Genomic DNA, 252,724 nt, shown 5'->3' with positions numbered 1-252,724 from the left:
GACCGGTGTCTTCGTTAGCGATGTATGCCGGTTCAGCTCCAAGGTGGGAGCTGTGCTGAGGAGGTGTAACAGGCTCGAACGATAGGCCCCGGTTGCTGTAGTCCTCGTATTGAGACGAAACGAACGATGGCGCCGGCGAGTATTCGACGAAAGTGGGCATGGAGGCATGGCGCTGGTGTAGACGAGCAATGGGCATGCCATTGCGGTCGTATTGAATGTGCCCGTATTCGGCTTCGCGCTTAATAACGCTCTGGGCCAGGGTGGTGGGCATAGGAACTGGGTTGTACATCGCCGGATTGCCCGACTCGTCCGGGAGAAGGGGTAGCGCCGGGGGAGCCATCTGGGGAGCCATCTGGGGAGGAGGCATAGCGTCAACGGTCCGAACCACTGGGGATGCGGGTTGGCCATATGTCGTACTTGCGTGTGCAGCAAAAGATGAGGAATTTGCTTGTTGTGCCTTTGTGAGTTGTTCATACAGCGACTGGGATGAATCGAACTCGAAAGACAGAGCAGGCTCGCTGACCGCAACCGTGGTCGCCTCCTGCCCCATTTTCTCCCGCTTTAGATCACGTTCCAACGCATCGAGAAACAGCCGATCGTGTGGCACACTGTACCAGTAGAAGACTTTCTGCTTTTTCTGGGTTCGAATGCAATTGTTCTTGTAGAGGAAGTCGAGGAACGGGCTCTTGGGTTCTTCTAGAGTAGCATCAGTTCCGGCCTTGAGGTTTCGCAAGTCCGAGAAGATACCCTCCTCGAACTTCTTCGAATTCTTCACGGGGCGCCCGAAGGCCTGGAATCTGAATGCGAGGCATCTGACGATGTCGGTTCCGGAGATGTGAAAGAGATTACTCCTATGGCGAATCAGTTAAGGTGTTCTTTGATCAACTGCATGGCATTGCGACGATCGCAACTAACCATAAGACGCAAGAGATGTAGTCGCCAGTAGGAAGCAAGAAGCGCCGGATGAGTTGATCTGCATGCCAGTCCACTGGCGCCGAGAGGAGAAAGTATTTGACTATACCAGAGATAGACCATTAGTCAGGAGTCCATCAAAGGGCCTGGGTTGAAGGCACTGGAAAGCCAGACTGAAGCTACAGGCGTTGTAAGCATCGCAAAGGAAAACGTACGATTGTCAACCTGCTGCAGCGCGACTTGCGCGTCATGTGGAAGGCTTTGCTGGGCCTCAGTGGAAAGCATAAACGTCTCCGGCTTTTGGGGGGGTGCCATAGGGGCACCGTGTTGGGAATACATAGCGGATGTGATACAGTAGTCTGTCGGGGAATCAGTCAAATCTTAAAACGACGGTTTTGCTTGCAAGCATAAGCGCGAACAAAGAAGAGCGCCATGGAAGCGGCAAGTGGACGGTGTCACAGAGCACCGGTTGGGCAGAGCAAGGAGTTACGCACAGTCACAACACCCGGTTAGGAAAGCGGACAAACAACCACTCGCAAGGAATCAAGGGGAGCGATCTCGGAGGATTGAATGCTATATAAAGATAGAAACAGGTTTGGATATAGGGTGTTCGACGACGGGATCGTGAAACACAATAGGGTTATCCAAACACAGCTGATGGGTAGGAAAAAAGAGGTGCCAGCCTCTTGTATGGAAAGAGTAGCAAGCAAGTAGTAGTTAGGCGCTGACGTTGTGCCGACCCTCGTCAACAAAGGGCAAATGAAAGGCAGTGAGAAAGAGAGAGAGAGAGAGAGAGCAACAGAGAGTTGAACTGGGCCAGCCCGATTACAAGTCCCTTGGGTTGAGATAACTCGCACGGCGAAGATGGGGATGTGAACTGAAACGAAAGGAGGTGAAGAAGAAGAAGAAGAGGAAGGACGAAGTAAAAATGGAAGAAGAAAAACAAGAGATGCCAGTCGCGATGGGGAAGAGTAGGAGGGGAAGGGGAAGAGAGGAAGAGGAAGAAGTGGAGGGATGAAGTAGGGACTTGCTTTTTTACAGCAGAGATGAGGTACAGATCAAGTATGGAAGGGCAGTCGGTAACCGGTAATAATAATGCCAATCGATAAAATAATAATCTAACAATAAATAATAAAATCGGGAAAAAGAACAATAATAATTTTAAACGACCAGCCAGTGTCGAGAGACGGAGACTTTGGGTCTGGGAGGAGGAATTCAGGGAGCGCCGCCGACCGAGACCCGCGGATCGAGTCGCCCACTTCTGGAGTCACTCTTTTCTACTACTCTTTCTTCTCTCCCTCCTGGGCGGCTTGACTAAGTTACTTACTTAGTTGGTTGGGCTCCGGGATACGCGCACGGCGAAAAAGTAGGGCTTTTTTTTACCCACTGAGTAAAGAATAGGAAAATATAAGTGGAGACTGGCGCCAGGGACCGACTTCAGGGCAGGGGGAAAAGGAAGAAATAAAAAAAAAATAAAAAAGAATATTTCAGAGTAAATAAAATAAAATAATAATATAATAACAAAAGAGGAGAAAAAAAGAGGACAGAAAGTCTGAGAGAGCCTAAGGGCAAAAAGAGGAGAGAGAAGAGAGAAAGAGAGGAGAGAGAGGGCCCTCCCGGTAATCAAATCACACGATACAGGAATTATACATGTATGGTAAAAAGGACTGCTCCCTGAAGTAACCTCCCCCCAGGACCGATTATCCTGCCATTTGCATCTCTCAGCAGCGAATTCACACCTCCAAAAAGTGGGGTCAATGGTAAGATATTTAGGTATCCAAACGGTCAGGTACCAGGAGGATAACCAGGTTACCAGACAGTGGGGCTGCCGCCGACTTCCAAAGATTCCAATCCATCCCATCCGTTAGTGATTTTTTTGTTGCCGGGCCGCCTCCCTCTTGGGTTAGTCCACCTCCATCGTTGCTAAACTTATTCATAGAAACCTGCTGGAAGGTGGTAAGAGCATTCAGTACGGAGTAAGTTATCTTGTTAAGTAGTCCAATTTACTAGTCACTTGATTTTCTGGTCGGTCATACCAACATTGAAATGAGTAAAAAAAGGAAAAAGAAAAAAAAAAAAAATCATCAGTTGAAAGGGGCTCTAGTACTACATACTAACTGACATATACTACAAAATAATCATCCTACACACCCTGTCTCTTCCTGCAGCTTGCAATCATACACCCCAAAGCTTTAAGCCAATCCCATTGATTCTGTGGGGTAGCCTACCTGCTCCGACTTGGCGACTGTTAATTTGAAGAGCGCTTCCTGAAGATATCTTACATCATGGGCCGCGCGATATTTACTGGCTTTCTGCTATGTGTGGGGAAGGTGTGGCTAACCTTACACAGAAGAAAGGGAATGGGCAAACAGAACATGCAAAAGTGGAGTTGGTCCGGTAGCCTAGGCACCTCCATGATGGATCATGGGTATCCGACGACCTGACTGTTGGGAATTCGGATTTGCAACCAAAATAGGATATCAATTTGCTTTCTCTGTGGACAAAATTCCTTGAGTGGGATCCAGGGAGCCTTAACACAAGTAAGCTCTATCTCTTGGCATCCCGATATTACTACCAGAAGCTTTTGGAAAGGGGGAAATCAGGAGAAGGGTTACCCTCTGTGGTGTAGTAAGAGTAAGTCTTGTGTAGTAAGTAGTTGTACACCACCAGATATGCACATAGGCGCGCACGGGCGATGTACCCTCCTCTTTCTCAACTTACTTAGGCGACGATTTATTTGGGGGCCTCATTCTTCTTGGGGGCCATTTGCCAGGTCTCCAGCCTATCCAAGCATTACACACATACACAGACACAACCCAACCCACCATTGACACTAGCACTGCATATCACACAGCCAGCGGCTATGGTAAGTGGGAAGTCACATCGAATAAGAACGAGAAGATGCGGGTTGCTTAACCGCCCAATTCATCGCTACCAACCTTCCTCTACAGTAGTAAGTAGTCCACTACCCTTCCTTCTTTTTTTTTTTTTTCTTTTTTTACACCCTTTATGCCAGCAATGCTACCCGCTTGGTCAAGGCATGGAAATGAAATCACAAACCAAGGCGCCTCGCTGGGTTTGCCGCCCTGGGTGGAACCAAGAAAAGGCCACAACGCCAAGCCTGCACACCCGATCAAACTGGCGCGGGAAACAATCTTGAAGCATTCGCCCCTTGTTTCAGAATTCTGGTGAGCGCTTACTACTCCGCCAATGGCTGGCATGGATTATCCCTTCCAACCCACAATTTTCAGTGGCCCCAATTGAACTGAGAGAAGCAATATCCACTTTCCAGTCGTGGTCAGTAGTGTGCCTTTCTCTCTCTCGCTCTCTCTCTGTGAGATAGGTTTGTTTACCCTTGCCTACTTACTTACCTGTATGTGACTACTGTAGCTACAGTATGACTAGTAGACTAGTAGGGGGTAGCTAGTAATAGCCCATATATCCATCCATCACCTTTGTTTTGTGTTTGTTCCAGCAACACAGTATGACAAAGGCTTCCAACCTGCTTCTTCAATGTGTGGTTGGATATCTGGCGGCTATGCCATGCTATCATCACCTGCAAATGATTGCCTGGTGTAGCATAGCATGGCATGGCATGGCATGGCAATGGCTGTGTTGTATTACTTACTTGTCATGGGCTCATCTGATTGTCAGACTAGCCATGCACCAGTACCACCGCCCGGTTTCTGTCCAACAGGCGAATTACATGCAGGGTTGTTATGCGGGTTTCCGAAGTAGTATCTAACTAGTAGAAACTCTTCAGGGCAACAGCCTAGTAAATGACGGCACCAAAAATAAACCGACTGACTGATCTTATGTGATGACCAGTTTGATCGTGGCGCACAATGAGGTACAGTCCTTGGTATTGTTCCTTTGGTAGATATCTACAGAGTAGAGAGTAGTAGCCTCTTGGGAAGTCTACCAAAGTAGTGGGACAGTATGATATGTTTTGCCCCCTTCGGCTTGCATATGGCCCCCCTTTGTTTGGGAAGATCAAGGGTACCGATGGAGGAGGTCACTCGGCCAGGCAGTGCTTACACACATGTACATACACATACACACACATTTTCAAAAGCATGGTGGGCTTAGCTGCTCAAAGATAGGAATAGCCTACAGCCCAAAACGCCACTGCCACCAAGGGACGCATGACCGGTGAGATTTGCCGCTCAAGGCTGGTTGAGGGGATCTCTGAAGATAGTAGTAGCTGGGAAAGTAAACCCCGGTAAGTTGGTAAGTACCTACTTAGTAGGTACTTTCTGCCCTTTGATTGTCTTTGGACGTATATAACTGATCAAGATGATCAATCACAATCACCATCATAGCGGCAAGCGCTACGCCCATTGGCCCACCAACCATAGCCTCCAAATAAAGATTAATATCGGATACAAATTATCACGATCGACTAAATCACATTCACCTGACTCTTTCACAAGATACAGACAACGATCTTAAATTAAATCGCACACAGTATGAGGGGCCCGATTACCCGAGCTCATTTTTGAGACATCAAGGTTTGGTCCGTGTGCATCAATATAGTGCACTTCGATATTGGGATCGTGCTTTATGGGGTATGTTCCTAACTCTAAGAATATCAAGATCGTCCTCGTCGTCTGAATTCATAGATGCCTGATGATATTATCACTGGTATGTCAGAGATGACATAATGATCGCCTGAGTCACATACCAGGCTGAATCACTGTAGCAGGATAGGAAACAAGCGCGGGTAATGTGGCAATCCATGTTTCGTGACCCGAGCTAACCCATTTGTTTAACGCGATCACAATGACAAATCTAAAAGCAATTGTTTGCTAGTTAATCTGGGAGAGAAGAGGCGGTGATGCGAAAAATGAGGTCTAGCCGGTTTGACCCCGGAGCATGCCATCATACGGTCAGGACGTTGAGCATCAGGGGTGATCTGCGCAATCCAAAGGATGGATGCGAAAACGGCGAAGCTTAGTCGCCAAGCCTTAACAGCCCAATTCTTGTGGTATCCATGGTAGGATGTGTCTTCCGAAAGTCAGTCCGAAGTGTGCCGTAAGGCCATGATTGCCCCCCTATACTGTACTTCCTCCACTTCAGCCCGTTCAAGGAGGTTAAGATGGCCAGTATAGTCGGTATGCTGGTTATAGAGGCATACTTAGTGCAGCGGTGCTGGGATTGTCAGGCGGTCATTGGTCCGATCGTCAAGATCTTTATGTAAGTAGTCTACTCCACAGTTTCGGCCGAATTCTGAATGTCCGCAGAGAAAGAGAGAAAGACCTACAGAGATAGTCACCGTGCACTGTGCAGACTACAACGACTGCGTGTGCTGGGCAAAAAAAAGGGGGTGCATCATGGGTATGCCGGTCAGGAGAGGTCAGGGACCACCAAGAAAACACAAAAATAGACAGGCTGATATCTGAGCACTGTCATCGATCAGGGTCGGTGGGAAGAGACCCCTTGCTACCCATGATAAATTCTCCGAAGACCCAGTCAAAAATGCCGGAGGCTGGTTGCTGCATTTGGGAGAAGTCCGAAAGACCGAGCATCCCGAGAGGGCGCCGATAGCTCGCACCCATACACATTTAGAGTTATTCAAAGCCATGTCTTTTAGTCTGGACGCCTCTTCGGAGCAGACTACGTAAGTTCTCACGATATCTCGCAATAGTTCTCGGAGTTGTTGCGAAACAATGTGGAAGAACGGCGTAAGGATGGGGATTAGGATGGAGTTAGGATGGAGTCGGGATGGCTCGAATCCAGTAGCAACAGTCGGAAGCATAGCGAGACTAAGGTTAGCATAGCAAATAGTGCCAGTAGATAGTACTCCAATACCCCATCGAAGATGCTAAGTGGTACTAAGGACAACTTGGAAACTCAAGCTCTCCCCTGACGGTTGAATCCTTCCAGACCCTAAGTGGGTGGCAACCAGGCCGGAATAGGCAATTGTGCCTGGATTCCATGGGGTTCTCGATGGAGACCTAATGGGGCCATAAATTACGGCCGCCTCTGCCGGCTTGCTGACCACAAGGTCGCAATTGGTAAAGCCGGCATTAGCTCGTCATTTAGTGACTTAGTGGTAAGTTAGTTCAGAAAAAGACCATTCTACTTTGACTTACCCTTTCTGTCCTTCTGCGAAGAAGAAAGGTCGCATTTCCAGCAAGGGAAGGCTTGGCCCGCTCTCTGTGCAACGGGCCTGGGTTTGATCGTCAGGCCTGAAACCATCTAGAAAAGTCCAGCACTGTTCCAACTTCCGGCATCCGTCACTGCCAGGACCACCCGGGCAACATCTATCTCTTACTGAATGAGTCTGTGCCGCACTCGGCCTCGGCCTGTACTGCTATCTGTCGGGGATATGAGATAGGAAGCTCAGGGCGATCAAACAGAGGCCGGACCAACGCTAGGTCCATCTTTCTACATCTCTACCTTCTGTTCTGGTGATAGCTTGTGTCTCGTATCTAGCGATGCAGCTAAGCTGGAGTAGTGTCCAAGATGAAACCTCCCAGCCTGACTCGAGAACGTGCGGGGGAGCTTAGAGTCGCGTCCATCCGGCTTCTGTTTACAACTGTCAGCTCCTTAGTGGAATGCGTAGCGAATGCGCCGTCCCCATGCTGATCCTCCCAGCCTGATACATCTATCTCTTCCGGATGGCCGATACGTTCATTGGTTAGTAGGCCAGCTTGGTCGGCCTCTTTCACCTAGGATTTCGCACATACAATAGTCGCTTGTTGACGACAGTCGTACTATCCCACAAACTGATATAAATCCGTGAATCATGCCAATAAGCCTCCGAGACCCAAGACAATAACATTGGCTCCCTGGGGAATCTCGCTCCGCCAGTAACCAAATGAAATGGCCGGATATATCGGAATGGAGATGATCAGCGGCCTTATTCTCTCCCCGTTTAAACCTCGGGTTTTGGGATTAGCCTATATTCTATATGGCGACCAACGGAGAAAGCTGGAATTCCGTGTCCGCGAATCCACCTCTTTCCCCTAAAGTTTCTGCCCAGGCCATAGATCGATCAGCTAGCTTGCCCTTGTCTCTCGATCCTCCACATTGTTGACTTCTCGATATTGAGGACCACAGATGAATGACTTTTTCCATCATACCTGTCTACTAAGGTGAAAAGATATCCATGGGCCTAATAACACCAGCTATCTAGTGCATTGTCAAGATGCCAAGCAGGTAGGTTAGCACTAAGAGGGGGGATTACGCATTTTTTTCCCACGTTCCTGCATGAAGGATCATATAGCGGCATTTTCTGTCACTAGACATGGATACTCCAAATCCGCATCATGCTATCAACAACAACACGCTATAGACACCAATCCGGCTTCATGCGCGATTCGGTGGACTTCCGCTTAAAGGGGTGATAAATGCCAAGTGTAGTCGGCAATGATCCAGGTCCAGCTTGCACGATATCGTCTAGACTTCTCCAGAAGGCACCAACCACCCTGTATCTACGGGTTACGACTCAGACTTCTGACTCGTACTAAGCGACATTTCCAAGCGATTCCGGTGCAAGTGTCAAAGTACACTGCTCGGAATGGTTACGTGCAGAATCTGAAACGACGAAGATGTCTCCCTGTCCCGCCTCATGGCTTGTGGTTCGTGCAAAGGCACGAGCATGCAGAATTTAGTGGGAGATGACTAACAAAACCGGATGGATGCATGGCAATAATGGGAACTATTATTGACGCCTTAGCAATTCGCATCAATTTTTTTTTCTCCTTTTGCGGCTTCTCCATTCCCCTTCACGGCAGCGGTACCTGAACTAGAGAATTGGAACCACGGAACCGCTATTGCACTAACCTAATAATATCGGATTATTCATGCAGGTACCCCGGTACACCGGGACTAGATAAGCAGACAGAGGAACTGCCTGAGGGTGGGACGTTTATCCGCTAGTAGCAGATCGGTGTGCCTGTAGCCGCAGAACTGGCAAACTCAATCATATCAGACTGGCAAACTCCTAGTCCTTATTAGGCTGGCTTAAACCGAGGCCGAGCTAGAGATGGGGGGAAAAAAGGAGTATGACTGATCAGATGAGAAGCTAGGTTTCTCAACTCAACATTTGGTGAGCGCTACTACTGGAGAAAACTGACGTGTACTTTGATAGTAGTTCTCCAAGGAATCGAGCTAAAAAGTACTAAAAGTCTTGTTTACAGTCGGTTCATGCGACGCCCTTTCATCGGGTGTCTCTATACGAGATGGAGACGTTCTATTTTTGCTCAATAACAGACTAGACGCTTTCTAAGATCCATCTATCTAGGATGACTCGTGCTTCAGCTGTTTATAGACAGCACCTAGCGGCTAAAACTGGCCAACCTCTGGGGTATTCTCATGTCGGTCGACCTTCTCAAACGTCCTAAGGCCATAGGCTGTCTCAGAATTGGGGGTCTCGTCCTCAAACCTTAGCTCGACTCGGGGATATCACCGTATTCGGAACAGCGTGCTCGGTCTCACACATAGTTTGGTGCTATTGGAACGTGCTTCGCACACTGTCTTAAGGCGTTTCGGGGAATAAGGTTTGAGCGGGCAAATCAGAAGTTTCAGCATTGAATCAAGGCTGCAGCCAGCATGGACGCCGGGGCCATCTCGACGTCCTCATTACGAGCGGGCGCATCGGTCTGCTCTTCCCTTTGTTGCGGCACATCGAGGACTCGATCCCGACCTATCACAGCAGTCTGGACACGGTAAACCTTCACAAAGGGGTCGGGGCGTGTTCGTGAAACAGCCGAAGAACAAGAGGAAGGCGAAGGATTGACAGAAAGTTCCTCATGTAAAGAAACAGACTACAACCCCTCTTCCGGTAAGCATTACTGGGGCTAGGATACGCTCGACAGCCAATCCACGTCGAATCAGGGCGGCGCGCTCTGGGCGCGCACGGGACGTAAAGGGATCTGACTGGGAGTGGTGTCAGGCGTGGCTAGTACTGCCATTCATGGCTCTCAGGCAGGCCTAGCGACGTCCTCTGCCCCTGCCCTTGCCCTTTGTCGTGCGGCGCGGGCCTTGAATGGCGGCCACGTCACGCTTGCTCAGGTTCAAAGCACCACCCGCAAATTTTCCGATAGAAGCACCTCCGACACCGCGCTCCCGACGCTTGGTGCTGGCTGGGTTTGATTTCGGTGCGGGCTTCTCGAGAATGATACCGTTCTCCTTGGCTTCACGTCGGCGCCTATCTTCCTTCATTTCCGCCTTCTCCTTGATGCCTCTTCTGTGCGCCGTGGGCATTTTCTGCTTATACAGAGACGCCTTTGCCCCTAGTTCCTGCATTCTGAGATCAAGAGCCTTGATTCGGTTTTTACCGGTTGGCGCAAGCTCATTCGCCGACTCGAGCAGATGGGACTCCTTCAGAAGCCGTTGCAAGGCGAGATCATTCTTCAGATTATCCGCATCCATAGCATCCTCCTCATCATCGTCGCTCTTTTCCTTCTTGGCCTTCTTTTTCGCCGGCTTCGGTTCTTCGGAATACGAGGGTGGTTTCGAGGTCTAGTAAAGGCGAATTAGCAAAGAAACCATGACAGCACACGCACATTTCGTAGACATACCATAAACGCCTTACGCGCCTTCTTATCCAACAAATCCTGGCTCTTGATATCGCGATGCTCAACCACCTCAACCGGAGCCTCGTCTTCCTCTCCGGAGAGACCATCCCAATCAGAGCCCGATTCAGATCCCTCCTCAAAATCCTCATCCTCACTGTCTTCTTCATCCGACTCATCACCACGAGCTACCTGGCCCCCAGGCACCTCCAACGGCTGAAACTGCGCCTCAAAGAATTTGCGAAAAACATCCGTAGCAGAAGCATCAGTCGTCTCAGTCTGTGGCGTCGTCTTCTTCTCCTCCTCCTCATCCACCTTCGTAGTCCTAGAGACAACAGCAGCCTCTCTCTTGCGCTTTCCGACCATTTTCAATTCCTTGTGCTGCTGCTATAAACCAAACAATAAAATGCTGAACGACCAAACCACTCGTTCCGGCGGAAAAAAATAATGCGCGCGATAAGTGACGACTTTGCCGTGAAACTAACTGCTTATGTAATTCACTCCATACTGCATGTTTCCCATCACGTGTAGATAAGATAACCCGCGCAACCCCTCGTCGGATTTCCACAAAACCGTGGGGGGAATTAGATAGAGTCATTCATTCATTCACGACAGTACTGATCAGACACACGAATTGAGTGACTTGTGGTGGATCCGTCAGAGGATATTTCCATCAAAATGACCAAATTCCGTCCCTGCATTGATTTACACTCCGGCCAGGTGAAGCAAATAGTGGGCGGAACGTTGAGCAGTGTTGCGGCGGATTTGAAGACGAATTATGTGTCGAAGTTGCCGGCCAGTCACTATGCGGAATTGTATAGGAAGAATGATTTGAGAGGTGGACATGTTGTTATGCTCGGTCCGGGCAATGATGAGGCTGCTAAGGAGGCGTTGAGGACTTGGCCTGCTGGGTTGCAGGTTGCGGGGGGCATTACGGATCAGAATGCGAAGTATTGGGTTGAGATGGGGGCTGAGAAGGTTAGTTCTTTCTCCTTCTTCTTTGGGGTTTTGGGGTTGGGTTTGTGGGTGTGGATGGATGAATTGGGGGTTGGGGGTTGGGTGTTGCTTTGGTTTGGAGGTTGTGTAGAGTGTGTTGTTGTGCAGTGTAATGGCTAATGTTGCAATTGCAGGTTATCATCACATCGTTCCTCTTCCCGGACGGCAAGTTCTCTCTTGAAAGGCTGCAGTCTGTTCTTGTTGCGCTGGATGGTGACAGGTCTAAGCTGGTCTTGGACCTGAGCTGCAGGAAGAAGGGCAACACGTGGTTTGTGGCTATGAATCGCTGGCAGACGATTACTGAGATGGAGATTACGCAAGGTAAGCATGCAGTCTTGGTCTTGAATTGAAGGTTTTGTTGTTATGGCTTTGCTTTCTCTGTTCTCTTGCTGTGATTACAGTCATTGTATGAATACAACTAACCGAAGCAGAATCAATTGCGCTCTTGGAGCCCTACTGTTCCGAATTCCTCATTCACGCTGCAGATGTCGAGGGTCTGCAACAGGGCGTTGATGAGGAGCTCGTGTCTAAGCTGTCCCAGTGGTGCACGATCCCTGTCACCTATGCCGGAGGTGCTCGGAATCTCCAGGATCTGGAGAAAGTTCACGTCAGCAGTCAAGGGAAGGTGGATTTGACGATTGGAAGTGCATTGGATATCTTTGGTGGATCTGGGGTAACGTTTGATGAATGTATAGAATGGAACAAGACGCATTAGGGCGTGGTTGTTGGATTGAAGAGATGATGGTTGTGGGTGAAAATAGACATGAGACATGGCAGATGATGTATATATATTTCAGTTAAGAACATGATCATTGAGGACATGAATGAAACCAATACTACACTACTTCTACTTAACACACCTCGCATATTCAAGAAACAACATCTCACAAGATCGAAAATACCCCCTTATTCTACACTATAAGTTGAAAGACCCAATCCCCTGACGGGACAAAGTATAACCATCAAATGCAACACCATGACGCGGACAACAAGTCTCGACACACAACCGCCCGCCCCAAAACAGCTTAGCGCCAACACACCGGAGGTCTCCACCGGCACCTGCGATCCTCGACATCATCCAACGACATCAACGGCCTCATCCCCCTCTCTTAACGGCAGCCTGGACAGGCAATCTGAAAGTTCCATCACTCTTTTATCTGCGTCAGCGACCAATACATCCATCCCATCGCTAGTCCGCAAATCTCATCGCATCTCATCGGATAACGGGTCTCACCATCAACCACCCGAGCCGCGCCAGCCAGCCAGCCAGCCACTCCCGACTCTCCCTCCTCCCTCTCTCAACCCCCCGAAGTTGCTCCAGCCTTATCACACCATACAAGATGAAGCCCGTCGTCTCCGCTCTAAACGCATGGTCCTGGTACGTCCACAATACACCCACACAGCGCGACTCCAGAACCAGACCAGCTAGCTAATACAAGGGACATTGATTGAAATAGTGTGGTCATCTCCGTCTTCGCTATCGTTATCCTCTCCGTTTTGGGTTCGCTATACAAGGTGCGTTTTATACTATATCAATCTTTCATTATCGCCTAAATAAAGGAGTATTCTGACAGAAGGGTCATGGAATAGAGCGAACACCCCGGTTTCACTGGCTCCGAAGGCGAACCTGAAGATGGCGCCGCGGTCGCAGCTTCGATTTTCACCGCCGTGTTGGTTTATATTGTACGTGTTTATCCCTGGGTTTTTATGTATATGGATTGGAGTTGTGGAGATAGAAAGGGAAAAAAGACAGCGGGAGAAAGAGAATGGATATGCTAACCCATTGATGACTGGTATATAGGCTTTCTTCGTGTTCTGCGCTTTCCAGGCTTACTTGCACATGAGGGCTCGGAGGGGCGGGGCTATATCGTTGAGTTAAAGGGTATTCTACATTGCTTTGCGATTTTGAGGTGGATTGCTGGCTTTATCTTGCTGGAGTAGGAAGAAGCGTATCGATGCAGATGCGGATGGACCATCGAGAGATGTACCATATATTCTATCTCAGGAGGGGGCATACTTTCCCTGGATGTAAGAGAAAGGGAAAGGAGAGGAAGGAATGTCGATATAGTCTGCGTGTGCTGTGCTACGTATGACAATCTGATCGTGGGAGGCTCACTCCATCCTCGCTTGCTTATGGTAAAGCCGGAGTGGTATTGGATTGATTATTATTAGCTCCTTCAGTTGCGATGTGATGTGATGGAATGGATGTTTGGATTGTTTGATCTTTTTTTGCGCCGTTCTTTTTTCTGGTGTATTTTGCGGGTTGTATATGTATATAGTCTTTGTTCGTATAGAACTTGTGTGTCCGCAGTTATGTTCAATCCATCATCATCATCCATCATGATATTTCACTGTTGGTTTGTTAATAGACGAATAGTAGCAGCGAGCGAAGTACTATCTGTAACAGAAAGGCTCAAGTAAGTACCAATACACATGTGACATGTATCATTCATCCTCATATAGTAGTAATAGTAGGCAAGCAAATCGGCTCAAGCGCCATATGTACAATGCAAGTTTCTCTAATCCCGCCCATTTTTGGTATATACCGATTTCGCTACTGCTCCCCTGAATAACAGTATAATGGAGAACCAACCCCGAGCAACGCCGCATGCAGATAACCTAAGAAGGACTTTTGTGTGTTTCGAGTATCGTTTGATGGTGTTGTTGCAATACCGCGCATCATTCATATTCATTAATGGTTTTGTTTTCTCTGATAGTGCTTAAAATTCCTCGTCTTCAATCGGGTCCAGCATCTTGGACATGTACGGTCCATCGAGAGTGTATCCCAGACGAGCATAGTAGCTGCGTACACCAACACCAGAAATAACACTGATCTTTGTGCTGCCGTGCTCTTCGCGAGCGATGCGCTCTGCTTCTTCCATGAGCAGGGTTCCGAACCCGCGGTGTTGGAACTTGCGCGGGTCACGTCCGTGGAGAGGAACAGCAGATCCGTACACGTGCAGCTCACGCACGATACTGGTCTGCTGACCGGTGAACTCGGGCCGGAAGGTGTGGGTTGGGCTGCACTTGCGCAGGCGCAGCAGACCGATCAGGATATCCTGCTTGGGGTCCTCGTAGGCGAGGAATGTCTCCCAGCCTCCGTTGGCCGTGTAGTCACGGCGGATCAGCTCGACTTGGGATGGGCGGATCTTGTTCTTGACTTCGTTGATACCGACTTCACGGGTACGTACGTCGCGGCAGGTGGTGCCAAAGTCCTTCATGCGTGCCAAGGCCAGTTCGCGCAGGTTGCCGTTCTCGACTCCCGAGGTCACCAGGGGCATGGGGATATCACGCTGGACTCGGTAAATACGTGTCCACGGGGGCACCAGAGCGAGGATGCGGGCAACCAGGTCGATAAGGGCGTTTGGTGTGTAGTTCTTGTAACGACCAGTCCTCCATAGCTCATAGAGACCAGTTCCACGAATGACCAGCGTGGGGTAGATCTTCAAACCATCCGTTCGGAAAGCCGGGTTCTCAAAGTACTCCTGGAACTGGAACAGGTCACGCTCCATGCCCACGTTGGGCAGATCCGGCATCATATGACTGACGACCTTGAAGCCGGCATCCTTGGCAAGCTTGAATGTTTCTGCGACGGCCGCAACAGTGTGACCTCTGTTTGTGTCTCTGGCGACATCCTCATACAGACTCTGGACACCGATCTCCAATCTGGTACATCCGTAGCGGAGCATACTGCTCAAATGTTGGTCGAGACAGTAGTCCGGTCTTGTTTCGATTGTGATACCCACGCACTTCACGTTACTCATCTCACCAGCCTGTACTGCTTCGTCGACATTGTCCGTCTGGTATCCACTGAGCGCGTTGTGCAGCTGAGCCACGAACGACTCACGGTAGTCCTCCGGAAGAGACATGAATGTTCCACCCATGATGATGTACTCCACCTTATCCACGCTGTGACCCAGAGACTTGATCTGGTCCACACGTCCTCTGGCCTGCTCAAACGGATCGTAACGGGCGCGGATCGCACGCATCGACGTCGGCTCATATCCGGTATATGACTGTGTAGAGTACTCAAAGTCGGAATCAGGGCCACCAGGGCAGTAGACGCAGATGTTTCCGGTGTAGGCGATATGGGGACAACGATGGGGTTTACTCATGACCGCGACGACCGCGATACCGGATGAGGTTCCTAGCAGGGGCTGTTAGAATTGCTAAGCGCAGGAAAGACAAGGCGCAGACATACTGATGGGCTTCGCAATCAACTTGGGAAGGATATATTTCTTGTAATGCTCAGGGACAGCCGCGATAATGGCCGTCAATGGGGGTTGTGTAGCCAGGGCATGCTTTTTGGCGACTTGACCCCGCAGTTTGTTGAGGTTGATATCTCTCTTGGGTTTCTTGGGATCGCGTTGCGCTTCATATTCTTGGATGAGGGCATTCGCAATATCGGAGCAAGCTCTCATAAAACGTTCATTCTCCGGGGGAAGTTTGGCATTTTTCTTAGACTTGGGAAGTGGCGGCATAGTCATTGTAGCGGTCGCCATCTTGAAGGAGGTGAAATGCACACCACGCGAACTGCGCGACGGGGCGAAAAAAAGAAAGACAAGTAGGAAAATCAATCAACCGGCCAAATCAGTAAAGATACACAATCTAGATCTGGATCTTGAATAGCCACTACCGAAAAAAGAAGGGTAGAGCTAAGATAATGTGGGGGAGATGATGCGGCGGAACAGCACAACGGCAACAGGAAAAAAAGAGCAGCGAGGCCGAGGGAGGCAACCGACCGCCCGTGACAACTCGGATCCGCTTAAAGCTTTGTCCCGAAATTCCCCAAAGCGAATCTGTCCGGCGCGTTTGAAACGGCTACTCTTTCCTCTCTTCTCTATCTCAACCACAAACTCTCCCTTGCACCTTCGTAGTGCTTCAACTTTCACACCTCTCCCCTCTTTCCGATCTCCCCTTACCGGGTTTCTTCCCCTCCCTATCAACCATGCAGGCCGTCCGCCGTAACACCGTCGCTGCCCTTCGCAATGCTGCTGCCACGCAGCGCCGGGCATACTCTGCCTCGGCCAGCCCGGCTTACGCTGAGACTGTGAACAACCTTCGCATTAACGGAGAGACCAAGGTTATCTTCCAGGGTTTCACTGGAAAGCAGGGAACGTACGTCTTTTTTTGCCCGATCCGCTGGGAACGCTGTTTATCATGCATGAGATGCTGACGTTGCTATTTTTCGTCTTTCCGCAGTTTCCACGCTGAGCAAGCTATCGCCTATGGTATTATCTCCTCCTACGTCTGCACCAATTAGATAGGTGTCTCCGGCAGTTTCACATGGGAAACTCACAACTTGCTAGGCACCAAGGTCGTTGGTGGAACCAACCCGAAGAAGGCCGGCTCGATGCACCTTGACCGTCCCGTCTTCGCCAACGTGAGCGAGGCCGTCAAGGAGACTGGAGCTACCGCTACTGCGCTCTTCGTCCCGTATGCTTCCGGCCGTCCTAATCGAGAATAGAAGGAACATTTGCTAATGATTGAGTCTAGCCCCCCCTTGGCCGCTAAGGGTATTGAGGAGGCCATCGAGGCCGAAATTCCTCTGGCTGTCTGGTAGGCAAAACTCTCTCGATGACGATAGAAGAGCCTAGCATGTGCTAACAACCGGGATAGTATCACCGAGGGTATCCCTCAGCACGGTATGTTTATTAGCCATGGCGTAGCGCCGACGATCTCTGCATGTTGTGTGTAGGACTGACCACCAATCAACCAGACATGGTTCGTATCACCGATATCCTGAAGACGCAGAACAAGACCCGTCTGGTGGGTCCTAACTGCCCTGGTATCATCGCTCCTGTAAGTTGCATCCAAAAACCACTAGGCGATCCTTCTGGACAGGGGTCAAGATGCTAATGATGAAATTTTCGGATGTGTAGGGCCAGTGCAAGATTGGTATCATGCCTGGATTCATTCACAAGCGTGGCCGTGTCGGTATCGTCTCCCGGTCCGGTACCCTGACCTACGAGGCCGTCAACCAGACCACCCAGGCTGGTCTTGGTCAGTCCCTGGTCGTCGGTATCGGTGGTGACCCCTTCTCCGGCACCAACTTCATCGACTGCCTGAAGATCTTCCTCGAGGACCCGGAGACCGACGGTATCATCATGATTGGTGAGATCGGTGGTAGTGCCGAGGAAGATGCCGCCGAGTTCCTCAAGGCCAACAACAAGTACAACAAGCCCGCCGTTGGATTCATCGCCGGCATTAGCGCTCCCCCGGGCCGTCGTATGGGTCACGCCGGAGCCATCGTCAGCGGCGGCAAGGGTGGCGCTGACTCTAAGATCTCCGCTCTTGAGGCGGCTGGTGTTGTTGTCGAGCGCAGCCCCGCTTCCCTGGGCAAGGCGCTGCTGAACGAATTCGTCAAGAGGGATCTGGTCTAGACGAATTGATAACAGTCTGCACGCAGGCGGAGACATACCCTTGAACCCTGCCGGTTCCTGGGCGAAACTCACTACTCTTATTCGCCCAGTATGGGCGGGGGTTTTTGACTTCTTCCCCTCCCCTCCATCTCTCTATCATTAGACGACTCCCTTTCGATGTCCGAGCCATGGCGGCCACACTGTACTTTTTGTCTCTTATATCTGGTCTCATTTTCTCTTTTTTCTCGTCGATATATCTCCTATGTTTAGAGATGCAAGGAAGTAATTAGGTTCACTTGTAAATTTGGTCTGAATTTCTTTCTTGCTTTGAAACTGATGTTGTAGTCGGAGTCATGATCTACATACACCGTAGTCATTGCAACCCACGGACTCCGTGTAGCAGAATCCTACAAAGTAGATTAATCTAGATGGAGTCTGGTACTACCCAGCACGGCAGGGTCCAAACCCAATAAAATGGAGTGAGTGAGTGCCAACGTGCAAGGCCCGCTTAGAAGCCTAGTGACTGAAGGATGGTTGCCTGAAGACTGACCAGACTGAACTAAACTAAACTAAACTAAACTAGCCTAGATGAGATGACTGAGGACACCCGGGAAACCTTCTCAATTCTCACCAAGCACATAGTTACTTGCAAGTTGCAACAAAACTAAACCGAATGGAATCGGCATATCGGACATACCCGGAATCCTCCCCAGCCAGTATGGCCGAAGCAAAAGGATAAGTCCATGTTTCGGGAATGTTGGGGCTTGGCACCGGGCCGGGAACGAAAGATCAACTTAACTTGATGAATATCCGATAGGATCAGATCATTTGCCGCTTCAAGCAGCCGTGACAGACAATCACTTCCATCATCATCATCATTATGAATCATTATTCGGCTAACCACAATAATAAAATAATATAATGATAATAATATACTTTGGCTAGAAAGCAAACAAGTTAATAAATAAGTGGGCTGTGTACATCACCTACTTTGTTTGGCTTTGTGAGTGAAATCTAGTGTCTGACCCTGTAAGGCCAATCAATCACATTTCTTCGTTGTTATCGTTCAAAGTTATTGGGAATGGGATTATGCAATCGTGCATGGCTGTCTGTAGTCCTGGTCTAGACTACTGTTACTACTGTGTACATACGTACTTTGGTTAGCTAGTTAAGTTAGTTAGCTAGTTAGCCGCGGCTTAGGGTCATTCATATCCCGGTATACTATACTATACTATACTATTGTCACTCAACTAATTAATATCCGTAGTCTTAGCTACCATCTTAGTTGCTTTAGTTTTTTCGGCCCAATCCAACGATGTGTGTGTGTGGCTTAGAAAGCTGAAACATCCCGTGTGTGTCCTAACTGCTCTGTCTGCATGCCGGTCTGTCCGTCGGCTTCCCGATGTTGCATTTTATTCTGGTGATGGCTTTCGGGTTGTGGGGGTAACCCTGGTTTCTAGGAATCGAGGTGGCTGAATTCATTTACTTGGTGGTAGTGGTGTCTAGTGGTGAGTACTATGAAGAGGGGGGTGTGCTTAACTTTCAATGATATACTTATACTAGTTAATGTTGAAGAAGAAATATCTCCATCCTATTGAAGGTTAATAACACAGGAGTGATATAGATTGATAAGTTTGATGATATGGTATAAATAGATAATAGTACTTTTTGTGTAACGCTCCTCCCTCCCTCCCTTCCACATTCAGTTCTATAGTTGAAAAGAAAATAAAATAGAAAGAAAGAAAGAAAGAAAGCAGGTTTACCGACTACCTTCCCCTCCCCCCTCTCATCCCGACGAGGAACCACCATACCGAGCAACCAAATCCTTTTGGTCGGCACCGGCAAGACAGGGATTCTACTCCCGTGTGCATTGCATTATTGTATTGCGTACTACTTCGAAAGCGAAGCGAACAGAAGAAAAGCGAAGAGGGGGGAAAGAGGCAAACGGGACACCTTAGCAAAAAGGTTGGTGAATAAATTAATTGCCCCTCCTTTCGGGCTGCAGCCAAGACATATAGGTGCAGGATTAGTGAAGAGTCATTAGTTAGTTTACTACTACTGTGTGCTTCGCTTACTGTGTAACAGGGGTCTTTATCTATCTATCTCTTTCTATTTATTTATTTATTTATTTAGTTATCTGTGTTTGATTTTAATCCTGTGAGTGGTTACAAACGGGCATATGGAAGTTTTGGAAGGATGATGGATGGATGAGGGAGGGAGGGAGGGGATGTCTCAGATATCGGCACGTCAAAGTACTTTTCAATGAGAATGATAGGCAGAGAATGTGTGAGAGAAGAGAGGGGAGAAAGATGTGTCTGCCAGGTCCCATGTGAAGAATACATATACGCTATACCGAGTATGTTAATTGATCTGATCTGCTGCTGCTGCTGCTCGAGCTCTGAAGATAAGAATGACGATGACAGAAGTGTTGTACGTGCGCAAACCTTGCGGGTACTACTACTACTACTACTACTACTAGTAGTATTAAAAATAGATGAAGTGCATATGTATGTGTATATTACTTTTGTGTTGCTGTTGTTGGAATAAATTAATTGTATCTGTAGTAGTGGTAGTGCTAGTTTAGGCCTATCAAGCTGCTACTGTAGACGTATACTAGTTATCTACAGTCAGTAGATGGCTAACTAACTAACTAGTATAGTTGTGATAGATTAGCGTATAGTGATATTGATGTGACGACATCCTACTGTGTACTAACTAGCCAAATGCACAGGTATGTCATGAATAACTGATAATCACCGAGTGCAGCCTAACCAACAATCGATACCTCCTGCAGTATGGCAGACAGACAGACAGACAAACAGATAGATAGATAGACAGGTCGAGAACAACAATCGACACTGCAAGATTTCTTCTCATTCTCTCGTGTTGTCTTGGCTTGCATACCCGAGCCTTGGAAGACAATCCCAACCAATTCCCCAATTTAGATAGTTGTTTCCTCTTTCTTGGGCTTTTCCGTATTCCTGGTCTTTTTTGTCTTGGCCTCAGGCCAAGATTCTTGGTCGTGTCGGAAGATAGTAGCACACTAAACCGAGAGAGTACAGTAATACAACAGATCATTCGGTATCTATCTACTACTAAATGTGTGGCAGAACCGGTTGTGTAAGCATGCAGCGAGGCATGCATGCATACATACATACTTCGCTCGGGCTGTGCAATATGACTGGTTCTCGGGTTTGGCCACAAATGGAGAGAGGGAGGGGAGCGGGATAATTACAGTAAGTTAGTTATTAAATTAATTAAACCTCGCTAAAGGAGAGAGAGAGAGAGAGTATGTGTGAGTTGACAAGGGGCACAAAAAAAGCTTTAATATATATCTTTTTGCTTCTTCTTCTTCTTCTTCTTCTCTCTACTTCATTTCTTTTTTCTGTTATCTGCAGGTCCTGACAGGTACTAAAAGTATGTAAGTGCATAATGACGGATTACCTACCTATCTACCAGTATAAGTAGTACTAGATGTAGAGTTTCTAGGCAAAGAAAGAAAGTGAAACGGAAGATACCGGATCGAATTGAGTTGGTTTGAACAAGGGCCGCGCCGTGATAACAATAACCTAGTTAGTTCTAGTCTCTCCCATTTTGATTTATTCATTCTATTTTTTTTTTTTTTTTTAATTCTCTTATTTATTTATTTAATTATACTTTTCGATTCTTTATTTTTATTACTTTTCTTCAGTCGTCGGCTCGCATCTTGTCTAGATCCCGATCTGGTCCAGAAGGTACTTACTTACTTATTTCCACAGTAATAGTAGTGGTACGTAGTGGTGGTGGTGGTGGTGGTGGCATTGAATACGAAGAGGCAGTCAATAAACTAAAATACTCACCCACTGCATGAATCATAAATTCTACGAAAGATGGGATGGATGGATGGAATATATCTTCACCGTCTCAACACAACAACACATAATCCAACACAAATCAACACAATACAACACACACCACCTCAAACATCAGCCATCCGAACCACCTTTGCCAAGAAAAGAAACAAGAAGACAGGACTGGACCAGCCCCAAACACAAAAACTAAACAGTTTCTACTCCCGTACGCCTCCCGATTGACCGCCCGTCTCAAGTGGCGGCCGCCGGCGTAGATCATCGCCTCCACTTTGCAGGGAACTTTAACCAGTCGGAATTGGTGATTCGGGTAGAGAGGGACTCAGAGAGGGGGGGAGGTCTGAGTCTGAGCCTGAAGTAAATAGTAGATAAATAAATAATAACTTTCCGTGAAGTTACTTACTACTGTTACTACTAGTTGGAGAAATATCTCTGCTGAGCCACCCACTAGTCTGTATTTCATCGTAGTTAGTTTGTAGTATAGATACTCCGTAGATATTTAATCCTTTTCTTGCCATGTCTTCAAGTTGATTTAGTTATATAGTAGTGATGCCCAAATAAATAATCGTAGAAAAATAGTGAAGATAAGAATATTTCAGTTTAATTATGATAATCCGCACACTACTGCCGGATCACTTGGTATACGATGATCATTCTAAAAAGAAAAGAGAAAAGAGAAAAGAGAGGGGCCGAAAAAGAAGAGGAAAAAGGGACGTTATGGTGTGCTTGGGACCCCTGATTTGCTTGTTTAGTTCGCGGTTCCGGCGCTAGTGCAGGACGACGCAGCGAGGATGGATTTGAAGGAATGGGTTATGGGTAGTAGTTTTAGTGCTGATTTAGTAGTAGCGTTTTAACCTTCTTATCAAGGAAGAATTAGGGTGTGCTCTTGGCACAAGTTCCTTTTTTTGTTGTTGTGAGCCTTGGCATGAGAAGTTGTTGTTGTTGTTGTCGCTTAGAAGGAAAATAGGGAGAGGAGAATATTCGGTGAAATATGTAGTACTCGTTCGGTTACATAGTAAGCATGACTGATGGCAGAGGAAATTGTTCCGTTGTCGTTGTTATCTATCGAATTTGATTTTCGGGGGGGTTGATTAACTGCTACTAGTGAGGTTAGCTCTTCAGCACAGTTGCTGTCGAACAGTTAGTAGTGCTGTTAGTAGTAGATAGTAGTAGTAGTAGAACGGAGTCCCACGGAGGAAGAAGGAGAAAAGTTGGTGGAGATCCAGTTCAAGGTCTCATCTTGCTCCATCCGCGATCTACGTCGTCAACCACACTATTGCGATCAATCAGTCTCAGACCCTCTTGCTCTGCGTGTTCCGACACTCCATACACCTCCCTAGAGTCCCTACACTATCCGTTTTCGTGATTTACATGCATTGGTGCCTCATATCCTCACGGCATCTTCGTCATCACTTTCTATTATTATGCATCTCACCCTGGTGATTCCCCCCATCCTGTATTTTCTTTGCTTCACTTCTACTATCATCCTGTTTGCGCAACTACTCCTTTTTCACCCTATCCACCACCCCTGATGGCAATTTCTACTTGTCTCATATTTAAGCTTACCATCTGTTACGTAGACCTCCCGCACTGACTCGATCAGGTGCTCATTGGCTGTGGAGTTGTGGTTGGCGATTCTCCCGTGGGAGAGCTCCCTCAAGGTGTCTTGGTATAGCTTCACTCCACCCCCAATTCCGCAATCTGCAGCCACGGTGGAACCAGCCCAGCGAGGCTGGCCAGCTTGTCAGGGATCCATCCCAAGAAAACTCGTTGTCTGGGCGTCGCACTCGATTTTTTTGGTCCTCGCCTCCCATGCAATCATACTTCCACACCCCCCCCTTCTTAGTGCGTATGGGCCTGATGTAGATCCCCGAGATCCATACCAACCCACTACACTTGAGCAGTTCGCCAATCAGGCTGATCTCAGATTGCTCATACTGGCGCGCGTGCGTGCTCCCTGTTTCCTACAACCACTCCTTCTAAAGGGGGGGGGGGATAGGGACCCTGGCGCCCTGAGTCGTCAATTGATGACTTGCCTTGCCGTCTCGCGTTGCATCGGGCCTCTCCGTGTTGATCACGCTTAGCTTCTGCGCGGGAGACAGCCTTCTCCGTCAACACATGTGGGAGATGTTGGCTGAGAAGAGTCGACGGCCTATCTACTCCATACCATGTAGCCCAACGCTCCGCCACGGCGCCACTGAATAGCCTGCTCAGCTCCCTTATCACGGGCTCCGCTTCCATCTAGACCCTTGCGCATGACAGGCGTGCCCGGTCCTTCACACACACCATTCGCTGGAAATCTGTATGCTAAGTTGACTAAATCCGTCAGCTCTCGAGGTGCAGGCGCTAGTCGTAGTCCAGGATGGCCTGGAAAGCATGCTCGTTCTGGAATTTCATCACCACGCCGGGCCCACGTCATGTATGCAGATCTTGGTAGCTCCGCCCTTTCGCCCTTTTTAATTTTTTTTTGTTTCTGTTTCTTCGTCGGCTGCCCGACGGCTTGGACTCTCTCGGATGTGACCTAGACTACTGGTCGCCAAGTAAGACCGGCCGAAGAGATACTCCTAAACCCACGTCTCCGTTCATACCTTGGCGATAACACCGGCTCTTGCCACCCACATTTACCCTCTTTAGGAAGGTCATGGATGATGGATAGCCCCCCGTCTGTCCAAGATGCTCCGCAGTGGAGCAATCCTGCATCTGCTTTTTAATCGAGTTTTCGAAGATGTTTTGGCCCAGTGCCAGATCAATTCCAAAACTCCGGAACATAAAGTGCATTGGCCTCGCACTTCCGGGCTTGCAATCTCAGCTTTGATATTCCTCCCCAAGGTGGTTCACAGATTGCCAACGTGCTTCGAGGCTGGCCCCGAGTCAAATCAACAATCATGTCTTCAACCACATCTTCATCAAGATCAGACCTTGAAAAGGTCCCCGTACCACAGGTCACCCCTAGAGACAATGACTCCGATAAGGGATCTCTCTCTCCGGAGCCCTCGACCCTCGAGGCTCAGTCGTCCGAGAAGCCACCGCATCATATCTTCACACGGTCTCGCAAGCTGCAAATGGTTTGCATCGTCTCCCTCGCCGCCATATTCTCTCCGCTTTCGTCGAACATTTACTTCCCTGCCCTGGATGATGTGTCAAAGGTGAGTACCTCGGTTCCATGCCTTCCTGGACCCGGCATATTGACTGTATCATGATAGTCCCTCAACATCAGCATGTCGCTCGCAACTCTCACCATCACCGTGTACATGATCGTCCAAGGCCTCGCCCCTAGCTTCTGGGGTTCCATGTCAGACGCCACGGGTAGACGGCCTGTCTTTATTGGAACATTCGTCGTTTACCTCGTAGCCAATATCGCTCTTGCCGAATCTAAGAACTATGGTGAGCTCATGGCCTTCCGAGCCTTGCAGGCTGCTGGTAGCGCGGCCACCATCTCAATCGGTAAGAATGACCTCACAGCCTATCATAGCATCTTTCTAACCATGATTAGGAGCCGGAGTGATTGGTGATATCACAAACTCGGAAGAAAGAGGTAGCTTGGTGGGTATCTTCGGTGGAGGTAAGAATACCCCCTTTGCTCGCCGGATGGCTAAGCTGACAGAATCAAGTTCGCATGCTTGGACAAGGAATCGGGCCGGTTTTCGGCGGCATCTTCACCCAGTATCTCGGATATCGATCTATCTTTTGGTTCCTCACGATTGCCGGGGGCGTGAGTCTCCTGTCCATTCTGGTGCTCCTCCCGGAGACATTGAGGCCAATTGCTGGAAATGGAACTGTGAAGCTCAATGGCATCCATAAACCCTTCATCTACTCGATCACCGGCCAGAAGGGGGTTGTTGAGGGAGCGCAACCGGAAGCGAAGAAGACCCAAAGCAGCTGGAAATCGGTTTTCGCTCCTTTGACATTCCTCGTCGAAAAGGACGTTTTCATCACTCTGTTCTTTGGAAGTATCGTATACACAGTGTGGAGTATGGTGACATCCAGTACCACCGACCTCTTCAGCGAAGTGTACGGCCTGTCATCCCTGGATATTGGACTTACTTTCCTGGGCAATGGTAAGTAATATGATCCTCTCTGACACTTGGTTTGAATGATCGCTCATGCATCGATAGGCTTCGGATGCATGTCTGGCTCTTATCTGGTCGGCTATCTCATGGATTACAACCACCGCCTTACCGAACGCGAATATTGCGAGAAACACGGCTACCCGGCAGGCACACGTGTCAATCTGAAATCACACCCCGACTTCCCCATTGAGGTTGCCCGGATGCGCAATACCTGGTGGGTGATTGCCATCTTTATCGTGACCGTTGCTCTGTACGGTGTGTCTCTGCGGACACACCTGGCGGTTCCTATCATTCTGCAGTACTTCATTGCGTTCTGCTCAACAGGGCTTTTTACTATCAACAGCGCTCTGGTCATTGATCTTTACCCAGGTGCTAGCGCTAGTGCGACAGCAGTGAACAATCTGATGCGGTGCCTGCTTGGAGCTGGCGGTGTGGCTGTCGTGCAGCCTATCCTTGACGCCTTGAATCCGGATTATACTTTCCTCTTGCTTGCCGGCATTACCCTCGTGATGACTCCGTTGCTGTATGTCGAAGATCGATGGGGCCCTGGCTGGCGACATGCCCGTGAAAGGAGACTCAAGGCCAAAGCCAACGGAAACTAGGGAGGAAAAGGGCTAAAAATGGTGTAGTGGGACTGGTGAAGTAGATGTTTGATTCTTCTCCACACATTCTTGATTCGGGTTTTCTTTTAGCGGCATTTGGCGATACCACTGTTTTACAAGCGATACCAGTTAGATTTATAGAAGAATTGATCATTTCCATCTTTATCTCGCTGTTGTTCTCTTATACTTTGGTAGATGCATAGATGGGTGGAGGAAACAAGGATTGACATTGTGGTTGACATAGTATGATTCAAGTGGAGATGGAAGTATAAAGTGGAAGTCTGTTGTTTAGTGTTGAGACTAGATTAGACGTGGCCGATGAAGTCACGGGGCTCAGCTTAGATAATCTAAATGCGGCTGAAGTTATGAACACAGGTCGGTCAAGAAGAACATATCGCCGCAAAAGGGTATAATAATGGCTATTATAGAAATAAGAATGCTAGAGTAACTACCCCTAGTTTAGGAGCCAGCACATAGTTGTTATAAGGGTACCTATCTCTATCTATTTGGGGGAACACGAGGAGGTCGGGAGTAGTTACTTGTTTGTTTGTGACGAGGAATGCTAGTTAGGTAAGCACCACGTGATGCGTGACCCAAACAAGCGCCCGGTCGTTGCTTGAGGAACCAATTTCTCTGTTTATTCTCCTTCGAACACCACACTTCGACCTTCTGGACACTGTCGCTATGAGCCTTCCATAGCCAACCTGTTTCAGCTCGACAACCCCTCTTGATGCCTTGACGACAACTCATCAACTTCTAGCTCCGTTGGTTCACGTTCTTGCTGTCCTTCTTGCGGTGTGGACCTCGTGCGGTCGAGGGTGGCTCCGTGAAGGATCAAAACAGACGCTATTGCCCGTGGTTACCGATCGTCTCTCACCCAGCAACAAGGAAACCCAGACAGACACTGCACAGCGTAGCAGATCCTAAAAGAGAAAGAGATGCCTCCTGAGATGGGTAAGAAGCTGCCTTCCTTCCTGCAGGCGACGTGTCTGCTTCCATCTGACCTTCTCCGCACCTGGAGACCTTGATTGCCTTCCCTCTCCATCTGCTGTACGTTGGACTGCCGGCTAACTTGCAGGAACCGCAGCCCGAGCGGCCTCCCAATCATCGAGTGCTGCTTCCCAAGCAACCCAGATAGTAGCAACTCACAGTCGCCCCGGGACGGCTGATCTCATGAGATCACGCTCCGAAACCGTAGTGTCCCGCAACAGTCGTCGCCCGCGGTCCAGAGGCTCGACGGCTAGCATCCACTCCAACACGACCCAGCAGACCCAGGACCAACAGCTTGCCGATGGCTTTTCCCAGTTCCTGCCCACCCAACCCACTGCTGGTCACAATGTTTTCGGCGGTAACCCGGAGGATATCATCATGCGATTTGGCCAACAATTGTCGCACCCAGTGAACGGAGCGTCCCTCGACCCGACCATGCAGGATGCTCACCATGCTGTCATGCCCAGGGCAGAGGAATTTCCTAGCCATGCAATGCATAGTCACCATATGTCACATCACTCCATCCCTTCTGGTCTATCAAGCCATGGATTGGCGGGCGTGCCGATGCCCCAATACACAGCTATGTATGACAGTGGAATTGAGAACCATGTGCCTGAGCATGTACTGGAAGAAAATGATATCTCCGAGGCTGGCGCGAAGAAGAAGAAGGGGTCCAGCTCGTCGCTAGCCAACGATAACGAATTGCGCAAACTGCTCCGCCAATATGAAGGGTATTCGCTGAAGCAAATGGCAGCCGAGGTCTTGAAGCATGAAGGGGCTGGAGGCAAGGCTGAGAAAGTCAAACAAGTCTTTGCGATGATTTGGTAAGGCTTGTCTATTGCAGTTTCCTGCATAGGAATGTTCGCTCACAACAGTCTAGGCTGAAGGAGAACTGCCGCAAGAGCAGCGGCTCAGTGCGCCGCGATCGCGTGTACTGCTGCTATGCAGAGAAGTGTGGAACAGAACGAGTATCAGTTCTGAACCCTGCTTCCTTCGGCAAGCTTGTGCGCATTATCTTCCCAAATGTGCAGACTAGAAGACTTGGTGTGCGGGGCGAATCGAAGTATCACTATGTGGACCTCACTGTCATTGAGGAGAAGCAGCAGAAGCCACCACCCCTCAATCCACAGTTGCCATCGAACACGAACAGCGCAGCAAATGTCACTGAAACCAAAGTTGATGACATGATGCAGAAGAGGTGCGTCACGTGATGGACTCATTCACGGATTCAAGTACTTACATAGATCACAGTGTTAGTGTTGCGCCACAGCCTCCTGCAGATACTGCTGTATTCCCTTCGCCTACGACATCTTTTGCCCCAAAGTTCACTGCAACCCCATCTACTTCGGGATGTGACTGCCAATCTTCATCTGAGTCTCACACTGGTTCATCCATCAGACTTGACAATATGGCAAGCACATCAGGAAAGTTGATACACCAAATGCTTCACCTACCGTCTTCCGACTCTCCCCCAATGGACAACGAATCTCTGCAGCTTCCTGATATCAGTGACTATCTACCAGCCAATACGGATTCGAAGATTGCTGCGGCTCTTGCGGCTCTCTACCGTTCACACTGCATCTCCGTCATCGACAGTTTCAGATACTGCAAGGAAAGAAACATGCTACGATATTTCTCCGCCTTCCATGGAACTTTGACCGTACCAGTCCAGAAACTCCTAACCCACCCGAATCTTGCTCCATGGATCAAGGAATGTGACTGGATAATGTACCAGAAAATGATCGCTTTCGTTGCGCCACTTACTACGCAGGTCGTTCCCAAGCTCGTGTTGGATGCTTTCAGCTCGATCTCTCAGAAACTTACAGCCCATATTGCCGATACGTTCAAGTCCCAGCCACTGCATGTATCGGAGGCAAGATTAATCCCGGCTCATATCTTCTGCAACCTTCTGAAGCACATGCTCGATGTGAATCAATCTGCAAACGCGGCTGCGGCTTGGTTGTGCCATCCCGACAACAGAAATCAGATGTGGTTCGACTTCAAAACCTTGGTGGATCCCCAGGAGATGATCGTGAAGGCGAATATCCCACGCTGTTCCGAACTTGCAACAGCACTGGTATTGAAGCACGATGTTCGGGCTTTGCTTACTCCTGTTGCGGACATGAATCCTTCTGCTGCCCTCCCGTTCTACACCCGGCCAGATACCGATGAAGACATCCAGGCACACAAGTACCCCGTGGAGTCGGCTGCGGGAGATGACTACAACTTCCCAGACAAGTGGATATCATTCATCCTCAACCTACCTTCCGTATTCCCCCATCACAGTACGCAGTGTATCATCGAGAAAGTCGATGCTTTATGGGATTGCATACTACGACGGTTGACTCTAGGTGGCGCCCAGAGTTTCAGCGCCTGGTGGATGACTAAGGTTTTCTTCCATGAAATGATGCTATGGCAGGCCGAAAAAGGAGGATTTATGCGTTACACCCCAAGCACCTTGCACTACGCAACCCTGAGCTCCAACCAGCAGGGGCCAACCAGCTTCCTCATGAAACCGTCTAACTGCCCAGTGCCGGACAAGGATGAGTCCCAACACGCCGCTCATTCGAGGACAAGGTCGGCCGCCAGTCCAGCATCAGCGGAGAGTCTTACGCAAACGCAGACACCAATGCATCGCTCGCAGATGGAAGCCGAATCGAACCAGAACACATTGGAAAACGAGAAGCCTAGCGGTGTTTCCGATAGCATGGCTGGTTTCCAGGCTCCCAACAATGATGATAGCGCCATTGACCTTGACGATGATTCGATGCTCATGACTGTTGGTAAATATGGTGATATGATGGTCTCTGACCCAGCAGATGCTGAGGGAGATGTCGTCGTCATATAATTTACCTTCACATATCCATTTGAATTTTGTTCTTGGAAAGAAAAAAAACCCGTTTTCTTTGCTTATGGGCGGAGTTGGATCTTTTTTTCCCGGAGTACTATTTGGCTTGATCACTATTTACGTCTATTTCAGAGGAAAGCTCGGCGTTCGACGATCTTTGCACGAGAGACGAGAAATGACAGCATCGATTCGAGATACGTTGACCTGCAGCAATGCTGTCTGTGCAGGTTGACGATCGTACAAATCTAATAGCGGGTTGATCCTGCTAATTTTTCATATTTTGTTTCACTTCACGCTGTGGCTGCAGATGACCGAGGCCCGTCTTTGTACATATGTTTCGGTCTGCCGACGATTCTCAGGTTATTGTCGTCGGGATGCCATTCTTCCTGGCGCCTCCTTTTCCTACGCTCATTTTAATACCTTTCCCTCGTTTTCATTGTTCTGGCCTGGTTCATTCCAGGAACAGCTAATAACGACAACCAACGTCTATGGAAATCCCCAACTTGCTAAATATCTACCTGCTTTTGGTTGGCCTATCCGGTCGTCCTTCTGCTATGGGACTCGACATACGTGCACATTCGTTCCATGTGTTAATAGCATCTTGGGCCTGGTTTCTCTCAAATCATGACACTCTGATCTACCCTAGACAGGGTCTTTCATGCCTAATCACACATTCCCACCTTCGTCACTCATTTCACATGACGGCTCAGTATACGAGAGCTGATCTCCTACTCTCCTTCCTTCTTACTGTGATTTACTCCACGCGGAAAAGGGCGCAATGCTAGTCTGGGTTTCGTTGGATGATGACTTTGCTTGTATTTTACTTCTGCTGGATTGAGTGATCTTGACCTCCTTCCTGTGTTTTTCTGTTCATGGCCTTTGACGATTGATGTATTGAGTGATAAATAGCCATTTCTTTTTCAAATTTACAATTTCTGAAATATGATCGCAGGTGTGATAGTAAGATAGATAGTAAGTACATTCTAGGCATTCCATTTCGTTGGAATGAATTACTACCTAAAGAATAATATGATGTCCATTTGTCATTTGAGAATGGTCAGATGAGGACATGCAATGGGTTCTTGGGTTAATGGGTCATGAAGTAATTCAGCATGTGATGTGAGGTGATGAGAGAAGGCATCAAGCAATGACCAGTAATTTCAGGGATGGTGAGTTCGTGTTAGCAGCCCGGTTTGAGCACTCGAAAAGAGAAAAAGAGAAAGTTAAGAAAGACACCATGAGATGATAGTCAATGGACGCCATACTCCATATACACCAAGCATTATGTTCCATTCCGTGCAGTTCCGTTCCGAGGTTTCGCAATGTGCATTCGTCTAGTTGTGCTGGTTTGCTGTATTATTGTATGCAAGTGAAATCTACAGTAGCAGGCCCAGAGAACATTCTGGTATGATTTGGTTCAGAAGAAGGAAGAGGGGGGAGGAGAAAAAGGAGAAATCCCACTGGTTTGGTTTACCTGAAACTCAAAGCAGGGAAGAATCTGGTCCCGGCGTAGCCGTAGGCGATGATGCTTTGGATGTCTATGTTTTTGCCGCTGTGAGGACTCCATAGTTTGACGAGGATATATCGTCCTGAGCTGTATTGGATGGTTAGGGATTGATGTATACCTATTGAGAGAAGCATGACGGGAAGGAACGTACGGAGGGGGATCGAATTTGATGCTGACCATGCTTTTATTGCGCTCAATGGAAAAGCGAGCATGTGGTTTCATTAGTTGAGGAGACTCTGAGCCAAGTGTGCCTTCAGGGCGCAGACCTGGTGTTGGCATGGCTAGGTATGGTCGTCGCCTTGGTTGGCCCTCTCGCTCTGCGACATAGCGGCGACGCATAGCTCGAATCCGTCGTGATAGCTCTCGCTGACGTCGTGTGAATGTGCTGACATTTGAATCATCGTCGCTTAAGCTCATCTCACTGTCCGAGCATATTGTGTTGTCCTCGTCCATCCGCCCTATGGGCATGCTATCGGTATCCGTAAGGGAAATCAGGTCGTCGTCGTCCATATGGTCAAGACGATCATGACGTACGTCGGACTGCGCACTGTATTCGGTTGTGACTCGAAATTCAGACGTGGGGTCTGGCACATTGCTAGCACTAGGTTCTACAGCGCTGGGGTCATCAGTACTATCTGATTCTGAATCCGAGGAGGGGTCAATAACTGGGCCCCGACCTAAGCTTTGCAGCGGAGGTCGATATGCATTTAGATACTCCTGGGATGGTTGCATTCCGCCGGGTAAATGCCGCGCGAAGGGCCGAGTTGATTCCCATTGCACTTCGAAAGCAGCTGTACGGGCTAGGACTTCATCACATGACATTGATACGAAAACCATGCCTTCCCGGATCCTTTTGAAATTGTCAGTGATAGTCTGAGATAGAGTATCTAGCCCAACTGAAACGTACGGGGAGTTGTAGCCTGATTTTGGCGCTTTGATTACAATCTTCTTCAGGCAGAACGGAGACTCCCCCTGGTGCTTCAGAACAAGATTGCAGCGATCAGATTTCGTACAGTATACAGAAGCGTCATTGCGAAGAATGTTCTCTGGCCATGAGCTCTCGCCATGCGGCTCATATCTTCCCCCATCGCAGTTAGTCAACTCCATCCTGAGTGCCCCAGGCACCACCTGGCCATATTGACCGTAGCGGAAGCCCTGTAATCCTTCTCTATTATCATCTGTGTCAAGCTTTCGACGTTTCGTCCTTGCACGGTCCAACTGGTGTTCATCTTCTACCTGTTGAGGCATGGCGGTGGGAGAGTCTAAGTGAGGGACCGGCGTATCTAGGAGAGAGGAAGTAGTGGAATCTCTGGGCCGCCTCAGACGATTAGGTCGGTCGCTACCCCTACCAGCTCGGGGCCTTGGAGTTCTGCTATCAGAACGTGAGGGATCGGAAGCGCTTTCGTCTGGGTTCGCCACTGGAACACTCAAAGGCTGCAGTCTTGGTACTCCTGGACGCGGACGCACCGGGGGCCCTGAGCTGCCCGTAGTGGCACGGCTTTGTCTCGTTCGTTCCTGGAGCTGTTGCATATGTTGGTCGAGGGCTGCCCTGGCTTGCTCAAAGCTAGAACGGTCCCAGAAGCGAGAAGAGCGGTAATCGTCCATCTCTTGGTTTAAAGTCTCCACAGCACGGGCGAAGGCGAGGTCACCGCGGTTACGCTCCGATGTTAATAGCTCCCGGAGATGCTGTAAACGATTCAGGGGAGGCTGCTGCTGCTGTTGCTGCTGCTGTTGTTGTCGCTCATTGGTTCGAGCTCCACGAGAAGGACGGCGAGAGGCAGGAGGATAGTCGTAATTTCCCGACTACAGTGGTACATGCTAGTCAATAGCTGCAGCAAAGCGGGGTGGGATGTGGATGCTTAGGCCGTGTAAGGTTTCTATTGGTAGCGGAGGGAAGTCTAGATTCACAAACGTACCATCCTGTGAGAGTGAGTTGTTCCGTGATCAGTGGGAGTTGGCTCGGGGCACCGGGAGGGAGAGGCAGTGAGCGAGCGGAAGCGGGAGCGGAGGCCGAGTAACTAACTATACCGCGATTATGAGGCAATGACGAGGGACACGATTAAGAAAAGCAGCTAAGCAGACGAGAGGGAGGCAGAGAAATGCCACAGCGGTGACATGGGAAAGGCCCTCGAACAAGAAATGAAGGCTGATGACTGGGTGGTAAGAAGGAGGCGAGATGGTTGAAATTGGGAGGATGATTGATGAGGGGGTGAAATGATAAGTTAAGTTGATTTGGTTGATTTCCCCAAAAGCATTCATTCAATGGCCCATGCACGTGATGATGCTGGGGTAAGCTCTCCTCCTGCCTATTACTATTACTACTCTCCGCTTCCCTTCTTTCACTCTCTTCGTATAAGTACAATCACTCGTTCACCTGATTCCGTTTTCAAGAAGACCCCGTTGCCGACGGCGAAGATACATGCAAGTCCCACAACTGCTGGCCGATCCGCCTTTATCCGCTACTTTCCATTCGCCGTCTTGTGTCCCATACTTCTTCCCCTCACTCTTCTCCGGCACTCCGACATAGACCAGAAAGAAAGCTTTCGCGAACAGTCGCAATGGAGCCACAGCCCGATCCAGCTCAGACTATCAGCGCTGGTAAGAAGATCATCTCATCTCCGATAAAAATCTACTATCCAATGGAAACCGACGTTTGACTTGTCCATGGAACGCAATAGACGAGATAGCTCTGTATGATCGCCAGATCCGCCTCTGGGGAGTTAAAGCCCAGGAAAAGTGAGCTCTCCCAACTAACTACAATACTTACCAACCCGATCAAGCTGACGGTAACTTCTCTATAGACTCCGATCTGCGAACATCCTCCTCATCACGTTTAAGGCGCTGGCGAACGAAGTTGCGAAGAATCTAGTATTGGCAGGCATTGGCTCCTTGACCATCGTTGATCATGAGGTGGTGACGGAAGAGGACTTGGGCGCGCAGTTCTTCATAAATCAGGAACATTTGGGTCAAAATGTGCGCTGTTCCATTCCTAGCAAGCTTTGTCCATATACTGATCGCAACGCAGCGCGCGCAAGCGGCAGCGCCCTCTGTCCGGGCCATGAACCCGCGTGTTCAGCTTCACATTGACACAGAAGACATCCACCTCAAACAGCCCGACTTCTTCGCCCAATTTGATATTACCATCGCGACCGAGCTTGACTTTGCTACCTACACCACCATAAATGCGGCCTGTCGCATCGCGAACCGCCCCTTCTATGCCGCCGGACTGCACGGATTCTACGGCTTCATGTTCGCCGATCTGATCTCGCACGATTTCGTCATTGAGCGGACCAAGTCCAACGTCCCATCCGCCACGCAGGAAACCCCGACCCGCAGTATCCTAAACATCACCACAAAGAAAGAGAACGAGAAGGTCATCGAAATGGTGACCAAGCGCGAAGTGTATTCCCCGCTGATCCTCGCCAACACCTCGCCACTTCCCGAGGAGTTCACCCGCATCGCACGCAAGCGCAAACAAGTAACACCTCTCCTCACCTGTCTCCGCGCATTATGGGAATATCAGAAATCATCCGGCGGCGCCCTACCCACATTCTCCCACCAAGACCTGGAACTCTTCACGAAGCACGCTCGCGACTGTCACCAGGAACTCAAGCTCGACATCACCACCCTGGACGCCGGGTTCCTGCGCACCTTCCTCCAGAACCTGGGGAGTGAACTGAGCCCCGTAGCCGCATGCGTAGGCGGCTATCTCGCCCAGGACGTGATCAACGTCTTGAGCGCACGAGAACACCCCCTCCAGAACATGCTTCTCTTCGATGGAGAACGCTCCGCCGCTCCCATCTACCCCTTACATCCATTCTTCCCTCCGGAAGTTGAGAATGCCGTTCCACCCGTGGTTCCAGTTGTCCAAGCTATCCCGTTGGATGGCGAGCCAGCCCCAGCACTTTCAATGCCCTCCCGCTAAGTTGCAGACGGCAGTCTACTCGATGAGGAGTATTGCATCTCGACCTTTCTTTCTTTCTTTCTTCCTTCCTTCCTTTTCTCTTCCTTTCTGCATATCGGCATCCCTGCTTGGTGGGGGGATCCGCTTACGACGTGTACGATAGATCTGATAACACGATTTCGATATCTTCCGGGGGAATTACTCAAAATAAAGCCATCTAGATTTCTTTCTTATTTCTCTCCATAAATAGGCCACTCGCATTAGTGTTAGGAATTGATGAACATTACACTGATAAAGAAGTATGGTATTAGCTTATATTTCAAGCCTAATCAGGCACAAACATCTTAAAACCAAACCCAATCAATATCAACGCCAAACCCCATAGCTACAGCGAGCTAGAAGACTACATAGTACCAGAGATCTCTGCATACAATACGAACCAAAAGAAGAAAATGAAAAAGAAAAATGGAAATAATATATCCGATATCTCAACGATCTTTTGAAAAAGAAAAAATAAGAAGAATATATAAGAAACACCCAATGCACACTCTAAGGAGCCAAATTAATGCGTCGTAGCTGCCGTCCCATTAGCAACCAAAGGAGAATTCTCCTCGTCCTCAGTCTTCCTCGGACCCATGGCGTGGGTGTCCTTTGCGTCATCCTCCTCGTCGGAGATGAGACCTTGGAGTTCGAATTCCTCCGCGTCGTGCAGGTGCTGTGCTTCCGAGGGGGAGCGGGCATGGCCGTTCATGAGGCGGCCGTTAGCGGTGGGTCTGTAGCGGGATGAGCCCTCGCCGGCATCTGCGGCGCTGGAGGAGCGCGAGTGCGAAGGCGCTTGTGCGGATTCGGGCCATGCGTGGACGGCGTAGATGTGGAGGAGTACGTTGACGACTGTGTTCAGTGGGTTAGTGTAATTCCTTGGTTTTAGGGGGGAAGAGGGGCTTCTTACATAGGAAGAGGATGAAGGCGATGCTGTAGAGGATGAGAACGTAGGATACGTGGGTGATGCCTGCATCGTTCAGAAGTTGCATCTGCTCCTCGGTAGCGCCCATGAAGAGGAAACCTGAGGCGTATAGAAGCTGCGATATGTTAGAACGACGATACTCTTCAGCCGGAGGGCTGTGGAAGACTTACGAAAGGCGTGAGATATTGGAAGCTGTTAGGGTCGGATCCGTCCGGGCTGACACTGCCCTTGTCCCGAAGCACGAAGGAGATCTCGACGATTCTGGTGAAACCAGCAGCCATCAAGGTGTAGCCAAAAATACTGTGAATCATGGTGCTGATCATCAGAGTCTGCGGGTGGGCAGACATAGCATAACCAGTGAGGAGAATAACAATGGCAGGGATCAAGTTCCGCTTGGGACGGCCGTTGCGCTTCCGACTCATCCAGATACCCAGTAGACCGGCGCACCACCAAACAACACCCATAGTGGTGTGCTGCAAATCATTGTGGACCCAAGGACCTCCCCAGCGGTGTTCCGTGAAGGTGTTGACACATCCCCACGCAGCGATAATCAACGAGTCGAAGAACTCCTGGCTGCGGCCAGTGCGGCGCAGCCAGTACTGGCCAACGAGGAGCAGTATGGTCAACAGGATACCATAGGCGATGAAAGCGCTACCCATGATGAAATGGGCCAGACACTGTCCCAAGTGATCATCCCGACAGAATCCCATGGCGGTTATTCCTCCAAAGAGCATCTGGACCCAGCTCGCCACAGGCATCGCCTTTCCGACCACTCCGTGCGCAATCACAATAACCCGGCGGATCCGGCCATGAATTCCCTTGGAAAGGTGCAGCTTGAGATAGACGCCGAGGACGATCTGCACCACCATCATGAGCATCAGTGTGTTCGCAAAGGACGCGTGGACGTTCTTCGAGAACTGGCGGCCTTTATGAGCATGTCCGAGGAAGTATGCGAGCACAGCGATGATCGTTCCGGCAATCTGGAGAGGGACGTGCCAGCGCGAGCGTACAATCTGCGATCGTAAAGCGGAAATGTCAGATATGAACCTCATGTAATCATGCAACCAGATATCCCCGACCGCGGAAGGCCGGAGATAGGATGTAACAGGGCCAGCTTACCCCAAGAACCATGCCCAAGGGGAAAATGATGCCAAAGGCGAACCCCATAAGAATCATATGTATCCATAGTGTTGTGTCCTAGGCGACTAGTCAGTACATTGTTGAGACCGCTGCGATCGCAGACAGGTGCGACAACATACAATCGGATCCTCGGAGATGGCGGCACCCTCGGGGACACTCTCATGGCCCCCATGGGCCAGGGCCGGGGAAGCAAGCAGTAGGACTGCTAGCAACCCTTGGGGCCCAAATCGACTCGATATCGCCATGATCAACTTCACCCTTTTGCGAGGAGAGAAAGAGTGAAGAAGAAGAGGGGAGGGAGGGGGAGAAAGGGAGAGAGAGAGAGTCAGACGATTGAGGATGAGGATTATTGATGGAGGCGGAGGCGGGAGTTCGGTTCCCTATTCGGCCTTCGTTATTAAGGGAGCCGCGAAATCGGGCGAAGCGGATTGGTCGCCCAGCGTTGTATGGCCACAATTACCAGGCAGTCAGTACTACTTAGTATACTACTACAACTACTAGGTCTACTTACTTACCTACTACAACAAAAGCGCTACTAATTCGTCGAGGGTAGTAGACCATTCAGCTCATCGCCATTGCTAATATACCCTTCTAGAATAATCAACAAAAATATACCAAACCCCGTGGTGAAAGATTTTCATCATCGCTTGACAGTGGATTCGAATTATCTGTGAAACTGCAGATCGGACGGCATAGAAGAGACGGGCCCCATCCAGGCCTACGTACTCACTCTACTTATATCTACAAAAAGTACGCTATTCTCTCCCCACACACCAGGCAGTCAAGGCAGCTAGCTCTCTGAATCATTGCCAAGGCTATCCTGTTACATTGGTTATTCCCTCGAACATAACAGCCCGGTTTCAACTTATGGAGAAGACCATCATGCCACCACCCCAGCAAGCCACATCCTCCACTACAACCCCAGCCAGTGATGACCAGACCCAGACCCAAAGAGACAAGAAGCTGGTAGCTACTATGTACCCTTCCCCCCCACAAGTAGCAACAATCAAACTAATGAAAAAGCCAAGTCCACCCTCCGCGCATCCATCGCCAATCTACAATCCCAAATCACAGAAACAGAATCGCAAATAGAACAGACCAAGGCCAAACTGAGGTATGAAAACCATCCTTTCACATCCGTAATTTCATAACCAGTTCTATCAATCACTCACATACATGGGTATTCTCACTTATTGACACCAAGTTTAGAAATGACCCATCCACGACGGTCAAACGACACATTCGCCTTCTCCATGAGTACAATGAAATCAAAGATATCGCCCAGGGATTGATGGGTTTGATTGCCGATGCTCGTGGTGTACGACAGGTGGATGTGCAGAGGGAGTATGGGTTGGATGATCGAGACTGATTTACTTAGGGTGTTGATTGATGGGGTTTAGCGATTGATGCAGGCGTCCAGGGTACTAGTTGTCGATTCTTGCGGAGTTCAGGAATGGGTTTATGGTTGGGCGTTTATGAATGGCGAGGGGCAATCTTCTTAGTATGAATACAATTGAAACTGCTACATCAGTAGAATCAGAAGCCATCTGAATATGTGATCAAAGTAACTCGAAGCTGTCATGCAATGCTACTACTTTTATATACTCCAGCTAATGATAGAAATGAAAGTTGCCCTCAAAACTAAAGTACAGTCGTGAGATTTTCCATTCTAAGCAAGCAGAATTCCCGCCCACTCCAAGCCGATGAATGCAGCTTAAGAAGTAACAAAAAACACGGAGTGACCACAAGAGCCAACACCAGACATGGCTTTTGAGAAGAGATCATAACACATTACACAATAAATAGAGATGAGAGATAATCGCAAGTATAAGGGGGGGGTATAAGCAAAGCAAACAGACAGTAGAGATCTAAACAGGATGCAATAAATATTAGTGCCCACCGTCCAGGCTCTGCAAATTAACCAGCTCGTAATAACGGCCTTTTATCCGGATCAATTCTTGGTGGGTTCCGCTTTCGACGATCTTCCCCTGGTCGAAAACATAGATGATATCGGCCTTCTGAATCGTACTCAGACGATGTGCGACGGCGATCGTGGTTCGGCCCTTAGCCGCAGCATCCAATGCAGCTTGGACAACCTTCTCGGACTCGGAATCGAGAGCAGAGGTGGCTTCATCCAGAAGAAGCACTCGGGGATCCCGGATCAAGGCGCGTGCGATCGCCACACGCTGCTTCTGACCTCCAGACAGCATGCCTCCTTTGCTACCGACAACGGTATTGAAACCCTCACTGGAATTGTTGTTAGTGCCAAATCCTTTCTGGACAACAAAGGGGTGAACTTACGGTAGGGACATGATAAAGTCATATATGTTGGCATCCTTGCAAGCCTTCACCAGTTGCTCCTCCGTCACATCTTCGCCGCGGACTCCCAACAAAATGTTCTCCTTGATGGTGCCTTGGTACAGAGTGGGTTCCTGGCTGACGAGCGACAAGAAACTGCGGTATGAGTTGACATTGATCTGAGTGATATCCTTTCCATCAATAAGAACCTTGCCAGAAATGGCATCGTAGAAGCGCTCGAGGAGCGCAATCGTCGTGCTCTTGCCACATCCACTAGGCCCAACGAGGGCAATGTATTGTCCAGGCTTGACGGTCAGGTTCAGGCCCCGCAGGACAGGCTGCTCGGCCCGGGTAGGGTACCGGAAGTGCACATTCTTGAACTCAATTTCTCCTTCCACAGATTCGAGCTGCTCGCCCTCTTCGGACCATGTGTCAATCTCTGGCTTCCGGTCAAACAGTCTCCGGAACTCAGCTGCAGCGTTCTTCGCCTTGCCCATGTCAGGAGAGAAGGAGAAAACAGTACCAGCGGATTGGGCGCCAAACAGGATTTCGGAGAAGCAGACGAAAAAGCGAAAGACTGAGTACTCGTGATGGCCAAGGAGAGTACCTCCATACCAGAAGCCGAGTGCAACACAGAAGAAAACAAGAGCTTGCGAGCATGCATAGAGGATAGAAGACTTCAGCACGGATATCAAACTCTTCCGGCCCTGGTCCTCCAGCTGAGAATGGTACATCGCCCAGACATCCTGCTCCCGAGTAAGGGATGCGACAGTGCGAATAGCAGATGTCGCCTCGCAAGCATAGCTTGCAGAACCCTCATAGGCAGTCTTGGATCGTTGTTGGAATCTTGCAAGCATGTAGAAGCGGTAGAAACCACAACCCAGAAGGACAGGGACCACAGAGATACAAACCAGAGCCAGTTTCCATCCGATAGATAGAGAGATGATCATAGCCGCGCCGAGAGTAGTGCTGGTCATGAGAATAGTTCCCAAGGTCGCACCACTGACACCAGAAAGATGCTTAGTCTCCGTCGAAAGGAAAGATGTGAGCGCACCAGTGCTGTTTTCCTCTCGGTCGAAGAAGGTAATATCCTGGCGAAGAATCGACCTGAAGGCCATGCTACGGGCGCGGCGAATCAGTCGCTCTGAGCAGACAGCAAATGCGGCACCATTGATGGAAAGATTGATGAACTGAGCAATTCCGACAACGAAGAACATCAGAGCCCAAAAAGCCCCATCGTGACGGATTTTGGCGGCCTCGCTAGTAGGCAAGGAAAGTGTACTGATAGCTTTGGCGTAGAGTACAGCCTGAGTCGGCTGGCCACCACCGGAAAGGACGGCGAAGACCAAGCCAATGAGCATATACTTGAGCTCAGGGCGATTGAAAGAGGCAATAAATTTGACCAACGTCCAGAGGGAGTACTTCCGAGCCACCTCGGGCTCCCGCTTAGAAAGAATGGCGCTGGAGATGGACTTGTGCGTTCCACTGCGGTTCAGTCCGTTCCCGGCGAGGGACTTCTCATCCTCATCATCGAGAGAGCCAGACCCGCTGCTAGCAGACTTGATGCGCGCAATTTCCTGTTTGGAGAAATCTTCCTCATCCACATCCTCGTCGGCAGCCAGGGCTTCCGCGTCCTTTTCCTCGTTGATACGCTGGGCCTCAACAAGACTGTGGTAGGTACCCTTACGGCCGACAAGCTCGTTGTGGTTTCCTTGCTCTACAATCTTGCCATTCACCATGACAACGATGTTGTGCGCCGTCTTGATAGTAGACAAGCGGTGGGCAATCACGATAGTGGTTCGACCTTCAGCAGCTCGGTCCAGTGCTGCTTGTACGACGCCCTCGGATTTCGTATCCAATGCAGACGTGGCTTCATCGAGGAGAAGAATCTTGGGATCGCTTACGATGGCACGCGCGATGGCAATACGCTGCTTCTGTCCGCCGGAAAGCAAAAAGCCGCGCTGGCCAACGTTGGTCTCATATCCTTCGGGAAGTGCCGTGATGAAATCATGCGCATTGGCCATTCTAGCCGCATTCTCGATCAGCTCTCGGATCTTTTCCTCGGATTCTTGCTCGAACTTGGTTCCAATGAGACCATAACGGATGTTGTGATAGATCGTAGTGCCGAAGAGAACAGGTTCTTGGCTGACCAGCGAAATTTGCTGACGCAACCAACGAAGGTTGAGAGTCGAGATATCATGGCCGTCCAACAAAACAGAACCCCCTACGGGAAAATAGAAGCGTTCAACGAGTCCGACAACGGTACTCTTTCCAGAGCCGGACGGGCCCACCAAGGCAGTGGTCTTTCCGGCAGGCATGCTAAGAGAAACACCATCCATGACAGTGACTTCTGGTCGCGAAGGGTAGATGTGCTTGATGTCACGGAACTCAATGTTGCCCTCGAAATGCTCAAGCTTCTCACCTTCTTCGGAATAAGGATCCAGGGGCGAGGGGCGGTCAATTGTACCGTAGATCTTGACAGCGGCGGCGACAGCGTTGGTGAATGCCTGAGCGTTAGGGCTGACGTTACCCAGACTGAACGAACCGATAAGGATAGCCATCAACACAGTCAGGACCTGGCCAACATTGACCTCACCGTCTGTGAGGAAGCGGGAACCCATCCAGAAGCCAAGGCCATAGTTGGAGAACATAATACCAAACATGCCACCAATCATGAAACCAAGGGTCACTTGGGTCTTGATACCCCACTTCTCAGCTTCAGCCAAATGAGTTTCATATTGCTTTGCGAGTTTGTCCTGAGTTCCGAAAGCAGTTGCATTGCGGATGGAGCTGATAACTTCCTCCGCTACAGTACCACCGGCACCGGCGCTCTGCAGAGCCTGCTTGCTGTTCTTGACAATGAACCGAGATCCACCTCCCATAAGCAGAACCAACGCCACAATGGTCGAAGTGCAAATCAGGGCCAGCTTCCAATATTTAATATAAGCGACAATAAAGGCAGTGACAAACGTGGCGATGGCGGTCAATGTCAGTCCAACCTTTTCTGAGACACCGTCTTGGATGAGATTTGTGTCGGCCGTAATGCGCGTAGTCACTTCACCGGCACCCAGCTTATCGAAGTAACCCATGTTTTGTCTCAAGATCGACTCAAGGTAGTGTTCGCGAATCTTTTGGGTGACATGTTCACCAGTGTAGATGAAGCCGACAGTGGAGATGTATACGGTGACGAACTCTGCAATGCCGAGATAAACGAAATAGAGAACATTTTTCGTTAACTGGTGGTAAAAGTCGTGGTACGTAATCTCATACAAGGCTATGCCTCGGAAAGCTGAGGCCAAGGAACCGAAGAGGATCTAAGTCGAAGTCAGTCTATGAACTAAATGGTTATTAACTGGCGTCATAGATAGGCACTCACTGTGAAAAGAGGCAGCGCAGCGCCTGCGACAATGGCACAGATTGCGCTCACGAACATAATCGCAAGGTCCATTCGGGAAGCATAGCGAAACAGACCAAAGAAGGAGACATTGACATCATCCGCGTCCAACTGCATCTTCAAGATCTGTTTCTCGTGCTCGGGAAGATGCGCATACAGCGCATCTGAATCATCAGCTCGGGCTAGCTGGTTGCCAGTAGATGGCTGAGACGCTGGGCCCTTTTCTCCTGCAGGAACCATTGTCGTACTGGTGATTGACGACTGGCCGCTTGACTTGCGCTGCTCTGCTGAGGACGGTCTTGCTCCGTCCATTGCTGTCAATTCCACGTCGTTCGGGGATGTCTCCGCCGAGACGTGCTCATTCTCTGGGTGAGACATTCCGTTCGAGGTGTCGAAACGAAAGCCTCACTCTCTGGTATATATGGAGGAGGGTGAAAGACGAGGACAAGAGATCGCTCTACTCCATGAGGTGGGACAGCTGATGGGGAAAGTTGAAGTTGCTTGAAGCAGGAGCTGGCCGATTGCCCCCGAAAATAACAGACGCGAGGGAGAGAAGTACGCGCAGGGATGGGAGCAGGGAGGGGGAGGGGTGTTAGGAAGAGAGATAGGATGGCTGGTGCCCTGTTGTGAGATATTCCTCCACACGCGTGGCAGATAGGGATGGAATGATCAACTACAACTTATGTGGTGGAGGGCAAGTCAGACTGGATTGAAAGGGACCCAGGGCAAAATGGGAATTAAAAATGTGGGAAAAAAGGGGAGGAGGCTCTAAATATTAAGCATAATTAAAGAAGAATAGGCATCAGACTTGATTCTGGAACCCAAGCTGGCCTTTCAACTTAACTAGAGACAAAAAAGGTATCTGCGTCAGCGACAAGTCCCCATCTTTGCCTTCCAATCTTCTTTTGCTTGATTGAATGGTGGATTACTTTTTTAGTGGCCGTCGCGTTTAGTTCCATTTGCTCGGTCGGAGCCCCGACTTCCCGAGGGCCATTTTATGCATCTCCCCCACTAGTCACCGGACCTCCACCTGCTGATATTCCCGAGGTTTTATGCTGATGCTTGTCCAGATGCGGTAGACGGTGGTATTTACTATTTACAGTATCCATTAACCTATTAATAATATCTCCTTCTGGTAGATGATAGTAAGTCATGGTTTGGTTGTCGCACTTCACGAAAGACTGCTGCAATACTCAACAATAATCTCACAAAGTCTCTGCAGAAGGAAGCTTATCAGATGTCTAATTGGTACAATTTGCAGTACTCTGTTACACTGCAGGTCAATAATAACAAACGATAAGTCCACCCATATATACTATCTCGTACATAAACTACGAAGATCCTACCTACGATCAGCACTGTATGAACCGGCCCTCACTCGAATTTTCAAGAACACCAACAATAATTGTTACCTCATTGCATGGGCTACCGATTCTCCCAGGATAGCAAGTACCTTCGTAAACCGGGAGTTATAATAGTTTATTCAGTTATTTAGGGGCGAAACTTACTTTTGAGTCACAACAGTCACACTCCAAAATCGAACCTTCAATGGATGATGGTAATGATGCTTCGGATCTGGTTCTAGAACCACAGCGCGTAACCTCCTCGATTTTCCCTGCTGAAGGAAGAGACAAGAGCCCTACCAATCGTATTACGAATACGACGCCAGCTGTGTATGGCTGAAGGGCTCTAGTCTACTTACTACTAGTAGTAGTAATTGGCGGGGGTCCGACACAACTCCGCCTGAAAAAAAAAAAAAAAAAATCGACTGAGAGTACGGAGAAGATTAGCTTTAATTTACCGAAGACCCGCATGGGCTTTTCTGGGTACCGAAGTGAAGGCAAAGTAGTCTACTCCGTCCCTTGTATGACTATCTAATATCTATACCTGCTAGGGCACGAGTTAGATAGATTCATGGTGGTAGGCTGATAGCATTGTAGGTAGCAACCTTGAGCTACAACTACGCAGGCTGGGGCTGCCATTCATGCTTCGACAGTTAAGCTAGTGGAATCTGAGACTTGAGAAGCCCCAATTTTTTGAACTTTACTCCATACACATTGAAAATGGATGGATACTTGACATAAGGAATTCAGGGGCGGGTACCTTTTCCTGGTGCATTCCAACACTTCAATGAATATGTGATCTACATCAAAACATGCCGCACCAGATGCCTTTGTTTACTTTCGCCAACAGCAGGCATCTACTGGATACGTATTCTTCTTCATGATATAATCCCTGTGATGTTGTCCATTTTAGTGATGTTTCAGGTTCCACCGAACCAAGGGCCATGTGGGCGAAAGGATTGCAAGTTTGCGTGGATGTCATCGAAATGGCAGCCTAATTAGCAATATTGGTTTGGCTCGTGTGTGCCTGAGACAAAGGTTCTTGAAAGGATCTTTGTTGTATTCTGCATAGAAGTCGGCGAGTCGGGGTCTCCGAGCACCGCCGCCCGCTAGATACTTCTTACCGATCGCAGTCGATGCCAGATTAGGCATATCGACACCATAATGGTCCTTTGTGCCTTCTTCCATTGGTCCATCTGAAATCCTTGAATAGCCCGTTACCATGGACATATCCACTGCTACATGCTGATAGTATCTTCGCTACCACGTCTACTTTTGACTCATCTCCCACTATGTCTAGCTTCGTGTTCGGCTTACGAGAATTGACCTGTTTGGGTCCCCGACATGATTTTATTGAATTCTGCAGCTGTACTCTGTACGAAGTTATCAGTTGTGTTCACCGCCTGTGATTTATCGTTTGGAATGTTGAATCTACAGTGTAATTTAGAACATCACGTTGGATTCCCAATATCGGTCAAACTAGGTGATATAGCACCTACTTATCTCTGTTTGCTATCTGATCAATAACCTGACGGGCTCGTTCTGGCCCGAATAGAGCAAGTTACTTTTTGGTAACGCCCTGACACCTAGCTACCCCAGCAACTGCTCAACTGTACATTGAACATTCCGAGCCTTTTGGATCCCTGAAGCGGCTCGGGACTTGCTAACCCCCGCCAAGTTCAAATACAGGGCCATGCACGCTATAATGTGCGGTAGATACCGTCTACGCTAGGCCGGAACATAGGCTTTCCGAACGAATCCCATGCATTCGTATATAATGTTGATAAGCTCATTTAATTGACTGGTCGACGGGAGGATGGGCGGCCGACGCCGATGTGAGGCAGCAAACAAGACGCTTTCATTAATAAGTCAACCGTTGTCTATGATGCGTCGAATCGCTAAGGCATAGGCTCCCATCTACAAAGTTTGTGGCTTGAAATAACCGGAGAATATCGGTATGACATCCGATCCATCAATGTTACTCCCAGTTGTCAAATCTTGTTTTCTACAGTAGTGGTCCTGGCTCGTGAACTGAGCTCGTGACGCAACTTCCACACCTCATCAATGTAATGGACTCCCATGGTCCCGCGCTGTCTCGCCATCCAAGCGGGCTGTCTGCAATACAACAATGTATTATTCTACCAGTTTTCTGTACTGGGGATGTAACTGTGCAGAAGCGCATCTTCAGCAGCCTGAAGACTCTAAACCGGCTGGTTTGTGCTCTTCATGTCTACTACCGACTATCCAATTCTTCGAGGGGGTATTACATTGTTATCGAGCAGCAAACGCGCGCTATCGCCCTCCCAAGCGCCGTGATATCCCCAGGGACAGCTCAAATGGCAGACACCTAACATTGTTCTTCAGAATATCACAACTAATGATCTTTACTGGAGCGCTGAATATGTGTAGCCACTGGGTTATATGGCACGTGACTTGTAACTTCCCGTTTGGGGTTCAGTCACTCAGGGACAATACCACAATAAGTATTGCTCAAATACTATAGACATTGCAAACCTTGCCAGCTCAGCATAGCACATTAGATCTATCATAATTCCTAAATCAGATGCAAAATACAAACATCTTATCCCCGTTCAATTCAAATCTCCCCGACTGGAACCACCAAGGAACCAAAATGATGGGTACCTTCCGCCTTAGGCATAAATCACATGACCCCACGGAAGCGAAACGCTAAGCCCTGCCCGCACAAAAAAACTACCACTACTGAACGGCTTGACAGACGGTCGACAACCTCATCATCGCCAGTCCATACACTCAGCTCGCCGTCGCGACAAGTCTTCAAGATGCCGGTTAGCAGCCCTCCCTGTCATTCGAACGGCCGTGAACCACTCCATTTTTGTGCTGGAAATAAAAAGAATATGAATACCGCTACACGGAATAGGGAAAAGTGGTCGGGATGATGAAGTTGAACAGCAGGCTAACGATCAACTCTCTTCTTTCAATATAGAGCCACAAGAGTTTCCGCACCAAGCAGAAGCTTGCCAAAGCTCAGAGACAGAACCGTCCTATCCCCCAGTGGATTCGTCTCAGGACCGGTAACACCATCAGGTAAATAAGAAACCGTCACCTGTTCCCAATTTGCACGCAACCCATACAACACATCCCGCGAAGTCCTCGATGAGTCCCAGCGAAGAAATACAAAGAGCATGAGAAGGAGAGAAACGAATATGAACGACCGAGCAAACAAGAGGAGGAATATCCAAGATACGCCAGATGATTCGCCATCACACACCTAAACTTTTCAATCAACTAGTCGACCGCTGGGAACAACATCAAAGGACACAGCACATCCCACATTCCACATTTATACACACAATTCTACCATAAATTCAAATCACCCGAATACTAACATATTCTCTTCCCAACCCAGATACAACGCCAAGCGTAGGCACTGGCGCAAGTCCCGTCTCGGAGTCTAAATTCGTCCTTTGGAGGAACCTTCCACACCAACCGACTTTTTCGATTCCGCCCCGAGAAATGTCTCTGTCCACCTGCTGCTACTTTCCCGGGGGAAAATGTTTCGTTCAGTTGCTGTGATACCGCTGCCAACAATGACAACAACAACTCTTGTGTGCCGCTACTGCTCGCGATGATACAAAAAATAAAAAGAAACAAAAAATCCACTTGCATCATTATAGATTATGTTGCCTGAAATCAAAACCCGCTTTTTGAGATGCCCGTTTGATTCTCAATCTCTATTGTTTTCCTTTGCTCTTTCTCCCGCTCTAATACCCGACAAGTTAATTAAGCGCGAGGAGAAGGAAGAGTGCATAAGCGGGGAGGGAGGGATAATGCTTGCTTTTTTCTTCTTCTCTTTTGATGGAGGGGTTTCTCATCTGGTCTTGTGGTGGTGCAGTGGTGCTTCTGCAAGATGTGTGTACACGAGCTGAAAGGAACGACAAAAAATCGAAAATTCATCATGATGGGTTAATGAGCAGTTTTGAACGAAGATCTTTTTCCTATGTCTGTATATGGTATGGTTTGTGTCGCTGTAGTCTCGCCGCTTTGCGCGGATTCGAGGTCAAGTTCTTTGTAGGCTGTATGTCTATAGACATTACAGTAGTAGCAACCCGTCTTGCCTGCTACGTCACAACTAGTACCGGTACTACTATGCAAGCTATTACTAGCAGGAGAAGATGATTGCAGTTTTCTATCTCTGCACTTGGAACAGGGTAACTTTACAGCAATGATATGCGCAATGGCGTTAACAGCATTATTTAAACCATGTACTACTTTAGAGCTACATCTATCCCCTGCTCATAACGAACGAATGGCAAGGGCCAAAGGGAAAAGAGAGATTAAGAAAGCAACCCGCTGACGTTAAGAGAATTGAGTAAAAAAGTAAAAGACTAGTAACTCCATGAACTGCAACCTGAGACCCAACGAGACCCGAATTAAAACATCATGATAGCTCATCTTCCTCGGCTTGCTTGCAATCAACAAGCCGTCGGAGTCAGCATACTGATGTCATGGATTAACGCAGATTTAGCGGCTATGGCGAGTATAATGTTAGCATACGCTCAGATGGCAAGATAGCGGGTGTTGGGTTTCCGTAAAAGACTTACTCCTCGGCCCACTCGTTCTCACGGCGGATCTGATCTTCCTCCTCGGGGGTGAAGTCGTTCTGGATGTTAAAGGTCTTGCGGATCTCTTCCGGAGACTTGCCCTTGATCATGTTTGCGACAGTCTTGCATCCGACATCCAGAAGGCCCTTAATGTCGAGGTAGTTTGCGGCCTGTCCAATTAAGCGCCAAGTTAGCAGGTGAGCTTTTGTAAATGGTAGTTCGTAACACGTACCAGAATGATCTCGAACAACATCTCCTGGTCAACCTGGGTAAATTTCTGATCCCACTCGTCGATGTCGGTGGTCTTGCGGCGGGAGTCATCCTCCTCGCCAGTGCTGGGGGGGTCGTTCTTGTGGTGTCTGCACCATTCGATGACCTTCTTCAGAACAGCTTCGTTGACCTGTGTTTCGGTTGTGGTTAGCTATGGTCCCCAATGGTCCTTTTACTTTCACGGATAACTCACATTAGGGATCGGAATCTCCTCGTTGGCGTCACCCAGATCTTCCAGCATGTTCTTGATGAGGAGGGAGCGCTCGGCAACATCACGTTCTGTATTTTCACAAATGTTAGCATATCTGCTCTAATCGTAACACAGACGGCGAGCGCGTCTGCCGAGCTCGAACAACCGCGTGCACTTACCACACTCAATGTGCACGCCGTCGCCACTGATGAAGGTCAACATGGGACCGGAGTAAGGAGCAGGTGTGTCGGCCATTTTGTTGAGGTGTATTAGGAAATTGTCTAAAAGATTCGAGTTCTTTGGGTGAAGATGTCAGCTCTCAGCACTGGAGTGAGTTGTGTGGTTGTTGGGTCAAAGGCCAGCGACGACGTTAAAGATATGAGGGGTACCTGGGTGGGGGAAGACGTTTGCTTACTTTGCAAATCTAGCCGTGACAGCGGAATGTGAATGAGTTCAAGTGAGTTGGTTGTGAACAAGGGTGATGGATGAACAAGCAGAGATATAGAGGAATATAAATATCCCAACCAGCGGTGGGAAAGTGAGGTGGATGAGAAAGAGATACAAAGGTTCAAATCTGGGGGTTGAAAGGGAAGGAGGTTGCTTGGGAGAGTTCCGAGACCGATGAAAGCGAAGAGCGATGAATGGCCCGGCGTTGAGGCTGACGAGGGTCCGGCAACCTCCTCCGTCATTCGCTGCTGCTGACTCCACCCGGGCGGTTGTGGCCTGGTGCTGCCTGAATGGATGGTCTTTCTTTCTTCTTTCGATTTCCTTTCCTTACTCACTTTACTTACTTACTCACAAGACAAGCAAATGAATCAGCAGAGTGAATACTATTACACAGCACTTTGTCACAATAAGGGTATTACCTATTATTCTAGTTTTCATTGACATTTTTTTTAAAAACTTATGCCCATTGTGGCTTATTTGATCTATTGTGTTCATTGATGCGAATGAAGTTGACTAAAGACTATGAACTATACGCCATCTGTATACCTTCCACCAAGGTCCAACAAGCAACTAAGTTTCTTCGAACAGCATATACGATAGCAAGGGTATTCCCTAGATGTCTCGCAGAAGCTGATCAAACAATCTTCATCCTCTGGAAATTATCTGGAATCTTAGTGTTTCCCAATGGAGGAAATCCCGGCCGCTGCATCAACAACACACCCCATCAGCATTCAACATTCCATCGATCGGTCGCACTAACTCTGGGGGGTGGTGCACGGATGCAGAAGTGGAAGGGAAAGGTCTCCAGTTGTTGCCAAGTTGGAGAATTCCCATCTGCCTCAATGCTTGGATGTCAAAATTGCCGATAGATCCGTTCCTGAGGATCCTCGATGGGCTGTCTGACCCACCAGCACAAACCAGGACTGAACTATCAACGGAGTAATTTCACCCCAAAAGCCAATAGTTCCTGGCAGAAAAGAGTGATATCACCCCACGAACACGACAACAACCATCCTTTTCCCATCCACTCGGAGTCTAACGCTTCAACTTCTCGGGGATAAACATTTATCTCCAGTGCGCTTTGTTTTCTCCTGGAATCTTACGTTTTGATCTTCTTTTCTTTTCTTTTCTCTTTTTATTTTTCCTCCCTCTCCCTCTATCGCTCTATAGTTGCTTTTGCTTCTATTGTTTTTCCCTTTTCCTGCTTCTGGATAGCCCGCCTTTCATGTCCCAACAAGTCATTCCTTGATTTCTCTTTCCACGTTCACCTCCATATAGATATATTCTCGGATGCAGGACGGCTACTAGTACTAGGCAACCGGCATGTACAGTATCCCCCAAAATCAGACTGGTCCCTTGTCGCCTTGAGATTCTCCGTGCTTCAATCAACTCCCCCAATCCCAAGCCATGTGGAGACGAACGTACCTGCTGCTGCTGGTGATCCGGGTGTACTTCGCACTGTCTCCAAGTTATTTACACCCGGATGAGAATTTCCAGGGCCCTGAAGTCTTTGCAGGTGAGTCAATTCCACTGAGTCGCGCAGATTATTTTCTTTCTCCCTTGCGACCTTGATCTTTTTTTCCCCGGGCGGTGCGACCGCTTGTGACTGGATATGGCGCTCTTCCGACGCATCCCGCGCAGCGAAGCAGCCTTGTCCTCTCCGCCGCAAACCCCAAAACTACGTCGGAACTGAATGCGCACTGCTCACAAGTGATTCCCTAGGTCGCATTTTCTCCTATCCATCCCGCTTACCCTGGGAGTTCACCTCCGATAAGCCGATACGCAGCGTCTTCCCACTATGGCCGACTTACGACGTACCGATGAACCTGCTGAAGGGATTCTATACAGAAAGCGGAACACTAAACCCTCCGCCAGAGCTGGTTTACTATGTGTTGCGAGGGGTCATGTTTCTCTTGAGCTTTGTGCTCGAGGATTGGGCCGTCTATGAGCTGGTTCCCCTACCGCGCCATCGCCGCGCGACGGTGGTCCTAGTCGCATCCTCGTATGTCACCTGGACATATCAGACGCACACCTTCTCCAACTCCATCGAGACCCTGTTGGTCGCCTGGGGCTTAGTCTTGATTCAGCGCATTGTTGATAACAAGGTAGGTTTATTAGTGCGGAATCCAGATAATGCTAGCTCCTGGCTAATCACTGCTTATAGCGACGCTCGTCCATCTTCGCATGCGCCGTGCTATCTCTCATCGCCGTCGTGGGTGTTTTCAACCGCATCACTTTTCCGGCCTTCCTCCTCGTCCCAGGACTGCGGTTACTGCCTCATTTTTGGCGCAAGTACGTATTGCGCAGCCTTCTGGTCCCCCCTCTTTTCACCAAGCCTAACATCTCTTAGGCCTTTGTCCTTGCTTTCATTTGCTGGGTTCGGTTTATTCTTCTTCTGCATCGCTGTCCTTGTCGACACAACATTCTACAACCCTTCTGCCTCGCTTTGGGACGCTGTTCACGCACCTATCATCACGCCCCTCAATAATCTGCTCTACAATAGCGACAAGTCCAACCTAGCTCTCCATGGCCTTCACCCTCGGTATCATCACTTTCTAGTTAATCTGCCGCAACTCCTGGGGCCAGCGTATGTGGCGATAATACTTTCTTTGAGCAAGTCGAAAGCAGTTCAGTCTTCGCTAAAGAACATACGCGCCGTCTCTGCCATATCAGCAACCGCTATGCTTTCCTTGTTTCCGCACCAGGAACCCCGGTTCCTGCTTCCATGCGTCCCGCTCCTCCTTAGTTGCCTCCGCGTGCGCAAATCGCGTCTTTTCTTGGCGGCCTGGGTGATTTTCAATGCCGCTCTAGGGTTCCTCATGGGAGTGTACCATCAGGGTGGTGTAGTCCCTACTCAACTTGCGATCCCCTCAATCGTCTCCGATAGCTTCTTCGAGGCCGGTGCCAGCGACAATGCCCAGAAATCTGCCACAATACTCTGGTGGAAGACCTATTCCCCTCCATTGTGGTTGTTAGGAGATAACACCAGCACCCAGCTGGACATCGAAACGCGGGACTTGATGGGTATCTCCGGGCCAGAAATGGCCAGCGAGCTCGAGAAATTGGTGCCACAATGCCCAAACCCCGACGACAGCAACAGCTTGGAGAATCCCGAACGCTCGATCTTCGTAGTCGCACCTAAATCCGCTACTTTCCTCGACCGGTATACACATCCCTCGCCCGACACTTCAGGTCTCACACTGCACGAGCTGTGGACTTGGCGGAAGCATCTCAATTTGGATGACCTGGACTTTGGCACTGATGGCATCTTCCCTACCTTGAACCGAGTGATCGGCAGACGCGGATTGTCCGTCTGGGCCGCACGAAGAAGTGGTTGTGTTTGACAAATTACGCTTTGAAACATCAGATGACGTTGAAGCTCACTCGGTCAGCTGGCAGCGGGAAACAACTTAGATCGGGCTTTCGACGGAGACAACCTTCACATCTTCTTTCTTCTTCTTTTCTTGGTCATTGTTTCTTATCCCTTCTTCTTGGCATTTGGCACACCCGTTCTTGATTAGCCCCTTCTCATACCACACATCCTACCTACCTACCACCTACCTATCACCAACAGACTATACTACATACCCATGCTACTATATCCCATTATATACCCCACCAACCACATGAAACATCTTCCCATTCTCATCCTCTCAGCGAAAATCTCTCTACTACTAGTCAATCAGTACAGATTCTACACGCTTAGTAGTGCCCTATTACTGCGTGCATGTACCCACCATCCTATACCCATTCCTATATACCCACATATTATCTCACACCATCACGACAATAGAATATACCCCGCTACTAAAAATTTCATAATCATGTCTGAACTTTTTTTCAGTTCGTAAAGATATATACTAACTCTGAGAGAGCCAAACCTACTACTTAAAATAACATATAAACACCTAGTATTACGCAACCAATCCTACGTACTACTAATATAAACCACCTAGATCAACTAGTACCTAATTAGTAACCGTTGACATAACATAGCACAACATTCCGGAATAGTGATCCCGCATGCTGGCACCCAGTCATCCGTGCCAACCTACTAGTAGTATGTATCATGTCATCCGATCAAGCGCAGATCGGGACAAACAGACAGTCATGTCGGTCGGTCATGCGTTCGGGATCCTCAACCACGCTTACTTCCTACCTTCCTATCTGCCTCTACACCTCTAGCTATAAGTAGTACTACTCGTAGTTTGTACTGCATAACACAACAAATCGGGAGTCTTGACTTTTAGCAACTCCGAATCAATAGATAATTCCTTGATGTAGATAGACAGATAGATTGGGGACGTAGAATGACTGATGCAAGGGGGAGAGAGGGAAGGGGGCGCAACGCCTTGTTTTCGTTTCCATTAACTAGATACATGACTGGAAGGTCATATTGAAGAGAGTCGGAGAAGGAGATAGAATAATAGAAGTGAAAATAGAGAAGAAACATGAGAATATCGCGAAAATGGAAGCATCGTCCGTCCATCGGTGACACTGGCTTACTAATATGTCGTCCAGTGTTCAAGACGAGCGTGTGAAGGATAAGTACTATCGGGGGGGTGGATCCGACAATAAAAGACACGCTCCAGCCTGGCCTAGGGTTCGCAAGCCAGAGACATGAGGTTGAAGCCATTTTCTGATCTACGTAATCGTCGACTCTCATAAGATCTTGAGGCGAAGGGGAAAAGGAGAAAAGTGGGTACATATCGACGTTAATTAGGAAAAGAGAACATGATTCGAAGCAGTGAGCAGCATCTCAAACACATGGGAATACACGGGCCGTGCTTGAATCACATATCCTCGGGATCATCAGGGTTTTCAAACAAATAGTTAGCTGCGAGCTCTTCGTTCTTGTCGCAAGCGAAATAAGCTTGAATGACCAAGTCCCGAGAGAATCCAAGCCGGCAGAGCTAGCAAAAACATGTCAGCTACGCTTCCACAAAGGATGATGGGATTATGGTATACGCACGCGTTCAATGGCATCTCTCTCCTCTTCCGTGACGTGAATTTGAGTCGTACCAGGGGGCAGCGCCTCGTCATCATCAGGTTCCTCACTCAGGAGCTGCAGGAATTGTTCCTCATTTTGGCCAATGAGCTGCGCGATTTGGGGGTTTCCAGCGGCGACTTGTTGAAGGATGGGCTCGAGCATTTGTGGTTGTTGTTGGACCAACTGACGAAGCTGCTGGAAGTGGGGGTTATTGCGAAGGAATTCGAGACTCGGGAGTTCAGCGCCACCAGCACCTCGAGCTCCTCGAGCTCCTCCCTCCTGGCCACCAGCCTGAGCGGCAGCCTCGAACAAGTTGACCGGTTCGTCGTCACCAGCGGACGGAGCGCTTTCGGGAGCAGCAGTCTGGGGTGCGCTAGCGGCAGCGGCTTGCTGTTGCTGTTCCTGTTGAATGTTCTCGGGGATACCCTGCTTAAAGTCAGCGCAAAATCGGGCAACCCATGGTCGGATGCCAGCGCCATGAACTCACATTCAAAAGGTATTCAATAGCACGGTCGGGGTTGAAAAAAGCAGCCCTCATTGCACGGTTAACATCACTCCGAGCGAAACCCATTGCCTCCATCTGAGCCACGACAGCTTCGCTCTGAGTGCCACTCAGCAATGCGGAGGGGTCATTAAATGCGGAGCCCTGTGCCTGGGAGGCCCCCGCGGCGGCCGGGGAGGGAGTCGAAGGAACAGCCGGTGTAGTGGAAGCGGCAGAAGGGGCTGGGGCGGGAGGCGCAGCAGGAGTCGAGGTGACTGCTCTGGATGGGGTGGAGGGCGCTTGTGACGAGGTGCCGGAGGAAGTAGCCTTGGGCTACACCACGAGAAATTAGTCCTTCATCCAAAAGGCATGTTTCCTTAGCCTGAGGGCTTCGTACCTTAGAGACCATGCACACTATGAACCCCTTCTCCTCGATGTTGTATGACTCGATCGTCTTATCATCTTGAAGGATCTTTCCTGTTGGAGGGAAGAACGGTCAGCGCTGAAATTACAGCCTAACATAGTGGCAGAGGCCATCGAGAATGCTGCAGCAACTTTAAGATGCAAAAGATACTTTACTTACCAGAGTAGATGAGCTTAAGCTGAGGAACCTCCCATCCCTTCTCCTTGGAGATCTTTTCCTTCACTTGCCCGACCTGTCGGATAATTCATTTAGCCCCGCACTGACGCCGGCAAAGTCACGACGCTGAGAGAAGGGAACGACCTACCGTCTCCGAGGGCTCTGCATCGATTACAAACTTTTGTTGTTTCAGGTCCTAGAGGAGGGAGAACGAACATGTCAGACTCGAGGACAAAGCAGAGGGGGTGGGGTAGAAATCACTCGTACCTTGAACGTGAGCTTCATCTTGCGCCACCGGATGGAAGAGAGATGGCTCGGTGGGGTGGTATTCTGGGGAGCACGGAGATGTAGAAGAAGGGATACACGGGGGAGCTAGAAGCACCTGTTGATGTAGTTTGATGAGGGGGAGGGAAAGAGGGGGGAAACAATCAACGGTCTGGGAATAAACCGGAAGAGCAGCAAGCGATGATTGATGATGACAATCATGACGCCGGAGCGAGAGAAGGAGCTGGCGGGAGGCGGTCACTCACGGTCTTTCCTTCCCCAGCCACTCAGCCACACAAAACCCCTCGCTAGTTTGGTTTTGTTTTGTTTGGGAAGGTACTACTCAGCCACTCTTTTCACATAGTAAAGAGTATACTAACTTATATCTATCTATCTACCTATCTATCTACTTAACTTTCAATGTGATGGCCATAATTGGAGGCTAAATCAATGCTCCGAAAATATCACTATTCGCTCGAAATGCTCCCCAGAATATTGTAGGCAGCCAGTTCCATGAAATAGGGTGTATTGAAAGTAAAGTACTAGTTTTGTACCTTGAATCAGGCAATTTGCTGTTACTAGTACTAGTATTGCCATTCGGGAAGTTATCGATGGAAATATATCTTCATCGTTCAATGCCGACCACCAGTCCTGAATCAAGAATTGACCACAGCAATACGAGTACTACTAGTAGTATTTATTTGTTACCATCCACTTTACATATTCAATACTATGACTCTGCAATACAGAAAAGTATCATCTGATTACTATTACTACCCATTACTTACGCGACGGTCTTCCTTTTCCTGCCCGCTCCACTAGTAAGCGATGCGCCCAGTTAACTCTTCTCGTTCTGCGCCGCTTTCTCTTCTTCCCTGATATGATGAAACCATATACAATAATTCTGTAACCTATACGGAGTTGCAGTGCTTGGGTACTTTGGATGCCGTGCCACCCGTGGCAAGGGGTATGGCCCTATCGACCTGTCGTATAGATGTATCACATGGAGTGGTTGATGCGGTGGAGAGAACTACTCTTACCAACACGAAGCCATCAGGATTTCACAATTACTAGCTGCCGCCTTTGGGGGGAAATTCTCACCCCATGTACTGCAGAGATCAATAAGACTCCATATAATTCCCATCTCTACTATACTGATTGTTTACTCTTCCAGCCAGAATCATTAGATGATGATTCTAATCTCTTTTACCTCCCCTCCCAAACCATTGTTTAGGGGGAGGAGCAGCTGCCTCCCCGCTTCTCATCCTTCACAAGTAACTATAGCGGCCCCTCCCGGGAACGGAGTGATAGATCACAGCTCTGCTTTGCAGGACTTGGGCGCTCCCCAAGTCCCATCCAGGAATCCAAACAGTCGATCTCCCAATTAAGGCTTTCCCGGAACTCTGGAGATCCTCCCGGCCGCTGCGTACAGCAAAGCCAGCCTGATCTGACAAATTCTCTTCTAGACCTGTTCCATATGATGAGGATACCTCTGAGGTATGCCATGCAGAGTTGGCGATTAATTCGTCACTCCCCTTTGGTGGTGAACTTGAGGTTCAAGCTCAGAGTTTTTGTCTTTGCATCGTACTGGGGGATAATCATACGAAGATTAAGCATGTAGGTTCATGAAGGCTGCGTGGGTGACAGTTTCTGATGTTAAAGGCATGTCATCCCTGGCCGTTGGAAGTCATCGCCAAACCATGAGCTTCCCTTTGACGTATATAAGTACGAGTCAGCTTGACAGTGATCATGAAACCCTTTGTTAATATGTTTTCTTTTTTTTCATTTTTCCTTCCTGGTGCCCCTACCTTGACTTGACACGACCACCCCCTTCCCTTTCGTGGCAATCGAGAGGGGCCCAGTTCCCCCAATAGCTGGCAAGACTAGGGCATCGAGGGAATGGTCGAGAAAGGCACCTCGATCACCGAGCCTACCGATCCGCACTAAGATTGGTATGATTCCCATCTGCTCCTCTGGCAGCCCCTGCTAGTCTAGTGAGATCGAGACCCTGGAGGCGTAGATTGCTCGGCTCCAGGTCCATTCGCCATTGCCATTCGACCGCTGCTCGAAGTAGTCAACGCCCCCCCTGTCATGATAATCCTGGTAAATGCATACGCGCTTTTTCTTCGAACAATCCATGCGTCCTTATTCAATTATCCTCGGGGAACCCATTCCCCCCGTCTTTCCCTCTTTAGCTTAATTGATTGACTCTCGTTCTTTCCGGGTTGTTGGGTATTTACTCCGGCTCGACCCTCGTCCACCATTGTCCCTCGTTTGATCATTGCTAACTCGTCACGCCCACGATTTTGTCCGCCCGATCTTTTCCATCGAGACATTATCACACTGTCCTTCCATGTTATCATATTGCCTCTGTACTTCCCAAGGCTTTCCCTCAAGTCCAGAACGCTCTCGACGTCACGGTCAGTCCAAACTACGACGGCCGGCTTGGCTTGGTACCAACAGCCTCAATCGCTTCGACTGAGCTGTGCTGCTAGACTCGACATCTTTGGTCCCCCTTTATTGAAAATCTCTGAGAAGGCCCTTAAAGATATTTTGGCACCTGCACCTGTCCCTCAAGGGCGATTGTTGGACACTGTCTTTACCACAAAGTCCGCAGCATCCATCTTCCTTCGTATAGTCCTGACCCCCCTTTTTCATGTCTCTTAGTATGCCCAGGGCCTCCCCGGCCCGGATCCTGGGTGGCACTACTTTATTATCGACGTTCATTACTACTATCCTCGATGGCATGTGCTTCACCTTCTCCAGATCCCTCTCATCTCGTGTGTCTTCGGTGGAATCGGCCATTGTCAGCTTGGGCGCAGTCAGCTGTCTTGCGCTTGTATCCTTGATGCTCCTCTGGATCAAAGATATTAAAAGTGAGCCTACAGAGCAGTGCAGAAACCACCGAGCCATTGCATATGGGCTTATTGCTGCATATTTATCAGTGGCCACTGGCGTGACGGCAGGAGGGATAGCATGGAGTGCAGCTCAGTCCGTGTCAGCTAAGAAGTCGACGGCCACAAGGCATCAGTCCTTGCTAGTGGCTCGCTGCACCATATGGGCCATTTCGGTCCTCAGCCAAGGCATACTAGGAGGCTATTTCCTGACAACCTTGGCGAGACGGGAATCCACTAGCAAATGGTCGCCGCCATCTGTGTCCCAAGAGCTTGAGGTGCTTTCTGATAAAGCAAGCGTGAAAGACGCAAGCACCGTGCAATCATCCTCTCTGGCCAGCGAGTCTCAGCGACCATCCGCTGACTTGAAGACTAATTCCGACACTGTCCCTCCGATCCAACCGTCTGTTTCAAATACAGAGTCCCAGGCCTCAAATCGCTATTCTGGACGCACACTATTCCAGCATGACTCCAAGCAAAGCTCCTTTGACCTGCAGCGATCATACGTACCTCATGGAGACAGCACAGCCACACCGGCCACAGTAGAGGAGCACCCCGTTGACCAAGCCGGCAGTGCAGCAGTTGGGGCCAAGCTTCGCCCCGAGCCCCCCAAAATTCGACGAAGCTATTCCGATACAAAGCGATCCTTGGATGGCTTGGTTCGCCAGCCCTCGTCAGCACGGTCATCGCCCGCGACTTCATCAACACAGCTGGTGACTCCCGCCAGACCTGCCCCTCCCAAGCTGAAACTCCCCGATGAGAGCTTCATTCATCCGTTATTCCGCTCCGACAGCTCATCGCCGCCCCCGACCCCAATGCCAGGTACCACGGTGATTGCCTCACCCGCAGCCGGCCAGACCATTTCCGTGCAAGCCTTGAACCGAGTCAGATCCACTCGTTCGCTTCGATCTCAAGCACCACGCAGCAGATCGCCGCTGTTCGATCAACCGCTTAACGGGATGGATCGGAACACCGAGTCACCGGAACCCAGCGGTCGAGGATCCCCCATGCCCAGCTTCATCATGGCGGCAGATGTGCGGAGCAGTATATCACGGTATGAAAAAAAGTATGACTTGAACGAATCACCGGATGAGAGCTAGCTGGGCCGAAAAGGGGCGCGACCGCATTGCAGGTTTGGGCTTACATGTCTTTCCTTTGTTTGTTCTCTTTTCCTATGTTGATAGATATCCTGGACATAGCGTTTGATGTAGTTAGCAAGTACTTTCCTAGATAAGTATAGATCATATAATGCATCATGGCTCTCTACTGAATGGCGGATATGCTGACAGCCAGTAGTACAGTGTACATTATATGTGGCTTGTCCGTGCTAGTTTTCTACTGGGGATGAAGTTGAAACTTTTGAGGTATCGAAATACATCATAGGAACGAATCATAATCGAATCCTAAGTAGAAGCCACTATACTCGGTCAAGAAGATCAAGGAACTATGTCTATATAGTCAAACACACCATCCAATGACAGCATAAGAATTAACACGATCAATTATACCTTAGAATATCCACCAAAAAAAGCCAAGCAAAACCATAAATGCCTGCGTCATTCCTACCCACGGAGCCCGATTCTCTCCCCCTCAAAAACCTGATCCATCATACGGTGAACTTGGATCAAGTTGCGGCCTTTTTTATTTCGTGCATATCCATGCAGATGTACACCTGTCATGGGCCAGACTCTTACGAGGCGCAACATTCGTCATGAATTGGCGGGTTTCTGGTTTGTGATGTTTTTTTTCCTTTCCTTTTCTTTTTTTTTTTTTTCTTTTCTAAAGTTTGTTTCGTGTTAGGAGGTAAATCAGAAAAATGAGTGACTGTCTGATACTCTTATTTTTCTTGTCTCCCGGGAAAGGACTTTTGATTGAGAACGTAAGCGGGTGTTGAATTATCTCTTATCACCTTTCTCATCAGCATTGTGAATCGGGTAGAGATGAAACAATTGGGACATATTAGGCTTAAGGATTGGAGTGACGAAGTCAAGGAGGGATAAGGGGGGGGAGGGGGAAGAAGAGGCTTGATGATGGTAATTGATGTGTGTCTATTTTTGACAATATATGGAAGGGAAGGTGGGATAATGACAGGGAATAAAATGGCTCTAGGATGAGGAATTGAAGAACTTGTACTACTGTCTCGCATCATGAAGAGAAAGAGAGTTTCAAAAGTTTTACTTACTTAACTTACTCCGTAATCGGAAATGGAAATGGAGATTCGAGTTTAGTTATAAAGTACGAGGAAGCAGGAAGGTACCCACTTTCGGAAAACCCATCCATCCATCATCTACTACTAGATCACTAGCTAGATAGATACTACGAGACTACTTACGTGGATAATATATACTAAGTCGTACATAAGGTACCACGGACTAAGTTTATACGCAAGAATTTAAACACGTGTGTATCTTGATGAATCGCCATTTCTTTTTTCGAGCATTGGTCACTCAAAGGAGCATTGGCAGTCTCATCGAATTGTTGCACGGTTTCAGCGCGATTTGTCGAGAAGGGAGTAAGTACGTAGTCGTAAGTAGTCCGGAGTCCGACGATGATAATTCCCTTAGCGGTGATTTTAGTGCTTGGAGCTTACTCGGTTTAGTTGGTCAGAATTGGCTGGGATGGAATTTCTACGGCCACACGGCCTTGCTCGACTTTACGACGTATTTCCGACTCATTCCATCCAGCTTTTTTTTTTTTTTTGACAGTCGCTCGGCTTTTCCACGCTCATCTCTTTTTTATTTTTTTTTTTTGTCCTTTTAAGATTATAAACCTCTGCGTATTTGTTTTGTGCTCTGCTGGGTTAGAGGCCCATCTGACTATTATTAGATGATTTAACAATAATTATATGTCTCCTTTCTATCTTCTAATTTCAACTCGGATATTGGGAACGTGGGCCGGGGTGGTCGGTCCCTGGCTCCTGCTTTTGCGCCACTCCAAGCGGCCGGGACAGCCAAACGGCCCAGTCAAATTCCTCGCCGTCGGTCTTTTTAGTTCAACTAACACTAACACTGGCTTGAACTGAACTCATCACCCATCAGCTTCAAGATTCTCCATCATAATCTTGTCTTGTTGTTGTTGTGGTGGTGGTGTCTTCTTCCTCAGTTTTTCTCTTGACCTGTTCCCCTTCCTTCCCACGGACTTCTCGACCATCGCAAGGTACGGCAATAGTTAATTTAAACACTCCCTTTTGCGTGTCATTTGGGGTGGTGTTATTTTTTTTCCCTTCTCCTTCTATTGTCTTTCCCTCCCTTTTCGTTTCCTGGGTTTTTCTTTTCCTTTCGCTGCTCTACAAAACATCACCGGACTTTCTCTGCCCGCGCATGAAGATCGACTTTTGGGATCAACCACCCGAAAGCTCCATCAATTGCTGGGGGATCGATCGTTCTGGTAGACCGTAGTTACTGCTGCTGCTGCTGCTACTACTACGACGACGACGACAAGCTGGAGCTGCTGTTTCTGCTTGCTGTTGCTACCTCACTAAACCAACCAACCTTTTTAACTACTACTTTCTACTTTTACTACTTCTACATCCGGCGAAGTTCGTCCTTGTACTGACTGGCTTCTCCTCTATTCTGTTCTCTCTTCTCTCTTCCCTTCTCACTCCCTCTTGACAGTCTCTCTCTGCCAGGCCCGCCAACCAACCAACCAAACAGCGGGTAGCTTTTCTTGCTTCGCTCACTTGATCCACTTGGCCGAACCTCTTTTTACTTCATTCCCTCTCCAATCTCCATTCTACTACTACTACTACTACTACTATCTCGACTTACTACCCTCGCGTTCCCGCCTGGGGATTCACTCAATCAATCTACTACTTCTTCCTACCTTCACGCTGCTTGCTGTTCCACGCTCCGAGGAGGAATTTTCCTTATTCCCTCCCCCCCCCAGGTATGTTCTCATTCTTTTCCCTCCCCATCTCCCCCATTTCTTGCCCGATTGTTCCCCCGTTTTACTTTTCTGTTTCTGCTCTCCTTCCCGCAACCACGCGACCCCCAGCTTTTTCCTTGGGAAGCGATCCTCCCGGCACGTTTCCATCGTCACATACCTCTCGTCTCATCTCGGCCTTTTGCCTGGCTGCCATCCTCCGCCCTTTTCTTCCCTGTACTTCCTGATGCGTCCTCCCCCCCCCCAGCATATCCCCATCCTTAACTTTATTCCAACCAATGTACCATACACCTGGCTCTTTCACCGTTTTCCCATTCCCTTTCTCAACCACACGTACCCATGTCGCTTAGCATGGCCTTTCACCGTTCAAGATAGTTAATGCCTGCATCCCTGCCCTGATCTTCTTGCAGTTCCTACTTGATCTTAATGGAGCCTGCTTGACATACGTCTTTTCCTTGTTCTCATTTTTCTCTCCTGCTTTCTCATCTACTTCGCGTGACCCACTTCACTGCTTGCCCTTTTGGTGTTGCTTGCCTGAAGATCTTGCATTTTTTTGCCTCATCTTATCATTGTGTTTCCATCAACGACTGCATCTCAACAGCCTTATTGTCTGTTCCTGTCTTCCCCTAAAACATTGATTGTCAGAAGTGGATCCTCCTATCTGACTGTGTTATTCGTCTTGTTTCTTTCCATTGCTCCTCCACTCTATTTGCTCGACTCCTTCACGCATCCTTAACTCTAACCGGATTCTCATCTAGATAGTGGACAGCAATGGCGGGGGTCAAGCGTAAACTTGAAGCTACCCAGGCTTCAGCTACATCCTCTGGTGGTCACGCTGGCGCAGGGGCTTCCCAGAACACTACTAGTAAGTTGTTACCCCCTTCCAGCTATCGCAGCAGATTCTTATGGCTCCCCAGACTCCACAAATGATGATTTTTCATCTGTTCGTGTGACTCGGAGTTTACGTTCGAGTCGAGATGCACGTGCCTCTCAACATGATGTTAGAACCCCCAGCAACACTGCTGCTACGGCTGGGAACAGCAACAATCATCTAAGAAACAACACCAATCGCCCATCACGTATTATCACGCTCAGCACTCGTGCTGCTCGAGCCAATACTGCCGCGGAGAATGCAGCTCGCGAAGCGGCGCTCCGTGAGACTGCAGCGCGTGAAAATGTAGCCCGTGAAAACACCGCTCGCGAAACCCGTAACACTCGGACTCGCGCAAGCGCCCAGTTGGCCACTGCCCAACCTGAAACGCCAGTAACAGCCGTTCCAGAAACCCCTCGGCACAAGCGCGTTAAGCGGGGCCCGGCGGTTGAAGAGACACCTCGGACTACGAGGCAGTCGGCGAGACTCAGGGCCCATGTGCATCCAACATCAGCTGAAGATGGTTCTAACGATCAGGGCATCGTCCCGAAATTTTCAGAGCCGAGCCCTTCTACCACTGCTGCCCCGAGCACCAGAACGAGAAATAGAAGCCGGCAATTTGCTGACAATATCATTGACACTACTCACAATGCTACTTCTACTGCTCCTGCGGTCAAGTCTCCTTCACCAGACAGGACCACTCCTGTACCGGCTGAGCAACACAGGCCACCGCAAGATGAGCCTCAGAGCATCGTGCCAGACCTTCATCTTTTTACGAAGGAAGAGTCACCAAAGGGCACCGTTGTTGATGAAGACAAGAGTGGTGTCACTGAACCGGCAGCCCCTGAGACTGCTGATCGTCAGAATTCAACGACCACCCCAAGTCCAGAGGCATCCGAGAAGCCTAAGTCGTCATCTCAACCAGAAGATACTGGTGCGGCTGAGAGCGAGAGTGTCTCGGAATCCCCTAGTAAGAAGCCTAAAGTGGAAGAGGGCGAGTTGGAGCACGCATTAGATCAGCAATTGCAGAATGGCACCGGTGGTAATCCGGCATCACGGTCCCCCGCTGAGGCCGTGGCCGACTCGAGAATTGACTACGACTCTCGCCAGGTGACTGAAGAGATTGAAGGATCCACGCCAGAGGTAGCCACGGAGTCGACGGCCGGTAAACCAACCCGCGGTGGACGGACTCGAGGCCGCGGTCGTGGTGGACGGAGTCGCGGCTCAGCGCGTTTCGCAGTGAACAAACGAGGACGAGGCGCCGCACGCAGTGGTCGTGGTGGTCGCACCGGTCGACAACTAGATCGCTCGAGCGATGTGGAGCCTGACCGCTCTCCTTCCCCAAGTGCAGCTACCCAGAAGCTGCGGGACAGGCAACGGGAGTTGGATAAGGCCTTCAAGAAAGTGGCTGCTGCTCAGCGGCTGGCGCTGGCAGTGCTAGCCACGCAGTCTGAGAAGCGACTGGCCCGCGATAAGAACGCACATAAGAATGTGCCAGAGTTTGAAGAAGTCAATATGCAGTTGAAGGAGAGACTAAATGGACGGAAGGAGGTTTTACGCCGGGAATACGAACTAAAGGTGGCGCAGGAGCACCGGCTATTCGAGGCCAACAAGCAAGCTATTGAGGAGCGATATCGGGTGAGTTATGACGCTTATTCCTTTCATTAGACGAGCTCCTGACAACCAACGAACAACAGGCCCAAGCCCGCAATATTCGAGAAGAGCACTTGCTGGCCAGTCAGGGGGCGTATATGACTTTTGTCGAAGGCCGCCGTGCCGCGGAAGATGATGAGCATACTGAGGTATGTATAAAATCCGGTGCTCGGAACCAGGAATGGCTACTAACGTTACACTGCAGACTGATGATTCCGAAACCGAGCCGGAGCGCGGACGAGTGGTACCACCCGCCAGAGAAGTGTTCAGAGGCTTCAACTCCAACTATGTTCGGAATCCTTCTGGGGCAGCCCTTTACGATCGTGCTTACTTTGGCTGGGACGACTTCGTTCAGCGGGCCAAGGTGGGCGACGACATTGATCCGCAGATGAAGGAAATCCGGGACGCAGGCCCCTTTGCCGGCATGACCGCTGAACAGATCCTCGACATGTTGGTGAAAGCGACCGGGGTTGTTGAAGTTCCTCGCAACACAGTACCGGCAGAGATCAGTCCTCCGGTGGTGCTGCCTGACTTGCGTCCCCGAGCATTGTCAGCCCTGGCAGATATTGCTGCGGCGGAGCCTCCGCGCCCTCCCCTGTCACAAGCTGCTCCACGCCTCTCGACTCATCGAGCCCTCCTGCCCCAGCCTGCACAGCCGCCATTGGCCCACGGCCCTGCCGAAACTCGACCATTTGTGCTGCCTCCACCCACCCCCCAGAGACAACAGCCCCGTCGTCTTCTTCCAGCGGGGCAACAGATTCCCCCGATCAACGAACAGCTCGGCTTGCCTGATCCTTTTGCCTCCATGGGAGGGCCTCCTCACCTTCCTCCTCCGCCGGGGTCCAACTTTCATCGACCTCCCCTACCCGGTTTTATGACGGGACACCACCCCCCAAGTCTTTATTATCCGCCGCCGCCTCCTCCACCTCCCCCAGGGCCTCGTCCCCCCTTTTAGCGGGGAAGGGGATGAGTGTGCGCGCAGGCTTATCTTGATTTGTCTTTTCGCGCTAGGATTCTCACCCGGAGTTTTGAAGTAGACTTCTTCGTTGGGATATGTAAGGCCTTTTCTCTTTTCGATTACCTAGCGACTGGTTATGTATTTAGCTACGGAGGATTCCCCTTAGGCGTTAAGTGGTTAGGATCTTCTCTTCATAAACATGATTTCTAATTTTTATTTTATTGAGTTCGTCCTTCTTGATCTCACGTCTCTTCTCACCCGGAGTGGGGAACCGTACTATGCGGCGGTGCAACTATGTAAAGGGGGCTGGGTCTAGTAGTTACTGGGGAATCTAGACCCACCGGAGGATGAATCATAATGGCTCATGTCTTGCTGGCGATGAGTCGACGGGGGGATATGATGACTGATGCTGATTGCTGACTCATGACTGGTTCTGCCCGGTCGCCGCCTTCCACCCCGATTGGGACTAGTGCCATAGGCGGGGCTATCGCTCGAAGCTTTTTATTTCCTCGGGCTTTTCCTCCATCACTGCGGTTCACGACCCTGCTGTGCTCTCTAATTTGCCTGCGTCTTGTGCCTGATCGAGTCCTGTCTCTCGTCAATTGCGAGTCGCAAAGTCCTGTTCTAGCACTTTGTGTTCCTTTCTCGCCGTTTTCCCCGCCTCGAACTTCTTCCCGACAGGCTCTGCCTCGCCCTCACCCCGCCGCCTTCACCACTTCGAATCTCTCTCTCTCTCTCTCTCCTCCCAGCGATCTCTTTCCCTTTCACGGGCACTCGATCAACTTCCTCGCTCTCTCGAAGCGAAGACCTAATCACTATTTCCACCACTAGTACTCCGACTCCGACAGAAGGAATTATGGCCGTCCGCGCGCAGTTCGAGAACTCCAACGAGTGAGACGCACCCCGGAGAATTTTCTGCTGGCCTGCTTGACCATGCGGCCCAGACCTCGCAGCTTCTGGACCCTTCACTAATGCATATTTATTTTCTAGGGTCGGTGTTTTCTCCCGTCTCACCAACTCCTACGCTATTGTTGCCATTGGCGCCTCCGAGAACTTCTACAGGTGCATATATACACCCGTTTCTACCAGAAGCACAACCCAGTCCCATTAACGCTCCATTTAGTGTATTCGAGGCCGAATTGCAAGATGTCATTCCCATCTGCCACGCAACCATTGCCGGAACCCGCATTGTTGGCCGTCTGACGGCAGGGTATGTCTAGGCCCGGACTCAAATTTGATCTCCGTATCAAAATCCGCTGACCATCTTTCGCCCAATATCAGAAACCGCAACGGTCTCCTCGTCCCCACCACCACGACAGACCAAGAGCTTCAACATCTCCGGAATACGCTACCCGATACGGTGAAGATTCAACGTATAGAGGAACGTCTATCGGCTCTGGGGAACGTCATCTGCTGTAACGACCATGTCGCGCTGATCCACCCGGATCTCGAGCGGGAAACCGAAGAAATGTATGCCCGTGATACCCTTACACACACATACATGCAATTTTTGCACACTCATGCTAACATGTCAAAACCAACAGCATCGCCGATGTCCTCGGCGTCGAAGTCTTCCGTCAAACCGTCGCCGACAACGTTCTGACTGGCTCCTACATGGCCCTCTCCAACCAAGGTGGTATCGTCCACCCCAAGACCTCCATCCGTGACCAGGATGAACTTTCCTCCCTCCTGCAAGTGCCCCTCGTCGCTGGTAGTGTCAACCGCGGTAGCCCCGTCGTCGGTGCCGGTATGGTCGTGAACGACTGGCTCGCTGTCACGGGTCTGGACACGACAGCCACGGAATTGAGTGTCATTGAAAGTGTCTTCCGTCTGGGTGAGATGGGTCCCCGTGGTGTTGGTATGGGTAACGCCAACAAGGAGAGTATCGTGGAGAGTTTCTACTAGAGGAGTTTTTCCCTTTTATCCTTTACGCCTTTTCCTTGCTTCTTTTTTCACGTTTTCTTTTTTTTTTCTTTGCCTCTCTCGAACATACATGAATATCCTTATTGTGCTATGAATGAATGGAATGGGTAGAATATCCGGGGGTGTATATGTGCGTGTGTGGACTGACTGGACACTATTCTCTTCCTTAAAACCTCTTATTTATATCATCCTCGTAGAGTAGGTGGAACCAATAAAACATATACATAACATACATACATAATACAGAGAACCAACAAACCAGACACATATGGTTCCATTCCGCATCACATCATACACAACCATTCAAAGAAAAGTAATACCTTCCTGAGTAATTCAACTACTATGTATGGTCACTATCAATAAAATATCTCAGGTGAGGGAGGTACTTACTACCTGTATCTGAATTGACTTGTCCATGTTTCTATGAGGTAAGTTTGTTTACTAGTCGAATGGGTGTGTTTTTGGGGGGGGATGGACGACCAAGTAAGTTTAAGTACTAGGGAACTTGAGAGAATGCTAACTGCCAATTTTGGAATCATGGTCTACTACTACTAATTATGGGATTAACTAGTATTGGCATCATATCAACTGATGAAGATGGTATATATTTGTACACGCATGTATGCACTACACTTAATCACTACTACGTATGGGTGCATCTAGAAGTGGTAAGAGAATAGATATAAATATGTGCTTTTACTAATACACTTCATGATCCTACTTATCCTCTCTCCCTCACTCTCGTCAACAAAACCTAAAAAGAAATGAAATATCCTTGATATCTGAGTACGTTTGTTGTTTTCCTTTCTCTCTCTCTCTCTCCTCTAAGACCGGGAGGTATGCAATCATCATAGCTATCGCGGGTACGAATTGGGGGTATTCATGTTTGAACAAGGAAAGGTGATAATGAAAGGGGATAGGAATGCAAATATAGAAAAAGAGATATAAAAGAAAACCCAGACGAGAAGGAAAGAGCAACTGGAAGGGAAGGAATAGAATATAGTAAAAATAGAATAGCACAAGGGGGAGAATGGCACAAGTAATAAGATGAACGGCCAAATCGAGTCAGATCAGAACAGATCAGTTCAAAACGAACCAGATGCTCTCCGGACGAAATCCCCTTAAGGTATTGGGGAATATAGAAGGGGAAAATAATAGAAGGAGGGCTAAGAATAAATGGCAGCCAATTAGTCATATCATATCAAGTCAAGTCGAACTCCTAGAACACCAGACCCGATGCTGGAACTCCCCCCTCGGGGTGGAATGGATGGTGGGGATATCAGCTGGCTAGCTTTGGTTTTACTAGCTGGCTGGGGTTACTCATGCTATACCCGTCCCTCGATGCCAATATGTGTCGGGTTTAGCTCCTTCACGCCATCTTCGGGGCTGAAATGATTGTTGTTGGTATCCATCTCTTGTTCAGGGTAGGGAGGAGGTGGCGGAGGAGGCGGAGGAGAACCAAGATCTTGTTTGTCCGCAGGAGTGGGCTCATCTGCATCGCTCTTCATATTCCCATCTTCGCCACTTTGGCCTTGCTCGTTACCAGGGCTCATGGGAGGAGGGGGTGGTGGTGGCGGCGTGGAGGATCGTTGTCGCTTGGACGAAGACGGGGTAGTATACTCGGTTGTGCTTCCATCACCGGTGTTTGGCTCATCTTCTCTCTTACGTTTCAAGAGGCCTTGCACTTCGTCTGTCATGGTCGTAGGCGTCTCCTCATCCTGTGCTGGAACCCGATCGTCCTCATCGTCAGACATCTTTACGTCCAGACCGTCATCCTCGACAGCCTCCGCTGCCGCGTCATTGGGCTTCGAATCTGGCTCCTTCGACTGTCGCTCTGCTTTCCGTTGTTCGTATGCGCGGTGCTTGACGACAGCTTTGTCGAAGAATTCTTTGCAGAATTTCTTCACCTTCTTTTGCTGCTTGTCATCGATCTTGGTAGGGTCCCCAACACGGTTGTTTTTGAAATCCGAATTTACCAGTTTCTTAGCCACCTGTGTCGACAACAATTCGTTAGCTCGACTATTCTTCTGTAGAGGCTTTAAGAGGTTTCATCTCACATCTTTGGCATAGCGTTTCAAGTCGTCTTTCGGAAGTTTGTGCTTAAACTTGTCCACCACATACTTGACATGGGGATAGAGCTATTCACCGTCAGTACTTGCACGCCGTTCGTGTGGTATCCTTCAAACACTGTACTACTCACCGTGTTTTCATAGATTTTCTTTCGCTTCTCCTCGCTATATGACCTCCACTTTTCTTGACCATCCTTCATATCCGGTGTTGGTCTAGACGCTTGTGGTGTAGCTGGAGTTCCGCTCTTCTCCTTTGGTGTGTTCTCCTTGGCGTTCATGATACCATCGATGATATCCTGCAATGCCTTGTCTCTCGATTCTTTCGGGGCCGGCGGCGGTTGAGGAGCGGCCTTTGTCGGTCGTGTCCAGGTAGTGTCCCCGCGAGCGGAGTAATAGTAGGTTCTCCCATTTGATTCCGCTTGGAACCATCCTGGCGGGAGGGGGTTGAATTGTCGACGGAAGGGTCGGGGACCATGGTGGTGAGGATTTCTCTGGCCATGTCCGCCTCGCGTTTGAGCAGCTGGCCCGCGAGGGGCTTCTATAGACCGTGACCTCGATCGGGAACGAGACTTTGACCGTCGTCGCTCATCCCGAGTGTTCTCTCGCCGCCCGAACTGATTAACGGCTGGCGTCATGGCATTGGGATCTCTCTTCATGCGTGGAATACGATAACCAACCTCGAGGGTCGACCAGACTTGCAGCAAGGTGGCTGACTTCTTCTCCACACGCTCATCACCACAGCTGGTCAGTGGTTGGATGGTAGACTCGATCTTGGAGTCGATAATCTTGTTCCGCGTCAGACGAGGGAACTTGTCTAGAATGTCGAGAATCTGTAAGACGACGTTGTGATCCTCCTTCCACATGCCCAGCTGGGAGTTCAGAATCTGGTATCCATGCATTTTCACCACCCGATTCCGGACTCGCTCATCATCACAGCGCTGAATTCGTCCCAGGAGCTTAACCGCAATCCATTTCTCCTTGCACTGCATGAGCGCTGCCATGACCTTGGTCACGCCATTCTCCTCCAAGGACTTGGGCTGCACACTGTCCACATATTCTTCATCGTCCTCTCCGGTCTTCTTCTTGCGTGGCCGCTTCGCAACGGCGGTGTCCCAGCCGTCTGCATCGTCAATACCCAAAGCTTCGATGGTAGCATTCGACAACTTTGTAGCCCGCTCCGTTTGAGTTCTACCCCCGATGAAGCCGGTACAGTTAGGCTCGCCGCAGTAACAGGGTTGCGGATCTGCCCCATAGCGGTCGACATTGTAGTTGAAGACGAGTTCCTCCCCAGCTTGAATGTGACGTTCAGCAAAGATTCCCATGCGAAGTTTCTCGCCAACGACCCACTTGTCGACATAACAATTGGGATTGCACGAATGGTTGCAAAAGCGGCCAAGATTACCCTTTTTGGTCGCATCGACAAATTCGCCCTTGCTGAGGGACATGAAATAAAAGTGCTTGATTCCCTCTTCGTCATACTGTCTCATGCGGCGCCGAAATTGGCCCTCGTTGATGACTTCGCCCACATACTCAAAGATGAATTGGTGCGGTCGCAGGTCAGCCTCCGCCCGGAGACCGAACCCTTTCTTTTCCGTTTTGATCACCGCCACCGGAGCATATTCCCTTCGCTGGAATCGTTGGTTCTGACACTCTGGCCCACATCCACAATCGCCCATGCATTCGATCTTGGTCGCGCGGTTAATGCAATCCGAGTCTTCACCGCATGCCAGATTTTTGGAGACCGACGGTTCTGGTCATGGGTTAACTAATTAGGTCCGTAGGTGGGGGGAAGACACACAAAACAACACAGACATAAAAGACCAACAACCAAGGAAAAGGGGGAGATGTATCGAAATAACAACGTGAAATAACAGAGTGTTTAAATAAATAGGGAAGGGACAGAAAATAAACAATAAGGCAGGAGCGTAGACCAAGTGGCAGTTCCCACCCCCCTCTCAAGATGGGTTTGAGGAACGCCACCACGCGTAGGAGCCAAACGATGAAGCCAGTGACGGCGAGGTTGAGTAGACAGACAGCGCAGGAGATATCTCAGTAAAAACTTACCCCATTCTTCAGCACAATCGCATTCCATCGCATGTTCAGTATAACCCATGTATTTATTGGCGTACGTGCATGCGTCCATCAAGTCGAACGTCGCTTGAGCCTCAGCTGTGCTATCTGGCAGATGGGCAAACAACTGCGGTGGCCGTGGAACAACCTTCTGGGAAGAGCTCCGTGTTAACTTGGGAGGCTGTCCAGGCTCGAGCTTGACAATAATGTCGCCTCCGACTTTCTCCTCCACGTTGTCCCCATGATTGTTCTCCGCCCCTTTCACATTGCTTCCGTCGTCTTCGTAGTTCTCTTCCTTCTTCACCGGGGCTCGAGAAGAAGATCGGGATCGTTCTGCCTTTGGGGTCGGGACGGGGGAGGCGTTGGAGGCCGCGTTTGACGATTCATCCTTGATCATGGCTCCTCCGCCGTTTGGCATGGCTGAGTTTTCGGGCGCTGCGTCGGACTCCAGCTTCATCGCGGTCACCGCATCTGCGACAGATTCTGATTGATGGTCCGCGTAGTCATGAGGGGACATGACGACACGGACGGAGCGCGCAACTTATTCGGTGCCCGGTGGGAGATGCGCTGTGGCTAGGCTAGATCGGAGACCGCGCGAGAAAGTTGTCGTTGTGGTTGCAGTTCCAGTCTGGTGGAAGACGAGAAGCAAAGTGAAGAAAAAGGTAAATGGTGAAATTAAAAGAAGGGGGGCGGAAGGAGAAATGAAAAATTAAAAGAGAGAGAGCAAAGAAGGGAAAGTGAAGCGATGAGGAAAGACTGGCAGAATAATTCGACGAGAACTTAACCACCAGAAAGAAAGTCGCAAGTCAAAGCATCGCCCACGTTTTCCGCGGGTGCCAAGAATACCTCGAGGTTAGAAAGGGTCGAGAGCAAGGTTCCACGACCACCCCAGTGTTAGCCGGGAATAGCCTACAGAGAGGACTGAGAAATGGGGAGTCTTTCATTTCAATGTTATTGTCATTCTATTCTAAGCCATGGCGGTCCATTATCTATTCACCTCGACTCAACGGTTCGGTGGCTCAGTATACAAACCCGACACCCGCCCATTTAGATCATGACAATAATCCTTCACTGTCGGTATATCTCTTTCAAAGCACACAAAAGGTCTAATCGAGAATGCGGAGTTAAACACGCATTGAATTATACCTTTGTTCTCATCCTCTGTGAATACATCGCTTTCACAGACGAGACAGTGGGTGCTCGACGCGTGTTATCATCCCAGCGAGAGAGTGTTTGCATTCCAACTGATCTTAACCGAGTATCGACCTAGCATAAACCAACCCATGTTTGACTCGGGGTCCACTAACGGTCACTTGTTATATGTGGTCTTTTCTGCCCTTTTAACCCCTTTGCAGTTGGGTGTTGTTCAATACTGTATTTATCGTGGGGTTATTAAGATCTGAGCACTCGGCTTCACGGTGTCATGGTGCTAGGACGGGGCAGATCTGGTAGGCAATCCATGTTGTCATAGTCCCTAAGTAGATACTCGGCTCTGCGATACCTTTGCAGAAATCAGAGTGTCAGCAGAAGCACTTGGAAGGGTTTCTTTCTAAGCAAAGCTGGCTTTCAATGGAGTTATGAGACCTGGACATTGCATTCGGGGCCAAGTTCAAGCCAACGACCGAGAAAACGGGGGTGCAGAAACGGACTACAATTAATGGGAAAAGGACAGGCCAGCAAGACAAAGCGTAGGCATCGTAGGTCAAAGCACAGGAGGGAACTTGCGATTCGTAATCCTGGGAGATACAGACTTACTGTACCATCTCAAGTCCAGCTACCCCCTTCCCGTCGCATCTTCCGAGGACGGGGCACCGGGTAGTTATGAAGCAGGAAGAGCGCGTGAAAGCTAAGACGACCGGCACCTGCAGATGGGGAGACGGAGAGACTGTCCTCCAACCAACTTGCGGTTCGCTTATGCGGGAGTCAAAACCATAGGCCACGAGACGCCCAAATCACCAAGACTAGGGCTAGGGTCCGCCTGGCCATGCAGCTCCCTCTCCTAATCCTCCTATCCAATGGCTAGGTGGTCGGACGGAAGATCAAATGGCAAGATGGATACCACGGCCGGTGTACTGGACTCACATGCAGTGGAGAACGCAGATAAAAAAAGGATCTGCAAGAGAAGCATTAGGATGCAACGCAATGACTGTACTGGACGACATGTCGAATTCAGGAGCATTCTTCTACCGTGCTTCCAGACTGACGTGGTTCGGGGCGGCTAGCGATTGGAGGAGGCCATCGCATTTTGGGTAAATGCAGGCAGGAAGTATATGCACTCCGTAGGTAGCGTAGCAGAGTTCAAAATGAGTGGTGGTCAGGTAGACTTAGCCGGATGGATGGAGTCAAATGGGATCACTACCGTTTTAATGGCAGCACTAGGTACACGGAATCTCCATCCGGAGCAGGGACGGACCTAGCACGGAGGAGAACTCACTGGATGACTGGACTGATCTCGAGATTCCAAGATGCAGGCCGTCCCACGCCGGACGGAACGCTCCCATTCTTCTCGGAGTCCGTGCTTAGTTTGAACTTTCTTTCTGTGAAACCTTCGTCTGAACCATGGGACCTGGCAGTGATCCCCAGCCTTTCAGCATTTTAAGGTGAGGGAAAAGAGAGGGAAGAGCGAATCGTGATACAGAGCTTGTGTATCCAGTCAAACGTAAGACGGGATGATGGGAAATTGAAGCCATGACAATCAGGATATGACCATGCATGAACCGGTGTTGCCTCGATAGAAGTGGGTTGGATTACCGCAGAGGGAGTTGGCCTGTCTGTGTATGTACTACACTAGACTACTAGTATTGTATGGTATTATAACATTCTTGTTATAACCAGGATGAGGGGAGAATTGTTTTGGGGCCATTTCAGAGAGTACTTAGTTTACTTACACACACCCCCAGAGAGAGAGCCTCCGAGGTAACTGGTACCTCCTAAGTACCTGTCTGGGTTTCAACAGCCATGATAGGTACCTTTTTCGGAGCAAACCCACCGGCACTGATGTTTAGGCCTTGAGTTGTGCCTACGGTGTACCCCGTTAGGTACACGGCACACTATAGCGAGATAGCAGATACCTATAGCCGAGGATTATGGTATGCGATCCACATGCGTGCATTTCATCGCTGCTTAGGGCCAATTCCGTCCTCTCACACAGAACCCCGGGTGCTTTTCATTTTAGGGCTTATAGAAAAAGAAAAGGATGAGAAATCATCATCATTACAAATAGTAGCTACTTAATGTAAAAACTAAAAAGGAATGTGTGTAAGACGAGAAGGGAAAAGAGAAAACCGAAGTGAAACCGTGATGGGCTTAATGAATAAGCGTAGGAATCGACTAACTTACTAACTAATGCAGAGTATCGGTGGATTGCCAAAAGACACATCTGTGCGCAGAAGAGGCAGACCGTCTTAGAACATGGATCTTGCACCTAAGCGCAGGCCAATTCTTCCACACAAGTACTCTCTGGTGGATAACATCAGTTGCCTTCTTCAGGAAGGTAAAACTACATGCTAGATACTTCCCTCGAAAACTTTAACTAGTCATGCATCTTTAAATGAATTAAGATGAATTTTTCCGCTATACTACCAGACGGTGAAGAAATTACAGACACTAAAGCATATACGCACGCCCACATACACACGCACATAAAAAGAGCACTAGCTATACGGAAAAGGAATTCTTGTAGCCTGAGTTTACAAAGTATTATTAATATTAGGAAAGAGAATACTAAGAAATACTACTACGACCACGATGGACATCCCTGGCGGAGGGTGAAGATACGTTGGTCTGAAGTTAATTAACCTACTAGGGCGCCTAGTGTGCAAAGAACAGCATCAGCGCCATACATGGGTCAAACTTGCTAAGACAAGATCCAAGAGTTTCGAATATTGAGAGACTAAATGATAAAATACTTCGACATACACACTGCAAACACATAATAAGTAGTAAATTATAAAAATCAAAAAGATCAAGTCCATACATTTGGATCATTTCGAGTCAATCTCTTCATCAATCGGACATTTTTTTTCCTCTTAAGAAGAAAAAAAGAAAGAAAAGTAAAAATAAAAAATAAAAAACAAAAAACATCACGATTTTACGCACCGCAAGTTTTCCAAGCCCTCGCCAGCGTTTACCGCAGTCTGGAATTCCCTTTAGTTACAAGCGCTACGGGTACCTGAGGTGTGGGTCTGCCACAATGTTCCCGCCTGCCAGGAAGTCACCGGTACCTCCGCGGCGGGTACCGAAGTGCTGGCTTTTTACCAAACCAAACAGCGGCCAAGTAGGGTAAGCTTACCTGGTTGCCGGAAGGTTCTACCCTTCCTACTGGTAGTTTTTAGTACTATCGTAGTATGGTACGGTCAGCGGTTAATTGGTTACAGACTGCGCCACAGGCCCCTCTGCCATTCCCCAAAGGCAAGTCCTCCTCGTCTCGGAACTCCCTTTGTTTCGATCTTCCCCTTTTCCCGCGATGTGCTTCGTTCTCTTGGTCGATTTCACACCTCGAAACCCCCGCTCATCTCCATTACGGTCCGTTGATCAATGGATACGGTTGTCTTTCATTCCTGGCCATAAACGACCGTGATTCGGACTCGTCGGGGAAGGTCGAAGAGAGCCGGTGGGAAACCCATCGGCCTCAGTGACAACCTGTCCATGCAGGACTATAGTGGACTACCGTCTGACGGTTGATTCATGTTGGCGGGGCTTTGCTACTCCTGCATGGTTCTCGTGCATGGGCCATTGTCTGTCTCGATCCGATGTTACGATGCACAGGTGCAGACAGACCACTTTGCTTTCTCGCATTGCTACTAATAATACTTACTTGTTGGCCACCTTCCGACAATCGACCCGTCAAATGAAAATCAGCGGCAACATTGCCTAGATCGTCACCACGATGACCTGACGATGTACTGTGTAGTACTAGCCCGTCTAGCGAGTTCACAAGCGCGGTGGTATGAGCCCAGCCTGCCTTGTGGGGGAAGGCTTTTGTCGGCTGGTCGGTCTGCTTCATCTCTTCCCGATGGGTTTATTTTTCTTGTCCCTGAGCGCCCGCCGTGCCGACCAATTTGGTCGGACAAAAAAAAATTATGGTGAAAAATAAATCGAAACGGCGATTTGTGGAATCGGATTTATAAAGAAGGAAAATAAAAGTAGGGAAGAGAAGAACGACCGCAAAATTTGCTTCTGCGCAACAACCCATACTAATGCCGGCAGCTATCTCTTGTTCCCTGACTCTCATCTATTATGAGTCGGTCTTCTCTTTTTTCATATGCTACTGAGCTTCCGAAGAGAATTTTCATCCAGATGGTCAACATGATCTCTGGACCATACACTCAATCTGCTCCGATGCTAGGCAGGATGAGCAATACTGTGAGTGGACTGGAAGTATCCAGTCAGACGGCTTAGTGTCTGGGCTGGCCGTTCCGGAACATCCTTGCAGCCTTCGTTCAATCGCCTTCTGCACTAACGGGATCCATCCTCTCTACCCAGCCTCCAGGATTTTGCTCTCGTCCGCGCCTATTGCGGAGCCCAACACCCCCACTCTGCGGTTATCAACCACCTCCGCTGCTATCATTTTTCTGCCAGTCATCGCCGGATGCATTCCCGCTATCGTGAATAGGGCCAATGCATGCTTCTGCATTTTCCTGTAACTGTATGCATTACAGTACACGGACTGACACACAAGAGACAATTTGCTGTCGGGATGGATCGACCGCACTACCTACTTCCGGGCCCCAACCCCGAACCTCGTTCCCTTAGGAGAAGAGTGCCTTCATTTCTGAGCAACCTGTCGATTCCAGGCCATTGACCCAACATCTTGGGGCGCCCGTACCCACTCATCATCAATCGCCTGTCGCCCATCATGTACCGTCAGAACGCGCTGTGTCCCGTGAGAGGGTCTTTTTTTGCCCCAGAGGAACGCCTCTTGACCCAGAGGCGGCAAGTCTTGCCTTCCTGGATATGCCTAGACGATCCTCTTCGATTTTCTTCCTTATATTTATTATTATTATTATTATATTATTTCCCCCCCCCCATTTTATGTTATTCCTTTACTTCTCATCTCATTTGCCATCGTCTTCTCAACTTATCCACCCCTTTTCTAGTGCACAGGACTTTAACTTTGTCTGATTTCGTAGCCAGGGCGTACAGCAGTAGCCGCAGGCTGTTGTTGCATTGCTTCTTCACGCCGAGTCGGTTTTGGTCTTGTGGCCCCCCTGCTCTTGTTACCCGTCCGGGTTTACATCGTTTTCCCAGCTTTCATGCATCTTTAGCCTTTCGCTGCTTTTTGGCACCCCTCCTGGTCTTATTCGAACTGGCTCGGAAATTCCAGAGCTAACGCGCCCCTCCCGGTTGAGCGTGCGGTTGGCTTCCCTCCCCTCTCTCCCCTTCCCCTCTGCTGCGAATGCCACCGACACTTGATGGCATTTTTGAAACCATCGCTCTTGAAACACTATCCTTTTCTCGGTAGCTTCCGGTCTAGTCCCTCTCTGGCAGGTTGGGGTCCGCTGTCCTTGATTCGGGTCACTTAAGTTCTGACCCATTGTGGCTCTCTTCTCGTCTTCGACTCTCCAAAAGTCGCAGGTCGCAAGGTAGAGGGGGAACTAAAGAATAGGAGTCCCTGCAGCCTTCCTCTTGCCAACCGGCCGCATGTCTGGCATCTGCACCAGTGCTCTCCTGCGCAGCCCCGACTTAAAAAGTCCGTTTGGCTAGAAAACGTTTTTGAGAGGGTACGGTGTTACCTCACTACTGGTCGAGCGTCTCTCTTCCCCCCTTTTCCTCTTCTTACATTCGTTTTCACCCTCGAGGTGGTACCAGTATGCACCGTTGAAACTGTTCTTTCCAGAAATCCATTCGATCTCCAGCGACGACGGCAGCCAACTGCCCTGACGTTTCTCTCTTAGGGCCACGATCCACTTTGGTTCCATCGTTTATTTTTATCTCCGTTCCCTTTTTTTTTCTTCTTTTGATTTTAAAGCTTTTTCTTTTTTTTTATTCCCCTTGTTTTCTTCTTCTTTCCTCCTTTTGGAACTTTCCCAAGCCTTTGTTCCACGCGGTGGCCTGAAATTGCAGAGGCAACTGTTATCCATTCGGAGGTGTTCCTACTGGGTTGTTTGTTTCTATAGCCTCTCCTTACGCCGTCTTCTTGCTTTTACCCTTGCGATCTCTCATGTGTTCCACTACCTCAGTGAACGATTATTTGACTTTCAATGTCTGCTATTCAACCCATGTGCATCGGCTCATCTTCCTTTCATTCGTTTGCTGACCATTGTTTTGACCCTCTTCCTCTTTCTTGACATTTATTCGCTGCTCTCCTAGCTTGCTTTTGCATCTCTATCTAAGAACCCACGTGTTGATACACTTACTGGTGTAGACGCATCGTTCCGTTTGGGAGGCTCCGTGGCAAATTCTGTTCTTCCTTTTTTTTCTATTGTTTCCCTTGTTTCTTGTTATCGTTTCTTCGGTCCCTTGTCGATTCGTGCTTGGTGCGTGTCGACCTGGTTGGCGTTGTGCTTTGCTCTTGACTGTTCTACATCCGTAGTCGCGTGACGCGTCACTCTTTATATCTTGCTTCCAGTCTAGATTCTGGGATCGGTTTTACATTCGGTTCGTGTGTTTGGTCATTCATCAAGCAGGTAAACCGCCTCCTTATACTTCCATGGTCTGCTGGCTATGTCGAATCAACCAGAGAGGCCATGGACTGAGGAGGAGAAGGTAGGGCCTCCAATCCTCGCCCCTCTTCCTACGACAGATTTGGGCATGGAAGTCCCTCTGTCGTCGCAATTACCGGTGCTTTTGCTGACGGAGGTATGGCTGGCTCTAGTACACTCTGCTTACGGAGATTCTGAAGAAGGCCCGAGTGCCTTCGAGCCATCTTGTCAGAATGATCAGGGATTTCAACATTACCCCAAGCTGGGCGGATATACCCCTTCCTCCAGGTACAGATCTGCCAGCACCTTCCGCTTGTCCTCTGCCCCGGGCAGCTTGAGTTAATGCGACTCACTTCCTGTTCGCATTGACTGCGTACGAGGACAGCCTTTCATGCTCTGGATGGTTGACTTAGCATTGCTGATCCGATTCTGTCCAGGTCGCTCCCTCAATTCCTGTCAAATAGCGTTCTGTAACATGCTGCAACATGTTCAACTATCCGTCACTCACAGCCTCGGCTCGATTCCCCCGCAACCCCCTGAACCCTCCGTACCAGCAACCGTTCCTCTAGAAAGCAGTAGCGTCTTGCGCAAGAGGCCCCTAATTCCTTCTGACAGGGCAATTCGTGCCCCGCGTGCGATACAACCACGCCCTGCGACGAGCACCGCTTCTTACAGTAGCGAAAGTGGAGCTTCGGCCCTCTTGTCCCCAAGTTCGGAGAGCGTCACTGCCAGAGGAGAGCCTCCACGGAAGCGTGGACGGCCTAGTAAGGCCGAATCGGAACGGCGCAAGGCAGCTGCTGAGGCTCGTGGAGAAACGTATCCACCCCCACGGCGGTCTGGATCTCACAAGCTGAAAGTTTCGTCTACGCCCACTAGTCCCTCCGGAGTCGCACCAGGGTTGCCGTCATTTTCGCCTCAGGCCAGCAGCAGTCGCCCGCCGGAATTACCACGGCATGAAATGCACTACGTTCCTCCGCCGGGGAGGCCAATTCCATTGATGGGACCGAGTAGCGACGAGCGGCCAAGGGATATGCCGAATCAAGACATAGGCTCTTCGATGCGAGAGCTACCGCGTCCGGATTTGAGACAGACTTTGCCATCACCCGGAACCCTACATTTAGGTCATAGAGACACACCACTCATACGACGGGAACCGGGGGTGCCTTTTGAGCCTCTCCCACCGGACAGACATCCTTTCTCACAAAGCAACCGGAGGAGTCTCATACATCCTACTAGCAGATATCCAGATGAACCGCCCACACCAGCCTCCGATCTACCCATATCCAAACCACCAGAGAATAGGCCGGAATGACATGAAGAATAAGCACACAGCGTCTCCGATTTCCCGGTTTATCATGGCATGACGGACGAATTGCAACATTGAATATGAACGATAGTTAGCATTGGTTCGGAATCCCTCACCAGAAAAGCAAATCGGAATGTAAAGGAAGCAAGGCAATGCGCGCCACATCCTTCATACGTTATTTTCTTCTTCTTCCCATCTCACATTATTGCGCATCGGGGTCCCGCTCTTCGGCGGGGCGGCTTGATGGACAATTTGATTGCTCATGCTTGGCGGATCGATATCCCTATGACCGAGTTGAAGCGTCCGACAGACATGTCCAATTTTACTATCTCTGGGCTGGCTTAACTTGCGCGTATCTGGCTGAAGCTGTGCAAAAGTCGGTCAACCTCGTCACCAAAAGCCTGATTGGTCCACTTTCCTTGATCAATTTCCTGCGTTTTTTTCTCCTTCCTTATGCGTACATGCACCTTAATGATGCACTGAGTTGATGATCTTCCATGCATATTGAAATCTGCACACATCATCGGGCTTTCGGAGCACTATTCCAAAGTCTCCATTCATACGAACTTCATGAATATGACGTGACATATTGACTTTCCTTGTTTTGGGCTTAACTTCCTTGCCTTGCATCATGTGCTCTCTATCTCTCTCCCTCTCCTCATGTCTCCCTTATTGGCATTCTTCTCTTCTTCCGCTTGTGGCTTCTTCTCCACTAGCCAACTTTTCTTCCTCTTCCTCTGCCTTGACCCTCTCCGCTGTCTCTGAGCGCGTGGTTCTTCTATGGTCAGGACATAATATATTGTATAATTACTAATTCTTTTAGTGATCAGATCTTGACAAGGTTATATGTACAGCTTTTCAGCTCTTTCTTCAAGAGGTCATCGTGCCATATTGGAGAAAGACGAACAGAGGATCAACAGAAGTTGAAGAGGAGCAAGCACTATTAAGCACAGCTCCAAACGCGTAGACGTCAGATGTAATATCTCTAGCTCCAGCACTGCTTTACTATAATATTTGTGCATCGTAATATGTATTGGGTCGCCGTCGAGCCTGTGGCTGGCTGGTGGTTGCTTGTTGCATGATTATTATTCATACCGAGTGTTCTAAGGATTTTGCATTACACTGCTATATCTAAGCTTGTCAGAAATGCTATTATCTGACGTAAGTACAGTAGGGAATGTGTCGCCAGGTAGTTTTCTTCCTTCTGGCTGCTGCATGCAACGGTAATAATAACCCCCTTTCTATTATACTAGACATGACTCCGTAGTTGCCCGCTGTCGACCTATACCCAGGGCAGTCCTCTCCCATCATTCTCTCGATCACGGGTCCTGACTACTCCTGACCCGATCAAGCAAGGACCTTAATCTGGTTGTCGAGGAGATATCTGATGGATTAGATGTCTCAGGGGCACTAGTCGTGGTGGTGCCAGCCGCCGCAGACAACGATGCGACTGGCTCCGGAATACCACCAGAGGCAGATGGTGCAGATGGGCGAAGTGGGGCCGGTTTTTGATTCTCTGCAGCCTGCTGTGCTTTTTGTTCTTGTTGTCGCTGTTGTTGCTCCAATTGAAGTCTGATGGCGCTAACTGCAGAGCTCAGACTTAGGCCTGTGTTCTTTCGGCCTGATGCTATAGGTGAATCGGGGCTATGTTGTCCCACGAGTTTCTTCACATCGTCTCGTCCTTCCACGCGGCGGGTGAGGTACATCTTAGGAATGGTGCCTTGCCGGGGAAGTGTGCGGGTCCGGATGCGTTCAATTTCTTGTCGATAGGCGGTCTCGTAGATGTCGAAATCCGCGGCACCGGGAGACTCGCTTACAATTGGATGGGATACGTCGATGTCCATCTCGTCGGGTTCGGCAGATATCATGGTGTCAGGTTCTTCGAAGATGGGATCGGTGTCAGCATCCATGTTGGGTTCGTTGGACGAGCCGGTGTATGTTGACGGTCCGATGTATAGGAACGGAAATTCCTCCTCCAGAGGATCGCGTGCATGGCCACGGGTTCCTTCAACGCTGCGCTTTGTGGTGACCGAGCTAGCCCGGGATAGCGGGACGAAAGGAGACGGGGACTGAGGGTTGGAGTTGGATTGGAAATCGTCAATCGACCCTCCGGCGATATTGTGACTGCGAATGGACCCGGAATCTTTCCGTTCAGGCTCCATTCTGGAAGCATTTCTGCCGTTGTTGCCTGGCGCAGGTCCGGGTTTACTGTGATGGCTGAGAGATTCGCTGCTGTCGGTAAGCTGGTTGTGGATTAGATCGTCGCGACGCTGATGGAAGCCTTGCAACACGTTATCACGTTCCCAAGGTCGCCTGTTATACATGTTCAGACTCTGGCTCTTGTTGAGTATGGGCATATTGCCGCTGGCTGTGAAGCTCTCTTCTGGCTCCATCTCCATTGGAGGCTCAACAAAGTGCGTCTCGTATTCTTGACCAAGTATACTCTGCATGGGCGGGTCTGCCTTTGCCGGGTCGATCAGTCTTTTGAAGTGCGTAACCGCTTTGATCTATTGTAATCGTTAGCCTGAAACTTACCAATCACGATAGTAGTATATTGAATGAGATTGTTAACTTACCACGGCCATGACGTGACCAATAGTTTTCGTAATGGCGGAGTTCATCTCTTCTTCTGTGGGCAGACCGACGATCTCAGCGGTGTTCTCGCTCTCTGGTAGAAGAGGATCAAGTCCGTTCTTCGTCACCCAAGGGTGTTCCTGTATGCAGTCTATGAGTAAGATAATGGCGTCCAGGCAGCGTTCATGCTTCACCTACCCGCAATTCCTCCATTGTGATCCGCTTGGCCGGGTCTTTCTCCAGGATTCGGAACATCAGATCCTTGAAGTTCTCGTCGGTCTCTCCCTCGCATACAACAGTGTCGTTCTTGATGGCTTCGTAAAGCTCAAAGATGCTTGCCTTCTCAAATGGGAGCCTGCCATATCGAAGGCAGTACAGTGTGACCCCCATAGACCATATGTCCGTGGCCTTTCCTGAGACATCACCGTGTCTCACGACGCACAGTTCCGGCGGAAGAAAGGCAGGAGAACCTGCTGACTTTGCGGTGAACATGTTTGAATCCTTCTCGAACATTTCCGACACTCCAAAGTCGACGACTTTCAAGACGTCGTCACTCGTCAATAGACAATTGTCCGGTTTGATATCGCGATGTACAATACCCTGCGCATGTAGGTATTCGATTCCTAAAATCAGATCGCGGAACCAACAACGGCATTGGTCGTCATCATAAGGATCTGCTCGTTCCTCGAGGCCGACCTTCATGATCACTCCTTTCTTACACATCTCCATGACCATGTATAGCGAGTCCTCTGTAGGATCATCGAGGACTTCTATTAGAGACACAAGGTTGTTGTGATTCAGCTTCTTCATGATGGCAATTTCTTCCTTGATCAAGTAGAGAGCGTTTTCCTTGTGCTCATCCCCACCCGGCGGGCGGCGATGCAGTGGGGAGTTGAACCCATCTGAGGGACGCTTAGGGCCTCGGGGCCTGCGCAGAAGATGCGACTGCGCACGTTTCCGTAGACGGGCCTTGGAGAATTCCTTTACAGCCTGAACGGTGCATTCTCGGTCAGCTTCTTCAGGAGATACCCGAGACGATGTTGCGCAGGGGCAAGTACATATTCGTTTCCAAACTGGTCAGTGGCAAGATGCACTGCTCCGAATGATCCTCTGCCGATCTCTTGTTTGATAACATATTGATTGATCCGGTGCTCAGCAGTGCCATCATCCTGGCTGGTATAATACTCGGATCGAGCATTCAGCGTTTCCTGGTAACAACGATTAGCGAAAGAGCTATACAATGAAGAGGCAGGCGTAGTCATAAGCGGTAATCAAACAGCACGTATGAGAGTGCATTATTAGAGCAACGAGGACCTACCTTGACTGGACGCCTGACTATTGGGTTCCGGCGATGATGTCTCTGGGGACTTTCGTATGAAGGGGTGGAACTAATTTCCGAAGTCGATGTGAATCAGTATCCCCATGTAGGAGCATCCGGGAAGCATGAGTAAACGGTTGAAGAAAGCCAGAGACAGGCCTGAGGGCAGATTCGGAAGATGAGACGAGCAAAGCAGTGCAACTCACACACAGCGAAAGGGCGGCAGAGGTGGCCGCTCGGTGGTGATCGGGCTGGCATCCTGCTGGGGGAGCTCGGCGTCCCCTGAGGCCATTGGAAGATGTCGACGACAGAACCACCGCGGCAAGGATTTAGGGTCCCGAGTGTTTCACACAAAGATCGGAACTTGGCAGACTTGGGTCGGCCGTGACGAGAAGAGGAAAAATGACGGTTGCCTGTGATGAAGTGTGGGGAAAGATCGGGGTTTACGAGGCAATGGAGATAAGCAGCCGTTGCGCCGAAGTCAAGATTTGGCAAGAGGGACCGACTGAAGAAGGATTCAGTGCTGTGGAACAGGGACTCCGGGAAGAAGAGGAGGAGAAAGAAAAGATTTACTTCTCCTCAAGGTTGCGGTGCGAGATCAAAAGACAGGACCGAAGAGAGGAAGAGAGCTGAAAGAGATCGACGGGGGAGATAAGTTGAGAGGGGAAATCGTGGTGGTTGAAGAAGTGGTGGATGCCCAGGGCACCAGATTTATGTAAGGCTGATACTAAGCATTACGAGGCGTTAATTCAGAATTTCCCCGAAGAAATAATGATAGGCACGATTTAATGAACTTCAAAGCATCACTTGACGATCTGCTCGATATAATCCCCATACTACAACTCATCAACCACAAACGGAATCCTCAAACAGGGGAGTTCAGCATATAATCGGATTGTTGTTTTTCTTTAAATGGAATTGGATCGAGAATCCGTGGATCTGAGCGACTCACCGCCCACGAGTAAGATCCCCGAGTCTAATTCAACTGATCAGCTTAACCTTCTCCCCTTCTTTCCCCCCGTCAGACCCGCCCTCGATCTCCTTTTCTGGGGCTTACCATCTTGAATCTCTATCGTCGGGAAGACACGTTTCAAGCCACCTCTGCGACGCTCCAAATATAGACTGTTCGTCTCTAATCCGTTATCTTCGCTACTTTCCCCTGTCGGCATCATGGTTGTTTACTCCTTCTATATCTTCGATCGTCATGGTACCTCCCTCGCATCCATCCACCCATCCCCAGCCATTCCAATTGATGGTGCTAACCGGGTCTCTCCCTTCCTAGCTGAATGCATCTATAATCGACGCTGGCTCCCACGCCCAACCTCTATGACTGGCAGCAAGTCCTCACGACCGACTTCCGAGACATCTACTCCGGGTCTCCCCGCAACATTAGGCCAAACTGCGCGCGCCACGGACGACGATGCCAAACTCATCTTCGGTACTGTTTTCTCCCTGCGCAACATGGTTCGCAAGCTAGGAGGCGAGGACGACAAGTAAGGACTCTACACCACAGCGACGAGACAACTCGACTGCGAGGACAGCCATTAACAACTCGGCCATGTTTATAGTTTCGTTACCTACCGCACGAGCCAATACAAGCTCCACTACTACGAAACTCCGACCAACATCAAGTTCGTCATGCTGACGGACCTCAAGAGTCCAAACATGCGTGTTGCTTTGCAGCAGATCTACATCAATCTCTACGTCGAATACGGTACGCTCTGGCTTAGCTTACGACGATGACTCCCTCTACAGCCGTACGCTGACCACCTCTACTTCTAGTGGTCAAGAACCCATTATCTCCCGCCGAGCATCCAGGCGGTATTGGAGTGAACAACGAGCTCTTTGAAGAGTCTCTGGAGCAGTTCGTGGTATGTGCTTTCAACGTTGTCTAGTTGGATGTCATCTAACCGATAACAGACTCGGGTTCTGTCGTGAATCCGACTTGAAACTCCATTAACACTCTATTCGCTCATGGATCTGAGTCGAAGCGAGCCCCAAGCTTAATTGTCGACCCTCCGCAAACAAGCATCCATGCGATAGCGGGATCAGCCCCTCCTGCATCCCTATGACCTCAGAGTGCCGTCGTGCAGCAACGGTCCGGTGCGGCGGAGGCCTTCCCCGGAGTCCCTTACTGTCAACCATCGACACATGCCACAGGTCCGTTACTCGAGTCACATAAGCACAATGCTCGCAGACCTGACTTCAACCCGACATCGGTCCACGTCCGGCACTGACAGCAACCAAGCCAAGCCAGGACCAGGCACAAACTCTTGGTCAGTATGGGACAAACGAATTTATGACTTGACGTCTTATCATTATATAATATCCGAAAATGAAACATTGAGAGCATACATATTCTGCCAGAGATAATTTACACATATCACATAATTATCCATATCATCAACCATAATTATAAAAACAAAACCACAACATAACTCATACACCCTTCCCATCATCCACACTCCAACGATATACGGAAGAAGACGTAATCAATCAAGCATACCGAGTACTCGAAGTCCCGACATTGCCATACAACACCTCATCCGGCAACTCATCCTCACCAGGGCCCTCATTATACTGGTTCTGAGTCTGCGGCTTCGCGCCCCTCGTCCTACCCTTAATCACATTACTTTGATCAATGGCCTCGTCTTCGTCTTGAGCTGTAAACCCAACCAGACCTGTTAGCATACATTCACTCATTCACCCGCCACATAATCATTCCTTAATGAAAAGGAATGAAATGGGAGAAGGAAGACATACCAAGCTGCTGATCCGTATTCGAATAAGGCGGCTGCATCGGATCCTCATAGATATCATCGTCCCGAGTCACAGGGACCTGGTTCCTCAGACCCGATCGCGTCTCGTGTGCGTACGAGTTATCCCGGTAGGTGCCAGATACCGGGGACGGGTCGTTCTCGGCCTCGTAGAGGTCTTCGGCTTGACGTTCGTATTGGTTGGACATTTTGGTTGTTGCTGCTGCGTAGTAGCTCTTTTAGCTTGGGATGGGTTGATTTGGTTTGGTAGATTGGTTGGTTGGAGATATGGTTTGAGATAGGTATGGCTATGCAGCAGTGATCAAGGGGGTATTTATAGTTGGTTCTTTATGGTGATGGAGGGTTGATGCAAGATTGATGTCAGGTTGATGGGGATGAAAGATTGGGTTTGGGTTTAGGTTTGGGGAAGATGTCATTTAATTCATTGTTGCTATTCTTTGCTTTGATGTCAAGACTTTGCTTGGGGGGGTATAGTATCTATTGAGTGCTGTTGCTGCTGTACTACTACTACAATCAGGTAGGTCATTGTGAGAGGGATGAGGTGATTGATTTGTGGGGATAGTGACGGTGATGGTGTCACGATAGGCTTTCAATCGTCATCTTTGGATAACAGTACACTGTAGATGTATGGAGCCAATTGTCTAAGGCAGCCATGCTGTGTTCAGTCAGTCCTTGTTGCTACTGCTGCGCAGTTAGTTTGTATACACATGGTAGGGCTGGTTCGGCTGCAGCGGGCGACCCAGACATAGTAACCCCCAAATAGCAAATCAGCATCAAAGCCAACGGCTCCCACGACAGGGAAACCTCAAAGCTCTAGAAGCTACATGTTGGTTCGATATCATCTCAACCACAGATGAGCTCAAACGGCGGGCATGACATCGCCCTTGACTCACGGTGAAGTAATTCGCCACGGCCTGGCCAGACCTTTTGCTCGCTCACTCACTCACCGCCGCCGCCGCCATCCTTCTTCCATCAGGTCCTATCGGTGTGAACCCGTGTTTTTCGGTGTTCCTGGCTTTTTGCTGATGAGGGATTTGAAAGACACCAATGGCGGCATTCCCGGGGTAGACGTGACGGGATATGGTGTTGTTGTTCGCTGCCTTCCCTTCTCCCGTTGATGGCCGCTAACTATAAGTGCCTTACCTAATCCATTCCATCGTACCAAGAGTGTGTGCACATACACCATAAGGGCTCTCCATTATAATCCTATTTTTAATTCCAAAAATGCTATTTGGCATGGTCCATCTGACTGTTTCTTTCGTTCCTTTCGCGCGAGGATAACCGCGGAGAGAGAGAGAGCGAAGCAGGCTGTGTTCAACGGGTCGGCTTAAGCCGTGCGCCAGAACACGAGTTGTGCTTGTGCCAAGTAAGCTCAGCTCTCGCAGCGAGTGAGTGACTCACGGGGCGATCAACTTAAAAAAAAACAAAAATATTGATGAAGATACGGTCAGAGGAACTTGGGCCGTTTCTGGTCTGCACAGCACGGGCAGCTTGGCTGTTTTCCTTTTTTCACTTTCGCAGGATGAGAGAGAGAAAGCCAAGTCTATACTTTGTTGTTTTCGTCACGGATTTGCTGGACAAACTTGAATCGGAGCGCAAGCATTATGTCGAGTCAGTCGGGGAGTCGGAAAGAAACGCATACATATGAAGGCGATGGTCCGAGATGTTAGAACTGTTCAGTTCTTTTCAGTCTCAAGTGTCTCTTCTCCGCATGATCAAGATTTATGTCTCCGATTACAATCAGCTGATACTTCGACATGAGGATGTGCCGTGTTGCCGGGCATATGTGCGAGTTGTCCTTTTGAGTGTCATACTAACTTAGTAGTAATAGTAGTTAACTAGTCAATTAGCTGGTTAAGATTAGGCAAGTTAGCAGATAGTTAGTTGGGCATATACATCGATCCTGACAAAGCAGCAGCAGCAGCAGCAGCAGCAGCAGCAGCAGTTGTCCGATCGTCGGGCAAAGGAAGGGCAGGCAATTCCGGGAGTTGCTGCAGTCAGTCCCACACCGTCCTTCATGTAGAGTTTCATACCCACAGCCATTGCAGCACCTTGTAAATCGGTAGATATAGGGGAGAAATGGAAGCAGCAGCAGCTTAATCTGCCTCGGGAAAGGAACACGCGGATGCGACGAAAAGCTTGAACCGGCTTACCCGTCCAGTCATTCGCTTCTCTTCGGCTAGTTTACGTGGAGAGGGATCCTAGAAAGAGGAGGACCAGCAAACTAAACAGTTAACCTCCCCACTGCTACCGGAATCCGGGCGAATGAACCCGCATCCCAAGCCACCACTGACTCCATTCTCGTCGCTGTTGGATGTTGAACGTTGGGTTGGACGGGGTGCGCGGAGTCCGTGTGCCTGTGAAGTCATATCCCGCAATGGAATGTCCAACCAGGGGGAAGATGGAGGGAGGAGGGGAAGATCGTCTTTGGAGATACGAAAGCAAGAAGCAAGCAAGCAAGCAAGCAAGCAAGCAAGTAAGCAAGTAAGCATTGTAGTTAGGTAGAGATAACAGTTGGAGATGTGAGTAGCTGTAGCTCAGGTTTCTGCTGCTGTTTTATGCTGCATTTTCCTGCTGAATAGAACCAATTGTATGGATCGCAAGGACCACCTCTTCTCAGTGTCTCTACTACTTAGGTACCCTAGCTACAGGGTGACTGACGGGATGGTTGATCACCATGCGGTGGCTGTCTGGATCCCGCATATTGGAGGGGGAAGGAGGGGAGGAAATACGGAGCAATGCACCCATGACGATGAAATTAAGGATGTTCGGGGATCCATTTCGTTATCATCATACCACATGGCAAGTTACTCTTTCCCGCCACAGAATGGTTCAGCCCGCAATTGATCGCTGGTCCTGGATTGGATCTTCACCATACTTTACAGGGAAGGTAGAGGGGGGGGAGGGGGAAGAAGAGGAAAGAAGAGAAGGGTAGGTAGCGAACAGCACCCGTATTTGGCATTACGAGGACCCCGGCGTCTTGTTGACTGGCATTATTATCCCCGTCATCGGGATCCATGTTCATGTTCATCAATCGGGTGGCGGTCGCCTGTCTAGCAGTTTCGATCATCCCATCAGTGCGCGCAGGGGAAATGACAAGGGCTGAAAAGCATGGATGGATTATTCCCTTATTGTTTCCGCGGGATGAAATGGAAATGAAATGAAATGAAATGATGGGGTTGTCTGATCGGAATACTAGCGGTCAACCCAGAGCTGTCTCTCTTTTCTCCTCTCTTACTAGAAAGATACCTAGTAGTTAGATGCCTACTAATTCCGTAGATACCCAGGTTTCACTACCTGACAGGCTTAGGCTTTAGCTTTAGCTTTGGCAGTGTTTCTTTTGTTTTCCCGTAGTAATAACAAATACCTTGCCATATTGTCATCGATTTGGCCGACGGTGGTGCCTAAGTCAACTCAGACAGACTCTATTTCCCCTGCTTCTAACTAAGTCCGTTTCTACCCTAGTCCGGAGTACTCCGGACTTATTCTCCATCTTTGTATCCATAACCAGGCTGGGGTTCGGCCGGGTCTTTTTCGGCAGGAGGGATAAAGAAAGAAAGGAAAAAGATGAGGAGGAGGAAGTAAGAAACAGCACTAGTTTGCACGCGTACCTCATCCGTATCCATGGAACAAACATCCACATCCACTCGTGGGTATTTCTTAGCCGGAAACCGTATCGGAAAGCGGTTGTTCCTCGTTTCCGAACGTTCGTTCATTTTTCCTCGTGGAATTTTCCCCTCCCCAACTATGATTGCCAGTTCAACTTTCTTCAATTAGTAGTAGTACTACTCCTAAGTAGTACCTACACAGTAGTAGTCTTTGATTATGCTTTCTCGTTTCTCACTTACTTTTCTGTTTTCTTGCCTCTGATCAGTAAACTGATTGACCAAATGATGATTATAACCATTTATAGCAAGTAAGCTGGCTGGCGATACGATGCCGATCTGTTCATTCACCTTTTTGCTTTTTGGTCGCGCCCGCAGATGTATGCAGCCGAAGCCAGGGTTGATCCCACCAAATCATCCATGGGTTTTATCAGCGATCCGGTCCAAATCACAATCAACTACTGCATCTTCTAACGTACGGAAGATGTGGCCTCACTTCCGTAGATTGCTGATATTCCATCGTCCCATCGAGATTGGACTGCAAAGCTATACGTATTAGTTGTAATTACCAAAAAACAAAGAAAAAAAAAAAAAAGGCAAGCTGTAGCTCTTGCAGCTGCTTAGGTCTAGCTCATGGAAGATCCAGAGCTCAGCTCTCTCTCTCTCTCTCTCCCTCTTTCCCTCTTTCCCTCTTTCTCTTACTGGCGAGAAACTGGATAGTATCTCTGTCTCACACACGCACCAAGCTGGATCGGTACACCGTCACATCCCCCACTGGCGGGGACATCTTCAAGATGGAGCCCTTGCCCGGGTTTCAGTAGAAAAATTAGGGTACGTACTATCTATACACCGGATTGCAAAACCGGGGAGGAAGGGGAAATATCTAGACTAAACGTGAATGAATCAGTGATTAAATTCCAATACTTAGCTTTCCACCATGACTCGGCCAGGTTTAGTGTCCTTGGACTAGTAATGTAGACAAGACATGAGAGTCCTCGGAACCGACCCACTCGGTGTGGTGCATCCCATCCCACTTGGAGCTGCATCGCGGACTGGACAATCATGCTAATTTCGACGGGACCGTTTTTCTCCCTTTCTTCTCTCGTTGGATCGCTCTTCCTATCATTGGCTGGGAAAAATCCCTCGTGCTAATTGAATCTGAACGCGATCCGTCCACCGTGTGTGTTCCCGTCGATACATCATGCAGTAGTGGAGAGGAGAAGGGGAAAAATGAAAAATGGAAAAAAAGAAAAAAGCATGGGGCTTCCGCCGCACCTTCAACTTATTCCTCTTCCTCTCCCTCTCCATATCCACTGGATAATATCCTGCCACCCGGAACACGGGTACTGGTGGTAGATGGTGGATCCTATAAGTGGTCGATACTGCGTGTTCTGTAGGGAGTGAGGAGGAGTGTAAACTGTGTGTAACTAGCAGTAACTGGTATGGTGTCGAGTTAGCTCCTGCAGGCCATTTCACTCCCCTTCTTCTGCCCCCAACTTTTAGTTAGTCTAGCCTCGTCGCGTGGGAACTTCAAAGCTCCAAATCTCTCTGTGTGTGGATGTTCGCGTTCGTACTACCCTGGGTGGAACAATCCTGGCAAGCGACAATAGCCCCATTGCGAGACATTTGTTTGCCCAACAAGATGAGACGCTATCTTAGCTCTCCGTAAGTCACTACTAAGTAATGACAGTCGGTTCGATGGAGCAAGCAGCTTGCTAGGTATGCCCATGGAGCATGCTGGTTATCAGCGGATCTCCGCAAATCAACATCCGGGCTATGCGTTTGACATGGGCCAGGGTGGTGGCTGTCAATCCATTAACCCTCCCTACCTTCCTTTGCCCACTGCACTAATACCCAGTCAGCTACACAGTAGTAGTACTCCGTACCCTCTAAATCGTAGTTAGGTCCGCCAACCTAATACCTTTACGACCGAGGTCCGGTGCAGCTGTTCATGGGAAACCCACGTCATTGCAACCTTTTAGCGCACTGGTGGATATCGCCTTTCATTCAGTCGCGACAAGCCGGAAGACATCGCTAGCCCGTCCGCATAATAGCAGAAGTGTCTGTTGCAATAATACACATCCGAGTGGTCGCCAGGTAATAGTAGCGCTGCAGATGATTACCCTGCTTTCTGAGATACCAATGATGGACATGCTCGGCAGAGCAATGACCGCTAGACGGCTTGAGAGTTACTTGACTTGCACCCTATAGTTGCTTGTTTAAAGCGCTTGGGGGTACGAGAGGCGGCGACCGACTCGGCCTGGCCTGCTGCTGCTCCTCCTCCTTCTCAATCAGCTCCAGAAACAATATGAGGTTTGATAACTTTCGATATCCGTTCGCCCTTGAAGTTTGGACCCTGCTGACCTTGCCCCCCCCCCCCACGGGACAATTCGAGTCTCTGACACCCAAATGGAGGTATGTGCATCGAGGAAAGTTGCCTCCATCGCAGACTAAGGAAAAGGCTCCGGAGGTCAAGAGGTTAGGAAAGAAACGGAGAGTCATTCCTTCATCTGATCACAGGCTAAGGACACATCCAAGTAAGGGGCCTTCAAAGACAGATGCTACCTTTCTGCGGATCAAGAATAGAACCCGTTGGCTAGAAGCACCGCCATTACCAGCAGGTGGTCCAGACAATAAAAAGTAGTATGTAAGTATAAATGAAGGACCATGTAGCACCTTCCATTATTGGCGCGGGGAGCTGTTTTGATAACATCATACATATCTAGTATGATAGTAGTAGTGGTAGCATATGCTGAATACTAGCATCGGTGCCACCGAGAGGGCATCCAGCCCACCTACCCAACTAAGTAATAGCAGTGGCTGTATTTCCCGTCTGGTTTAGTGGCACTTGAACTACTACTAGCGACCCTCTGCCCCTCAACGATTGTCATGAAAGACTCTGCAGGATCGCATGAGATTAAGCAGACACTACATGGCCAGCTGTAGGCAGACAAGATATATGCTTGGCATAAGTGTGCGCGCGCACCAGAAATGGGGTCATAGATGGAGAAGGAGGCCACCGTGAAATGCAACCAACGACTGGTGGATGCTTCCCCCCCTTTGAAGGGGGTCAAGAGGGTTCAAGTTGGCCGCTAACCACAGTATTCGCTCTGGTGCAGTCCACTTAATTGATTTACTTCACCTGTATGTGTTGTTTTAGATGGATGATTTACTTTTCTTGGGGGAAATGTTACCCCTCATGCGGGTAGCATGACCCTTGAGTAACTTACAAAGTAAGTGATGGGCTCTAACTAACTTATTAATTATCAGTCCATCACTAATCAGAGTCATACTTGAAGATGATGGTGGCTCCGCCCTGCCACGCTGGTGAGGAGCCGCCACACGAAGCTCCGGCCAAGGTTCTAGTTTTACTCCATACATACTAAATCACTAACTACTATGTAATAGGTATTATTCGGAACCGTAATAGTATTGATAATACGCCAGGCATCCAACTCCTACCTACTACCTACTGACTAACTTACTATACTATATTGTACTATACTACTTGATACTAGTCGAACATCCGACCACTCGTGCTTCGAGCCAGTGAGCCACCCAAGCCATCGGTCCCCTCCCCCCATCCATGATGTGCGGGGACCGAGGGTTGGATTGAGGCTGTGCGGCATCTGCAGTGTTGTGATCCGAAAATTAAGGTCGTTCCGGAGTCAGTGACTAATCGCATCCTCGATACGGACAACGGCGATGACACAAACGTCATGATTTTGAGGGAGGGGGGAAGGGGAAAAGAGAATGTGCGAGACCAAGCGAGACCAAGCGCTGAGACTGGTCGCGAGGCGGACGTCATCCGACTGATTTTCGTGTAGCAAAATGAGGGGAAAGTCAAGCTGGTTTAGAAGAAAAGAGAAAGGGAGAGTGACAATCTGCAATCCCATCGGCTCTGGGACCCATTTACGTCGAAAAGGCAAAGTTGACAGTCGGTTACTTTCTTAACTAACATTGAGTGGTTGCGCGTAAATGACGACGGGACAACGAAGCAGTCGACTGGACATCGGGATCGCTAGCAAAAGAGCAACACAAGAGGAAGTGCTTAGTAGCTGATGAATGTGAACGCGGAAGCAGCCCCAGTAACGGAGTATTAGCTCCAAAGATCTTCCGAATTAATCTTACATCTTACAGCGGATGGAGACTTGGTCTTGCAGGACAGGAGAGCCCTGAGGTAAGTTGTCAGTCACTTAACTAGTACTGCTGGAGCAGAGACGCCCGCGCCACTGTGGTATTGTGACGGATTTACGGTTTAAGCAAGCACTACGTAGAATACTACTTGCTGCCCACATAACCAGGTACCCTAGTCACAGCTATTCTTCCACGCACAAATCTACTAGTTATCAGGATGTTATTTTAGAGGAACAAGTGTTGGTATAAGAAAATGCTTCATATGAAGTCATCAATCAATGAAGCCGATCAAATACAACTTGAATCGCAACCAAATACCTACATCGGAGACCAAAGTAGAATTTTGTTCAGTGGAAACAAGTGTGGCTGCAACTGTATGATACCATACCGTTACAGTAACAGGAAGCCAACGCAGACCTGCGAACGGGAGGCGGTAGCGAGAGCCTTCTTCACCTTGATTTCATTATTATTGGTATTACTCGATGCTGACCCAAGCGCGGAATTCCACTGGGGGAAGCACAAAAGGAGAGAAAGACGGCCAACTGATTAGATCAAAGACTCGAGGGGGACAGCGAGAGAGAGACACAGAGAGAGGGGGCTATCCTTTCTTCCACATGCGGTAACAACGGGAAAGTCCCTCATCTTTGTAACCTCAATCAGAGGCTTGTATCCATTCGAGGTCAACGCAGGTTCCCACAATTTGAAGATTATTAATAATATGACCATAATTATAATAAAAAAAATTGGCAGAATAATAAAATCATTCCATCCATCGAATGGGGGAAATAATTAAAAAAGACCTGTGGTTCCTTTAGGTAGCTGGAAGGAGAAAGAAGAGGGGACTGACTACTAACTAAGCAAGCCCACCCCCCCATAAGGTGCTCCTCAGCTAACTATTGCTTGGTTACTTCGACCACTGCCTCCATCATCCAGAGTCTCATACTTCAGGTTAGGTTACCTGCCCGGCACCAACCTGCGACGCCCGCGGCGTACTACGGTACCAGTTAGGGTATTTCAACCTGGGCACCCCCGGTGGACTAGGCTGAGCCCTCTTCCCTCACTCTTCCCTATTTTCTTACGAGAGCCTTTCCCCCGGGGTAATTTTCATCAGCACAACAGCTGTTTTCCCTCCTGACTTTAGTGGAATTCGCAAGGCAACGAGCCAAGTCTTCTCTTAAGGACCCTAGTCTTGTCTGTACCGTTCCATCTGGGCATTCCCGTGCCTTGTTGCGCCGTGCATCGATTTTTTTTTTCTTTAAACTGAATTTTTCTTTTTTTATTATTATTATTATTTCTTTTTCTGATTTTTTTATTTTTTCGCTGGTTCATTTTCCCTTTTCAATTTTGCCCACCCTTTGACTAAACAAAACGGAGGGGAAGGGAAAAGAAAAGGAAGAAAAAAAAAAAGTCTTATTGTAATTTCCACAACCCAAAGTCACTTTCGTCACTCTAGAAGAACACAACCCCGTCGCCTCAGGCCACCACCACGACCGGCTGGGGCCACCGCAACTTTTTTCTCTCTTCCTCTCCCCCCGTTCCTCCCAACTTTCTTCTTCATCTCTCAATTTCTTTTCCATAGCCATTGTCGTTGGCCTTTGCAGCTTCGTGCTGTAGGCTTTTAATTTTCTCCCACCTTGTCACGGGGGGCATTCTTGTGCCTCTTTACCTCCGTGTACTTTTCATTTCTCACTACCGCACATGACTCCACAATCTGCTTCACCAGTACCTTCCGCAGTCTCCTCCACCACAGCGTCACAGATATCCTATGATTCCCGAGATGGAGAGCCCCAGGTAACACGTGCTTTAGCGGGCATGAATCTGTCCGCCGCGAACGGGGATGTCCTCCCCGTTCCTCCCACCCCCGCAAAGATCGCTAGACCTACCATGGCCAATCGCATCTCTCGCATGTTCTCCAATACTGGGAAGTCGACTCCGAAAGAGCAGGAATCGCATCGCGACTTCTCAGACAGCAGTACAGAAAGCATCAAAGCTCCCTCGAACGCCAGCATCAAACAATCCAAGCCCACCTCTAAGCCCTCCTCCAAGCCTAACTCTAAGCCATCCTCCAGAGCCCCCTCGCGACAGGCGTCTACGAAAGAGGAGGCCGAGAAGAAGCCAAAGTCCAGCAATGGCAAAGATAATAAAGAAGCTGCCCCCGTTCACAAACGGTTCGAGTTGCCCGGAGATGGCACTCATAACCATCACCTCCGCAGCGCAAGACGACAGGAGAAGCTGACGGATCTACTACGTGACATGCTGGGCGGTGGCAGGAAGAAGGATGATCACGTGGACGAGCAACAGCTATCACTTATGTCTACATGGATCGACCAGTTTAAAAACGAACGGGATAAGCTAGCCGCCGACAAGAAGGGCGGCCCCAACGCCACCGCTTCGCTGGTTGACAAATACGGAAAATGCCAGGAAATCGTTGGCCGTGGCGCCTTCGGTATTGTTCGGATATCCCACAAGGTGGACCCGAGAGACTCGAAAGTTGAACAGCTGTATGCCGTGAAAGAGTTCCGTCGTCGGCCACAGGAGACGACGAAGAAGTATCAGAAGCGATTAACCTCGGAGTTTTGCATTTCCTCTTCCCTTCGCCACCCCAACGTCATTCACACCCTTGATCTTCTACAGGATGCCAAAGGTGACTACTGTGAGGTGATGGAGTACTGCGCTGGAGGCGATCTCTATACCCTCGTGTTGGCGGCCGGAAAACTGGAAGTGGCCGAGGCGGATTGCTTTTTCAAGCAGCTTATGCGTGGCGTGGAATACATGCACGAAATGGGTGTTGCCCACCGTGACCTGAAGCCTGAGAACCTGTTATTGACCACCCACGGAGCTCTCAAAATCACAGATTTCGGAAATGGTGAATGCTTCCGCATGGCATGGGAAAAGGAAGCTCACATGACTGCGGGCCTCTGTGGTTCAGCCCCTTACATCGCCCCGGAGGAATACGTCGAGAAGGAATTCGACCCTCGAGCGGTGGACGTATGGGCGACGGGTGTTATTTACATGGCCATGAGGACTGGACGCCATCTGTGGCGTGTGGCCCGCAAGGATGAGGATGAATTTTACCAACGCTATCTGGAGGGTCGTAAGCATGAGGATGGTTACGCTCCCATTGAAACTCTGCATCGGGTAAGTGTTGAGCGAACCCCTCGCTTCAAGTTGACACTGGCTCACAATGTCTCCCAGGCGCGTTGCCGAAACGTGATCTACTCTATTCTGGATCCCAATCCTTCCCGCCGTATCAACGCCTCGCAAGTCTTGAAATCCGAGTGGGTTCGTGAGATCAAGCTGTGCAAGGCTGGTGAGGAAGGATACTGATACATGGTCTCGACGGATTGATCGGACGTTGTTCCGGGCTGTGTATCCCTGATGGTGGTTTGCCTGTTTCTGTTTGTCTGCCTCTGGCGACTGCTTAAAACCATTAACCCGGGTGGTTTATGTGTTTCTCCCGTTCCTTTTGGGAGGGTTGTCTATTTTATTCATTCCCGGTCCTTCTGAGCTGTTCTATAGAAGGAGGCACCTTGATTTTACACTACTATACCGGCGCATGTTTTCTGTCTTTCTTCTTTTTCATCTGCCTACTAGCTTATGGGCTTAGTTTGGTCGTCATGTTTTCATGCCAATGCAACGAAGAGTCATGACCTATGAGCCACCTTTTCATTCCTCCCACATTTTCTTTTTTGTTCGCCATGGTTTTCTCTTCTACGTTCGATACCTTTTCTTTCGCATTTCATGCATCTCAGGCATTCTTTGATTGGTCTCATTCCCTATATGCGTTTTTAATGGGCCTTGTCAGTGGCTGAATGACAAACACCGACAGGGGAATTTCCCTTTCTGCCCGGGTTATGTTGATCATGCTGGCCGGCTTCCACCTTTTTGGGTCTGGGCGCGCATATATTCATTCTCATGGGACGGTGTTGGAGCATTATGGGTTTTGTGAGATGTAGCATCGGGAGGTTGTATTAGTATGGGCGGTGTGATTTATCTTGGGATACCCATTTGCAGCACATATTCCAGTATAACTATGAGCATCCGCATCATATCTACGAATCAAACCTGCGCTTTTTTGAGTTTGAAGCATCATTTTTTTTGGGGAGACGTTTTGGGATGAGCCGGCCGGGGGTCAGGTGAGTTGGCCTGACACCGCACGAGCAGGAAGTATTGCTCGATGGCTCCTTCCTAACCTCATCGTATATGATATTTCCCACCCATCAGCCTTCCTATCCTCCTACATCTCCCTATGACTACCCCCAGAGTAGACAGACTCATGACTCGACCCTACTAGCAGACCTCTGGTTCAAACCTAGTGCCGGCACTATCATCTATGTCGTTGCTGCAGCACCTCTGAGTGACCCAGGAGCAGATGGCTCCAGGAGCTCTATGACCGGCTGGAGTACAGTTGGCAGCGTCCGCTTGGCCTTGGAAGTATGGGGCTTCCCACACTAAACAGACTTTTTCCCCCTCCCAGTCGGTCGGCCGATACCTGATGATGACTCTTGAGTGCGTCTCGACAGTCGTTGGCTGCCCCCTATTCTACTTGCTGCTGACGCCATGTCTAGTCGACGTCTAGGGTGAATAAAACGCTACATTTTCCGATCATATTACCATGCAAGCAACGGGCCCTGTGCAAGGTAGGCCGGCTTCTGACTATCCCTTTTCAACAGCTGGAAATTGTTACACGCCGACGTCTGCAATAGGGCCAACCTTCTTCCAGCAGCCGAAGGAAAATTCTCACACCAGGATGGTGAAAGGTGTGGATCCGTCCAATAATATTTGCATGAGGGACTTCTGAATCGAAAGTACAACTAGCATAGGGGCCGATGCGTGAGCGACTTCTTACTATTGTCTTGGGCCCATACTTCTATCGATGCCAAGATTTCCTAGGCAGCCAAGAGGCACAGCATTCTCCAATCCTCAACACTCCATGCCAATGGATAAGAGAATCGGTCTGGGGGTCTGGAAGACTCCAATTAATGTACCTAGGTACGCCTGAGAAGGGTGTATGCATCATATGCATCAGGTGCCTCAGGTAGGCCGGCTGCCCAATCAATAAGGGTCATCATAACGAAATATGCGCCGTACGGAGCTGCAAACGGAGGGGACGCCGGACGCGAGCCAGATCAAGCTTGCTTGGCGCATCATGCAGCCCCAAAAAGGAACGCGAGCCCGTAGTTCAATAGGAACCAATCCTCGGAGGAAGGCTAGCTTGCTGAAACCCTGGCCTGGTGGAGCTCGAACAGCTCAGCAGCGCTCAGCAGGTGAGTCTGGTCTGTTGGAATGGATAGGTATTGTGTGTCCACTAGATTTGTGATTGTTTTGTCCGCTGGACGACAACCACAACACTGCATATCTATGTTGAAGCACTTTTCCCTTTCTATTATGTATCATTACTAATTTTCCTGACCGTCTTCCCAACACAAGCATGCATGATTCATCCCCCTTTGTTCGAGCCACTGCCCGATCCCGTTGTGGAATGCCGCCCTCGGCAGTCTGGCCAGCCCTATGCAGTTGTCCTCGCCCAGAAGGATCACGTCGTGCAACCCGGACAGGCAGCACCATTTTTTACCTAAGCCGAGACTAATTATGGGCAATCCAGGGCCGCCAACGACCACGACCCTGAAGGTAAGGAACACCCACCTGAAGGCCCGATTGGAAATCAGGTGGATGTCAGCCATGCAAGGCTGGCCTTACTAGCCTCATTGAGTAGGATTTGTGTCTGGATCCCAAACTAAGGGAGATGCCGATGTCGATTATACTTGGCAAATTGTCTCTCATTGCGAAGTCAATTTAGTGCCGTCGTCATTGTATACCATCAGCACCTACCTTTTGAATCTTCAAGTGCCGGTTGGTCCATTGAAGTTGCTGCTAAATGTGTTTTACAAGAGGATTGATCCCTTCGGTATATTAATCAATCCACTATCTTCAGGAATGCTGGAGTGAGCAATACTAGACTTGCCCCGTCATTGGTACACTTTAGCGGTCTTTAGAGGACGGATCCCGACAAACGCGGATAAACACGGATTGCTTCGCATGAAGAAGATGCTCATCCTAGTATACTATAGCCGCGGCATAAGAAGCATCGAGCTGCAGGTGATTTTGTATAGTGTGCGCTTGCCTAAGGGGTATTGGAAGCGTGAAGAATGTTTGTGCGACCACAAACATCGAGATCAGGGTTGCATGTACCCCATACTTTCGCTTACAACTTTTACTGTCACTTGACAGAATCTCGAATGCACTCCAGATAAATGCTACACTATTACATGAAGTTTAATGCCATCGCATGAAGTGCATTATGCGGCATGAAGATGGTGTAGGATACATTCTGATTGCCTCATAGGGCAACAGGACATCGAAACTCCGATGTATCTTGTGTCACATCAGGATGGTCGCTCGATCTGGCTGGCATCATGACGTCTCCAGCTACATCCAAAGTCATACTCAGGCACAAGGCAAACCAAACCCACCCCCTTCCTCTTTGACATCACCATCCCCATCTGTCTGGAGAAGTCTCGGATTGCAGGCTGCCAGATTCCATTAATTACACAGAGAGGAGGGGCCGGCCTTATGACGTCAGAAACGAGCAGAACCGGCAGTCGGAAGTTCAAAACGGCTGTTTCGTAAATTCTTGCGGGTAATTTTACACTTTCCATTTCGTAGGGCTGTAAGTTAAACAACCGAACAGTAAGATTTAGTAAATAATCATGACACAGCCACGGGATCCAGGCAGAAAAGTGCACAGCCACAGTCACGCCAATCAATCAATCAATCGAACGTCTCCGAACATCATTCCGTCCCGCATCGGGCATCTTGCTTTCTGAGGGCCTTTCGCATTCATTCAATCAACCCTGTGTCTATTCTCTCCCCCCCCTTCTCCTCACATTATACGTCTACTATATTCAGTAACCCACTTTGTCCTCCACCTACGGAGTTACCGGTTCTTTGATTTCGAACATACACACCCCACCCCCTAACTGGTTACCGGACCCCCCCCGACCGACCGCTACTGAAGTCGCCATCATGTCCTGGGCAGGTGCGCTGAATACTCCCCGTTCCTACCTATCGATGGATCCTGCGCCGTACAGGCACCCATTCCTACCTGAATTGTCATTCTGACCGGGTCTACAGGGTTCAAGAAAAATGTCAACCGCGCTACCACGCAGGTGATGATGAAGACGGGTATGTTGGATCACAACCCCGCTCGAGTCGGGGACGAATACCTCTACGACATATTGCTTGGTGGTATTGCAAGAAATATACTGACGCATTGGCTTGGGTTAAACAGGACATGTGGAGCGCACAAGTGATCGCGATTATGAGATTGAAGAGCGGTATGAATTGTCCGACTGATTGGAAAGGGGAGGCAACTTGTTTGACTGACATGGACACGATGCGATATAGCCGGTACCGGACGATGGAAGCCGCCGCAAATCGGTTACAGAAAGAGGCAAAGGGATACTTGGATTCGCTACGAGGTGTGTTTTGATACCCCGGTCGCTATATTGGGTATGATGCGGAGGCGGATGCTGACGTTGGATGGTGATGGATAGCTATGACTGCCTCGCAGATGCGGATCGCCGAGACTATTGATGCCTTCTATGGTGATGCTGGAACCAACGACGGAGTGAGTCGGAGTTATAAGCAGGCCGTGGAGGATCTGGATGCGGAAACGATCAAGGCGCTGGACGGCCCGTACCGGTACGTTTTGGAGTCATTGCTATGGACACCCTTTTGGGCGTGGCGACTCATTGGTTGACTGGTATTTTATAGCTCGACTGTGTTGGAACCCATCTCTCGGTTCTGTGCCTACTTCCCGGATATCAACGAGTGCATCAAGAAGCGCAACCACAAGTTACTCGATTACGATTCGATGCGCGCCAAGGTCAAGAAGCTGGTTGAGAAGCCCGATAAGGATGCGACGAAACTGCCCCGGACGGAGCGCGAGACGGAAATCGCCAAGCAAGCGTATGAGCAGTTGAACGAACAGCTCTTCACTGAACTGCCCCAGCTCATCGACCTGCGAGTGCCGTACCTGGATCCTAGCTTCGAGGCCCTGGTGAAGATTCAACTGCGGTTCTGCGCGGAGGCATACTCGCGCATGGCGCAGGTGCAACAGTACTTGGATGCGGAGACGAGAGATCAGTATGCTCGGGGAGACCTGGACAACCGGGTGGAAGAGGTGTTGCAGGAGATTCGGGATTTGAGCATAGCAGGCACGGTCTGATAGTCTGTTCGTTTGTGATACTTTGGAGTGGAGTTCAATTCTTTGCTTGTCTGTTTTCTTTAATTGCGTGCGATGATAGCCGCTTTAATCATTCTGCATCCAAGCCTTGGTATTATTGTTAACACTATTTCTTTGAGAGTGTTCTTGAGTCGAATCCATATGCACGTAGATGAAAGCGTAGGCTGCAGAGGAAAAAGCAATTCTAATAATATAAGGGTATCTCTAAACCACCTCTATCTGATCTATCTATAATTACACAATAAGTCACAATATCATACAACTGCCATAAGCACCAAAAGATCCCCCAAAAAGAATCACTCCGCACCATCCCTATACAACTCATCCACCAACACCTCCAAAACCGGCCCCGCGGCAGCCCTCACAGCCTTCAACTCCTGCTCACTCATCTCAGAGAGAACATACTTCGCAACACCCCCTCGATCCCTCGTCTCGGGCCTCCCAATCCCCACCCCAATCCTCAAGACCGACAAATCCACCCCGGCCCCAAGTACATTCTTCTTCGGATTGGGAGGATACATCCCCTTGCCCCTCAAACTCTCAAACGAGCTAATCAATCCCCGATGTCCCCTCAAACTCGCCTTCTCGGGCCCGCCTCTCTTCACCCGGACTTTCCCCAGCGGCGCCTCCAATTCATCATGTAGAATGACTAGTGTCGGGGAGAAGTTTCGGAGGGTTGTCGGGTCAGCGCCCCGGAGATGCCATTCTGCTGCTGATGTAGCGTCTGATGTAGGGTCTGTGGAGAGTACATTCCCCGGCTGCACGATCTTCTGGTATATTTCTGTCTGGGTGGATGAGAGCCACGATTGGAAGTTGCGGAGGAGTTTAGGACCCGATTCGTTCATGTATGATGGGCTCGTGTAGGTTTTGTAGAATAATGGGTTGATTATGTTGCCATTGTTGGGAGAGGTGCCCACGAGAGGGACTCGGCGTGGGAGAAGTGGCGTCAGGGCTTCGAGGAGGATGTGGCCGGCGCTGTGTCGCGTCGTGCGGTATGGGCGTGGATTGCCGATTGAGGCGATGAAGAGGAAGCGGCGGGGGGTTTTGAGGGGGGGAGGGGTGGACATTGAGGGTATGGATGTGGTGTCGGGGTTGTGGTTGAGGGGGATGGGAGTAGTTGTGGTGGTGGTGGTGGTGGTGGTGGTGGTGGTGGTGGATTTTGCGGATGGTTGTTGGTGGTGATGATGATGTTCTTGTTCCTGTTCCTGTTCCGTGGTTTGGGCGCTGTGCAGCCCTACTGCTTCATGCATCGACGGGAACTTGCTTTTGTTTCGCTTTGCTTTGCTGTTTCCACTTCTTTGGGATGGATTGGTGTCCATGGCATATATTTCTTGTGTGGGTATGATGATTTATTTCTGAGATCATCATTTTACTGGTGTGGGTTTGGGGATCTTTCTTATACTATACTGACTGCTTCTCATTTCATCATCGCAGGAACTGTATACTTCTTTCTTACCTCTATCAACAGGACCACCCGATTTACTTGCATGCTTATCCCGCTGAGTTGACTCACTTTCTGACTCACATATCTGACTGTTAGTAATTAACTAATAGCAAAGCTGCTACCTATGGATCTAATGTGGAGAAATGCTCGACCAAATACCATACAAACCCTTGTCCCTACAACCTCAGCGTCAGGCTGTGCCAGACGCCACACTGCACTAAAAACAGAACTCACAAGGCTACAAACTACAAGATGACCGCCCGAACTGTTCCTCTAGCCTATCAGCCTAAGCGTCTCGTCTCTTTCCCGACATTCCCAGACTAAGCCAGGCGATCGGGCCAAAATCGACCCAGGACTAGGGAACGACCACCCCGGCTGCCACAAAACGGGGAAATGAAAGGACCGCTGGCTGCATGGCGTCTCGTGTGCTTTGCCTAGTCGCACTGCAGTTGGTTTCCCAGAAACTGGCCCGTTCCCGTCGATCAGAACGGGGCCTTCCAGTCTGCCTCTGCATCGATGGGTCTAGAGACTTCTCTCGGCCTCTCAGCATGCGCGGTGCACGAACTAGTCCAGCGGCCTTGGGTCGTTCGTCTATCACGGCCTCGGTGCTGATCAACTGCCCTTCTAAGCTGGCATAGCTTCTATGCCATCTTTCCATTCTTTTCTCCGGCTTTTTACTCTTCCTCTCCCTCACTGTTCACAGCCCACCTGGTCGAGTTCTCTCACTCGGCCAGCCAATGTACTATATTTCGACCATCCGGGGTCCGTCGTCCAATTTCTCGTGCTCCCCAAGCCGTTGAGAAATCTCCGTGTTTGTCCCTCCAGCACTACTTGGACCAACTGCGTCATTCTCGGCATCTTCCGCCATCTTTGCTTTTTCTTCCTCCCTGTGGTCTTGGGCTGGAACAGAAACGATGAACTATTCACCTCCTACGTGTCAGTGAAGCTCGCTATTAGCACTCGTGGCACATGTTTGACGGCCTCGTATGATCCTGATTGTGGTTGCACCTTGAGAGTTGCTACAGAAAGTGCTGCCCTAAGCTTGATCGGGCCTGACGTTGGCCTCTGTCTTCAAGAGAAGCTTCTCTATAAACCCGAGCACGCCACACCCTTCACCGAACACCCCTCTCAACTTCGTCATGTCATGGAGGCAAAAGATCTCCAGCCGTTGGGCCAAACCGAGCCAATCGTCGAGCCTGACGAGAGCGAGAATGCGCAGAAGCAATCATGGACCAAGCCTCCTCCGGATCCCGAGTCCAACTCCGAGTCAGACGCAGACTCGGACGAAGCATCCATGTATGCAATACCTTTCTTGGTATCCTGCAATGCCAACCCCCAGTGGAGTTGCTAACCATACACCACCACCACCAGCAACTCGTACGAGACACACCAGCTCGACATCTACGAAGAGAATAACCGTCGCTACCCCAACGATTCATACCACATGCCCAACGATGAACCCGAACGAACCCGTCTGAACATCGTCCACCAGATCTACCTCATCCTCCTAGACGGTCATCTAACCGCCGCCCCCATAGTTACCAATGCGCCTCGCGTCCTCGACATCGGCACCGGTCCCGGTGACTGGGCCATTGAAATGAGCCACGCCTACCCCCACGGCACCATCATTGCTTCTGACATCGGCGTCTTCGACAACGCCCTCGGCCATGTCGACCTCCCCAACCTCTCCTTCCACCTCGACGACGCCCGCGACGAATGGGCCTACGACATCCCCTTCGACCTCATCCACCTCCGCGGCCTCTCCGGTGCCTTTCCCGACTGGTCCTTTATCTACCAGCAAGCCTTTGACCACCTTGCTCCCGGCGGTTACCTCGAAGTCGCAGATACCGACTTCGCTGCTGAAACCATGATTGCCCTCCCGCCGAACTCCTACCTACGTCTCTTTGCCTCCGCCCTTCGCTCCGCAGACTACTCGGCAGGTTATCTGCGCGATCTGAGCCATCTCCAGCCCGCGCTCTTCCGTGCCCAGGGGTTCATCGATATCGATGTCCGCGAGTACACGTTCCCCATCGGTCTGTGGCCCGAGTCGCCGCATGACCGAACCGTCGGCAAGATGGGCCTCATTGCCTTATTGGAGGGCCTGGAATCATATAGTTTGCGTGCCCTGACCACAACGTATGGCTGGGTGGCGGAGGAAGTGCGCGAACTATGTGACCAGGTGCGTGCGGAAATCTTGCAAGGCGTGTATCGCATTAGTGCGAGGGTGAAGATCGTGACGGGGCGGAAGCCGTTGACGTGAGCAGATATGTGGATATCTATTTCTTTCTTCTTGTTCTGTTGATGACCTTATGATTATGATTTTTATTATCACTTATACCATACCGTGGATCGGTATGGACTTTGATCAGGCTTTATCTTGAAAGATATAACCTCCAATGGAGACAGTTCAGACTTTTTGTATCTATTCTCTCGCACAGTCCATATAGATGTGATATCTCCAACGTACATACAACAAATAGAAAGCAAGTGAACAAACAACAGAAGAGACCTTTTTTATCCTAACGCCCCGAACCCAATGCAGTCGAGCACAACATCAACAGGCTAGACAAAACAAAACAAAGACAACAGCGGGTGGGTAGATACCAAGCAAGTATGAAGAAAAGAATAAACTACAACTGGAACTTCGTCCTCGTCTTCTCCATTTGTCCCTTCCACTCCCACTCCTGCCCACTAGCTCTCTGGATCCCCTTATCAACTCTGCGCAACTTCAACGTAAACCGGGGTCCCAACTCCTGCATACCCGCTCTAATCCCCTCCGCGCCCTTCATCTCCTTTCCATCGGCACCCACAACCGCCTTCTCCGTCTCCCTCTTCTCCCGGAACACATACCGATGACGACGGAAGAACAAATAATCACGACTATTGAGCACCGTCACGACCTGCCGGCCCTCAATATCAGGCTGCGGCGGGAACAACGTCCGGAACAAATGCGCCGTCAACAGACCCAGCGGCGTGCGGAAGTTATTCAGAATCAGCTCGGGCCAGTGGTCCGTAGCGCGTCCGTGACCCGGGATGCGCTTGCCCTCGACCCAGTTCGTCATGGAGAAGTGGAACATGGGTCCCGTGGGGAGATGCACGATGTCCAGACCGGCGGGCTTCTTCTGGTCTTCGCGGAGGATCACCACCGCCGTGAAGTTGCGGTTCGTGGCGAACTTGGAGATCTCGCGGATGGAGAACTGGTGCGCGAAGCGGTGGCGCGTGCGGCGGACGTAGACGGAGTTGGGGAACAGGTCGGTGAGGAGCTCGGCTTCGTGGTGAAGGGACGAGTTGAGGGATGTCGTGATGAGGATCTTAGGGGACTTGGGGTTCTCGGTGCTGAAGAGGGAGGGGAATTTGGACGCTAGGGCTTCGGGGACGAGATTTAGGTTGGTGCTCTTGGTCGATTGGGAGGGGCTGGTGGCGCGCTCTGTGGCTGTGGGAAGGGATGATTTGCTGCGGCCGCGAGTCGAGTCGGAGGAGGATTTCGATTTCTTCTTGCCGGAGTCTGAGTCTGAGTCTTCGTCGTCGTCGTCCGAGGCGTCTTCGTCTTCCTCGTCGCTGCTGGCGAGCATGCTGTCCACGTCGTCGTCCTCGTCATCCTCTGATCCTTCTTCTTCAGCGTCGGAGGATTGATCGTCCTCGTTCAGGGGCCGGTTCAGCTCTTCTTCTTCCTCTTGCTTGCGCCGCTTGATGCGCTCGACGTCCACGCTCAGTCCCAGACCGTCCTCGACGTCGCTGCCGGCGTCATCCCAGACTCGCTTGCGGTCGATAGTCAGGGGGATGTTGCGCTTCAGACGCTCCTCCTTCAGCTTGGGGTTCTTGGCCTCTTCCTTCTTGAAGGCATATCGTTCGGCACGGCGAGTAGAGTCCTTGGCGCGCTTGCGCTTGATATGGAGGAGTTTGCGCTGGATCTTGTTGCGGGGCTTTGCGTCGAGGCCGACGCCCGGAGGCGGCCGGTGGGAAGCTTTCTTCGAAACCATCGTTTGCTGCAATTGGGGGTGAACGATGGAGGGGTAGGAAGTAGTTGAGTCGAAGCAAATGAAGATATCAATATTGGATTACCCGTTTGGGCTATCCAAAAAAATCTGGCGGATCAAGTATTCATCCGGCGGTGAGCATAGGTCTGCTGAGTCAGCCAGGGCGCGGCTCGATTGGGAAATGAAGGGAAGTTCAGCTTTCTCGCGATCGGCCAGGAATTGGATTCCTTTTCGTGATTATTTGGCAGAAAAAGGAGGGTATTTTCGCCGGAAGAGAATCAAGGCCATTACAGCCCCGCATAAGTCCCTTGTCTCCGCATTCCTTATCGACGGCAAACTTGTGGATTGGTGGAGAGTTGAGCAAAAGGGCAGGCGGATGAGTCACTGCAGCAGCGCTCAGCGGCTGGGCGGCCTGAGGTGTCGGCGGGCATTGGGTCCCTCTTTTCGGTCTTTTTGTCCCCGCCATCCCAATCGTCTTCTTCATCGCCAACTTCTGGCTTTTCGTCTTCCCCCCACTTGCGCCAGCTCCTCCTCCTCCTCCTTTATTCTTCCTCCCCGTTCCTTTTCCACCTCCCTCCCCCGTACGCGACATCATCTCCCTCAGCCGTCCTCCAAAAAGAAGTCCACCAAAATGGCTTCCCTCTCCACCAAGACCGGCCAGGTCGTCGACCGGTCCGTCTTGGACTCTATGCTGCGCCGCCGTCTCTTCTATACCCCTTCCTTTGAGATCTACGGTGGTGTCTCCGGCCTCTACGACTATGGCCCGCCCGGTTGCGCCGTCCTGAACAACATTGTCGATCTGTGGCGCAAGCACTTCGTCCTGGAGGAGGACATGCTCGAGGTCGACTGCACCATGCTCACCCCGCACGAGATCCTGAAGACCAGTGGTCACGTCGACAAGTTCGCCGACTGGATGTGCAAGGACCCCAAGACCGGCGAAATCTTCCGCGCCGACCACCTGGTCGAGGAGGTGCTCGAGGCCCGCCTGAAGGGTGACAAGGAGGCCCGTGGCCAAAAGGTTGAGGTGGACGAGGAGAAGGAGGCTAAGAAGAAGAAGAAGGTCAAGCAGACCAAGGCGGTTAAGCTGGATGACGCCGTTGTCAAGGAGTACGAGGAGACCCTCGCCCAGATCGACAACTTCGACGGCCCCGAACTCGAGAAGATCATCGCCAAGTACGACATCCGCAACCCCACCACCGATGGCAACCTCCTGCCCCCCGTGGCCTTCAACCTGATGTTCCAGACCTCGATCGGCCCCAGCAGCAACATGCCCGGCTACCTGCGCCCGGAGACCGCTCAGGGCCAGTTCCTCAACTTCCAGAAGCTGCTCGAGTTCAACCAGCAGTCTATGCCCTTCGCCTCTGCCTCCATCGGCAAGTCGTTCCGGAACGAGATCTCCCCGCGCGCCGGTCTGCTGCGGGTGCGTGAGTTCCTGATGGCTGAGATCGAGCACTTTGTCGACCCCCAGGGTGGCAAGAAGCACGCCCGCTTCGAGGAGGTCAAGGACGTCAAGATGACCCTGCTCAACCGCGACATCCAGCTGTCCGGCAGCACCAAGACCGAGGAGATGACCATCGGCAAGGCCGTCGAGACTGGCCTGGTCGACAACGAGACCCTGGGTTACTTCCTGGCTCGTATCCAGCTGTTCCTGCTCAAGCTGGGTGTGGACCCCAAGAAGCTGCGCTTCCGCCAGCACATGGCTAACGAGATGGCTCACTACGCCACCGACTGCTGGGATGCCGAGCTGCAGACCAGCTACGGCTGGATCGAGTGTGTGGGCTGCGCTGACCGCAGTGCCTACGATTTGACCGTGCACAAGAACAAGACCGGCGCCCCGCTCGTTGTCCGTGAGACTCGGGCGGAGCCCCTCAAGGTGGAGGAGTGGCAGATTGACCTGGACAAGAAGAAGTTCGGTCCCCGCTTCAAGAAGGACGGCAAGACCGTCACGGCGGCGATTGATGCTCTGTCGCAGGAGTTGCGCGAGAAGCTGTCGCTCGACCTCGAGCAGACCGGCAAGATCGAGGTGGAAGTTGAGGGTGTCGCTGGCGGCAAGGTTGAGCTGGACAAGGAGCTGATCAAGATTGAGAAGCGCACGCGCGTGGAGAATGTGCGCGAGTACACGCCTAATGTCATTGAGCCCTCGTTCGGTATTGGTCGTATCCTGTACAGCATGATTGAGCAGGTCTACTGGTCCCGTGAGGGTGATGAGGCCCGTGGTGTAAGTTTTCTTCCCTTTTTTGACTTTTGTTTTTACTATGGTTGATTCGTGATGCTAATGGATGAATTGCTAGGTCCTGTCCTTCCCTCCCGCGATTGCCCCTACCAAGGTGCTGATCGTGCCGCTGTCGACGCACCAGTCGTTCGCACCGCTGGTGCAGCGCCTGACGACTAAGCTGCGTCGCATGGGAGTGTCCAACCGTGTGGATGACTCTTCCGCCAGTATCGGTAAGCGCTATGCGCGCAACGACGAGCTGGGTACGCCGTTTGGTGTGACGGTCGACTTCCAGTCCGTCAAGGACAACACTTTCACCCTGCGTGACCGTGACTCGACCAAGCAGGTTCGTGCCAGCGAGGACGAGATTGCCCAGGCTATCAAGTCCCTGGTGGAGGGTGAGGAGACTTGGGAGGATGTGCGCAAGCGCCTGCCCGAGTTCACTGGCCAGGAGGTTGAGTAGATGGAGAGAGAATTTGTCTAATTTAAATCAAAAGAACGCTGTCTATTTAGATGGGCTGAAGAATGGCCCCTAGACCATATTCAATTCATTGATTGCATGAAGAATAAAAAAATCTATCTAGAATAAAGTTGCTGGCAGTAAAAAAGTAACGATGGGGATCGATTCGAGCCTCGGCCGATCGCCAAGAGATCGACATGCTCTCTCTCCGCTTCGTCATTCTGGCTTCTTCTTCGCTTCTTCTCTCCTTCTCTTCTCCTTCTGCAACTCTCCCCCTCCTACAACCTATCTCTTTCCCGTGCCATTTAGATAATAATTACATCTTTCGGGGATTGAACTCGATCCATCCCCCGGGATCCCACCCGCCCAACATGGCTCCCTCCATTCCCTCGGCCAAACTGACTCTCTCATGCCCGCTCTTCGCCGCCGACTTCGACCCGCGTCATCACGGCTTGCTACTGGTCGGTGGAGGAGGTGGTGAAGGCCGTAGTGGTGTCGGCAACAAAATCGCAAGTTTCTCTTGATATAAAGTATACTTCTGCAGCTCCATGCTAACGCGTCAATTCCCCAGGCCCTCTTGAATACCTCCAAGCGCTCCGAAATCTCCGAAGTTGTCGACATCAACTTGTCGCGCGATGAGGACTCAGTCACTTCTCTCGCCGCCGTCCAAGCTGACGACGAAGCCATCGTCGCCCTCGCCGGCATCAACAGCTCCGTGGCGGAGCAGAAGCGCGGCAATAACCAGCATCTGCGTTCCTTTCGCATTGATCATCCCACCCGGAAAGAGAAGGACAACAACAAGGAAAACGAGAAGACAACGAACAATGGACAAACCACCGCGCTTTCACGAACATCACTATTTCGCACCGTGAAAGGCCCCTCCTCCGCCGCCTCTCCCGACACCTACCAGCGCACCCTGCGCCTCTCCCCCTGGCAATCCGACTCGACCTCCCCGCGTGTCGCTGCCATCGCTACCGGTCTCGCCCCGGCCGGCGAGATCGTCTTCTTCAGCGCAACCCCCACCCCCAGTCCATCCGACGTGATCGGACGCATTCGTCTCAACAGCGACGAGGAAGCCGAGGACGTCGATCTCACCCCCCTCCCCGACAACAAGGGCCAATTCCGCGTCGCCTACACCAACGGCGTCGACATCTGCATCTGCACCATCTCCGCCGACACGCGCTCCAACGCCTCCCCCGACGTACAATGCGTCTACACCACCCCCACCCCCGACAAGGGCTCCCCCCGGATGCGCCCCAAGTTCCGCGCCCTCCGCTTCCTCTCCTCAACCAGCCTTCTCCTCCTCCAAAACGCCCCAGACCGCAAGGGCTGTGAGCTCGTCCTCCTGGACCTCCGCCCCGCCATCATCACCTCCGCCATAGCCACCACCACCACCACCACCAAAGAACCAACCACCAAAGGCGCCAAAGCATCCATCCTCCGCCGCAAGAAGCTCCGCAAAACCATCAAGATCGGCCTCGGTCTCGACACCTGCCTCCTTAGCCCAGACCCCACCACAAACCAACAACAAGCCGTCATCGCCATCTCCGGCAGCGACCAATCCATCGAGCTCCTCACCCTCGAATTCAACCCCTCCACAAACCGCTACAACCATTTCCAAACCTACACCTCCCTCCGCGATGTCCACCCCTTCTCCATGACCAAGCTCTGCTTCTCCCGCTTCCACACCCCATCTCTCCCTGTCTCCCCCGAAACCCCCCCACAATACATCAAACTCGCCTCCGTCAGCATGGGCAACACCGTCGTCGTCCATACCCTCCCCTTATCCCCCTGTCCCCCGACAAGCCGCTCCCCGCGCTACGTCCTCTCCATGCCCGGCGACTCCGAAATCTGGACAAACCTCACCTCCAGCTTCGCTGCCATCCTCTCCATCCTCACCGTCTGCTTCATCCTCCAGGCCTTCACCGAGATCCGTGGCGCCATGCCTCCTTACCTCGGCGCGAAGGACTGGTTACCGCCTAGTATCCGCGATGCTGTCGCCATCCCTTATGAACCTTTTACTCCTTCTCCGTCTGCTTCTCCATCTATCCCTACTACCAGTTCTATTCCCATCCCCCCAGAAGTAGAATACCCCGCCCAAATCCATTCACTGAACGATATCCTACTCTCCTCGGATGATCTCCAGCAGCAGCAGCAGCAGCAGCAGCAGCAGCAGCAGCAGGGGCGTCAATCCCTCCTGATAAACTGCAATCCGGAGACGAATACCCTCCGGATTGACTCGACTGATCCATCTTCATCATCTTCCTCTGAGGCCGATTCGGGTATCCATATCTGGGAAGATCTCTCCGAGGAGACTCGACACCGGTGGATCAGTCAGCTCACGCAAGCGGGCTACGAGCCATCTGGTGAAGATGTTGATGTGGAGTCGATTTTCAAGGGGGTGAGGTTCGGGGATTTGTGTACGGAAGTGCCCATTCACGAGGAGTTGTGATGCCGTTTCTTGTGGTTTTGTTCCCGCTTTTTCTTTTTCTTCTATATCATGGCTGGTATGTGTGTATGTATGCGTGGATGTAGGCCTGATGCAAGTAATGGTAGGTGGGTATGATTGTGGTTGTGGTTGGTTATTTACGTTGCACATGTTGCCCTTCTTGGATGTGGTGCTTGCTGGTGCCGATGATTTTTTATGAATAGCTCTTTTCCTTTTTTTTGTTTTTCCTTTTCTGCCTTTCTGGTCTTCTACTATACCTATGATTGTACGCTATCATGCTCCGTGTTCCATTCAACTGTACTATTATCATTGACCCGTGGGCCGCTGGTAGTTATTATGATCACAGAAAGAAATATAGTATCCTCTTTTTTACTAAGTCCCCTGGTTCCCAAGTACCGTCCTCTAGCTCGCTTCTTTTTAGCTGCATCAGTCGACCATCGATATTTTGTCTTCCCTCCTATCTTTTCTTCTCTTCCTTTTTTATACCATTCAGACGTAGCTGCTAAATAGCTGCTCACAATGCAAGTATTCCATCATGGACTCGTCAATTGAAACAAACATGACCGGGTACATGAGGGTAACAAAACAGGTTTTTGGTGCATGTTCATTTACCAGAGCATTTCAGCTCATCATCGATCTTCAGTACTTGGAGACACAGTTTTTGTGCATCATACTTCGGATCTCTCTTCTTTTTGCATTCCTTTGTCTCAGAGATGCAGCCAAAGATCAGCTGCACGCATACATCAAGTGCTCTCACAGGCATGGTTCGGAGCATCAAGGAACCGCACAGCGGGAAGGGTGGGATAACCAGATTAGTTGCGAATGTAAGAGGAATCACAAAGGGGAATCGACTCCAAGAAAGAACGCCAAATTACCTATGCCGAGTCTGCAGACGACAGAGCTGTGCAATGCGGATATCACAAGTAGAAATCGAGTTGCAATGCAGGTCGTTAGGGGGCAGCAAAAATCAACCGGAGGCGCGTAAATGTGACCCATATGTGCGTGAAAACAAGATCTGGTGTAAATTATAAGAGGAACAAGGCAACCGGCAGCGACCATGTGGCTACCAACATCGCCATTGCACATTCTCCTCTCCACAGTTTATCACTGTCCGCTGTTCTTCTTCCAACGGAGCAGCTCCGCCAGGCTCGCGAGGCTGCAGCCCAACTTGAGGAAATCATGGGCCAACAATTCATCGGCGGTAGCGCGGCTGCGCACATCGACACAGAGACATACACTCAAGAACGACTTGAGCTCCTTGCTGAGCTTCTCTGGCTTCTTGAGACGAGGGGTGCCGTTGGTGGCGATGAGGTACAACGCCTTGAGCGGCTCCTCATTGAGGTAAGGGGGCTCTGATTCGATCATTTCGATGGCCATGATACCCAATGACCAGCAGTCCACCTTGGGGCCATACTCCTTCTGCTTAACCACCTCGGGCGCCATCCAGTATGGAGTACCCACCATTGTGGCGCGCTTACTCTTCGACTCGGTAAGCTTAGCACAGAATCCGAAATCGGCTAAGAAGTGGTCAGCTTCGATCCCCCATGGTCATCAGAGAACTGGAAGGGTTACTCACTAATCTTGACATGACCAGCCCGGTCAAGAAGCACGTTATCACTCTTGATATCACGGTGGATAATGTTCTGGCTGTGCAGATGGGCCAATCCCTTGCAGGTCTGCTCGCGGTTCCCATAGTTAGTATCAAATTTCCGGTTATGGTTGATGTTTATTCACGCACCTCTGCACAAATTGTGGCAATTTGATCTTCCTGGATCACCGGGTTGTTGTCAATGACATCCGTGAGAGCACCACCTTCCATGAACTCCATGACAACCCACAACTCGTTGCTCTGCTCCTGCAGGAACGAGTCAAGGAAGTTGACAATGTTCGCATGCTGGCTGTCTTTCATGACAATGATCTCGTTGACAATGAGTTCTTTCCGAGGCTGACTACGCAAATCCATCTGCTTAATAGCCACCTGGGTACGGGGACCGTACTGCCGGTAAAGCTCCCGCGCAACGCCGGATGTAGCATGCTCCTTAACGCGTGCCACATACACGGATCCGGAGGCACCCTGTCCAATTTTCCGCTGCTTGCTGTAAGACTCGTTCGGGTTGTCCTTGGAGACGACAGAACGCAGGCGATCCATGACCTCGTTCTCGCTCATGTTCGACATGCGCACTTCTCTCTGGCGGGGCTCTGCCTTCTTGCTCAGGGCAGCCTCGGCTTGGCGGACTCCATCGGGGACGTTTGTCTTCGCGGTCTGCTTGTTCGCGATGTTCAGGGGCTTCACAGGCTGAACCGGAGCAGGCAACTTGCTGGGAGGGGGGCCCTGGGCCGGCTGCGCTTTGACGCCATTGTTCTGAGCCCGTGCAGGAGACTGTCCCTGAGCCGGGTGTCTGGAGCCCGGAGAGGATTGCTCAGCCCTGGCAGAGCCATTGGCGTAGTCTCCAGGCCGCTGTCCGGCGGTAGGAGCGGATGGGGCAGGGCGCTGAGCTGTCAGCTGGCGCGGAGGCTCCTGGCGAGAGGAGCCAGGGGCCTGCGGGGCGGGGCGGCTGGGCTTGTAACGATCATCGGAGGACTGGCCGTAGCCCCCGAGCTCTTGCTTGGCCAAGGGGACGCGAGTCTTGGGCAAAGAGGCATTGTATGCTTCTTGGTCGAGCCGGTTCTGCTCCTCTTCCCGCTGACGTGCGCGACGATCCTCTTCCATACGGCGACGCTCCTTATCCGCCAACTCGTTCATCCGCTCCAATTGTTGCTGTTGTTCCAAAGCACGATCGGAATCCGACTTGGACTGTGAAGGAGACGAAACAGGGGACTGGCTGGAGTACGACTGGCCACCGCTGTCCAAACGCTGTGCGGGAGCAGGCGGCGGGGGTCTTGGGGGTGCAATTGAGTTGCCCACGGACCCGCCGCCGCTGAAGGGCTTCGCCTGCTGGTTCGCCGGCGAGGAAAGCCCAGCGTAGTACTGAGGGTTCTGCTCGCGCATCTTAATGTCCGAGTAGAATTCCAGCACCTCAATGACGGCCTGGGGGTTCTTCTTGTAATCCTCCTTGGTGATTGCGGACGCGGTCAGGAGCTTCTCCCACTCTGGCGGCAAGCCCACGAAGGCGCCGGTGCGCGGATCGAATCCGACGTGAACACGATGGCTGAAGTTCGTGGGGTTGCTTACCCCTCCCATACCAGGGCAGCGCTCGTAGATCTTGTCGATCCAGTCGTAAATTTCGTCATCGCTCTTAACTTCGCAAGTGATGCTCTTGGTGGGCACATCGCGGGTGATTACGGCGGTTTTTGAATTCGCGTCCTTGGGGTTGGCGAGACGAATGATCTCGAAAGCCATGCGAGTATCCTCCGATCTCGAGACGCCTGTGACCGCCGTCAGCGGAATGGAAAGCACGATCTTCCCCGTCTCATTCTTGAGAAAGTCGAGACGGAATTCGCGCAAGATCAAGTATCGTTGATTCCACGTCGCCAGAAATTTGTCCTCCTTGCAACGAACGTATCCCTCCTTGATAACGGTGACGCCTCCTCCGCCCGACTGATCGGTCTTGGTGCGCGTGAGCGACGGGGTGCTGGTGTTGGGGAACAGCGAAAGGTTGGCCGGACCGGGGGTACTCGGGGAATTCAGACTCATCTGGCTGAAGGAGGTAGCCACGTTGTTGGAGGGGTTGGTAGGCAGGTTGAGTTGTGGGCGGTCGGCTGGGGGCCGGGGGGCAGGCCCCGGATTCATGAATTGGTCTGGGGAATACATCCTGCGGGCGCGTCAGCAGCGCCCGGAATTGATCACAGGCGAGAACCTGTGAGTGAATCGGGGCTGAAGGGCCAAAGGGGGTGGGTGGATAGGTAGGAAAGAGGGGGACAAGGAAATGAAGTCTGGCTCACTTTTCATAAGAGGCCATTAAGCTGGGCCGGAGTGGAAACCGAGACGCGGAACTCCCGAGGGGAAGGGGGGTTCCTCAGGGGGGAATGAGGGATGAGGGGGGGGGGGGCAACCGTGAAATCCACGGAGCAAACAATGTGAAGGGGAGGGCGGTCCCGACAACACACCCAGATTAATCTCCAGGTGCAGTTCACTGCAGGCCAGTCAGCATGAGAACTGTGGCATGTGCAAGGCTGGGTCTGTCAATCTGGTGACCCGTGGATGCGGTAGAGCCTCTTCTTCCCCAAGGGAACTATATTCCACCACCTACTCCATAGGCGGCGGGATGATAGAAGTGGAACAAGGAAAGCGACCAGAGCTAATTGAACATCTAAACATACCTTGAGGGGTAACTGTAAGCCTATCTTCAAGCCGAAAAGAAGCCTCGCACCCGCGAGGAAGCTCCGAGCGTGAACTGCACGTCTCGAAGGTGACAACCCCAATATCCAGACGCGGTGAGACCAGCGGTTACCAACCAAGGCGGCCAAGTACACAATGCAGGAGAGATGCAGGCGATGGCAGAGGGAGGTACCCGAGGCGTGCTGGGGTTCAGATGAAAAGGAGGTGGCGGGTGTGCAAACAATAAACGAGAGTCACGATACAACCACGGGGAGTAACGAGAAGACAGAGATGAGGAGGAGGAAAGAGGATGAAAGACGTGAAGAGGGGGGAAGAGGATAAGGAAGAGGGAGAGAAGAGGGTTGTGAAGAGGGAGGGAGTAAGTAGGAAGTTAGAAGGAGCACCAACAGGAGGCGGCAAAAAGGGAAGGCCGGCCGTTGAGTTGAACAAAAGGCACTCGAGGTTTCACCACCCGCGGCTCCAAGGGGCGCACGGCTCTAACTCTCCTCAAGAATATTATTATTATCTCTTTGGAGGGATGGTAATGGGCTTCCTCTTCAACCCTGTGAAGCAGATCACTGAAAAAGCCCCGGAAGATAGAATGAAGTTGGGGGGAAGGAGGGGAAAGGAGGAAAAGCAAAGAACAAGACAAGGAAGCAGAGGAATTGACTACTTTACAAAGTAACCCAGCAAAGATAAACTAATTGACAATCGCTATTTTGGTAGAAGTAAATACTGTCTTCGGCCCCCCCTGGGATACACTACTTCAAATATTCCTGTTGGTTGACCACAAACAGAGTAGGAGAGGGTCACCAAACAACGATCGATGGGTCCTTGACTTTGATCATAATGGATTGTCGTGGGCATGTCTTGGGTGGTTTCATATACAAAGCTAAATCCGAAGCAGCAAACAGCCAGGGCTCTTCTCTCCCCTGATTGTGATGATGCACAATTAACCTCTCCATCCTAGTAAAAGAAGCGCCCTTACGCATTTCACTGCGAGTGCAACTCCGAGAAGCGATTAATCGAGTAGTAGTTCCTATCCAATGGAATGGATGGTCATCATAGTACTATCAAGTCTAGCCCTAGAAAGAGTCCAATTGGGCGATGAATGGTAGGTAGTTTCAATGACCCCCCTCAGGCAATGAGGAGGATGCATCCTTACTGTCGCAATCCCTATATATTGATTGATTGATTGATGGTCACTTCCTTGATTGTCCCTCTAAATCACTAACTACTATGCTATGCATGCGTCAAATCGGAGATAGAAACTTGGCCAACGGGACCCAGATTAAGGGGAGCCAGAAAAAGCGTACGCCAGAGCCCACTCCACTTGGATTGCAGTTGCTTGTCGGTTCGAATCAGATTGATTAATGGCCAGGACCGAATTACATCATCCGCGCGGATGGCCCCGACAAGCCATGCTAATCGTTAAATTCTCCTAGTCTTTGAAGCTATTCAGGGCTCCTCAGCGTCTCCTTGCGGTCCCAAATCAAATTCAAATGGGTAAGCATGAAATCTTAATCCTAATCCTCACCCAACAAAGCCACACACGGGCACATACCCTGCATATAGAATCCTGGTCAAGTAACAGCCACCAGTGAGGATAGAGAGACCGAGGGACCCACGGGTCGGTGGTCTCGAGTCTCCAACAGCGAGAAAGAAGACGGAGAGAGAGCGAGTGAGAGAGAGGGTCGCAAAGAAAGGGAGGCCCACCAGCGGCCCTGATTTCCCGCCCCTTTTTTCAGGTCAAGCCCAACTGCACTGGAATTGATTGGATCAGACCAGCAGCTCGCTTCAGCAACAGTCCATGTCAATTGTGGTGCTGCTGCATGTGCAGATGGAACTAAGGCTTCTTTCATGCATCACCTCGTTTACTAAAAAGGCATTGTGGAATAATTGTCTATTCATACAGATTTTGGTCATTAACTATGCTACATGCTTATCTCCTAACCCTCCTCTTCCAGGCCACCCATACACTTCGCTGGTTTGTACAAGCATATGTGGTGTGTAGTCAATCATAGTGAGTACTTGAATCAGCGTTCCTCACCAAATGGATGGTTAAATTTCAGCAACCCATTCAAGCCTCCAACCCATCCATCGTGTGCTTCCCCACCGGTGATTCTTCGCATAACGCATGGCACGCCTCCTTGCCATTCATTCTTGCCATGTCGCATCTCTTCGTCCCATACTCTTGCCTCCATTCCCGCGGTCAACCCTTGCCCTAAGTTCACCCCGTCAATGCTGACCTCCAACTCGCGACTCCGGTTCTTCTCGCTCAGTCGGAGAGTAATCGGAGTACTGGATGGCAGCACCAAGGGCCGGAAGCTTAGACTCCGCGCACAGATCGGTGTTAGTAGAACCGCGGGCACGAGTGGATGCACAATACTGCCTCCACTGCTCAGACTGTATGCTGTGCTACCCGTCGGTGTCGAGATAATGATTCCGTCGGCCACGGCTTCCGTCAGAAACCGGCCCCCAACATAGACATCCAGCACCGCCAAATGTGGCTCTTTGCCTCGATGCAAGAGCACCTCGTTCATAACGTATACTCCCTGGTTGTTCAAGACGTTTGGCATGGCCGCTGATGTGGATTCCCGTTGGACTGGCTTGCCGTCTGCCGTAAAGAGCCCAACCTTCAGTCGGTTGCGCATCAAGATTCGGGCGCCGCGCGTTAAGCCCATCGACTTCCCCCGTACCGAGGACCATCCAGTAGGATTCGCTTCCAGATCCAGTGCTTCGTCGGCTGAGGCTGGCCGGGAGTCTCCCAGCACCGTCGCGCGATCCCCAACGCCGGCTCCTGACATGTATACCTCGCGGAATGCGCGCTTGTATTCGGCAAATTTCCATTCGCTCAAGAAACCCAATGTTCCCATGCTAAATGACAGCACCGGCGGGACGTTGTAGCACGTGGCAAACAAGGACGAGGCATGCAGGATTGTACCATCTCCCCCGAGAGTAACGGTGAGATCCACCTTATCGTGCAATGCCGGTCGTAGTTGGTCGAGAGGGGCGGTGTAAACAGGCGACTGAAGTGACAAGTGTATTTCCTCTGCGACACTGGGTTCTAGAATGATCGAGGCCGATGGGTAGGTAGATGTCGCATGACTGCATTGCCGGTGAGGGGTTAGCATCCATGACTTCTCGGTCAGCCGATTTTGGGACTCCGTACTTAGCAAATTCAATTAGAGAGGCAGTGATGGCCGGAGAATAGTCTTTCTTCACGACGAAGATATTCCGCGGGGGGGCTGGCCATTGGAGGGAAAGGAGATCGCCCTCTTGGGATTCTGCTCGGGGCGCACAAGCAGGTCAGCATACCAGGAAGAGCTTGAAGATATTTCGCAGACGACACTGCGTTGACGCACACCTTGGTATTTTGGTATCAGTCGTTTTGGTAGAGTTGCAACATCTCTAATCTCGTAACGTCGTGAGGAGGAGGAAAAGTTCCGTGACCAAAGCATCCGAACCGGAGGCCCGACATGAGCAAGCCGTGGTCGCATACTCGCAAAATACATTTTTTAGTAGCTGATGAGATCGAAAAAGACCATGCACGCTCTTCTAGAAGAATGATATCAGCTCACTTCGAGACTTGTTTCTAAGATATGACTAGAGCGCTCACATTATCAATCTAGGTCTGATTCATTGTTCCAAAGTAGCATATGAGAGAAAGTTGCGCGGGACCCGACATGCAGGTTTAGTTGGGAGGTGTAGACATCCGCATCTATATTCTCCCAATTTCTGTAAGATTCTTCTGGTCCATAAAACAGAAACATATATAGGAAGAAAATGAAAATCATGCACAGTGGAGAAATTTCATCTATCTCCGAAGCGTCGAAAAGAGTCCTGCAAGCGTGATGCCGATCGAGACCCCCCGGATCTCCGCTGACCGCCTTGAGGGGAGGGCCGGGCCAACTGACGTAGTGGTTTTTGACTGGAGATCATTGATCATGCGCCCACACACTATTGAGACACTTGAGAGCTGTGCTCCGGCTCAAGCTTCCTGCTCCCTCGAGACAGGAACCAAACTTCTCTCCCGTCTTTCCTTTCTCTCTCTCTCTCCCTCTCAAGTATTCTTCCCCCAAAACATGGCTTGAATCTACTTTATTTTTACATCTCCCACATTATCATTACTCCCCCGGTATAGGTCCGGCTTCCGTTAGTCCCTTTGTCCTCCGATCCCTCTTGATCTTACAACAAACACTGCTGGCCTTCCGGCAGACACCGCTTTTCCTGGTACAGTGTGCTGCATCTGGTTGCTCGCGTGATTCAAGGCTGGGAAAGCTAATCAGTGCCCGATCCAGTTCCATTATCTCTAGAACTTTATCCTCCCTTATATAGTTGGCCTGCAAGTCCCTTCGTAACGCCTCGTCGCCAACAACTGATTCTCATCATGGATACCTCCGAGGTTCGACAACGAAAGCATGACCCTCAACTGAATCACACAGCCGCTCCGAAGAAGCAGCCTTCCGACAGTCAAGATGAGGAACCCCGTTTGAAGCATGGCATTGCGATGCAGCTTCTCCGCTCTTTGCTCCTGGCCACATGGTTCAACTGCTGCTGCGTCGCCATCCTAGCGACCCAGGTCATCGGCTCCCCTCTATACGTGATAAACAAGGATTGGTATTATTCCTATATGGCATACACAAAGCAGTCCTTTGGCTTGGTCATCACGGCTCTCACTCAATGGGGCTGTCCTACCTTTGTGCGAGTCAGCGGTGACAAGAGTGTACGGGGTCAGGTCCACGTCGCAGAGGATGGGCGCTTAAAGACCCAATTCCCAGAGCGATTGGTCCTCATAGCCAATCACCAGGTGTATACTGATTGGATCTATCTGTGGTGGGTGGCATACACGAATACGATGCACGGCCGCATCTTCATCATCCTTAAGGAATCCTTGAAGTACATTCCTATTATCGGCCAGGGTATGACCTTTTACGGCTTTATTTTCATGGCTCGCAAATGGTTGTCCGACAAGCCCCGTCTGCAACATCGATTGGAGAAGCTGAAGACTCAGCATACGGGATCGCAGTCAGGGTCCCCGCAATATGACCCCATGTGGCTTCTGATCTTTCCTGAGGGGACGAACCTATCCATCAACACCAGGCGGCGGAGTGCAGAGTATGCCGCAAAGCAGGGACTCTCCCCTTTGAAGCATGAGCTGATTCCCCGCTCCACTGGTTTATTTTTCTGTCTACAGCAGCTGCGCGGGACAGTGGAGTGGGTCTATGACTGCACCGTAGCCTACGAAGGACCTCCGTAAGTACTCGATGCGCTTGCTTGCAAGCGAATGAGCATTCCACTAACCACTTTCCTCAACAGAAAGGGTAATCTACCTGACAAGTACTTTACCCTTCGGTCGACGTATCTGCAGGGGCGACCGCCCACTTCGGTCAATATGCATTGGAGACGTTTTGCCGTGTCCGAGATCCCTCTGGATGACCAGCAAGAGTTTGACTCGTGGCTCCGCGAGCGTTGGACCGAGAAGGATCAGTTGCTTGAGGAGTACTACGAGACAGGGAGGTTCCCGTCCGAGCTGGCTGGGTCTATCGAGGTTGGGCATGGATTCGAGGACCGGAAGACTGCCGCGGCTGCAGGGTATGCTGAGGCACATGTGCGGTTGGGACACTGGACCGAGGTTGGCCGGATATTCATGGTGCTTCTAGGCGCGGTTTTCCTCTGTAAATTGCCCAAGCTCCTGGGATTCTAATGTGGAAAATGCCTTCTTGGCCGTGGATCGATGTTGCCGTTATGTGCTATGACCGACACTCTAACCAACCCGTTGCATGACATGAGCAGATGCGCTTAGAGTATTATTATGACTATTTTTCAGTTACTGGCGTGATGGGTCTCACTTGGATAGATGCCTCTCTCCTCCACTATATTGCTTTGGACGTGGTCATGGGGCAGTTTTTGATTTCTTCTTCTACGATATCGATATAGCTTTCTAGTGTAATCCATATATAGCACCGAGCAGGTGCATTACGTGAAACACTAATTATTGACAAAATTTCAATACAGCGTATGATGGCCTCTGCATACCATCTATAGCTATAATATTAATTCTCCACCATATTCTAATGATTTGAAAATAATTTGGCACTGTGTAAACACAAACATACGGAGAGTGCCAGTGAGTGAATGACAAGCCACAGCTGGCGGGCGGTGGCGGTGTAAACTCGGCCCGGCCAGCCTCTCTCTCCCTCTGTCTCTCATGCCAAACCTCCGGAGCGCTACAGAAAGCATCGATCTCAATCTGCTGCAACCACAGGCTTTGTCCTCTGACTGCCACAGTTTCAGGAGCGCGCTTCTTGCTAGTCACCCGGCAAGAAGACACTTCTTTCAACCGCGTCTTTTTACCCCCCACTCTAGTTTGGCTTCATCCCGATCATGAGTTGAGCTGAACTACGAGCCAAGCTCCTTTCACCTCTCCGAAACAGTCGCAATCCTTCCCATTGCCCCATCTACAACACAACACATTGCTCAAAGCAGTGCCCGCACACGCCATGGCGTCCCTTCAGAATGGCCACGCCAATGGCACGAATGGCGATTCTCTTTCAGCGGCCAACCCGTTGCCCAATCTCCGTTTCTCTGACATTCCCTCCGCCATCGACATTCCCGCGTCCACCCTCGACAGTGAAGTCGAGGTCAGCCTAGAGATTCTTCCAGATGACCCAACCGAGCTCTGCACATTGTTGGAGAACGAAAAGGCCGCTAAGAACTTTTGGGTCACGATCGCGCTGGCATACGCCAAGCAGAAGCAACTCGATCATGCCATCGACATCTTAAACAAAGGTCTCGCGTCGGTCGCTCATGGAGCTACGAAAGAGAAACTCGGCCTGCTGGGATGGGTTTGCTGGCTGTTGATGCTGAAGAGTCGGAATGCCCCCCGCGTTGCCCCCGAGGGAGAATTGTACACCGAGGCGAAGACGAAGGATCATTATCTCCAACTTGCGACGTCTACTTTGAACGAGGCTTCACGACTGAATCCGGCGTTCCCCCCTCTGTTCCTGGCGCGAGGTGTCCTGTCGCTGCTGCGCGCCTCGCTACATCCACCCCGTCCTGTTCGCCCGGGCACCGTTGACACATCTGAGAGGGTAGAATCGCTGCGGCAGGCGCTCAAGTGCTTCGATGAGTCGTCCAAGGCTTTTGGTGGTCGGAATGTCATGGCCATCCTTGGGCGCGCGAGAACGCAATACTTGCTTGGCCGATACGCCGAGGCCCTGGAAGGCTACCAGAAGGTTCTGATGAAGATGCCCAGTCTGACAGATCCCGACCCGCGGATTGGTATCGGCAGTTGCTTGTGGCAGTTGGGCTTCAAAGAGCAGGCCAAGGTTGCTTGGGAGCGAGCTCTGGCGTTGGTGGGTTCCACACAGATTCTACTAGTACCAGTTTCTTGTTTACTAACCGCTTGACTTTTTGTTGCGAAACAGAACCCTGACTCCAAGGTCGCCAATATTCTCCTCGCAGTATACTATCTCTACGACAGTTCACGACATGCCACGACAGACCCGGCCTTCGGTTCATTGTACAAGGTAGCAATGACTCAGTACACGCAGAAGGCGTTCAAATTGGACAAGGAATACCCCATGACTTGTTCTCTGTTTGGCGGGTACTTCCTCCTCCGGAAGGCTTACTCCACCGTCGAGACCCTGGCCCGTAAGGCCATCGAACACACCGATGTCATGCAGATTGCCAGCGATGGCTGGTATCTCCTTGGTCGGAAGTCCCACTATGAAGGCGACCTGACGCGCGCTGCGGAGTATTACAACCGCTCCGACCAGGCTCGTGGCGGTGGTGAGAAGGGATACCTCCCGGCCAAGTTCGGCACGGTACAGATGCAAGTGTCTAACAAGGACTTTGACGGAGCCAAGTTCCGCCTCGAAAAGATCATTCAGCAGACGAAGAATGCCGAATGCATGGTTCTGCTCGGCGCGCTCCATGCGGAGGAGGTCTTCGCTGCGCAGAGAAGCGGCAGCAAGGAAGACAAGTCGGCTGAGATCAAGAAGGCCATCAACCTTCTGGAATCGGTTCGCGCCCTCTGGAAGGACGAGACCAAGAAGATCTCGCCCGACGAATCCGTCTTGGTGTACCTGGCCCGGCTGTACGAGCAGAGCGCTCCCGAGAAGAGCATGCAGTGTCTCACCCAGCTGGAGGAGATGCAGCTCGCAGAGGTCGCAGAGGAGGAGCGCCCCGAAGGCGTCGAAGATGAAGAGCAGGTCAAGGCAGCTCTCCGCGTCCACCTTCCCCCGCAACTCCTTAACAACATGGGATGCTTCCTGTATCAAGCTGAGAAGATCGAAAGGGCCCGGACCATGTTCCAAGCAGCGCTGGATGCCTGCGTCCGATCCAAGGAAAATGAAAGCGAGCTCGACACCGACGCGCTCGTCACCACCATCAGCTTCAACCTGGGCCGGACCTATGAGGCAGCCGACATGCCGGAAGAAGCCAAGAAGGTGTACCAGGGTCTCCTGGAACGTCACGCTGACTACACCGAAGCCAATGCGCGCTTGACGTACATCGCCCTGCGCCAGAGCCCCACAGACGAGGGCCCGAAGAAGATGGCCAAGCTCTACGAAGCCGACTCGACCAACCTGGAAGTGCGCGCCCTGTTCGGCTGGTACCTCAGCAAGTCCAAGAAGCGGGCAGCCAACCTGGCCGAGGACCACGAACAGCGCCACTACAAACACACCCTGCAATACTACGACAAGCACGACCGATACTCCCTGACGGGCATGGGTAACATCCACCTGTCCACAGCGCGCGACATGCGCCGCGACAGCGACCAGGATAAAGAAAAGCGGCGCAAGATGTACGAGCGAGCCGTCGAATTCTTCGACAAGGCCCTCCAACTCGACCCTCGCAACGCATACGCCGCCCAAGGTATCGCCATCGCCCTTGTCGATGACAAAAAGGACCACGCCTCCGCCGTGCACATCTTCTCCAAGATCCGTGACACATTACGCGACGCCAGCGTCTACCTCAACCTCGGCCACGTCTACGCCGAGCTCCGCCAATACACCCGATCGATCGAGCACTATGAAGCCGCACTATCCAAAGACCGCGCCCGCGACGCACAAATCCTCGCCTGCCTCGGCCGCGTCTGGCTTGCCAAGGGCAAGCAAGAGATGAACCTGCAGGCCATGAAAACCGCCCTCGACTACGCGCAGCGCGCCCACTCCGTCGCACCGGGCCAAGTCCACCTCGAATTCAACGTCGCCTTCGTCCAGAACCAAATCGCCTCCCTCACCTACGGCCTCCCGGAAACGCAAAAGACGGTCCAAGATGTCCAAGACGCCGCTGAAGGCCTCCAACAAGCCGTGGAGACCTTCAACCGCGTAGCTCAAGCCAAGAACCCACCGTACCCATCCAGCGCCCTAGAACAGCGCGCCAACATGGGCCGCACCATCCTGAAGCAACTCGAGCGCGCGCTCCAAAGCCAAAAGGAATACGAAGAGAAGAACGCCGCGAAGCTGCAACAAGCGCGCGAGGCGCGTGAAGCCGAAAAGCGCCAGCGCGAAGAAGAAGTGCGCAAGGCACAGGAAGCAGAGCGCGAGCGCAAACAGCGCGTAGCGGAGGAGCGGCAGCGCATGATCGAGGAAGCGCAGCGATTGGCGGAGCAGCGCGCGGAAGAAGAGCGTGCGCGTGAAGAAGCGGAACTTACCACTGAGTCGGAGACGGGTGCTAAGGTTAAGCGCAAGAAGAGGACGACGTCTACTAAGCGCAAGAAGAAGCGCAATGAGGACGACTTCATCAATGATGGAGGCGATTCTCCTTCCAGGGAGAGGAGCTCGGAACCGGACTCCGATGGCGAAGCGGCGGCGGCGCCGAAGAAGCGCCGGCGTCTGGAACGTCGGTCTGGTAGTAAGGCGCAGCAGAGCAAGTACAAGAGTAGTGAAATGGTGGTGGATTCGGATGACGAGGAGGAGGGCGGGGATGAGGATCAGGCGATGCGTGATACTGGGGCGAATGATGACGAGGAAGAAGAAGAGCAGGATGTGGTGCAGCGTCGTCGGGCCAAGGTCAGTCGACGAGTGGCTGATGATGATGAAGATGAGGATGAGGATGAGGATAATGGGGCGGCGGTGGCTGGAGGAGGGGGCGAAGGGGCCACAACTGGGGGCGATGGGGGCGAAGACGATGATGATGGATTGTTCAATGACGATGGTGGTGATGATGATATGGATCTTAAGGAGGATGAGTGAATAAGTGAGTGAGTGATCTAGACCTTACTTACTTACCTACCTACTACCTCTTTCGGAGCTTGTTGTTGGGTGGGGAGGAGAGCAGAGCAGAGCAGAAAGGAACATGTAGTTTTACGGATGATTGTGCCTTGCTTGTTATCTTTCTCTATATTGTTTTTTATTTTTTGTTCCCTTTGATTCCAACTTCCCATTCATGTATTTGATAAGATGGCGTTGGGATTGGATGTTCGATACTTCAGATATTATTACTACTGCTACTACTTACTTATATCGGTACTCACTACGGGGGGGCGGGGCAGGATTTGTCTATACTATGATCGAAGCATGAAATGAGCCATTAATGCTGTTATGGATGTGCTGTGTAGTAGTATTTAGTACATGGCTCTCCTTGTAGAGCCTTTTTGACCCTTTCCAAGTACTCTAAGCATGCAGTATAGCAAGTATATATGCTGTTAGATGTGCAATAAGTCCAATTGAATATCATGAAATGTGTACAAGAGGTGTTCTACCTGTATAGTAGTAGTATAATTGGTATCCCTACATTTTATTACTAGATAACAAGTAAGGTAGCATCATATATATAGTCGACCTATGTATAGAGAGTATAGAAATAGAAGTAGATATAGATAGAAGCTAAATACCAACCCATACAATAAATACACGCATACGGGATACGATACGCATCAACAAACAATCAAGGAAACCAACCCCCGATTCCCTCCCATTCAAGTCAAAAATTGGTTTAGTTTTAGTACTGACTCGGTACAAAACTAAAACAGTAGACTTAAGTAGAAAACTAAACTAAAAGTAAAACTAAACTAGACCAGCACCACGACCCCCACCACCCACAGTAACAGCGAAAGGAAAAGGGCTGGGCTACGACCTATGGTCTCTAGTCTCGAGTCTAGACACCAGGGATCGTCAGGAGTCCTTCGAACGATGGAGAAAGAAGTTGGGGGCAAGGGAAGGGAAGGGAGGGGGGGAAGTGGGTGGGTTGGGTTGGATGGTGCTACACGCTAGGGGAGGATAGGTGTAACTTGGAAGAGAAAGGGATGGACATAGTGGTGGTTAATAAGGTTGGATCTGAGACAGTGGTGTGGTAGTAGTTAGTAGTTAGGAGGCTGGGTGTGGTGTTGTTACTGCTTGCCTGCCTGCCTTTTGGGGCTGAAGCGAGATGTGTGAAGTTAGTTGTTTTGTTTGAGGATTTGAGATGTGGATGGGGGCTAGTTTTGGGGGGAGAGATGTGTGTGTGTGTGTGTGTGTGTGTGAGGGAAATTGTTGGTTCGGTGGTGGGATTTTTCTTTGTAGTGATGGTTGTGCGTGTGTGTATGTCTGAGAGGGGTTTTTTTTTTCCCTTCGGTCAGTCTCTTTCTCTTTCTTTCTTTCTTTCTTTCTTTCTTCCTTGCTCCGTCTCTTTCTCCGACCCTCTTTCTCTCTCTGTCTCTGTGTGTGGCTTCTCTTATCTGCGATATATTATCTCTCAATGGGGCTCTCCATTATGGTCTTACTGTGGGTATCTGCACAAAGATGGAGGAGGATAAGTATAGTACCTATACTTGTATGGTATGGTATTGGCGGTGCGACTGGTGGGTATCCGTATCTGTTTCGGTATCTCCAATACCTGTTTGGAGAAGGGTATTTAAGTAAAATATACGTAAGGAGAGGGGAAAAAGACCCTCGGTGGATCAGCTGACGAGCCTCAGCTGCACCGGAAGAACTGCTTCTTACGTCGGGATTATTCATTATTATTAGTAGCCATTGACGGCTGGAAGCAGGCGGATGCCTACCGATTCTCATGCAGTGTTCCTGTCCACAGCTGCCCCAGTCATTGGAGTGAGTGAACTCCATATTGGACACGTCTTTCCTGCTGGCTGGGAAGATTCTCCCACGAGCAGGATGCACATCCAGACCGCCGGTCCATGTAAGAAAAGAAAAAGAAAAGAAAAAAGCAAGAAACGTGAAGGGGGAAACGTGACGGGCTGCACGAGAGATGCAGGTACATGTAAGAGGCGCATAAGCAAGTTCTGGGTTAGTCAAGATGAGAACATATTGGCGGTGTGTTCGCACTCAATCTGAGAACTGAGATCTGGGATGACTCAATCGAGTAACCCATCTGAATCTGAATCCTTTCCCCTCTCCTCCCTCTTTTTCTTCCCCTCCTTCTCATCCTGCAATGGTTCCTTTTCACCTCCAGATTCCGAGGTCCACCCCGTAGAGTCCGTAGTCTCCGGTACTAAGGATAACCGACCATGGGGAAAGTAGCAATTGACAGCTGATATGACGTTTCCAATTGACTTTCAACGGACGCTGGAAGAGTATCCATCCATTCAACGTCTTTTTGTCGGTTGGAGACGGCCGAAGCACATGTGGAAATTCTGTCATCTCGGGCCCGAGGCAAGACCCATTGGAGACGGAGACCGACTGAACAATCAATCAATCATGACACTTGCTGGGAAGCAACGCGTCCCTAGTACTCAGTACTACTATTTACTTTGCAAGTGGCTCGCGTGGTAACTTTCCCTGGTGTCCCTCGGTACCTAAGACTGAACCGCACGCGGTGGAACAGAGAGGAGCACTACTGTTAATTGTCCATATCCTCACTGGGTCTCGCAAGTCCGGACATCCTGGTCACTGCATGAATCTGTCTCTTTTAAGATGGGGACTGACCAGGATGGTCGCGTGTCGATTTAATATGATGAGTCGATTTCACACCACGTTAAGTGGATATAATAATCCACCACCGCTTGGGCGGATTCTGTGCGCCGTTCGCGTCTGCCACCGTCCCCTCCCGTCGGAGCTGTCCTCCAATTCCAGCAGGTAGATCCAGTAGTTAGTGAATCAATGGAGAAGAGCGCAAGTACTAGTAGATATTAGTGGGTTGTGGCTGTAGATGTATGTATGTATGTATAATGTAGGTGTATCTGTTGTTATTCCCACCCTTATGAGAATAATGATTTTTTGAGTTTGAGTTATACCTGTCATGTTGGAAAATGTTTGTTTTGTGCCTGGCGCGGATGCAACCTTTCACCCAATTGCCATTTACCGGAACCATGGTTCAAGCGTCCCCTTCCAGCCCGTGGCTTCCCTCTGGGTCCCGAACCAATCTGGCAAGTCAACCAGCTTATCCCGACACACAGGATCCGCTCTGGCGTTCACAAGGTTCAGCCAGGCCGAGAAAGCTTCCGTCGGGCGTCCAGTCAAGACACTGCAACTTTGGGCTAGCACGACTTCTGTTGCCCGGTGGAGAGAAACGTTGAAACTGGGCCCCGACGTCTCCCCTCTAAGCGAATGAAGATCCGGTGGTGCCTGAGTTTGACGTCTCGCTCGTATTGTCGGGACAAGGGAGAGGCAGGAAAGGAGGAACAAAACATCCCTCGGTCAAATTCGAGGCTGTTCGGATGTCATGCTGTTTGGGTTCATAGAGTCTCAGGACTGCTTATGCACTAGGTAGTCCTAGGCACTGTGCTCCGTAAGTCTGTCTGTACCTACCCAGTAGCTGCATGCATGCATGTAGGTACGTATGCATGTCCACAATGAACCCGTCAATCAGCGTGCTCGCCTGCTGACAGTATGGAGTTTACCCCGAACAAACGCGCGAATATTTTGACCTCTGTCTCTCTCTCTCTCTTTCGCAAGAGTAGTCCGCCGGAGAGTAACGGTGCCAATGATAGATTTGTCTTACTTCAGCCGGTGAAAAAAAAGAAAATTCTCCAAGACAATGGCCGAAGTCCATGCATGACTTCGATTATCCATGATCCCATTGCACATTGTATCGCATCCATCGCCTATCAATTGATTCACTATCAGCCCTTTGTGGTTCCATCGAACCCACCGCCAATACTCGCCCAACGGAAGTCCCCGTGAGATCATCGCGTCTGACCGAGAGCCCCGAGCTGAGAGCTCGGTGCTCGACGGTCAGATAGATTAATTATCATTGTTGATTCTGGGCCCTTGGGGAAATAGATAATCGATAGTAATCTGTAGCAAAGTGGACTCTGTAGGTCATTGCGGCATCGTTTAGGTAATTGTCTTGGGGAAGGTAGAACGCATATCATTCACTAGATTACCGTCTCAGCTCATCATTCCATAAGCAACAACGACAACAACAGCTTTGTGTGTGTGTGCGCGTCGAGGAGACGATTTCCGACCGCTAATCAGCATGTTTGCTTTTTCTCTTACTTTTTTTTTCTTATCCCCCCTGTCGTTTCGACGGAAGCCCCTAGAACCATGGCTGGAAGCCCATGTGCGTTGTTTTATTGCACCGGAGGAGTTTTAGTGCCTTGAGGGATCTCTCTCTTTCTGTGTCTCTCTCTGTCCATCTCGAGTCCATGTCTAGGCAAAAGCCCGATCGATCAGCGCACGGCGCAATCCATGGACCCCGACAGATAATAGTAACTAAAATTAAGACCGAAAAGGGAAAACAATCGAGCATAGATTCGGTTGAAGTCCCGCTCGTCTTCACACTGTCTCTCTTCTGTCTCTGCTTCTGTATCCGAGTCTGTCTTCCCCTTTCCCATCTTGGGTGATACCTATTACTCACTTGGGTATTCTTGGAGTTGGGGGAACTGCGTAGGTGGTAGTTTAAGGGGCAATTGACTAACTAGACGGTTAATAGGGGAGGAGAGTTCGGTCAATTGGGGGCTCATGGATTAGGCAGTCGAGCCATTGAATGTCTGTGCGAAAGGGGGAAGGGGGGTAAAATAATTCCTTTTCTTTTTATTGCGTATTCCTTCAGAATGGCATCGTGTCGTTTTTCCCCACGAAGGATGATAGTGTCTATCTTTGGTTCAACTGCCTCGGGATCGAACGATCCCGTGGGTTAGTCTTAGGAGGTTCGTTCAATCCCCCCCCCCTCCTCCCTCGGTTGCCTCTTTGGGGGGAGGAAGGAGAAGGGAATGATCCCTTTTCCATCTTCCCTTCGATCATGATCTCAAACGCATGTTGCTTTTTTTAAATATACCATATCCACTTTGGGGGAAGATGACGATGACGATGATGTTGCTACTGCAGCTGCGGCGGCGGGACACGACAGATGGGAAAGGTGTCAATGTCAATTCATACTACTACTTACTTACTTACACATACACAGCATACACACGCACAAGCTTGGTTCTGGTTCCATAGGGCCGATTGCTATGTAGGATTGCTATCGGGAAAAGAGCCGTAAGGCGGATCCCAGGATTCAGGATGATAAATCCTGAGACTTGTTAACTACTATTACCTGTTTACTCCGTAAGGCCTTTTTTTGGGGCCGAGGAGCGAGGTCCAGGCATACTTGAGGTAGTAGTATTTAGTATCATAGTGGCTGACTGTTACCTTAAACCTCTGGCTGAACGGAAGAATATCTGACACCGGTAATGATTGTGTCAATCAGTATTGATCCTACAGCTAAAACAAATGTCCTCGGGCAGGGCCAATGGAAAATTCACCCATTTACTTCCCGAAGGAAGAAAAAGAAAAGAAGACAAAGTTTTTCAACGGCGAACGTGGGCGGGACAAGAAAATAAAAATGCTAAGAAAAAAAACAAAAAAAGAAAAGACAGAGATGAAAAATGAAATAAGTTGAAATAAAATAAAATGAAATAAAATAACAACATAGATTTACCATTTTGAGTTTTTTTTATTTTTTGACTGACTGACCCTGCTGCTGGCTGAAGCGGTTGTTTACCTTACGGCATCCGATGCAGTGTTGGGAGAGGGGGGAGGGAGGAGGGAGGAGGAAAATACGCTCAATACCCCTGCCGTCCCGTGTTGTTGGTGTACCGTAAAATAAGTCTGGAACTGGGCTGGGATTGACATCGCCAGTATTTGATGATCGTCTCGTCTCGCTCCTTTCCCTCCATCTACAATTTCTACTACTAGTATAGTCCTCTTCCCTCCCCCCCCCTCTCTCCTTCACACTCTCTCTGTCTCTTCTTTCTCTGTTCTAGCCTACCCCGTCTCAATTTCTTTCCCTTCATCTTAGTGTGGGTTTCGTAGTAGTTTGTTGCTGCTCTTTTTATAGTGCTGGTTGTGATCGTTGTCTTTTCCCGGTTCACCCAGTGTTTTACCCTCGTTTTCCCCAGAATTTAATCCCATACCTTACTACTTACTACTACTTTTACTATTTCACTACTTCACTATCTACGGACTAGTCCCGACCCATCATTCCTTTTCGTTGGTACTGCGGCCACTAGTTTGGGTCCGTCCAGTAAAAACCACTTGCTCCCTAAACTGTTATTGCGACAGCGACGGCTGGAACTTTACTTTACGGCTCATTTACTCCATCCTTTGCCCACATCTGTTGTCTCCATATCTTCTTCACACGCTCTCTCTTGATTTCTCTTACTTACTCGTACTCTCTCCACTATCTTTCTCTCTCTCTCTTTGCTTTCCCCTCTTGCAATTGATCTATCATTTCCATTTTCCTTTTGTTTTCCCCTCCCCCATCATCTCATTCCTTCTTGTCAATTGTGACCCAAATTTTTGGATACGTTTCCCGCAGCCGTTTCAACTTTCAATCTAAAACACTCAAGAAACTTTCCGTGGCTCTCGACACGGGGCATGCGCTTTCAACCTCGATCTTGAAAACCCGCCAATCTTCAGCTCGTCGGTGCTCTCGACTGCCTTGTGTCTCCCCAGCTCTCTGGTGTGCGGCATCTTTTCCCTACCATGGTCAAAGCTAGGACCATCCCATCACAATCGGAGGCTTAACGGTCGCTCACTTGCTTCGCCTTGCTCATTTGGCCGCCCCCACGACTCGGTCATCGCCCACCTGGATTCCCTGATATATAGTCAACATACCATCCCTCTGTTCCCCTGATGCAGGCTTCCCACCCGCCAGTGTCCATTCACACCATGTCCCAGCAGGATCTGGACCGTCCCTCTGCCAGAGCACCCCATAACGAGTCCCCCGAACCATATTCGGTCCACACCCGCTCCAGGTCAACTGCACATGCGCATAGTCCTAAGCGGCTGTCCGTGTTCAGTGGCCGCTCTCGCAGTAACACCACCAACTCCACCACCTCTTCCCGCCGTTCCCCCGCGTCTTCCATGACTTCCGTGGATGCAGCGTCGCTGCCTTCGCATGATGACCGGGCAACCTCGGCGGCTGGTGTCCGTCATGAACGGCCCGAGAGCGTGACCAAGTCGCTCCTTTCGCGGGGAAGCCGGATCCTCCGTCGTCAGGGAAGTAAGTTCCACATTGTCTCCACGCTGGACGAGGAGGATGAAATGGAGCGTGAAAAGCCTCGCTTTGAAGTCTCGGAGATCTTCAGCCGGAACAAGTCACGCCATAGTGATGCGCGTAAGTCACTCCTGTCACATGCGGATTGCGCTGTAATTATCGACATTGTATTCAATGCTCACACAATGGACTCGCCACAGATGACCAGCTGAAGAATCTCATCTCGGATCCTTTTGACTTCCACCATCTGACTCATACGAGCCCGTCCCAATTCCAATCGCTGGAAAAAGCCCGGGAGACTGACTTGGTCACTGAGTTCTCGGCCATTCGTGCCTCTCAGAGGCCTGTTACCAACCTGAAAGGAATTCGTGCTGAGGACCTGCACTTCCGTGACTTCTCCACGGAGGATCTTACTCAGTGTGGGACGGCCATTGGCTGTGACGACGTTGTTCCCCCTCCGCCAACTAGTCCACCAGCATCTCCAGGTGGTTCCTCGTCGGTGAGTCCCAAGCAGCGCGACCTCAGAGGACGAAGAGAATCGCGCGTCATTGAGAACTTCTCGCGGCCTGTCCCAAGGTTTCCTAGAGTTGGGTCAACCAGCCCGCCGCCGAGAGCCTCCTCCCCGAGGCTGGCATCCTCCCCTGAATTACCCGAGCCAGCTCCTCGCGCCATTGACGAGATCCTGGGTCTGTCAACCCAACCGACATACCCGGAGCACGTATACTCGCATACCGAGGATGTAGAACATGGTGCTCCTTGGCCGCAGATCCCTATGGAAGACATGTTCCAGCCTCCTTCGGGCCATTCCTTCCCGACCAGCGTCAACAACGAAGTGATGAATGCCCGCACCTCGTCAATGTCCTTACCCACTCTGTCGTCAGACTTGGAAGACGTGCCAGAAGAAGAGGAGCCGGCCCCCTGGCATGAAGGAGCCGGCCTCGAAACTGACGAGGTCTCTCCTCGCGCGCCTGTTATGTCAAGATCTCCACCTCTGTCTGAGGCGCAATCTCCATCCAACACTTCCCTGGCTGGCCCTAGGTCCGATTTGTCCATTTTTGTCGCCGAAGACTTGTCAAGAAAGTTCGCCGAGGCACTGGGTTCCCCCACCCTTCCACAGGATCGTATTGCACCACTGCAAGAGTCCATGGCTCGGGAGCCAGTCCGAAGGAGATCCTCAGTCAACTTGAAAGCCATCCAAGAAACTATATATGAGTCTTGGGACGCAGACATTGACTACTGCTATGAACACGCTGCCGAGTCGAATTGCAACTTTGACTGGACTCGCAGTTCACTTGACGAGGCTCGACAAGACGATGCGGAACACGGGGTTACTGGCGCAGATGGGAACACTGCGATGTTTGAACCAATGCGGCTGAGCGCGTCGGCCTTGCCCGCTGCGGACCTGGATCATGTCCCCAGCGCACAGGTAGTGGTTACCTCCACACTAGATGACAACACTGGCATTGCTGTGACGCAGCGGGACAGTGATTATTTTCAGCCTGTGAGGTTTGCCCCTACCTTGGGGAAACATATTAGCCCCGATTCGCTGTACGATGAGTATTTGACGGCGGACACGGAGTCAGACCGACACTTCGCCTTCTACTCGCAGCCAGGTGTGATCCAGCCTATGGACCAGTCTGTGTCTCCCCGGAGCAGCTTTTCCCCCATCAGCAAGTGTAACTCCCAGGAAAGTTTGATCCTGTCCCGCGCCGCGTCGGTGGTCCGCAAACATCGTTCCTCCGTATCGACTGCTAGTGTTCCTGATCTGGTGCACAGTTTGGCAAGCAGCCGTGAGTTCCACCCATCTGAGCAGAGACTCTCAGGTGAACTTTCAGGAATGGGGCGCCCCGAATCTTCCCATCACCGGCAGACCAAGAGCCTGGCCCGCGAAGTTGAAGCCCAGCTTCTTTTCCGAGCCGATGGCGACGCAAGCCCCGAGCCTTCAGGCTATGCGTCCACCGTGGGTCCTTCCATCCACGACAGAGCCAAGTCCACCACTGAAGTGGAGGCAGGCCCATTGATTGCCAGAGCCATCAAGAATGATGCTGCCTCTAGGGCCGCCCCTCGGCGCAAGGGCCGAGCATCCTATTCTCTCTTCCCCACTCCTGCAGCCAATTGAGCTGCAATCAACCCGACGACAACTTGCATCCATCACAGACCCCTTGTTCTCAGCATTCTGCAACATTCCGTTCCTCATCCGTTCACTTATAGAACTTCTTCAACGACTTGATGATTCTTTTTTTCCCTCATTGTGGTGGCTTGCGTTTCGATTTCTCTGCGATGAATGTTGTCTATTGAACCGTCATTCGGTCCCAATCTTGCGGGCCATGCGCTTATGTTTTCTTTGTTATTTCCTCAGATTTTCTTCACTTGCATTTCCTGGTGCATTTCTCAGCGACTGTTTTCCTCGGGAAGAAAAAATCTTGGGTGTTTTTCTGGCAATGGAGGATTTGGAAAGGACAGTGAACGGGGTTTCAGTCGGAGAACATTCGTTCGGATTTATATTTTTCATTTTGTTGGTCTCGGTTTTTGTCTGGGTAGTTGCTGCAATTGCAGTGGCACTTGTGTTGTTCAACATCCATTGTCGATTTAGGTCTGTGTCAGTATATAGATAGAGCAGGAAGGGATAACTGGGTCTGTCTGGGAAGAGTTGTTTGATACGAGGTTTACACGCGGGCAAACCGTGGAGAGGAAAAAGTGATGATTATAACATTTGATATTACTGTCACTATAGCATGGATGGCGCTATTCATTGATTCAGTTTTCATGTACTGGGAATTGCAGTAGCAGACGTTGAAACAAGTAAGCCCACGTGCATCAGGCTAGACCAAACCACCTGATCGCCATGTGACGACAGCTCTCACCGCCAATCAGGGCGGTCTGGATATTCTGCCAGTAGTGTGCTCCCTCCCTCTGCTGATGTCGGGGATCGCTCTTTCCATCTTCGTCATCCACGCTTGGTCGCAGACGAGCATGTCGTCTTCCTTCTTCCTTCGCCTCTTCATCATTTAGCAACCTTCTTTTTCGATACTTCTACGCTTATGTCTTTGTTTCACCCGCAATCACCAGTCATGTCTGCCGACTCGCAGGCTCTGACCAAGCGTCAAAGCGAAACCAGCCTTATGCCCCCGCCGCCGCCACCCAAGCGTATCAAGCGGCCGGCCACTGTGTTGGACGAAGATATCTACACCAATGCTCTGTCGGAGATTATCGCGCGTGATTATTTTCCCGGTCTCCTGGAGGCCCAGGTGAAGCAAGAGTACTTGGATGCGCTTGATTCGAAAAACAAACAATGGATCGCAAGCTCCAAGAAGAAATTGACCGACCTGTTGAAGACACCGGGAAGAGCTCGATCGTATTCCGGATCAGCCAATATGACACCACGAGCCACCAATTCGGGACGCCCTGAAGACACCCCGATGGGCTGGGGTGGAGATACACCGATGTCAGTCATGTCAACAACTTCGTCATCTACTACACCCAACGTCGACCATGCTACGATACCGGATGTGTCTCGCCTTGGGCTGCTAGAGTTCCAGGCCAAATATACGAGTGAAGATAATGAGTCGTTCAACAAGCTGCTCGATAAACAAAATGAAAAGCACCGCGAGAGATATAAATGGTTGTGGAGTGGGAATAAAATACCGACTGCTAGACAGATTGCGCATCGGCGGCAAGAAGCTAAGCGAATTGAGGCACAAGGGGGTAACCCAGATCAGCTCAAGCAGGTGGCCATAAAGACTGACCTGGACGCCCGGCCCGCAAATCCAGATACCTGGAAGACTCAACCCGAGAACTCGCTCATGTTTGCGCCTTCTTCCATAGAGGACTCTTATGAAACTATACAGCAAAAAGCCGAAGCATCATCGCGCGCAGGGCCCAAGCGGGTAGTGTTTCAGAACACACGGTTACCAGATGAGAGCGTCCAGCAGACGTCATCTGCCACAAATGCACCCCCGCCCTCACCTTCGATATCGGCCATTAAAGATGCTATTGCCGGACACCCTCGCCCCACCGAATCTGAAGCAGTATATACAGGGGGTGAGACGCCACGAGTGAATGGGTATGCCTTTGTTGATGAGGATGAGCCTGAATATCCCCTCGCTTCATCAAATGACAATAACGATTCTGCGATTTCTCTGGATGATATTCGCCTGCTTGGCGGCAGTGATGCCACACCGAATCCTTTTGAGATCAAAGAAAACCGGAGACGAGAAGATATTCACCACCGCATGGTAGATCGCGTAGCGAGGTCTAAGCGAGCGGAGAAGTCCCTTCGCGAAACAAAGACCCCTGTAACGCCACGGTTCGCCAGCAGCCCACGACTGGACTTTGGTTTGCGCACCCCAAGTGCAGCTACGCCAGGAGGGAGGACGAACAAAGCGTTGACTCCCGCAGCACAGAAGTTACTTCACCAGGTGGGAAGTACGCCTCGTCTAGCGGCATCGTCCTCAAGTTCATCTCTGAGGAACATGTGGACACCGACCCCGAAAAGGGGCAAATAATGTGGTGTCTGCTTTCATACAAATTTCTCTCTTTCCTTCTGAAAGCAAAATGAGTTAGCGCTTGTGTTTCGACTTGACATTATTAGATACCAGGGATTATCGCGGCGTCATGAAAGGGGATTATATGCTATCATGAGTTAATGGTTAGAAGGGTTCGACATTTTTACTACAACAGTTGCCGTCTACATTTGGGCATCTGTCATATGGCAATGTATATACTAATTCAAAATTGTGAGGTTTACTACTAGCTAGCTGCCTTTGGTCTAGTGTTTGAGACAGATCAAGGCAAGTGTAAAGACTTTTTTTGGGTGTAGAGAAGACAGGCCCACCTGCCAACTATAAGCAAGTGTATTTTTACAGCTTACGTCTCAAAACACTTCTCATCTAGGGGCCATGTTAGGTGAAAATAACAGATACGAACTCCAGGCTGTAACATACAAGCCATCCTTACGCAGAGGGGGTATCTATTCGCATCTTCGTATCAGCTATGCACATGCAATGCCTCTCTGATCCAGCATTATGGCTTCACCATCTATGCCCGCTCCAAACATAAAGCAGACGATCTATGTATTCCACACTATACATACCCGATGCATGTCGACTAACGAAATAAGAAAATAGAGAAAGAATAAGGAATTCAAAGATTCTGGGGAATAGTAACACTCATTCGAATTAATTTGCGTGCGAAAAACTCCTACTACCCAAGGACCCAGAACAAAGTCCAAACACTTATCACCATATAGAGGGAGATCCAGATGCTCTCATGCAAACTAGAAACAGCATTAAGGTAATATGCTGCTCCAAGATAACTGCACGTGATGTCACCATTAGGGTCGCGTGTGCCGTACGACATATTCGCCCGCGGGCCTTCCGGACAGCTGAAGCCTAAAATCGAAGGACAATTTCGGACAAGGCTATGACAGACGCCCTGGCAGGGGAGAACTTCCTTGTATGGACCGGGGCGGATTTTGCTGTCGATGAGGGGGTTGCGTGAGTTGTTGGTAGCGGGGCTTTTGAGGAGGGAGGAGTTGGTGATCGAGGTGCCGTTGAGGAAGGGCTGGCCTGCATTCCGGATCTGAAGGTAGGTGGCGTTGCTGGAGAAGTCTGCGCATCGGGGAATTGTCACGGCGCAGAGCCATTGCTTGTATGCTTCGGCGCAGGTGTGGCAGGATACAGCGAGGGAGAACATGCTCTCGCTGGAGGTGTTGCATTGGACTTGTTGGAGGGAGTAGTTGAAGTTCTTGTATAGGGATGCTGCGTTGTCGTCGTAGATACTGCGGAGTTCGGTCATGTTGATGGAGGGGTTGGATGGCACTGCGTAGGCGACTTCGGAGCAGAATGGCAGGTCGTATACAACGGCACAGTTGTCATCTGTTTGGTCCTTCGTTAGGGTACATTTAGACCGTGGCATTGGGGCTCATTGTCTCTCACCTGTTTTGGTTGTAAAGTTCATGCGTGGCCATACTTTACCTCCACCTCCCACGATTCCATTGCCCCAACTGGTGGAATTGCCCTCACGAGCCATGATTCCGTAGTAGGTGGAGGTTTTGTTGAGACCGGTGACATAGAACTGCTCGGTTGGCCTGTCTACTGCACCCCGGGTGGTGAGGCTCGCCTCAACCTTGCTCTTCCCAATCTGCGCCAGCGTATCGAGAGCGCAGAATGACCGTTCTAAGCCAGAGATAGACGAACTGTTGATGTTGTTGGCGAACATTGTGTATGGAGGAGTCCTGTCCATCCAGGAACTGTAGTTCTGTGACGTAAGATCGGTGGTGGTGAGATTTCTCGTCGTCAGAAGCGCTGCTCCAGTGTCCGAATCAACTAAGAACATGAACTGATCGCTCTCGTCGACGCTATGAAAATAAGCATCTGTCGAGGCCGCAATCTGGTAGGTGAAAGAACCAGAATATTCAGTGCTATTAGGAGCTGTCACTCCGACATAGACATCACCATTCGCCGTAAGGGTCATGCCCACATAGCCCTCCTCCGCTGATTTGATTGTCTGGTCGGACTCGGACTTGTCAGGCCCAGGCTTCTCTATCAATTCAGATGCGTAGACTGTCAGCTGCGGTACGGCCGCTGTGCTAGTGGAATCCGAGTTGTTGTGGCTGGGCTTCGAGCATGCCGTGAGGGACAAATAAACGGTGGTGGAACGCTTGGAAAGATCGCGACGCTTATTCTCAGAGGTGCTGTTGGTCTCATCGCCATTCACGGGGAAATACCACCACTCCGTCTCGCCCATCTTGAGAGTGCCATTCTGATACTGATTATTTCCGAGGGATGTCACCCCAGTGGGAGCCCGGCGAACCAAGTCGAGTCCGCGCGTATCTCCCTCTTCGTCTACCGCATCTTCGAACTCCAAACCGTTGTATTCTGCGAGTGGGAAAGCGAATTCCGGACTAGCCTCACCGAAGAGGAATTGGCCATGACTTGTGGAGGCCAGGATTGAGGGATCTGGCAGGGCATTCTCATCCGCAGTCGCAGTCGCAGTCACTCTGCCAACGCAGATGGCCAAGGCGATTGTGCATCCAAGTACCGCGCGGACAGTCGCACGCCGGCGGCACTGTAGGCGTGGCGGTATAAGGCGAACGAACATTCAGGATGGTTGAAGGATTGTTGATTGCGAAAGGAAAGGCATCAATCGACGTCCATGGGCTGTCTTGTGCCGGAACGTAACAATTTCCTCTCACGGCGGAGGCCAGCCGAATTGTGAGGGGAAATGCAAGTGCCAACGGGGATGGAGATGCGATCGGGGGCTACCCCATGAACACAAACAGCATTCGCCCCGTGTGACGTGAATCCGTTCAACCTGGAATTGGAAGTCCCAGTCGGTTGGTCGCTGAAATTAGGGAAGATGGGCCTGAGGTCATACTGGCTGGAGAAGAAAAGAGTCTGGACTCTCGTAAGGCGTTGGGATTTGCCGGTTGCCTGGAGGCTCCGAATCGCAGCTTATCTTGGCGCCGCCACTCCACTTCCTCCGGAAGCCTCAGCATATACTACTAACAATTTCGTGCATCCATCCCACCCTCCCTTGCTTAAATTCTACGGTATGTTTTCGTAGCTTAGGAACGAATATTTCCTTCATGCATATGCATATCATTCACTACTACAAACAAGCTGACCCATTCATGTCCATCGGATATTTACGTGCATGATCATATTGACAAAACCAAACCTCCCCCCGACTCACCCTGCTAGGCTCACACGAGCTTGTAGCAGCGAGCCACTACTCCGCTGAGAATTACAATAGCTGCAATAACCCCAAGAATCCCAAAGAACCAGCCAAGTCCTGCCGCATCTTGCCCAGGGACGCGGACGTTCATTCCGAAGAGACCGCAGATCAGGTTCATAGGGACCAGCATGGTGGCAATGAGCGTCACCTTGCTCAGAACTTTGTTGACGTGATTGCCCAGCATCAAGTTAGTCACGTTCAGCTGCGCGAGATAGTTGGTATGCGATCGGCTAAGCATCTTCTCAAAATGCGCCAGGTTGGACATCATGGTTACGACGTGATCCTGAATGTCACCCAGGTAGAGACCGATGTCGCCACGCGGTGTCACCGAGTACTGCTCGTTGCAGCGCTTGGAGAAGCCCCGGATAACGTCCGCCTTCCCTCCTAGCAGGCGCATCAAACTCATGACTTTCTTGCGCAGACCACCGATGCGCGGCAAGAATGACTCGAAGTCATCCATACGCGCGATGAACACGAGATCTTCGATGGCCTCGGACTCGACCTCAATCTCCCGAATGACGGGCCCAAAACTATCAACGATATCGTCGCTAGAAGGCAATTAGTCAATTTTGTCCACAGCGCAATGCTCATCTTTACTAAAACTTACATCATGGCGTAACAGATCCAATCGCTACTCAGCGATACATAGTCACGGAGCTTTCCAATTCTCCTCCGGACGTTAGCGGCATGAGGGTTTTCGGTGAAAGAGAACGAGAGCACCCCATCACGAAATACGACCATATAAAAGTTGACTGGCTCCATGAAACGCTCGTCCGCCTTGTCCACCTGGTAGAATGTCCGGAAACAGACAAAGTAATACTGCTTGAAGAGCTCGACTTTCTCACGCGCTTCCTGGGTCAAGATATCCTCTGTTGTCAAAGGATGAATAGAGAAAGCTCTGGACAAAGCTCCCACCTCATCCTCAGTGGGGTTTAGGACATCAAGCCACCAGACACCTCCGTCCGGGCCCAATTGGAAAAGATCTCGGAAGGTGTCTCCCGGCAAAACCAGATCACCCAGCTCGGCAGCATGCACGGTACTCTGTGCCTCCGACGAGAAGAATCCGAAGCGAGTAGGCTCGTTCGTGTTCTTCAGGGTCGCCAACAGTTCCTTTTCGTTTACAACTTCGGTAAAGTTCTTATTGTCTTCCTTCTCCAAAGTCGACTCCAAAATGTCTTCTGACGAACGCTCAATGCTTGACGAACGTTTCTCCGCGTCCTTCTCGGACTTCTGAGCACCCGGACGAAGGTCATAAAAGACCCGCGGCTTCTGACTTTGAGAGCTGACGCTGTGCTTGCGTCGGTTTGCAGAAGGTTTCGCCTTTTGATTGAGAGCAACGAACTCCTCCAGTTCCTCGTAGTCAATCACTGGAATTCTGCCCGGTTGTTCAAAAGTCGGCAGGCAGCCATCATCGGTGGGCTCCAATGTTAAATCTCCAGGCTGCGGCCTGACCACACTCGCATTGCTGAAAGTTGGACGGCGAGGATGTGTGCCACCAGATACCGTGCGCTGGAGAATAGCTTCCAAGTCTGGGGCTGCATGGCTTTCCAAAGTATTCGCACGCTCTCTGCGACGCGGGTCTGCGAATGCTTCGACCGAATTGGGCGGGGACGTCGACCGAGCAGACACAGATGACTCGCGCGACAAGTTCGGAATTTCCTGGTGCGTGCGACTATAGGTACGGCCGTGGCGGATGTTCCCCGTAGGATCAACTGAAAAGCGACGTCCCATAGCATTGAAATCCTTGTCTGATCGATCATCATCCACTACCGCGGTTTCGAAATCACGCGATAGAGAGCCAGCTTCCCGAAGCGCATCCTCGATGTTAAGCAGGTCTGGACGCTGAGGCGTCTCGGGATTGAAAGCCTGCGGGACGGTATTTTGCCGACTCAGTGGCACATCGGGGGTGGCTTCCAAGCGTGGCGCATCCAATTGAAATCGATGATCATCCAATTCAGGAACCGGGGTGCTGAACCTGGTCAGGCACATGTATTTCTCGGACTTCGGTGACTCGGACATTGTGGCTATATCGGTGTTCTTGATTGATTCTTCCTCACGTGGGTATTTATAACAGGGTTGATGAAAGCGAATTTGCTGGCAGGGAGCCGATATTGTTGACTTAATGTTTTTTTGAATTGATTATATGCGCGGCGGCGTTCAAGGGCGCGGCGTCGGAAGTTGTAGACTGGATGAGAAAGGTCCCAGGGCGATTGCTCCTCCATCCATTAGCCAGACCCCTCGCAAGGGCCTGGCATTACCGATGCGCGTCCGTGTGCCAGCTTTGAGACTGCTTGAATAAGCTCTATTAGGGGGGTCTGGTGTCGCCCCCGCAGAAGACCCTGAACTTGGGGCCCAGAAGAGGGTGGAGGAGGGAAGACTGGTTGCAGCGAAGGCCCGCCAACTTGACTGAGTGAAGCGTAAGGAGCGCCGTCGCTCCGAAAAGTGCGGGGGAAAAGTGCGATGACAGAGAGAACTCCTTAGCAGAGTTCTCGCAATTCAGCGCAAGATTCGACCGGCAGGATTGACGCCCAAACTGGGTTTAACGAGATCGAGAAGAGCTGCTGGACAGCGGATAATAAGTCGGACCAATCGGGCTGCAGAAGATCGAAGACAAGTTTTGGTCTGACTTCAATGAAGTGTTGGATTGAAAAGTGCACTGAATGTGTTTCAATGTGAGTGGTGATGATCGTCGGCACACTCAAAAGGAAGAGGGTGGGAGACGACTGGTAGAAAAGAGTCGCAAAAGTGGAATGGGGGACCCTATTTTTTTTAGAGTATGATGTAGTACGCACCACACTCGGAAAAATAGACCCCGTGGTCAAAGACGATGCGTCAAACCACGAGGACGGGAAAAGAGCAACGGCGAATCAAAGACAGCCGGAACACTTGAAGAAGCACGATGCAAGATTCTAAAATATGAATAAAATCAAGAGCAATGGGTTTTGAAAGATGTCACCAAGGAGGTGATTATGAGGGAGATGTCTCAAGGGGACAGGAGAGGACCGAGAATCAAGGCAGCCGAGTGGAGGAGCAATTCTAGTATTAAATAAAATACGAGGGGCGGGCAGAAATTTCCGCTTCAAGGGTGAAAAACGGACTGAGGAGTCTGAAATTTTTAGTTGAAGACGCCGCGTCGGCAAAGGCCCCGAGGCGGGTTTAGTCCGGTCGTCGTCCAATCACGCAGGTGGCTTTTAGTAGTCTGGAAATCTGGGTGCTCCCGAGTCCGTGGCCATCATCAGCTGCTCTGCAAGAATAATCCAGTGAGTAGTCACTCCCACTACATGTGGGATGGTCAGATTTATGATTGTTCAAATCATTGCTTGACCTCTGTGAGGAATCGGGAATCTCCTGGAATGGTCTTGCTTTGTGGATGTGGACCTTATTCGAGTGGGTTCTATCTAGTAGTATCTATTCCATTCATTCAAGCTGCAAGCCTGAAATTAATTACAGTAACTACTGGGCACCTGTCAAAAACTTTCCTGTGAAAGAATTATTTATATCTCTTTTGGCTGGCAAACCTGCACGTTCCAGATCCAATGGTTGCCGTGGACAAGCCAGATCCGTGTGATCTACCCACTTCGTCCAATACTATGTCTCATTTGCTAGCATCCTAACCAAAAAAAAAAACAAACCACTCTTACTTCACTCTATCACCCAAGGTTCTCAAACGGAATTGCGCGAATAAGACCTATCTAGGCAGCAATCTCAACATCCCATCCTATCTCGTTAAGACTGCGTCCACATCAGCTGTTGCATGGCACTAAATACTTACTACTTTGTACTAAGTAAGTATGTCTTGCTTCGCCCGAAGAAGTTTTCATCTCCATCTCCTAAGTGGGCGTAAATACTGGTAATATTACCTTGCCACATGGAGCCTGACTTAGGGGGGAGAAGGTCGTCTTCTGCTGCCCAATGAAGGCTAAGTTGATCATAGCTGAGTCGCACTGCAATTCCAGCCCTGCGTATCCAGTTCCACACGCGAGTGGACGAAACAGGGCAGAAAGGATCAAACCAGATCTGGCTCATTCTCGAAACACATCATCCTTCCAAAACCCCCACAGGGGTATGCATGAAAACTTTTATGATATAGTATGTATGTCATTGTCACACCCTTTCCACCGAATCATTGTTAGTCTGTTCAGCTATTGTAGGACAATGAGTAGGGAGAGAAGTCTTTTTTGGACTGGTCGGAAAAGTATATTGCACTTGAAGGAGGGGGGGGAAGCAAGCGTTTGCGGCTGAGGTTGTGTTGTGTTTGTAATAATACGCACAATCTTCAGGTTAGATCGAGATCCAATCAGGAGGAGTCTACTGAGGGAAAGCGATCGCATGACTCCAAAGAAAACTTGTATTGATTAGTTACTATTTGCCAGCTTAACTATGGATGTGAACAAGGAAGTACTTTCTGTAAGAGGTAGTAGTAAGTATTAATAACCATGTCACAAACAATGATGATAGGAGAATTTGGGTAATAATCTTCGAACTTGGCTTTGTGGCACCTGGATCTAGCAAAGCCCTGTGGCCCCTCACTTGCCCGCTTTCTGCTTCCCCGACGTCGGCCTTTTTTTTTTCTGCTAATTTTTGGAAATCCGTTTTCATTACCTTTTTTGACCACCGAGGAGCGCCAAGAAAAGAAAAGAGTCACAACCTTAAGTCGGAGCCGAGTGCGATAATAATTATTATTGTAGTGACTCAAGTCTATCTATCACTACTACGCCGCTGGTGACTGGCAACAACGGTGCTCTGCCATACATACTACATACCTAGCAAGTCACTGGAGGTTTCACCCCGCTTCAGTCCATTTTTCTTTCTTTCTTTTTTTTTCCCCCTGATCCCTCCTCCGTCCTTGTTCCTCCACAATGGCTGCCACTTCCTTTGTTATCAGGACGCCCTGCTCGTCCGCCAACATTGGACCTGGGTTCGACGTGATCGGTCTGGCATTGTCCATGCATTTGGAGCTCCACGTCACAATTGATACCTCCAAGTCATCGCAACAGCCACTTAACTGTCGTATCACATATGACGACCTGAGCAACAGTACCGAGAAGATCAGTCTGGACCCCGAGGTTAACTTGATCACCCGTGTAGCACTTTACGTACTTAGATGCCATAGCCAACGGGCATTCCCTGCTGAGACTCATGTGCACATCGTAAACCCGATCCCCTTGAGTCGGGGTCTCGGTTCTTCTGGCACTGCCGTTGTGGCTGGTGTAATGCTGGGAAATGAAGTAGGTAAGCTTGGGCTCAGCAAGGATCGTCTCTTGGATTATTGTTTGATGATCGGTAAGTCGCACGTCCATCTTTCTGCTGGTGGGGAATAAAGTCGAGCATCCTGCATGCGATTGATTCTGCTTGACACCTCGTCATTTGCTGGCCATCGCTCATCTGCTCAACAGAACGACACCCCGACAATGTCGCTGCCTCGCTCTTCGGAGGCTTCGTTGGCACCTATCTCAACGAACTCGCCCCCGAAGACGTAGCGCGTAAGGAGATCCCTCTCAGTGAAGTTCTCCCTTCTCCGGCCGGTGGTATTGACACCGGCAAGAGGCCTCCTGAGCCGCCCATTGGAATCGGTCATTACAGAAAGTTCCAGTGGGCCAAGGAAATCAAGGCTATTGCCATCATCCCCGACTTTGTCGTGCCCACCGCCAACGCCCGGAATGTTCTTCCTACCTCGTATACCAGAGCGGACGTTGTAAGCATTGTTCCCTCCGTCGCCAATTCCGAATCCGATAGCAAATGAGCTGTATCGGCTAATGCTATTACTTTGTTTAGGTCTTCAACCTCCAGCGCGCTGCCTTGCTCCCAGCAGCTTTGGGCAGCTCTCCGCCGGACCCAGACATGATCTATCTGGCCATGCAAGATAAGGTCCACCAACCATACAGACAGACTCTTATCCCCGGCTTGACGGAGATTCTCCAATCAATGAACCCACGTACGCAGCCCGGTCTGCTTGGAATCTGTCTGTCAGGTGCAGGCCCGACCATCCTTGCCTTGGCAACGGATAGGTTCGAAGAAATTGCAGACCGCATCATCTCTCGCTTTGCTACCAATGGCATCGCCTGCCAGTGGAAGTTGCTTGAGCCTGCCCAAGACGGCACCACTGTCCAATACTGAGAATCGGATGGCGGTTGCCCGAAGATCTCTTCAAATCACATGAAAAGAAAGTCATGATTTGAAAGTTTGATAGATATGACCGCCATGATTGGTGTATATGCTTTCATAGACGGCTAGAGCCTGGGGAAGGGCTCTATAAACAGTGGGCACAACGAAAGTGACTCTTTTTATCACTCGTTCTTATGATATCCGTGTCCACATTCTCTTACTGCACAGTTGCCTAGACTGTCAGTTTTACAATCTATCAAATATAAGCTTTCTCTGCAAACCCAGTATTGTCAAAGCACTTTGTGTACTCTTGTAGATTTGAAAGGACTCGATCATCTTACTGGAAGAGTACTGTTATTACAGATGCATTGCTAGAGGATATACAACCAGGCCACATTATCAATGGCCGTCCTCCCAACGTCCCTATAATGACACCGAAAACAAGCAATTAAAGAAATAGTAAAGGACGATGTTCAATCGATCGATGATGGGTAACTTAACTAGTACAATCAGGAGCACAATACGTCATGCCCGATACAGGCCTCAATAATACGAATGTTACTGTCCGTGTAACAATACAGTGTCCGATTGACCCGCGATAAGCAGAGGCGGTGGACATGCGACCACCTCAAGCTAACCTCAGCGCCGGCAACGAAGTAAAGGGTGCCCCTTCGACCAGCGACCGTCTAGATCGAACTGGGAAACAATCATATCGCACTTTAATCAAAACATCCACAATGGATAGTCTACTGGCGCCAATTCAAGATGCTCTGGAAGGTCAAATCGTGAGTTCTAGGTTTCCTTTGCGCCCGTTGTTTTGGGTGATCGTTATTACAGCCACCTATGCGTTTACTTCTATCTACCTATCCCGAGTGTATGGTTAACCATGTTGCCGTTTCCATGAATAGGACTTCCAGGGCCAGCGTATTGCAGAGCTTCTTAGTACGGTGCTTCTTGTTCTGTCGGGTGTAAGTTTCTCTACTATTTTTCTACGATGATGGTGGTGGTGGTGTTGTTGTTGTTGTTGTTGTTGTTGTTGTTGTTGATGATGTCTTCTGGACTGATTGCTTACGATGGTCGCTTTGTTTAGGCCGTTGCTTTCATTGTTGGATACATCTTCCAGGATATCCATCTAACACTCTGGGTCGGATTGGCCGGCACGTTAATAACTGGGTTGGCCGTGATTCCGCCTTGGCCTATGTACAATAAGAATCCCGAGAAATGGCTTGTTCCCTTGACGACGGGCGTGGGAGGTGGTGCAGGTATTGTGGTAGATGGAGTTAAGGTTGCGTGAGACAAGGAGTCGCGGACTTTGGACATGTCTATTTAATATCCTGAATCAATCACAACTTGTCCGCTTGCGTGTGCACAAACAAAACCTGCATCGATAATTTTGAAAGCCGCTGCTGAGAACTGCGAAATGAACCACAAACGCCATAGAAAGCCCTCCCTTCCGGTTCTACCTTATAGGGGATATTGTAAGACATAGAAGGTGATCCGCCCGTATTCGAACCCTGCGATCTTCGCACACGCGTTTACCGGCCGTACTTCTGGAACTCCCAGTCCCTATTGTCGAGGGGACAAACTTGACGGGTTTTCAGCCACCGCGAGATGCAGTGGAAGTGGAACGCATGCTAGGGACAGAAAAAGGTGGGCGTTAGTGTGGGATGCAGAGTGAGTGTCAGGAAGAGTAAACTTACGTTGCAGATACCCCAAGCAACTGTACACTCTTCAGTTGTAGAGGAACCTTGGTTGGCCTGGCACTCGATACCTAGCAACCATCAAACATTAGACTCCGGGTTACATGAAGGCAAGACAGGTCCAAGACGTACAGAGATCCATGATGTGATTACGGCAGATTGCGCAGTTGTCGACGACAATATCCCACGCCCACAGAGCGACCGCGTTCCACTAGAAGAGCAACCCGATTAGCTTCAACGGTACTCAAAAGGGAAGCACACATCTTTAATGCTGTACCTTCTTAACCTCAAACTTCTTCTTGCCGTCACTGGCACCTTCGGAAGCTTTCGACGATCCCTTTGCTTTGACAGCGGCGGCAGAGCCGGCTTCTTTCATTTCCACGTCCGCCATGTTGCGCGCTTTAACCCTTTGACGGCGCTTAGTCTGTCGAAAAACAGGTCACAAGCCGGAATAGGTGAACGAGCTGAGCAAGGTTCGGAGGAGGGGCAAGCAAATAGATTAATTACGTAGGTCGCTCGGATAGTGGTGGTACCTGACCTATAGGTACTATTGGTAGTAGTTGTGGTTAGTTAGCTGATAACCCGGGGAGTGGTTGCGGTGTGAGCCCACCGGCAATACTCTCTGGTGGACGTAGATCGGAGAGGGGCATTGGCTTACCCGAGGAGCACTGACGTAGTAGGGGTATTTCTATCAAAGGAAGGGTTGATAGGAAATGATAAGGGTAGAAGAAGTATGAATCTTCGTTTATTTCTTTTTTTTTTTTTCTTCTTTCCTAAAAGCCGAGTACCTTGTTGGGGAGAATAATGGCCTGGGGGTATGAAGTGAGATAAACAGCAGCTGAATGGGAGTTAATTTTTGTTTTGTTTGCAAGGCTGCTGGCCTGGCAGTGGCGTAAGAACTCTATGCTTGTTAACTAACTATTAGTGAACTGAACTTGTGACTTGTACCAAAGTGGCTGAGTCATCGCCGATGATCCCCGCTTGGTTCTTCTTCCCCCAGCCATTCTTAGGTTTCCGCCCGCCCTTCCCAAAGTCCAGTCGCTACTTACTCTCTCTCACCTTCACCTTTCCTCCCTCAAAGCCTCGGTCAAGACCTACAATGTACCTCAGCTTTCCTTTACTTTCTGCCTTTATTCGCCTATCTAGACGTGAGCATGCCTAGGAGTCTTGGCTTACTGCTTCCTCTGCGCTTCCTTCGACTCTAATAATAGACGATTTCAACTCTCCGACTTGATCCTCCCATCTGACGTCTTTCCGATCGATCAATCAAAGAAGACCAACTCGTCGGGCCACACACTCAGTGCCCAGCACACCTAGCGACGATCTCCTCTTGTCCTTATCTCCTGATAGTTTTATCCAGCTTTGATTCATTGAGTACGGGCTGCTGGACAGTGCTTCGTACCACCATCGACTCCGTGACTATCGTTCGAGCCGCTTCTTATCGCTATTGTTTTTGTTTCTGGTGCCGCCGCCCAGTCGTTTTCGGTTTCTCTTCAAAAGGCTGCCTATTTCTTAAGCCTATCTGACCACCATGTCAACTCAATCACCCAACCCTCCGACGCCAAAGGGCCCGCGAAACAATCGACGCAACTCCAAGAGGAATATGACACCCTCTACTCAGAAAGTCGCTATCCTGGCAACCCCTCCCTCGTCACCGCCAAGGAACTCCAGTCCTGGCGGGACCGCCACCGATTCCTCTATCAATGTCAACGCCTCCAAGAAGAAGAACAGTCGGTCTGGCAAGAAGCCGCGCGACGCATCCAAAGCATCGCCAGCACCTAATGGACACCGTCATACTACTTCTCAACCTAATAATACCATCGCCACTCCCCAAGTGAAGGACAGCCCCCATTACGCCGGCCCGACTTTCCATGCATCTCCGGCACCGTCAGCACTGCCTATTCCCAGTTTCTTCTCCAAGTCTCTACCAGAGTCCGATCTCGCACCGACCATAGAATCCGACGGTGATCACCTTGATGCTGAGCCGGATCTGGAGAACACCCCCTCAAAACCGAAGTCGCGCCCACAATTCCAAGAGGAAGCGCGCCAGTCAACACCTTTGGATTTTCTCTTCAAAGCTGCAGTCGAGGCCAGAAACCCCCAGCAGCAGCAGCAGCAGCAGCAGCGAAGCCCCGAAGCAAGCAGTCGGGTCCGGTCGCCACAAACTGATTCTAAGACCCTTCAGCACCGTAAACCCAATGGCACTGCCGGTGGGCTCTTCCGGATGGAGATGGAAAGCCCGGAGTTCCAGCATTCACATATTGGGCCTTCCTTTGCGACCCCTTACAAAGACCGCATGAACGCGTTACGGTCGGCCAGCTCACCTTCTCCTCCGGTGTGTGATTTCGATGAGCAGGAGAAGAGAGCTAAAACCGAAGCTTTGAAAACTTTGTTGCTCAATCCTCGTCCCCAGAGGCCTTCGTCCGCATCTATCACGGCTCAAGATCACTTCAACCCAGTGATGGAGCGCCCTGCTTCAAATCCCGGCTTACCTCACTTTGCAACGCCAGTAAGAACGACTTCGGGACCGCCCGCTTCTATCTCGCATGGCATGTCGTATGATCAGAAACAAACATTCGTCGGAAATGGCCGGCACTATTCCTCATCCTATACACATTCGAACGCTGCTCAACAATATCACTTGCAAAACTCTCCCTTGCGGAAAGAAGTCCTTACTTCGAGAGTTGAAAACATGCCGAGCGTTCATGGCCAAGCTTTCTACCCTCCAGCCGCGTACGATCAGCCCAAATCTCCGCCTAAGTATGCACAATATCCGACGTATTATTCTCCTCCGCAACACCAATCTCCTGTCTCACGGAGCGTGTCAGTGAGCAACAACGCGCAGCCTTATGACACGAAGAAGATTGAAGATGATCTACGAAGGATCTTGAAACTCGATGTAAACCCTACCATGCCAGCCAACGGCATGCAAAGCTCCTTCGCCTGACGCGACTGTCATTGGCATTTCGTGAGGCCTTCCTTCCTTCCGTTGATTTCCTATTTCATCCGTTCATTTCACGATATCAAGTTTTCAGAAAGGGCACAGTCTTGACGAACAGTGCTGGGGACACTAGCTGAATCCCACTGGCCATGTGAAGCATGGTCTCATTTTTACTGGGCTACCGCAACTTACGTTCACATCCTAATCATCTTGCGCTTCATGTCCTAAGTTATGTTCTATGTCCTTCTCAGGGGTCCTGTTCTGTTGTTCTCCACGGTTTCATGTTGGTAGCGGCTATCCTGGCGATTGAAAGGGAGTTATCTGTCCCCCTAGTATGTCTTCGAACCTCTATTTGCATTGAACCCCGGAGTACGGTTGCCTTTGGAGTGCTCTTTATGGGACTGTTGGTTTGGGCGAGGTTTCCTGACGTCTGCGGATATCCGTGATGACACTCGTTGTTCATGTTGTTACATTTTGACCTTTTGTTGTTGCTTTTCTCTTTCTTGTCTTGCCTTATGCTTTACCCTTTCTTCCTATCTCATCTTTATGTCCCTTTCTATCAATACCTGTCCTTCGTGGGTTCGGTTCCAGGTTTCGCCAAAGGCGATGAACGATGACTTTTCTGCTCTTTTGTTGGGTTCGGCCCTCTCGTCTGCTGGACGAGATCTAGCAAGACCAATCCAGGACTGGTTGTTTCCTGACGTGTATCATGAAGGCCTTTCGTTTCTCTTATTACTTTTCTTATTCCTATGTGTCATGTACCTACATTCGTTTCGAAGCTCCTAGTCTTCGCGGTGGGTTTGTCCGTTATCAACGCACATCCACATCAACGGCTATCCCAATCATACCTTCGTTCAGCCGGATACTATTCTTTACCTCATCTACACTTCTCCACCCCCTATACTGTAATGTATGCCCAGCAAATGGCCAGAACATGGCAATTAGTAGTAGCGATAGTAGTAGCGGCAATGATAGTTCTAGTCTCTCTGCCAAGTGACAGCTACTCTAGTATGTCTCAGGGACAACTGGAGCAACCATATTAAGAAGATATCTACCCATCTCCAGTCAGTAGTCCGACGTCTACTAACTAGCGAAACCCCTCCCCGAAAACCCGAATTAGCAACTGTCTCCCCCTACTACACGCACTAGACTCTTACTTAGTTGACATCTCCACGGACTACAGAGCCGGTAGGGAAAGACATGGGTATGGATAAAGGAGGCCCGAATCCGGAGTCCAGAACCCGGATAGAAGCCGGGCGGGCGGCAAGCCCAACCTCAACGGCGAATGGGGAGTTCCCGAAAGCGTCGGTTCCACTTTTTTGCTATTATTCTTGGTTCCACTTCCGTTTTGCAAATTTCGCTAATTGGAGAGAAGTCTGCCTCCACTTGCATTTCCACCATCACAGAGAGAAGAGAAACAAGAAAAAAGACCCCCGTGAAAGCGGACAGGGGGTATTGTGTGGTGGGTAATTGAATGGGGAGATTTCCAGGGCATTGGGATATTTTATGGTTGTTTCTTGCCTGGCCATTCCTAGTACGCTTCCAGGTCAGATACTATATAGTAGTTTGGTCACATGCGTAGTGGTTAAGTGCCATGCACGTATTGCCTGGTAATCGTAATGATGGCTCAAGTAGGTAAGCTATGTACTATAGGTGTATCTGAGACAGATCTTGAATGAACGATCCACTGGTTTAGATGCTCTATTACTTCTATCTAATACATGTCCAATGAACGGAATTGCCGGTTCTTCTGACAAGCGAGACAGGTAAATACATTAATTGTTTTCGTCGGCTAACTCCTCGTGCTAAATGGAGTTCCTAGGTGTTCGTGGGGTCAACTTTCCCCGTAAGACGAAAAGGGTGGTGCTGTGTTGCATGGATGGTTTCCCCTATTGGTGTAGGTTTCTGAGGGTATAGGGTACGAAACTGGGGGATCCGATCTGGTGAGGGTGGTTAGATATTAAGGCTGGTGTCTTAGGGTTCAGAAAAAGTTCACTCATGCAATGAATTACATGCCGGAATAACTATAGGTCAGATGAATCTACTTCTTGCGGTATACGCAGTAGCTCTACTTCTTACCCACCTACATAACACTAGTCACACTCAGGTACCCGGAGTATATCTGGTTTACACAAGAGTTCACAGGGTCTTTTGGAGGTAATTTGTTACATCATTTAGTAAGATGGATTTAAAGCTGGGATGAGCAAGGAACATGATCATTGGCATGAATACTCCGGTTCGATGATGGGACGAAGTTCCTACATGAAACCGATCCAACTTCAAGGTTGCGTCCATATCTCTCTCTCTCTCTCTCTCTGGGTTATGAAGGACATAGAGTGGTTCATCTAAAATAGAATATAGTTTTATAATTAAGCAACTGTACCTTACCTGAATTCAGCATAGGAAAAATTGACCCCGACCGTCTGCGGGAAGGCCGTAGACAAGATCAGCCACTGCAGTCATAGTTTATTGAGTAGCCCTATCCAGGAAGGGTTTTGCAAGAAAAGATGTAATATCACACGCGTAGCGCCGCAATTGGACAAGGCTTGCCACCTAGATGGAGGTTGGTGGCGGGTAAGGAATGTTAAGAAGTGGTGTCTGCAGGAACGGACATTTTAGGTAGTGGTGAGTGAGGATTATGTGATGCATGATAAGCTTTCTCTTTCTCACTTTTTCCTCCCTTCGGTGGTGTTAAAAGGAGTCGAATTTAAAGCAGGGGGAATTAAAATGTCCATAACCTAATAATCTTATAGAGAGACTGCTAGATAGAGAGGAGGAGGAGGAGGAGCCCTTGAGAGGATACCGGAAAGCCATACCTAGATGGATGGATGGATAGATAGACCAATAGTCATCAGTTACAAAATAGTTATTTTAGGGGAAGATTGAGTTAGCGTTGAATGTGTAACCGCCGGTACATTGCGAGGCAATCTAAAGTGACTGCGAAGAGTAATGATGTGGTCCAGTCAGTCCCTGGTTCCGGACGCCTTTCCAGGGGGTCAAACAACGAATCGTCGCTGCCGGCCTCGCCCCCCCGAAAAAAAAAAACCCCCCAACTGCACGCTAGTTGGTGAAGGGCCCCAAAGGGAGACGACGACAGCAGCAGCAGAAGGAGAAGGAGTTTGAGAGAAAGTGGAAGACGACGACAACAATAACCAATATCCAATATCGAAATTGGAAAAAGAATTTTGACGGAAGGTAAAAAACAAAAGACAGAATCTAATCTTGCTGTTCATCACAAGAGAAGGAGGGAAAAGCGCTTTTCTCCAATCCTTTCTTCACTTCAACTTTCCTTTCCTTTTCCCTTCCTTCCCTACTCTCTTTTCTCCCCTCACAAGGAGAGACAGACCCAAAGACCGAGATCCAATCCTCAATTTCCCCAATTATCCAGTCCTTCCAGACCAACCCATTCGCAGTCCCTCCCTTCCTTGCGCGCTTGCTCTTCCTTTCGCTCTCGCGCTCTCTCTCTCTCTCTCTCTCTCTCTCTCTCTCTCTCTCTCTCTCTTCATCTTTCTCTATTTCTCTCTGGTACTGGCACCATCTAATCGTCTTCCACTCTGCTGCTCTTTCAAATCTCCACATCTTCTTTCCCTTTTCCCACACCCCCTTCCTTCCCCCTCCCCCCCTTCCAACTTTCTTCTTTCTCCCATCTTCCTCTAATACCAATCGCCTCTTAGTGCTGTCACTTAGCGGTTCCCTAGCCGCCCCGTTTTACCCACCGGCCCTAGCAAGCAAAACTTCCTCTACATTATTATTTGCCTTCCGCTCTTAATCCATCTATCCGCGGTACTGAATTCCGACCTTGGAACTCCCTCCTCCTCCCCCCCCCCCCTCAAATGCTCCTCGATCCCTTTTCATAAGGAGAATTAGAGTAAAACAGAATAGCCAGCGCTGGTCTATTTCGCTTGCCCTCTGTCACTAGGCATCTGTCTAGATTCCAATCATGGCGAATGCGTGAGTATCTCCCTTTCCATCGAAACACACCTGGCCACGTCTCCCGAGAATCCGAGCTCAGAGGTTGACACTTTTCTAACCTATCCACAGCATCGGCTCAGCATGGCGGTCCTTTTGGCATACGATGACTTCTTATGATCGCCATGCTTCCCATGACTCGCCATATCGAACCGGTAAACATGTGCCTCTTAGTCAAAGTCGACACGAACCTCTCACATCCATTGCAACAAGCGCTATCGAATCGCGACCGGATTTGACTTCCCCGTATGATGACGATCACCCCAAGGGCTCAAATGGCTGGTCCGGCTCACCTACCGGAGGGGGCTCGCCCAATCGCCCTTACTCTCCTGGAATGCGATCATTGTCATCTCAGAAGCGTCAATCCGCAGATCCCAATGCGGATGGTGCCCCGGAGATTCAAATGCAAAGTTTCCATGATGGTGCTCCGCCCCCTCCCCCCATCGCTCATTCATGGAGGAAGATTGAGAAATGGCTGGAGAACAACTACCAGGAGCTCTGGGATAATCTATGCGAGGGCTGCACCCAAAATGACATCAACGAACTGGAGCACGAACTGGACTGCAGCCTGCCGTTGGAGCTGCGGGAATCTTTGATGGTCCATGATGGTCAGGAGCGGGGAGGATTGCCCACCGGTGTCATCTTCGGCTGCATGCTTCTGGACTGTGAGGAAATCGTTCAAGAATGGAAGAACTGGAGGGTAGTCAACGAGGAGTTTTTGAGCTCATCTATGATGAACGCTCCTCCAAGGGCAACTCCCAGTTCATCGTCCGCTGTGCCCCCTGCCCCGGGGGCTAATGGTGCTTGGAGAAACGACCTGCTCGAGCGACAGGACTCGCAGCCTCCCGGTGCAGTCCAAAAAGCCTATGCCCATCCGGCTTGGATTCCCCTGGCTCGCGACTGGGGCGGCAACCATATCGCTATCGACTTGGCCCCAGGACCTGCTGGAAAGTGGGGACAGGTTATCATCTTTGGCCGGGACTACGATTGTAAATACGTCATTGCTCGGTCCTGGGCTGCCTTCCTTGCGACGCTAGCAGATGATATTTGCAGTGGCAAGGTCTCGGTGGATGAAGAAACGAATGAGATGAAGCTGTTGGAGTTCAAGTCGCAGAACGTGGAACCCCCCTACCTGGAGATCTTGAGGTGGAGAACCGATCAGAAGTATGGCAGGAGACCACCTAGGCGCAAGGCTCCGAATGGCTTGGGTTTGAGCACGGGCGGCAAGTCGGGCAAAGAGTCCCCCTATGGCAGCCCAACTCCCAGTGAAGAGCGTGGAAGGTCTCCGCATCGCTTCCCCAACCGGGGGGCTACTCAAAGCCCCAAAACTCAATTCGGCATGTCAAGTCCGCTGGCTCGTGTCACAGAAGAGGCACCGAGTCCGGTGCACACCGTTGAGGAGACTGAGCTTCCAGAGCAGGCCGCCAAGGAGAACGAAGAAGAGCGTCAATCCGAAGACTTGATGGAGGTAGCTACGCCTCAAATCGGCGGGAAAGAGAACGAGGGAGCCGGAAAGACTGAGGAGCGCCAGTCGTTGGAAGCGGACAAGGCGCAAAAGCGTGACTCGAATCAACCGTCCTCGGCCACTGGCTTGGACGCCGAGGTCTTGGGTGAAATGAAAAATGTAGCGATCTAGACCTCGTTTTGAGCGATTGTTGCCTTGTGTTGCTCCTTTTGTTCCGGCGCGTCATCTTCATCTTTTATCATGAGCACCTTGCTTTTGCGTTTCTAATGAGGAGTTTTCTGATCTTGTCTCCTTCCAGTCCAAGTGTCCCAGGCGCCCCTCCATGAAAGTTGATGGATTTGTGTGAACACTCTTCTGACCTACATGTATAAATCCTCGCATCGTCATACTCCAAGATTCCTGTGGCCGTCCGTTTTCTTTTCCCAATTTTTTTCTTGTCATTTGCAACTTCCAGCAGCCTTATCTTTCTACTTGGGATGGTCACCCGCGATCTGTTTTCTCCACATTTCTGTAACTTTACCTCAACGATGATGCTGTATTAGTTCTCTTCAAGGCTTTTTTTTTTCTTTTCTGGATTTCTGCAGTAGTCGATGTGGTAATACTACTCACTCTACGACGATCTATCACTAGTATGATGATGTGTCTTGGCAGTTACTCAAGTGCTTGACTTCAATTTATTCAGTACCCTGCTCCGGCATTGGTTGGTGCTGCGAATCCCGATATCGCCGGCTCTTTCTAGCTCGCCCATTTACAAGTATAGGCTCGACTGGAATAGCATCCGGGCATATTCCGAACCTGGAAGTCCATCACCCGAACTTGAGTCGCTCCCTGCTCGGTTGGCAAGATCACTGCTGCAAATGCAGATTGGTCACACAATCAACGTCAATGACTACAGCCAAGCAACGAACCTCTGGTCCCCAAGGCTGTTGTCTCCATCCCGCCTTGTTTCATTGAGGTAATGATGCATCCAACCATCAGACGGCGAGATACCGCTCTGCAATTAAGGCAGGCTATCCAGGAAGGCCACTCGAATTTTTCAATCCCAGTCGTCATCATCGTCATCAGCATGCCTATAACTCCTCGCGTTGCCCGTCCGAATCGACCGCTTCCCCCGATCTCTGCGCTCTCCGCCATCACTATCATCATCTTCCGACCCATCAGACGCCCCATCACCAGCCCCGAACTTCTCCTGAGCAAGGATTCCCTTCCAAATCAGCCTTTTCTCCAATGTAGCAGTGCTAAACCCATCTGTTCCATCCCGACCACCCGATCCTAGCCCCTCAAACCCAGTCACGCGCTCAACCCCAACCCCATCCTTGAATCCAATCACACATGGAAGCACCCGGATCTTCAACCGCTCCACGACAAACGGCGTGTTCCGTACATCCACCCGAGCAAATCGTACCTCATGGTGTCGGGTTGCTAGCGCTCGAATGTGCTCGTCCATTGTGCCGCAGCGCGCGAAATCCGGGTGCGCAAAGTGAATCACGCATCGATGGGTCTGCGTGGTAAAGTCGAGAAGGGCTTGATCGCTGGAGATGGTCGGGTACAGACTGTCTTCGAGGATGGTGTGGTCGCGAGTGCGGCTGTCATTGTTGTTCTTGTTGTTTTGGGCCGAGGCAAATTCCGCATTGAGTTGCTCAATTCGGTGTGCTCGATAGGCTGTGTCATCCTCGTTCTCTAGCGCGTCGAAGAGAGCGTCCGAGTCGGCGTCGTGGTCATCTTGGTCTCTTGCGGGGGGGTGGTCTTCGAAGGCACGACTCATGGTTGCGGTGGGTTCTTTTCTATTGTGGGTTATAGTTGTAAAGATGGGCTTTCGGTGCAGAGAGCGAGGTTGAGCCCGGTGGTATATGTGTTCAATTGAAGAATAAGGGCAAGCCTTTAGAAAAAGACAGGAAGAGGAGAGGTAGTATATATGGTAGTTATATGTTGATGATAAAGGACGAGGAGGGGAGTGCGAAGCACACGGTGGGTCGGAGGGGTAGGTAGGTGGAAGCTGAATGCTCCCGCAAAAGACTTCAGAGACTGACTTTGAGTGAGATAAGAAGGAGGCTTAAATGAAGATATTATATGTAGGGATATGGATACAATATTCCAAGGTGAACAGTCGGTTCCCCTTCGTGACTTGATCGGGGAACGGAGTCTATACGGAGGCAGAAGAATCTACGGCGGGTTATCAGTCGGTTTGGACCGCATTGAAATTCCCAGTGCTGGTACGATACTGAGTATGGAGGAAGTCCCTGAAAAGGTACCACCGCCTCTTTGGTCAGGTACCAAGTGTAATTAATCATTACCACCAGATCCCGATTTCCCCAGCAATAGGGACAACGTGGCACTGTGAGACACATCACTGATAATCGGGAACAATCGACCAAGGCACAGGTAATATGAACTTGTAGAAAGCCAAGCATGGCACACCATCACAAAGAAACATGACCTACTGTATGTAACTATGTATGTACTGGTATACCAGCCAAGATTAAAAATAACCGACTGTACGCCGCATCCGGAGGAAGCGGGAGTTCCAGCCCAGGCGGGAAAGGAAACCTTTTTTTTCATTTCCCAGTAATTTGCTTTTCCCCCTTCGCCTTCGTTCGCGATATTATTATTCTTCTTCCTTCTGGTCTTTCTTCCTCCCCCCGGCTTATCCTCAGCCTCTTTCTCGACTTTCTCCTCCTCGTGTCTTCCCCCCTCTTCTTCCCCCCTTGTCCTCTTCACATCTTCATCCCCCGTTCTTTCCAAACTGCCTGGCTGATTGAACATATCTCCGGGCCGGTGTTTCGTGTTCTTTTTTTATACTTGCGGGTTTTCTTTCCTCTTAACGCTCGCTCCGGCGCCGCCACTATCACTTCATCCCCGACTCGCCTTCGCCTTCCCACGACTTCTCCTCGTTCCCACAGGCCTATCGTTTTCAATTCCCACCCCCTTCGCATAGACACTCATTGAATCAGTCACCATGGCTGAAGGCAAGAAGACCGACGACTACACGATCCAGATGGATTCGATAGACCAGGGCAACAAGAGCTTCGAGGCGCCGCCGCCGCCTCAGCCCAGGAGTCCGCCGTCGGGCTCGCTGTCCAACAACCCCATCTTGCCCGTGTTGGCCTACTGTGGATCCTCGATCTTGATGACCGTCATGAACAAATATGTCTTGTCCGGCACTGATTTCAACCTCAACTTCTTCCTCCTCTGCATCCAGGTATGTTGGCTAATATCGGAGAGCCCATGGCGGGTGTGTATTGCATGCTCAAGGCTGACCGCTGTTCGATTTCCCCTGCAGTCTCTCGTTTGTATCATTGCAATCCAGACCTGCAAATCATGCGGTTTGATCACTTATCGCGACTTCAGCGCGGACGAGGCCAGAAAGTGTAAGTGCCCAGACTCTACATGCGTGCTTTCAAACCCCCCCCCCCCCCCCCTCGCGACGCTCTCGAACTGACATGCCTTTGATTATCACTAGGGTTCCCCATCACTCTGCTCTTGATCGGCATGATCTACACGGGCTCTAAGGCGCTTCAGTTCCTCTCGATTCCCGTTTACACCATCTTCAAGAACTTGACCATCATCCTTATCGCCTACGGAGAGGTGCTGTGGTTCGGTGGCTCTGTCACCGGTCTTACCCTGTTCTCTTTCGGACTGATGGTTCTGAGCTCTATCATTGCCGCCTGGGCTGACATCAAGCACGCTGTGGAGAGCAATGGCGATGCGACCGCCAAGATGTCTACTTTGAATGCAGGTTACATCTGGATGCTGGTCAACTGCCTCTGCACATCGTCCTATGTTCTGGGCATGCGCAAGCGGATCAAGCTGACCAACTTCAAGGACTTTGACAGTACGTTGCTCGGATTAAAACTATTGTAGCTCGAAAGTATCGTTTTACTGACCTGCCGTTTTCTAGCCATGTTCTACAACAACCTTCTGTCGATCCCCGTCTTGATCGTTCTGTCCGCTTTCTTGGAAGACTGGTCATCCACCAACGTCAACCGCAATTTCCCTCCTGTGGACCGCAACAGCATCGTTTTCGCCATGATCCTCTCCGGCCTGTCGACTGTGTTCATTTCCTATACCTCCGCCTGGTGTGTTCGCGTCACTTCGTCGACCACTTACTCCATGGTTGGAGCTCTGAACAAGCTTCCCATTGCTATCTCTGGACTCATCTTCTTCGATGCTCCTGTTACCTTCCCCAGTGTTTCGGCTATCGTCGTTGGCTTTGTTAGCGGTATCGTTTACGCCGTTGCTAAGATCAAGCAAAACGCTAAGCCAAGGACTGGTGTCTTGCCAACCGCCAACCCCCCGGTCAGCGCCAGCAGCCAGAGTATGAGGGACTCCCTACGTTCCTAGTCGGGTTGCCAGTCATCAACAGGATGGTCAACTCGTTGTGGGCAACTGCTCCGGCTTGACCATCGTCAAGGTTACTCCGTACCGAGTGCAAGACTGAACGTGCTCGTTACTCGCATGTGATATGTGATTCTTCGTTTCGTTGTAGTTGGCGAGGGCTGTCATTCAGACCCTGAATTACAGTCTTCATGCCTTCCTCGGCAGGTGTTGGTGGTTCTGTATTCAATTTCCACATGTCGAGCTACCTGAGAGGCCTTTAATTTGCTGTTACTGGTCTTTCAGCTTTGCTTTCAAATATCTGCCCCGATCATGACCCTTTTCGCATATTCTTTCTATTTTTGTTTCGGGCTGCGCAGATGGCTTCCATTTGAATATCATCTAGTAATGCCGTGGATTGATATGACATGTCTTATTTTCTTGCTGATCCTGGCGTGTTCAGTGTTCTTGTCTGTGACGGGGCCTCGCAAGTTCAGGTTTCGTGCGGTTGAGGATTTATCAAAAAAGGAAGGCCTTTCCTGGTGTTCAAGCCTGTATATAAGAAGTTCTTTCTTTACTGCCTTTTTAATAAATTTTATAGAATTGAAGCGTGTTTTTGGACGACTGAAGATCCCTTCGCGGTAAGAGTACGACTTAGTCGCCGAGGTTGCACTCGGAGTATCTTCTCATAATGTAAGGTCCCTGGAGCTTCTCGTGAGCATGTTGCATGCTTTTCCCAACAAATCTGTGTGTGTGTGTGTCACGGTTTTGAATTAAACACTTAATGTATAATTGCATTACCTAGATAGAACCTTGTTGAGCTACTTAGTACGTACTACCATTAATAAGTACTGATGCATCTCCGGAGGTCTGTCTCTATGGGGGGTTTCGTCCCTACCATGATCCCGCAAACCCGACCCTCTCATTGGTCCATGCGGCAACCAGGGAATCATACGTACTTAGTAGAATTTTGAACCGCCGCCGTGCCTCCACCGTACCTTAGTGCCTCTTCATCGCAAATATATATATATATATATATATCATTATCAAAAAAACATTTATATGGAATATATATACAGTACACAACCTCTACCTAAAGACAGAAGAGACAACTCCCGTCTTCCCCTCTTTTCATCATTATTCCTAAGTATTTACCTTCTCTTATTTTTTTTTACCCCTAACAATTTCCCTACATATTCTTAAAAATCACCAGACAAGAGAAGGGAAGGGATTAAAAAACTGAAAAAAAAAAAAAAAAAAGGAAGATAAAAGAAAAAATGCCCAAGTCCAAGAAAGGCGGCGGCCCATCCCCAGCAGGTCAGCAACAGCAACAGCAACAACAGCATTCAAAAAAGCATCGCAAAATGTCTTCGTTTGCTAAGCTTTCGACTACCACCCCTACGAACTCTGCAAAGCCTAAAGCCGCTCAGAGTGCTCATCACCATCCCGGGTCGTCGGGTAATGCTAAAAACAGCAACAATGATCGAAAGATGAAGAATTCGCAGCAGCAACAGCAACAGGTGCAGAGGAACCAGCGGCCTATTGTGCCTTTTGGACGGAAGGATCGGATTTTGTTGGTTGGGGAAGGTGAGTCGGATTTGCCCTTTCTTCCCAATTATTACTTTTATGTGCCCTTCTTGCGGTTCGATAGATCCATGCATTTCCTTTACAATCTTGATACTTGCTTTTCTTTCTTCCTTTCCTCTTTTCTTCTTCTCGCGCGCGCTTTTCCTCCTCCCCACGCAGAAAGCAGATGCTCAGTGTTTAAGCTCGCGTTGGCCTTTGTCTACATCCTACTTGCTAATCCCCACCGGGGAAGGGGGAATCTGACCCGGAGAACCATGTCATAAAGTTGCTTTGTTGGACCGCAGTCCTAACTAGATTGATGTAGGCGACTTCTCCTTTGCTCGCTCATTAGTCCTCCAGCACCGTTGCAAGAATGTCATGGCTACCTGCTATGATTCCAAAGATACGCTCCACAGCAAATACCCCCAAGCTGAAAATAACATTCACGATATACAGTATGCATTTTCCAAGGCGACGACGGGGGAGCATGCTTCGGACAGTAAGGAGAACTCATCCAACGGAGACGGCACAAGCATTGTTGGAACCAATGCACAAGGGCTCCTTGAAGACCAGGCGCAACGTCGTGGACCCAAAGTCATTTACTCAGTTGACGCTCGAAAACTTGGTCTTCCTGCGGGTGGCGGTAAAGAAATACGGACGGGCTTTCCACGACAGGAGCGAAAACGCCCGGCCTGGAAAGAAGCAAAGAGCGGCACCTCATCTGCACCACAAGGTGGGCCGTGGGATGTGATCTGTTTCAACTTCCCCCATGTCGGCGGTATCTCCACCGACGTCAATCGGCAGGTGCGAGCCAACCAGGAACTCTTGGTGGCTTTTTTCAAAGCGTGCGTGCCTTTGTTGTCTCATCAACCCGAGCGCGTAGATAGTGACGATGAAGACGACTGGGACAACTGGGAGGACTCTGACGTTGAATCAAGCGGGGGTGAAAACGATCATGATGGCAGTGAAGACGGCGACCAACTGCGAACAGCCAATACTACCGGGCAGGCGACACGCCAAAACAGAGTGGAACCAGGTCAGATTCTAGTGTCGATGTTTGAGGGTGAGCCTTACACCCTCTGGAATATTAAAGACCTTGCAAGGCATGCTGGCCTGCGAGTGGTCACCAGTTTTCGATTCCCGTGGGCCTCTTATAAGGAGTATTCCCATGCGCGGACACTGGGCGACATTGAAGGAAAGGATGGTGGAAGAGGCGGCTGGAGGGGGGAAGATAGGGACGCGAGAATGTACGTCTTTGAGGTTAAACAGGAAGACCATCCAGTGAAACGGAGGAACGCCCCATCTTCCAAAGCTGGGCAGAGTGCGAAGAAGAAGAGGCCGAGAGATGCATCCGACAGTGACGACAGCGAATAGGAAATGCCTGTGCAAATTACTCGTTGCAGATACACATTCCACTGTCCGTTTCAACCCAGAAGAATGAGATAAGGAGTAGGGCCAGTTGCAGCTGTACATAGCCTTGGTACGCATTCCTTGTTTACATGATGTAGACTTTCTTCATATCACCCTCATTGAATACTTCACCGGTCGTAGGGTCCTTTACTTTACCTGCCTCAACACATCCGACTTTCTTGCTCATCTCTAAGAGCCGTTGCTGACCGTAAATCCTGCCATTTGGAAGCACAATCGGGTCGCTTTCAACGTAGCTCTTTGTGTGGTGAGCATATGGCATGTTACGTGCGAGCTCGTTAAGCTCGGTCGAACAAATTGGACAAACAGATGTTGTTGTGGACAGCGAGTTCGAACTGGAGGAGGTATAGGCCGAATGGCACGAAGGGGTCTTGAGAGCCGACAATCCCGCAGACAGAGCGATGTGTAACAAAGGGCGAGAAGATAATGACAAGAGCTCATGGTGAGTGCGGACAAAGAGATCGGAAAGATAAGCCCATCTTTCATGAGCATACATCGACTAAGGGTGAGTTAGTTGTACAGTCTTTCATGAGAGTGTCTCCAATATCCCCATTACCTTGTACGGCTCAGCTTTGGTGTCTGGAGGAAAAGCGAGAAGTCCTGCAGCTCGATGAATCTCTACCGACTGTGTTTCAAGGTAAGGCGCCAGATATCTTTTGGCGTGAATCATAGCGTCGTTGAATCTCTCTTTATGTCCCGTTCTGACCATTTCAATGTATTGCTGCAATCGGAGTTCGAACTCCAGATTATACTGTAAACCATGGTCAGGCTTGTGTTCTGGCATATAGCTCCGTGATCATCGGTCGATGTTAGACAAACCTGACTCTTCTTCAGCGCTGCTTTATTCTCGCCACACCATTGCAGGGCATCTTTAGTTTCACCAGCGCGTAGGCTCTCGGCAATCCGTTGACACTGTACGAAAACGTTGAGATCAACAAGTTCCTCGATCCCCTTCTCACGGGCTAATTGCTGGGCACTTTTGATATACCCGGAGCGTAACATATGATCTACCATGAGCCTGTCCAATCGAACCCTCGCCCACTGATCATACTGGACGTCTGCCAAGCTAGGAATCTGGTGAAGTTTCTCCAGGTGCTGGATACGCTTCCGGGACTGCTCTTGAATTTTTCTTTCCTCCTGATGTAAATTCTCCATTTTCCGTTTCAAGCCTTGCATGCGGGAAATCATAGCGTCGAGTGCAGCAAGAGCTTGGTCAGGCGTTTGCTCATTTGATAAGGATGCATTGGCGGTCTCCTTGAGTGTGGGGATGACATATTCCTTTTCACGCTCTACGAGGCGCTGAACAGATTTGAAATTTCGACGTGCAAGCTCATGTGGTAACCGTAGGAGAGGCTGGTCCTAGAATTAGACGACCAAATTAGTATCAGAATGCGGGGGCAAGTCGGCAATAGGTTGGGGGCATAGAGCTGAATACCAAGAGCAGATGGTTCTCCGCATTGAGCCGGGTAGATGTAAGTTCCGCAGCCATGGTGAGCAAATATATAGCCAGTGATTGAGTTCCTGACTGGGCAGTTACAAGGCTAACCACGATCAAATGGGACGTGAAGTAGACATAAGTGAATGGGGGTTTAAGGAATGGGGGAGCAGCAGATGGAAGTTGCCCGACGTGGTTACCGGAAGTGATGCGGGGGACACCGCCTCCGGTCACGGGCCTTCAGTCACGGTACCCGCGCCCAACTACGAAGACGTTACACTTATGTTCAAAGCCCACGCAGGTGGAAATAGTAATTGAATCGAGAAAAGACACTGACATACAAGAACCGCAACAAAAATCTCTTTAGTAAATAGATTCCCTTTTCAAACCCAAGACTCCGACACAAAGAAACAAGTATGTTACAGGAATCATACCCAAGCGACGCTCCAACAAGCCTAGACCGATTGAATAGCGGCCGCTCCCCGTTCTGAGGCAGGTAAAGAACTTCCCGGAAGCGTTTAATCACTATCGTCGCTCTCCTCCTTCTCCTGCTTGGACTTCCGGCGCTCCTTCTTTTCCTTCTTCTCCTTCTTCTTGCGCTTGCGCTCGGCACGCTCCTCGGGTGTCTCACCTTCGTGGCGCTTGCGCTTCTTCTTCTCGTCGTCGTCGTCATCAACATCCATCTTGTTGGGAGAAGAAGGGGTTTCCGTTTGCTCGGCAGGAGTAGCAGCCTCTTCCTTAGCGACGGGTTGAGCCACTGCCTGCGCGCCTTCTTCTTCGGGTGCGCTGTAATCCTTGTAGTCGTTCTTCCATTTGGCAGGCGTAGCCTCGTTAGCACGACCGTACTTCTGCATTGTTTGTCAGCAAACCAGCACATAGGTGAGCGTTTCACAAATCCAGAGAATAGCTTACATCCAGCTTTCCGGCGGACTTGAGCTTCTTCTTCTCCAAAGCCACAGGTCCCAAGCCCCAGCGACGGGGGTACAGGTCACGTTCCATGATACAACGCTTGACCTTGGCAACAACGCCGTGATCACAGGTGGACAGCTCGACGGTCGACATTTGAGCGATACCGATGGCAATAGCCTCACCCTTAGTGGTCATGAGGACCACCTCTTCGTTGACCTCAATACCAGCCTCTTCACCAGAGTCAGCAATTTAAATCAGACCATATAAAGGTGGGATCTTACCGAAGCGGAGGAGACCAGGAACCATCAGCTTAGCACCATAGCACACAGCATTCACAGCGCTGTCTTTGACAACGATACGCTTGTACGTGGTGAGGAGAGTCTCCAGAGGCTTAATGACCTTCCTCAAATAAGACTCGTCCCGCTGGTTGTCGTACATCCATTGGGCATCCAAAACGTCATGCAGAGTCACCATTCCACTGTTCTCATCCATGGCACCACTGCGAACACGGCGGAGTTCCTGCATGTGCGCACCAACACCGAGCAGAAGACCCAAGTGGACACAGAGGGTTCTGATGTAGGTTCCGGCTTCACAGCTGACCCAGAAGACACCAAGGTGCCTCTCGTTGTCGAACTCGTAAAGCTTGCTTTCGTGAATTGTCCGGATACGAAGCTGACGCTTAACAGCAGAGATCAATGGCGGCCGCTGGAAAAGAGCTCCAGTCAATGTCTCGAGAGCCCGCTTAAACTGGGCCTCACCACCAGGGATCTTATCATGGAGGCGGATAACGCAAACGTATTCTTTTCCGGCACCCTGTTGGGATTTCACCAGGCGAGTGGCACGGTCAATGCAGACAATCAAGCAACCGGTGACCTTGGGGTCGAGGGTTCCGCTGTGACCAGTCTTCTCCGCCCTTTACAGAACTAGTCTCAGTATCGTCAAGACGAGAGGAGAGCAAAATAGAAAATTTACCTCAGGATTCTCTTCATCCAAGCAACAACTTCATGACTGGAGGGGTTTGAAGGCTTGTCCAGGTTGATGACACCGGAGTTGATGTACGACTTCAGGTCGCGCTTCAAAGGAGTGCTACCAGCGGGGATAGGCGTGAAGTGGCCGGTCCTGACAAGCACTGATATTATGAATCAGTACCAGCTACATTGATATGAGATATGGCATTGGAGTGAACATACGCTTGTCATAATTCTTCAGAAGAAGCGGCCACTCCGACGTGTCGATTTTCGAGGAACTAGCCTCAGGCTTGATTGCGTAGTCCATCTCCTCCTTAGCCACTGCGACCGCCATTTTGAACAGGCTGGCTTGAAGGGTGCAGAGATAACTGGGTTGTTGCGCGCGTTGAGGGAAGGCGCAGGAAAAATTGCACTCTCCGGACTAAGTTTTGTTCTCGCGCTAGCGAGGAAGAAGTCTGGGAAATTTTGCAAGTGCGGCGAAAGCTCCTGCGACTAATCAGGTTAGAGCAGAAATTTTACCCGCCGACCCAGCATCCCGTGACTAGTCTTTTGCACGTTGCAAATTCCGTATTCGTACGTCTCGTTACGTCTTTAAAAACATGTTTATTTGAAGGACTGTATCGGAAGTTGACAATTTTCATTACTTGGTAGTATAGAAGAGGTATCGGTCTATGTGTCGTGTTTACTTGAGTGTCTGCTACCTCTCTTTCAATCATCATTCTGAGCATCGAAACGACTTCAGGTATCTGCAAGAAGTTGATAGTCGTACTTCTTGAGCCCTTGGCTTCAGCATCAGGTTGAATACATTTGTAGTAAACATTGCCCGCTTGACCAGACTTCCCTACTCTGCACTTGGAGCGACTGGTCAATCTGGCAGGAACGATGTGCCTACTCAGTCACCACCAAGTCTTCTTCCTGGCCCTCTTCTGCTCCAAGGGCTCTGAAAGGATGAAGTCCAGCTTCCCGAAGAACCCTGTGTTTGGTCCGTCGCACGGTAGGCGGTCCCAAATGCGCGAGCTTCGCCCCGCGGCGTGCGGGCAGCAAAGAACCGCCTCACAAACGCTGGAGTGACGAGGTAATTCTTACCACCTCCGAAAGTTGGATATATACGGGTAAGAAAATCGTAGAAGTGGGCAGCAACTATGCCCATGCCGTCCCTCAACGCCGCAGGCCATCCGGAAACGACCAGCGTTAATGTGAGCATTGCCCAAGGCAAGAACTCGACGGGTATTTGGACAATGAAAAAGCTCGCCTTTCTTCCTCGGTTGTCTTGGGAAAACGTGTAAACGAATGCCAGGATCAACGCTGAGTTGAGAAACATCAGTATGGGCAAGCATGATTTGGTACCACGGTTAGCTCACCGGAGGTAAAAATTACATTATTCAAAAGACAACCTGCCGTGAGCTTTGGGTTGTCAGTACTGGCAATTCAAGGAGGCTACATTGGAAGGGAGGAAGGGTCTATAAAAATGACAAAGCAATAGGATATATAGTTATAGAGATGTAGGGCACCATAACCACCAGTGTGAACCAAATCATCACACTAGCTATCTCACTGGTCGTCCCACCATGCCTACAACGCATATAGCCCCGGTAAAATCAGTTGTGGAGCTATACGGGATGCAGGGGTGATCTCCCTCGTTTCCAGGAACCGCTTCAGCTGATGCTGCGCTGGGCGGGCAGATATACGAGGTGGGTAGATAAACAAATGAAACAGAAGAACGATAACAATAACGAAGATGGGCGCAAAGCAATACTGCGAGACAACAGGGGTCGAAGTCATCGCTTGCATATGAGACTGGGATGTTCCCACAACTTACCATGATGATGGATGCTACGAAGAACACATAAGTGAAAAAATCACCAGGTGCACTGAACCGGGGAGATTCAGTCTCCAGGCGGCTGCCATAGGTAAACACTACCGGCAGTTAGCACGCCCGTTCACCAGAACAGCGCAAAAGCCATACTAAAGTAGAGATCAAAGATCAGGGAAAGGCCTGGTCCAGTGATCATGAACGGCGAGAACAGCCTCCATATCTCTGGTAGTGTCTTGAAGATAAGGCGGCGAAGGAACAGTACATAGTAACCGCTGAGAAGGCCACCATGTACTAGTATAGACTGTAGAAAGGTAAGTGCAGTGAGTGTTCTGAAGGAGAGTCAGTTATGGATCCTGATATGAGACACAAGTGATGAGGGAATAGCTCATACCTAGTAACAGGAGGAGCAGCCCAAAACTGGTCCATTGTGATTGCAAGAAGCTGCTATGAAGAGCAGTCACGATGGTAATCCTGTAATCTGAGTACAGATACTATTCGAGACACATCATTCAGTGTCACAATAGGTGGCGTGGCATTCAAAGTTGGTTTAACAACTAAGTTGGAAATAATGGGAAAGAAAGAAAAGGACAGAAAGTGAGTTCTTATAGTGTGTGTATTTCCTAGCTCCAGTGCGGCATCTGTTTATCCGTTCCGGCATGTGTGCGACCCACAGGGTTATACCAATTGCGGGAGTTCCTATCACCATTTCTGTACGTAATAATGTCCTGCTGTTTCAGTGCCTGGTTAGTAGAGAACTACCCCGTAGTTAACGATAATGACATGATCAGTGACTGACTATAGCCACCCCAGATTTCAAGCAGAAACGAGTGTGAACAGATTATTATATTCATGAATGGGTCCTCGGTAGTCCATAATGCTCCTGAAATAACGAGTTACTAGTGCTACATGCGAGCTAATTCAGCATGCAATGTGTCGCTATATGCCACAATATACCCCTTCCATCAAACAAGTATCGATCTACTGAGACGTCCCTTTTCGACGGCCGTGATTGCTCTATGACTCAAGTACTATAGTCAGAGTAGTGGTGTCAAACCGAGCAAGTTGCTAATATATCAGGAGGCTCTCCTCTCTATTCGTTTATTGGCCTTGGCCGCTTCTTCATCATGACTCCATGAGCCCTACAGAGGGCTAGTGAAAGCGGTACCTCGGACGGCAAGTCGTCCGTCCTTACCCTCAATCCAAACATCCCAGGTTGTGTAGCCCTTTCCCGATTTGGGTTTGCCGCATACTGCTAACTCTTCATCAACATATAGAGGAGCTATGTTCCTATACTCAATGTGTGTGACAGTCAATTGTAACTTACTCAGATGGCCCTGCAGAGCAGTAAGAAGCAACGTCAAAGTCAACGGCCCATGTACAAGAAGGTTGCGGTAGCCTTCAACGTCTTGTGTGTAGGCCTTGTCGAGATGTATAGAATGAGCGTTGAAAGTAAGAGCCGAGAAGCGGAACAGCAGGGTTTTGTTAGGTATGAGTCTGTGAAGGAAGTATGGACCTGAGGGTGCTACGCGCCACCGAGCACCGTTAGCAAAGATAAAGTGACTGGTAATCTTCGAGGTAGCTCGCACATTTTATAGCCCTGTTTTCCGTGTCAAAACCAGCCTTGTCATGACTTAGTTGCTCGGGAGTTTTCTTGCGCATAAACAATAGATTCCTGGTCTCAATGACACAAGCATCGCCAACGTCTTCCTCGGTTTCCTTCCATATCCGCTCTTTTATATCGCGATGGTCTTCGCCCTCTTGAACTGTGCCGATCCGCCTTTCAATCCTGACCATAACCTTTTCTTCGCCTGACCGGCCCTTCATTACCACGTCACGAATAGTTTCGATACAAACGGCTCGGCTGCCATTTAGAACCAGGCCTTTCGGGGTGGAGAACCTGACACTCCCACCAGCCCACAAGCGCCTATCAAAGGGACTCCCGGGGGCATGTAAGGTGTCCGTACCGTCTGGAAGGATCTGCGGCAATGTGACCTGGGGAGGGAAGTAGACTAGGTGGTGGCCTGCTGGCACGGGAGATCTGCTGTGTGCGGAAGGAAGCTCATTTGGCGCTGGGGTTAGCGTGGGAAGGAGTTCGGCCAGAGTTAAGCTCAGGAGGTATGACGGCTGGGGATGTAGATAGTCAAAAGTCAAGGGGAGCTGTCGTGATGTCAAATCTCGGTGTAGCCTTTCGGAAAGAGACGAACATGCACGAAATGAAGCCGGCAGTGTCCGCCATTTCTGCTGTTGTTGCTGTTGTCGCAGTAATAGTCGCATCCGTCTGGAATTCAAATTGAACATGCACATTTGGTCCAATTGATAAGATAAACCAGGCCCTGGTGGACAAAATGAACCATCAAAAACAAACAACTCGGAGATGATTACACGGGCTTAAACGAGTTCAAATTTCGACTAGTTATGTCAGCCGCAGCTGTGGAAAGGAACAACTCACAAGCTCTTGGCAGGAGTACAAAATCGTGAGACAAGCAACTCAAACCCAGTGGATCTCCGAAGTCCTCATAGCGCTGCCATGGAGCCTCTCAAGGTCGCATTCCTCGGCCCTGTCGCGTCATTCTCCCACCAGGTCAGAATTTCATCAGGTTGGACTTCGCAATAGTCCCATGACTAACCAACCTTTTAGGCCGCAGTTGAAAGCTTTGGGTCTTCAGCTGAACTTTTACCCCACGTATCGTTTCCGGACGCTTTCGCAGCATTGCAAGGAGGCAACGTCGATTATGCTATCATCCCTTGCGAGAACTCAACCAATGGCTCGGTTGTTCAGACTCTAGATCTCTTGGCGGACCCGAGCGGCCTCTACAGTAATGTGAAGGTGTGCGGGGAACATTATCTGACAGTTCACCACTGTCTTCTCACTCGAAAGGGTCTCTTCCCACCTGGCCAGCGAGATTACAGCTCCATCACCAAATTATATACTCACCCGCAGGCATGGGGTCAGTGTGATACTTTCCTTGAAAAAACTTTCAAAGGCGTCGAAAGACAAGATGTCTCGTCAACCTCCAAGGGCGCTGAGATCGTGTCCAAGGAGACGACAGAGCGATGTGGAGCAATAGCTAGTCGCTTTGCTGCCGAGCATCACGGTCTAGATGTATCAGAGGAAAATATCGAAGACAAGGCCAACAACACCACCCGGTTCCTGGTGCTCAGAAATGTGACTTCGGAACGTACAGGTCGGCTGGTCTTCCAATATGCCAACGGTTCCCCAGCACAGACAAAAACTTCTACTACACCAACAGCGCAAAAGACTTTGATCTCATTTATGATTCGCCAGGATTGCCCGGGTGCCTTGGCAGATGCTCTCTTGATTTTCAAGGATCGTGGGATGAATCTGACCGGCATTAATTCGCGACCCAGTCAGATAAGGCCGTGGAAGTATGTATTCCTGGTCGAAGGCCAATACGTTCCAACAAGTGAAAATGCGGATGCGGTATCCAAAATCATGGATGGGCTACAACATGTAACTGAGGGTTGCAGGCATTTGGGAACATGGGCGGATCAGCTCGTATATGTCTAAGTGTCGGTACTGGTGAGGAAGTGTAAGGGGTTCACAAGTGCTTGTAGCCTGCAAAAATTCAAATAGACATATCAAATCGATACCCGAATAAGGAAATAGGTTCTATGAAGCAATTCAATTGCCGTGTAGGCCTCGTGTGTCATGCGCTACCAGATTTACAGGCATCTACAGGACCTGTAGATAACATGAAGAGGAAGCCAACACTGGCTTCCTTCCGTTATAAGAAGAGGCGCACTCAGAAGCAACAAAAGAAAAACACAACGAAGAGATCCAGTGCTGACAGGCACTGGAACAAACAGTCTAAACGCGCTAGCCCAAGTGTTATACGATCGACAGCCCTTGGTGAGTTCTAGGTTCGACATAACAGATCTATCATCTTTTCGAACTGAAGTATAAAACCTAGTGCCACCCTAGACTGTCTACATAACCTCAGTGAACATGGTACGGAGCTTGGATGGCCCTGCTGCTATGGTGTCAGCAAGTAGTAACGATTGCACAAAAAATGAAGCACATACTTCTAAGCAGCTTCATAGGATATTGACTGGGCAACGGCACGGTGTGTACCATTGCGGCCATGTTGCCGGGAGAGCCGCCATCACGAATCACGGGGCGAGCCGTCAGAAGGTCCGAACTGGAAACTTCTGGCCGTTCATCCTCGCTCTCTGCGAGGCCGCGGAACCGTCAATCTGTATAGAGTGGTTAGCACACGAACAGCATCGAGATTAGGATAAACGTACCGTCGTAGAATTCATCCTCGTCATCGTAGTCAGCAAGCTGTTCAAAGTTGACCTTGTACCGAAGGATGGCTCCGATACCACCGAAACCCTTAACAAACTGGTTTCCTTCACTGGACTTGTCGGAAACGAACTCCAGGGTTGCTCCAAAGTCCTTGTAGCTTTCAGCAAGCCACTCAAGGAACGACTGCTGCTCGCTAACTTCCATCTCAGTGCCTGTCTCCTTGTCCATGAAGAGTTCCCGATTCTCTTCCTGTGACTTGGTAGTGTGGATAACGACGTCCGAACCGCTGGAGCTCTTGAGAACGTGCCGAGTGACGTCAAGGTTCTCATAAACGATCAGTGTCTCGGCCGCGCCAAGCTCCAAAGCCTTCAATGTATCGTCAATACCATAGCAGACCTTTCCAGTATCCTGACTGATTTCTTCGAAGTACTTTCCGATAAGCTTCTTCTCCTGAACGAATTTAACGTTGCTCAAGGTCTCAGATGCCAGTTCGATAGCCTGGTTAAAACCGTTCTCGCCACCATAAGAGACGTCGACAACCTTGATAACCTTAGCCTGCAATCTCTGGTCGAACATATCGGACTGGTTCAAGTCGTTCTTGAAATCGGCAGAACCGGCCAAGATCAATCCTGCAACATTGACCTTGTCGTTGGTGATGTAGTTCTGAACAGCCAACTCAGCAATCTTGCGTACGTAGTTGTGGCGCTTCTCCTCACGAAGACGCGCGAAACGCAATGCTGATTGACCACCACGGCCGTGCTTCTTGGGCAGATCAACGCTCAACTTCTGTAGAATTTCTCTGGTGTTGCCGCTCAGGGTACCGAACAGAGCACCGTTTCCATCCATGACGATGAAACCAAACTTCTGATCGGATTCAAGAAGTTCACTGAGAGCCTCAGTGTGGAACTTGTTGTCACAGAGATACAACGAGGTGTTGATTGGCTTGAAAGGCTCGAAATCGATGTTGATCTTGCGCTCCTTTCCTTCAGAGGTGATAATTTCACCGCAATAAACCACTAGACCGTTCGGAGGCACCTTATTGTAGAGCTTGAGACGTTGCTGTGTCGAAGTGATAGCGGAAAGGACGGAAAGACGGTTGACACGAGACTTGATATTGGACGCAGTGCCCTGTATGCTGTGATTAGCAGACTGGCTGTGTCTCTCTCAGTCAAGCCACTTACAAACTCTTCCGCCAACATCTTTGCTGCTCTAGAAATCTGGTCCTTGGGGGCTGCAAAGAAGATCCGAGAATTAGAAGTATTCTAGCGACGACTCGACTGGACGGAAGACGTACGAATGATAAGAGAGATCATGGAGGTTCCGTTTCCTCTAGCGGCCTCAAGCCGCTTGATGAGTTTCTTCACCTTCCATATCTCGATGTTCTTCTCCGCTTCGTTCGGCTGAGCCGCGCTCATGTTGGGCGAGGCAACAATATGATACGACCAGAAGGCGTTAAAGTGTGCGGCTTGCTGGTGCTAGAATACTGACTGTTAGCGGTAGGACGTCTTTTTTAGAGTGCAAAGAGAAAGCGAACTGAGATTAAAAGGGATCTATGAGAGTAGGCAACCTCAAAGACAAAGGTGAACGGGAAAGAGACGATCAAGTCACATACCTCACGGCTGGTCGATTTGCCGTCCAAGTCCAGCGGGGTGTTTAAGCAATTTTCATCAGGCACCGTGGGGGGGCGGCCGACGACACAAGGAACCAACGAATGGGCCGGCGGTCGCCTGTTTACGATGACATAAGCTGGAACTCGCACAAGGAAGGGGAATCAATCAATACCACAACGCTCATTTAGAAGCATTGTGATCCATATTGATAGGGAGTATATAAATACGAGAGAGAATCGCATCTGAGGCCTCTGCATTTGCATCATTGTTAGGCTTATCGATTACACTTAATATTGCGACCGCAAGGCTTCAAAGATCAATTAGATGGACCGGAAGTGCGGTTCCTGGAAATACCATACTTCCGTCATCCAGTATACGACCCAGCGCTTGCGAGTCGAGTTAATCCGGCCAACTGCACCGCTTTGTTCCACACGAACCCTTTTTATATGGGGGTCTCTATTATAACGAGCGTTCCTTATCAAATTCCTAATTTCTAAGAACTTTGGCTGGGGCATGCTACCTACATAGCATCTCTGATGGCTCAATTCATACCAATCAATACGAACGGTACTACGGAGTACTTCCCACGTAACCTTCTTCGTTGATGGTCCCAAGAGTGGCATTTGGCCTACTTTACCTATCGACTAATTAGATCATCTTGTTATCATACTTCATATATGGCACAACCTAGCGTGAGTTTGGGTCTTTAAAGTTGGTCATCTCTCTAAACATCAGTGGTCATTACACTCTGCGATTCTTACGAATCGTAAGTTTTGTCGGCGACTTCGAAGCATCAGTCTTATCACTATCCCGAGAACATGCAAGAATGAAACCGTCCATGTTATCGCAGGCTGAACCACCCCGTCTGGAGTACATAAATCAATGTGGTGAACCAAATACTATTGATGGCTTATCAATAACACGGAGAACTATCTACAAAAGCTGGTTGGAAACTCCATGTACCTGTGCAGTATTAGTTCCAAGAAGAACCCCACATTCGCTCCCGAAATTCGCAGAAGCTCCCGGGGGTCCTTTTCTATCATGGAATAATTTCTCATTGGACTTACCAATCAAGATTTCTACCCTTGCCTTTCTCGGAGATAACCTGTTTGTATCCGTTAGGTCGACTACGGAAGTGCTACACTACTACACGCTTATCTTTGTCCTGGACATCGTGCAAGCTGATCCTGTGGCTGCGCCTATAAGATATTGCTGATAGTGACGACCATTCCACTCACACGCTGGGTTTAGTATCCGCCACCAAAAGTGACGCCCTAATGTTATTTCGCCGATAGCTGATTTGTCTCCTCAACAGCCTTGATTGTACTTATTGCCTTCAATAAATAGACTCGGTTTTTCCAAGGTTCTCTTTCCTCGATCGCTCTTCCCCTGACATATTTTCATTTATTCATTTCCTTCTTTCTTTTCTTTCCTTCTTTTTTTCCCCTTTGCGAAAGTCGACCAAGCAGCAAGTAGCTTGATTCACGACCGAAGCTTCTGTCCCCGGGCAAGGGACTCTAAAGGAATCTTACACAATGCCTGAATCCGCAATTCCTGCAGCTGCTGGTGCCCAGGCTTCTAGCTCACATAGGCCGATCACGCCTGGTAGGCTAAGCGCTGATTCTGCAATTGAATCTGATGTATATCCTTATGGGCTTGCAACCAGCAGTGGCAGCTATTCAAGAGTAGAAGATAGCTATCAGAGGCCAAGGTAAGTCGCCTACTCATCATGAAATCACATAAAATGCCAGCCTCGGTTTAACTGTCTCTTGTGCTACACAGATCAGCCTCCTTCTCCGCGCGGTTCAGACAGGCAGGAGGAGTCAATAGCATTGACAACTTTGCTCGGTCGTGGCAGCGAGCTGCATATTTTCCAGAAGTCTTACCTCGACGATCGTCATTTGTGATAGACTCTGACGAAGAATGGGCGGGAAATACAACCGACATCTTCAGGCCACATGATTACCCGGGGCATGAGGCCGACGTTACACGTCCCTTATTGGGTGCTGATGGAGAAAATGAAGACAATGCCATGGCCGGCCAGCTGGATCTGAGAAAAAGGGCATCGAATGCAGACATTTTTGAACCATCGCTGGGCGGTTCGTACGGAACGATTTCTTCCCGCGTTAGTGCGACGACACGGAAGCATGCGATCCAATTGCACAGAGAGCAACAAAGTCATGGTGATACATCTGTGGGCTACGAAAGGGAACCGGTCCTTGTAAAGCAGGTGCATCATGAAGACGGTACGAGAGAGTGTATCGTTGTCGGCCAATCTACGGTTCCACAGACAATCTTCAATTCCGTCAACGTGTTAATCGGTGTTGGTTTGTTGAGCTTGCCACTAGCTCTGAAGCATGCTGGCTGGCTTCTTGGCCTGCTATTTCTGCTATTCGCTGCAGTGGCCACAAATTACACGGCAAAGATCCTTGCAAAGTGTCTTGATGCTGATCGGAGTATCGTCACTTACGCAGATCTAGCGTACATTAGCTTCGGTCATCACGCACGCTTAGCGACAAGTCTCTTGTTCTGCTTGGAACTAGTTGGGGCTTGTGTTGCACTGGTTGTGCTTTTTGCCGACAGTTTGCAAGCTCTCATCCCGGGCTTGAGCCTTCTTCAGTGGAAAATAGTATGCGGACTTTTGCTTGTTCCCCTCAACTTTTTACCATTGCGACTTCTTAGCGTGACAAGTATACTCGGCATACTTTCTTGTACCTCTAGTATGTGTACCTTCTTTCAGAACTCAGTGTATTACCGAGAAACTAACATTGTCGAAGTTGTCATTATCACTTGTGTTGATGGGCTTACGAAACCAACCGCCCCGGGATCTCTCCTTCAACCAGCCAGGACGTATTTATTGCCTGACAATTGGGCCACTCTCCCTCTTAGCTTTGGGCTAATAATGTGTAAGTCCAATCACTCGCTAGGGGTTGCTTAGGAGAACGCGCTGATGTTCATATAAGCACCATGGGGTGGCCACGGCGTATTTCCAAATATATACCGCGATATGCGGCATCCACAGAAGTACGGCAAGAGTCTGTGGGTCACTTATATTTTTACGGTAAGCGGGTTTCGGCAGCATCTTGAAGAGTATATGCAGAGAAAAATCGTGCATATTGCTCTACGAACAGGGGATAATGTTCTCGGGTGCTAATCGAAATATTCGTCCTAGTATTCTCTTGACTGCACGATGGCCATAGTGGGCTGGATCATGTTTGGAGACGATGTTCGAGATGAAGTCACTGCCAATATCCTACGTACAGAAGAATATTCGCAGGTATTGTCTATTTGCATGATCATGTTCATCGCCATCATTCCAATCACAAAAGTACCATTGAAGTGAGTCATATTTCGCATGAAAAATATGGATTGTTGATTGACAAATGTAGCTGCCGGCCGCTCGTGGCCACAGTCGAAGTCCTCTGTGGACTTGGGTCACACCCTGAACTTCAGACAGATCCCAAGAGCACGAAAGCCATGGTTCATAAACTTTCAAAAGCCTTAATACGCATCCTTGTCGTGGTCAGCATTGTTATCATGGCAGTGCTATTCCCTTCGTTTGATCGAATCATGGCGCTGATGGGATCAGCTTTATGTTTCACGATCTGCATCATATTGCCGGTTGCTTTCCACCTGAAAATATTTGGCAACGAGATAAGTCCAAGAGAACGGGTACTGGACTGGTGCCTTTTGATAACTTCCTCGATATTGGCATTGATTGGGACTGCATGGTCCATTCTGCCGCAGGATGCCATCTCTGCACTATGAAAGTGCGGATAGCGACGCTTTCTTGTTGTCCCATACGACACTATTATCACTTGACGATAATTGAAAAATTGTTCCTTGTTTTTCCAGGGTTCAAGATTTCCTTTTTGAAAGGTTTGGCGTTGTAGTCGCCAACCTGATCCCAAAGTTGGAATATCAGCTTGGAAGTCTGCTTGGTCTTAGCCAACGCAAAGCCCATACTAGACATTATGTCTTGCAGCCTGCTTTCGGTGAGGTAGCGCGAATTGGTAACGCAGGAGACTGGCAGGACCAGAAATAGGCTTGGGGTAACATCAAGAGAAGATCCGGAGGGGGGTGATGTGGTCAAGAAGGATATACAGCGCTTCAACATTTCACCCCGACCGGCGGCGTCGGGAACATAATTGAGGACCAAGGAGAGACTGATGATATGGAACCTGTCGAACTCGTTTTGAGGAAGCGGCCTTTTCATGAAGTCCTGTTTCAGGATTCCCGGTTCTTGAGAATTCAGATCTATCCTAGTGACATCCAGTGACTTGTTCATTGAACAAGCGTTCTTCGTACTTAGAGCTCCAATCTCGAGTACTCGGAGCTTGTAGGGCGTATTTGCCATTGGCAGTAACCGAGGAGCTATCCAATCAACCAAGACCTTGCTAGAGTCGCCTCCACGATCTAGAGACTGGCCAAGTTTGCTTGCGAGCTGGTAGCTTTCCAAGCCACCATTTTCCCGGATCTGCGCTTCGATCTTTCCGACCAAAGCATCATCACCGGCCCGTACAGCTTGGGCATGCGCCTTGAGTAGTCGATGGTGTGATCGAATGAGATTTCGAGTAGCTTTCGCCGACAAGGCCGCATGCTTTGCCCGGACAGTTGGTGGGCGGGTGCGGGACAGAAGAGCAGGTCTTTTTCTCCGTTGTTTGTTAGAAGCCCCCATGTCTCGACCTAGTAATACTGCTGCCCTGGCAGTTTCTTAGCGTTTGAGTCGTAGTGTCTGCGCAGGCCAACAGCCATCAATTGGGCTCGTTCAACTATTGTCGAAATCATCGATGGCTTCGAACATGTGAGAAACCGCCTATTCTTCACGTGACCGTAACGGATACACTATGCCGAAAGAAGACAAACTCGACAGACTAGCCCGTTCGAGTTGTGGTCGCCAAGAGATCCAAACCATCCGACACGGAGGGCTGGTCAGGTGACCCACAGAGTCAACCGTAGGGTTTTCATTAAGCGAATACCTTCCAAATAATTCGACACTCGACACTGCGACAATCAACACGACAGCGCCGGACGATAGCCATGGCTCCCAAGGTGGATAACAAGCAAGGTAGGCATCATTTATGCGATTCATCCGTCTTCTTGAAATTTGCAGATTTGTTCTTGTCGGAATCCCGGTTTTGTGAGCCTCGAATGGCATCTACATGTGGCGGTACTCCGGGGGATAAGGCCCTCTCAGCACGATCGAAAAAAAAAGGCGTTTCCGATGAACGATTCGAGCCCTGTGTTTCCCCCGCTATTGTCAACCTTCTGCATGGATTTTGTGATTTCGAACGAGCGATCGGCTATATTTCATTTTGAAGTGACGGACGGGCTGACATTCAGGATCTATAGGCAAGACCAAGCCCAGCGACAAGGCTGGTGCTGCCGCCAAGGCAGTCATTAAGGGTGCTGGTGTACGTTCTCACAAGGCTTCAAATCCGCCCATGCTCTGTTCGGTGCTAAATATTATTTGATTCTCCAGGCGCACAAGTCTCGTAAGGTCCGCACCTCTACGACCTTCCACCGCCCCAAGACCCTTCAGCTTTCCCGGTCGCCCAAGTACCCCCGCAAGTCGATCCCCCATGTCCCTCGCCTCGATGCGCACAAGGTCGTCCTCTACCCTCTCAACACCGAGAGCGCCATGAAGAAGATCGAGGAGAACAACACCCTGGTCTTCATCGTCGATGTCAAGTCCAACAAGCGCCAGATCAAGCTCGCCCTCAAGAAGCTGTACGACGTTGACACCGTCAAGGTCAACACCCTCGTCAGGTACGACGACCTATCTCATAATCATTGACTTACTACCGAGTTCGGGATATCTAACTTGTCTTTAGACCCGATGGACTTAAGAAGGCCTACGCCCGTCTAACCCCTGACGTTGATGCTCTGGACATCGCTGCCACCAAGCTTGCCATCGTCTAGATATATTTCATTTAGGGTTTGGGTGAATTTTTATTTTGCGCGGTGGTTCATAAATATCAGTCATAAAGTTAGCTGCCAATGCTTGAATGAGGGCTGAATGATCGTTTCCAAAAAAGAAGAGGGAATTACTCGAATGCATGAATACCACGAATAAATCTGGTTCTAGGCTCCGTAGATCTTAAAGCCATTGCCGCGGACTCAAGGCCACTTGCCTATCCTAGGCCTAGTGTTCAAGTAGAGGGTACAAATCTATGCATGTCACAGCCTTACATGCGCAGGCCGCCAGAGCTGAAAAGTGAACTTCCGGCACGGTCACGGTGCTATTCCATGTGGCAAAGCCAGCACGTCCTTTCTATTGGTATGATTGATATAGTACATGAGGTACCCGTTTACATGCAGGGTGACGGCAGACGTGCTCTATGCATGAGCCCGCTGCTTTTCGTTGAAAAAAGTAGAAGACAAAGATTATACATCTTATCCACGAAGAGCTTCGAGATGCTTCAGGATCGCAAGGTTCGAATCCATCCACCGCTCAACGCAGTTCTGCGCGCATGTTTCCTCATTTTGTTCCAGGCGACCTGACGAGATCTTTCCCGCGATACATTTCTTCCAGCAAATATCGGACAACGAATGGACAGCTAAATGATGACCATTAGCAAATTGTTGCCCTGGAAAATCGCAAGACAGGGACGAATCGGCTTAAATAATAGCGACTCGGACGTAATTGACTCACTTTGCTGCATTGTGGCCTTTTGTTGCTCGTTTGCCAACATCTGGCTCAGTTCGTTCTTGTCGGCATCATTCAGCTTGCTAATATCGACCTGAGTCTGGGCGTCCATGGTGAAGATGGATTTCTGTGAAAAGGACCGGAAAGGTAGAATTTAATGATGAATGTTGTTTTAGGAACGGATCGCGAGTATGCTAAGTACAGGTCTTGAGTAGGAGATGGGATGGTTTGCTGGTTGGTCTCTGACGATGCTCAACCATCGGAATCAAACGCCTAGAAGAATTAAAGGCGGTGTGCCATGGCAGATGCGGCCGCAAGCTCGTAGCGCCCGCCGCTCGAACGCATCTATCTATTGTGGAGCAAATCATTCTTTGGGCTACGGAAAATCAATCAACAGGGTTTGGGTGTTTGGTTTCGCAATACTCACTTCTGTCTTTCTTTCGAGAAATCACGCAAAACCGCCTTTATCTTTGTCTCGTTGGCTACATATCCAGAGATGCCCCCAGTACGGACCTCGCGCAATCGCAAACCGCCCCCGGCAGGCTTCGATGATATAGAGGATACACTGCTGGAGTTCAGCAATAAGATGAAAGATGCGGAGAATGCATCGCATGACGGGAAGAAGAAGCACGAGATGCTGTGGCCCATATTTCAAATCAGCCACCAGAGTAAGTGGTCTTCCGTCGAATTCATATTCCAGTTGTCGACGGCTCAAAGTTACTCATAGTATGACACATAGGGTCGAGATACGTATATGACTTGTATTACGAAAAAGAAGCCATATCAAAACAGCTGTACGAATGGCTTTTGAAGAACAACTATGCGGACGCCAACTTGATCGCGAAATGGAAGAAGCAAGGCTACGAAAAGGTTACTATCTACCCGTTTTCTACTTCTGCTCTTCCTTATATCTCCTCCTTCTGTCATTCTTCAAGGGATACTACCACGAGTTTGCCCTACCAAGACCTGGAATAAGATGAAATCACTAACACGTGCCATGTCTTTATTACAGTTATGCTGCCTCCGGTGCATCCAGACGAAGGAAACGAATTTCAATGCAACTTGCATCTGTCGCGTACCTAAGGCGCAGCTCAAAGAAGATCAAACAATTCAATGTGTTAGCTGTGGGTGTCGCGGTTGTGCTAGCAGCGACTAGCCTCATCTCGAAAGCAAAATTTCTTTTTCTGTATTTTAGCGTATCCGGGTTTCGTTAAGTCAGTTGAGAGGCACAGGTCATGCAGGTTAGACCTTTCTTTGGTACGGCGTTAGGTTAGGAATTGTGACCACAGACATCTTTTCCTTCCGTGTACTGTTTCCTCGTTCGCTGCCTTTCGAACATCTTTTCCGTTTCTGCTTGCTTCGCGCATCATTCGGCACCAACTCACTAGGCTCTGTTCATTATTCAGAACATACCTGAACTCCTTATTACCTTTTCTGAAACTAGAAAGTAATACGCTTCTACGCTCTTTTACACTTCAAAAAAATACAGAAACAATGCAAACTGTGCGCTCTTGTAGTGGAAGCTAACTTGAATATGTGCTTGGTAAATCACCTCAAACATTCCGGGACATAAGCAAAGAAAACGACACGCAAGCGAAAAAGCAGAAATTCGAGTTCGTTTAGACATCACATACTCATGTACATCTTACCAAATGTCGTCATAAAGGTCGTAACAAGGTCATTCCAGGTCCGGTATATGTCATAACCGACTACCAACCACCCTTTAAACTCCAGCAACCTCATCTGCTCAAAAATGAAACAAACACACAGATTAAATGCGCCCCCCCTATCCCTCAGAAAAACCCGCTGTCTACCAGCTGGATCGGACAATTTGCCAATTTAGTACGCCATCAAAGAAAATGCAAATCTCCCGAGGCGCTCGCTGCGCATTATTGTCTTGTGGCTTCAATTTTACCTTCATCGTCCAAGCCCCCAACCTCCTGGCTTTAGAACAGAGGTGTGTTGCCCCGATGACTGCACGAAGGCCTCGGTGGGTATGACTTCGATCTTGACGATTCTTCCTTGCTCATACCCCCGATCTTCTGAAATCCCTGCAGGATATCCACGCCATCGATTTCTGTCGGGCTTTCATCAAAAAGATGGAACGAGAAGAAATCCTCATGTGAAGAGTCCAGATAACGTGCTGAGTCAGTCACTTTGGAAGGCGACTCGGGGAAAAGAAGGCCTTTAGCTTTGGTCGATGATTGCAACGGCTGCACCCCTAGCCTGTTGTTGGCATTCAATGATGTGATATCTGCCAGTATATTGCCATTTGATCCGCCAGCGTCTGTTCGAGTACGCTTAATAGACCGCTTCTCTGGCGAGCCGTATGCTGGGGTTGATATATTATCCGAAACAGGATCCGCAAAGACGTCGAAGCCAGTATGAAGATTCTCGCTCGGCGTGAATGTTTCGTCTTGGATATTAAAAGCGGGACTCCACGGAAGATCCTCATCGTTGAGTCCCAAATGTTTTATCGGGGAATTGACCATGTGTTGAATCTTTTTACGGTGGTTCCGTAGATTCGTGTTTGGTGATACTGAAGGTGGTGGCTTAGCGGGTTTCTTGAATTTGATGACCGGCGTGATAGGAGGCGGTAGCATGCTGATATATTCCCCACGGAGGGGCGATGAACCAACAACTAATCCTGAATCCTTCAAGATGCCACAATGACTTGGACTAATGTCGTGTGAGGAACTTCGAATTCGAGCTATCTCTTCCTCTGCCCGACCACGCTTGATTCGTGGAGGGTCTATGTCTAGATCCGAAGTCAAAATGTGCCCAGCTTTGTTTGGTCGCAAAGCTGAGGACTCTAGCGATGAGAAGTATCCGCTGTCATTCACTGCAGTTTGCTTTCTCTTATTGGTGATGGATACTAATCCCGAAGTGATGGTTTGAGAAGGGGTTGGAGGGGTTCCTTGTCGAGTGTAACGAGGAGGTACAACAGGTGGTGACGAATGTATGGGTTGCAGTGGTGACGATCGATGTCCAAGAGTCTGTTGCACAGTACGGTTGGTATGTTCGTCACTCGTGTCTTCTTGAAGAGCAGGGTCAGAAGCAGGGAGGGTGGCATCAGAAGATAGATCCACAGGCTTCGAATGTCTTCCTGTCGCTTGATATGGGGGCGGCGGGACTGCCCAAGTAGTAGTACTTGAGTTGTGCGGACGAGCTGTGTCCTTCTGCGGCGCGGCCGGAAGAGGCAGGCTGGACATGGTTGCGCGGCGCAGTGGCTTGTCTTTGAGAAATTGAGCTTCCATTCCAGGTTCAATTGCCCAGTAGTTGCCTTTCCCTGGATCATCCTTAGGTCTTTCTTGCTTGATAAATGCTTTATTCAGGCTAAGATTGTGCCGAATGCTGTTCTGCCAACCTGGGTCACTATTTTTGTAATAAGAAAACGTATCCGAGATCCACTTGTATATTTGCGCTAAGGTCAATCGCCTGTTTGGCGCACGAAGTATAGACATGCCAATTAGCGTCGCATAGCTATAAGGCGGCTTCGTGCCATCGTCTTCTATCGGGGGCATTTCATGAGGCTCTGGCAAGCGCATAGAACTAGGTTCCTCCCGCTTCTGCTTCTTTGTTTGTCGTTCCTTTAGTGGCGCCGCGTCCATAAGTGTCCTCTTCACAGGTTTCGGTATGAATGAGGGTTCAGGGAAGTCTGCAAAATTATCGCTGTTGGGCTCATCTGATGACTGCGCATCCTTAGGTGAGTGTTTCCCTGAACTGGAAGTGGAGAATGTCGTGAATAACGCGGATTGGGGCATGGAAGAAGCAGCGCTGTGGCGATATCCGAAAGAGGGGTGTTTGGAAGGAGAATCTGTGGTGAATTCTGGAGCCGGGGGAGCCGTGATGGGAACGAATCCTAGACTTCCGTGTCCAGAAAATAGGCTACTTGAGCTGCGAGCAACTTTTGCTGGCGAAGCGTTGTGTGTCGTAGAAGTGGTCGCATTTAGAAATTGATCTTTCGCCGACGACACATGCTCAACGGGCTGCAGAGGTAAAGGTGAGGGCTCTAAGCGGGGGCGTGGCTTGGAAATCGCTTTTCCACAAGAAGGCCGTGAGGTTACCGGCGCAGAACGTGTCGGGCTCATACTGCCACGATCTATGCCCTGTACCTTGGTGTCAAGGGACTTTCGACGCGGAGCAAACTTCCGCACACCGTGTATGGCAACAGGGCAAAGCTTCGGGTCACCTTGGGCTCTGGCAAGGTACCCGCAGAATGAACGAGGGAGCACGCCTTGCTGGGATAATTGGACAAAATCTGGGTGGCAGAGTTCCAAATCGCAGTGCGAGAAACTATGATGGTCAGAACATTAAGCGCGTAAGAGCGCGATGCAAAGGCAGTAATCTAGAGACAAGGACACAGACGGCCTAGGGGAAAAGTCTTTGTCATCCAAGGCGTGAAACTTGACGTGGTTATCTGGACAATGATGTAGCCAAAAGCAGACTACCTTTGGTAGGGTGTGGTACGTTGAGCAGGCGCGAAGTAGATGATGTATGTTGGATGATGAGTTCGAGAACAGAGCGATGGAGCAAGTGGGTTATCGAAGGAAAGAGTCCCAGAACATAGGCGGCAAGACGGCTCGACTAAGTTCAAATCCCTTTGTCCGGTAAGGTCCATCCAGGTAAGGTGGGGAGATATGCGCAAGATATTTTGTGAATAATTCCTTAGTTGAGTGAAGAATGAAAGAACGAAGAAAGACAGGCTGCACCTGTTGATTGCCCACGCGCCTCGTCGGGCCTGTATGGTATGGTTATGGCGCGTGCGCGTCACGCGTCGGGTAGCCTCCGGACTATCAAGCTACCTTCGGGTGGCCATCAGGCATGAAGGGAAGATATTACACGTATCGTCACAAGTAAATTACCATTTACTCCGTGTTTGCAATTTCGTCCTCTTGTGCTTCGTACCGCATACATAAATGTAGATGGTAATACCAATCAATCCCTGGCTCCCCCTCCTCCCTTACTAGCCTAGCACAGACTGAGTAGGCATGCGGGTCCCTTGATGCTGCCCAGTGAACAGTATCGACGCTACATCTGTTAGACCCATGGGGATTCATCCCTTGCTCAAACCCACCCAATCAGCCGGCGAATTTTGCAGATCATGGGTCCCTTGGTCAATTGATGAAAGCAGTTTGGAGTCTGGACTCTGGTGGCATGCACTTGATATATTATTATAAATTCCCAGCCTACCAAATACAGTCTAGGCTACCGAACACAGTTCTACTCATTCGTTATGAAAATTGTAACTGACGAGGATACCGTATCCACAACTCCCACCCTTCTGGAAGCACTTAGGCTACGTATTACTTCGCTACCACAAACATTCTCCGACTTCACGATGATACTAGTAGCCCACTACGGCCCTAGCTTCCTTGAAACCCTGTTCACAATCTAAGTAAAGCGCTACTGAACTCATTGAACAGCACACATAAGCCACATGAACAATTTATGCCATCCAGGGATGATTACCTCACCTCCCTCCCAGAAGAAGCAGCGAATACCGAGCTAGGGACTTGCAATAATGCGGCTTGTCTAAGACAATGCAGCGACCGAGGCGTAAGCAACCACTTACTGCTGTGAGCCATGCACTTAGGGGTTTTGAATTGCCGCCCCCACCCACTCGCCTTTCCTCATCCCTACATTGTCTTCTCAAAGCTCTTAGGTACTGTGAATCGATCTCGCTATATAATAACTACAACACCCGCGGAGCTAGAAGGAAGTCAAGCTAAGAGTGCCATTGTGGCGCTAGGATTGACCCTACTTATACGTAAGTTAGCACCTATCTAAGTTCTATAGATTATAGAACCGCCGTCTGAATATCTGAAATGTCTACATGTTACAATACCCTCGAAGGGGCCGTGAACTTATATACAGACAATTTGTAAACGTATGTTGTAACCGGCATGATTTGCTCCTGCTCTTATATCCAGGGATCTACCCCAAACTACTGTATCCACTACTATATCATCGTATATTCTTTTCCTCGTGCAAGGTTGTTGTTGAGCAATGTGAGAAATAAACCTCGCATGCACCGTTGTGAACATGACTTTTGTTGGACCTGCAGGAACTATGCATATACTGATCATTACTGTAAGCAGAATTAAGTCCGGAACTCGCTATATAAGCCTTTCTGACAGATAACTATTCAGCAATGTGATAAATATGCCGAAAGAAGCTTGGGAAGCATTCCTTTAGAATAGTGGGAAAGGTCTTGCAAGAAGATGAAGCTCTATATAATAGACAATAAGGACAGATAAACCAAAAAAAAGTATAATGGTAAGCCAACCCCAGTAGACCAAAGAAAATAAACTTGACGCCGATGCATGAACAACCTGAAGCATACAAGAAAAGTCATAAATCTATCTGCGATAGACAAACCTGCAACCGAAGAAGGAAAGAAAAGAATATAGAAAGGAAGAAAAGAAGCATGAATCAACTACACAGCTGTTTATATGCACGTGACTCTTGTAGTTTGGGGAGACATAAGGGTGATAATGGACATCATAGCGTTAGGGGCGGACACAATATCTGGAAGGTAGCGCGACGCAAATGTATAAGGGAACAAAAAGAGCACTTTTAGTCCAAGAATGTGAACATGCTGGTGTGGATGATATTTAGGGCACGATCAGCGTCTCTTTCTTCTATGACACACGAGATGTTGATCTCACTTGCACCTTCAGGGCGGTATATCGTCAGTCGGTGTTCAAGACGCACAGGTGAAAGCGAGACTTACCCTGGGAAATCATCTCTATATTGACATTGTTCTCACCTAGGGTAGAAAACATGCGGCCAGCTACTCCGATCATATTTTTCATCTGTTTTCCGACAAGACTAAGAATTGCCATCTCGGGGATGATATCAACTGTACCATATCTCTGCAGGTCGCGCAAAGCACCTTTGAGATCTTCATCAATTACCTGGTATTCATCCCTCCCAACTCCGTTTAGGAGAGGCATTTCCGAATGAAGAGCCATCGAGACATGAACCTCACTTGTAGATATCAAATCGATAGAAAGTCTCCACCTGTCGAGGACGGAGAATATCCCAGCGAAGAATCCATGTGAGAGCGAACGTTTGTTGGAATGTACATTAATCACCAATATCTTGTGCTTGATCGTCACCGCCGTTGGGCGTTTAGGCCGCTGCACAAGACTAGGGCTGCGGGTACGGAATAGTCTCGGATCATGACCTGGGGTTGTCTTCTCCAGTTCAAAAGTGGAGTCTGGAAAGATCACGGTGCCATCACCTCTTGGGTTCATAACATTCTTTATGCGAATTGGAATCTTGGCACGGATGACTTGCTCCATAGTGAAGGGATGGATCACCTCCGAACCATAGAATGTAAGTTCAGCTGCCTCGGCTGGTGTGATTGCAGGTAAAAGGCGTGCAGTAGGCACTTTCCGGGGATCTGCGGTGAATATTCCATCAACCTCTTTCCAGACTTGGAGTTCCTTGGCATCTATTCCAACAGCAACGAGGGCGGCGCAAAGATCAGTATAACCGCGGCCAATTTGATCGAGGAGGCCACCAGGTACGGTTCCGAAAAAACCAGTAACAACTGGCACTTTATTCTCACAGGCCCGAATCTTTCGGCCAAGAGCTGCAGCGAGATTATTGTAGAAGTCCTGGTCGAGACCCTGATTCGAGATAGGAAAATCGATGACCTCAGCTAGATCCACGTACTGCGAATCCACCCCGCGATCCTGAATATAAGCGGCCATGAGGCGACAACTGAGTTTTTCTCCTGTACTAATCACTTTATCCACGCATCGTGCGCTTATCTCTCCTAAAGTTTGTGCAGCCTCCAGGACTCGAAGTACTTTGTCGCATTCGTTGTTTATCTCTGAAATGAGCCGGGACTTAAGTACCTTGGACTGGATTTGTTCGTCAACAACCTGGATATGTTCGAGCCGGACTGCCTCAACAAGGGAAGCATATTCTTGTGATAGAGCGTCTTCCGCATCCCGAGCTGCTCGCAAAAGGCTGCGTTATATAATAGGTTAGTCCGAATGGTAACTCTATTCTAACAGGATCTGGAAGTCGTAGAGACATTGCGGGCAGGAGCTGGACAGGCTATGTAAAGATCTCTTGGGATTTGGAACACAGGGGTTATGACTCACCGGTTTGTGGTTCCTGCAGCCTTCGTTGAACTACTCCTTGCCGAACAAACTATAGCCACGCGGTGTTCGAGTAGACTTGGTCTGATTCAGAGCCGTTGTTAGCAAATCCGGCGAAATTTAGAAGGATGTTCAGAGGGCGATTATACTGACAATACCACTTGGTCAATGATGTTCAATGCGAATTTCCCAACACTGGTACCTCCAAACTTCTGCACAACCCAATTGCTATCCGGTGAGTCTTTTGACTCATACCTGGCAACTTCCAAAGGATCGTTCTGGTTTTGCTGATGATCATCCATCTTTGGGTCTCCCGAACAGCACGTTGAAGCCTTGCAATTGAGAGATGACACACCCACGCAATTGGCTCCGGTAGCGGGACAGCCTTTTTTATGTGCACTGGCGGGGTTGCGAAAGCGGAGCTCATGCCGATAAAATGTAGAACGAATGGTCGTTCGCCATTTTGTTTCTCCGCCTTCCTTTTGCGGGTACACATTATCAGAACTCAATTATTACTAATCGAAGATAAATGTTGAGTCAGAGAACAAAAGTACTAACTAACTAATGTACCAAAGCAGTCCAGTTCTTTCCGAGTTTGCATACGCCCCGTTTCATAAAGTAATCTACCCTCTAACCATGTGTTCTCATATCACAGAGATGGGAGAATGGCATCAATCAAAAAAAAGTTTGAATTCTCAGTTGGACCACTTGGTGCTATGTTAAACTATCATGTTCTTCTATAACAAATTGTATTAGACATTCTATCTGGCTGATCATTTTTGGCCATCAATACAAAAGCTTTATAGGCATCAAAATTCTTTTCAAGAACGAATCTATGATACCTGTAATCATGCTTGCGCTCAGATATAATGACTCTCTCATACGGAGATGGCTCAACAGCAGAGTACAGATGGTTGATTTGGCTGTTTGGTCGCGGATTATGGTATCGCCCATTTAGGGACCCACGTTTCTAAATTTCCTTGGTATTGCTATGTGCAGCAGTTTGTATTATAGAACTAGCGAGGTGTGACTTCTCAATGAGATCCGTTCAGTATGCTACCTGTTATCGATATTATGATACTCTGTACTGTTTTACCATCAGAAAGACAGATTCGTCTCTACTGATATGTGCAAGAAGGGGTACATCAAATCTACTTTGTGATAGTAATATTTCATCGGCGGAAATATTAATATACTCCGTATTTCCTGCCTACTTACAGTAGCAAACGAACTACTTGATTTGCTGGTAGCAAGTCGGGAAGAATAACCGATATGGATATGAAGCTAATGTTACCCGTAATGGTATTGTTTTATAATACCAGAGAGTCCGCAAGGCCAAACTTTCATTCATTCTCATTGTTGGGCTCTTGGCCACTCCCCAGTACACCGTCGGAGTAAGTAATGGTTATAAGGAAAGATAGATTGTATATCATTTTAACATAAGTTGTCTCAGTTGGGCCTCGATCTTCGCATCTAACCTACTTGGCACATGATTTTGTGGTTGAGTTAGGTGGGCCTACGATGGTTGCCTATTTAGCCAACTGTCAATTTTGTCTACTTTCTGGCCCTAGTCGGCTCCTAATCACCTCTTCTTAGTTGCTGAAACACATATACTAACCATAACTTACAAGAACGCGGAGCTGTTTTCATTTCATCTTGAGGTAATCCTTGGAGCGGTTACAATAAAAAACTGGCTGCCATGGACCAGATGAATCATAGTGATCCAGCGTGTCCCTTTTGTCCATTTTCTGATCCGGACATTAGCCGTGTTGTAGAGCATGTGGATGTTTATCACCCTGAAGTGGATACTCAGGCTGGACATAGCAGACGGCCGGCAAATGCACCTTCAACTGGAACAGGAGAATGTCCAGGGGATTATGCCGAGTGTCCGCACGGCTGTGGGGAAATAGTACTCAATACTGAACTCGCCGCCCACCTCGACTTGCATTTTGCGGAAACAGTTGCCTTTGAAGACATATCTTCACACCAGCCAGAGTTGCCTGTTGACGTGGAGAGTCCAGTGTCAAGCCACGATGCAGAGAGACGGGAACGGTTGAAAGAGCGCACTCCCGGGCTGCTACCCAATGAAGATAGAACGCCCTCGCCGTGGTCATTGGTCGGCGGCACAAATACACCGCACAGAGAGACAGCTAAGCGGCTTGGAGTACGAAATCCTCACTTATCCTTTATACATCATAGAGCGCGTTGTGCTGACACTCAACCTAGCGTACGGAGTTAGGGCCTCATGCTCACGAAAAGCAGATGCCATCATGGCTGCGAAGAATGTTAGAGAGGGGTTCTATGTCAATCTTCACAAACACAATTGCCTCAGACGGCACGCTTCGGAGGCGCGAAGCTGTCGAAAACGAGACGCGCGATGTCATCCCGGTGCTCGCTCGGTTGTGTGAGCAGGACAAATCCGTCCAACGTGCTTTTTTCTGCAGCCCAAAGGTCCATCAGATCTCCAAGATCCCCAAAGAAGGAGGATTTTGCGGCTATAGGAACATCCAAATGCTAATCACCTTTTTGAAAGAAACCCAACTTCCGGGGCATGAGCGCTTCCCAACGGAACTACCCACGATCTTCCAACTACAAGATATGATCGAAGATGCGTGGGACAAGGGTTTCAATAGTGTAGGGAGGGTCGAAACAGGAGGTATCCGAGGAACTAGGAAGTACATTGGCACGCCAGAGGTATGATGACCATGAACGTAATCTTATGGTTGCAATTGATTCATTACTCTATAGGCACAAGCCCTGTTCTCGAGTCTCGGCATACAGTAAGACTCCTTCTCCGAATTGCGAAGCGCTGCTTTAACAACCCACAGGTGCGAAGCAAACAGCATTGGTGCCTCGAAGGAAGTGCGTGCACATGACGCATTATATATGAATGTTGCGGCTTATTTTCGAGAATCATGTGCTTTGGAGGAAGGGAAAAAAGTCATGCAGACGAACTTGCCCCCCATTTACTTCCAGCACCAGGGTTTGAAGACCTCTTTCTTCGTGATATGTGACCTGTCTAATTGGTGGACGGACATAAACAGGACATTCCATGACCATTATCGGCTTCGAAATACGTGACGGTGGTAGCGCAGACATACTAGTTTTCGATCCTATGTTCCGAACACCCCCAGCAGTGAAGCGCCTTAGGGGGGCACAAGCACTGACGTCGGACCCTGCACGCGTATTGAAGGCATACAGACGAGGCACAGCATATTTGCAGAAGTACAAGGCATTTGAGCTTCTAAAGTAAGTATGATAGAAGAGGCGACCAATATGGTGACGATGCAGTAATAGCTTACCAGATTGCTTCCAGACTAAAATATTCCGCCAATTCGTCTAGCAAATAGCACTGCAAACTAGCGCGGCATGGCATCAAGCCGCAAAACAGCAACAGTTCTTTGGCCTTCCAGTGTGAAGCGCACATCACAACATGCCTAGTTTGCCATTTCCCACTATCATGAGCATGGGCATGACTCGTCAGGTAGCCGCTATACGTCAGCTCAACAAGTAGCATCAGGCTCAAGAGGGAAGTTACCAGGTTTGAGTTTTCACGTGCATTGTACCACATTGTAAGAACTCAAGCCACCCGGCGAGCTCTACATATCACTATCCTTATCAGGGTTACATATGAGCTAGCATTTTCTGAGTACTATAGTGCCTATTCGTGCATATATAATTATGAGCACGGCAGCTTCGACCAACTAGATAACGATAACGAATCATGTAGCACCGGGTAACTGATGGAGATATCGGGAAGTTTGATAATCCGAAGCTGTACTGATTACTTACCCCACGGAAATTTTCCCCTCACTGTTGAAACTTTATCGGGCTTTATCGGGCAAATTGAAAGAAATACTCATTCACGTCGCACATTTTTATGAGGCATAATGCGGACATCTCCAAATGTGATAATAACAGGCACGCCCGGCGTAGGAAAAACCGTCCATTGCGAACAATTGGCCGAGGAGACAGGTCTGCGGCATCTTTCAATCAACCATGTCGCAAAAGAGCGAGACTGCTACGAGACATATGACCACGAATTACAAACCTGGGTTGTGGACGAGGACAAAGTACGTTCATGTAACGCTTATATAGTCTGGTTTCCAGTCTCCTCACGTTTACCTAACATACATCTTGCAGCTCCTGGACGCTATCGAGGATCAAGTACTCCAAGGTGGCTATCTAATTGACTGGCATGCATGCGATCTATTCCCCAAGTCATGGATTGATTTGGTCGTTGTATTACGCTGCCCATCTACTGCTGTTCATTATGATCGTCTCGCATCAAGGTACACCACGAGGACTATAAGCCATCCGCTCCCACCCCCGCCCTCCCCCTTTTATTATTAGCTGAAAAATCTAATTGAAGCTTATCGGTTTACAGGGGATACAATGAGACGAAGCTGCAGGAAAATTTAGATGCCGAAATATTTGGTGTTTTGCTTGACGAAGCTCGAGAAGCCTTCGACGAGGAATTAGTGGTTGAATTGAATAGTGAGAGGGATGATGATGTAGAGTCCAATTGCGCAAGGATTTCTAGCTGGGTACAATCTTGGAAAAATGACCGAGCCTGAGATCTCGATTTACCTACGGCAATCCGGGGGAGGGGGCGGCCGAAACCGACACCAATTCGCACCGTGAAATTTGCAGTTTATATCAATCACGTCTGTCGGCCAGCCAATCTTGCAACTTGACCAGGGCTTTATATCTGTGTGAGATGAGGTTCTGCTCCAGTATTAGTGGCTGATTGAAGAAATTGATGGGACAATTCCATTACCTTCTCCTCTTTCTCCATTTCAGCGTAAGTCTTGCCGCGATACTCGAAAATCGGATCCCAGCCTGGGAGGAGCTAGTGAGCATTGATGTTTGTAACTAATAGTCGCCTGTACATACCAAAATTCGCAGGACCTCTTGGTCTCACGATAGCTCCCTTGCGATGCGTCAGCTTCTGACAGGGTAGGTGGAGTTGGCACTCAATCCTACCTCAGTTCTACCCTGGAATAAGATTGGATCCGAACCGGGTCCGCTGGAAAAGGCAAAGGTGCAGACAGCCTCTGCGGCTCTGGTCTCAAATGAGTCAAGCAATTTATTCAGGCCTTCATGGCCTAGGGCATCGAGAAATGATTTGCTAGGTAGAATTATTAGGAGAGTTAGTATGCTTAGGTGAGGGAAGACATACATGTACGGGCCAGGCAGTCCTTTAAGAGCGTGAAACTCAAGTGCAGTATCTTCCGTCAACACCGGGCCTCCGACCTGACCGAAGTGAGTCAGTGTCTTTGAGCTGTGCGGATTCTGCCTTCTGCGATGTCACTCACCACTTCTGCTGCACGTCGACATTTCTCCCGGGCAATCTCTTCTATCGTGCCCTGTATCTCAGGAAGGTCAACTGCTTGATTTTCAACGTCGATCACAGTCCCTAATATCGCTTTCACTTCTGCTAGCTTGTTTTTGTTGCCGGTGATGAAGTTTATTTTTTTCATTGAGGCCATCTTTGCGTAGGCCGAACGGATTCTTACTAGGGGCAACAAGGAAAAAAAAAAACCAGATAGTAGGTTGTTCGTTGACAGACTGCAGACGAAGAGGAACGGATAGACGGGGGTGCGCTAGATATATATATACCTGTTCCGCCGAGGGTTCGTTCAATCCTCCAACGCTTAAGATTCTTGTTTCCCCGCAGCCCCACCAGGCGGTAGTGTGGTTCAATTGTAATGGAGCAACAACTTAAGAGGGGCCTTCATTCGGCTGCCTACAGAGATGTACTATAATATAAACTGGCTAGCACAATACAAACGCTCATCATCATGGTTTCTATGAAATTGCTAGTACTCCGTTGTTCATATACAAGGTCTATTCCATCGTCGCCGCGCCGCTTTCCGTCATCTCCAGCCTCTCTTGCTGAGCCATTGCTTGGGCAGATACGATTTCAGCCAGCCGCTTTAGTCGCGGCGTTTGAAGCCCTTCAGAGACCGTTAGCATCACTCGGTGCATTTTCCGCTGAAGCTCACTTACATGACGGGGTGTATGTCTCCAAGGCTGTTATAACACGTGGCTCCGCAATCTCATACGGCCCACTATCTTCCATGTCAACTGGTGTCAGGAGGAGAACATCACTCTTCTCGGTGACACGGGAGGCCACGGCTTTCATGATTTCACCATTGATAGGTTGCTCATAGTCAGCCACGAGATACTGATTCAGGAGTTTCTGGATTTGGTTTGGCGAGAGCCTAAACCTGTCAGTACTGCATGGAATTTCAGCAGGACAAAGTTGACCGGAACTCACATCCAACAAATATCTTGAATAATCTCGATGTCATTCAAGGTGGCCTTCTTCAGCTGAAGAAGCTTGGTCGCTTGCTAGAAAGAGATGAATTTAGCGGATAGAACAATTCCATCGTCTCGATAGGTATCTTACCATTAGATGCTCCAGCTGAAGTGTACCCTCGGGCATATCATGGCTCTTGCACCACTCCTCGATGCGGGTAATGTTGTAATTGATCTGCAGGCCACGTTTCCAGGAGAGAAAGTTTCTCCGCATGAGAAGGTCATTGAATGCAGTGACACCGACAAGTCGGAGAAGCTCAGTGACCGTCTGTGTGATAATAGTCTCTTCCAAATAGAAAGCCTTCATTGCTTTGTAGACATTGTTCAAGAGACTGAGAAGGTTATCCATACTGTAGGCTGGGTTGTTGTTGGAGGGTAAGAGCTTCCCAAGAAACCTGTTTGTTTCGCTTGTAACGAACCCAGGGAGGGACTGGGATTCTATGATCGCCGGTACAATCATCTTGTAAAGCTTCTTCTTCAATACCTTCATCCACGTATGATAAATGTTGAACTCCAGGCTTTCGAGATCATGCTTCACAATCTCTAAAAGACGATCATACTCGAAATTATCCGTCTTTTGTGCCTCATACCAATCTTCGGCCAAGAAAACGAAAGACAACATTTCGTGGACATTCGAAAGCCAGAAGGCTCCAGGATTAATGGCATCCTCTCCATCATGCTGCATAACCTCTTGCTGGATTGACTGCATGACGTTGGCTAAGAAACGCTCGGACTCTTTCACAAAGCCATTGTTCCACATTTCGGAAGTCACTAAATTGATCAAATAAGCTGGGAACAAGACCTCCTTCTCCGTTGGTGGAGGCGTAGAGCTAGGTAGTGGGATTTTCAAATTGCGTATCAAGCCCATAGTCACCTCTTCATTGAGCTCATCTTCTTCAGACAACAAATTCTCTAGCTCTACCTCAACGGAGTCCAGGCCTGGAGAGAAAGCATTTCCCGAGAAATGCTGGCGGCCCATAGCCGAGCTAGGAATGGCCATCGACACTGGCCTCGGGTTATAAGCACCACTGAAACGATCAATATCGATCCGCTCAGCACCGGCACTTCGTCTTTTAGGCTTGGGCTTCTTGGAAGAAACGAGGTTTATCAAGCCGCTCGCAGGCGGCTGGATGGGCCCACCGTTCGGCTGGTCTCCATTTACGCCGTTGGCAGGCACAACCCTCTTTGCAAGTTCAAGCTGTTCTTCGAGATCGACTATCTGCTGACGAAGAGATGCCTTTTCGTTTTCAGCATCAGAATTCAGCTGCTGAAGTTTCTCCAACTCTTGGTTTGCGGTACGAATCGATTCCCGTGAGACCTTCTCTTCTTCCTGTAGACGCTTGATGGTTGCCTGCGCATCATTATGGTGCTGTTGTAACTTGTTCATTTCCTCCTCCATGGCAGTTAAGCGAGCAGCAGTAATACCTGCCTGGTTTGCTTCGGCCTGTAGTTCTTTCGAACGGTTCTCGAGCACATTGTGTCGGCTTCTCCAAGACTTCACTTGTGTCTCATAGTTCTCCAGTTGCGAGTTGAGTGACTTATTTTCTCGCTTCAAGGATTCGAGGTACTGAGTCAACTCTACCACCTTATTTTCCAGCTTATAAGAGATCTGTTTGAGGTCCCGAGCATCCTCGCGGAGCTTTTTGTACTCTTTCCTGGCCTGCTTTCCTCTCCAGAGATTCTGGACAATGATCACTTTTCTGCGGTATTGTCTCCAGGCGCGTAGCTGTCGCCAGGAACGGAACGATCGCTGTATTACTTTGGCTGCATTGCCATGAATCGTGTCGAGGATATTCTGACGGCAAAGGAATCCCTTCGCAACTGACTGGAAAAGAATGAAATTGGCACGAATGCGGCTGTAATTCCGCCGCTCCTTCTGTCCTCGCCATACCCTCTGAATAGTCGTAGCTGCCTTGACCTGACGTATCTCAGCTGCACGTTGCCTTGCCAAGAAACCTCTAATAAGAGCCTGTGTTGTGAGGATAGAGGCACGAGCCTCGAGATATCTGCGGCGGTAGTACTTGCATCGAAGGTTCTTCTGTATCATAACAGCACACCCATTCAATCTTGATGTGCGAAGATTCTCGAGAAAAGCAAGCATGCCTGCTCGAAAGAATATCTTCGTTAAACCCAGTTGGTATTTATCTTGCTTTTGCTGGGTGCCATCCCCAAGAGCTTTTTGTAGAATGGCATGGCACATGTCCCTAATTTCTGACGTCCATTGCGATGAGTGACAAAGCATGTAGTACCGGATTGCAAATTCCTCGTATGTCCAGCGTGTAGGATATCCAGCAGTACTGATCCGTACAGTCTCAAGGACACCACAGGCTCTCAGCTGACTGAGTACCATCGGCCCTTCGAATTTCCACGACTCCTTAGCCTCATTAGGTTTGATGCAGCGTATGTAGTGCACGTCGGTAGAGTTGATTGTGTTCATGAGCTCAATCAATGATGATTTGAAAATTCCTCCCAGAGTTGGCTTGCGATTGACAGCAACGCCAATTTTTCGACCTGGGGCAGCCACGGGCTTGGATGAGATAGATGCCGAATCTTTCTCGCGAACGGCTGCTGCCGTGTCTAAGATTTCTTTCACGAACTCATTGGACGAGCCTCGCAGAATCTCCAAATGCTCGTCTGGAACAGTGTCCCGGTTCTTTTCTATGAAGCCGTCGGACTCGTAGGTCACATCGACCGCATAGTGACATATCGTAAACGCGGACTTGCCGAACCGGGGCTTCTTGTAGAATTTCTGCTTGTCTGCGGCGAAATTGTGGTGCAGTTTGGTCACGAATTGCTCATCTGAGCCCATAGGCAACCGAGATTCTTCATCCAAAAGGGATAAGATACCCAATTTTGCTTCAATTAGGTCAATACAAGGTTGGTTGTCCGAAAAGTCAATGAACGTCCAGTCTATCTGCTCGCGCACATATTCTTCCTGTTCCAGTTTGAACACGTGCTGGTTAAACTCTTGCTGCAACTTCTCATTGGCGTAGTTGATGCAAAACTGCTCGAAAGAGTTTTTCGCAAAATGTTCGAACCCGTAAATATCCAAAACGCCAATGAAAGACTTGAACTTGTTCAGGATACTATCGGTAGCCAGACCTTGGTTGATCCTATCAACAAGCCAATCGAATAGGCTAGAATAAATGAATTTAGCAACCGAGTCCCTGACCACCGTGGCCTGTTGTTGAGTTAGGTTGGACGTTATCTTTTCCCCTCGCGTAATCAGTTGTTTCTTGACTATCCATTTCGCAAACTCGTTGGCGTCAATCCCAAGCAATTGGCAAGCTCGAACAAGTGAAGGTTCCGAGGAAGACAAACTCGAATCTGTCCTGGTGGCGGTAATTCTGACATTCCCAAGGTGCAACAAAGCAGCGAGCACACGGAATATTTCCGCCTGCGTTTTTTCCGGGACCCCTATAGTACTCAAGGACTTCTTTGTCGCATTGAATTCGGCTCTGTCGTCAACACCGTCAATCGTCGGTGTACCACCTTGGTTAAGATAATCGAAATCCTCGACGGACGTGAGGCCAAGCTCCTGTTTTTCGGGGTCAGTGGCACCGGCAACCAGTTGGTAGAATATATGATAATTGCGCTCTTTCAGTGGCTGGAAGACAAGTCGAGATCGTTCAAGAAGATAGGTTCGTATCTTTGCGCCAATTATATTGGTCCTGTCATCGAACATTATCTCAATGTACTTTCCGAAGCGCGAAGAATTATCGTTGCGGGTGGTTTTGGCATTTCCGAAAGCTTCCATGACAGGATTTGTGGCCAAGATTTGCTCTTCGGTTTCACTGATGGCATCTGCTCGACTGGTAGTATACTTTCCAGGCTGATCTGAAGACTCGCGGGTTGCAAAATAACGCATTATGTACTTTGCGCTGACCGTTTTCCCGGCACCTGATTCACCAGAGACTACAATCGTTTGATTTTTTCCATCGCGTAGCATGTCACTATACAAATCTCGTAAGCAAACATATAGGTTTTTTTAGGAAAGGAGTCGCTCTTACGCGAACGCTTCCTCGGCGATAGCAAAGAGGTGTGGCGCCTGAGATGCCCTATGCTTTCCAGCATATACTTGCACCATTTGTGGAACGTAAAGTGAATCGACCCGGGCAAAGGGATTGGTAGCAATAAGAACGATGCCGCTATATGTGTATATTTCCTTCTGGGCATAACGCAGCTTGATGGCCTGCAAAACTGGAAGGGACTCAGTAACCACCGTAATCTCGATTCGGAGACACACCCACCGGCTGGCTCATTCAGATGAGACAGGTTCGTAAGGTCTTCGCTGGCTTCGAGCATGGCAGGATTCATCAAGGGCGGCAGTTTTGGATTGTTGTCTACCTGCAACTCGGCCTGGGTAGTTTCCAGAGTTTTTGTCTTTGCACATAAACTTGTCAGTTGATATCATGTCTTCTATGTGAGATAGCCGGACAGATAATATAGTACGAACCTCTCCATTTTCTATCAAGAAGACAAGCTGCACTTTGTCCCCATCAACTAACTTCTCTTTGACTTCAGATGCGACCCATCCCTCGGTCGGATCAGGTTGCCAAGCCCTTGTTCCGACCTCGTAATTGTGAGCCATTGCGTTCAGGTCTGCAGATATGTTGTCTCTCTATATCTTGACGTGACCGGAGAAAGCAACCTATGCGGGACGTTCGGAGGATCTGTTCGAATAATCGATGTTAAAAGGCATCTAGTGAGGAGGTGAGGGAAAAGCACAACTGATTAAAGTAGTTCGAGAAATGATTTCCCGTCTGGTAGTGGTAGCGACGGGCTCTATCCTTGATTATAAGTCAGAAGAAGGCATCATGCTTCGCTTCAGGGAGAAATTACTGAACTGGCTAACAGCTGGCGTTACCGAGCCGCAACCCCTGAGGCGGCGCCTGGAGAGCGGCGCCACTTGTCGACGCGATCCCCACAGTTGTCAGCACCAGCGCCAAGAGCCAGAAAGCATGAACATCATGTATTACTGCTATCTAGGTATTGATGATAATCAGAGGCCATCAAGGGGTTGTCTACTCTTCCCCAGAGAATACATTTATACAAGAATGACTAGAACGGACAATTTTCTAGCTCATATGCAGCTGCGAGTCCGAATTGTGGCAGATGCTCTGCAGAGCATAGACAGTCTTACATCAACATAAGATGGTGACAGAACAGGCGGTGAAGAAACACTACTAAAAATTAGCTAAGACGGACCACTCATCGATAACTATCTACTGTGTGCACCATACTACCCATTATGGGGGTAAAAGCAGCTTTTTCGTTCGTTTTGTATGAAGTCGCCGGTTTGAAAGAGCAAACATTAGCGCTTTTGTTAATAGAAACAGTAGAAATTATGTTCCTCTGGCCACGAAGAGCTGTTTTCTAATTCTTCCCCCCCCAGCACAGGGCCATCGCGAGAGCAAGCGGACATACGACCTCCGTGTACTGCCCAAGTCTGGAGTAAGCTCATGCTTCATATCGTTGCTTGGACACAATATTTGGATAGAATGTGATTAGAGATGTGTCACGCAACAAGACTAGCGATGCGCACCATGCCTTAAACAAGGAAACGCCAATGGATTGTTTGCACTACAAAAGCGCACCCCAAGACACTGGGACAACATTCTGAGGCAAGATTACTAGGCGGAAACGACAAGTCAAGAGGACCGGGGGTGGGAACAGTGACAAATAAATAATAAAATATGATAAAGTAGAGGCGAAAACAATGAAATGACAAAAGGAAAGAAAAAGGAAAACACCACTTGAGGGCTAGGCGTGATGAACTGATTCATGCATGCTCCGAGCTTGGTTTATTGAGCCATGCTGAACATTCTCAGCTTTGTTTACATTCTGCAGCCTCCTTCTTCGGCTTCGAGGTGCCATCCTGTTCTGGTGTTAGCATGGACAGACGGTATAAGCAAGCGATGATCATTGAATGCGCACCTCTTCATCGGAGTCATCGTCAACGTCCCGGTCGGATCTCCTCTCATCATCATCATCTTCATCATCTTCATCCTCATCTTCATCATCCTCGTCGTCGTAGTCATCGGCATCCATGTCGTCACCCAGCTCTTCGAACTGAAGGGCCTCTCCCGTGAACCAGTCAATGGCTCTGGGGATGAGCTTCTCCTTGATGTCTTCACCGAGCTGATAATCAAGCTCGAGTCGCTCCTCGATATCAGTAGCAACGGTATCATCATCGTCAGTCGGGGGCTGAGGGGGGGAGAAGAAGTTGAAAAATGACTCCGTGGGGACGGTGATTTTGACAATCCGGGTCTGTTTTGTATCTGAGGAACGTCAGCTACAGTGCACATTTGATAAATGCTATTTCGATACTCACTCTTGTTTCTCTGTTTCTTGCTCTCAATGCGGACAGTAAGATCTTTCTCAGCCTTCCAATCGATCTTAGTGCCTTCGGCGTGATCGTAGATAAAATCACCACCGTAGCCGTTTTCTTCCTTGTAGTAGTAGGTCTTCGAAATAGTCTTGTTTGTGAAATAGGCATTCTCTGAAAATTCGAAGATGAGACGGAAGCCTGGGCGGTCGAGGTATTCCATACGGATATCGACGAGATGTTTCAAAGCCTCCTCATCTCGCTCGGTGATCATTTCTGCGAGAGAAATCTGGTTCTTCATAGCTGAGAGCCAGAATTCAGGTATGCCGGCGATTTGGGACTCCTGATCCTCTTCTTTGGTGGCCTCAGCATCATCTTTAGAGTCAACATCCTCTTCATCACCCTGTCCCGCTTCAACTTCACCATCCGTAGGCTCCGCGGCTCCGTTGACTATCGTGGAACGCCTCTGATACAAGGGAGTAAACTTCGCGAAGTATTTCTTCTCGAGTTCCAGTACTTCTTCCTGGAACTGAGCTTCCAATTTAGCGTGCTCCTTCTGGATACCCTTCAGGCCAGCAACGCGCCGGCGGACTGACACGGGTAAAGATTCAATGTAGCCCGAAGAGCGGCCAACAAGAGATCCGAGTTTTCCCTGAATCATCGAAACGAGCCCGGGGTTGCGTGCAAATAGGGAAGCCGCCGTAGCATGGTCAAGAGACTCTATAATTGGTTTGTATGAGAAACGATCTCGAAGGTGGTAAGGGATTTTACCTTCTTTGATACTAGCAATTCCAGGTTGCTGGGCATGAGAAGAAATAGGAGCATTGTTGGCCGGGGTATTCTGTGGTGTCCTGCAACCGTCGTATCTTGTCAGAGATCAAAGAGCATAGCATACAACAAGATGTTTGAGAAGTTGGTAGTTCAGCGAAGGGATACTTACGGAGCCACTGGAAAGTCCGCTTTCTTATTCCTGATGGGCTCAGACATCTTGACGGTGCTGTTTAGGGGGGAGGGGGTAACGAGGAGATGGTTTGGTAGAGGGGTCTGGCGAAGAGAGTTAAGGAAGAATTTGATACGTTTTGCGAGGTCTGGAATAATACTGGCTTGGTGGGATCCCTTAGCGCCCTTGGGCCGAGGGGCTTGGCGGGACGGGGGGCGCTGGCTGTTGAGAACTTTTCAAAAGCTCCCAACAATACAGTGACAATTACTGGTGTCGGCAGGCTATGTGCTTTGTCATTCCAAGGCTTTTAACCAACTACCTACTCAATTACCATTATCCATCTCTTTAGTCAATAGTACAATATAGGTATAGCCTTCTATACTTCATAGTCAATGGCCTCGAAACTATGGCCTTTTAGTTCCAGAATACCGTACTATGCAGCGGAACTTACCATTTCCCTTAACTTTCCAACATTCACCACGGAGTAGTCTATACTACCTTGTCAAAATACAGATACACGCCGCAACTCTCTTTGGGGCTGTCCCTGCTGTATACGATGGTGTTATCCAAGCGCCCCAGAAACAGCTAGCGGAGGGAGGTTTGGGCGATGAGCGATTGAGAAGACATGATATCATTTCACCAGTCATACGCGGCCAGGGTCCCGCGGGTCATAGGCAAGTTAAGACTCCTTACCTCTGCTCCGACACTCTAAGAGCAGGACATATAGTAGAAAGGTTACATAAGTAGATGGCAAGTTTTCTATATACTCGATACCAGCCAGTATGAGCTATGCTATTCGCTATTTTCTAGGTAATTTTGATATAACAGAAGTCTTGGCAGACAAGAATCTTTATCAACAGACAACAAAACTCTGTATGCGGATTGAGGAAGGATTCATAACTCGATGCGTACCGTGACAACATCCCGCCATCTAGATAGTCACGTGGAGATAAGACGTCAAGCCGGTCATAAAGAGCATCTTCGGACCATCACGTTAGTCCACGCACAAACGCAGATCGATAATTACACATCTTACACAGTGTTGAATTTGGTTGTTCAGCGTGACGAGATTGGCGGTTTTCGGCATGCGAAGAGTCAAATAAATCACTCTAATCTCCGTCCATTGCCTGTCGGTGTCAACCCAAAAATCGACCTCTACACGAAGTCGAAGCGGACCTTCAAAAGCGCATAGGAAGTATCATTCTCAAGATGGAGCCTGATATACAACCACCACTAGAGGCTCAGTCACCCATGTTTTCAACTGGGGCTGATCGTCGCCGCAATTCAATAAGAAGCAGGTTCTTCACACTAGACAATACCCTCCTGGTGGGCCTTGCTGATGGTTTTCCAGCTATAGCGTTGTCTCAGACGTTGAAATGGCCCGCAACGAGGTGCGTCCAGATGCCGGCGAAGCTTATGGAACAATGAACATAACTATCTATACTAGATATATGATGGACCGATATCAGAGAGTATCCCTTCCAGTGTTGTTTCTTTTTCCCACCGTCGGAATCGCAAGGATTCCACCACAAGCTTCACCTATTTCCAGGAAGATCAGGAACACCTGGACTGGCCAAACGAAGATACCATAGATGCTGAAAGTGACATTGACAACTTATCTGATATTGAGACGAACGAGTCAATTAGATCCTCTAAACGTCCGTCCTTTTCTAGAGACTCTGTTCAAGACCCCCTTCTACGAAGGTCTCTATCAGCTTCGTCGCGTGATTATTGCCATAGGGGCGATCAAAGGGTAAGCCAAAAGGTTCACATCGTTTCGGAAGACTTGACTATCGTGATTGCGGGCTTTTCGACGAGTCCTACCGGTCTGCTATTGTATTATCTATCTTGCCTGTTGTCGCTCGGGGTTTTCTATCTCCTATTTCGTTGGTTTCCAAAGTACCGAATCCGTTTGATGGGAATGCCAACACCTCTTCAAACCTGTCAATGGGTTGTGATTGAGGTAAGCAATGTTACATATGGAACTATAAAAACTTATCGCTGAACTGGGCCCAGGATCAATGGAATCAACTTGACATTCATACGGTCCATACTGAAGTATACGGTCGTCCTCTCTCCACACTCTTCAGTCCTGACTACCAGTCGTATGATGAGGACAATGACCCAACAATCTATCAATTACGGTACATTGATTACAGATATCATCGGCTTATTTACCACCCAGGCGATGACCAATTTTGCCTAATCGGTGGCTGGAAAGACCCTTCCTGGATGAACGCGAAAGGGATGAGAGCTGGACTGGATGCCGATGACCGTGATAGCCGTGAACAGGTGTTTGGCAAGAATCTCATTGATATTCAGCAGAAATCTGCTTTCCAACTTCTTATGGATGAGGTACCTGTTCACCGACGTTCAATGTTGGATTGGCATGCTCACTGTTCCAGGCTTTCCACCCATTCTATATCTTCCAACTTGCTAGCCTTGTCCTCTGGTCGCTTGACCAGTATTACTATTATGCTGTCTGCATCTTTTCCATCTCTGTGATAAGTATAAGTGCTACTATAATTGAAACCAAAGCAGTATGCTGTTCTTGCCAAACCAATGTGCTGGTGTGCTAACTCTATCTAGACAATGAACCGCTTAAGACATATTTCACTGTTTGAGTGCGATATCCGTGTGCTTAGGAATGGGTTCTGTAAGCCAAACTTCTAAGATCTAACCATCCTGATGCAGCATTAACGTTCCTTTCTCCAAACAGGGAGATCTGTCCCCTCTCGGGAGCTTGTTCCGGGTGATGTTTACGAATTCTCTGACCCCTCCCTGAACTATGTCCCTTGTGATTGTATACTGTTATCCGGTGATTGTATTGTGAATGAAAGCATGCTTACAGGTTCGAGTATCGTCTCCCAAGGTCTTGATGAGAATCTAATGGAGGTACAGGTGAATCTGTCCCTATTTCTAAAGTCCCACTGACAGACGATGCTCTGAAATACCTGAATTTGAGCGCACCCTCAATCCACCCCGCTCTTGCAAGACATTTCTTGTTCAGCGGTACGAAAGTAATTCGAGCACGTCGTCCCCAAGGCGTTGATGATGACGAAGCTATTGCTTTGGCAGTCGTTGTGCGAACCGGTTTCCTGACCACGAAAGGGGCCCTTGTTCGATCGATGCTCTTCCCAAAGCCTTCCGGCTTTAGCTTTTACCGGGACTCATTCCGATATATATCTGTTATGGCCATCATAGCGATTTTAGGTTTCGTGGCCTCGTTTGTCAATTTCATCCGCCTCGGTGTAAGCATAGCTTGGATGCCAAGAAATAATTCCTGTAACTGACTAGATACAGCTTTCATGGCATCTGATCATCGTTAGGGCCCTCGACCTGATTACAATCGTTGTGCCTCCGGCTTTGCCGGCCACGCTGAGCATTGGAACCAACTTCGCCCTCTCGCGACTCAAGGCACATAAAATATATTGCATCAGTCCACAAAGGTTTGAAAACACACCAAGTCCTAAAGGAGACTATGTTAAGCTTTTCAACAGGGTCAATGTAGGGGGCAAGTTAGATGTGATCTGTTTCGATAAGACAGGTACTCTCACGGAAGATGGACTGGATGTACTGGGAGTGCGGATCGTGGACCACAATAGAAGGTTTATATGCGTGCACACTACACTTATACAATTGCTTATCAGTTCGCAGGTTCTCCGACCTGCTCCCTAAGCTGTGTCTCGCGTCTCCGACATCATCATATACAAATAGCATTCAAGATATGAGCAGGTACAACAACACCCTTTACACCATGGCAACATGCCACTCTCTGAGAGTTGTGGACGGCGAACTTCTTGGGGACCCCCTAGATGTCAAAATGTTTCAGTTCACCGGTTGGTCCTTCGAAGAAGGTGGGAGCCATGCTGAAGAAGCGGATTCCGAGGCGATATTACCGTCGATTGCGAGACCACCTGTCACTGAAAACCCTACCAGTGCTTGTCAGCGAAATAAAATAGAGGTCTGTACGCCACTTTGATGCTTTTAAATGACAAATAGTTCGAATCTGACTATGCAAACCTAGGCACCCCTAGAACTCGGCATTTTGCGTGCCTTTGAATTCGTGTCACATCTCCGTCGAGCAAGTGTTATTGTACGCCAGTATGGTGACACTGGTGCCAGCACTTTCGTGAAAGGTGCACCAGAAAGTGTGAAGGCCATATGTCTTCCAAGCAGCTGTAAGGTTGCACCTACTTAGGTTCCAGTTGGAAGCTGATGCATGACTATGTAGTGCCTCACGATTTTGATGAGCTCCTGAGTAACTATACCCACAAGGGATATCGTGTCATCGCCTGTGCGGCGAAATATGAACCAAAATTAAGCTGGATGAGAGTCCAGAAAATGTCCCGTGCTGATGCTGAATGTGATCTGGAGTTTCTTGGCTTTATCATTTTCGAAAACAAACTGAAGCCAAACACGGCTGAAACTATTGCTGAGCTGAATAAAGCAGGGATACGCAACATAATGTGTACAGGTGATAACATACTGACTGCAGTAAGTGTTGCTCGCGAATGTGGACTAATTAGTGGAGATGAACAATGCTTTGTTCCTCGCTTCGTACAAGGTAAGCTGTCCTCGCAAGGCGTCATGGCTATTGTTGATCTTGCACCAGGTCATTCTCCTCAACATGCGTCCGATGACTGTCTTTGCTGGGAAAGTGTAGACAATCCCGCACTGAAGCTCAACCCGAGTACTCTTATGGTATGAAGTTTCATTCACAAGAAAGAGTGGGCATGGCTAACGGCGTGAAGCGTTCCGTGGATTCGACGGCTGTAGACTTATCTATACCAGGCAATGCCTGTAGCCTCAGCCATTACACTCTTGCCATCAGTGGCGAGATGTTTAGGTGGATCGTGGACTTTGGGAGCGAGTTGCTTATCAAAAGGGTGTGTATACCGGCATGGGTCTACGAGTAGAGTTGGCTTTTTATTGCGACATTGTTTTTGCTTTCATATTAACACTGCCTGCAGGTACTTGTGCGTGGAAATGTGTTCGCGAGAATGTCACCTGATGAGAAACATGAACTAGTGGAGAAGCTTCAATCCCTAGACTATTGCTGTGGCTTTTGCGGCGACGGTGCCAATGACTGTGGTGCATTAAAAGCCGCTGATGTCGGTGTTTCCCTATCAGACGCCGAAGCTTCAGTTGCTGCTCCATTCACCAGCCGCCGCTTTGACATATCGTGTGTTCCGACGCTGATCAGGTACCAAACATTCGAATTGAAATATCATACGTTGCATTGGATGTCTAACAAGGAAATAGGGAAGGCCGAGGTGCCTTGGTCACAAGCTTTTGCTGCTTCAAGTACATGAGCCTATATTCAGCAATTCAGTTTTCAACTGTCAGTTTCTTATACGCATCAGCGTCAAATCTTGGTGACTTCCAGGTGAATCTCAAGGCTCCTGAGAGACAATATATAACCTGCTAACATAGCATGAAGTTTCTTTATATCGACTTATGCCTCATATTACCGATAGCAATTTTTAGTAAGTGTCTTAGCTGGATTGAGGATGTCAACTACCTTGTGAGTTTTAGACTGACTCTGCTCACCAGTGGGATGGACCAAGCCAAACCCTGTATTATCGCGGAAACGACCCACTGCTGATCTTGTATCACGCAAAGTCTTAATCCCGCTGCTAGGCCAAATAACGATATGCATTTTGACTCAATTAATTGCATTCGAGACTGTGAAGTCGCAACCATGGTGGGTAACTTGGCTTTTCCTTAGCTCAAGCTTGCTTTCATGACAACCACTGACCTTCTTAGGTTTCAACCCCCTCAGCTAGATCTAGAGGAAAGCAACATTGAGAACTCCGAGAACACCGTTCTGTTTCTGCTTTCCTGCTTTCAGTACATCCTGTCAAGTGCTGTCCTTAGCGTCGGACCCCCATTCAGAAAACCGATGAGCTCTAACAGTCAGTCCCCCCAAGCATGTGTGGTCGGCCATGTCACTAACACAGTCTAGAACCATTCCTCTCTATGATAATTGTGGATTTGATGATCTCCTGCTACATGCTGTTTACACCCTCACAATGGCTGAAGCGGGTCATCCAATTGACGTACCTGCCGGAAAGTTTCGCGTGGTGGTTGCTGACACTTGCTGCCTTGAGCTTTTTGTTCTCTTGGTTGGCAGAAAGGAATCTCTTTCCTAGATTGGCTCATTTGCTAGGGCGCATGTACACAGCCTTGCGACCAGGTCACCCCAAAAAGCGTCGCCAGTACAAGGTACTACTCGAGGAAATGCAAGGGTAGATGGAATTCCACGTTTGCACATATCCTATTCTTCAGATATGATCGTCGTCATTCTGACTTGAAAGTTTGAGTGGATGGTTCCTTTAATGACGATAGAAAGCGAGAACCTTTGTGTTACAACTCGATTGAGATATCTGATGTAGTCCTCAAAAAAATCAATTGTCTTCCAATCTCAACAAGCGAGACCGTACTCAGGTCTGAGAATATTCGGCAATCAATGGTCCCAAGGATGCTTCCAACCCAACAAAGCAGGACCGTCTTTCTTCGCCCTGTACATCAGCTATAGATCCGCAAAAAGGGAATGGTTAGCACTATTCGCCATATAATCGCGTGAGATTCGTACAAAGAACCACATGCTAGCTCCCAATGCAGTCGCGGTGAAACGATAGAGAGGTCGAGCAGGATGAATATGAATTGGGTGGTTTGCAGCCATATCTGTACATGACAAGTCAGTCCCAGACGATAAAAGGATTAGAGAATAGGTGATAGAAAATTCGAGGTGCATACTTTTCTGCCGCTTAAGGACTTATGTATCAGGACTGATGGTTTGAAGAAAGGTAAATCAATAGCAGTGAGGGATCGGTACGGACTAGATTAGAAGCATTACATAATCACGTGATACCAAGAATTCTGCTCCAGGTAACAGCCGGCACGGTTTGAAGTCATGGACAATCTATCTTCCTTCGTACCATCTCAGCTAGTGAGATCATGACCGTCATCCAGTAAAATCATACATTGAATTATCAGAGCACTATGATAGCTCTGGCTCTCACACGAGTGAACGGATCGCGTCCCATACTACCTTGAAAACAACAGTCTTCTACAGTCTTCCTGCTATCAACCTGATATTGTTAGGTATTCGCAGGTTTTTCTTTTGATACAAGCCATATATTTATTTGGCCATCACACAACGGTTTCTCGAGACGTGTGACTCCCAACCGAGCTCTTTTACTCTAGAAGAATTGCAGTGGTCAAGGATCCGCGCGACGTTCGGCTTTGCCTTGACGCTAACAAATCATACCTTGTATTGCAACTTGGTTCAAGCATTATATCAGGGAGATAGAGCCTCACACTTGTCCCGATCTCGCACGGTTGGCGCCATCATCCACATATATGATCACTTTGGTGAGGAGAGTGGGTAGAAAATGGTCATAGTATCCCTCGAGAGAGACAGCAATGGCAACAACCGATTCCATGGGTGCACTAGCATACGTGAGTTTGAATTTTTGGGTAAGCTTGGTGAGGGTACTTTTGGGTGGGTTTCAGAAAAAGCCTGTACAACAATGTGTTCTCAAACTGAATGTCTACAGTGAGGTCTACAAAGCGAGATCGAAAAAGGACAATGCTGTCGTTGCTCTCAAAAAGATACTCATGCATAATGAGAGAGACGGGGTAAGATGACCGATTGGGATCACCGCGTTAGTAGATGCTGATTGATGCCCTCGAAGTTCCCCATAACCGCACTTCGTGAAATCAAACTTCTGAAGATGCTATCTCATACTAATATCTTACATCTTAAGGAAATGGCAGTCGAACGGAGTAAAGGTAAGTAGAACTTCCTACCGCAAAGTGAACCGTGCTTATACCAGCACAGGGGAAGGACGTAAAAAGCCAAGCATGTACATGGTAACACCATATATGGAACACGATCTCTCAGGCCTTCTGGAGAATCCTGCTGTTCAGTTCACTGAAGCTCAAATCAAGTGTTATATGCTTCAACTTCTTGAAGGCCTTAGATATTTACATGAGGTACTAGTTCTTGAGAACTACTTAGATCTTTGCCCTAACTTGTTATAGAACCGTATATTACATCGAGACATGAAGGGTCGGTGAATCATCAAGCAGCAATACAGCCTCTCCGACTAACCACCTGATAGCTGCCAACCTACTTATTAGCAATAGAGGCATACTTCAAATTGCTGATTTCGGATTAGCCCGACCATATGAAGAGGCCCCTCCTCAGCCTGGGCGAGGCGGTGGAGAAGCACGAAGGGATTATACTACACTCGTTGTGACTCGATGGTATCGCCCCCCCGAACTGCTTCTTCAACTCCGGCGTTATACGACAGCTATCGACATGTGGGGCGTTGGGTAAGTAAATTATCCCGATCTTCGTGGTGATGTTAGTCTGACTCTCGCAGATGCGTCTTTGGGGAAATGTTCAAAGGAAAGCCGATCCTTGCCGGGAATAGCGATCTCAACCAGGCGCAGATGATTTTCAGTCTTGTAGGCTCGCCTACAGAGGAGACTATGCCAGGGTGGTCTTCACTACCAGGGTGTGAGGGAGTGAAGAATTTTGGTAACAGACCGGGTAATTTACGTGAAGTATTCAAAGAGTATCGTCCACCCTCCGAAAAGACCAGGTGAATGGAAAACTTCGAATATATGCCTAACCTCTTCTCAGGCAAAGCCCTATAGCGATATCCTTGCTTAGTGAGCTTTTAAAGCTCGACTGGCGGAAACGGATCAATGCTATCGATGCTTTGAAACATCCTTACTTTTCTAGCCCACCACTACCGGCACGACCTGGAGAGTTACCTTCTTTTGAAGACTCCCATGAGCTTGATAGGAGAAGATTTCGCGGGCAAAAGGCACCCATGCCACCGGCACCTGCAGGGGGTGCTGTAGGGATTGGTGGCCCGAACGGAAGTTGGGCAGGTGGCTCAGGGAACAGAACAGGCGTCGAAGGTCGAAATAGTCGTCTTCCAAGCGCAGCCCGTGGTACTTGGAACAACGGGGTTCAGGGAGTCCCTCCACAGCGCTCTTATGACAATCGTAACTGCGAAATGCACGCAGCTCGATCGAGGACAGGTGGGGAGGATCTCAGTCAAGGATCCTGGCATAGAGGGGGGTTGCCACCTCGTCCGCCAACGTCAAATCACCAGATGTGGTCTTCCGGTAGCATAGGTAGATTGGGACGAGACAGAAGCCACCAGGCTCGCGGGCGGTCTGAAGGGAACCTAGACTCCTACATTCCAAGCTATGCTGGCGGAGGCGAACGTCCTTGGGAGAGAGACCACAATCGGGGCTACAATACGGATCGGCGTGACATCAACAATAGTGACTCAGCCTACCAACCTGTGCGAAGAGACTTTTCGCGAGAAAATCTGACAAGACGAAGGAGCCGTAGCCCCTGCTCTAGGGAAGGTGGTCGTGATGCAGCTAGGACAGTCCATCGCAGGTGATTCGGTTTCACCCGTGCCACCACGACCCTGCAATCGCTAATTGTCGGATACCTTGTCATTGACTGATCGCATAAATCACAACGCCATTCATTCTTTGGACTGGAAGCATGTGGGCTTAGAATTAGTAGCAGACATAACAAAGTATTTTGGCATCAATTCTATAAGAGCATGTATTCAAAGAAAGGCTCAAGTGGTTCTATCAGTTTCTCGTTCACTCTAGCGAGAAAGATAGCTAATAACGGAAGAAAGTAATATTACCAATAGAAATAGAAATATAAAGTAGAAAGGAGCAGCGTTGTTGAATATTCTGCCGACAGGCTAGCATTGTAGACTAACTTGTTTTCTCATGTCCCAAGCGCATGAGGAAATCTTGAGTCGGAGTAATAGAGCCGTAGATAGCTCGCTAGCGTATCACGGGTTCGAATCAAGTTTAAGGGGAAATTGTACTGACAGCTTCATTCGACGAGTGCCGTTGAGGGACCTCTGCCGCATAAAAAATGAACTAGGTTCGCAACTAATTTTGTGATTCCCTTCCGTTTCTAGATCCTTTCGGAGAATGGGTAGTGACCTGTCCACCTATACCTTCTAGCCATAGGTATAAGCACAAGAGAGGGTCGCTTTAATACAAGATGCGCGTCATAATTCGAGCTAGAGTAAATGATCAGTCAGGAAAGTCATAAGGTGATATCGAGAAAGAGATTTCGTACATCCGAGGCTTTCAAGTCTCTCGTACAAGTCCTTGATTGTCATGTTGTCGACACTGCTGATATCGGCCATCAAGTATGCCACCTAATATAGTCAGCTTCGCACTGCTTAGACATGTCAATGCATAACGACATACATCACCTCTGCTATCAGTCATTTGCTTGTCAACATTGTGATCACCAAGAACCTCATTGACTGGAAGCCATCAGCAAAGCACACATTATTCCTATTTCGTAGAAAGAAGCCTACCTTTTCGCAAAACACCCGGAACGTTCTGATGAATGAAGATGACCTATTCCAAAGAATTAGTCATTATTCAAAGTTGAAAACTTTGTTCCTGTACTCACTCGGGCATGGTTGGGTTCATCCATCGTCAGGGACCGCAGAGCAACCTCCGGCAGGTTTACGGCCCCCAGTGTTGTGCCCTCATTAACATATCTCACCAAGGCTTCTGCCACCTCAACGCCAATCGCACGCTGCGCCTCCTCTGTGCTACCGCCAATATGTGGCGTGAGGATCAAATTCTTGAGACCCCTAAGATCCGTTGCCCAGTCATTGAGGCTTTGGTTGAAATAATCACCATTTCCGGCTGGCTCATTGGGATAGACATCGAGAGCGGCACCCGCCACTTTGCCGGACCGCATTGCATGGATTAGAGCAGGAATGTCCACGACACTTCCCCGACTGGCATTTATCAGATAACTGCCAGGCTTCATTTGCTCAAACTGGGGTTGTCCTATCATGTTCCGTGTCTCCGGGAGCTCAGGAACATGGCACGTGATGAAGTCCGACTCAGACAAAAGGATTTCAAGGGTTGGTACTTGGCGAGCAGTACCCAGTGCCATCAGGTTCACTACGTCGTAGAAAATAACAGACATGCCCATAGCCTCTGCTAGAACCGACAGTTGAGCGCCAATGTGACCATATCCAATTATGCCTAACAGGAACATTAGCCGACAGCAAATGATGGTAGAATCAAGAGAATACCAAGGGTCTTTCCGCGGATTTCCCAGCACTTGTTGCTCACTTTGTTCCATGTGCCGTTATGCATCTCATTGGAACGGTCACCCAGTTGACGGGCAAGAGCAATGATTTCAGCTATAACCAATTCTGCGACACTACGAGAATTGCTGAACGGTGAGTTGAAAACAGCAATTCCATGTTCAGCTGCATATTGCAGATCAACCTGGTTCGTCCCGATGCAGAAACAACCAATGACAATAAGATTCCGAGCTTCCTTTAGTACACGAGCGCTCAGCTTGGTCTTCGAGCGAATCCCAATCACGTGTACATCTCTGTTCACGGGGGAGGCAAGTCAGACAGATACTAGAGCTGAATCAGATACGATGATACTGACCGAATTTTCTCGATGAGTTGATCTTCCGGAAGGGAGGATTTAAGGAATTCCACCTGATAGCCCTGTTTGGTAAGGATGTCCCTACCCGTTTGGTTGACGTTTTCCAGGAGCAGGACCTTGATATCCTCCGTGGCAAACGGCTTCAAGTGCTTTGCATTTGCTAGCGGTATCGTACGGCTTCCAAAAGCCGAGCCACCATGGCTGGAAGGAGCAGACTGGAAAGAAGCGGTAGGAGAGGTGGAGAAATTCAAGCTTTGTGAAGGGTTGAGATTCAATCCCTCTTGGACATTGATGTCCCTTGCAGATGTAGCCATTTGGTAAGATTGGGTATAAGAAGATAGAGCGTGGAAAAGTATTCTGTTACGTTAGAAAATAGAAAATAGAGGGCACAAGAAGTAGTGGTGTATCCAAAAAATATAATTTGAGTGAACAGTAAGACCTAAAGTGACAAGGAAGGGGGTACTGAAATTTAAAACCTCCGGAACCGGACTTGAACAGAGGCGTTCCACATTCTTTGTGACTAACACCTCATCTGGCGTTATGATCTGTTTGAGTCATCGAAAGGCACAGCAATTGTTTGGCCAGTTACTTTTTTGGAGGGGCAAGCAACAGCGGGGCCGAAACATCCCCTCTTGATCCGTATCCACACAAATATCTCATGATTTTTAACTATCGACTCTGTACTCCGTATACAATTTAACCTTGGACCATGAGAGGCGCCATATTGTGTAGAATAATTCTACGAGGCTAAGCGATTGGCGAAAAGATAATTTCATTGATTGTACCCTGTACTCTATATCATCCAACTATCATGGCATATGCAATAACAGTGGTCTTCTGACCCAGGTGACTGGGATCTCGCTTTTACCGCTTTCACTTTTTTTTTCTTGGTTAATCGAGATGCTCACATAACAGTCATTGGCCCGCTAATTGATCTCGTCTAAAGTAACATTTGACTGGCCAGATTCAAACCTGAAGACCCTCCAGTTTCTTCGCAGTCTCATCTGCACCGCTCACAGCCTTCGTAGTCTGCTTGGCTTTGTTTTTGTTGGAAGTACTATCTTTCGGCAGCTCTTTGGAATATGGGATAAATTCGGGAGCGCCCGGGATATACTTCCTCAGAGGCTCTGGCACAATAATACCCTATCACATTATCAGTATCAACAATCATCAGCAGGTGGGTTCAGAGTCATGACGTACATCATCTGTCTGGTAGTTTTCAAGCACACAACAGAGTGTACGTTCGGTTGCACACAGAGTCGCATTCAAGGCATGGACATAGGACTTCTTCACATCAGTAGCCTTCTTCGTGCCATAGCGAATCTCTAGGGCTCTGGATTGATAATCGGTACAGTTGGAGCAGGATACTAGCTCCTTGTACTCTCCTTGAAATGGAAACCACGCTTCAAGGTCATACTTCTTCGAGGCGGCATTGTTCAATGCCCCCGAAACAATGGCGACAACCTGGTACGGCAGGCCAAGAGACCGGTAGAACTCTTCCGAAGTGGCCATCATTTCGTCAAATGCTTGCCACGAGTCTTCCGGTTTCGTGAGAACAAATTGTTCGATCTGGGCCGAGTTAGCATTACAAGCAACATGGGTAACCTAGGGCTTATCACCTTCTCGAACTGGTGGACACGGAAGATTCCCCATGCATCCTTACCATGAGCACCTGCCTCTTTCCGGTAGCAAGTACTATATCCAGCGTACCTGCGTGCTAGTTAGCCTGAGGGAGAAGTTGACTAGAGATGCCGGGACCACCAACTTGATTGGGAGATCTTTATCTTGCAGCCATTCTCCGTCATGCAAGGCTGAAAGCGGTTGCTCTGAAGTAGCGATTAGGTACTTGTCGGTGGACTTGTCTTCACTTTCCGTGACTTTGTAGAGCTCCTCGTCGAACTGTTCAAGCTGGGCGGTCTTCGCCATCATGTCCTTGAGCATGAATTGAGGGGGTTGGTTAGGCTTGTAACCTTTACCCCAGAGGAATTCCAAGCCATAGTTTATGAGCGCGAGATTGAGGAAAAGCCCATAACCTGTCAAACAGTAGCCGCGGTGGCCAACCACTTTGACACCACGCTCTGAATCAAACCCATCGAGACGAGTGAGAACCTCATGGTGCGAAAGACAGTTGCGCTTCTCGACCTTCACGTTGTCGGGCGCCCATGTCCTTATTACGGCATTGTCGTCCTAACGGCAGTCCTTTCGGTTAAATAAGTCTCTAGCGTCCGACTGAGTATAATACATACTTCATTGTTGCTCACGGGAACAGAATCATGAACAAGGTTGCCAATAGTCCGAATTTTGCCGTCTCTTTGCTTTTCCTTCTGGATAGCCAGTTCCTCGGCGTCCTTCTTGCGCCTCTCGAGGTCGGCTTTCTGTTCCATCAGGTCATTTGCGTCTTCCTTGTTCTGTTTCAAGATTATGTCAGTTTTCTGTCAAGCAATAGAGAATACGATAGATGGATTATATAAAAGTATAATTGGAATTATATGTAAAATAAATGCGAACCTTCTTTCTCTTGCCAATTTCTTTTTGGAGTGCATTAAGCTGGGAGTTTATTTGCATAACCTCATACCGTGCTATAAGATATCCGAAATCAGCCGTTTAGAATGTGAATATCTGTTAGAAAGCAGACATAGCATACCACGCCGCGCCTCTTCATATAGGGAGAGGACCTCATCAACGACACTCTCCGGGGCGTAGCGTTTCCGTTGACTCTCTTTGATCTTGTTCGGATCGCCACCGCGATCACTGATGAAGTCTGCCAGATCAAGCATGATGAACGATTTTTTCTTGTACGATACAAAAATCCAGCGTCCCAAGATTCAACTAAGGAGGACAGAATAGCGGCGACAGTTGGCGGGGAGGACAGCTTGTAATAAGTAGGGAAGGAGGGGCTAGAGAACTCGGTTGGTGTATCATCAAATGGAGGGGCAGAAATTTAGGGGCTCGACCAATTGGGTATAGCATACTCCTACTAATGAAACTTAGTCGGCCGCTCTGCACAAACTGCATCTGTCGGCTGTCTCACCCTTCCTTTCTTATGGGACTTGATTCCAAACACAGCTCTCATGCCCTGGGAGATAAACTACTGTGTATGTATTAGATTATGTAACAGACAAAGACAGTACTTGAGAAATCGAGTGCCGAAAGAATCACAGCTGCGCCAGTGAAGAGCTGCAAAAAAACGTATCCCAGAAATACAACAACCTAGGCTAATCAACAGCTATGTTGCCTCTCCGAGAAACTGGAAGTGATATCCAAACGAGGCGTAGCCATTTTCGACCACCTAGGTCAATACCTATCCTGCTACATCATAGGCCTTATCACATTACGGCGCATTTGTTGCCTCCTGCCGGCTGTGATGGGTTTTGCGACTTTTCGATCTCCCCAATCATTAAGTCAAACGCTTTCGCAACATTATAGTCGAGACGAGCACTAGCCTCAGTAAATGCACAATGGAATTCTTCACAAAGCTGCCGGCCTTCATCTAGAGACACCTGGCGTTGCTCAGATTTGAGATCGCTTTTATTTCCGACAAGCACAAGGGGTACATGATCGGCACCCTTATTTCATGTCAGCTTCTAAGGTGGCTGCAAGGACCAAATTGGATACTCACAAGATGGTTCAAAATCTTGTCACGTATGACCCTCACCATGTCGAACGACTGACGTGAAGCCACCGAGTAGACAATAATATACCCATGTATTCCGATGAAATGCTTGGAGTTCAATATACTGTACTCGTCCTATAGCAGTATTAGCCACCCACGGGGCTCTAGGCTCAGGCCAGATTTTCTCCATACCTGACCAGCTGTGTCAACGATTTCAGTGGCATAATCTTGGCCGTTGTATTTGATGATTCGACTGAACGTGTTTTCGATCGTCGGATAGTAGCTTTCTACAAAATGATGTTCAACAAATCGAACTGTAAGAGAAGATTTACCTGGGAAATATTTTAGTAAACATGATGCGATCGAACAAGCAAAGGATTGTCAAAGAGATAGGAGGCCATACCCACAGAGCGACTGCCAACAATAGCTATTTTGCGCTGCTTCGGTGCACTAGGCATCTTCTAGAGTACGGAGCGGGGAAGTGGCTATAAAATATAAGGCGATTCTTGCGGAAGTTGGTCAATGAATTAGAGATTTTTGCGCACAAAGATATAGGCTTCTCGAGGTCATTAACAGGTATCTAAGCACGAACCCACGGTTTGTTAGAGGCCTCAGTGGTCAAACTTTGTCAATTGTGTAGCACCCTTATGATAGGGATGGCAATCAGATCACAGATGAGCTCACCCGGAAGTGGCGAATAGGCAATCCAGGAGCGCAAACAAGTCAAACGGCAACTAGAACAGAGCTAAGTACCAGAATCGCTATTACGTCAAAACAATATTTATATTTACAACGGGACCTCCACAGCAAACAATCTGGATGGCAATCTAACAGAAAAAGTACAATAAATACTGAAAAACACCCTTTTGACAATGGAATGTTGTTACTTGTGTTTTTCCAGTCTTCCGTTGCAAGTAGCGATCATCAAAGGATAGGTGGGCAGGCCGCTCATAGCGACCATTGCAAGAACAGGTCTTTATTGTTACAGTTTACATATGGAGTAACTACTGGGCTGGATGAAAATCGAAATTGCATATAGATATCTCGGAGCTTTATTTATAGACGTGCTTTCTGGCGTATCTGATTCAGGACATCCTTCAAGCGCGTTGTTGATCTACCTCCACGTTCTCCCGAACTTTCAAAAAGCTGCGAGTCTTGCTCAACCTTCTGGTGAAACTTTAAGAATTCTTCTGCCGTCGATAAGACTAGTAGAAGACCTTCGCCACGAATTGATTCCCTGATTTGATTCAATGCCTCCTCGTTGAGACACAAGGTAGCCAAGACAATCGAGAGGTATCCAATCACAACATTATAATGCACTTCGGACACAGAGCGCGCCTTATCTGAATTAGCTCAATATGTCCTCCAATTGAGAATGATATACTCTTACCTGATCAACAAATGCAAGCCCCGCGGAAAAGTGCTCGAGAAGTAACTGGAGTAGTGACGTAGAATCGGAAGCTGGATTAAGAAAAGCAGCTCGTGAGAGCTCGCTTTGTTCCGACAAGTTTATGAGCACACCCAAAGCTAAAATGTTGGCATTTAAAGATCCATGTTCATCCACATTGCGATTCATCGATGCACCAGACAACCCAGTAGTGGCAAGTTCCACAAAATCCGAGACCATGTCAGGAGTAGCAAACTCTTCGCATAGCGAAGGCACATTATTTGTAAGGTTGAGTATCACCCTGGCATATAACATAGGAATCTGCTTACTCCGATCAAACTGACAAAATGGCAGAAATTTACCATGGTTCTCGAAAAGCAGCCGGGAAAAGTTGTGATGATGATACGCTGATGTTCCCGGTAACATCGAGTGAGATTCCAGAATCAAGAATGACAACCTTGATAACTCATAGCTCTCGAGACTTGCTTTGGAGGTTGCATTGTCACATTGTGTTATCAGCAAGTCGACGATTTGTTCCGTTAGCGTCGCGGGCAAAGGTTCAATGTCGTCCCCCTTTTTGAGGAAGATAGAAATGCAGGATTGGATGCACGAAAGTGTCACCAAGCAGGGAGAAAGGCTCGGCGATGGGGACGCATTGAAAAGAACAGAGGAAATCTGAGGTAATGTCTTTTTGAAAGATCTTTGCACGACCTTGGACAGGCTGGTGGTTCCCTCAGTTGCCATATTTATGATGTCTTCGGTCATAGTAAGAAGCTTGTGAGACATTCCCAGGATTGTGGCCCAGAAAGATCTCAGACTTGTGTGAGAGAAAAGACCATTCGAGCAGATTAGTCTAAATGCACACAAAGCCATGGACGTAATGAGAATGTTTTGATCATCCGCGATGCACTTGACAAGCCGTTCATTGAAACCATATTCGGAGAATCGACGCACAAAGGCATGCTCAAGAAGTTTTGTGCATAGCTGTGCGAAGCTACTACATTTCCCAGAGAGAGAGTTATTTGGATCCTCGATGTCTTCAAATATCACCTCAACTGACTCCCGAAACCGTGCGTTATCTCCAGCCTGTCTAAGCTCATGTATGCTACGGACAGGTCTAGATTCGATTTCATCGTCGTCACTAACCAAATTCTGGTTACCATCATTGTTTGTGATGTGTGCCAGACTTGCGTCACCAGGATGTGGCGAGGATGCCGAAGTGTCCCGCTGTTCAAGAGCTGTCAAGCTCAGAGGATTACCCAAAAAAGATCGTTGGCGTGCATAAGTGATCCTAGAGCCCCGTATTCTGGAAAGCATCGGAGTGTCCGCTTTGATGGCCTTTTCAGAGCTATGATCTGTTACTTCATCCGGATTTTCACAGTGGCTTGCGCGAGGGATGTCGGTTTCTTGCAGAGGCCGGGAGTTTTCTGAGTGTATGTTTTCAGCTACAATTGAGTCAGAACCACTCGATCCAGTCTCCTTTGACGGTACTGCTATACCTAGCAAATCAACCAGTCTCTTTCGAGCAGAGACAGTTCTCCTGTCATGCCCAGCTTCCGCCAAAGTCCGGCTGGGGGTGCTACCGTCTGAGATGGGCTGTTCTTCAATGCGAAGCCGTCGTGACACAGACGCAGCTGGGTTGTAAGGGAACTCCGATTCTCTGCGTTCAATATGGGATTCCTTCAGAGGACTGCAATTCCCTTCAATATCATTAGACATGTAAGCAACATCAGCCGCACAATCATATCTAGGCTCGTTAATATCCGAGGCTGCGTCATCGCTATCGCGTACGTCAATCTGGTCCAGGGCTGGCCGTGACTGCTCCGTATGCATATACCTCCTCTTCTTTCGACTGCGCTCGGATTGGTACAGGCCTCTATTCGGAGGAGTAAAAGGCTCCTGGGCCAGTTGATAGCCTGCAGATCCACTGCGTTTTTTAAATAGTGTCGGGGGCCCAGTTGTAACTTTATCCGCTTGCGATCGTGTGCCAGGGGACGCTTCCGCTGATGAACGGCCAGGCCTCCCCGAAGCTCTTCTGGCCGTATCTTTCTGGGGCATTTAGGAGTGGTAGTTCCAATCAACTGCGCATGAGTCTATTATCTCTCAAGCGTAGCGGGGTGCAAGGCGCTTGATAAAGGTTGGTCGCATCCAGATCTGCTTGTAGTGCCCAAAAAAAAAAAAAAATTCGAGTGGGCTATGCTTTAAGGGCAGGTGTCAGATCGCGTTGGAACGCACCATACCGTGGACAGTCGAATAGATAGATGACTGGACTACAACATCGCACTATGTACTATCTGGTACTCCGTACAATGCAAGCTTCCGAGGTTGGCTTGACCCACCATATTTATTGGTACTCCGTATTTCACTGAGAATACTTTACTAATATCCGCTGATTCTCCCAATCACGGGACTGACTCAACAGCTTCCAAAAGGTCAAGCTTCTAGATTATAAATGCTCAATGCAATTGTGCACTCGTCCATATGAATTGTGTCCTTTGTTATACAGTCAGAAGTTGTGGAAATGTAGTCTACCGTACTTCTGTGTATTATAACTAAGATTAAAACTTAGGCCACGATAAATTCTAGCTACTTCGAGTTTGAGCATTCCTATTCCCAATGATCAGACACAATTCAACATTCACTGCATTGGGTCCACCTTAAGTATGTTGGAGGCTTGAGAAGGCGAACGTTGACAATGATGTCATATTTACATATAAGCTTATTCTTATAAAGGCATATTTGCATAGTTACAAGGCGTTGTCTTACCGTGTTGGTAAGGGAAGATTTATAGTCAAGAGGAAAGCTGTTCTAGTGTGGGAAATGGCATTTATAACTTCTAGAGTCAGTGCATTGTGTAGACGGTGAAAGGAAAACGGAAAGAAAAAAGCCTTGTGTCTACTTTCCGCGCTTGATACTCGATAGATATCTACTTAATCCGTCGACTATCTTACGTCTTGCTTACTATTCCACATTTCCGTTGCTTTAAAGTAAGGGTCAGGTGCCGATACCAGGTCATAGCTACCCAGTATACAGCGACGTCGCCGAATTGACCGGATCAGCTATTAAAAGTACCCTCGGGTGCCTGCGTAAAATTCTATTGATTGGGGTTTGGAGTCACAGGGCAAAGTGATCCAAAAGACATAAATTGATAGAAGGATGAACAACCACGTACCACCTACTTAAGTTAGTTATTGGCTTTAAAAGGTTCACGGCGGTCGGGGAAAAGCACTGTTCACGAGTTGGTACCCACTAGGGGCATATGGTACAAAGTGTGAAGAGGATATTTTCATTAGCAATTGTTTCGAGATGTATCAGATTAGGCGGAAACTCAGTCCCGAACTTGAAAGGCGTTTGTTTAATGCCCATACCCAAATCTTGGGCCGAAGTTGATTTTTCAGGCTAGCTTGGGTGCTCTCTCAGAGGATAATGGACGGTTCTAGACTGATTGCATGTGGTTGAATCCACTTCTATGAATAGTTTACCGCAGTACTACCGTGATACTCCGTATTACGATTGACTACGGAGTAGTACTAATAGCCAGCTTAAGTAGTCCCACTAACTTATTGTACCAATGAGGAAACGTTTTAGCCTCGCAGATTGTTATCCTGAGCTTTACATGCCTGCAATACTCTCTAAACTCCAACCCAACCCTTCTACCTTGGTAACAGGTTACTTCGCTGCAAATATATTTCCTTTCCTGTTTCTTCACCACTTTTCGTCTCTTTCATTTGTGGAAGGCAGGGATAAGCTACCATAGCCAAGACGAACGAGATGTCAGAAGCCACTCCCTCCCCCGCGCAAGGCGTTGGCCCCATCTACAGGCCCGATGGCGAAAAGCCCACAGCGACAGTATCTAAAGACATATCGTACGAGAATGTCCACGTTTTACCTCAGTCCCCTCAGCTGATCGCTCTTTTGACGTAAGATGAAGGCCGATTCAAAACTTATAGGCTAACACTAGTCAGTATCCTCTGCTGACCCCTTTCGTAGCATGATCAGAGATAGAAGGACTAGCCGTGCCGATTTCATCTTCTACTCAAACAGGATCATACGCCTCCTGGTGGAGGAGGGCCTCAATCACCTGCCAGTGGTTGAACAATCGGTCACGACACCTGTGGGTCGCGTCTATCTCGGAGTCCGGTTCGAAGGGAAAATATGCGGCGTTTCCATCATGAGAGCAGGAGAGGCGATGGAGCAGGGTTTGAGAGATTGTTGTCGTTCTGTCCGAATCGGAAAAATCCTTATACAGAGGGACGAGGAAACTTGCAAGCCAAAACTGTTCTATGAAAAGCTCCCTGGTGACATCGCAAATCGATGGGTGCTTCTTCTTGATCCTATGTTTGCAACAGGCAAGTTCTTCGACTCAACGCACTAAACGAACTAACACAAAACAGGGGGCTCTGCAACACTTGCCGTTGAGGTGTTGAAAGCAAAGGGGGTCCCGGAGGACCGCATTTTGTTTCTTAACCTTATCGCAAGCCCTTCAGGCGTTGCAGATTTTGCTGAACGCTTTCCAAAACTCAGAGTAGTGACTGCTTTCATAGATCAAGGCCTAGATGACAAAAAGTGAGTATCTCGGGTCTATAAAACCTACATTTACATTGCTGATCAAGGCCATTCTAGATACATCATACCAGGGCTTGGTGACTTCGGCGACCGCTATTACACACTGTAGCCATACCAACAAAGATTGTGGCTTCAGAAACCACTATGATATACATACATACATATGTATGAATAAAGTACACGTTTACAGCTTAACGATGTCGCAGCTGGATTCCATTCACAGTATTAGGGTATAGTATCTTCAACTAAGAAGTGTGCCGCAAGTTCAATGTTACTTCATTTGGTACGCTGCGGGATCCTCTAAGTTCAGAGTCAGTATTCATCGGCATATGTATCGTTCCGATCCGCTTCCTCGAACCCAACATCACGAGCACTGGGGGAAGTAGCGAAATCGTTCGAAGGTCTGACACGAGGATCATTATCCTCGTACTTGGTAGCAGTATCCTTGGCAACCGCGTCACAGGCATCCACCCAGTCCGAGTATACATCAACAGCAGCGGAGAGATCTAAGTATATATCATAAGCAAATGCCACTCACGTAGAAGAGATCATGCACGCACAGTTTATGCCCGTCTGAAATCGCTGACCGCAGACTTTGCAGGACAGGTTCCCTAGGCCAAGTTTCTTGTCTAGTTTTACGACGATGGAGTTTTCGTGATTGCAGAAAAGGCACGCAAATGTCGTAGGCAACGGTTCTCTCTAACTCAGTGTTAGCGACGGTAACGCCGAGGAATCAGAAGGTGGTCACCTTTCTAGGTTGCTGTGGTTGCCTGCTCGACTTCTTCCGCTTACCCTAGATTCATAGAAAGCTTAGAGAAAGGTAGATTGGCAATGTGTAGAGTGGCATACCATGCTTCAGAGTTTCTGGGTGACGCGACCGGCAATTCAAGATGTCCTTTGATACTGTAAGAAATTTGAACCTCTTGGGTTGACAGCTCAACAGCCGATGTGAGTTCAGCAGAGCAATGCACGAAACTGCTGCAAAGTCGGCGGCAAATTTATGTTGTGAAGGCACAAATCTAGTGAAACAAAGCGGTGCGAGCAAGTGACCGGACCGATTTTATCTGAGTGTGCTTCGCAGGCTATGAGGAAGTTTGAGTGCTTCAGTGGAGGACTAGGGATCTTCGGGGAGGGGGGCTAGACAGGTATAGCCTAATCATCCACTACATGCACTCCCCGAGACTGAAGAACACTATTCGGTGCACAAGGTAATGGAAAAGCAACCAGTTGGTTGACTGGTGGTAGATTAGTCATCGAATGGTAGTTAACCTAGTTAACTAACATTAAGATAACTGTAGAGTGACTAGTCAAATGATTAACTTAGTTCCCGCCCGAATCGGCCAGCCATACAACTTCATACAAAAGATATCTATAACATCTCGGCGATTATGAGTTAGCAATTTATGAATTAATCAATGGTTCTATTAGGTAGGTAATATATGTATCAGAATATTATCAAGATTTTTTCTTAATATAGGGTTATATAATGACTAGAGATCCTATATGCTAAGTTAACCTTAATAGTCACTGGAGATGAAACAAATGAAATGAGAACAAGGGGGGGGGGAAGAAGATCGAAAATATTTATTGTTGTTTGTATGATTTATATAAATTCCACAGATCTCTGCTAGTTGAGATACCGTGAACTGAGAATGGCTTTCGTATGGCGCGGGTGGTTGACTCGGGCGGAAAGTACACCACCGTACGTTACAGAGTATGAATATAACTACACTATGTAGCTGTGTAATGTGATGCATTCGAAGTTGTAACAATTAAAATTCTATATGGATAATAAAAGAGCCCTGGAGGAAGAGCCCTTGAAATCTGCAGAATACTGGTCTGAAGAGGTAAAGATATTAGGCAGCATAATGTTAAAATTTGTACTTTACTGAGCCACTTGACTCGAGCATAGACACCTGAGAATTTCGGGGAAAGCCTATACCAGTACAACCAGGCACTTGCAATCTCGAAGCTGTCCAAGTAATGGGAAGATACTCCGTAGAAACGGGGTAGATAAAATCATGTGATGTAAAAGTTTTGTCCAATCATTGTGAACTTTGGGGGGCTTGGTGGAGGCGCAAATATTATGTAACTGGATAGGGCCGACGCCTCGCTTAGCCGACTTTTCTGTGGGATTTCGATTTCTACTCTCATCCCGCGATCGAGCAGCAAGCAGCAAGCAGCGACAATCGATCCGACTCACCTCCACCAGAGCGTGTGGTGTGATATCCTAGTCTGTCTTCAAGCCGCGCAAGATAGACACGAGTCGCAAATATGGCCGTTGGAAAGTATGTGAACGCCCTACTCTGTTATGAATTTAAGTTGCAGCAATTCGACCGTATTGCGCTCTTGCTGATTTCATGGCAGGAACAAGCGCTTGTCGAAGGGCAAGAAGGGTGTTAAGAAGAGAACTGTTGACCCTTTCACCCGGAAAGACGAGTACTCTGTTAAGGTAAGTTGACGATTCGAGAGTTTGTGGATTTTGCTAACAAGAATAGGCTCCCTCTACCTTCCAGACTAGAGAGTATGGCATCGCCCCTCCCCCCATTTCGTCGTCAGGACTTTCAGATATTATTCAGCCTCGTTATAGACATATTTTCTCGCATTCTCCCTGTGCAAGCCAGTCGCTGACGTTCCCTTTGTTGAAGTGTTGGAAAGACTCTGGTGAACCGTACCAGTGGTCTGAAGAACGCGAACGATTCCCTGAAGGGCCGTATCTTCGAAGTCTCTCTTGCCGACTTGCAGAACGACGAGGACCATGCCTTCCGTAAGGTCAAGCTCCGCGTGGATGAGATCCAGGGAAAGAACTGCCTGACCAACTTCCACGGACTGGATTTCACGACCGACAAGCTGCGATCCCTTGTGCGCAAGTGGCAGTCGCTGATTGAAGCCAACGTCACTGTGAAGACGACCGATGACTATCTTCTCCGTCTGTTCGCCATCGCCTTCACGAAGAGACGCCCCAACCAGATCAAGAAGACTACATATGCTCGCTCGTCCCAAATCCGCGCTATCCGCAAGAAGATGACCGAGATCATGCAGCGCGAGGCCGCTAGCTGCTCTCTCGCTCAGCTTACCACCAAGCTCATTCCCGAAGTTATCGGTCGTGAGATTGAGAAGGCTACCCAGGGAATTTACCCCCTGCAGAACGTTCGTTTCCCTCGGTCCTCGTCTATTATTAAATATTTGCGACTCATCTAATGCTCCATTAGGTCCACATCCGCAAGGTCAAGCTTCTCAAGTCTCCCAAGTTCGACCTCGGTGCGCTTCTGAACTTGCATGGCGAGTCTACAACCGATGACAAGGGACACAAGGTTGAGAGAGAGTTCAAGGAACAGGTCCTTGAGAGCGTTTAAGCTCTAGCTATTCGCTGGTCATGGATTCTGGTTGCTCTGCCATCTTGGGTTCACGGTGCCACTGCTCCAAGTATGATAAGTTTATGTCAAAAGTAGTGTCGTTAGCCAACAAATGACAGTATATGCAAGTTGTTCACAACGCCATGCAGCTTCTCAGATAGGCCTTATCACTGGGACGTTTTAATCTTATTCATGGGTAAAGCGGAAGGGTAAACATTCTAGTTTGGTATGTTCAACGTTTGGCTGATATCCTTCCTAGTGGTTGATCACTAAATTGTAGATATTGTGAATTGAAGATACATCTGATTGGCGGCTTCTTTTTGCTATAGGACTTGTGCGTCCACTATCGGATGACCCCGTACTCGGTATATTTTAGGCTTCCAACTCCGCTTTCCTGTATATCGTGTTATATGAGCATCACACATGTCTTAGTGTAGGGCATGCGGAAGGTCGGCCCAGGCTTAAAGAAGAATAAAGCTTGGCAGTAATGTGTTAGAAGTCCCATGCTACATAGTTATCATTATTCAGGCAGCTTCTATACCTAAGGCTTTTCCCGCTGCCAAGAAATCGAATTCTCACTGGCCACATTCCTCAGTCCTTTACGGGGTTTTGCATGAACCGCGAGAACCGCTTCTACATGTAAGATCGCTTTTAGGTGCGCTCCGTGGAGGTCTTCTGCCCACCTCCTATGCTATCCGGCAACAGCCTTGAGTAACTGGGCCACATTGGCTCAGATGCACATCCGTTGTAAGCTTGGCCCTTGGAGGCGTTCAGGCCTCAGGGTGATAAAGTGCGGACAAATCTAAGGGCCGTGGCTTCAACGGCACCCTTTCTTTGTCGTCTGTACCCTCATTGCGAATAAAAATTTGGGTACTTGATATGAAGAAACCTGATATCAGTAGGGAAAACGATTACTCCCTTTGTTTGTCGGGATTTCCTTTGTTCATTTATTAATCATTCTTATATCTTGTTGGGTTCCATTCCAGCACCTTGCAGGCCGCGCTAGAGATCCTAATCAGCTTAGATCTGATTTCTTTGATTATAGCAGTAATCTATTGTCTATCTTTATATTATCAATATATCATAAGAGCAGAAATATTCTGCCTTATTTTAAATTTTTGTTTTTATTTAGCTGTAAGAGATGGGGCAGTCAGCTAGCTGTAATCCCAGTGACAGTATGGAGAAATACAATAATATAAGCTAACCTCCCTGAATCTCGATTCAGCGCGCCTTTAAAACACTTCTTATCTTCACATTTTCGTCTTCCTGGATCTAAATTTCAGCACATCTTTAAGTATTTCTTATTTTTATTTTCTTATCTTCCTGAATTTTGATTTAGTATACCGTTAAATATTTTTTACCTTTACTTCAAGAGACAAGTTATATTAAGATGTTACCAATCTATCTATAAGTAATATATTTAATATGAAAGAGAATTTATGTTGAAAGTATGTGATAGAATAGCCAGCTATCAAGACCAGGATCACCAGAATAATGTATTATAGTAGTTAGGAGAATTATAAGAATATTTTATATTTTATAAATTAATTATAAGATACAGATTTCTTCGTATAAAGCTACTGATTTTTTTTCAAATTAATCTATTCTATGGATATAAATTATCTTTAAATGAATCTTCAATCTATAATAATTAGCAATCAATTTCTTATTTAATTAACTGTTAGGGATTGCTCCTTAATGCCAAGGATATATCATCTATAGAATAAGAAGAAATAGCTGGTATTTTGTGATAGGATCTACTTGTCAGGGTAGAAAGCCTGTTGACTAGATAGAGAATCAGCCATTAAATATTGTATATTTATATAATAATAACAAAAATAGTCTATCTCCACAAAATAGACTGATTCTTGTAAGATTAGTAACTTCTTATAAAAGAATTAATTCTATAATTATTATAATATATCATCCTGATAACCTTGACCTTGATAACTAGATTATTTTATTATAAATAATATTTTTTTACTGGGATAAGCTATCTGGCTTAAATATTAAAGATAATTTTATATATTTTTAAATTAAAATAATAAAAGTTTAATAATAAAAAATAAAAAATAAAAAATTTATAAGATATATAATATAGACAGGATTACATGCTATTTCTGTATAATTTTATAGATATTTAAATATATTTATATAAGTAAATTTATTGTAAAAAATTATAAATAAACAGAATTCTTATATTATTATTTTTTTATCCTGTAGTTATCGTTTCTTTAATCTTTTATAATTGTTTTATTTATTTTTTATAATTATTTTATATACCTTTTATTATTTTTATTATTATAAATTTTAATTATTTAATAATTAAATATTTTTATAATTATTTCTTACTTTATTTATTCTTAAATTATATACTTTATATTAAGTTTTTTAATATATCTTTCAAGACGGCTTTTAAGAAGAAGATTTATATATTATAAAAATAATTTATTAAAATCTAATATTTTTTTATATATACTGTCTCTGTACTGTTAATATTAACTTTAAAATTTTAAAAAAAAATTTCTATAATATTAATTATTACTAGAATATTCACGCTTCAGTATTATATTATTAATATTTTAAAAAAAGATAAATATATTTCATGATATATATTATTTAATCTTTTTATTATATTAAATAAAATATCAATATTAGTTAGACTAATACAGAAATACTTAATAATATTTATAATTTTATTATTATTTTTAAATGATAAATAGCCCTGATAAACTCAGATTAATAAAATAAAAATATTAAATCTAATTATTATATTTAATTATATAAAAAGGGCCCACGCTTGCCAGTTTAATTTTAAAAAAATCTAAAAAATTATTCAGATATAAATATCTTATAGATTATTAGAACAAATACCTAATTAGTGGTATTTTAATAAAAAAATATAATAAAAAATAATTTATTTTTAATTATTTATTATTAAATTATTAAATTATTTATTCTTTTTATTGCCAGTGCTACCCCCGAATAATATTAAATATGGAAATATAATTTTTCATTATATCTAATATTAGAAAATAAAGATTATATAGTCTAGATTTTATTTCTAAAATTTTATTTAAATATTATTATTAAAATAACCCGTGTCCAGCATCCTGATATTATCAATAAAAATTATATTAAATTATAATAATAGTATCAGTATATGATGGCGAGTGACATGACATAGCACATGATCTAGTATATAATATAGTTTTTACTTACCTTACAGATCACACGTGATCTTATTTTATTTATTTTATTTATTTTATTTATTTTATTTATTTTATTTATTTTATTTATTTTATTTATTTTATTTATTTTATTTATTTTATTTATTTTATTTATTTTATTTATTTTTTATACTTCTTTCCTTTCTTCTCTCATATTTAATATTCTAGTTTAAATATACTGAATATGATTATTTAATTAGTCTTTATATAATATTAAATATTATAATTAATTTTTTTTAATTAATATTATAAGCAGCTAGTTATTTAGCAGGACTACTAGTATCTACCTGATATATATTTAGTAAAACTAAAATAATTAAAATAAAATAATTTAAATTGAATCTCTGAAAAAAACAAGTAACTAATAATTTTTTTAAAATTATAATAATTAAAGAAAGCCAGGCCGGCTTTATTTTATATAAAAAATCTAAAATAATATTTAATTATTCTGCTGAACAGAGAAAATAATAATTATTAAAAAATCATTTAAAAAAAATTCAGTAAAATATACAAGAAAAATCTTAAAAAGATTTTTAATCTAGTTTTTGATCTTATAAATAAAATAAAATTAAAATTAAATATTATAATTAATAAGTGTAACACACTCGCCTAGAAATAAAATAATTTAATTAAAAAATATTATTATATTTTTTTAAATATAATATTTAAATAATATTAATAATATATTATATAATTTATAATAACCAGAGGGCAGAGGCCCCCGAATTTAGAAAATCTTCTAAAATTTTTAATTTTTTAATATTTATTAATAAAAAGACCCTGTCTTTTAAGAATTAATTAATTATAATATAATAAAAATTAGAAGCTAATATAGATTATCTAATTATTCTAGCTATTTAATATATATATATATATATATAAATAGCTGTTGTGAAAAAGATATTTAAAAATTTTTAATTTTATAATTTTATTTTTATATTTTAATATCTAGCAGTAGAGACTGGTATTATTAAAATCTATTAGAAAAATAATTTATATCAGTAACTGTCTTTTAAGTTAAAAAAGATAATTATAATTTAATTTATAAATAATAAAATAGACTTTAATAAATTTACAGAATTCTGTACTAGTACTTCAAATTTTATTAATTAAATAATAAAATAATTTAAAAAAATTAATTTATTATTTTGTTATACTTTGCTAATAATCTCAGATATTATTATTTTAATTATCTTTATTTTAACTGGTTTCTGAATTTTCTAAATTATTAATTATATTTTAAATCTGGAGCCTGAAAATCATATTTATATAATAATTAAAAAAATATTTTATTTATTAAAACTAAATTTCTTTAATTAAAAATTATTTTAATAAAAAGATGGTCCAGGTCAAGCAGTTAAAGATTATAAAAAATAAATAAAGAAAAAATAATATTTAGAAAAAGTCTTTTTTTAAATATATTATAATAAAATTTAATAAGAAAGCTACCATGTCTCTGATATATACTATTTATTTTAATCTTATTATTAATAGATAATAGTGTAATAATATTTTTTTATTCTTAACCTCGGATGACATGATATTATATTAAAAAATATAATTTATAAAATATAGAATTTTACTAGATTATTAATGTTATTAATTTATCTGGCTTGATCTACTTCTGTTATAAAATAAAATTAAAATTAATTTATTTTATTATATTTCTAGAAATATTTTAAATTAAAATTTTATAGACCAGAGCTATTAGCAGAATATTATTTATTATAATAAATATTTTTAAAAAATATTAGAGTAGCCGTGTTCTGTATTAATTTTTATATATAAATTAATATTATTAAAATTTTTAATATTAATAATTTATATTACTTCTAAAATCTTATAATATAAATATTTTAAATAAAATTAAAAGAATATTAATTAGAGCTGCCGTGTTCCACAGATATTTTTAAAATTAGAAATTTAACTTATTTATTATATCTTTAAATATAACTAAAAAAATAATTTTAGATAAATAAGATCCCGCGGATTAAGGTTCTGAATTAATAAAAAAATTAAATCTTGCCTAAATATTATGATAATTTAATTAATATTTTTTTTAAAAAAATCAGATACTCTTTTATAATCTTATTTTTATAATTATTATATAAAATTAAAAAAAACCTGCTGGGAGCAGCCCTCCTATATAAAATAATTTTAAAAAAATTTAAAATAATTCAGAAATATATTATTAAAAATTTTAAAAAAAGATTCATTATTTTTAATATAATATTATTTATTTTTTATTCTCATAATATAGAAGTCTGGAGGGAGATTATATCTTTATATAAATTATTAATAATTAAGTATATTAATTTATAAGAATCTTTATTCTATCTTACTAATTAATAAAATAATAGATTAACTGAAGAATACTAAGATCTTTATTTAATTTAATATTTATTAAGAACTTTATTGAATCTGCATAGATCCAGACTCTAAAAATCTAATAATATTTTATATCTGATATAGAACTTATAAATATTATATATTATTATTTAGTTTTATTAATAATTTAATAATCTTTTAATAATTTATTAATAAAATTTTTATAAATTTCCTGGATAAGTTCATTATTGTTTATATTAATAATATATTAATCTTTAGCTAAAATAAAATTAAATATAAATTTTATATATATTAGATTTTAAAATATCTTAATACTGCTGGCCTCCAGGCTACTATTTATAAATATAATATTATATAATAAAAACTAAATTTCTAGATTTTATAATTTTTATTATTAATATATATATAGATCTGAATAAGGCTACTATGATATTAAATAATAATATTTTATAATTATTAAAAAATTTAATCTTTCTTAGACTTTTATAACTTTTATTATTAATTTATAAAGAAGTAAAGTTAAATTATAAAACTTATAATTTAATTAATCCAGAAAAATATTTTAGACTTTGAAAAGGGCCCTGATATTTATATTTATATTAATATATTATAATTTATTTAGATCTATACAGGTAAAAACTAATATTATTAATAAAATAATAAAAAAATTTTTTTAATAAATTAATAAAATATAATATCCTGTAATCTATTACTCCAACACTATATTTTTATTAGAGTATAATTATAATAATTATAATAAAAAGATATTAATAATTATATAAATCCTGACAGAGTAGTGTGCAGAACTAGAAAAATTATAATATTTAAAAAAATTTAATATTTTCATAAATTATTAAATCTTAGAATATTTTATAATTATTAAGAAATTTTATATTCAATAAGCCTGCTGGGCAGAGATACTTTTTTATTATTATTTTATTATTTATTATTATCCAGAAAAAAGTAATATCCTAACTAATTATTTTATTTATAAAAAATCTATTATCAAATAATTAAAAGACTATTATTTATAAATATTATTAAAATCTAATTAACTGAAATTAAAGATTACTTCTAAATCTTAACCTGAATTCTCTGAATCTACTATAATAGTGGTTTCTATAAAATTAAATCTTTATATAATTAATTATATTTTAAATATTAATTATAATTATCTAGTCTTAGAGCCTCTCTGAGAGGAAATATAATAATCAAATAAAATTTATTATTAATTACTATTTATATATCCTGGATACACGAAGATATTAATTCTTAAAAATAATAATATTATTAAAATATTTAGAATAAAGATATTTAATATTATATAAATAATTATTTAATATATAAATATAAGAATATTTATTATAATTTATTTTTAAATTTATTTTATTTTTTACTAATTTTTACACGCCCGTGGTAATATATTTTAATAAATTTTTAATTTTTTTTAAAGGTTATTATAATTATTATATAATCTTTATTATAATAAATTATTCTAATAAATATATATTTTTTATTTTATATATTAAATGAAAATCTATATAAAATATAACATGTCTGTTTATAGACTAGATATATATTTAAATAAAATTATTTAATATAATTATCCCTAATTACAGAGGCCAGTTTATAGCTGATTTCTAGAATATATTTTATAAAAGTTTATGAATTAAATCAAAGTTTTTTACCATGTATTATTTTTAAACTAATAATTAAATGAACATTATTAATTAATATATAATCCAGTGGCTTATTCTATTTATTAATAATTTTTTAAATAATTAATTAAAATTATTATTTTTTATTAATTTTACTACTACTGCTCTCCTGTATAAATTTATTAAATTATTATTATTTATAATAAAAAGTCATTATAAATCTAGAATATTATCTAATTAAATATTTTTTATAGATTTTTTATTATATATAATTGCCCGAGATCAGATATAGAAATTTATTTATTAAATAAAATAGATCTAATTCTTTATTTAGAAAAGTATTTATTAGGGTTAATAGATTTAATAAATAAATTATTAATATTATCTAAAGAATTTTAATATTAATAATAAAATTTTTATTAATATAAAAAATTAATACTGGGACCAGCTTTCACAGAAATTCTTAAATAATTAATATAAGTCTATTTTAATTATTAATAAGATAAATAAGATATATAAAATTTATTTTTTAGAGAACATGCGCGTGTACCTAATTTTTTATCTAAAAAAATTATATTTATAAAATTTTTAAAAATTTTAATTAAATTCAAGATACTGCTGTTCTTATTAAAATTAATAATTAAATAAAATAAAAAGTAAAAAAGATAATTATTAATTATTTATTTATAAATCTTTATAGTACAGGATTAAATAACTTATTTTAGATAAAGTAGATTATATATATTATTCAGCTAGAAATTTTAAAAATATTTCATTTTATTTATAAAATTATTATATTAAGTATCCCACCCGCCCCAGATTTTTTAAATATTTATTATAATAATTAGCCGCCGCTGAGATTGACAAGTTTATATTAAATTATAAAAATAATAATATACTTCTGGCTAAAAGCAGCCAGTCTTAAAAAAAGAGATGATATAAAAGTAAATAATATAATATAATATATAATTTAACATATAATATAGTTTTTACTTATCTTATAGATTATATATGATCTTATTTATTTGTTCTGTTTATTTTGTTTTACTTATTTATTTTTCTTATTTATATATATTTCTTTATACTCCTTTCCCTTTCTCTCTTATGTTTGATATTCTAGTTTAGACATATTAAATATGATTATTTGATTGGCTCTCACACAGTAAATATATTATAGTTTATAAAATTAATAATCTTATTGATTTATTTTTTATTTTTATTTCTAGCTTATAAGAGGATCAGGGATTTTAATTTTTAAATTCTAATAAAATAAATATTTTATAAAATTAAATTAATATTAAATTATAATAAATAAATTTATTGATATATATAAATATAATCTGTTGCTTTATAATAATTTTTAAATATATTTTTTAATATATTGATATAACACTATATATTTTTAATTTACTATTAAGGTATAAACATATTTTAATTAACTAATTAATAATATTTTATCTAGTTTTACTACTATAATTTTTAATATATTTTTAGTAATTCTGAATACTTCTTTATATATTTCTTATATTTTTAAAAAAAGATTTATTAATTATATTTACTTGACTAGTCTTTCTACTTAATCAGATAATAGTCTTAACTATTATAATATTAATAATCTTTAATTTTCTAATTTTCTATTTATTTTTATTATTTAACTTTAATATTAAGAATAATTTCTTATAATCTTTACCGGTATTTCATAGTTTTAATAAGAAAATATAGAATATATTATAAATTTATTTATATATTTTAAATAAATATAAGCAATATACTTAGGATCTGATATAATTAAAAATTTAGAAAAATCTTATAAATTTCAAGACTTTCTTAATTCTTTGAATTATAGATTTTAGATTAATAATTTAATTAAATTATTTTTAAATAGAATAGCTTTCTATATTTATCATAATATTCTTTAATTGTTTTATAATTATTTATTATATTTTGCATAACTATTCTTTTATTTTTTAAAATTTGTTAATTTTATTCTATATAACTGGGATCTTTTATTATTAAAAATTATTTTAATTCTAATATAACTTGTAAGTAATTATATAAGATGTTATAAAATAATAAATTTATAATTATATTATTTATATTATTATAAGTAAATTATATAGTTAAAAGAATTAATAATTAATTAATATTAAATTAATTAAAATAATATCAGAGATAGGACTCAAGAATTTAATTATTTATTTTATGTAATTATTAATTTGAAAATAAAATACTGTTAGTAATTTTAAGATTATATAATTATTATAAATTATATTTAATTAAAATTTACTAACAAAAATTAATTTTTGATTAAATATAATTTTATCTGGAAATCTAGAAACTAATTTAATTTATTTTATAAAGTATTTTACTAAAATCTAGAGTATTTATTATTAATTAAGTAATAATAAAAATAATATTAAGAATCTTTTTATATTAAATAAAAAAGGGTAGTCCTGTAATTAAATTTTTTATAAATTTAATTAAAAAATAAAATAAAATAAGTAATAATCTAAGATTGCTAAATAGCTAATACTTTAAAATAATAGTATTTTAATATATTAAACAGATTTAGATATATTCAGTTATATTTTTATATAATTTTTAAAATAAATATAATATAATCCATAAACTTAATAGTCCAGTATTTTTAATTTAACTATTTTTACTAAATAATAACTTTTACTATTATATCTCTGGATCTTTATTTTATAAATATAAAATTGTTTTTTAAAATATAAGATTATATATATTTGAATATAAAATTTTCATAGCACATACTCGTGATACTATAAATTAAAAAATAAATGTCTTTTAAAATAAATATTTTTAAATCATTTAATCAGCTGTTTCTATATCAGCTTAGTTATTCAAAATTTTTAAAATTTAATATAATATAGATATTAAATCTAGAATAATCCTATATATTTTATAATTTAAACTAGATTTTTTAAATAAAAGTTTTCGTTATTAAAAATAATATATTCATGAATTACTTTTAAATTAAGATTAATAATTTTTTATATAAAACTAGTTCTACCTGGAATCTTATAAATATTCTAAAAAATTTATTTACTGGATTTAATTTTTTTACTCTATATTTAATAATAAAATTATAGAAAATTAAATTTATAAATTATTAAGCTTATTTTTTATTAACTTTAATCTAATATATAAAAAACTATAAATTTAAATAATTTAATAAAATTTTAATTATTTAAGGAGCCTCTTCTAAATATTATTATTAATATTTAAAAAAAGGAATAATAATAAATAATTCTTGATCTGAATCATTATAATTTAATTTAATATTAATAAATTTATAAAATTAAAATATAATTAAATAATTTTTTAAAAAGCTGGCTCTACCTAGAATCTAAAAAATATTATATAAAACTTTTTTCATTAAATTTAATTTTTCTGTTCTGTATTTAATAATAGAATTATAAAAAATTAAATTTATAAGTTATTATACTTATTTTTTATTAATTTTATTTTTTTTAAAAAATTAATTTTTAAATAGTAGGATTTTATAAAATTGAAATATATTAATAGAAATATTAATTACTAAATAATAATTATACAGTAAAAAATAATTTATTTCAATAAGAATAATTAAACTTTTTTAATCTTTTATTTATCAACTGCTCTATAAAGTAGAGAAATAAAAATTAATTTATTTAAAAATAATTTTAAATAAATAATCAATAAAAATAATAAATAATTTATTAATAAGAATTATAAAATCTGGGAAAGATCTAAATAATATAATAATATGTAAAAATTAATTATAAGATGATATTATTTATTTCTTAAAAGTCTATAAATACTTTATTAGAGTTAATAATGTATTTTATAAACTTAATTTAAAATTAATAGAATAAATATTTTAATAATTAATTATAAAGCTGAGTTTTTTAAAGTCTTTTTAATATTTAATAAATATATTTTTTATAAAATTTCTTATCTGGTAAAAAGATGAAAATATTATCTAAATATATTATATAAAAATTATTAAAAAGTCTACAAAGTATAATATATATATATTTTTAAAAAAATATTTATTATCTGAAATCCTGTCAAGAATCTTTAAAATAAAAAATAAAAATAATAGTTTTTAATAAAAATCTTATTAAAATTTCTGTAATTTATATAAAAGTATAAATTATTATTTAATAAATATAAAAAAATAAAGATTCTAGCAGGAATTTTTAAAAAAATAAATTAAACTTAAGTTTAGATTTTCTTAAATGTATTTTTATAAGATCTTAAGTTCAGCTTTTAATATAAATTTATAAAATTTTAATATAAATTTATAAAATTTTAAGAAAATATTTTATTAAATTTAATATTGATAATATAATTTATAGAACCGTAAGAGAGTGGTACTTAAAATTAATTAAAATAATTTTAAAATTTAATAATAAATAATAAGATTTTTTTTAATAATTACATGTCTTCAAGGAGCTTAATAATAATATATATTTATATTAAATTTTAAATTGTTCTAGTGAATTAAATAATAAAAAAATAACATGAATAATATATTAAACTACCACTAATAGTTCTATACTAATAAATTAATATATAAATTCTAAAGTATTATTATTAATAATAATACTATATTATTTTTTAATTAAAACTTTTCATTAACTTTTATATAATATTATTAAAAAGTACAGATACTTCTTTATAAGTTAATAATAATAACAAAAGATTTTTATATATTATAAATACATATAATAATCAAAATATACTTAAGTTTATAAATCTTAATAAATTAATAATAACTAATAGTTATTTTAACATAATTATTTAGATTTATAAAGACTCCAAGACTATTTTAGCTATAAATAAAAATATAAAATAATATATAATTTCTATTATTAATAAAATAAATAAAATATTTTTTCTTAGAATATAATAAAAATTAATAGTTTTTAATAGATTAGACCTTATCTTTAATTAATATGAATTTATAAAATATTAAATATTATTATTATATATAAAGTACTGTAATTAATTACTATTTTTTCTAATAGAGATCTTTTTCATATTTCAAAATATCTTTTTAATTAATTTACTAGTATTTTCCTGTAACTGCTTATATAGTTTATAATAATTAGATTCATTATTATTTTATTTATATTTCTCTTAGTTTTTTTATAATTTATAATAATGAATGGTAATAACTTAAATTAAGTAATAACTTGGTAAAGTATAATTAAATTTTTTTCTTATTCAATAAGAAAAATATTAGTTTAAGATACTAAAATAAATAAAAGATTCTCTTAGATTCTAGCTATTTTATTAATAAGCTTAATTATAATATATAGTAAAAAACGCAGTATTTTAAATTAATATAAAAATCTAGTTCTTGAACTAAGATTATAATTTCTTAAGAAAATCTTTTTAACTTTTATCGTTAATAAAATAGTACTTTTTCTGTTTATATATTAAATTCATATAATTAATAAAAGAAGAATTATATATTTTTTTAAATAAATATTTCTTAGAGACCCCCTGAAATATATATTCTAAATTAATAATTTATTTTTTATTTTTAAAAATTAAAGTTCAGAATAAAATAAAAAATATTTTTAAATTTGATTCTTTTTATCATTTTCTGATTCAGAGAAGTATCAGTAATATCTTAACAATTTTTATTTAAAGAATTATTTTTTAAAAAATAAATTATTCTCTACTACAGGTTAATAGCTTATTCTTATTAATAAATATAATATTCTAATTATTAGACCTTTATAAAAATAAAAACAATATTTGATAATAGTTCTAGATTAATTTAATTATTAAATATTTTTTTATTATCTTTGATAAATTATATCTTTCTTAGATTATCAAAAAAGAAAGATCAGAATATAATAAAAATCTAATTATTAAAGTAAAAAGTCTATTAACAAGATAAGAAATTAGTTATTAAATATTATAAATTTATTTAATAATAATAAAGATAATATATATCTATAAAAGCATTTAATTTATTAGAAATTAATAGTCTTCTGCAAAGAAATCAGTATCTTATAAATATCAGAAAGATATAAAACTGCTACTAATAATCTTATAACTCTTATAACTATAATAATCTTATAACTCTTATAACTATTATAATACATTATCCTGGTAATCTTACTTTTAATAACTGGACAGGATCTGTACTCCAGCAAAAGTATATTTATCAAGACTTTCTAGAGATTAAAGCTCTTAAAATATTATATTTAGCTGCTTTCTAAGACCATCTATATTATTTTTCTAATATTTTATGATATTATATAACCATAATATTGTAAAAACCTGCTGGAAGGATTATATAATTTTAAATAATTGTTAGTTTATATATAAGAATTTGTATATACAAGCAAACACTTTACTATAGAATATTTATAATTTTAAATATTTCTAAAAGAGTAAGAATGAATATAGATTTCTGAGATTTTTTAAATATAATAAATATAGAAATTATATTTTTAAAAAATAACAGGGGCCTCTTTCCTGAATATAATTATAAAAAATCCTTTAAAAATTAAAAATACTATATACCTATAATAAATTAATTAAATTAAATTAATTAAACTTATAATAATAATAAAGAGTAAGAACTCTGGACCTGTATTAATATTATATTTATATTTAAAAATAATAAAATAAAGATTTATATTAATCTCTGAAATATATATTTTTATTTAATTTAATAAAATATATACTAAAGGCAGAGATACTAGTCTAATATAATTAATTTTTATAAAGATCTTTAGAATTCTGGTTAAGCTAGAATTCCTAACAGAAAATTTAGAATTATATATATAAAAGATTTTTAATATAATAATTTAATTATTCTGAAATAAAAATCAAGATCTGATTAATTAAATTAATAAGAGTATTATTATTTATAAAAGTTTTAAGATCTTATATTATAAAATTACAGCTGGAAGAATTCTTTTAGGTAATAATATATTTTTATTATATATAATATGAAAAACATGGAATATTATATATATATATATATATATTCTAGATTAAAGTCTTAGATATGGATATAATACCTAAATATTATAAAAATATTATAATTTTCATTAATATAAATATTAATAAAATCAGAAAAAGTAACTTTCTAAAATATTAATATATATTGATTAAGTATTTAATTATTATTGATATTTTTTATCAAATTATTATATTAATAAATATTATATATATTAATTAGGCAAGGCCCTGGAAAAGAATTATTTAAAGAAATTATTTTTATATTAATAATAAAATTTAATAATATCTGTACTGCCAGCTGGATTATTTACATAAAACATTTAATCAATAGTAATAATTTTAATATTATAATTTATAATTAAGACTAATATATATTATATTTTTAATTATATTTATAAATATAGAGACACGGCTGGAGATAATTAATTAAAAATAATAAATTATATTATTAGATTTTTTATTGATTATCTAGTCAAATATTATATATAAAAAGAAATCTTCTAGTAAGTTATCTGATATTATTATAATTAATATATAAGATATTATCTTATAAGACTAAGGATTTAGTTAATTATATTATATAGAATACTTCTATTTAAAGATTAAGAAGAAGACTATAACTACTTATAATAAGAATTATATAATAAAAATTATAAAATCTTCTAGGATTCGTTATAAATTTAATCATTTAGTATTAAATAATTTTTTATTAAATCTTAGAGTATTGAACAGAACCAGTGTCAGAATATTGAGATAATTTATAAATAATTTTATAAAGAAATACCTACTTCTATTATTAAAATTAATAATAATATAATAGTAAATATAAATAATAATAAGTTTTTTTTATTAGCAACTCCTGGCTGTTCAGGTTGATAAAATTAAGAATTAATAAATTATTATTAAAGTAATAAGTATATAGACTTTGATAATAATATAAGCAAGAATTTTCTGAGTTTTAATTTTAATAATATTAATGTTAATAATAACTCCTAATAAGCATGTTATAATTTCATATATTATATATTAATCACTGGAAAAGTCTCTTAGTTATAATATATTTTTTTAAAAAAAGAAATATGAGGTCTTAGTATAATAATTATTTATATATATAATATTTATAATCCTGAGTTATAGAAAGATATCTTAATATTAAAAATTTATATAAGATTATAAGTATCTGCAGTAAATACTAATTATTAATAATTCTAATTTATATTATCTGATATAGGCCGTGCCAGGATGTAATTATTATATTTTTAAAATTAAACTATTAATTAATTTTATTATTAAGATTAATCTGGAGCTGCTGCTTTCTAAAGAGGGAATTATATATAAAAAAATAATTATAAAATTATTATTAATCTTGTATAGATTATTTCATAATTTACAAATTAATTAATCAGCTACTAATTCTGTAGAAATTAATGATAAAATATTAATTATAAATTTATATTAATTTAATTTAATTGTTAATATATTAAAGCACCTGCACTGGAATAGTAAAATTGAATTATTATTATTTAAAAGTTATTTTAAAAAGGTTGATCATATATGTCTTACTTAGATATAGATATTATATTATTATATTTTATTTTATATTAGTACTCATGAAAGTAACTAGAAAGATGCTTTTTGATAGATAAATTATATAGTAATTCTATCTAAAATATATTAATAAAATTAAGTAAATAAATAAAATAAAGCAGGTATAGAAACAATATAAATATATATATTTGAAAAAAATAAAAAGGATTTTATATAATTCAATATCTAGCAGATAAAATAATTACTAAAATATCAAGAATTATATATTATAAATAAATTAAGAAAAAGAATGAATTTATATCAAGGTTCTAGTATTTAATAAGATACATTTATATTAAAAAAAATTCAAAATTTATATTTATACCTGCCCTATAAAATTCTAGTAATATATTAAATAATATTTTAATTAATAATCTAGAGAAGAAAGCCAGGCTGTTCTAAAAATATTTTTTAAGATTAACATTATTAATTTAAATAATATTATAAAAGATTACTATCTACTATTATTATATATATTATAGATTATTTTATAAAAGATTTATAGGATTATATATTAAACTGTACTTTTATAAAATAAATAATTTAGATAATATTTTACCTTTTATTTTTTAATAAGTATTATCTTAAATTAAGTAGATACTATTAAAGATATTTAATATATATTTAAATTACAAATATTATTTTTAGAAATTAAATGATTATAATTCCATAGTCTTGCTGAGTATAATTAATAAATTTTTTACATTTTATAATTATTATATATCTCAATTATCTGGTTAAATTTTATAAGTTTTTATTATAATAATATATAAGAGAATAGCAGGGATGTTTCTATAAGTATATATTACAATTTTTTTAAAAAATATATATATTATTTAATAAAATAACTATCCTGTTATAATTCTCCTGATTCTTAATATATTTAATTGAAACATATGATAATATCTTATATTTATATCTGTTATAGAATCTTTTAAAAAATAAACTTTTCCAATATTTATTAATTAGATTTAAAGCTTTTTTAATGACTGATATATAGTTATTATTATATTAGAAAATATTTGTGAGAAATATTAAATTATAATTAATATTTTATAGAACTTTTTATTATTTTTTATATTTTACTTACTTTATAATATTAATCTGCTCAGCGGCAACAACAGGAATTCTTTTATAATTAAATAATATTTATATATTATTTATTTATAATTTTTATATCATCAAACTTAATTAATTCTTTTAATCATAAAATCTTAAAATTAAGATTATAAAGAAATTCTAATATTTTAATATTTACTTTGAATTTAATTTATCAGAGAGGGCTTATTTGAAATAATTATAAATTAAAATATTTAATTTAATCTTTATTCTATTTTTAATTATTAATTTAATATAAAAATTACTTATCTTAAACTTTTAATATAATATATATATTATAATTTCAATTTTTTAATTTCTGCATAGTTACTCTATATAACTTATATAAAATATAAAAAATAATTTGAAAAAATATTTAATATTATTAAGATTATAGAAATTATCCAGCACTGTATATTTTTTTAAATTATTAAAATATTTTATATAATATATTATATAGTTCTTGAAGTTTGTTTTTATATTATATTTTCTTATTTTATTTTTCAAATAAGTTATTAAAAATAGTTTATAGATTTTAATATTATTATTTTACCAAGTACTCTGTAATATATATAGTTATTAATTAATTATAAAATTTTTTTTAATTAGATTTAATTTTTTTTTAAAATTTAAGATAGATCTTACTTGATCCTTAAGTAGAAATCTAATTAGTTTACTTGATATTAAAATTATTAATTTCATAATAATTTTTCTTAATAAAACCTGCTATAGACAGAGATTAAATTAAAAAATTTAAAAAATATTCAAATAATACTAATTTAATATAGCTAAATTGTTTTAATATTTATATTAATAGTAGTAAATATAAAGATAATATTAAAATAATTATAATTTTAGGATTTTATATTATCTACTACTCTGTAAACTTTGATATAATATATATAATATATATTAAAAAACTAAATAATATTAAGATAGCTCTAGTTCTTCTTAAATAGTTATATTTTATAAATTATATTATTAATAATTATAATATTCTTACCTTGCTGACCCCAGTATCTTTAAAAATATATGAATTAATTATTTTTATTAATAATCAAGCTATTATCCAGGCTTATACTCCTTCTTTCAAATATTATTAATTAAATTAATATATTTTATAAAATGTAATTATATATATTAATTAATTTTATTATTTTAACTAGATAATCTTCTTGTAATAATTTTCTGGCTATAAAAAGTCACTGGTAACAAGTATATTAATTATCAAAACTAGTATTGGGAATACTATTTTAAAAAATTAATTAATATTAAAAAGTTTAATAAATTAATTTATATAATTTATATATATAATATATTCTTCTAAGGCTTATTTTTAAAATATTTATATATAGACTTGTACCAGGCATAAAACTCTATTTTAAGATGAATATAAATTAAAAAAATTAGTTTTATAAATTATTTAGATACTATCAGGGTCACAGAATTAATCAAATACTTATATAAAACAGAAGAATAGTTAACTTAATATATTTTATTTTTATAGGTATATATATAAATATATTTGAATTAAAATTTTCTATAAATAATTACAGATATATACTCAGATTTAGATTTATTAATCTAGCCTGTAAAATACTATGATTTATTATTATAATATAAGTTTTAGATTAATTCAGGGTCTTATTGAATAAGATACTAGTGAAAAAATAATAATATTTTGATTTTCTTGTAGAATAATAATAATAATAGTATTTTTTTATAAAACTATAGCAGAGTTGGTAATTTTATCTTCTTATATATTTATTTTAATAATAACACCCCCCCCCCCCCAGCCTGCCAGAATATAGAATCTATTTACTTATAATATTAATTATTCTTACAAAAATGTTTTTACTATAGTATCCTCCTCTGTATGGCTAGCAGGGGGAGTATTATTATTTAATTCAATATATAAAAAGATAGGAGTACTGCTATTCTATTGAATAAAATAATTAATAATATTTTATAAGAAATGATTATTATTTTTTCTAGTATCTTATTCAGTAGAGCTCTGAATTAGCCTAGGATTTATATTATAATAATAAATTATATTACTTCGCGGGCCAGATTAATAAATATAATTTTAAATATAAATTATATTATATATATCTCAGATAATACAGATATTAATACAATAAACAAATTAAGGCTGGGACCATTAGTCTAATTTATAAAATACAATTATTTAATAAAAAGCAAAATTATATTAATAATACTAGATACTTTCTATAGCTATAATAATATTAGATATTATTTTTTAAAATTTATATATTTTATATGAGCCATATAAAGCAGCTATATAAGAATTAAAAAATTAAATCTATAATATATATATATATATATATATTAAAGATTTAGAAAGAATATCTTTCCTATTAAATTAATAATTAAAGACAGGACAGAGACTAAATTAATTATTTTCATTTATAAATATTTTAAATAAATTCCTTTAATAGATTAAGAGAGATTAAGATAAAAGTAATATCAAGATAATAAAACTTTTCTATAAATTCAATTTTAAGTTTTTATAAATTAGTAAATTAAATTTTATAATATAAGAATTATAGATAATAAATATAAAAGTATATTACTTAATTAAATAAATGAGATTATATTTAACTAGTAAAAATCTAAATATATATATATATATATATATTACTCAGCATATTTATGTGTATATGAAAATTAAAAAAATAATTATTTTAAATAATAAAATCTTAAAGAAATATGAATATTGTTTATATATTTAAATTTAATTAATAAGTACCAGTAGCACCTGCTACTTTTAAAACTTATATAAGAAATATAAATATAAAAAAATATTTTAAGTTCTAGATATATTAAAAATTGAAGATAATATAAGAAAATATTTAATTTATTAAGTAATATAGATCTTCATCAAAGAATATATTATATGTTTATAAAAATATACCTGCCTTTCTTCTTTTTATTTTTATAAGAAAAACTTATAATATTCAATTGAATAATTAAAATACATAATATCAATAAATTTAAAAATCTTATTATGTTGAATAAGATTATAAAATAATAATTTTTAAGATTTATATAATTATTTTTATTTAGCTTCTGTAAAACGAGCATAATTAAAATCTAAAATTATATAAAATAATATTTATAATTTAATTTGAGACAGTATTTATTATAGAATAAATTTTAAAATATTATCTAGATTAAGTATGATATAAGATATATTTTAATATATAGTTCTAAAGATTTCTTATAAAATCATTTATAATATATATAATAATAATAAATAATTATATTTTATAATATTACTCAGATGAGTAGTATTATTTTAAAAAATATTTTAATATAAATTTATTTTATCAATTACTATAATATTTATACAGATTTGTTTTTTTATTTATAATATATAATTGTTAAAAATTTAACAGTTACTTTATTTATTAAATATTAGATTATATAAAATCTCTTATTATTCCTTTTTGAATATATATATATATATATATATATATTATTTTTATATCTGCTTAATCCTTTTCTTTATTTATTTAATTTTATAAATATATATCTTAAATAAGATTATTGAATAATCTGCTTCTTTAGAATTATATTATTAATTATTTTTATAAATACTGATATTAAATAAAATATATAAATATTAATATTATTTAATAATATAGTATCATATTCAAGGAGGATATATTTATGATTAATTTCTTTCAAAATAAAATTTTAATTAATAATTAATTTTAGTAATAAATTAAAAATTCAAATATATTAATATAAATCTATAATTAATATTTTATTATTAATTTCTATAGAAATAGTAGCTGATCAGCTAGTTTATAAATTATAAAATACTTTATATAAGATTAATAATAATTTTATCATTATTTTCTTATATATAATATTTTATAAATATTTATTTTTTCAGGAAGTAGTAGCTTCAGGCTAATATTTTAATGACTAAATAAATTAATTAAAATCTTTATTATTATAATTTTGATAATTATATCGGAACACAGTCTATATCAATCAGATAGTATAAATTAAAGTTATTAATAACTAGATCCTTACTCTAGACATTTATAATCCTATAAAAAATCTTTAATATTAAGATATCTTTTTTATAATATAAAATTATAAATATTATATATTTAAATATCCTTATTCTCAGCAAGGCCCCGAAAGATTAAGA

At 46.6% G+C, this 252,724-nt stretch overlaps 84 protein-coding genes across 84 annotated transcripts in view; 42 read left to right on the top strand and 42 right to left on the bottom strand.

Moving 5' to 3' along the window:
- steA (sexual development transcription factor SteA) overlaps positions 1-1,251 on the bottom strand; it is a gene marked incomplete at both ends in the record, with an annotated part of 2,446 nt that extends 1,195 nt beyond the window's left edge. Inside the window, 3 exons of the mRNA XM_025678888.1 lie at positions 1-851; positions 916-1,015; positions 1,128-1,251. The exon at positions 1-851 is cut by the window's left edge and continues 685 nt beyond it. Coding sequence (XP_025535430.1) covers positions 1-851; positions 916-1,015; positions 1,128-1,251 — 1,075 coding nt within the window. The remainder of the gene's footprint in view (positions 852-915; positions 1,016-1,127) is intronic.
- A 1,946-nt stretch (positions 1,252-3,197) lies between these two features.
- On the top strand, positions 3,198-4,072 carry BO79DRAFT_221580 (uncharacterized protein; the record flags this gene model as incomplete). The annotated part of the gene is made up of 6 exons (XM_025683524.1): positions 3,198-3,242; positions 3,389-3,452; positions 3,542-3,546; positions 3,595-3,778; positions 3,864-3,865; positions 3,929-4,072. 6 exons carry the CDS (start codon positions 3,198-3,200, stop codon positions 4,070-4,072), a joined length of 444 nt encoding a protein of 147 aa, XP_025535429.1.
- A 2,096-nt stretch (positions 4,073-6,168) lies between these two features.
- Positions 6,169-7,298, bottom strand: BO79DRAFT_274783 (uncharacterized protein; the record flags this gene model as incomplete). Its single annotated transcript, XM_025687625.1, has 4 exons — positions 6,169-6,677; positions 6,870-6,908; positions 7,008-7,178; positions 7,210-7,298. 4 exons carry the CDS (start codon positions 7,296-7,298, stop codon positions 6,269-6,271), a joined length of 708 nt encoding a protein of 235 aa, XP_025535428.1. The 3' UTR covers positions 6,169-6,268.
- A 2,082-nt stretch (positions 7,299-9,380) lies between these two features.
- BO79DRAFT_240443 (uncharacterized protein) lies at positions 9,381-10,851 on the bottom strand. Its single transcript, XM_025685029.1, has 2 exons — positions 10,443-10,851; positions 9,381-10,383 (listed from the first exon to the last, which is right to left on the bottom strand). Exons 1-2 carry the CDS (start codon positions 10,800-10,802, stop codon positions 9,853-9,855), a joined length of 891 nt encoding a protein of 296 aa, XP_025535427.1. The 5' UTR covers positions 10,803-10,851; the 3' UTR covers positions 9,381-9,852.
- Positions 10,852-11,036: 185 nt separating this feature from the next.
- Positions 11,037-12,209, top strand: BO79DRAFT_180934 (1-(5-phosphoribosyl)-5- ((5-phosphoribosylamino)methylideneamino)imidazole-4-carboxamide isomerase HIS6). Its single transcript, XM_025680117.1, has 3 exons — positions 11,037-11,414; positions 11,567-11,753; positions 11,864-12,209. The coding sequence occupies exons 1-3, from the start codon at positions 11,115-11,117 to the stop codon at positions 12,145-12,147; spliced, it is 771 nt and encodes a 256-aa protein (XP_025535426.1). The 5' UTR covers positions 11,037-11,114; the 3' UTR covers positions 12,148-12,209.
- A 318-nt stretch (positions 12,210-12,527) lies between these two features.
- BO79DRAFT_202658 (uncharacterized protein) lies at positions 12,528-13,746 on the top strand. The gene is made up of 4 exons (XM_025681663.1): positions 12,528-12,810; positions 12,890-12,947; positions 13,023-13,115; positions 13,234-13,746. Exons 1-4 carry the CDS (start codon positions 12,773-12,775, stop codon positions 13,309-13,311), a joined length of 267 nt encoding a protein of 88 aa, XP_025535425.1. The 5' UTR covers positions 12,528-12,772; the 3' UTR covers positions 13,312-13,746.
- A 406-nt stretch (positions 13,747-14,152) lies between these two features.
- On the bottom strand, positions 14,153-15,934 carry BO79DRAFT_202655 (Elongator subunit ELP3; the record flags this gene model as incomplete). Its single annotated transcript, XM_025681662.1, has 2 exons — positions 14,153-15,579; positions 15,634-15,934. 2 exons carry the CDS (start codon positions 15,932-15,934, stop codon positions 14,153-14,155), a joined length of 1,728 nt encoding a protein of 575 aa, XP_025535424.1.
- Positions 15,935-16,238: 304 nt separating this feature from the next.
- Positions 16,239-18,085, top strand: BO79DRAFT_202654 (succinate--CoA ligase (GDP-forming) subunit alpha). Its single transcript, XM_025681661.1, has 7 exons — positions 16,239-16,550; positions 16,635-16,663; positions 16,742-16,868; positions 16,929-16,991; positions 17,052-17,077; positions 17,152-17,234; positions 17,315-18,085. Exons 1-7 carry the CDS (start codon positions 16,381-16,383, stop codon positions 17,813-17,815), a joined length of 999 nt encoding a protein of 332 aa, XP_025535423.1. The 5' UTR covers positions 16,239-16,380; the 3' UTR covers positions 17,816-18,085.
- A 2,119-nt stretch (positions 18,086-20,204) lies between these two features.
- Positions 20,205-22,003, top strand: BO79DRAFT_221574 (uncharacterized protein; the record flags this gene model as incomplete). Its single annotated transcript, XM_025683523.1, has 9 exons — positions 20,205-20,224; positions 20,295-20,301; positions 20,412-20,420; positions 20,514-20,525; positions 20,905-21,030; positions 21,068-21,089; positions 21,203-21,215; positions 21,553-21,563; positions 21,840-22,003. 9 exons carry the CDS (start codon positions 20,205-20,207, stop codon positions 22,001-22,003), a joined length of 384 nt encoding a protein of 127 aa, XP_025535422.1.
- Positions 22,004-23,141: 1,138 nt separating this feature from the next.
- BO79DRAFT_240437 (uncharacterized protein) lies at positions 23,142-24,061 on the bottom strand (the record flags this gene model as incomplete). Its single annotated transcript, XM_025685028.1, has 3 exons — positions 23,142-23,170; positions 23,209-23,374; positions 23,810-24,061. 3 exons carry the CDS (start codon positions 24,059-24,061, stop codon positions 23,142-23,144), a joined length of 447 nt encoding a protein of 148 aa, XP_025535421.1.
- Positions 24,062-24,342: 281 nt separating this feature from the next.
- BO79DRAFT_274762 (florfenicol exporter) lies at positions 24,343-26,335 on the top strand. The gene is made up of 5 exons (XM_025687624.1): positions 24,343-24,788; positions 24,846-25,086; positions 25,136-25,204; positions 25,254-25,700; positions 25,758-26,335. The coding sequence occupies exons 1-5, from the start codon at positions 24,528-24,530 to the stop codon at positions 26,312-26,314; spliced, it is 1,575 nt and encodes a 524-aa protein (XP_025535420.1). The 5' UTR covers positions 24,343-24,527; the 3' UTR covers positions 26,315-26,335.
- An 823-nt stretch (positions 26,336-27,158) lies between these two features.
- On the top strand, positions 27,159-30,306 carry BO79DRAFT_53464 (RFX family transcription factor). Its single transcript, XM_025689389.1, has 4 exons — positions 27,159-27,268; positions 27,402-28,128; positions 28,185-28,502; positions 28,556-30,306. The coding sequence occupies exons 1-4, from the start codon at positions 27,253-27,255 to the stop codon at positions 30,150-30,152; spliced, it is 2,658 nt and encodes an 885-aa protein (XP_025535419.1). The 5' UTR covers positions 27,159-27,252; the 3' UTR covers positions 30,153-30,306.
- Positions 30,307-31,293: 987 nt separating this feature from the next.
- BO79DRAFT_290444 (uncharacterized protein) lies at positions 31,294-33,856 on the bottom strand. Its single transcript, XM_025688887.1, has 4 exons — positions 33,576-33,856; positions 32,567-33,462; positions 31,811-32,509; positions 31,294-31,746 (listed from the first exon to the last, which is right to left on the bottom strand). Exons 1-4 carry the CDS (start codon positions 33,576-33,578, stop codon positions 31,623-31,625), a joined length of 1,722 nt encoding a protein of 573 aa, XP_025535418.1. The 5' UTR covers positions 33,579-33,856; the 3' UTR covers positions 31,294-31,622.
- A 166-nt stretch (positions 33,857-34,022) lies between these two features.
- Positions 34,023-35,776, top strand: BO79DRAFT_202645 (E1 ubiquitin-activating protein AOS1). Its single transcript, XM_025681660.1, has 4 exons — positions 34,023-34,257; positions 34,338-34,395; positions 34,461-34,632; positions 34,685-35,776. Exons 1-4 carry the CDS (start codon positions 34,218-34,220, stop codon positions 35,582-35,584), a joined length of 1,170 nt encoding a protein of 389 aa, XP_025535417.1. The 5' UTR covers positions 34,023-34,217; the 3' UTR covers positions 35,585-35,776.
- Positions 35,777-35,903: 127 nt separating this feature from the next.
- On the bottom strand, positions 35,904-37,970 carry BO79DRAFT_180913 (Ytp1 family protein). Its single transcript, XM_025680116.1, has 5 exons — positions 37,787-37,970; positions 37,647-37,724; positions 36,698-37,540; positions 36,513-36,642; positions 35,904-36,454 (listed from the first exon to the last, which is right to left on the bottom strand). The coding sequence occupies exons 1-5, from the start codon at positions 37,910-37,912 to the stop codon at positions 36,126-36,128; spliced, it is 1,506 nt and encodes a 501-aa protein (XP_025535416.1). The 5' UTR covers positions 37,913-37,970; the 3' UTR covers positions 35,904-36,125.
- Positions 37,971-38,549: 579 nt separating this feature from the next.
- Positions 38,550-39,166, top strand: BO79DRAFT_180911 (SWI5/SAE3 family protein; the record flags this gene model as incomplete). The annotated part of the gene is made up of 3 exons (XM_025680115.1): positions 38,550-38,633; positions 38,696-38,781; positions 38,877-39,166. The coding sequence occupies 3 exons, from the start codon at positions 38,550-38,552 to the stop codon at positions 39,034-39,036; spliced, it is 330 nt and encodes a 109-aa protein (XP_025535415.1). The 3' UTR covers positions 39,037-39,166.
- Positions 39,167-39,273: 107 nt separating this feature from the next.
- Positions 39,274-44,125, bottom strand: mdr1 (ABC multidrug transporter Mdr1). Its single transcript, XM_025681659.1, has 3 exons — positions 43,342-44,125; positions 39,969-43,279; positions 39,274-39,914 (listed from the first exon to the last, which is right to left on the bottom strand). The coding sequence occupies exons 1-3, from the start codon at positions 43,735-43,737 to the stop codon at positions 39,557-39,559; spliced, it is 4,065 nt and encodes a 1,354-aa protein (XP_025535414.1). The 5' UTR covers positions 43,738-44,125; the 3' UTR covers positions 39,274-39,556.
- Positions 44,126-47,438: 3,313 nt separating this feature from the next.
- On the top strand, positions 47,439-48,458 carry BO79DRAFT_211326 (60S ribosomal protein eL39). Its single transcript, XM_025683004.1, has 3 exons — positions 47,439-47,509; positions 47,668-47,768; positions 48,091-48,458. The coding sequence occupies exons 1-3, from the start codon at positions 47,504-47,506 to the stop codon at positions 48,137-48,139; spliced, it is 156 nt and encodes a 51-aa protein (XP_025535413.1). The 5' UTR covers positions 47,439-47,503; the 3' UTR covers positions 48,140-48,458.
- A 463-nt stretch (positions 48,459-48,921) lies between these two features.
- Positions 48,922-50,338, bottom strand: skpA (SCF ubiquitin ligase subunit skpA). The gene is made up of 6 exons (XM_025680114.1): positions 50,161-50,338; positions 49,925-50,042; positions 49,749-49,834; positions 49,518-49,685; positions 49,286-49,455; positions 48,922-49,212 (listed from the first exon to the last, which is right to left on the bottom strand). Exons 2-6 carry the CDS (start codon positions 49,998-50,000, stop codon positions 49,206-49,208), a joined length of 507 nt encoding a protein of 168 aa, XP_025535412.1. The 5' UTR covers positions 50,001-50,042; positions 50,161-50,338; the 3' UTR covers positions 48,922-49,205.
- Positions 50,339-51,330: 992 nt separating this feature from the next.
- On the top strand, positions 51,331-53,659 carry smp3 (glycosylphosphatidylinositol-alpha 1,2 mannosyltransferase smp3). The gene is made up of 4 exons (XM_025689388.1): positions 51,331-51,708; positions 51,915-52,297; positions 52,357-52,484; positions 52,543-53,659. The coding sequence occupies exons 1-4, from the start codon at positions 51,600-51,602 to the stop codon at positions 53,534-53,536; spliced, it is 1,614 nt and encodes a 537-aa protein (XP_025535411.1). The 5' UTR covers positions 51,331-51,599; the 3' UTR covers positions 53,537-53,659.
- Positions 53,660-54,713: 1,054 nt separating this feature from the next.
- Positions 54,714-56,732, bottom strand: BO79DRAFT_53336 (putative UV excision repair protein (RadW)). Its single transcript, XM_025689387.1, has 7 exons — positions 56,511-56,732; positions 56,392-56,439; positions 56,247-56,319; positions 56,061-56,140; positions 55,670-55,996; positions 55,165-55,608; positions 54,714-55,105 (listed from the first exon to the last, which is right to left on the bottom strand). The coding sequence occupies exons 1-7, from the start codon at positions 56,526-56,528 to the stop codon at positions 54,986-54,988; spliced, it is 1,110 nt and encodes a 369-aa protein (XP_025535410.1). The 5' UTR covers positions 56,529-56,732; the 3' UTR covers positions 54,714-54,985.
- Positions 56,733-59,163: 2,431 nt separating this feature from the next.
- BO79DRAFT_274755 (uncharacterized protein) lies at positions 59,164-60,501 on the top strand (the record flags this gene model as incomplete). Its single annotated transcript, XM_025687623.1, has 1 exon — positions 59,164-60,501. The coding sequence occupies one exon, from the start codon at positions 59,164-59,166 to the stop codon at positions 60,499-60,501; it is 1,338 nt and encodes a 445-aa protein (XP_025535409.1).
- A 3,553-nt stretch (positions 60,502-64,054) lies between these two features.
- Positions 64,055-66,956, top strand: BO79DRAFT_240427 (uncharacterized protein; the record flags this gene model as incomplete). Its single annotated transcript, XM_025685027.1, has 4 exons — positions 64,055-64,148; positions 64,201-65,792; positions 65,852-65,956; positions 66,013-66,956. The coding sequence occupies 4 exons, from the start codon at positions 64,055-64,057 to the stop codon at positions 66,760-66,762; spliced, it is 2,541 nt and encodes an 846-aa protein (XP_025535408.1). The 3' UTR covers positions 66,763-66,956.
- A 347-nt stretch (positions 66,957-67,303) lies between these two features.
- BO79DRAFT_211322 (translation initiation factor 6) lies at positions 67,304-68,912 on the top strand. Its single transcript, XM_025683003.1, has 5 exons — positions 67,304-67,656; positions 67,756-67,827; positions 67,889-67,975; positions 68,047-68,235; positions 68,310-68,912. Exons 1-5 carry the CDS (start codon positions 67,622-67,624, stop codon positions 68,668-68,670), a joined length of 744 nt encoding a protein of 247 aa, XP_025535407.1. The 5' UTR covers positions 67,304-67,621; the 3' UTR covers positions 68,671-68,912.
- Positions 68,913-70,013: 1,101 nt separating this feature from the next.
- Positions 70,014-73,344, bottom strand: set2 (SET and WW domain protein; the record flags this gene model as incomplete). Its single annotated transcript, XM_025686351.1, has 4 exons — positions 70,014-70,679; positions 70,746-70,826; positions 70,889-72,507; positions 72,822-73,344. 4 exons carry the CDS (start codon positions 73,342-73,344, stop codon positions 70,014-70,016), a joined length of 2,889 nt encoding a protein of 962 aa, XP_025535406.1.
- A 2,907-nt stretch (positions 73,345-76,251) lies between these two features.
- On the bottom strand, positions 76,252-77,958 carry BO79DRAFT_240424 (uncharacterized protein; the record flags this gene model as incomplete). The annotated part of the gene is made up of 5 exons (XM_025685026.1): positions 77,644-77,958; positions 77,372-77,468; positions 77,202-77,336; positions 77,119-77,163; positions 76,252-76,286 (listed from the first exon to the last, which is right to left on the bottom strand). The coding sequence occupies exons 1-5, from the start codon at positions 77,830-77,832 to the stop codon at positions 76,252-76,254; spliced, it is 501 nt and encodes a 166-aa protein (XP_025535405.1). The 5' UTR covers positions 77,833-77,958.
- Positions 77,959-78,153: 195 nt separating this feature from the next.
- BO79DRAFT_211319 (uncharacterized protein) lies at positions 78,154-78,779 on the bottom strand. Its single transcript, XM_025683002.1, has one exon. It carries the CDS (start codon positions 78,460-78,462, stop codon positions 78,304-78,306), a length of 159 nt encoding a protein of 52 aa, XP_025535404.1. The 5' UTR covers positions 78,463-78,779; the 3' UTR covers positions 78,154-78,303.
- A 1,713-nt stretch (positions 78,780-80,492) lies between these two features.
- On the top strand, positions 80,493-81,782 carry BO79DRAFT_232285 (putative AT DNA binding protein; the record flags this gene model as incomplete). Its single annotated transcript, XM_025684218.1, has 3 exons — positions 80,493-80,534; positions 80,644-80,758; positions 80,908-81,782. 3 exons carry the CDS (start codon positions 80,493-80,495, stop codon positions 81,780-81,782), a joined length of 1,032 nt encoding a protein of 343 aa, XP_025535403.1.
- Positions 81,783-82,973: 1,191 nt separating this feature from the next.
- BO79DRAFT_202612 (putative calcium/calmodulin dependent protein kinase) lies at positions 82,974-86,304 on the bottom strand. Its single transcript, XM_025681658.1, has 6 exons — positions 85,875-86,304; positions 85,669-85,738; positions 85,409-85,558; positions 84,549-85,340; positions 84,353-84,490; positions 82,974-84,283 (listed from the first exon to the last, which is right to left on the bottom strand). Exons 1-6 carry the CDS (start codon positions 85,958-85,960, stop codon positions 83,096-83,098), a joined length of 2,424 nt encoding a protein of 807 aa, XP_025535402.1. The 5' UTR covers positions 85,961-86,304; the 3' UTR covers positions 82,974-83,095.
- Positions 86,305-86,694: 390 nt separating this feature from the next.
- Positions 86,695-87,713, top strand: BO79DRAFT_53202 (TRAPP subunit BET5). The gene is made up of 5 exons (XM_025689384.1): positions 86,695-86,875; positions 86,951-87,161; positions 87,237-87,382; positions 87,451-87,539; positions 87,589-87,713. Exons 1-5 carry the CDS (start codon positions 86,839-86,841, stop codon positions 87,604-87,606), a joined length of 501 nt encoding a protein of 166 aa, XP_025535401.1. The 5' UTR covers positions 86,695-86,838; the 3' UTR covers positions 87,607-87,713.
- A 308-nt stretch (positions 87,714-88,021) lies between these two features.
- On the bottom strand, positions 88,022-88,831 carry BO79DRAFT_290431 (uncharacterized protein). The gene is made up of 2 exons (XM_025688886.1): positions 88,432-88,831; positions 88,022-88,331 (listed from the first exon to the last, which is right to left on the bottom strand). Exons 1-2 carry the CDS (start codon positions 88,631-88,633, stop codon positions 88,165-88,167), a joined length of 369 nt encoding a protein of 122 aa, XP_025535400.1. The 5' UTR covers positions 88,634-88,831; the 3' UTR covers positions 88,022-88,164.
- A 1,354-nt stretch (positions 88,832-90,185) lies between these two features.
- BO79DRAFT_221555 (uncharacterized protein) lies at positions 90,186-90,937 on the bottom strand (the record flags this gene model as incomplete). Its single annotated transcript, XM_025683522.1, has 5 exons — positions 90,186-90,258; positions 90,342-90,436; positions 90,479-90,496; positions 90,599-90,646; positions 90,683-90,937. The coding sequence occupies 5 exons, from the start codon at positions 90,935-90,937 to the stop codon at positions 90,186-90,188; spliced, it is 489 nt and encodes a 162-aa protein (XP_025535399.1).
- An 852-nt stretch (positions 90,938-91,789) lies between these two features.
- Positions 91,790-92,234, bottom strand: BO79DRAFT_53180 (uncharacterized protein). Its single transcript, XM_025689383.1, has one exon. It carries the CDS (start codon positions 92,086-92,088, stop codon positions 91,855-91,857), a length of 234 nt encoding a protein of 77 aa, XP_025535398.1. The 5' UTR covers positions 92,089-92,234; the 3' UTR covers positions 91,790-91,854.
- Positions 92,092-93,096, bottom strand: BO79DRAFT_240420 (uncharacterized protein; the record flags this gene model as incomplete). The annotated part of the gene is made up of 4 exons (XM_025685025.1): positions 92,092-92,408; positions 92,530-92,596; positions 92,787-92,852; positions 92,940-93,096. The coding sequence occupies 4 exons, from the start codon at positions 93,094-93,096 to the stop codon at positions 92,237-92,239; spliced, it is 462 nt and encodes a 153-aa protein (XP_025535397.1). The 3' UTR covers positions 92,092-92,236.
- Positions 93,097-94,358: 1,262 nt separating this feature from the next.
- Positions 94,359-94,892, top strand: BO79DRAFT_240419 (uncharacterized protein; the record flags this gene model as incomplete). The annotated part of the gene is made up of 2 exons (XM_025685024.1): positions 94,359-94,547; positions 94,797-94,892. The coding sequence occupies 2 exons, from the start codon at positions 94,359-94,361 to the stop codon at positions 94,890-94,892; spliced, it is 285 nt and encodes a 94-aa protein (XP_025535396.1).
- Positions 94,893-97,885: 2,993 nt separating this feature from the next.
- Positions 97,886-99,514, top strand: BO79DRAFT_157924 (serine/threonine protein kinase SAT4; the record flags this gene model as incomplete). Its single annotated transcript, XM_025678885.1, has 2 exons — positions 97,886-99,325; positions 99,383-99,514. The coding sequence occupies 2 exons, from the start codon at positions 97,886-97,888 to the stop codon at positions 99,512-99,514; spliced, it is 1,572 nt and encodes a 523-aa protein (XP_025535395.1).
- Positions 99,515-103,002: 3,488 nt separating this feature from the next.
- Positions 103,003-104,552, top strand: BO79DRAFT_211311 (amphiphysin-like protein RVS161). The gene is made up of 6 exons (XM_025683001.1): positions 103,003-103,226; positions 103,322-103,372; positions 103,479-103,524; positions 103,595-103,668; positions 103,744-103,891; positions 103,964-104,552. The coding sequence occupies exons 1-6, from the start codon at positions 103,214-103,216 to the stop codon at positions 104,415-104,417; spliced, it is 786 nt and encodes a 261-aa protein (XP_025535394.1). The 5' UTR covers positions 103,003-103,213; the 3' UTR covers positions 104,418-104,552.
- An 85-nt stretch (positions 104,553-104,637) lies between these two features.
- BO79DRAFT_211310 (aminoacyl-tRNA hydrolase) lies at positions 104,638-105,526 on the bottom strand. Its single transcript, XM_025683000.1, has one exon. It carries the CDS (start codon positions 105,500-105,502, stop codon positions 104,732-104,734), a length of 771 nt encoding a protein of 256 aa, XP_025535393.1. The 5' UTR covers positions 105,503-105,526; the 3' UTR covers positions 104,638-104,731.
- Positions 105,527-106,951: 1,425 nt separating this feature from the next.
- BO79DRAFT_202597 (class I SAM-dependent methyltransferase) lies at positions 106,952-108,311 on the top strand. Its single transcript, XM_025681657.1, has 2 exons — positions 106,952-107,175; positions 107,251-108,311. Exons 1-2 carry the CDS (start codon positions 107,024-107,026, stop codon positions 108,137-108,139), a joined length of 1,041 nt encoding a protein of 346 aa, XP_025535392.1. The 5' UTR covers positions 106,952-107,023; the 3' UTR covers positions 108,140-108,311.
- BO79DRAFT_211308 (rRNA-binding ribosome biosynthesis protein RPF1) lies at positions 108,312-109,899 on the bottom strand. Its single transcript, XM_025682999.1, has one exon. It carries the CDS (start codon positions 109,857-109,859, stop codon positions 108,510-108,512), a length of 1,350 nt encoding a protein of 449 aa, XP_025535391.1. The 5' UTR covers positions 109,860-109,899; the 3' UTR covers positions 108,312-108,509.
- Positions 109,900-110,102: 203 nt separating this feature from the next.
- On the top strand, positions 110,103-112,604 carry BO79DRAFT_180866 (glycine--tRNA ligase). Its single transcript, XM_025680113.1, has 2 exons — positions 110,103-112,074; positions 112,148-112,604. Exons 1-2 carry the CDS (start codon positions 110,233-110,235, stop codon positions 112,529-112,531), a joined length of 2,226 nt encoding a protein of 741 aa, XP_025535390.1. The 5' UTR covers positions 110,103-110,232; the 3' UTR covers positions 112,532-112,604.
- Positions 112,605-112,831: 227 nt separating this feature from the next.
- Positions 112,832-115,278, top strand: BO79DRAFT_180861 (uncharacterized protein). The gene is made up of 2 exons (XM_025680112.1): positions 112,832-113,037; positions 113,100-115,278. The coding sequence occupies exons 1-2, from the start codon at positions 112,900-112,902 to the stop codon at positions 114,978-114,980; spliced, it is 2,019 nt and encodes a 672-aa protein (XP_025535389.1). The 5' UTR covers positions 112,832-112,899; the 3' UTR covers positions 114,981-115,278.
- Positions 115,279-116,081: 803 nt separating this feature from the next.
- BO79DRAFT_232273 (serine/threonine protein kinase CLA4) lies at positions 116,082-118,876 on the bottom strand (the record flags this gene model as incomplete). The annotated part of the gene is made up of 4 exons (XM_025684217.1): positions 116,082-116,494; positions 116,554-116,653; positions 116,716-118,729; positions 118,860-118,876. 4 exons carry the CDS (start codon positions 118,874-118,876, stop codon positions 116,082-116,084), a joined length of 2,544 nt encoding a protein of 847 aa, XP_025535388.1.
- Positions 118,877-121,175: 2,299 nt separating this feature from the next.
- Positions 121,176-123,022, bottom strand: BO79DRAFT_180857 (NADH kinase POS5). The gene is made up of 4 exons (XM_025680111.1): positions 122,855-123,022; positions 122,603-122,793; positions 122,408-122,522; positions 121,176-122,343 (listed from the first exon to the last, which is right to left on the bottom strand). Exons 2-4 carry the CDS (start codon positions 122,748-122,750, stop codon positions 121,272-121,274), a joined length of 1,335 nt encoding a protein of 444 aa, XP_025535387.1. The 5' UTR covers positions 122,751-122,793; positions 122,855-123,022; the 3' UTR covers positions 121,176-121,271.
- A 603-nt stretch (positions 123,023-123,625) lies between these two features.
- BO79DRAFT_232271 (putative RNA polymerase II transcription elongation factor (Ctr9)) lies at positions 123,626-129,437 on the top strand (the record flags this gene model as incomplete). Its single annotated transcript, XM_025684216.1, has 5 exons — positions 123,626-124,491; positions 124,555-124,870; position 125,254; positions 125,722-126,593; positions 126,666-129,437. The coding sequence occupies 5 exons, from the start codon at positions 123,626-123,628 to the stop codon at positions 129,435-129,437; spliced, it is 4,827 nt and encodes a 1,608-aa protein (XP_025535386.1).
- A 6,837-nt stretch (positions 129,438-136,274) lies between these two features.
- Positions 136,275-138,721, top strand: BO79DRAFT_221542 (uncharacterized protein; the record flags this gene model as incomplete). The annotated part of the gene is made up of 2 exons (XM_025683521.1): positions 136,275-136,722; positions 136,803-138,721. 2 exons carry the CDS (start codon positions 136,275-136,277, stop codon positions 138,719-138,721), a joined length of 2,367 nt encoding a protein of 788 aa, XP_025535385.1.
- An 83-nt stretch (positions 138,722-138,804) lies between these two features.
- BO79DRAFT_53032 (uncharacterized protein) lies at positions 138,805-139,232 on the top strand. The gene has a single exon (XM_025689382.1). The coding sequence runs from the start codon at positions 138,887-138,889 to the stop codon at positions 139,193-139,195; it is 309 nt and encodes a 102-aa protein (XP_025535384.1). The 5' UTR covers positions 138,805-138,886; the 3' UTR covers positions 139,196-139,232.
- A 338-nt stretch (positions 139,233-139,570) lies between these two features.
- Positions 139,571-141,341, top strand: BO79DRAFT_211300 (splicing factor ESS-2 family protein). The gene has a single exon (XM_025682998.1). It carries the CDS (start codon positions 139,674-139,676, stop codon positions 141,105-141,107), a length of 1,434 nt encoding a protein of 477 aa, XP_025535383.1. The 5' UTR covers positions 139,571-139,673; the 3' UTR covers positions 141,108-141,341.
- A 309-nt stretch (positions 141,342-141,650) lies between these two features.
- On the bottom strand, positions 141,651-143,972 carry BO79DRAFT_180844 (MID1 family protein). Its single transcript, XM_025680110.1, has 2 exons — positions 142,539-143,972; positions 141,651-142,478 (listed from the first exon to the last, which is right to left on the bottom strand). Exons 1-2 carry the CDS (start codon positions 143,701-143,703, stop codon positions 141,805-141,807), a joined length of 1,839 nt encoding a protein of 612 aa, XP_025535382.1. The 5' UTR covers positions 143,704-143,972; the 3' UTR covers positions 141,651-141,804.
- Positions 143,973-144,307: 335 nt separating this feature from the next.
- Positions 144,308-146,358, bottom strand: BO79DRAFT_158100 (magnesium transporter CorA family protein; the record flags this gene model as incomplete). Its single annotated transcript, XM_025678889.1, has 2 exons — positions 144,308-144,887; positions 144,947-146,358. 2 exons carry the CDS (start codon positions 146,356-146,358, stop codon positions 144,308-144,310), a joined length of 1,992 nt encoding a protein of 663 aa, XP_025535381.1.
- A 2,614-nt stretch (positions 146,359-148,972) lies between these two features.
- BO79DRAFT_180838 (homoserine kinase) lies at positions 148,973-150,721 on the top strand. The gene is made up of 3 exons (XM_025680109.1): positions 148,973-149,622; positions 149,736-150,034; positions 150,115-150,721. Exons 1-3 carry the CDS (start codon positions 149,199-149,201, stop codon positions 150,454-150,456), a joined length of 1,065 nt encoding a protein of 354 aa, XP_025535380.1. The 5' UTR covers positions 148,973-149,198; the 3' UTR covers positions 150,457-150,721.
- Positions 150,722-151,061: 340 nt separating this feature from the next.
- Positions 151,062-151,808, top strand: BO79DRAFT_180834 (signal peptidase complex subunit 1; the record flags this gene model as incomplete). Its single annotated transcript, XM_025680108.1, has 3 exons — positions 151,062-151,229; positions 151,353-151,412; positions 151,535-151,808. The coding sequence occupies 3 exons, from the start codon at positions 151,062-151,064 to the stop codon at positions 151,736-151,738; spliced, it is 432 nt and encodes a 143-aa protein (XP_025535379.1). The 3' UTR covers positions 151,739-151,808.
- BO79DRAFT_290414 (SCF ubiquitin ligase complex subunit HRT1) lies at positions 151,559-152,936 on the bottom strand. Its single transcript, XM_025688885.1, has 5 exons — positions 152,803-152,936; positions 152,422-152,691; positions 152,277-152,355; positions 152,145-152,215; positions 151,559-152,078 (listed from the first exon to the last, which is right to left on the bottom strand). The coding sequence occupies exons 2-5, from the start codon at positions 152,533-152,535 to the stop codon at positions 151,980-151,982; spliced, it is 363 nt and encodes a 120-aa protein (XP_025535378.1). The 5' UTR covers positions 152,536-152,691; positions 152,803-152,936; the 3' UTR covers positions 151,559-151,979.
- Positions 152,937-153,254: 318 nt separating this feature from the next.
- Positions 153,255-155,361, top strand: BO79DRAFT_52978 (proline-rich nuclear receptor coactivator motif-containing protein). The gene is made up of 2 exons (XM_025689381.1): positions 153,255-153,292; positions 153,420-155,361. Exon 2 carries the CDS (start codon positions 153,676-153,678, stop codon positions 155,089-155,091), a length of 1,416 nt encoding a protein of 471 aa, XP_025535377.1. The 5' UTR covers positions 153,255-153,292; positions 153,420-153,675; the 3' UTR covers positions 155,092-155,361.
- Positions 155,362-158,896: 3,535 nt separating this feature from the next.
- Positions 158,897-161,124, top strand: BO79DRAFT_211293 (SMI1/KNR4 family protein). The gene is made up of 2 exons (XM_025682997.1): positions 158,897-159,036; positions 159,127-161,124. Exon 2 carries the CDS (start codon positions 159,161-159,163, stop codon positions 160,688-160,690), a length of 1,530 nt encoding a protein of 509 aa, XP_025535376.1. The 5' UTR covers positions 158,897-159,036; positions 159,127-159,160; the 3' UTR covers positions 160,691-161,124.
- Positions 161,125-161,173: 49 nt separating this feature from the next.
- On the bottom strand, positions 161,174-162,512 carry BO79DRAFT_211292 (thioredoxin domain-containing protein). Its single transcript, XM_025682996.1, has one exon. It carries the CDS (start codon positions 162,282-162,284, stop codon positions 161,556-161,558), a length of 729 nt encoding a protein of 242 aa, XP_025535375.1. The 5' UTR covers positions 162,285-162,512; the 3' UTR covers positions 161,174-161,555.
- Positions 162,513-163,379: 867 nt separating this feature from the next.
- gmtA (GDP-mannose transporter) lies at positions 163,380-165,013 on the top strand. The gene is made up of 4 exons (XM_025689380.1): positions 163,380-163,718; positions 163,800-163,887; positions 163,980-164,351; positions 164,418-165,013. Exons 1-4 carry the CDS (start codon positions 163,476-163,478, stop codon positions 164,858-164,860), a joined length of 1,146 nt encoding a protein of 381 aa, XP_025535374.1. The 5' UTR covers positions 163,380-163,475; the 3' UTR covers positions 164,861-165,013.
- Positions 165,014-166,188: 1,175 nt separating this feature from the next.
- Positions 166,189-167,783, top strand: BO79DRAFT_240400 (25S rRNA (uracil2634-N3)-methyltransferase). The gene is made up of 2 exons (XM_025685023.1): positions 166,189-166,420; positions 166,725-167,783. The coding sequence occupies exons 1-2, from the start codon at positions 166,198-166,200 to the stop codon at positions 167,771-167,773; spliced, it is 1,272 nt and encodes a 423-aa protein (XP_025535373.1). The 5' UTR covers positions 166,189-166,197; the 3' UTR covers positions 167,774-167,783.
- Positions 167,784-167,833: 50 nt separating this feature from the next.
- Positions 167,834-169,414, bottom strand: BO79DRAFT_52911 (FYV10 family protein). Its single transcript, XM_025689379.1, has 4 exons — positions 169,263-169,414; positions 168,647-169,186; positions 168,384-168,578; positions 167,834-168,326 (listed from the first exon to the last, which is right to left on the bottom strand). Exons 1-4 carry the CDS (start codon positions 169,314-169,316, stop codon positions 167,895-167,897), a joined length of 1,221 nt encoding a protein of 406 aa, XP_025535372.1. The 5' UTR covers positions 169,317-169,414; the 3' UTR covers positions 167,834-167,894.
- Positions 169,415-169,558: 144 nt separating this feature from the next.
- On the bottom strand, positions 169,559-171,570 carry cbf5 (pseudouridine synthase CBF5). The gene is made up of 5 exons (XM_025681656.1): positions 171,362-171,570; positions 171,144-171,300; positions 170,453-171,084; positions 170,175-170,401; positions 169,559-170,110 (listed from the first exon to the last, which is right to left on the bottom strand). The coding sequence occupies exons 1-5, from the start codon at positions 171,471-171,473 to the stop codon at positions 169,781-169,783; spliced, it is 1,458 nt and encodes a 485-aa protein (XP_025535371.1). The 5' UTR covers positions 171,474-171,570; the 3' UTR covers positions 169,559-169,780.
- Positions 171,571-172,031: 461 nt separating this feature from the next.
- Positions 172,032-175,229, bottom strand: BO79DRAFT_158017 (uncharacterized protein; the record flags this gene model as incomplete). Its single annotated transcript, XM_025678887.1, has 6 exons — positions 172,032-172,444; positions 172,952-173,040; positions 173,090-173,284; positions 173,347-173,372; positions 174,128-174,278; positions 174,517-175,229. The coding sequence occupies 6 exons, from the start codon at positions 175,227-175,229 to the stop codon at positions 172,032-172,034; spliced, it is 1,587 nt and encodes a 528-aa protein (XP_025535370.1).
- Positions 175,230-175,449: 220 nt separating this feature from the next.
- On the top strand, positions 175,450-176,560 carry BO79DRAFT_52867 (prephenate dehydratase PHA2). Its single transcript, XM_025689378.1, has 2 exons — positions 175,450-175,536; positions 175,594-176,560. Exons 1-2 carry the CDS (start codon positions 175,483-175,485, stop codon positions 176,482-176,484), a joined length of 945 nt encoding a protein of 314 aa, XP_025535369.1. The 5' UTR covers positions 175,450-175,482; the 3' UTR covers positions 176,485-176,560.
- A 1-nt stretch (position 176,561) lies between these two features.
- BO79DRAFT_274727 (translation termination factor eRF1) lies at positions 176,562-178,637 on the bottom strand (the record flags this gene model as incomplete). Its single annotated transcript, XM_025687622.1, has 5 exons — positions 176,562-176,947; positions 177,000-177,146; positions 177,222-178,350; positions 178,404-178,453; positions 178,517-178,637. 5 exons carry the CDS (start codon positions 178,635-178,637, stop codon positions 176,904-176,906), a joined length of 1,491 nt encoding a protein of 496 aa, XP_025535368.1. The 3' UTR covers positions 176,562-176,903.
- Positions 178,638-180,208: 1,571 nt separating this feature from the next.
- BO79DRAFT_52800 (putative transporter) lies at positions 180,209-182,623 on the top strand. The gene is made up of 6 exons (XM_025689377.1): positions 180,209-180,543; positions 180,615-181,552; positions 181,610-181,738; positions 181,796-181,893; positions 182,005-182,171; positions 182,222-182,623. The coding sequence occupies exons 1-6, from the start codon at positions 180,368-180,370 to the stop codon at positions 182,598-182,600; spliced, it is 1,887 nt and encodes a 628-aa protein (XP_025535367.1). The 5' UTR covers positions 180,209-180,367; the 3' UTR covers positions 182,601-182,623.
- A 23-nt stretch (positions 182,624-182,646) lies between these two features.
- On the bottom strand, positions 182,647-183,800 carry BO79DRAFT_157963 (25S rRNA (adenine2142-N1)-methyltransferase; the record flags this gene model as incomplete). The annotated part of the gene is made up of 2 exons (XM_025678886.1): positions 182,647-183,484; positions 183,778-183,800. 2 exons carry the CDS (start codon positions 183,798-183,800, stop codon positions 182,647-182,649), a joined length of 861 nt encoding a protein of 286 aa, XP_025535366.1.
- Positions 183,801-183,824: 24 nt separating this feature from the next.
- On the top strand, positions 183,825-184,909 carry BO79DRAFT_211281 (60S ribosomal protein uL23). The gene is made up of 4 exons (XM_025682995.1): positions 183,825-183,900; positions 184,185-184,246; positions 184,315-184,601; positions 184,667-184,909. The coding sequence occupies exons 1-4, from the start codon at positions 183,873-183,875 to the stop codon at positions 184,752-184,754; spliced, it is 465 nt and encodes a 154-aa protein (XP_025535365.1). The 5' UTR covers positions 183,825-183,872; the 3' UTR covers positions 184,755-184,909.
- A 186-nt stretch (positions 184,910-185,095) lies between these two features.
- On the bottom strand, positions 185,096-185,704 carry BO79DRAFT_202521 (Tim10/DDP family zinc finger protein). Its single transcript, XM_025681655.1, has 2 exons — positions 185,488-185,704; positions 185,096-185,392 (listed from the first exon to the last, which is right to left on the bottom strand). Exons 1-2 carry the CDS (start codon positions 185,591-185,593, stop codon positions 185,229-185,231), a joined length of 270 nt encoding a protein of 89 aa, XP_025535364.1. The 5' UTR covers positions 185,594-185,704; the 3' UTR covers positions 185,096-185,228.
- Positions 185,705-185,860: 156 nt separating this feature from the next.
- On the top strand, positions 185,861-186,840 carry BO79DRAFT_180790 (BUD31 family protein). The gene is made up of 3 exons (XM_025680107.1): positions 185,861-186,149; positions 186,221-186,351; positions 186,494-186,840. Exons 1-3 carry the CDS (start codon positions 185,978-185,980, stop codon positions 186,635-186,637), a joined length of 447 nt encoding a protein of 148 aa, XP_025535363.1. The 5' UTR covers positions 185,861-185,977; the 3' UTR covers positions 186,638-186,840.
- A 146-nt stretch (positions 186,841-186,986) lies between these two features.
- BO79DRAFT_248066 (forkhead box transcription factor) lies at positions 186,987-190,531 on the bottom strand (the record flags this gene model as incomplete). Its single annotated transcript, XM_025685687.1, has 2 exons — positions 186,987-189,777; positions 190,449-190,531. The coding sequence occupies 2 exons, from the start codon at positions 190,529-190,531 to the stop codon at positions 187,428-187,430; spliced, it is 2,433 nt and encodes an 810-aa protein (XP_025535362.1). The 3' UTR covers positions 186,987-187,427.
- Positions 190,532-191,707: 1,176 nt separating this feature from the next.
- On the bottom strand, positions 191,708-193,945 carry BO79DRAFT_180783 (aspartate kinase). The gene is made up of 4 exons (XM_025680106.1): positions 193,755-193,945; positions 193,605-193,685; positions 192,218-193,467; positions 191,708-192,158 (listed from the first exon to the last, which is right to left on the bottom strand). The coding sequence occupies exons 1-4, from the start codon at positions 193,901-193,903 to the stop codon at positions 192,061-192,063; spliced, it is 1,578 nt and encodes a 525-aa protein (XP_025535361.1). The 5' UTR covers positions 193,904-193,945; the 3' UTR covers positions 191,708-192,060.
- A 1,355-nt stretch (positions 193,946-195,300) lies between these two features.
- On the top strand, positions 195,301-196,854 carry BO79DRAFT_157920 (C78 family peptidase; the record flags this gene model as incomplete). The annotated part of the gene is made up of 5 exons (XM_025678884.1): positions 195,301-195,765; positions 195,828-196,295; positions 196,350-196,381; positions 196,430-196,584; positions 196,646-196,854. 5 exons carry the CDS (start codon positions 195,301-195,303, stop codon positions 196,852-196,854), a joined length of 1,329 nt encoding a protein of 442 aa, XP_025535360.1.
- A 566-nt stretch (positions 196,855-197,420) lies between these two features.
- On the top strand, positions 197,421-198,362 carry BO79DRAFT_52705 (nucleoside triphosphates FAP7). The gene is made up of 3 exons (XM_025689376.1): positions 197,421-197,674; positions 197,745-197,893; positions 197,989-198,362. Exons 1-3 carry the CDS (start codon positions 197,492-197,494, stop codon positions 198,176-198,178), a joined length of 522 nt encoding a protein of 173 aa, XP_025535359.1. The 5' UTR covers positions 197,421-197,491; the 3' UTR covers positions 198,179-198,362.
- Positions 198,107-199,218, bottom strand: BO79DRAFT_211277 (non-canonical purine NTP pyrophosphatase). Its single transcript, XM_025682994.1, has 6 exons — positions 198,920-199,218; positions 198,784-198,857; positions 198,588-198,732; positions 198,498-198,534; positions 198,382-198,443; positions 198,107-198,329 (listed from the first exon to the last, which is right to left on the bottom strand). Exons 1-6 carry the CDS (start codon positions 199,091-199,093, stop codon positions 198,261-198,263), a joined length of 561 nt encoding a protein of 186 aa, XP_025535358.1. The 5' UTR covers positions 199,094-199,218; the 3' UTR covers positions 198,107-198,260.
- A 176-nt stretch (positions 199,219-199,394) lies between these two features.
- On the bottom strand, positions 199,395-204,764 carry BO79DRAFT_180770 (type V myosin). The gene is made up of 7 exons (XM_025680105.1): positions 204,382-204,764; positions 204,176-204,308; positions 203,936-204,125; positions 200,017-203,878; positions 199,885-199,958; positions 199,614-199,828; positions 199,395-199,561 (listed from the first exon to the last, which is right to left on the bottom strand). Exons 1-7 carry the CDS (start codon positions 204,514-204,516, stop codon positions 199,452-199,454), a joined length of 4,719 nt encoding a protein of 1,572 aa, XP_025535357.1. The 5' UTR covers positions 204,517-204,764; the 3' UTR covers positions 199,395-199,451.
- A 988-nt stretch (positions 204,765-205,752) lies between these two features.
- nap1 (histone chaperone NAP1) lies at positions 205,753-207,240 on the bottom strand (the record flags this gene model as incomplete). The annotated part of the gene is made up of 5 exons (XM_025678890.1): positions 205,753-205,803; positions 205,863-206,206; positions 206,260-206,973; positions 207,025-207,104; positions 207,194-207,240. 5 exons carry the CDS (start codon positions 207,238-207,240, stop codon positions 205,753-205,755), a joined length of 1,236 nt encoding a protein of 411 aa, XP_025535356.1.
- A 970-nt stretch (positions 207,241-208,210) lies between these two features.
- BO79DRAFT_52642 (putative P-type ATPase) lies at positions 208,211-213,586 on the top strand. The gene is made up of 21 exons (XM_025689375.1): positions 208,211-208,491; positions 208,545-208,584; positions 208,641-209,156; positions 209,210-209,548; positions 209,599-209,733; positions 209,783-209,849; positions 209,913-210,044; positions 210,095-210,444; positions 210,497-210,642; positions 210,694-210,801; positions 210,851-211,157; positions 211,221-211,374; positions 211,428-211,760; positions 211,809-211,897; positions 211,948-212,082; positions 212,167-212,399; positions 212,459-212,582; positions 212,637-212,682; positions 212,750-212,900; positions 212,963-213,111; positions 213,162-213,586. The coding sequence occupies exons 1-21, from the start codon at positions 208,403-208,405 to the stop codon at positions 213,446-213,448; spliced, it is 3,930 nt and encodes a 1,309-aa protein (XP_025535355.1). The 5' UTR covers positions 208,211-208,402; the 3' UTR covers positions 213,449-213,586.
- Positions 213,447-213,993, bottom strand: BO79DRAFT_202492 (uncharacterized protein). Its single transcript, XM_025681653.1, has 3 exons — positions 213,956-213,993; positions 213,792-213,883; positions 213,447-213,728 (listed from the first exon to the last, which is right to left on the bottom strand). The coding sequence occupies exons 2-3, from the start codon at positions 213,879-213,881 to the stop codon at positions 213,663-213,665; spliced, it is 156 nt and encodes a 51-aa protein (XP_025535354.1). The 5' UTR covers positions 213,882-213,883; positions 213,956-213,993; the 3' UTR covers positions 213,447-213,662.
- Positions 213,994-214,140: 147 nt separating this feature from the next.
- BO79DRAFT_202489 (CDC2/CDK family serine/threonine-protein kinase) lies at positions 214,141-216,787 on the top strand. The gene is made up of 8 exons (XM_025681652.1): positions 214,141-214,703; positions 214,759-214,840; positions 214,897-214,993; positions 215,043-215,197; positions 215,246-215,273; positions 215,326-215,539; positions 215,590-215,784; positions 215,853-216,787. Exons 1-8 carry the CDS (start codon positions 214,594-214,596, stop codon positions 216,631-216,633), a joined length of 1,662 nt encoding a protein of 553 aa, XP_025535353.1. The 5' UTR covers positions 214,141-214,593; the 3' UTR covers positions 216,634-216,787.
- BO79DRAFT_202487 (D-3-phosphoglycerate dehydrogenase) lies at positions 216,785-219,187 on the bottom strand. Its single transcript, XM_025681651.1, has 7 exons — positions 218,696-219,187; positions 218,326-218,633; positions 217,686-218,275; positions 217,588-217,630; positions 217,475-217,533; positions 217,341-217,422; positions 216,785-217,281 (listed from the first exon to the last, which is right to left on the bottom strand). Exons 1-7 carry the CDS (start codon positions 219,007-219,009, stop codon positions 217,253-217,255), a joined length of 1,425 nt encoding a protein of 474 aa, XP_025535352.1. The 5' UTR covers positions 219,010-219,187; the 3' UTR covers positions 216,785-217,252.
- A 294-nt stretch (positions 219,188-219,481) lies between these two features.
- On the bottom strand, positions 219,482-221,578 carry BO79DRAFT_202485 (serine--tRNA ligase SES1). Its single transcript, XM_025681650.1, has 7 exons — positions 221,340-221,578; positions 221,204-221,274; positions 220,942-221,103; positions 220,461-220,882; positions 220,315-220,405; positions 219,896-220,264; positions 219,482-219,838 (listed from the first exon to the last, which is right to left on the bottom strand). Exons 1-7 carry the CDS (start codon positions 221,470-221,472, stop codon positions 219,662-219,664), a joined length of 1,425 nt encoding a protein of 474 aa, XP_025535351.1. The 5' UTR covers positions 221,473-221,578; the 3' UTR covers positions 219,482-219,661.
- A 193-nt stretch (positions 221,579-221,771) lies between these two features.
- BO79DRAFT_202479 (Rheb small monomeric GTPase RhbA) lies at positions 221,772-225,774 on the bottom strand. The gene is made up of 6 exons (XM_025681649.1): positions 225,195-225,774; positions 223,699-225,140; positions 223,427-223,646; positions 222,501-222,595; positions 222,315-222,443; positions 221,772-222,261 (listed from the first exon to the last, which is right to left on the bottom strand). The coding sequence occupies exons 1-6, from the start codon at positions 225,751-225,753 to the stop codon at positions 222,022-222,024; spliced, it is 2,685 nt and encodes an 894-aa protein (XP_025535350.1). The 5' UTR covers positions 225,754-225,774; the 3' UTR covers positions 221,772-222,021.
- Positions 225,775-227,300: 1,526 nt separating this feature from the next.
- On the top strand, positions 227,301-228,518 carry BO79DRAFT_211268 (uracil phosphoribosyltransferase). Its single transcript, XM_025682993.1, has 4 exons — positions 227,301-227,615; positions 227,686-228,044; positions 228,090-228,261; positions 228,319-228,518. Exons 1-4 carry the CDS (start codon positions 227,467-227,469, stop codon positions 228,368-228,370), a joined length of 732 nt encoding a protein of 243 aa, XP_025535349.1. The 5' UTR covers positions 227,301-227,466; the 3' UTR covers positions 228,371-228,518.
- BO79DRAFT_180750 (transcription elongation factor 1 family protein) lies at positions 228,468-229,442 on the bottom strand. Its single transcript, XM_025680104.1, has 4 exons — positions 229,111-229,442; positions 229,010-229,054; positions 228,822-228,960; positions 228,468-228,767 (listed from the first exon to the last, which is right to left on the bottom strand). The coding sequence occupies exons 1-4, from the start codon at positions 229,111-229,113 to the stop codon at positions 228,574-228,576; spliced, it is 381 nt and encodes a 126-aa protein (XP_025535348.1). The 5' UTR covers positions 229,114-229,442; the 3' UTR covers positions 228,468-228,573.
- Positions 229,443-230,399: 957 nt separating this feature from the next.
- On the top strand, positions 230,400-231,967 carry rps1 (40S ribosomal protein eS1). The gene is made up of 5 exons (XM_025682992.1): positions 230,400-230,549; positions 230,629-230,713; positions 230,760-230,785; positions 230,910-231,411; positions 231,474-231,967. The coding sequence occupies exons 1-5, from the start codon at positions 230,536-230,538 to the stop codon at positions 231,615-231,617; spliced, it is 771 nt and encodes a 256-aa protein (XP_025535347.1). The 5' UTR covers positions 230,400-230,535; the 3' UTR covers positions 231,618-231,967.
- The last annotated feature ends 20,757 nt before the right edge of the window (positions 231,968-252,724 follow it).

Source organism: Aspergillus costaricaensis (genome assembly GCF_003184835.1).
Source record: "Aspergillus costaricaensis CBS 115574 unplaced genomic scaffold BO79scaffold_39, whole genome shotgun sequence".
Taxonomy (NCBI): Eukaryota; Fungi; Ascomycota; class Eurotiomycetes; order Eurotiales; family Aspergillaceae; genus Aspergillus; species Aspergillus costaricensis.
This window is presented reverse-complemented; position numbering and strand designations above follow the sequence as displayed.

What these genes read in the sequence shown, in the direction of transcription:
- BO79DRAFT_180790 (XM_025680107.1), top strand. Translation starts at nt 185,978, where the DNA reads ATGCCCCCAGTACGGACCTCGCGCAATCGCAAACCGCCCCCGGCAGGC. An exon ending in ATTTCAAATCAGCCACCAGA is followed by an intron (nt 186,150 to 186,220) that starts GTAAGTGGTCTT and finishes TATGACACATAG; the next exon opens with GGTCGAGATACGTATATGAC. An exon ending in AGAAGCAAGGCTACGAAAAG is followed by an intron (nt 186,352 to 186,493) that starts GTTACTATCTAC and finishes TCTTTATTACAG; the next exon opens with TTATGCTGCCTCCGGTGCAT.
- BO79DRAFT_202492 (XM_025681653.1), bottom strand. Translation starts at nt 213,881, where the DNA reads ATGGCTGCAAACCACCCAATTCATATTCATCCTGCTCGACCTCTCTAT. An exon ending in GAGCTAGCATGTGGTTCTTT is followed by an intron (nt 213,729 to 213,791) that starts GTACGAATCTCA and finishes GCGGATCTATAG; the next exon opens with CTGATGTACAGGGCGAAGAA.
- BO79DRAFT_53336 (XM_025689387.1), bottom strand. An exon ending in ATGCAGAGCCCTCGGAGACG is followed by an intron (nt 56,320 to 56,391) that starts GTAGGTCGTTCC and finishes ATTATCCGACAG; the next exon opens with GTCGGGCAAGTGAAGGAAAA. An exon ending in GCTTAAGCTCATCTACTCTG is followed by an intron (nt 56,141 to 56,246) that starts GTAAGTAAAGTA and finishes TCCCTCCAACAG; the next exon opens with GAAAGATCCTTCAAGATGAT.
- gmtA (XM_025689380.1), top strand. Translation starts at nt 163,476, where the DNA reads ATGGCTGAAGGCAAGAAGACCGACGACTACACGATCCAGATGGATTCG. An exon ending in CGCGGACGAGGCCAGAAAGT is followed by an intron (nt 163,888 to 163,979) that starts GTAAGTGCCCAG and finishes GATTATCACTAG; the next exon opens with GGTTCCCCATCACTCTGCTC. An exon ending in CAACTTCAAGGACTTTGACA is followed by an intron (nt 164,352 to 164,417) that starts GTACGTTGCTCG and finishes GCCGTTTTCTAG; the next exon opens with CCATGTTCTACAACAACCTT.
- BO79DRAFT_211308 (XM_025682999.1), bottom strand. Translation starts at nt 109,859, where the DNA reads ATGGTTTCGAAGAAAGCTTCCCACCGGCCGCCTCCGGGCGTCGGCCTC.
- BO79DRAFT_211319 (XM_025683002.1), bottom strand. Translation starts at nt 78,462, where the DNA reads ATGCAGAAGCATGCATTGGCCCTATTCACGATAGCGGGAATGCATCCG.
- BO79DRAFT_211292 (XM_025682996.1), bottom strand. Translation starts at nt 162,284, where the DNA reads ATGAGTCGTGCCTTCGAAGACCACCCCCCCGCAAGAGACCAAGATGAC.
- BO79DRAFT_180750 (XM_025680104.1), bottom strand. An exon ending in AACCACAGCAACCTAGAAAG is followed by an intron (nt 228,961 to 229,009) that starts GTGACCACCTTC and finishes ACACTGAGTTAG; the next exon opens with AGAGAACCGTTGCCTACGAC. An exon ending in ATTTCAGACGGGCATAAACT is followed by an intron (nt 228,768 to 228,821) that starts GTGCGTGCATGA and finishes ATATATACTTAG; the next exon opens with ATCTCTCCGCTGCTGTTGAT.
- BO79DRAFT_180783 (XM_025680106.1), bottom strand. Translation starts at nt 193,903, where the DNA reads ATGGATGATCATCAGCAAAACCAGAACGATCCTTTGGAAGTTGCCAGG. An exon ending in ATCATTGACCAAGTGGTATT is followed by an intron (nt 193,686 to 193,754) that starts GTCAGTATAATC and finishes GCTCTGAATCAG; the next exon opens with ACCAAGTCTACTCGAACACC. An exon ending in TATAGAGATGATTTCCCAGG is followed by an intron (nt 192,159 to 192,217) that starts GTAAGTCTCGCT and finishes ACCGCCCTGAAG; the next exon opens with GTGCAAGTGAGATCAACATC.
- BO79DRAFT_52978 (XM_025689381.1), top strand. Translation starts at nt 153,676, where the DNA reads ATGTCAACTCAATCACCCAACCCTCCGACGCCAAAGGGCCCGCGAAAC.
- BO79DRAFT_211277 (XM_025682994.1), bottom strand. Translation starts at nt 199,093, where the DNA reads ATGGCCTCAATGAAAAAAATAAACTTCATCACCGGCAACAAAAACAAG. An exon ending in TATTCCAGGGTAGAACTGAG is followed by an intron (nt 198,535 to 198,587) that starts GTAGGATTGAGT and finishes ACGCATCGCAAG; the next exon opens with GGAGCTATCGTGAGACCAAG. An exon ending in AAATGGAGAAAGAGGAGAAG is followed by an intron (nt 198,330 to 198,381) that starts GTAATGGAATTG and finishes ATACTGGAGCAG; the next exon opens with AACCTCATCTCACACAGATA.
- BO79DRAFT_274762 (XM_025687624.1), top strand. Translation starts at nt 24,528, where the DNA reads ATGTCTTCAACCACATCTTCATCAAGATCAGACCTTGAAAAGGTCCCC. An exon ending in CGCGGCCACCATCTCAATCG is followed by an intron (nt 25,087 to 25,135) that starts GTAAGAATGACC and finishes AACCATGATTAG; the next exon opens with GAGCCGGAGTGATTGGTGAT. An exon ending in GGTGGGTATCTTCGGTGGAG is followed by an intron (nt 25,205 to 25,253) that starts GTAAGAATACCC and finishes GACAGAATCAAG; the next exon opens with TTCGCATGCTTGGACAAGGA.
- BO79DRAFT_211310 (XM_025683000.1), bottom strand. Translation starts at nt 105,502, where the DNA reads ATGTCCACCCCTCCCCCCCTCAAAACCCCCCGCCGCTTCCTCTTCATC.
- BO79DRAFT_240400 (XM_025685023.1), top strand. Translation starts at nt 166,198, where the DNA reads ATGTCTTCGTTTGCTAAGCTTTCGACTACCACCCCTACGAACTCTGCA. An exon ending in GATTTTGTTGGTTGGGGAAG is followed by an intron (nt 166,421 to 166,724) that starts GTGAGTCGGATT and finishes AGATTGATGTAG; the next exon opens with GCGACTTCTCCTTTGCTCGC.
- BO79DRAFT_53180 (XM_025689383.1), bottom strand. Translation starts at nt 92,088, where the DNA reads ATGTGGATGTTTGTTCCATGGATACGGATGAGGTACGCGTGCAAACTA.
- BO79DRAFT_180866 (XM_025680113.1), top strand. Translation starts at nt 110,233, where the DNA reads ATGAGTCACTGCAGCAGCGCTCAGCGGCTGGGCGGCCTGAGGTGTCGG. An exon ending in AGGGTGATGAGGCCCGTGGT is followed by an intron (nt 112,075 to 112,147) that starts GTAAGTTTTCTT and finishes ATGAATTGCTAG; the next exon opens with GTCCTGTCCTTCCCTCCCGC.
- BO79DRAFT_211281 (XM_025682995.1), top strand. Translation starts at nt 183,873, where the DNA reads ATGGCTCCCAAGGTGGATAACAAGCAAG. An exon ending in CAAGGTGGATAACAAGCAAG is followed by an intron (nt 183,901 to 184,184) that starts GTAGGCATCATT and finishes CAGGATCTATAG; the next exon opens with GCAAGACCAAGCCCAGCGAC. An exon ending in CAGTCATTAAGGGTGCTGGT is followed by an intron (nt 184,247 to 184,314) that starts GTACGTTCTCAC and finishes TTGATTCTCCAG; the next exon opens with GCGCACAAGTCTCGTAAGGT.
- BO79DRAFT_211300 (XM_025682998.1), top strand. Translation starts at nt 139,674, where the DNA reads ATGTCTGCCGACTCGCAGGCTCTGACCAAGCGTCAAAGCGAAACCAGC.
- cbf5 (XM_025681656.1), bottom strand. Translation starts at nt 171,473, where the DNA reads ATGGCGGTCGCAGTGGCTAAGGAGGAGATGGACTACGCAATCAAGCCT. An exon ending in TGGATGAAGAGAATCCTGAG is followed by an intron (nt 171,085 to 171,143) that starts GTAAATTTTCTA and finishes AGTTCTGTAAAG; the next exon opens with GGCGGAGAAGACTGGTCACA. An exon ending in TCCTGGTCTCCTCCGCTTCG is followed by an intron (nt 170,402 to 170,452) that starts GTAAGATCCCAC and finishes ACTCTGGTGAAG; the next exon opens with AGGCTGGTATTGAGGTCAAC.
- BO79DRAFT_211293 (XM_025682997.1), top strand. Translation starts at nt 159,161, where the DNA reads ATGACTTCTTATGATCGCCATGCTTCCCATGACTCGCCATATCGAACC.
- BO79DRAFT_53202 (XM_025689384.1), top strand. Translation starts at nt 86,839, where the DNA reads ATGGTTGTTTACTCCTTCTATATCTTCGATCGTCATG. An exon ending in CTAGGAGGCGAGGACGACAA is followed by an intron (nt 87,162 to 87,236) that starts GTAAGGACTCTA and finishes CCATGTTTATAG; the next exon opens with TTTCGTTACCTACCGCACGA. An exon ending in CAATCTCTACGTCGAATACG is followed by an intron (nt 87,383 to 87,450) that starts GTACGCTCTGGC and finishes CTCTACTTCTAG; the next exon opens with TGGTCAAGAACCCATTATCT.
- BO79DRAFT_211326 (XM_025683004.1), top strand. An exon ending in AGGACCGGTAACACCATCAG is followed by an intron (nt 47,769 to 48,090) that starts GTAAATAAGAAA and finishes TTCCCAACCCAG; the next exon opens with ATACAACGCCAAGCGTAGGC.
- BO79DRAFT_290414 (XM_025688885.1), bottom strand. Translation starts at nt 152,535, where the DNA reads ATGGCGGACGTGGAAATGAAAGAAGCCGGCTCTGCCGCCGCTGTCAAA. An exon ending in AGAAGTTTGAGGTTAAGAAG is followed by an intron (nt 152,356 to 152,421) that starts GTACAGCATTAA and finishes TTGCTCTTCTAG; the next exon opens with TGGAACGCGGTCGCTCTGTG. An exon ending in TTGCTTGGGGTATCTGCAAC is followed by an intron (nt 152,079 to 152,144) that starts GTAAGTTTACTC and finishes TTCTGTCCCTAG; the next exon opens with CATGCGTTCCACTTCCACTG.
- BO79DRAFT_53032 (XM_025689382.1), top strand. Translation starts at nt 138,887, where the DNA reads ATGTTGTCTATTGAACCGTCATTCGGTCCCAATCTTGCGGGCCATGCG.
- BO79DRAFT_180857 (XM_025680111.1), bottom strand. Translation starts at nt 122,750, where the DNA reads ATGTATTTTGCGAGTATGCGACCACGGCTTGCTCATGTCGGGCCTCCG. An exon ending in ACTGATACCAAAATACCAAG is followed by an intron (nt 122,523 to 122,602) that starts GTGTGCGTCAAC and finishes CGCCCCGAGCAG; the next exon opens with AATCCCAAGAGGGCGATCTC. An exon ending in TCTCTAATTGAATTTGCTAA is followed by an intron (nt 122,344 to 122,407) that starts GTACGGAGTCCC and finishes CCGGCAATGCAG; the next exon opens with TCATGCGACATCTACCTACC.
- BO79DRAFT_240443 (XM_025685029.1), bottom strand. Translation starts at nt 10,802, where the DNA reads ATGGTCGGAAAGCGCAAGAGAGAGGCTGCTGTTGTCTCTAGGACTACG. An exon ending in AGGCGCGTAAGGCGTTTATG is followed by an intron (nt 10,384 to 10,442) that starts GTATGTCTACGA and finishes CGCCTTTACTAG; the next exon opens with ACCTCGAAACCACCCTCGTA.
- BO79DRAFT_202597 (XM_025681657.1), top strand. Translation starts at nt 107,024, where the DNA reads ATGGAGGCAAAAGATCTCCAGCCGTTGGGCCAAACCGAGCCAATCGTC. An exon ending in GACTCGGACGAAGCATCCAT is followed by an intron (nt 107,176 to 107,250) that starts GTATGCAATACC and finishes CACCACCACCAG; the next exon opens with CAACTCGTACGAGACACACC.
- BO79DRAFT_202521 (XM_025681655.1), bottom strand. Translation starts at nt 185,593, where the DNA reads ATGGACGCCCAGACTCAGGTCGATATTAGCAAGCTGAATGATGCCGAC. An exon ending in AAAGGCCACAATGCAGCAAA is followed by an intron (nt 185,393 to 185,487) that starts GTGAGTCAATTA and finishes GTCATCATTTAG; the next exon opens with CTGTCCATTCGTTGTCCGAT.
- BO79DRAFT_202485 (XM_025681650.1), bottom strand. Translation starts at nt 221,472, where the DNA reads ATGCTTGATCTGGCAGACTTCATCAGTGATCGCGGTGGCGATCCGAAC. An exon ending in ATATGAAGAGGCGCGGCGTG is followed by an intron (nt 221,275 to 221,339) that starts GTATGCTATGTC and finishes GATATCTTATAG; the next exon opens with CACGGTATGAGGTTATGCAA. An exon ending in TTCCCGTGAGCAACAATGAA is followed by an intron (nt 220,883 to 220,941) that starts GTATGTATTATA and finishes GACTGCCGTTAG; the next exon opens with GACGACAATGCCGTAATAAG.
- BO79DRAFT_180913 (XM_025680116.1), bottom strand. Translation starts at nt 37,912, where the DNA reads ATGGCGATATCGAGTCGATTTGGGCCCCAAGGGTTGCTAGCAGTCCTA. An exon ending in CCTTGGGCATGGTTCTTGGG is followed by an intron (nt 37,541 to 37,646) that starts GTAAGCTGGCCC and finishes TTACGATCGCAG; the next exon opens with ATTGTACGCTCGCGCTGGCA. An exon ending in TCCAATATCTCACGCCTTTC is followed by an intron (nt 36,643 to 36,697) that starts GTAAGTCTTCCA and finishes AACATATCGCAG; the next exon opens with CTTCTATACGCCTCAGGTTT.
- BO79DRAFT_211322 (XM_025683003.1), top strand. Translation starts at nt 67,622, where the DNA reads ATGGCCGTCCGCGCGCAGTTCGAGAACTCCAACGA. An exon ending in CAGTTCGAGAACTCCAACGA is followed by an intron (nt 67,657 to 67,755) that starts GTGAGACGCACC and finishes TTTATTTTCTAG; the next exon opens with GGTCGGTGTTTTCTCCCGTC. An exon ending in GCCTCCGAGAACTTCTACAG is followed by an intron (nt 67,828 to 67,888) that starts GTGCATATATAC and finishes CGCTCCATTTAG; the next exon opens with TGTATTCGAGGCCGAATTGC.
- rps1 (XM_025682992.1), top strand. An exon ending in AAGACGAGTACTCTGTTAAG is followed by an intron (nt 230,714 to 230,759) that starts GTAAGTTGACGA and finishes TAACAAGAATAG; the next exon opens with GCTCCCTCTACCTTCCAGAC. An exon ending in GAATTTACCCCCTGCAGAAC is followed by an intron (nt 231,412 to 231,473) that starts GTTCGTTTCCCT and finishes ATGCTCCATTAG; the next exon opens with GTCCACATCCGCAAGGTCAA.
- BO79DRAFT_290444 (XM_025688887.1), bottom strand. An exon ending in AAATCAGGCTACAACTCCCC is followed by an intron (nt 32,510 to 32,566) that starts GTACGTTTCAGT and finishes CAATTTCAAAAG; the next exon opens with GATCCGGGAAGGCATGGTTT. An exon ending in ATCAAATTCGATCCCCCTCC is followed by an intron (nt 31,747 to 31,810) that starts GTACGTTCCTTC and finishes CATCCAATACAG; the next exon opens with CTCAGGACGATATATCCTCG.
- BO79DRAFT_180770 (XM_025680105.1), bottom strand. Translation starts at nt 204,516, where the DNA reads ATGGCTCACAATTACGAGGTCGGAACAAGGGCTTGGCAACCTGATCCG. An exon ending in ATCGCCGAGGAAGCGTTCGC is followed by an intron (nt 203,879 to 203,935) that starts GTAAGAGCGACT and finishes AGATTTGTATAG; the next exon opens with TGACATGCTACGCGATGGAA. An exon ending in TTCAGCTGGAGCATCTAATG is followed by an intron (nt 199,959 to 200,016) that starts GTAAGATACCTA and finishes ATCTCTTTCTAG; the next exon opens with CAAGCGACCAAGCTTCTTCA.
- BO79DRAFT_202645 (XM_025681660.1), top strand. Translation starts at nt 34,218, where the DNA reads ATGGAGCCACAGCCCGATCCAGCTCAGACTATCAGCGCTG. An exon ending in AGCTCAGACTATCAGCGCTG is followed by an intron (nt 34,258 to 34,337) that starts GTAAGAAGATCA and finishes GGAACGCAATAG; the next exon opens with ACGAGATAGCTCTGTATGAT. An exon ending in GGAGTTAAAGCCCAGGAAAA is followed by an intron (nt 34,396 to 34,460) that starts GTGAGCTCTCCC and finishes ACTTCTCTATAG; the next exon opens with ACTCCGATCTGCGAACATCC.
- BO79DRAFT_180838 (XM_025680109.1), top strand. Translation starts at nt 149,199, where the DNA reads ATGGCTGCCACTTCCTTTGTTATCAGGACGCCCTGCTCGTCCGCCAAC. An exon ending in GGATTATTGTTTGATGATCG is followed by an intron (nt 149,623 to 149,735) that starts GTAAGTCGCACG and finishes TCTGCTCAACAG; the next exon opens with AACGACACCCCGACAATGTC. An exon ending in CGTATACCAGAGCGGACGTT is followed by an intron (nt 150,035 to 150,114) that starts GTAAGCATTGTT and finishes TACTTTGTTTAG; the next exon opens with GTCTTCAACCTCCAGCGCGC.
- BO79DRAFT_52867 (XM_025689378.1), top strand. Translation starts at nt 175,483, where the DNA reads ATGGAGCCTCTCAAGGTCGCATTCCTCGGCCCTGTCGCGTCATTCTCC. An exon ending in TCGCGTCATTCTCCCACCAG is followed by an intron (nt 175,537 to 175,593) that starts GTCAGAATTTCA and finishes CCAACCTTTTAG; the next exon opens with GCCGCAGTTGAAAGCTTTGG.
- BO79DRAFT_202658 (XM_025681663.1), top strand. Translation starts at nt 12,773, where the DNA reads ATGAAGCCCGTCGTCTCCGCTCTAAACGCATGGTCCTG. An exon ending in GCTCTAAACGCATGGTCCTG is followed by an intron (nt 12,811 to 12,889) that starts GTACGTCCACAA and finishes TGATTGAAATAG; the next exon opens with TGTGGTCATCTCCGTCTTCG. An exon ending in CCGCCGTGTTGGTTTATATT is followed by an intron (nt 13,116 to 13,233) that starts GTACGTGTTTAT and finishes ACTGGTATATAG; the next exon opens with GCTTTCTTCGTGTTCTGCGC.
- BO79DRAFT_53464 (XM_025689389.1), top strand. An exon ending in CAAGTCTTTGCGATGATTTG is followed by an intron (nt 28,129 to 28,184) that starts GTAAGGCTTGTC and finishes ACAACAGTCTAG; the next exon opens with GCTGAAGGAGAACTGCCGCA. An exon ending in GATGACATGATGCAGAAGAG is followed by an intron (nt 28,503 to 28,555) that starts GTGCGTCACGTG and finishes CATAGATCACAG; the next exon opens with TGTTAGTGTTGCGCCACAGC.
- BO79DRAFT_202479 (XM_025681649.1), bottom strand. Translation starts at nt 225,753, where the DNA reads ATGCCCCAGAAAGATACGGCCAGAAGAGCTTCGGGGAGGCCTGGCCGT. An exon ending in AAGTTCGGGAGAACGTGGAG is followed by an intron (nt 222,596 to 223,426) that starts GTAGATCAACAA and finishes ATCATTTTGTAG; the next exon opens with AAAGCTACTATCCGACGATC. An exon ending in TCGTTGACACAGCTGGTCAG is followed by an intron (nt 222,444 to 222,500) that starts GTATGGAGAAAA and finishes ATACTGCTATAG; the next exon opens with GACGAGTACAGTATATTGAA.
- BO79DRAFT_52800 (XM_025689377.1), top strand. Translation starts at nt 180,368, where the DNA reads ATGCCTGAATCCGCAATTCCTGCAGCTGCTGGTGCCCAGGCTTCTAGC. An exon ending in TAGCTTTGGGCTAATAATGT is followed by an intron (nt 181,739 to 181,795) that starts GTAAGTCCAATC and finishes TGTTCATATAAG; the next exon opens with CACCATGGGGTGGCCACGGC. An exon ending in GGGTCACTTATATTTTTACG is followed by an intron (nt 181,894 to 182,004) that starts GTAAGCGGGTTT and finishes TATTCGTCCTAG; the next exon opens with TATTCTCTTGACTGCACGAT.
- BO79DRAFT_180861 (XM_025680112.1), top strand. Translation starts at nt 112,900, where the DNA reads ATGGCTCCCTCCATTCCCTCGGCCAAACTGACTCTCTCATGCCCGCTC. An exon ending in GTGGTGTCGGCAACAAAATC is followed by an intron (nt 113,038 to 113,099) that starts GCAAGTTTCTCT and finishes TCAATTCCCCAG; the next exon opens with GCCCTCTTGAATACCTCCAA.
- BO79DRAFT_180934 (XM_025680117.1), top strand. Translation starts at nt 11,115, where the DNA reads ATGACCAAATTCCGTCCCTGCATTGATTTACACTCCGGCCAGGTGAAG. An exon ending in TTGAGATGGGGGCTGAGAAG is followed by an intron (nt 11,415 to 11,566) that starts GTTAGTTCTTTC and finishes TTGCAATTGCAG; the next exon opens with GTTATCATCACATCGTTCCT. An exon ending in TGAGATGGAGATTACGCAAG is followed by an intron (nt 11,754 to 11,863) that starts GTAAGCATGCAG and finishes TAACCGAAGCAG; the next exon opens with AATCAATTGCGCTCTTGGAG.
- BO79DRAFT_52642 (XM_025689375.1), top strand. Translation starts at nt 208,403, where the DNA reads ATGGAGCCTGATATACAACCACCACTAGAGGCTCAGTCACCCATGTTT. An exon ending in TGTGCTTAGGAATGGGTTCT is followed by an intron (nt 209,850 to 209,912) that starts GTAAGCCAAACT and finishes TTCTCCAAACAG; the next exon opens with GGAGATCTGTCCCCTCTCGG. An exon ending in GTCAGCGAAATAAAATAGAG is followed by an intron (nt 211,158 to 211,220) that starts GTCTGTACGCCA and finishes ATGCAAACCTAG; the next exon opens with GCACCCCTAGAACTCGGCAT.
- BO79DRAFT_52911 (XM_025689379.1), bottom strand. Translation starts at nt 169,316, where the DNA reads ATGGCTGCGGAACTTACATCTACCCGGCTCAATGCGGAGAACCATCTG. An exon ending in CAGCGCTGAAGAAGAGTCAG is followed by an intron (nt 168,579 to 168,646) that starts GTTTGTCTAACA and finishes CATGGTTTACAG; the next exon opens with TATAATCTGGAGTTCGAACT. An exon ending in CCAAAGCTGAGCCGTACAAG is followed by an intron (nt 168,327 to 168,383) that starts GTAATGGGGATA and finishes ACTCACCCTTAG; the next exon opens with TCGATGTATGCTCATGAAAG.
- BO79DRAFT_211311 (XM_025683001.1), top strand. An exon ending in GCAGGTGATGATGAAGACGG is followed by an intron (nt 103,373 to 103,478) that starts GTATGTTGGATC and finishes TGGGTTAAACAG; the next exon opens with GACATGTGGAGCGCACAAGT. An exon ending in GCGCTGGACGGCCCGTACCG is followed by an intron (nt 103,892 to 103,963) that starts GTACGTTTTGGA and finishes GGTATTTTATAG; the next exon opens with CTCGACTGTGTTGGAACCCA.
- mdr1 (XM_025681659.1), bottom strand. Translation starts at nt 43,737, where the DNA reads ATGTCTCACCCAGAGAATGAGCACGTCTCGGCGGAGACATCCCCGAAC. An exon ending in CTGCGCTGCCTCTTTTCACA is followed by an intron (nt 43,280 to 43,341) that starts GTGAGTGCCTAT and finishes ACTTCGACTTAG; the next exon opens with ATCCTCTTCGGTTCCTTGGC. An exon ending in GACTTTATCATGTCCCTACC is followed by an intron (nt 39,915 to 39,968) that starts GTAAGTTCACCC and finishes CAACAATTCCAG; the next exon opens with TGAGGGTTTCAATACCGTTG.
- BO79DRAFT_202487 (XM_025681651.1), bottom strand. Translation starts at nt 219,009, where the DNA reads ATGGCTACATCTGCAAGGGACATCAATGTCCAAGAGGGATTGAATCTC. An exon ending in AATCCGCGGAAAGACCCTTG is followed by an intron (nt 218,276 to 218,325) that starts GTATTCTCTTGA and finishes TGTTCCTGTTAG; the next exon opens with GCATAATTGGATATGGTCAC. An exon ending in ATGAACCCAACCATGCCCGA is followed by an intron (nt 217,631 to 217,685) that starts GTGAGTACAGGA and finishes TCTTTGGAATAG; the next exon opens with GTCATCTTCATTCATCAGAA.
- BO79DRAFT_202489 (XM_025681652.1), top strand. Translation starts at nt 214,594, where the DNA reads ATGGTCATAGTATCCCTCGAGAGAGACAGCAATGGCAACAACCGATTC. An exon ending in TGCATAATGAGAGAGACGGG is followed by an intron (nt 214,841 to 214,896) that starts GTAAGATGACCG and finishes ATGCCCTCGAAG; the next exon opens with TTCCCCATAACCGCACTTCG. An exon ending in GGCAGTCGAACGGAGTAAAG is followed by an intron (nt 214,994 to 215,042) that starts GTAAGTAGAACT and finishes ATACCAGCACAG; the next exon opens with GGGAAGGACGTAAAAAGCCA.
- BO79DRAFT_290431 (XM_025688886.1), bottom strand. Translation starts at nt 88,633, where the DNA reads ATGTCCAACCAATACGAACGTCAAGCCGAAGACCTCTACGAGGCCGAG. An exon ending in GAATACGGATCAGCAGCTTG is followed by an intron (nt 88,332 to 88,431) that starts GTATGTCTTCCT and finishes TTGGGTTTACAG; the next exon opens with CTCAAGACGAAGACGAGGCC.
- BO79DRAFT_180844 (XM_025680110.1), bottom strand. Translation starts at nt 143,703, where the DNA reads ATGTTCGTTCGCCTTATACCGCCACGCCTACAGTGCCGCCGGCGTGCG. An exon ending in GAACTTTACAACCAAAACAG is followed by an intron (nt 142,479 to 142,538) that starts GTGAGAGACAAT and finishes AGGACCAAACAG; the next exon opens with ATGACAACTGTGCCGTTGTA.
- smp3 (XM_025689388.1), top strand. Translation starts at nt 51,600, where the DNA reads ATGTGGAGACGAACGTACCTGCTGCTGCTGGTGATCCGGGTGTACTTC. An exon ending in GGGCCCTGAAGTCTTTGCAG is followed by an intron (nt 51,709 to 51,914) that starts GTGAGTCAATTC and finishes GTGATTCCCTAG; the next exon opens with GTCGCATTTTCTCCTATCCA. An exon ending in AGCGCATTGTTGATAACAAG is followed by an intron (nt 52,298 to 52,356) that starts GTAGGTTTATTA and finishes CACTGCTTATAG; the next exon opens with CGACGCTCGTCCATCTTCGC.
- BO79DRAFT_52705 (XM_025689376.1), top strand. Translation starts at nt 197,492, where the DNA reads ATGCGGACATCTCCAAATGTGATAATAACAGGCACGCCCGGCGTAGGA. An exon ending in GGGTTGTGGACGAGGACAAA is followed by an intron (nt 197,675 to 197,744) that starts GTACGTTCATGT and finishes TACATCTTGCAG; the next exon opens with CTCCTGGACGCTATCGAGGA. An exon ending in TATGATCGTCTCGCATCAAG is followed by an intron (nt 197,894 to 197,988) that starts GTACACCACGAG and finishes ATCGGTTTACAG; the next exon opens with GGGATACAATGAGACGAAGC.
- skpA (XM_025680114.1), bottom strand. Translation starts at nt 50,000, where the DNA reads ATGGCCGACACACCTGCTCCTTACTCCGGTCCCATGTTGACCTTCATC. An exon ending in CGGCGTGCACATTGAGTGTG is followed by an intron (nt 49,835 to 49,924) that starts GTAAGTGCACGC and finishes GTGAAAATACAG; the next exon opens with AACGTGATGTTGCCGAGCGC. An exon ending in AGGAGATTCCGATCCCTAAT is followed by an intron (nt 49,686 to 49,748) that starts GTGAGTTATCCG and finishes ACCGAAACACAG; the next exon opens with GTCAACGAAGCTGTTCTGAA.
- BO79DRAFT_202612 (XM_025681658.1), bottom strand. Translation starts at nt 85,960, where the DNA reads ATGGCCTCAGGGGACGCCGAGCTCCCCCAGCAGGATGCCAGCCCGATC. An exon ending in TAGTCAGGCGTCCAGTCAAG is followed by an intron (nt 85,559 to 85,668) that starts GTAGGTCCTCGT and finishes CGTTGTTACCAG; the next exon opens with GAAACGCTGAATGCTCGATC. An exon ending in ACCAGTTTGGAAACGAATAT is followed by an intron (nt 85,341 to 85,408) that starts GTACTTGCCCCT and finishes TGCACCGTTCAG; the next exon opens with GCTGTAAAGGAATTCTCCAA.
- BO79DRAFT_211268 (XM_025682993.1), top strand. Translation starts at nt 227,467, where the DNA reads ATGTCAGAAGCCACTCCCTCCCCCGCGCAAGGCGTTGGCCCCATCTAC. An exon ending in CAGCTGATCGCTCTTTTGAC is followed by an intron (nt 227,616 to 227,685) that starts GTAAGATGAAGG and finishes CCCCTTTCGTAG; the next exon opens with CATGATCAGAGATAGAAGGA. An exon ending in TGATCCTATGTTTGCAACAG is followed by an intron (nt 228,045 to 228,089) that starts GCAAGTTCTTCG and finishes AACACAAAACAG; the next exon opens with GGGGCTCTGCAACACTTGCC.
- BO79DRAFT_202654 (XM_025681661.1), top strand. Translation starts at nt 16,381, where the DNA reads ATGCAGGCCGTCCGCCGTAACACCGTCGCTGCCCTTCGCAATGCTGCT. An exon ending in TGAGCAAGCTATCGCCTATG is followed by an intron (nt 16,664 to 16,741) that starts GTATTATCTCCT and finishes ACAACTTGCTAG; the next exon opens with GCACCAAGGTCGTTGGTGGA. An exon ending in GAAATTCCTCTGGCTGTCTG is followed by an intron (nt 16,992 to 17,051) that starts GTAGGCAAAACT and finishes CAACCGGGATAG; the next exon opens with TATCACCGAGGGTATCCCTC.